Raw genomic sequence first — 262,199 nt, 5'->3', positions numbered from 1 at the left:
CAATCAGTGTTATTCCTTACAGAAACAGCGCCAGGAAGCAGTTTTTCTTGTTTCTTGTGTCATTAGAGGACGACATTGCCCGCGGCCGTAATTACCTACGTAGAACTTCTGAATCAAGCACAACACACATCTACGCAAAACATAAATAGGTTATAAATAATAATTTCTGATGTCTTCGACTTTGAAGGTCTATAGCACAAAGAGACTCGCCAAGCAGAGGCGTCTCGCCAAACGGCAGGGCATTATGCAGAAGCGTGAGGCAGTGCTGTGAGTTGTTGGCGAACCCCTGAGCCGAACGCGCGTAGTCTGGGTGTGAGGGAGGGGCCCAGTCAGAGAGCTACACGGCAACCGCTGGGCAAGACTTGACGAACCGAGGGGAGACACGGCCATGCACGTCACTCGAAGTGAGAGTGGCAAGACCATTGCGAAACCCAGGGGGAGCCGTTGTGCAGTTCAACTATCTCCTTCGGCATCAATGCGGAACTCACTCGCATAGACGGGGCACCGGACAAAGCTGCTCCGGCGATCAATGCGCACTTCGAGGTTTTGGAAATCGGGGCTGTTTTGGACGTCGCTGACTCGGGAGTCGATGCGCTAAACCTGGAGCATTTCCGCCAAGTCGAAGTCAGGGCCAAAGTGGAAAGTTCTTGTTAGCTATACGACGCGCTTGACCACGGTGGAGAGAAATCGCGATGACCGTTCCTGTATGCGGCGCCTGCCGTCGGGTAAACGAGGCTAGCTAGACGGCTCTGCAAGTAATAGTAGAAGACAGAGTTGGCGCACATGCGTCGAGATGTATTCAAGGTTTACCACATGAGTCTACTCCGCCGCGAAGTCTTCAGTGGCATGAACCTCAACCACGACCAGATGTGATGGCAGAATAAGGCAGTCAATGCAGCTGACTGGGAGATCATGGAATCGAGCACAGGCGCACTAGTCACTCGACCTCTTTTGGCTGACATTGGGGGCCGGGGAGAGGGAGCGGGGGAGAAGATGGCCGCACAGCTCGTGAACTTCATTGGCGCATACTCAGTGGTACGTACGCAATGGTACATACCCAAGCTAGCATCAAAAAAGTTCACTGAAGAGCGTCACAAGCCAAGTAACCCCAGTCGCACCATACACAGTGGCTCCATGAAAAAAACGAGAGGCTCCAGCACACATCGACCCACATTTGTAGACTGCGCCATCTTCGGAAGCGGCTCCCGAAAACGAGCGCATACCGGCGTGATACCGGTTAAAGGAAACTTGGTTGCACTCGACAAGAAAGCGCGCATTAAAGCTGCTGTTCCTGTGAAACACATGAATTGGTCACGTCACATTCATTTGCCGAAGCTGGACTTTTGGGCGGAAATAATTTCCTCCAAACAAATCGCAGACATGCCATAGATAAACATTATATATATATATATATATATATATATATTCTTCTGCATGGACAAGCTGTCTAACACTGTGGTAGACAATGAATTCCGATGGCCGAACTCGCCTGCACTGCTGCTTGGAGCCAAATTGAATGCTCCACTGCTTTATGAATGCTATAATAAACAACCGTCAAAGTAACTCTGGACATTTCTGCTGGCGATGATAACACATTTAAAGAACAGTTGTCCTCCTGGGAAAGCAGAAGAATAGGTTATGAAATATTTGGTTTGCTGCACATGCACTTTAAGCTACCATGCATAGTTTTAAACACAAAAATTAGGCAGAACACATCCATGAGATCTGTCCATGTAAGCGAGGCTTGCTTAGTTATGGAGAACGGGAATCGATACACAAAACGCCGTATATGTATCACGTATTATTAACGCGAAAACATTATGTGTCCCATGAGGCAGAAAAGCCGACGTTGTAGGAAACGAGTGGTAAGAACAATCATCCTCAGTGACGTCATCAGCGTCTTGTATGACGTCGTTTGTAATGCAGAATTAAAGACAGAACAAGTTAGAGTAAGATGGCTTAAGGTGGAGTAAAGTGATTACGGTGAAGTAAAGTGATGAGAGGTGAGTCAAAGTGGATTAAGGTGGGTTATAGTGCAATAAGGTGGATAAAGATTGGTACAAATTAAAGTAAGGTGGATTAAGGTGGACTAGGCTGGTCTCGTCTGGGCTGCATTGTGTGGGCATAAGAAAAAATTTGAATTATACCAGAAGGAGAGGATCTCCCGTATCGATCGCTTTAGTTATTTCCTCTCGTATTTTTGACGTTCTAGTCTAAGCGCAGACTTTAAAATTTACTACACAAGAGTAATAGGTTAAACTGTACGATTAAATTACGCATCTGTAATAGCAGTAATCACACGTGCCGATTCTCCCGAATTGTGTGTAAAGTTTGAATTTGAGTATGTTTTACAACTTTACGGATGTTCCATCAAGTTTTACGAAAAATAGCTTCAGTTCGCGAAAACATTTTAAAGGTGTCGAAGGATGAGGCGGCGCCAGATGACAAAAAATGCATACCAGGAAATTTTTAAAAAACGTGTCTGCGTCGCCCTTTCGTGTCAGCCCTCGTCGTCATATACTAGAGCGATATTTTTTTCGAACACGTTCATTCAAAGAAGTTCCTGAAGCAGATGAAATCGGCCACAAAAAAAAAAACTCACTTAAAAAGTAAATGTGGTCTAAAAATTATGAGTTGCTTGTCAGTCCAAAGGTAATTGGTCGTTAATAAAGTGCGTATATGTATCCCAAAAAAGGAGTGCTCATGGACAAACTTTATTCAAACTATTCTGCATTTACCTCTACCCCCCTCTCTCCCCCCGTCTTGACATATCCGTCCGCGGAATTTTTGCAAATTTCATAGTCACTCGATAGAAGGTATGGCCAAAACCCTTAGCGGGAGCTGCTTCAGCCACAAAAGATGCAGACGCGATAGGCGAGTGGTGACGTCAACGTGATCTTGCACCACCACGCCGTGACGTCACAGATTTTGACAGCGTCAACTCGGGCATATTTAATTGTTCATCGGTGAAGGAAGGAGGACTACTCTGGTTATACTAAAGGAGATGAAGACTCGGCCTATCAAATTTCGACACGTTTTCCTGTGCTAAAATCATCCAAATGTGAAAAAGTACTCTCACACCTGTGGCTTCACCGGGACATACTATAGCTCTCGGCCGGTGAATTCAGTATGGGCGAGTTATACCATTCTGTTCAACTTGTTGATTTGGTCATTCGTTGAATGAAATTAATATTTATTTTTATTTTATGTATACATACTGTCAATCCCAATAGGGTTTATAACAGGAGAGCAAAAGGAGACAGGGATTTAGTACAAGGCAAAAACAACAACAACAACAACAACAACAACAACAACAACAACAACAACAACAACAACAACAAACAAGCATGGTACAACTAGACGTCGTCCAATCTACAGAAGCAAGTTATACCGCAAATTCTACAAAGGTATATTGTACAGACAAAATGACATTGGTACTTGAGTTAAATGAGAACAAAGGCAACAATATGAAACTGTTCTAAAATTGTGAGGCTAGCAAATCGCTTTCGATTAGTTCAGAGAAATGGGCTAAGGATGTGCTACTGGTAATGGAGGGCGTCAGGTTATTCAATTCTCTGATCGCCAGGGGAAAAAAACGAGAATTTGAGGGCATCTGTGTGGAATCTGTAAGAAGCAAGTGTGTGAAAGTGTTTCTGGCGGGTAGTTCTTGCTTCGGATTGCTTAATATAACGGGACTTGTCTATATTTAGGTGGTTGTGTAACAGTTGGTACATTACCTTTAAGCGTGCCAATTTCGCCCGGTTTTTTATGGTTAGTAATCCGGCCGTCTTAAGTAGTTCTGTAGTAAAGGAATATAGTTGTAAAATAATAACTTTATAGCTGCCTTAACTGATTTAGTGTTGCTGCGTATAGTGTCTCTTTAAAGTTACACGTCCACTAAATCCCCAGGACGAAGCGGTACTCGGATGAATTCAGCTTAGCTTCAGAAACCAAGTTGATGTCACTTCTGTCCAGATGACTTTGGAAGCATCGTCTGGACAGACGACATGAGAAGCAGAGTCAAGTGAAACGGCCTCGAGCGGGCGTCAGTGTGTTTTATTTCTTCATTCTTGAGCCAGCCAGGGCTTATGAGCAGAGGTGCCTGGGAACGCAGCGCCTTGCGCTGTCCCTGAAGAAACCGTTGGCGCAGAAGCATCCCGTGCGACAGTCGTAGCTGCACTTGTTCGACGGCCTCGGGTTGGCGCAGCTCAACTCGGCACAAGTGCTGCTCTGGCACTGTTTCAGCACCTCGCCCGGGCCGCATTGGATCGGACGAGGAAAGCCGGGAAGTGGCACTGCAGAATGGTAGTAAACAGTGTGGTGTTATTTTTCTCCTTTTAAAAAAAAACTTTGACGTAAGATTTTCTAATTGTTAATAGTTTTCACCGAATCGGTTAGCCTCTATAGTTCGTCGGGATTTTTTTGTGGGCTCGTTCTGTCCTCACCCCAAAAAACATTGCCGGCACCTAGCGGCCACAGCCACTAACGGCAGCTGGAAAAAGGCTTTGTCTTTGAGTTTCCGCGTAACCGAATTATGTTTTATCGTATATTAGAATTGCAATCATAAGCTATCATGTCTGCCGCTTGCGTGTAATTCGTACTTAACGAATCGTCTGACGCAATTTACCTTGAAATTTTGAATTAGTTCAACAAATCACTAGTGCTTGCCGGAGGGCCTAGAGGAATCGCGATGTATTAAACAAACTGAAAAGCCTCAGCGCCCTAAATAATTTATCATGAAATGTTTTCTACGAACAGTTTTGGTTTCGTTTCTGTGGAGCCGTATGTGTAGTGACGTCATGAGGTGGTCACGTGAGAGCAGAGCGTCGGGATGTCTTTGGCATTCGCTCCAGTTCGCTCGGTTGTGTCGAATATGCTGCTACATCGGGCCCCGCATGTAGCAGCGTGTAGCCGCAATACCCTGCCGGAACCGTGATCTTACTACGAGACAGGCCGTATTATAGGGAACCCCGTATTAATTTTGACCACCCGGGATTTTTGAATGTGAAATTTAACATAAGTGCAGGAGCGTTTTTTACATTTAGGTCCCATCGAAATGCGGCCGCCGCGGCCGTGACCGAACCTTCGACTTTAGCAGCGCATGCGCGCCATAGCAATTGGACTACCGCGGCAGATGATGCATATGGAAATAAATGACAATTAGAAGAAAACATGCAAAGTCATTCAGTGTGTAACTTGGTGCCAAAGTTGTTCGTAACACATTACATATAATTAATTACTCCTTTTAGTAACCAATTACATGTAACCAAATAAAAGAAATAAATTTTGAGTTTGACGTTCCAAAACCGCAATTCGATTATGGTTCCACGTCGTGGCGGGAGACTGCGGATTATTTTGACCACCTAGAGTTCTTTACCGTGCAGCCAATGTCCGTTACACGGGCGTTGGTGCGCTTCTCCCCCCCCCCCCCCCCCCCCCAGAAATGCGGCCGCCGCGGCCGGGATTTGATCACGTGACCTCGTGCTTAGCAGCGCCACGCCCACTAAGCGGTCACGACGGGTAATTACGTGTAACCAGTTACTTTATTGACCGGACAGGCTGTGTCGAGCGACGCTGCTTTGAGCATTTAAATTTGGCGGCAATTCTGTACTCTATGTTGAACTGGAGTGCGGGTAATCGGGCTTTCATACATTGGAACAAAAAGCTACGAGTTTTAGGAATACCAGTAAAAGCCCTTCTGCAGTCCTATTATTCAATTTCAGGTGAAAACGCGATCGCCATAATCGTGTGAAAATGCATTGCTCCTGCAGCATGTTGGCCGGGAAAAGCAAAAGAAACGTATTATCCCGTAAATACCACCTTTCTCTCCAGCATGTACACCCGGCGACAAAATAAGCCGGGGCATGAAATCTGAGCAAACGCTGAATATCTCCGCAGTCTCAAAACGCAGCCTGGTATTTGGATTTCGGGCTTCGACTAGAATACGCTAACAACGTTGTCGTATAGAGCTTTACTGGCTACTGCTGCAGGCTGCGGAGAATTTTTCTCAGATTTTCTTGTGCTGCCTTATTTTGTCGCCAGGTGTACATTGTGGGTTTCCATGCCTCGCTGCTGACGTCACGAGAAATCGAGGGAAGAGAACCGACAAGTTGTCGGAAAGCAATTGTTCAATTTACAGCGTGTGAAGGGATTCATAGAAAGCAGCAAAAGGACAGGCCGCCTCGTTCTATTTATTGTATACTCGTATGTGCAACGTTAGATGTTGTGTGGAAAGTAGCCTAAAGTTATCAACTATTTTTAAATCGAATAGTTTTCTGTGGCTCTTTCGACAGTTTTCGTTGTTGGTCGGTCGGTGGCCGTACTTGGCAGGAAAAACGTTCGATCGCACTCTTTCTCTCTCTTCTCTCTCTCTCTCTCTCTCTCTCTCGTTCGTTCCTTCGGACTATATATTCGCTTATATTGCCAATCATCGCCGATGGTTTCTCCACAATTGTTTATTAATTGTTCATTCTACTTTCTTGGGCGATGCATGTCGCTGTAATCAATAAAAGCCTCGAATGAAGTAATCGGTTACTTTATTTGGTAACGTGTTCAAGTCATCTTGGCGCGCAGTCAGACAAACATAACCCTGTGGGCGCTAGCACGATGTGTTTCTGCTACGCCACGGAAAGTAACACACGAGCGTTGTTTAATTATGCTGAAGTGCCTGGGTGCACAGGTGGACATAGTCACGTGGCACTCGATTCACGTGGCCAAATTGGTTACATGTGCAAAAATGCGGCCTTTTCAGGCGCGCAGGGCAAGGCAATGCCTGGCTACCAGTGGAACCACTGTTGCAGGAGTACTTGAAACCGCCGTTGCAGGAGTGCTACTCAAGGAGTACTTGTACGGAATAAACATGGCCTCCGAAATCGGACGCGGAAGGCGGACTCGATCGCGGAGGCCGCGGATATGATTTGTAAACGCGTCGCCAGCCCGCAAGGGGCTCCGTGATCCGCATGTGCCGAACACCAGCTACATGGAGCGTATATTGACCCTTTTCGCGGAGCAGTTTGTTTTAGAGAAACGAGATGGCGCTCACGGCGGCGCGCCATACCTCTCCTCAGCGACCGCGCACGAATACGAAACCATTACCGCTTCTGCCTTGCTTCTGTGAGATCAGCTGTCGGAAATGAAACTGAGTTTTCGCTAACACGCTGTGCTCCAATCATGTTAGATTGAACCATGTGGATTGAAGACGTGTGCAGTAGTTGGCTGCAAAAATAGCGACTGGCATGTTAAGGAATAGAATGAATCTGTGTGGCCAAGTTCGCGGACCGCTGCTGCAACTGTTCGAAACGTGTTACCGGCACTTCGTGATGTACGGCTTTCCTCGAGGACACAGAAATTTGCTCATCCGCCAGCCTTGTATCGCTAACCTTCAAAGAAAGGACTTCATCCCCAGAACGTCGGCAAGAGTGAGTACCACTCGTTAAACAATGACAAAGGGAGTAGCGCCGCTTCCTGTCATAGTAAGTTTCGCGCACGTACATCTGTCCCAAATGGCAGGAAAACTTACGCCGACGTATCAAGAATAAGTGAATGGGCGCACACTTCAATATATGCGCACTGTATACGCACAATAAATGACGGACTACACCTATGGCGCGCGAATGGTCGAAGCTGAATGTTTCGTGACGGTCCACAAGAGTAAGCAAGTTACTAGCTGTAATATATATTTGCTACAATTAAGGTATTACAATGTACAAAACAGCTACGTTTCAAGCCTTGTGCGCAGCAAGAACAAATCTATTGGAACTGAGCACACGCGCGAGTGATTAGGCAGAAAATAATGAGATAGTGGCCGCACCGAGTAACTTCACTGAGTCAGAAACTGAGAAGTCACTGCTTCAAAATATTTGCCGAATAAAGAACATAGAGCAAAACACACTAATCCTGACTCAATTCATAATCGGAAAGCTCGGAATACATAGTTAGTCCCGCTTTTAGAAGAAGCACTGCTTGCGCCGCTTGGACATAGCTTAATCAGCTCCGAAAGCGCTTTTGCAGCTTCGTGTTGTCCACCTAGTCACCGTCTACGATATCTCAGAAAACCTGTTTTCTAAGCTTAGCCGGCATCATACACTTCCATTGTAAACGAGGAGGCAAGCGGAGGCAGTTGAGGCAAGCAATGGACGCGTCACCACGTGATCAAATATGGCAGCGCCCACGGGATCGCCGCGAAAAGGGTCAATAGTATATAGCGCGTGTGGGCATCCGCGGGTCTACTTCGAGTCGCACTGCACACATATGTACACCATTCACGGGCGAAAAGCAACCTTTTCTCGTGCAAACGACAGTTGTCTAGCACGAGTCCCGTTAGTCCCGTCAACTTCAACGTCCCGCTTTAATTATGTATCTGGCAAATATGCCTCGTAGAATCCGTTCATCCAACTAGCCCGATTGTCAACCCGGTTATAGAGATCGTGACGAGGACACTGCTGTAAACTTAGGCCGTGCTTACCTTGAGCATGACACAGCACAGCTCCAGCGAGTAATACGGCTACGACTACGGTCAACGCTTGCGGCTTCATGACGAAGGGCAGTCGTATGAAGGTTGACAAAAAACGTGTCGATGCTCAGCTATTGATTTCGCTTTTATAGGCCGGCCCTTGTCCGGTCTCCTTGTGGAAAGGGTTTAGCGCATACCAATGGCGACAGATTCCGGTTGTCTGCCCACCTGGTTATCACTCCGTCAAGCCACTGACCGTGTAATGGCAGGACCGGTCGCAACGGCTGAGGTAAAAACAAGACACTTTTTTATGCAGTAAAAACAGGAAACTAAGGCTGATTTTCGACGTCTTCTCGCCGGCGACTATTTCCAGTATCCCGTAAGTGCATGCAAGAAGGTTTATGGTTTGCCTTTTTTTTTTTCTTGGTGCGTCTCATTGCATGCGCCATGTTATGCGCATTGCATACCTCGATCCTCCAGTATCACACACCCCGGTGGTCATCTCTTTTCATTTATATATATAGTTCCTCCTTTAAAAGGCCTTCACAAAATCGCATCTCCGAAGAGTTTATTCGAAAAATGCTTGCACCCTTGAGAGTGTTTGCTTGTCCTATGCGTAACACCCATACTCTTAGGGCTTTAAAATTTTATAGAGCACGACGAGCGCTATAACTAGACGTGCCATGAGAAAAGACGTAGTTGAAAACTGTGTAATTGTTCTGACAGCCTTGGGCGCAGGGAAATATTCGTCAGAAAAATTTTACAGCGATAGATTTGAAACTTTAATAATGTACTTGTTCGATCGCCTGTCACAGCTGCCATCATTTGCACTGGCAAGAAATTTTGCTTTACTGAGGCTGCACACCCCAGCGGTGAAGAAAATGCTCGCCGTGTGGCCAAGCCGTCCCTAGTATTATTTTAGGACAAGCTTGATGATGTCTTTTACCATGAAGTATTAGCGAAACCATCACTGTTTTCTTTAACTCCCTCAGCAATTTGGCCATTATGAACGCCTTCCTTGCCATTTTAGTTTTTATTAGTTATTACAGTTAGCACGATTAAGTCATGGGCTCGGTTTGAGCGGTGAATTAAATTGTATGCGCAAGTGTCAGATAACCCATTGAGCGAAATGCAGCTCCACTAACGTGAAACATGTGGAGGTGCGAAGCATGCAGTGATGCACCGCTAATGGTCCATACTTCCTTAAGCAATGGCTCATAACCCCGTAAACGCGGTCTCCCCATTACGACAGCACAAGAGAAGTGAAATTCAACGCTGGAATGATGAGCGGCAACACAGCCAGCTGTGGAAGACGATGACGACGACGAACGCGGGAACAGTGGCGCCGAGCACGAGCACGAACCGCTTGCTTTGGAAGACGACGACGAACGCGGGAGCAGTGGCACGAGCGCGGGCCGAGCGCGAGCACGAGCCGCTTGCTTTACCGTGACGACGACGACAGGAGACGCCGACATAGTTTTGCGACATGTGCCTTTTTTTGTCTTTTACTTGGCGTTTCTTATTTTCTTGTTTTCAAATATGAATTTTCTTTAGCATTCCTACTGCCGCCCGATTCTTGGCCTATCCCCCTTAGTGGGTGCGAGCCATGACAGAGGTACATCATCGTCATCATCATCATCAGCCGCTCCATGCGCTCCATGCATGTCGATGTGTCTTATGGATTTGTACAGTGTGCGATCCATGCACTACTAAAGGAATCACTCCAAAGTGCAGCTTCAGCTATCCCTCTAAGCTGCAACTGCCGGCTGAAGCTGTGTTCATTTACGGGCGTGTATTTAAATACAGCAACTGTAGGTGCACAAAGGTGCCAGTGCCACTAACCACATCTGCTGCAAAGCTGGGCTGCTACAAACTTGCCAGCGGTTAAAATTCCCGCGTGATCTACACGCATGTGTTCTGATAAACAGTTGACCGCAATGTACATACATGCGCATCTAAATCGATAATCTGGGATTGGTGGTTGAAGATTCCCGAAACTTACCTTGCAAATTGCTAATTATCATTGCGGTCTGGGAAACTTTGCTTGGAGAGCTAGCTTGTTGACAGATCTTTAAAACTTCTTTTAATACAGAGCTAATAAATGGCACTGCTAATTACCGATGTCATTGCAGGCTATCACGAAGCAAGCATTCACTCTAAGAAAACATTGCACCTTGTGTGGCTTATCTTGTCCCCAAACAATAATTCTCCTTTTGCGTACCTTGCCTTTCTTATCCTTTAAAGTTGTTTAAAACTCAGGGGGGCCCGGCCCCCTTTTCATTTCTTAATGAAGGGCTCGGCCTCCCCTTGGCAGCTCATCTGTAGCCCTATGGCATCCATTCGGCAAGCGCTGGAGGTGATTTTGTTACCAGTAGTACTTTCCAATTCTAACCCTCCAATGGGGCGATTAATGATTTAATCGCGATTAATCTGTTGATGTGGCATGATCAAAAAAAGGAAAACAGGTATTGTTGTACTGCTACATGCATTACCTCAAGGCACTGCACACGACGGTCACCACCCTTGTTCGACTTAGATTCTTGGCACAGCATACGGTTTTATGAGCCACTTGCTCGTGAATTACTGAAGGTTCACCTTGGTTTCTTTAGATTACCAGTTAATTTTCATTTGCTTAGTTGTGTATTAAGAGCGCTGTGTTGTACCAAAGGTGCATGAATTTTGTTCACTTTTGTAGGTAAGTCTGTGTGGAACCATAAAATATATTGTTGTAGTGCCTGAGGTTGTCAATGAAGCAAGGCAACTAATATTGTGTTGCAGCCAGACTTATTTGCTCTGAGCTCACATATCTTTAATCATTAACTTCCTAGTTATTTTTGAAAACGAACATTTCCAAAATGCCCATCTTTTTACGTGCTTGATTGAATCGGCACATTAAATAGATGCCTGAAGTACAATCACAATAATATATTTATAATTTTAGACAAAGTTGGCTTCACTACAACTGCTTGAAGTTGGCTTTGACAGCGCCAACAAAGTAAAGAAAATGTGAACGTCCCAAACACAACTTCTGTGGCCTTTGAGAGTTGTGACGAAACCGACTTCCACGTAGAACCACATTTCGTCATGTAGGAAGGCCCTAGTGCGGCACACACGAAATAAAACATTAAGAGTAATCACCCTGAAGAAGCTTGGCAGGACCACTATGTGCGTGCGTGCGTGCGTGCGTGCGTGCGTGTGTGTGTGTGTGTGTGTGTGTGTGTGTGTGTGTGTGTGTGTGTGTGTGTGTGTGTGTGTGTGTGTGTGTGTGTGTGTGTGTGTGTGTGTGTGTGTGTGTGTGTGTGTGTGTGTGTGTGTGTGTGTGTGTGTGTGTGTGTGTGTGGTGTGTGTGTGTGTGTGTGTGTGTGTGTGTGTGTGTGTGTGTGTGTGTGCGTGCGTGTGTCTGTGTGTGTGCGTGCGTGCGTGCGTGCGTGCGTGCGTGTGTGCGTGCGTGCGTGCGTGCGTGCGTGCGTGCGTGCGTGCGCATCGCTACCAAAATATACCAAGATGTTACTGACGCTCCGGCGGGTGATTCAACCCCTGGGTGTACAATTTATTCCAGAGTGTACGCCTAGCTTCTTTTGTTGCTTCCCGAATGTTAGAACTGATTCTTCTGGTAAAAGGGATACTGACATTATATTTTTGACTATTCATTATTTGTTTGCGTTAAATGAACGTTCTAGAGCTCTAAACCCTAGAAAAAGTAGTCACAAGCCCAAGAGAGCAGTGAATAATTCAATACCTTTTCTTCAGCCAATTTCGGTTTCGTTTTCCATGCGGATAGTGTGTAGTTACGTTATGACACGTACAGTATGTGGTCACATGGGAGCGGGACATTGCGACGTTTCGACACACTCTCCGGCTCGCTCGGCCGTTCGCTATGCTGCTATACATCGGCCCTCACAATTAAGTAGCAGCATACGAGGCGACCGGGCGAGCCGGAGGGAGAGTCAAAACATCGCCAATGTCCTGCTCCTACATACTGTGCCTTGACCCGTGGTCTTGACGTCACGACGCAATATCCTCCTGGAAACGAAACCGAACCTGTAGATAAGCTGTTATATGAAATTATTGACAGCACTCTGAGGCACGTCACTATTTTTTCAATGATCTAGAGGTCTAGCACTTTCATTTAGCGCAAGAAAGGAATAGCCGAAAAATCATGTCAGTACCTATTAAACTCGGTCGTTCGTGCGCTAACGTAACTAAGAGTTAGCATTTCACTGCGCACTTTGTTCAATGCTATGTTTGAGAGCTGTAGTTGCACTTTTCGTGCAGATTAAATCGTAAGTACGAATCGTCTATATATCGATATGCCACCTAAAAAAAATGTTGATCTCTAATCAACGCAACAGTCATCGCTCCGGTGAGACAATGCGTGCGTCCTGTTTCGCTTATCAGTGACAGATATGGCGCTATGCATTCCTTTCCCTATAGGAAGAGTATACACGACGCGCGAGCACGTTCATTGCGAAAATTTCCTCCACGATTGAGCGACATTTCCAGTTATGTTCACCTGTCTCCGCGTCGTTATTAACTGCGCGTAATGTTAATAATACATTTAGATTCAACGGCTTGGTTAATTAAACGCGCTTCAAAATTAAACGAGCCTGGGGACGTATTTTCAGACGATGACATGCATATCAATTCGGTGATACTATCGCTCACTTTCGCGTGACGTAGTTAGTACACGGCGTGTTGTATGATTCGAGCGATGTTGCTCAACCAGCCAACAGTTCATCAAATTTAGCACAACCAGCCAATCAGCATGCACTGAAAGTGAAATATCCGTAAGTGCTCGATGGAGGGCCGAGCACCGAAAGCATCGTCGCGCACTTTCGGATATATACGTTTCAGTGCGCGCTGATTGGCTGGTTGAGCAAAACTTGATGAGCTGATTGGCTGCATTGTTGATCAAAACCGCTCGAATTACACAACGTACCGTGCACTACGTCACGCAAAAGCGATAGTACCGCCGAAAGTCGTCGTCCGAGAATACGCCCTCGGGCTGCATATGACGCTCTCTGAAGCAATCAAGCCGTTGAATCTAAATGGATAATAAACATTACGCGCTTACGACGCAAAGCCATGCAGGTGATTGGAACTGCAAATGTCGGTAACATCACAACGTAAACTAAAGCACGTTGAAATGCAACACGCAACATGCAGCAATCGGCTAAAACTCGTAAAACAAAAACACCGGCTAGAATGCTGTCTAAAACACGTTGAAATGCAATGCAACACGCAACATGCAGCGATCTGCTAAAACTCGCAAAACAAAAACGCCAGCTAGAATGCTGTCGCCCTCTTTTGGGATATACCCCAACAATCGGCATTGCTTATGTCCTCCGAGACTTAAATGTTCGTATGTGCGGTACGAATCTCGGAGCCAATGGCAAACTTCTCTTCTCCTCGGTAGATGGGGGACCTTGTCCAAAGTCGGCAAGTTAAAGCGATGATGAAAACATGAAAGCGCCATGCCATCATCCTCACAACCGCTTTGCCTTGGCAGCTTGGGCCCTTCGGCTGCTGCTCACGCGATGCTTAGCGCCTAAAATTAACAATTAAGGACTGGCGACTATAATTAGTCCTACCAAAACGAGATATACTAAACAGCAAGACGCAGCGTACGCGGTCGTCTTCTCGTGGCGTAGTGGATAGCATCACGGCCTCGTGATGTCGGGGATGCGAGTTCGAATCCCGCATTCACAAATAGCTGCTTTGAGATCTCCCATCGCGAGCTCAAAGCCGTTTCCCTTGTGATAAATTATGCAGTTGTCGCATGTGATAGTGTGAGCAGCCCCCTTGGCTGCTTTCAAGAGTGCGACATAACATTACTTTTTTGCGACTGGCTCGTATACAGCCTGCTTGAAACCTTCGCAAGAAACAGCTGAAATTATTCTTACGTTCTGCGGCCGTTTCGTGGCGCAGTTGTTCGAGTCTCAATCTTCGGGACTGCAAGGTCGTACGTTCGAATCCCATTCACGTCAACCATGTCCTAGTGTTCTCGATACGCTGGGATTTTATGATGTGATAAACTATTATCTGTCGGAAGTAGTGGGGGCCAATCGTGACTGATTTCTCCCAAGAAAAACGGCTGAACATTTTGCTTCCCTTTGCACAACACAGGCTGCGGTGGCTTCCGTTCTATCGCATGATGAAGTAAGATCAAAGTATAATCAAAAGGGGGAAATGATCACGGCCAATGACGAGCGCATGCTTCAAGCAGACTTGGCAGAGTTGGGGCGCTTTATGCCTGGTGAGTACTGCCAAAGGTTGTGTTAGATTAGATGCTTCAAATCAAATCAAATGGGAGTTTGATGCACAATCATGATACACCAACTCGCCCAGCAAACCGCACTACTAAATTGGAGTTGGATGCACGTTTACAGCAATATTTGGACTGTTATATCCTATATGGTAAGTTATCCATCCACTAATACACAAGTTTATGTAATTTGGTTTAAATGCAAAGGTGCAGTGATTAGCTATAGGTTACATATAGCATAACATTAGCTGAAAAACACCACGCAAATCCGAACTGTACAGTCAGTTTGCTGCAGTATTTCAACAAAGCTGCAGTAGAAATTTTAGTTTCCATATAAGCTTGTTCTGCGGTAGACCAATTGCGAAACACCATTTCATTGAATGCGGTCAGACTCAGCAGATGTACAAAAATTGCAGTATATACTTATACAAAAATTGCAGTATATACTTATACTATTCTCAAGTCTACAGAGCGATTGCTATACCTATGAAGACCGCTGTTTGTTTCCTCCACAAGAGGAATGCATGAAGTGGAAATTGTTTGTAATTCTATATTCACATTAGCTTTAGCGCGGGGATACCAGCCACCATAGGGGGGAGCTGGTTTATAAATACTGTGGAACAGAGAAATCATTTTGCTCGGCATCCGTGCATTGGTATTTAATTTCATTTTATTACCTTAAAGACCCCTTGGGGGTTATAACATAAGGGGTGGATGTACAAAAATATTACAGAAGGTTGTCCACGACGTTATTTTGCAAAACACTTGTTACTTCTTCCATGAAGGCAGATGAGGTGGTGATGGTATGTTGCATTTAAAAGAAAATGTTAACATCTAGAGATTGTAGCAAGCACATTTTTTTTTATTATTTAGGCGGTAACATTTGCAAAAAGACTGTTAAAACTTGCGAAATCAAGAAAGAAATGCAAGCAATTAGTTTTCAACTCTTAGAACATCATCACAATTCTGTAAATTGAACCTTTTAAAAGATATAAAACAGACAAAACTGATCTATTTATGCACCACTCTCAAATATACCGCTAATTTTTTACTAAGACTCCTGCAAAACACTGTTAAACACTAACAATTTTACATTTACAATTTTGCCACGACCAGTCGTTCTACCAGCAGCCGGCAAAAAGCACCCCCATAGTCTTAAATCAATGTTCCACTTCCTACCTGACGCGGAAACGATTCGTCATGTTCTTTGTGAGTGCCCACAATACAGTGTGCAGAGACAATCGCTCTCCGTCGTGCTGAACCAGTTGGATGACCAGCCGTTTTCGGAAGAAACAATTCTGCAACATCGACGCGACTCAACATCGCGTCAGAAGGCCGTGCAAGCGCTCCTGCGGTTCCTGAAGTCCACTGGCCTGTGTGAACGTCTGTGACTGGAACGCCTCCTTTGTTACCAATGCCTGTGTTTTTTTTTCTGTTTTTTTTTTCGCTCTCTCTCTCTCTCTCTCTCTTTGCACTCTCTCCAACCCCTTTATCCCCCACCCCAGTGTAGGGTAGCAAACCGGAAACTGACTTCTGGTTAACCTCCCTGCCTTTCCTCTCTCGCTTGCTCTCTCTCTCTCTCCACTTCCTACAGTAACTAGAATATAGCTTTCCTTCTCAAATGCAACAAATTTCATTAAAATTTGTCCAGCAGTTGTCGCGTGAGAGAATTTCTGCATTTTACATGTATCTGAATAGGCAAATTGGAGTTTGCCCCAAGCTAAAGTTTTCTGTTTAGGGTACTACACATAGTGCTATTGCTAGTTGACAAGTTTCGTTAAGGCTTTAATGAAGGTCTGAATATTTGAAAAAGGAGCAAGCTGCCCAAGTGTATCATGAACATGAAGGAAGTTTGTCAAGACCAATAATTCAAAATTTTAAGTTACGACGCCCTGTGCCAGTTCACATAAACATAATTCCGTGATGTGAAACTCTTCTCTGACATTGAGTGCTTTACCAAAAATAACTATATCTGTGGCATTCATAGCACCATTATGATGACACCAATTAACTCTGCGACATAAACATGACAAAATCACACCAATTTTTCCATAAACATACACACGTGGGTTTTCTTTTTCTTTTTTCCTCGGCACCCCAACATAGCATGGGAAGATGAAATAAGAGACATAGCAGCATTCACCATTATAGTTTAAGCTTTAATTGTCGCTTCACATTTAATTAAGCTGGCCTTCCTACGTGAACCTAAACAAGTAAATGGCCTTGTCTAGGTGCTCCACCCATTGAGCATTTTATTCATCAATAATGTTTCTGTTCTTCTTCTTCTATGCCATGAAACATACAAGTATAAATCTTCATGTAGTATCATGCATGCCTTGTATGGCATTCATGGTAGGAGCTTTCAAACAAGCATACATCAAATGACAAAAGCTTTCATGTGTAGTACCTTGGCTTTGACATGGGACTTGTTGTGAACAAAGTATAGTGCGACACGTTAAACATGCACAACACTATTATCATGGTTGCCCCTCCGCAATACAGCATCTCACAGACACAAGAGCCGATAGCAGACTTTGAACTTGCGGCTGACTTTGACTTGGAACATTAAAATGCATGAGGTATGGCCAACACAGCCTTAGGAGGCAAACGGCCAAATTTCTTGTCCTTCCATATTTTCTTAACCATCTGCCATACTGCTTAAACATAGCATACTAGCACTTTGTATCATAAAGTTGTTTTACGATTCAAGTTTTTCAGCAGCCTTGAGATAGGAGGCAGAAAAAAATTGAGAGAAAGAAGATAGAGAAAAGAAAAAGGTAAACGCGAGTGAAAGTGGAGGAAATCTTGTAGCCTGTCACTCAATCCCCACAAAGCACAACAACCTGTTGGCAGCAATCTGTGCATGTCGAGCTGGAGTGCTGCCGAAGTTTTTTTCTCCAACAAAGGGCATTGTTTGGTCTGCCTATAGTAAACTGTTCCAAGAGCATTTTGCGTAGCATAGCAAGGGCAGACACAAAACGAGACACCTGTCTACTTGGGGCCACGTATGTCACAAAGCTGGCTGTCGGAAATTCCGGATTTGTAATGAATAAGCATTCGTGAATGCTACGCCAACCCCACAGGCAGCACATAAAGTGTCGATTCAGCTCCTGGTAGGCCAGGTGGTAGAGAGAGAGAGAAGCAACTTTTATTCAATTATAAAAATAGATTATTCTCATGGGGAAGCCCTAGTCGAGAGCCCCACTGGCCTTAGCCGCCCTTCCAACCTGGTCGGCCAGGTCAGAGCTGGACAGCCGTGCCTCCCACTGCTCCAACATGTGTTGCAAGGTGTGTGAGCTGTTTTGAGCAGCCCCAGGTAGTGTGAAAAAGTCTAGGGCTTCCTCTGCACCAGGGGCAGGAACCTCGATAGCACGTCGGGAACATCGCATACCAGTAGCGCACCCAGGATGTCTGCCAGGGGGGGGTTGACAGTTTGCCAATACCATCTAAACAGCACTAATTTCGATTTCTTCACGGGAAATTGTAAAAAAATGCGTTTTTTGCGAGTGTGCAGACGATTGCGCGTCTTACATCTTAGTTGCAGTACTCAAATGCGTAAGGAAAGAAAAGGGGTTAAACAAAAGGTGGGGTTAAGTCGGCCTCAGGGGGGGGTTACAACCCCCGAATCCCCCCCCGTCGGTGCGCCACTGTCGCATACATAGTCGTAGACGCAGATCCGAGCTATGCATTTAGGTCGAGTTCCAATATGTCAGCACAGGCTTGTGCGCCAGCCAGTGAAGCCTAATTAACTGTATCCATTCTCTCGACAACGAGATTACTATACAGTCAGTAACATAGGGGGCTGAACTCATCAAGTTGTTCTACATTCTGCCTTACTATTACTAGTACAACAAAAATTTGGGTTGGAGAATCATTCATAATTATCTAATAACAGTGTGTAAAATGAGGAATGTAAAAGAAAAGGAGACAAACATATGCAGCTACACAGTAAACACATTGAGCACACAGAAAACAAAACTTTGCAATTTTTTTTTATTCTTAAATATGTAAAATACAATTATATCTGGTGCTAGCTGGCCACATTCTCCGATGGCCTGAAATGGTGGTAGTACGCCTTGGTGAAGTCCGTCATCAGGTCTTGTGTGCACTCGGGCAGTTCACCAGTGAACAGACCTACAAGGAAAAAGCACAAAGGTCACAGGGTTAGTGGGGAAACAACTAACACCCCACGGCAGCCTACTTTACATTTCATACATAGCAGGCAGCACTACAACCCCTCTCTCGCTGCTCGCACTTGCGACCAAAATATAGTGCAACGTGTATGAAAGAAAGACACTGTAAGAATGCATCATGCAATTCAATATAACATTTAAGGGGGGACGCGGCTTTCGCATCGCGAAAAATGGCTAAAAAATCGATTTTTTGAAAATCACATTTTCAGTTTCTGTAACTCTTATTCTATCTGATTCCGAAATATCATCACTGAAAACCAAGTAGAAGTGCTCTAAAAAAATTGTTGTATCAGCCAAGGTGCCGAAAAATTGCACGGAAATCGCGAAAAAACGGCGTTTTTCAAGCCACGATATCTCCGGAACGGCGCAGCCGAGCGCCGCCATCTTGGTCTCGTTGGAAAGCGCATTTCTCCGTCTTCAAATCTGCCGCTTCAGCTATCTCCTCCATACAGAAACAAGCACGCAAAAAGCAAATGATTGAAGGTCGTGCCGGAGCCACCGATTGGCTGCGCCCGCCACGTGACTCCAGCGCGGTTCGCCATTGGTCCGGTGCTCGCTCCGTGATGGCGTCGTCTGCTCCGCTTGTTGCGGTCTCCTCGCGAGCTCCGGACAGTTTCCGTAATCTCGACGAGTGTTAAAGCGGGCGCTACGCGGACATCGCAGTAGCGTGGGCGATTCCGCTTTTTGTGGACGTCTCAGACCCGCGGCTAAGCATTCCGAGCATCGGTGACGCGGACTTCGCGACCGAGCTTCGGGCACGGAATGCTCGGACACGCGGCTAAGCCTTTCGCGCGTAGGCGTCTCCGACTCGGCGATGAAGCACATCGCGCGCGGACTTCTCGGATCCTTGCCTAAGCATTTCGTGCGTTGGCGCCTCCGACTGCGCGACTAAGCAAATCGAGCGTCGACTCCTCGAGCCCGCGGCTACGCATTTCGCGCGTCGGCACATCGCTCAACAAGTGTCGACTTCTCGGACCCGCGGCTAGGCACTTCGCGCGTCGGCACCTCGAGCGTCGACTCCTCGAGCCCGTGGCTAGGCATTTCGCGTGTCGGCACATCGCTCATGGAATGTCGACACCTTGGGCGTCTATTCCTCGGACCCGCGGCTAGGCATTTCGCGCGTCGGCACCTCGGACTGCGCGATTGAGCTTACCGAGCGTTTGGACCCGCGACCAGGCATTTCGCGCATCGGCACCTCGGACTGCGCGACTGAGCTCGTCGAGCGTCTTTTCCGCGGACCCGCGACGAGGCATTTCGCACATCGGCACCTCGGACCGGCGACTTGGTACATCGCGCGCCGACTCTATTATCGTAATGCCACGATATCTCGTAACAATACCTATCATACCACCCCTTTAATTCGTAAAGAGAACCTCATCATGAGCTCTGTTCACTAGGCCACTTGGGCTGGCACAGATACTTGGCTGCAGAAGTGAGGCATGATACAAAAGTACAGGCTGGAAAGCACCTAGCAGCTGCATTGCTGCCTATCTATCAGTGGCTCTCCTAACCTCCATAGCCATTGTCAATGGAAGATGATTCAGAAGGCTGCTAAGAGCCTTCATTCAGTAACATGGTCGATTCTACCAAAAGAAAACAATGCCTCACTGACTGCACTAGAGGCTGCTATCGATGAGGCAGTCTGCAGATACAACGCTAGAACAACTGTATATTTATGCCCACATAGTTATGCACCTCACTTGGTTTGAAACCCAGGCACCATGCTCTTTGTAGAGCAGCAGTAAAGAATGCCATACAAACATGAAAAAGGCAGAACGAAGGCTCAGCAGACCAGAGGCCACATGTCCAAGAAGCCCCACGTCACAAAACACATCAAAGATTACAACTTTGGTGCGTTTTAGAGAACTGAAGAGAAGGTGAAACTTTGAGAGCCGTTTTCTCAAAACTGTTTTTTCGCCTTTCTGCTCAGTTTCTGGAGCTGATTTCTTCGTTGCCGTTTAGCCTACTTTGATTCTGTTTTTTTTGTCACGTTCCTTGGACTACAGTGCAGGTCGAGACAGTCTCACATTTTTATCTTGACTTTTTATAAATTTATGGCATGGCTATTCGTTCACCCCGAAAGTGTGCTTGGTGCGAAGGTAACTTGAAAAATGACTATCTAAAAAATTTGTGTAGCGAAAAAAAAAAAAGTAAGACTGTCACGACCTTCAGCACACATTTAACCATGCAGTCAATACTCAACGAGCCTTCCATCATGTTTCTTAAGCTCCCCAGGCCCTCCAGAAAGTTCAAGAGAGAAAAATTCAGCTCAATAAAATGTTCTCAAGGTATCACTCTGAAACTTTTATGGAAGTATCAGGGAGACATTCTAAACATTTGTGCCAATTTTCATCAAAATCCATGGAGAATTCAGGAAGTTGATTTTCAAAGCCACGTCCCCCCTTAAGAGCGAGCCTTAGCTCGGGGGCTCCTGTCTAAATGCATGGGAACAGAGATATTGTCACGTATACCCTGTCGTAGTACACGCTGAGTGAGTCTCCAGACGTTAGCACTTCACGAAGCGTAAGCGTCGACATGCGATGCCAACACAAACCTCGTTCACCTCTTCTTCAGTCCCTTGCTCTGCCACACCATGTGGCATTTATTTATTTATTTATTTATTAGTATACCCTCAAGACCCAGAGGTCCCTCCCTCCTCCAAAAAAAATAAAGATATTAAAAAAAAAACAGGAAAACATATAGGCTTGACGTGAGAAGGCCAAGGTGGCCTAGGATGAACACAAAGGATATAGTCACAATCACTGTGATGTGTGATACAGTCACAAGTCACTGAGCTATGAGAAACAACAAAAACTGGCATAAGCTGCTGAAAACGTTGCCTGTTAGGGGCTATAGCACGGTTTCAACTGCACAACGTGCATGATCTCAGATTGCGGTTGTCGATGTCGGGGAGGCTGGCTTCCATCAGGAAGGACTTCATAATTGATGTCACTATTTCACTGCAACACTCTGTATGGTCCGAAGTAGGGACTCAAAAGCTTCTCCGATAGGCGTTTTCAGCGGACGGGAGTCTAGACCGAAACTTGATCACCAGGTTGGAACGCGACTTGCTGATGGCGGAGATTGTAACGGAGCACATCGATGTTCTGTTGTTTACTCTGTTGTTACTTTATGTTCACTCCGGCAAGCTGACAGGCTTCCTCCACGCGTTGCACGAAAAGTTCGGAATCTTGGGGAAGATCAAGATGATCGATGTTGTCGCACGGCAGCATTGCCACTAGCATAGTCTGCACTTCACGGCCGTAAACGAGGTAAAATGGCATGAAGCATTTTGTTTCTTGCGTAGCAGTGTTATAGGCAAACGTTATGTAAGGGAGTATCTCGCCCGACGTCTTGTGCTACGTACAAAGACAGCATGTCAGTCATCGTTTTGTTCAGTCGTTCGGTCAGGCCATTTGTCTGCGTATGATAGGCAGTTGTACTTCGATGGGTCGTGTAGCTGAGTTTAAAAGCGTCTTCAATGAGCTGTGCTGTAAAGGCTTTGCCTCGGTCTGTGATGATGTGCGATGGGGTGCCATGCTGTAGTACGATGCTCTGTATGAAAAACTGGGTAGACTATAGAAGAGTGGGTCAAGCAGTGGCACGGCGCCTGCTTTCCTGTAAAGCCGGGAACATCGGTTGCACTACGGTTGAACTACACACTGACGCACGGACGCTCATGATGATAGTGGAAAATGCCTTCAAATTATGCGGCACAATCGACCCAGTAACATAATTTCTGGGTCACCATATGTCACCGCAGACTCAGAGAGTCGAAATAAGCTCCACGCTGGTATAAAGTAAAACCATTCCAATCTGTCTTTATTGCGATAGCAATTATATAGACACTCCAGGCGCACTTCTGCCGTCGCCGTGATGTTCCGCACAAAGTCCAGGGGCAATAACATCGTCGCCACGAGTCATATGCTGTATGTGCGAGTGAAAGCTTGCAAGGGTGAGCCGACGATGGCGACTCAATCTTGCGCGCGCAAGGAAGGGAAGCAGGGAGGAAGCGCGCCACGCCGTCTTCCATCGCGTGTAAGGCACAAGGTGTTAGCCCTTCGTGATACATCAAAATGGCTCAGGCCTCGCCCATATGGGGAAAAAAACAGATTGGAATAGTTTTACTTTATACAAACCTTGAGGGCAGAGAGGCCCGCTCGCTGAACCCGCTGCAGCGCGCACCTGCCTAATTTCAAGTTCGCTCGAAGCGCCCTAAGCTTACTTTTCGTTTTTCACCTCAGCTAGGGAGCGCCGCGTCGCTCGGCCCACTTGGCCCACTGCTTTAAAGTGCAACTTTAACTTTGTAGTACTACTTTGTGTAGTACTTGTGTAGTGTAGCCCCGTTGCTTTTAACTGTAGGGCTTCGCCGTACAGTTAAAAGCAACGGGGCTGATTTTTACAGCGAGAGCTGTATATGGCTAGGCAAAACGAACAGCTGTTCGTTCCATGTTTTGATAAACGTTTCCATTGGCTGCGCCGTCAGTTACAACGTTCTCTACGTTGCACCCAAGCGCGCGTGCCATTGGCAGCGCAGTTAGTGACGTCGTTCTCTGCGTCGTACCTGCTCTGCCCGCAACGCCGGCTCCTCGTCTCGCCATTGTCGCATGCATTCAATATCTCGAGTGAGCTCGGCGTCGTGGTTAGCAGCATCCACCCGCCATTGGCACATGCGTTCTACTTCGCGATTTTAACGTGGACGTTTCATCGCAGCCGAAGCCAAAGTGCCACTCGCGTAACTCCCGCCGAAAGCGGGCTAAGACCCCGGCGAATGCGCTTCCGCCACTGGCGCTTGCGTTCCACTAGAAAGACAAACATGTAACCAATAATTGAGAAAGACTTCAATACAGCGTCGGGATTAACCCACTGCTAAACAACGGGGCCACACGTTTCAGCTTCGCTGGTTAACCATCTGTATGGAGTGCTTGCGCGGAGTTTTTTCAAAGCATTGGGGTTTAGGGACAGTCTAGATAAAATAGACTTTAAGCGGATAGAAATAACCAAACGAAGGTTATCTGATTGGGGTTTAAACCAAGGCAAGAGTGAAATTTCACCCTCCACTAAGTGCAAAATATATTACTAGCCATGGCTAGGTGGCGTGAGCTGCCGCCCTATATAAAGGGTTCAGTTTTATCCGTCCATCTACTTTACCGTATTCCGTATTCTAGTACACTCTAAATATAGCCGCCCTGGCCGTTCCGACAGCAGCAACAACAGCCGAGAGTGGCCGTGCACGTGCGCCGGCCGCTTTCCAGAAGCGCCGAAATATCCAGTGTTATAAACGCGAAAATCACGAGAAACTGCGCAAGAGTTGCCGCCCGCTCGGTGTGCGGAATGTGAACGGCTTTCGCTGTTTTTGTGAACGAATCCACTCGATGTTGACGGCCACTGCCGGAGCACTCATGCCGAAGCTGTTCTGGCGCAGCGTGGCGCAATTTCGGTAAATTTTCTGTGCTTGGCGCAGGAATTTGCATTTGTATCAAAATGGCGCAATTGGCGTAGGAGTCCCACCCCTGCTATCGCTACATCGCAACGAAATCATGTAACTATGCAGCATGTGACATCGCACTGTGAGCAATGACGTAGTTGTGATGTCGTATGTCCGTGTTGGTTTGTTTTCCTTATACTGATTATAGTACCAATGTACATTGACGTCGATACACAATAAAAATTGGTTTTTGGTCAGTGCCGTGTTTGTCTCCTCTCGCATTCGTCCTGTTTCAAGCACTGTCACCTTCGAATTCCGAAATGTACCAACCAGCCCCAATTCAACTGTGCTACCTAAATCTAAGTGCACGAGCATTTTTGCATTTCACGTCCTTTCAAAATGCAGCCACAGTTGCCAGAAATCAAACCCATGGCCTCATACTTAGCATAATAGAATGCCGCAGTCGCTGCGCCACTGTGGGGAGTTAGAATGATATCACACGGGTCATGACATCGTCAACCAACATGGGAACAGAAGCACCAGATAGAAAACACAGGCGCTAAAGCAAACATTTGCCAGAGGTCTGCCTGGCTGGAACACCTGACGAATCACGAACCAACTAAAACCTAATTCAGCGAATTCAGCAGGAACACCAACCGCTCTTCGGGAACTCTCTCCAGCCTCTATGTTCATGGTCTGCACAAGATCACTGCACACCTCATAAGCTGCCACGAGAAACTATGAATGAACAATTCAATTACGGCATTTGATGTCCCAAGGCATAACTTGAGTTATGACAGACGTAACAGTGGGGAACTCTGGATAAATTTTGACCACATGGGGTTCTTTAACGTGCACCTAAGCCTAAGAGGGTGAGTGAAATGCAGCCACCACAACCGGGAACCAAACCCGAGACCTCCTGCTCCAACAGCAGACCGCCGTAGCCCCTAAGCCACCACGACGTATTACGAGCAACTAATAAACAACTTGTAAGCCCAGCTGCGTCCCTTGCGACCTCGCAGCAAGCCGGACAGTCACTAAAAAACACGGTTCCTATTTTTTACAGTTCTCGTGAAAGTCGGGACAGGAGCTAGGTTGTCCTTCACTGTCCACCTCGACATCTGAAACTGAGCACTTTCGAACCAACCAGCACGACAGCGCAGCAGAAGCACAAGACACAACTTGCCCGGAGAGCCAGAGAACACGGCAAATGCCGGCACGACGGTCTCGGGCGCCAGCACGGTGTTGTCCTCGATCATGCAGCAGTCCTTGAGCACGCTCCGCCGTCCCTGGACAAAGACGCCCGCTCATATTAAACTCGCTACCTCTTCACTCAGCTTGCCAGCATTCCCGAGTGCGAGGCAACAAAAGGCCACGCAAGCAAGCAAACAGTACCCACAGTTGGTGACAACTTGAAAACGCAGTAGCAAACACACTGCTGTCCATAGACTTTCGAACTATATATAGTCAATAGACTCACGCTGTGATTATTCAGCTACCATGAAAATGATGATTAGTACATGAATTTGTCTAATTTTCATGCTTGTGACTTGAGACGTTCTTGTCGCTATATTTGTTACTGTAGCGAAAAAGACTATACACAGCTTGCATCATTAATGCCTCGCTCGAGGGCAGTGCTTCATTTTCCTTTACTTGCCTAAATTTCGAAGCAATCATATCTTCATGGATATATTGAAGCAATAAGACTCTGTGCACATGCATAACCATTGCAAATTGTCACTTTTAGAGGGCACTGTTTTGTTGGTTATGATCAATTTTCAAAGTCACAAAGCCATCTGAAGCCAGAAGAACAAATTTAATGCAAATCCATGTACTATGCGAATAACTTCACTGCTGGCTTAACCATCATTATCACAGCTCTCATAGACACTAACAGCAAATGTCACTCTAGTAGTTTCCGCAGGAAACATTATGCCACTGTGCACCTCAAAGAGTCCTCGCATAAATGCAGAAAATTATGTTACGTGATTTCCCTGATGTCACAGCAGAGGTGAACTTCTTTTAATATTGGTGGCTCTCTACAGCTATGTGCAGTCCACATTTGTGGCCAGAGCTTGTACTGAACTCGTAAGGTTGTCCGCGAGTACAGGCACAAAGGTGCAAGTCGGCTTGCTGCTTATGTGATGGAAACAAATTTGTTCTAGCTTTAATTGTGGCTCGCCACAGTTGCTCGTTAATAAATGACCCTGTTAATCACTGACCAGTCCAACTGTTAATTTCACTAGCCTGCACAATCCAGATCATTTTTCCACCGTTCAAGTTATTCGTGAACTCAACGTCCCGGCTAGCCCCTTGTGACAGGCACCCAGATCCCCGAGCCTCTAGATCCGCCAGCATGACTGAGTTATATTTTAAGCGAAAGAAATAAGTGGATCAGAGCGCCTTGATTTGTTTTGTTAGTCGCAACCATAAAATTTTACAGACACTGAATCCAAAGAAAGCGTAGGGGAAAGTAATTGTTATGTTTAACTGAAATGGAGAAATAAAAAGGAACAGGGAAGTGAAAGCAGACGAAACGCAGTCATGGGAATGGCCAAGAGCAGTTTTTGTAGCAGATTTTGTAGCAGAAAAAATGACGATTCGTAGCATATTTTTGTAGCAGCCAACAGTGATGATTCTGAATTGGTTGTCGGCTGCACACTATTCACGCGGAACAAAAATAATTCCAGAGTACCGGCGCACATGATTGCGGATATTCTCAAGGAAGATAATCCCCCATATGCGACCACTCACAAACAAATTAAACCATCATGCGGCCACACTGAGTGAACCTGCATGCTTGAAGCGGTGAACACCGTGCATCCACAGCGGTTAAGCAAGCCACCAAAGGCACAAAGAACTCGCGGCAATACAGTCATGTAGTACGCAGGACGACCGTTCGAGCAATTTCATTTTAGGCCTAAAGACGTCTAGCTAGTAAAATGGCCTAGCTAGAACTCCACTGCGTTACGTGCACACACAGATAAACGCAACACAGCTAAGTAGCTAATAACAAGCCAGGAGGTAATTTTCAGTTTGCCGAGTGTCGCGACACAGCCGCCAATCCTGAACGCGTGAAATGCGCGTTTGTCGATTGAGGAACACCTCTCCCACTAAGGCCACGCCGCCGGGACAAATTGTATGTGGGACACGCCAGCAACGGAATGGGCTGTATGCGCGGAACTAGGCCGGCATAACTACTTCACGTACAACCTGCGAATATGGCGTAAACAGTTTTCTAATGGCTGAACACGGGCATGCATGAGCGAGCACTGGATTGGATTAGCCCAGTAACCCTTCCTCCAAGTTAGCTTTATGAATGGCAGAAGATGCAATGGCACTCTTTGCAAAGGGACACGACGACCGCCACCTGGCTTCGACCCCAACTCTCTTTCACCGTAGCCTCTGAGATTGTGTGGCGCGGCTTGTCCTGGAGCAGTTTCTCTCATTTGTGGCATGAACGTAGCAGGTTTTAACGGCATGTAGCCGATTGGAGTGAATTGGAGCAGCATTCCCACCACTGGAAACGACAGCATGCCGCAGATGGTGGGACCGTCGCACGCGTAATGCCGGGCTCGCATCCTCGGCATTACGTGTGTGATGGTTTGCTGACTGAACCCGTTCTGTACTGCTGAAGAGTATATAGTCGTCACACACGGCAAGAATACTACCCTGCAGTGTAAAGCACCAAGTCTGCACTGCAACTTGTTTCTGGTTGCAGGTTTTGAGACTAGATGGCCTGAATGTAGCCTTTCTCGTCATTATCACCTGCTTGAATGCTTGCACTAAAAAAATTTGGAAGACGCTTAAGCTTCGCCTTTAAGAGTGGAATGGAATAGCATTCAAAGATCCGTGGCTGCTTATCAGGCTTCCCGGCAATTGCAGCTGTTTTGTCCAACTTTGCCTCCGCGCACGGCTGCCGAGGAGGCAAGCGCCATCTGGATGGTGTTTATGCAAGGAAGAAACTGCGGTGCACCGCTGTGTGAATGGTAGAAATGCTGAAAAAGGCGTTTGTGTTTAAGTTTCGGCGTATGAAAATTATGTTTTCTCGTATATTCAAATTACAATCCCATGTTATCACGTCTGTAGGTTGCGGTTAGGTCGTACTTTACGATTTTTCTGACGGACTTTACTTTGAGAAATTCACTTTTGTTCACTAACGCCTTGCACCACCCGTCGAGGGTCTGCGCGGGATGATTATTTCCACCAACAACGCCGGTGCGCCCTCACCCACGCCGACACCAACGCCAGATTTTCTGCGACACAGGGCCCTTAACGCTATTGCGTTAAATGTGGCTTTCCTGCATGCTGCATTTCTGGGAAACTTGGTACAATTTTTTGTATTTTCCTGCAGTAAGGAAACGGGTGAGCTACCACAGCACCATCCCTCTGTCCACCTTCTTGGGTATTTGCGCGTGTGAACAAGATTTAATGTACACTACCAAGGCTAATCTTGTGCACATAAACATATATACTCAAGAATGTGAATGGAAGGATTGTGGCTGTGATAGCTTGATTGCTAAAGCACGGCGCGTGCAGTGCCAAAGATGTGGGTTGAATTCGTACATTTTTACCACTGTTTTACGTTTCCTTGCCTGTCCATGAATCGAATTTAGTTCCATGCAATTTCATCTGTCATATACCCCCCTATAATTGTGCACTATGGCCAACTGCAGCACAATAAATAAAGAATACAAAAGCAAGAAAATGATGTTTCTGTTTAAGCTGATGACTCTGTACTTTGCATGATGCTCTGCTCTGATTCAATGTCAGAACTTGATAAAAACAAAAAAAGTTACGTCGTATGCCTGACAGCCTGGCCAGACCAGTACTCACAATGACGCAGTTCTTGCCAATGTAGACAAAAGAACCGACGTGGCCAGCATTGACGACAGTGCCTTCTCCGATGAAGACGTGGTCGCCAATGTGAAGTGGGAAGAAGGCGACACTGTAAGAAAAGTAGGGAGAAACCATAAATGTTACAGTCGTAAAGGTGAAGTGTGAACTTAAGTAAAGTTTCGGTGTAGAAATACACGAAACTATGTGAAGAAGCGACAGGTCAAGACACATGCCCCTGTCGTTTCTTCAAATCGTTTCACATCTTTCATGTCGTAACCAAGCACAAACCACCTAGCCAAGCAACAATTAGTGATATGTAAATCTAAGCTCTTGCTCCAACCAGCATGTTCGATGACTTCTACATAGAAGCCAACCGCACCACAAGAAAGAATGACGTGCAACCTACTGTTGGAACACAGCTATTGGATTTCGAATAGGCCCAACATATAAATACACAGAAAAATACTGCTAGAGCCGTAGTTTTTATTGTATAATTTACCCTTGACATTTTTGTACATTCCCCTTCTACACAGTGCCTCTAGGCACCTGTAACATATATTTATTAGTAAATAAATAATGTGCAAAACCTTGTTCATTGATCTGTAAGGTAAAAAATGTCACGTCACTAAGTAACATTGAGGCCATGCCACAGCAGAAGGCTACAGAAAAACACGTTGACTGCACGTTCTTTGTTTCGTGTACTGGTACAGTGGACTGATTCAGTGGACTTTCATGCTACATGAAAGCTGGTTCTTTGTAGTAGCTTTCTCCCAATTCAGACTTCAAAACACTGTTCATAAATTCTTTTCCGTCTGTCAAGGTGCAGCTGGACCGGCCACACTGGCTCATCATGGCTAACCTGCCATAATGGAGCGACAGAGCACGGAGACATTTGCTCTCCACCTGCTGTCAGAAATTTAACTTACAAGTTTTCGTCTGCTTAGGTGGCCTCTCCATAGAGAGCACACAACAACTAAGCAGTGTTCTTTTTTGAGCGAGTTTCTTCAAGAGAGGCAGGGAGTGCGTCGAATACACAAAACAAGTATATTTGGGAATGGCAGGGGTTGTGCAAGGTTGGGTGCCTGAGTTACCTAGGGAGCAACACTACAAGGGTTAATTTCGACAATGTGGGGTTGTTCCACATACACCTAAAGTGCAGTACATGAGTGTTTTTGACATTTGTGTGCGTCTACACTATTTTTCTCTTTGTTCTATTACAGTTATTATTTACATGAGTTCTTTCGAAAGAAGTGTCCTATATGTACCAGCTGCTTCTGATGCTGAAAGAAAAAAAAAGGGGGCTGTGGCTTCGTCAAGCTGTCCGCGACAGCTTTTTTTTGTGCCACTCCTCTATCTGTTCCTATACGGATCAAAAATAAACGACTTGATAGATTGATTGCTTGAGTGACCTCGTGCTCGGAAGGAGAATGCCATGTCTGCTGAGCCACCACAATGGGTAATGTACAAAAAAAAATGACATTCCTTGAGGACCATTATGCAGATAAACTGATGCCGACAGCCACACGAGTGTTGCACAACTCCAAACTGACATGATCGACAGTGAGAAAAGCACATTGGTACAGAATTCAGCACAGTAACCAGCAGACAAGGTGCGCTTCCTCACAAAGTTGTCTCTCTCTCACACACCTTCCGTGTTTTCTTTTTATTTTCTTCTTTTTTTCATGTACGTTAGAAGTTCAGTAATGGTTCAGTACTGGAATATACCAGCTAGCCAGATCTTACACACAGTAGATGTGTAATCATGGCGGGGATGAGGAACACGATGTAAGAAAAGCTCTAAGATGGTGATCGATGTGACAATTAGACAAGAGTTAAAAGGCAGTGTGACATCCCCATAACACACACGGGCAGTTTTCAAATTCATGCATTCATCAAATTAGGTTGTGCTCAATTTCTGTATGGAAGCTGTCCAATAAAGATGGGAAACTTTGGCAAATAATTATGTGACAATGCAAAGAACATAAGCTCATGAAAAAGTGAGGTCGGTCATACAGCAATTAAACTTGTACTTGATATCTGTCTATAATATCAAACCATGGGTGTCCTTTTTTTTTCTGCTGTTTATTAATAACAATCTAAGGTCAAACTAGGAAAGCCCGAGTCATTGCAGATGCACAACACTTTCATTTACAACTAAAGTACGAAAATACATAAGTATACAGAAAGCTCCAAGGCTTTTTGCAACATAATGTAGCATTGGTCATGATCCCATGATTATTGAGCTGCAATTTCCTAGATCTAAGATATCCTAATTCTTTTCCTTTTACTACCAACGTACAATAATTACTCTGTCTCGTTCACCTCTACTCTAAGTCTCTGATCACTCAAAAAGTCACATAATCGACCTACAGTGATCGCACATATTGAAATGTCAATCTGCACGACATTTTCTACTGACAGTAACACAGCAACAGGTAGGGTGCGGTCCACTGTTAAAAGGATACACCTGTTAAAGGGTACACTTTATTCTAAAGAGCCGGTGGTCCAACGGAAAGAGCTGGCTGAAGCTACGTGTCAATGCACTAGCTAAGTACGCAGGAAGGTGCCAACGCCAACAGCCCAAAGTCGTCGGCTGGGATCGTAGACACTTCCCAGAATGAAAGAATTAGCACGTGCTGTACGCTCACGTGTTCCTTTTTAAAAAGTGAATCGCACAGCACACTAGGTCAAATCGAAACTGCCAGAAACCTACCCTTTGCTGAACTTCTTGAAAGGGCGGCCTGATCACTGACCGGCTGCTGATGACGCAGTGCCGGCCGATCCTGACGTTTGCCAGGTCCCCGCGTATGATGGATTCGGACTGAATGATTGTCTGCAAGCGGACGGCAAAGTGAGTGAACTGCTCCGGTTAACCAACGATCACGAAAGTCGAAGCATCAATAAATGCAAGCGCAAAGAGCAGCACCTTTCCGTTGAGGACTATGTTGTGGCTGCCGCAAAGAACGGAGTTCCTGCTCACTTTGTTTCCGGAAGCCTGGAACACGCACGGAACGAGGCAATGATTTATTACAGAGAAAGAACAAACGAATACATGTAGCGAAGTCTACATCGTACGAAAGCATTGTGTGCTCACGGTTTCTATGTAGTCTTGCTTGTTGTACCAAACGTCAACGACATCCATTTCAAGCTTGCGTCTTTGATGCTCGTATTTAGAGAGAAACTAGTAACGAAAGTGAGTTAGGAATCGGCGTGAATTAACCCTTGAAAGGTGGAACAAACCGCCGCCCAACTGCTTGGGAAGCGAAAACAAATCTAGGCGGCCATGTTGTGATTCATTGATGGCCGTCCGAGTCTGAGCCAAAGCCGAAACTGGTCAAAACTAAAAAAAAAAAAAAATTACTGCAGGTGGCGCTGTTCGTTGTACTGATTCAGGGGGCGAAGTATTGTCATTTCTCTATAGCTGCATTATAACACGCTACTGCATAAGCTAAAAGAAGACACAAGACAATGAACATAAGCTTTCTTGAACGTTGCTGAATGTTTACTACGCCGTAAAAAGTAGAAACCATATCGGAGCACGTACCTTCTCAATAAACGTATCCTTTCACCTATTAACAGTCGCACGTGACCCATTTTTTCTGCGGTGTTTAGCATGGTGATTATGCGTCAGCAACTGCTGGAAAATCTAAGCGGGTCAAAATGAGCGTCACTGAACGAATAAGATAGGTCTGTTACCAGCTAGTCGAACAGTAGTGTCGGCGCGCGTTTTCGTGGTCAGCGCGTATTTTAGGCTTAATAAAGAGCGCATCACGCGAGTAGTTCGTTCCGGTGCGTTAACCTCGCGAGCGTCTTCAGGAAAAACGCCGCCGCTCGGGCATAACAAATAAGAGCACCGCGATCGAGCATAAAATACATTGAATGCCGCGTGCGGTTTCAACCCGTTTCACTGGGGTGAAATCGTAAAACCCAGAGGAGCAGTTGTGCGTTTCAATGGACGCGGGTACAAAACTTCCGAAGCACCTGCTTCGGGTTTGTTTACAAACAGAGCACACTTCCCAGCCGTGTTTTGAGCCCGAAGACGGAAGCGGAAATGGTCCCACCGAGGCGCACCCAATAGCGACGCAACCAGTGATCGCACGCCACCAATGGGAGCCCGCGTAGCTGCCTGACGTCACGTCGAAGGCCCTAGAGCGAGGCGAAAAACGGCGCAGGAGGCGGCGGTGGGGGTCGTCTCGTTCGGGGATCCCGCAGTTATGGATTCCCTTCGGGAGCAGGTGATGATCAATCAGTTTGCGCAGGCAGCTGGATGCGCGAGGGACCAGGCCAAACAGCTACTTCAAGCTGCCCACTGGCAGTTCGAGGTAAGTCGAAGAAGTTGTCTGAAAGAATCAATCGTTGCTTCCCCCCCCCCCCCCCCCTTCCATATCAACATGGCCACGGGAACGCTTCCTTCATAACTCGCCACCGACCCCTTTCATTTCGCAGACGGCGCTCAGCATTTTCTTCCAAGACGCGGCTGTTCCTGGCTGTCACCCGGCGGGCCACTTTAGCTCGGTAAGCGTCGCGGAAACTCTGTCTTTTCGAACTTTTCGATGACGCAACTCTCTTGTGCTCTCATCGCAACCACGAGTTCCCCCCGTGGACCGTCGACGACGGTAGACTACCCACCTCCTCTTGACTTGCCCTCGCCTGCTACTATCGACGTACAAGCAAGCCGCAGCTTCGCGTCGTCTCCCGAATGTATGGTTCGCCGTTCTTTTTTTTTCTTTTTTTCGAAGCGGCCAGTCACCATAGAACCTTCGTGCGGTCGCCAGCTGCCGTTATGAGCTAGCTAGACTACAGAAGCATGCCTGGCATTTCGGCGGCTTTTTTTCTAGCGCTCCGGTTTTATTATCAGTGTACGCTGCTGCGAAAGACAAAGTAAAAAAAAATGCGACTGTTTGCGACGGCCACCGTCGAGGGCTGTCATTCGCCAGCTCGCTGATAATCAACGGTGCTACGCCGGCGTTTCTTGTTTTCTACTGTTATTAGTGTGTGTCAGCGTTTACTATAGGGCGCCCCCCTCCTTTCTCGTGGGATAGCTGGCAAAGTTCTAACTGCCGGCGGTGGTCGTCGCGAAGCGCGCAGCAAAACGGACCGAATGTAAGGAGCGCAGCGTTAAAAAAAGAAAAAAAAAAAAAAATCTAGGAACACACGGCAAGCAACACTCCGGCGCGCGCATGCGTCTCATGTCGCCGTGCCGCCGGTTTCCTGCTGCTGCTGGCGTTTTCGGTTTTGCAATGATAGTTAGCCAACAACGGCTCGTCTGCGTGAGTCTTTGACTCGTGTGTATAGTAAACAGACGGTGGACGTCTAGGTGCGTGTGTGCGGAGGCATTCGAAGGTGCCAACGGTACTCGAGTCGTCGAAACCGTTCCTCCTTGCTGTTCGCTTAGGCACTGTTACCATAGTGTTCTTTTTTGTGTTTGCTTTCATTGACGAGGCGGCTTTCACGCCTAGACGGCGTGCTTTCATGACCTTGCTAAGCTCTCCCGCCGGGAGTGAGAGGGGGGGGGGGGGGGGAGGACCGTATGTTACGCAACCTTTACCAGACGGTTTCGATGCTATCTACCTCGCTGGGGCTGCTGCTTCTGTGAGCTAAGCGGCGCCTCCGTCGTGGTTTTCGCAACGAATACACAAACAGGAAACGAGTGTGTTGCGAACTGCGGTGTCAAGATTGCTCGGCCGAGTCGGCTATCTAGCTGCCTAGAGTTGTGGATGTGTTGTTGCCCGGCAGCTGGAAATTGAACTGAAACCCGGCCGCTATGCAGCTGTGCGTTGCTGCTGTGTAGTGTTTGGCCCCGCAGGGCGGCAGATAGGTGACTCACGACAAGGTTGTTCTCTGCTTGCCCTGACAGGAAAAGCATGTTTGCTGTTTGGTCGTCAGTCTGTCAGTTTGAAAGACGTCCGTGTGTGTTATCAGTGTAGACCTGTTATGCGTTTAGTTTGTCCGTATGTCAGCGTTTACGCAGCATTTCCCTTTAGCAGCTATGCTAGTAGTGCCTAATGCAAAAAAAAAAAAAAAGCACCTTGCTGTCGTACGCCACTTGACCGGCTGTGAAGGCCTCGTCGGGCTCCATTCTCATATTTCAATTCCATTCTCTCATATTTACGAAAGTTGCACCAGGACTAATAGAGAATTCCGTAATGAGCCAGTAAAGGCTTTGGATTGTCTGGCGGTGTCCTCGTACGTTTGACAGAAGGTGCAGTCCTCTTTGGCCGTCAGCTCACTGTTCGACTCGTGCACAATGCCGAGCAGTGTGGACATTTATTAAACTGAAAAGATGTTTAGGATGATTTCACTTTAGATGTTCACTAGATAAAAGCAACATTTAGGTTCCTCGTAAGCATCTCCAGTGTGCCTGAAGATAATTTCAGCATGAAACACTCATAGTACGAAATATGTCAGGGGTGACAAGCATTACTATTAAGTGGACCGATTTTTGATGATAAGTTAAGAGACATGGCTGTTTATTGCTCTTCCTTTAATAAAACAGTATTGATTCACATCGTAAAGGTTTTTGGCACTCTACCACGCGCAAGGTTCTACAATACAGTTTTAGAATAGGGGCCCCAAAGAAATAGCATCGAAGCCACTGCGCATGCCATGTGCGTCTCGTAAACTGCATTTGGGTATTGCGTCAGGCACGTTATTTCACTAATTTAGTGGGAGCCCCAAAAGCTTTGCGTCAACAAACATGGCGGCACCCATTGAAGCGACGACCCATTGAATCGAGCACTAAACTGGGCTCGATTCGTGGTAACGCGTGAAGTTAGTAAGCTAGAAGCGACTGCGGCTATCGCTTTCTCTCGACTAACGTGTGTAATGAATATTGATTCATTAGATGCCACTGATTCCAAATTCGATTGTCGATTTCATGGCTCATAGACCTAACGCTGATTAGCTTGGCTGGTGAAGGCACGCAAAGTTTGTTACTCAAAATTAAGCACAACAAATCGCTTGTTGCTAATAGAAAACCTCTGGATTGTAATTAAATGCAAAACACGAAAGTCAAAATTACTCTTTTATCATAAAATGGTATAGTTTATTTTAATATTTATAATAATTTTTCTTTGACACCGTATCGTGACGCTGCAGGCACAAAACGCTATTCGCAAATGTAAAGCCCTATTCTAAAACTCTTCACTCGTGCATGCCCAACGCTAACACCCGCAAAGCTTTTTTGGGGCCCCCATTCTAAAACTCGCTAATATAAAAAAAAAAAGACGCTCTTGGCTCTAAAGAAGGCTTTATAATAAAAGCCAGAAAAGATGCCACAACAAAAGACAAATCGCACCGCTGCCTTAAAGTTACTGCACTAGCTTGCTACCTCATGGATTTTGGTAGCATCTGCCAGGGCCTAGTTAATTTTTTGACAATAAAGGTGAACTACATTGTATTGTAAAAGAGCCAGAAACTGAACTTGGCGAGTTTCGAAAACTCGCACTGAGCCACCACGACTGAAGTATGCAAAAAATACTTTGGAATCCACTGACTTAAAGGCACTGTGGTTCTGTTGCAAAACTTTTTTTAAAATAGTCCTTCGAACTCGTTTTCCTCTTCTAGAACTCCTGGTGCCACGAAATTAACGTATATAGGGCTTTGAAAGAATGCCTTATCTGTCTCAGCTGATTTAGTGACCTAAAGAAATGAAGTTGTGCAAGGTTGATGACAACTGTTGTCTCCTGATATAATTGTGTTCTAAAGGGAGCGCAAATTATGAGGTCCGTGTGTTTTGGCACAAGGCCGGAGAAGCTTTACGGAGGCGTCCTCACACTGATACGTTTAGTACTCTGTACTCGTGACAGTGTTTGGTACAGTGTTAAGACGTGAACGTCGGTATCTGGTATATGCTGTCACATAGGCTGCACTTTTACAGTGTGATCTGGTTGAACATTGCACACAGTGCCAAAAGTTCACATGGTGCTACAGTCTGTGCCAGTAAGCAGGACATTAATAAATTCAACTTTTGGTGAAGTAATATATTACAAGCTCTTATGGTCGTGGCAGTACCAGATGTATCTCAAGAGGTGCCATGGAAGGGATGCTATGAACCGCAGTTGTTAAAAAAAAAAAAAAAAGGCTGTGTTGCCTTCACATGAATGTGGCACCATCACAAGCACTACAGCAGAATTTAATATCTTTTGCGTAATGTTAGTGTTGTTCGTCGCACAACACGAAAGAATGTCCGTGTCAGGCAAGATGCGTGTGACATATATTGGTTCTGACATAATTAGCAGGGGCAGGGCTGTCTTTGGCCATTGGTGTACAAGTTGCGACAGAGCACTTCATCCAGTTATGTAGGCTGAAAACAATTCTTTTTTTTTTTTTTTGCATTTCATGCATAGAGATGCCACATACAACAGTGGCACTGCACGAGCTTGTGAATGTTTTCAATAAAAAAGTGGTGTAGGAAGCTTGTGGTGATCGTCTTTGCTAAACATTGTGGCCCTAAGCAGTAGGGGAAGTCCGTGAAACTGATTGAGAATCTCCTTCATATACTGCAGCGGCCTTCTTGGTTACAGCCTCGGATGTCGGAGCTGTTCACTTTACGTGATTTCACATTTGTGGTGTACTTGCAATAGTCAAAAGAAATCCTGCATGACTTTTGGGGGGATTTCTGGGGCCTGGCCATGTTGGCAAGCTGAGCTTACACTAGTCAATATTTCATGTGCTGTGACGTTGCCCTGCTGTCACAGCCTGTGGCGCAGTCGTTAACGGTCTAACATGGGTGCAGCTAAAGTGAAGCTAACTTCAGCAGTCACGAGCAGGCAGCTGCAGGCTACCATTGGGTTCACCATGATGTCAGAAATAGTCAAGTGTGGCGTAATGCTAAATTGAACAAAACCTGCGTAAACCCGGCGAATCGTAATTTCAATCATGAATGCATCAATCATTATAAGCCATATTTTTGTATTGTGGTTTTGAAACAGCCTAGAGAGTTTGCAGTTTCTTGTGCGATAAATTTCTACGTAACATTGTTTGTGACATTCTTAAGAATTCAAAAATATGTTTTGGTAGTAAAGACGGACAAGCACAAGTAGTCTGCAATTATAGCGAAATCATTCGTTTACTAGAACTGGAGGAATGGAATGGATCAGCTTTGCCAGTCCAGGAGTGGGAATGGTCTAACTCTCACCATTCCGAGGAGTTAGAAAGGAGTGGAATTACAGAATGGAATGCAAGGGGGCCCGCCACTCCGCAATTCTGGTGCACACCATTCCAGCTTTTATTCCACTTACACACCACTTATGCTTTCCAAGGCAACTTTAAACTGGTGTGTTGGGCTGCTAAGCACAACGTCACGGAATCAAATCCCGGCCACAATGGCCGCATTTCGATGGGGGCGAAATGCGAAAACACCCGTATACTTAGATTTAGGTGCACATTAAAGAACGCCAGGTGGTCCAAATTATTCCGGAGTCCCCCACTAAGGCGTGCCTCATAATCGCTTCGTGGTTTTGGGACGTAAAACCCCATAATTAAAGAATTAAAAGAACTATCGAATGCCACATTTTCCTTGCAGATGTGCACGCCTGCCAACACGCCGGCAACGCCGCCCAACTTTCCCGAGACCCTGCTGTCCCTGTCCAAGCTCTCGGCCGCCACCCCTCCAACGGTGCCCAGCCCCATGCAGGGCTCGGCACTGCAGGGCGGCTACCAGGGCTGCATGGGTGCGCCGAGCCAGTACGCTCCGCAGCGGAGCGGCGGCATGCCTCCCCATTCTTCCCAGGGCCGCTGCTATCCAGCGAGCACCTCGCCTTCCTCGTCCTCCATGGAAGCTCAACGGTAGAGGCCATCCCATCCTTCAACGCGGAGGAAGTGGCCTGTCCCCTCGACAACACACAAGCGGGAAGAGAAACGGGCCTGTGCGCCGACGGGACCGCGCTCTGCGCAGCGTTGCTTCGTCGTGGGTGCATAAGCAGCAGAGCACGTGTCCGGACATTCGATCGGCGATTCCGCAGGCTGGAGGAAGGGTGGGGTTGTGAACGCAGGGGTTGGCGCTCACCGAGGTACGGACGTTCGAATGGTAATTGCTCGTTCAGTTTGGAGGAGGTGTGTGTGCGTGTCTGCAAAGCATGTCGATTGGCAGCTGTGCCCCCTGGGCACGTTGTGCTGGCTTTTGTTACATTACCATCCAGGTCTTCGATGGGCTCAATTAGCAGGGGAGTACCGTTTAGTCTGCCAACACCGGAGACTTGCGTATTAGATGGAACACCTGAATCGTACCTTTCATCGTTGCCATTTTTGCAACTGAGTGAAATTGGAGCCCTCAATGCATGCAGTCCTTTTGGCAGCATGTAGAGATTGTACATCATTTTGGTGATTCAAAGCTGTTGGTTTGTAATAGTGGATTTGGTACTTGTAATGTATTATGATAGGGGCTGCAGCAAACCATTTCGACTGTTGTAATGTTCTAAACGCCTTTTTACCAAACTTAGCTGCCAAATTGGACTGGTCTGAAAAATCTGTACTTTCAAGGGACTTGTAAAAGCACCGTGATGCACTAACTGCCTGGTACCTTGGGCAGTTTCTCTGAAACTTCAGAAAATGTCATAAGCCGAGGCGCTTTCTACTTACGTTATTTTCACAGCCTGGCACGTAGTCTTCGGCAAATGTGCACCCGGTGCATTGAAGTGCTGAAGTCAGCGTGTCCCTTGAAAGCGCGCTTGTTTCTGGACTGGACGGGATACTCCAGTGGGGTCAGATGCCAAGGAAGAAGTTTGGTTCTTTCATGCAGCTGCTCTCAGCGGAGTTTGTAAGGGTATTGCAGCCACCTATGGTGTTTAAACTAGCACAGTCAAAATGTGTAGGGATTGGCATCGCAGAATCGGTGACACAGGGCAACATTTGCTTCCGCCCTAAGTCTCTTTAAATTTTTTGTCCCGGACTGCCCAAAGCACTGCTTTCAGACAGTGAGCATTGACATGATCCGCATCCTTTCGGAGAGTCCTGGGCAGTTCGGGATGACAAATCGAAGAGATCCGCTGTCGCACGGGCTGCGCATAGCACTCGCAGCCCCCGGACGTCGCTTGACTGCAGAATTAAGGACTGTGGCATGCTGCAGCTGTAGAACCAAATCTTCTATCACTCAATGCCCTATTACCCCTGCTCATTACCCGGAGACTTAAAAGGCCAGATGTGGAAGCTAGAGCAGTTGACAGCACTTGTAAGAGAGTTTTCGGAGGAAATGGCATGTACCCAAAACGCACGTGCTTGTTTGAAGGTTCTGCAGAAAGCAAACTCCCCCCCCCCCCCCCTTTCTCACCACCTTTTTAAAAAAAATCTTTTGTTCATCACTCGAAGGATCTTGTGGATGTGGTGGTGTCGTAGAGGGCTCGAAAAAAACCGTGGTTGCACAGTGCCCGATGTCGTTTTTTTTTTCCCCTCCGTTCATCGCTGCCCGCATGATTGGTTGGGATGAGTCTAGTTTGGAAACCTGAAACGGGGGATGACAATGCACTTTTTTTTTTCCCCCCATCTGCTAGTGTGTTAAGTTTCTCAAGTGACGAGACAACTGTCGCTATATTCTCGATCGTTCACTTAGGGGAGACAATCACTTTGGGCAACCAGCCCTGGACGTGTAGGCTTCTGTAGGTGACGGCATTCCCAATGCTGTGTTAAGACAGTGTGCTCTGCAGTGTGCCAGGTATAATGTCCCCCCATAGGTGCCGATGCATTTGGCGCTAATCAAGTAAAATCTTGCGAAAGTGATTGCTTCACCAAAAGTAAACGTGTTTTCACCTTTTGTTTTGTCATACACTGAAGGAGCGATTCGAGCTCACATCCATGTGCTACGAAAGCGGGCATGTAAAAGTGTTGTCTGTAGGCTTCCTTTTTTTAACTCCTTTTCACTGAGATGCGAGTGCACTGTTTTGATTAGGCAGTCCTGTTTGTTGAGGAATTGTGGAGTGATTAGTGGGTGGCATGCTTTCCTTATTAGCACGTCGATCTTTGAACACTCTTCTCGTAGTGCATGGCTGTCGGGGAAACTTGCCTTTCATAGCTTATTTGCCAAAGCATGACTGGAATTGTGATAAAAGGTTGGCTCGTAATTTAATGCTACCTGTTGCTGAGCTGATGAGTGCAGCCTCTAAAGTGTGCTACCTTGCAGAAAGATGCCCAGAACTCTGTTTGCCTCTAACTTTGGACAAGCCAACGAGGATGTATTGAGCAGAGGGGTAAATTATTGCTCAGCAATGTCGGTTGTTTGTCGCCACACTGAGACCAATTTCTTTCTTGACTTGAGACACTAAAGGAAAATATTGGGTCGAGGTTGATTGAAAGATTAGGCATTTGTCATAGCAAATTCGTCGTTCATAATGAAAACAGAGCTTGCGTTGTGGAGAAAATGACTCGCTTAACCGTATCTGGTAACTTGAACCCAAGCAGAGCTGCAGAGTGCGGATAGCTTCAGTGACTCGCGCAAGCAAAACGCCAAAGAGTTTCTAAAAGACATAACAGTAGCACAGAGGGAGGCCTTGAAGGGATTAAGTCAACTCGTTCGTTCTGGCTCGGGCAGTTTAAATTGAGCAGCAGTGGGACCTTCGGCGGCAATTTTTGACGCAACAAAATGATTGGCAATCGCAAAATGATGATAGACATCTACACGGATACTCTATCAATCTAGCTCGGCCTAATATTTTCTTTTAGTGTCCCTTTAAAGTTTCGTATTGCCGGCCCCTCTGCCTGCTTTAAACTTGTTCAGTGAGAATAACTTCGGACGATGGCAAATGTCTGCATCATCCTGGCCATTTAGCCCCTTGCTCTGTTCCACCAGACTTAACGGGCCAGAATTACTTGGAATGGTATTTGGATAGCGCAGTAAAACTAGGACACGAGAAGAAACGAAGATGAAGACAATCGAGTCTTCGTCTGCAATTAAGTCTGCAGAATTACTTGATTGGCTTCAACTCGCTTGGCCCCGAAACATATTTGGCTCTGGCTCAATGTGGCGTCAACGCGGCTTTGTGGATTGCTAGGTCGACGGTGGTATCGGCAGGGTTGTGAACGCAACGAGAGGTGAATCCAGCTCTTTTCAACTGGAAAGCATGACACGAGGCAGCAAGTGTTCTTCCGCAAGTTTTTTTTTCCTCTCTATTCCATAGCATGCGAAGAGTGGCAAACGACCGGCCTTAGGGGTCGTTTGCCGTTCGTCCAGAGTTGCTCACTAGTTTTTCTATTTTAGTTTTTTTTTTCTCTACGGATTGTTCTCGTCAATTTTTGCCGACTGCTGCATATGCGTGCCGCTCCCGAACCCACTGGTGTTGTTTCTTCTACTATATGCTAGTGGGAGCTTGTCGTCTTGTGCTAGAAGAGGGTCTAAGAGAATCCCGATGACTAGTTGCATGCTGATGTTTGTGCAGTGCCCCAATGTTGGCGATTTTGCTGGTGCTCGTGCCCCATGGGTGCATATGGCTGCTCGCTGCCTCTAGTTTTATGCCATTTGCAAGTTTCCTGCAATTCGGTCATCCACCCACATTCCTCATATCGGCAGCAAACCTGGAAACAGCACGTTGACGTTGCTCAGAACAACGCCCTATTGAGTAACAATATGCGATTGTAACGCCGAGGCGCCATTTTCAGACATGTCTGATATGAGAGGTGCCACTTTACTGACGTATCAGATTGGCTCCATACTTGGCTAGCCTCTACACTTCCCAGGAGTGGAGGAGCATTCTTTGCACACAGATAATACAATCGCATCTTAACCAAAGTTAGCATGCCCAGTGTTTTGAGTCTGTGCTTCAGCTGAAAATTTTTCGAAGAGAGTTCCCTCAACCTTGTCATTATGGCATAAACAGTGACATTGAAGTCTGTACATCAAGCTACCGGTCTCAAAGACGATGGCATTGAGCAACTTGAAAAGCCTCGAAGTTTTTGATACTCCTGGCGATACCCATGTGGCACGAGCTATGGCCTGGAAAAAAAAAGAAGGGTGGTATCAGTGTGGTTTACGTGTTGTCGAAGTGACGTTGCAACCACGTTGGCTGGCTTGTAGATAGACCGACCGGCTCCCCTCGCAAATGTGCAATTGTCGTCACACTGTCGCTTCTTTTCTCTCTCAGTATTTCAGTGTGCTTATGTGCCTTGGAGCAATTGACAACCATGTCTCGCACAGCTTTTTGCAGGAACTGTCGTTGTGTTGCCAACAAATCTTCTCTCAACTGGGTTTGTCGCAACGTCGTAACCTTTTCCGGGGCAATTCTGGGGGAAATTGTGCATACGCTGACGTCTGCAGTAACAATGGATTACTTGCATGAGTGGATGTTACAACCATGGGTGTATATGTGAGAAGCAATATTGTGTGTCTCGATATTGATATTATACATATTATATATACGCATAGCGTAACATGGCGCAATTCAGTTATAAAAGAGTGACTAAGTGACCACCACCTCAATGACGCAGATATTTTATTGAGCTGAACTCTCTATTTTGTGTCCAGTGAAACATAGTCATACCCTAAAAAAAAAAAGACTGCTGTTTGGCAGTTTGTTTTAACCTTTTTTGTTTCTAGTTTTTGTTATTGACTCTCATGAGTCCATCGTAGGACAAGGGTGTGTTGTGCTGGGAATGACGTATGCACGAGTGTTCATTGACTGAATAAAGACAGTGTCTTGTCGCCATCCAGTTGAAGACCACGAGTTTTTCTTTTGACGATACTTCCAGTGCAGCCTTTTACATGAAGCGACTCATCTTCGAAAGATTTCATTGGCCTTGAAATGATGGGTCGCTCAGTATACTGTAGAATGTTCTCAATGACGGCAACAGTAAGTGCCTAGCTTAAGGTACAATCGACCTTACCCATATTCTGAACTCTGCTGCCAGGAAATATACCGCCTTGGAAGCAGGTAAATTGTGGCTGAATTGGCAAGTTGTCCGAGACAGCACATGCAGTCCACACAGAAAAGTTCATTCCATAGTGCGTGCCATCAGACATTTTAACAGGTGCCTGCATTTTGTGCAAACTTGGCGGCACAAAACTGTAAGATGCTTAAATTGGGATGCGACTCGAGCACACTCGTTTCGAAGCTTAGTAGAAATGCAAGAACAATGCAAATGCATGCCATGAACGGCTAATCCGTCAAACCAGCTATCCGGTTTTACCGGATTTACGTGAATCCGGTCTTGAAAAGAAAATTGTTCCAATTTCAAGAAACGGACATTCAGGATATCTGGTTTAAATAACCGGTTAGCTGGATATTCAGACACGAACATTTTGTTTGAAAAAAGGAATGGTAAGGTGGTTAACCAGATGAAATATCTGGTTTTCACGAGCGGTTGCAACAATAACTACAAATACAAGGGAGAAAAAGATGTAATTTCGGCACTAGTACAGAACAAATATCCGGATACTATTAACTGAATAACCGATCGCTCCGGTTATCCGGTTTTCAAATTCGAATAACCGATAACCGGGTTTTCCGCAAAACCAGTTTGATGTTGCTGCACCACTCTATACTATTAAAATTAACGGAAGGGGTGGCTGCTGCTTGCCTTACGTTTCTTTTCCCTTTTTTTTCCCCTCCTTGCCACGCGTTATGCAACTTATCCAGCCAGGTAAACAATGTGCGCAACGTGGAGCATCAGACACAAAGCGTTGTAACGAAATTTTATTGACTTCTTTTTCGTAAGGTTACTACGCCAAAAAATGCCGAGAATCATTTTCTCCGCGGAAGAAGCGGCTGAGAAGCCGCTGAAAACGCTTAGTGACACCATGCGCAAATCACTCCCATAAAAGTATAAAAATAAACAGTCTTAATTTTATGTGTTTTGGTTAATCAAAAAATTAATAGATAATAGTACTTCTGAAGAAGTGTTTCTAATAAAAACGCCGCGTAATGTTATGCGTAAACTAGCGTCACCTACGTTGGGCGTGAGGTACGCGGAAACGTGCTTTTGGTCGATGCTTGTTGCAATTAGGACTATTTGAAAGCAACATGGCGGCCCGCATGCGGACGTAAGCAGGCAGCTGTCGTAGACAACGTGCGTGCGTGCGTCGTAGTGTGCATCACACATTGTGTAGGGCAGTGTGTGCCTGACATATATTTTGTCGGCGCAAGCCTACCCAGCAACTGTGATCATGTCGGACAAAGAGCTCGAATTCCACGAGATGGGTCTCGACGATCGCCTGCTCAAGGCCATCGCCAAGCTCGGCTGGGGCAAACCGACCCCCATCCAGGAGAAAGCCGTGCCTCTCATCCTCGAAGGCAAGGACGTGTTGGCTCGAGCCCGCACTGGCAGCGGTAAGACGGGCGGCTTCTGCCTCCCGATGATCCATCGCTTGATGCAGTACCGCGTCGACCAGGAGGCCGCAACTCGAGGCATCATCCTCGCGCCCACGAAAGAGCTGTGCAGTCAGATAGCGCGCTGCGTTTCCCAGTTGTCAGGTACGTGGTTGCGTTGCGTTGACGTATCTGGCACCGCCGACCTGGCCATCCAACGGCCGCTGCTCGCCGAGCGGCCGGCCATAGTCGTTGGCACGCCGTCGCGGCTGCTGGCTCACTTGAAGGCGGGTCACCTGACGCTCAAGCTCGAAATGCTCGTCATCGACGAGGCAGACCTCGTGCTTTCCTTCGGACACGAGCAGGACCTGAACGAGCTGCCTGACGCGACTGCCCAACCGGTGCCAGACGGTGCTCACCTCGGCGACGCTCAGCCCCGAGGTGCTGAACCTCAAGCGGCTGGCGCTCCGCAACGCGGTGACGCTGAAACTACAAGAAGGCGAGCAAGACCAGCAGCGGCTCGCCCAGTACGTCATCCGCTGCGAGGAGGACGACAAGTTCGCCCTCCTGTGCGCGCTGTTCAAGCTTCGGCTCGTGGTGGGCAAGACCCTGATCTTCGTCACCACCGTGGACCGCTGTTTCGTCGTCAAACTCTTCCTCGAGCAGTTCGGCGTGCGCTGCTGCGTGCTCAACTCCGAGCTCCCTCTGGCGTCGCGCGCCCTCATCCTGAACCAGTTCAACGAGGGCCGCTACGAGATCATGGTCGCGTCGGACGAGAAGGGCATCGAAGCCCCAGACAAGGCGCCCAAGAAGAGCAAGAAGCGCAACCAGGACCCAGAGTACGGCGTGTGCCGGGGCCTGGACTTCCAGAACGTCGCGAACGTCATCAACCTCGACTTCCCGACGACCGTGCAGGCCTACCAGCACCGAGTGGGTACGGACGGCGCGTGGGGACCGCAAGGGGACGGCCCTGTCACTGGTCAAGGACCGGGAGGCCCACCTGCTGGAAGCCGTCCAGAAGGCACTCCCTGAGGGCACGCTCAAGCCCTACCTGTTTCGCATGGAAGAGATCGAACCGTTCCGGTACAGGAGCAAGGACGCCTTCCGCGCCGTGACACGAATCGCGGTGCGAGAGGCACGCCTGAAAGAGATCAAGACGGAGATGCTCTCGTCACAGAAGCTGCAGTCCTTCTTCGAGGAGAACCCGAGGGAAAAGCAGCTCTTGCGCCATGACAAGGCGCTGCACATCATCAAGCACCAGCCACACCTCAAGCACTGCCCGGATTACATCATCCCTCCGACGCTGCAGCGCAGTCTCCAGAAGGAAAGTGCCAAGGCTCCGCAGCCCGTCAAACGCCCCAGGACACGCGAGGAACGCAACCGGAAGTACGGCAAGAAGCCGCGCAGAAATGACCCGCTTCAGAGTTTCAGTTGTGACTGAGGTGCGTTAAGGATTTGGCATGAAACTGACTGTGTTGTGACATTGTTTTTCCACCGAGCCCAGCTGGAAGAGTGGCAGATGATGTGACATTTGACTGAAGGGGGTCAGTTGCCACTTGTGGTGAATGCGCGCAGCCAGTGTTGGTAAGATCACAAGAACGCCTTTTTTCATTGGCATTCACTTCCCAACTGCTGCGCACCACTTTTGTCAGGCTGCATTTTCTAACTGTTTTTGAGGAATGCAGTTTGACTGTCAAAGCAGGTAATAAAGAATGATTGCCTGTGTACTTTAATATTGTGTGACATTGTTGTGTTTAGCTATTACATTCTTCCCCTTGCTTCCATTTGCACAATCAGGTGATCAGATTAAAGGCAGGCTATCTGAGGTCACTTGTGTGAAACTTGTCGCTGTTGCTGTAAGGCATTTATAGGTAGAAACACTAATACCTAAACCTGTAGGACAAACACTGATGTTAATTTCATCGTGTCAACTTCCTTCCTTCCTGCAATAATTGCCTGTCATATGACCAATTGCAGCATTTGCACTGATGCTGAAAAACACAGAAACAACAAAAATACGACTAGTTTCAGCATGTTTATATTTAAACGTGTGTTGATGGGTGTGCCGGGATTCAGCTGATGCCCTGCCAGGGTGGCGCACCCAGGTCTGGGCAAGAATGACTGCCCTCCGATGGCTGGGAGTCGTATGTGCCTGACCAGCTTTGAATGTTCTGGAAGCCAGTGCTCGAACGGCACCGGACACCCGATGCTCGACCCTCGAGCCAGAATGTCCGCATGTCTCCTTTTCCCTGCAGTAAGCACAGAGCAATGTGAACAGAAAAATTCAAGAATGCATGCAAAATTCAATGGCGATTTAGCAGTAAATGCAAGAGAAATGCCTTGGCATCAGGTCACACCTCTTTGATGTTCCAGATGCATGATTTTAACCACATTCACCACATGGCCGAGTTGTTCAGGAGCTCACTCGACACACTTCCTGCCTCTTCAAGGAGCAAAGTGCAACTGACGGTGGTCTGGAGCAGACCACCATGCGTGGCACTCTCTCTCTCTCTATATGTACATATATATATATATATATATATATATATATATAGAGCAACGCACGGAAGAGCTTAGATGAGCGTGTATGTGTACGTATGTATAATGTATATATATACGTACGTATACATACACACTCATCTAAGCTCTCCCATCCCCTCTCCACCTCTACCACGTGACCAGCTTCCCGCACTTCACACACATACACTTTTTCACACTCCTAATGCTAATGCCTCAAGAACAATCGGCAAACGTCAGCCATTCGTTCGCGATTGCTGAACTGATTTTCTACAACAGCAGCTGGTTCCCACAGCGGGTGAGCGCCATCTTCTCAAGAACTACTACATTGCAATGCAGCACAATGTCGTCTCTGTCTGGTACTGTAATGCCTCCTGGGGCACCTGAAATACACTCACTGAGACTCGGCGTGGCACACAGAACCGTGCACGAAAGTTTAAGTGCTTGTGTTGTACAGTGGCTCAGTATTTAGTGCACGTGGCTTGCAGCTGTACATTGCAGCAGCAGCATCAGTTCAATTCCCAGTGGTAGCACAATAGACAGTATCTTTTTTACCGTGTTATGAGGGAAATGGCAGCTGAAGATGAGAAGGTGGCTGGACAACTACGGCGTAATAAAAAGGATGGACAAGAAAAACCCATTCATCATCATCATCAGCCTACATTTATGTCCACTGCAGGACAAAGGCCTCTCCCTGCGATCTCCAATTACCCCTGTCTTGCGCTAGCTGAATCCAACTTGTGCCTGCGAATTTCCTAACTTCATCACCCCACCTAGTTTTCTGCCATCCTCGACTGTGCTTCCCTCCTCTTGGTATCCATTCTGTAACCCTAATGGTCCACCGGTTATCCATCCTACGCATTACATGGCCTGCCCAGCTCCACTTTTTCTGCTTAATGTCAACTAGAATATCGGCTATCTCAGTTTGCTCTCTGATCCACACCGTTCTCTTCCTGTCTTTTAACATTAGGCCTAACATTTTTCGTTCCATCGCTCTTTGTACAGTCCTTAACTTGTTCTCGAGCTTCTTTGTTAACCTCCAAGTTTCTGCCCCATATGTTAGCACTGGTAGAATGCAATGATTGTACTCTTTTCAATGACAGTAATAAACTCCCAGTCAGGATTTGGCAATGCCTCCCGTACGCACTCCAACCCAATTTTATTGTTCTGTAAATTTCTTTCTCATGATCAGGGTCACCAACAGAGGAGATGTCAATGTGCCACGAGCTGAGCTCGCATTTCTGTCACCGGTGAACCTTCTCTTGCAGATATGTGCAAACAGCTCTCTTGTCTCTGCCACTTTACATGTGACATAATTGTATGAAGAGCTGGGTATTGACCCTCGTATACTTATACCAGCAGCTAGCATTGACATGAGGAAGAAATTGCTGGAATGTAGACAAGAACGGAGACAACGGTATGCAAAACACAAAATAAGAACATTTAAAGGGAACTTTGATTTGCAGATACAGCACACCAGTAAGTGTGGTGTTAATCATCCACATAGGGTGACCCGGCTAACGTTACCCAAGCTGTTCAACAAAATAAAAGATATTAGAAACACGATCCAAGATATAATTTTAAGATCTATGACTTTCCGTCATCAGGCCTCTGATGAATGAGCACCGTATATCTTATAGTTGTAACTTTCACCATGTTTTTTAAATCTTTTCTTTTGTTGAACAGTATGGCTAATGTTAGCTGATACACATGGTAGATGGGCTCTCTCTTCATGCAGGGTAGTATGAATTAATAGACACAACCTGCCGCAGTGGCAAATCCTGGCTGCGGCGGCCGCATTTCGATGGGGGTGAAATGCAAGAACGCCCGTTTCCCGTGCATTTGGGTCACATTAAAGATCCCCTGGCGGTCAAAATTAATCTGGAGTCTCCCACTACAGCGTGCCTCATAATCGAATCATGGTTTTGGCACGTAAAGCCCCATAATTCAATTCAATTAATAGACTGAAGCGCTGAGACACGGGACTGTGTTTGTGTAAGGCATGGAGAAGAATTTTATTCAGTCGGGAGTTAGCATAGCGACCACCTGGGTCCTTGCCAATAGAGCATAAAATGGGCCCGATGTAAAAATACCAGAATGTTATATGATACAGGCACGTGTTAGCTTTATTATGTTTGTAGAGGAACAAAAGTTAATACGCTGTAATACAATTCGATACAAATGCCTTATAGATAACATCACCAACACAAATACAAAGAATAGTAATAGGAAAGCATATGATACAGAAACACCTTTGTTTTAGAAGGGTGAAATAGATGTGGCACACTTAATCTATTGTTTAGCATAGCTTACAAAGTACATATTATTTTTAATGCTGCAGTGATAAAGAATTCCATATCGTGGCTCCTGCATAATCGGAAAAGTCTACGCTCTCCAAAAATGTTATTAATCAGTGGAAGTTTGAAACAAAACTGAAGATATCTTGAACATAACGAAAAACCTTGCCTTAACATAGACTAGTCCTCGTTCCTCCAGGATGTACCCTCCTGCTTTGTCCAGGAGCTGTTTGCAGCTCTCGCTGCAGTGGATCTTGAGCGCTGCAATGAACAACGTGCCCTCCAGACGAACTACCAATTTGCCACTATGCTGACAAATGACTGGCTATAGGTACTTTGAAATGTATGAAAAGCGATGGTTACGATTAGTAGTTCTGCTATTGCGAAAGTTCTGGTGCTCAGACGCAAGTTTTTTACTTGTAGACAGGGCCCCTTCCTAGCAATGTTGAAGTGCCCTTATGCTACGTGAATATTGAACACTACGTTGGTGTGTCTTACCCAACCACGGTCTGTATAATACACAGATTCCTATCGCTCGATTCTATTCCGTTCAGTTATCATCCACCGTTCACAACTGGTCGGGGCATGTGAACGGGGCGCCGCTTGGACCAGTGACAGAGCGCAATAAGGAATAGCATGGAGATATAATCGCTGCATTGCCTGCTATCCTGGCCCTGATATCTACATCGCGACAGTATATCAGTTTTAAACGCGCAAATAATTCTTTCACTGCTCTTGTATTCATTAATTTGGCGGGAAAAGTTTCATATCAGGAAAAAAATTCAACCTTACCTTCTATAAGCTTCCCGCCGCAACACCAGGGCCGTTACATAACTGTGACGTAGCGGTTTTATACAGTGCCGCGTGATCGACTGGACGCTCGTGATGCAGCGACATTAGCGTCTTCAAACATTCTACCAACGAATGATCAAGGCATAAACAGGCCTTGAGCGACGGATATGGATTGAATACAATGGCCTTAATTGGCTCGCACTTTTGCCGACATACCTTGTCTGTTAAAGCTATAAAGCAAACGGAGATATGTGATGGGATAACGCATGGGATATGTGATGAATAACGCATGGTAATTCGTTAAGCTCTGTCAACATTTTTGCTCTTGAATGACATCGTAAAGGCCGAGATGGATTTGGCGGTGGATGGCAATTTATCGGAGGCAACGGGTGTGGCCATCGTCTATCAGTTTTGGCTTGCAGTTTATTGATACATTTGGTCTGCGCGCAGAGTCTACAATATGTTTGTAGCATATTTAAGGACACTTGTGCTGCTGCGTGCAAGCGCCTATAGTTACGTGGTGCTATTTTTTTAAACCCCGTGTGCTTGCTTTGCAGCCTGGAAAAATTAAGCACACAGCAACTATCACCACGGAAAGAAATTGTTTTGGTATTTCTCCCAACTTCTAGCTGCGTTCAATATTTTGCGTGTAAAGCAATGCTTTACGAGTTAGTTCAAAAAAATAAAATAGTTAAAAAGTACCTTGAGTTACTCAAGAGGCCAGTGAACAATACTAAGTAGGTTGCATCCTTGTAACACACGTGTGGATTTTCAAGGTTTGGCACGAGTTGGCTGAAACACACTACAGTGTTTGCTCCTACTTGAGCGCACGTTTTCTTTAGCAGGAAAACGCGTTGAAAATTGCTAGGTTGAGTTTCTTAGTTAAATTAGAATGCACTGTTGTCCGTTCTTTAACGATAAAAACTTTCACTGGACTCATCTACAGTTGAACCCGGATATAAAGAATTATTGTGTATAACAAACAGCAGTAAAATCCCCTTGACATCTCTTGAATAAAAATTTGTTTTATATATCGAATTACCTGTAGCCGAAACCGGATATACCGAATCTGAAGGGCATCACAAACAGTTCGATATAAAGGTAATTCGATATATAAGATAAACCTTTTATACAAAAATTTTCAAGGGGATTTTAGTGCTGTTCGTTATACGGAATATTTTGTTATATGTAGGTTCGATATATCCGGGTTCGATTGTATACGTTGTCAAAAATTCATCACGTCACGGCGAGCTAAAGCGAGCACTTAATTCAGAAGAGTGTCGCCATCCACTTTCGTTCTAGAGTCTTTTATAGATTACTGAGTCTCCTCTCACTAAAAAAAATGGTCGTTTTGCCGTTGTAGAAGCGTCAATTTACTTATACAGATTAACTTCATATATGTAGCCTCTCTTTCGTAAGAACGTCGTTGCGGCTGGTTATGTTCTCAAGTACTACGCTTAACTGTCACGACTGCAGGGTTCCTGACCTTCCGAACTGCTGGATCGTAAGAACTGCTCTGTGAATACAGGACCCTCATTCGCTGCCCCATGAAGGCAGAACACGAAAGTCGCTCAGCAAATTTGGGAGCCTCTGCAATTCTGTTCAAAGCCATGACACGTTGGATTTCGCTGGGATCACCACTGCAGGCTATGGCTCATCATACGTCCTTCGTACTATTAACATTTCATTCGAATAGATGGAGTAGCTGGACGTTTTCCTAAATTGCGCTAAGGGAAACCAGAAAACTTATAAAACCAGCCGCGGCTACAAGTAACTATATAATTACGTACGACGTTGCTGTGGAAGAGCTATACTTAGGAAACCCGTAATATTCTTCAAAGATCGCTCAGACAGGCGAGAAAAATTTATTCCCGAACTTACGGGCAGCTCTTGCGCCTCGCGAAAGACTCACGTGTTCCCGTGGACTCCATTCGGGAAGCGGTGTTGACCGTGTCGCCGAAGAGACAGTAGCGAGGCATCTTTCTGCCTACAACTCCGGCGCAAACAGGACCTGCAGTACGCATGAGATTTGTTGGGTCTAGTTTCAAAGGTCGAAGGCCACATGGTATGCCATGAGTCACTTTGGCAAAAGGAAGACATTGTTCGACTTGATGCTGTTACACGAGTTTAAGTTCGTAAGTTATGATGCGTAGGTTCTGGGTGTTTTGGGCAGCCTGCTCGGGATGCTACTCAATGTCGCAATAATTTAGAGCGGAGAGGTCACGCGCTATTGCTAGCTATGGTGTCGGCGAAACTTTCAAGGAAAAAAAAATATAATAAAACGAGAAAAGCAGGTAGTTGTGAAGCAGCGCACGATCGCTCCTGTTCACCGGGCTAAATAGGTTTCCCTGCTCACGTTATATACGTAGTATAATTATTGAACACATAAGGTACGATATTCTGTTGTTTCAAATATATGCTTTTATGCATTTATTCTTTTATTTGATTTTTGACGACACACTCACTATTACCGTATACCCTCGAGACAGACATTACCAATGCCTGTGTAGGCTGTCACAGTGGCCGCGATTGTGACAGCCGATTGTGTAACCATGCCTTTCGCCCGTTTCTATGCCACTCTTATCATCCACCGTTCAAGGCCGGCTGATCCCATTGATAGCGCGTGAGGAGAGTCACTCTGACCACTGGCATAGCGCGAAAAGGAAAGCATAGGAAAAGGCATCGCTACAACATATCGGCCCAAGCAATAAGATAAAGGCAACTGCTAAAGCGGGCTTTCCTGCACACAGTTTATTGGTACGGGGAAACCAGCTTTCAAGGCAGGTGTTCTCTCTATGAATTCATTTTTAAGGACATTCAGAACACACGCATTATACTGTAAGAATCGCTGCCTCTTCTAAATCTCCTTAATGCTACGCCTCCGACTAACAGCGCTGTCCGCTTTCCAAACGTCATTTTGTGGCTCCTGTATTGAATGCACTGCAAGAATCTGTACCCACCGTGACAAAAAGATTAATAAAAAAAAGGTGTCACGATTTTATATCGCGAGTAACATGTAAGTTAACATGGCCGCCATGACATGGTTACGTTATCTTCATTATCAAAACGTCAACACACATCTCATCTGAGAAGTCTGCAGAAATCCAAATGGGATTTCCTTTCGTATGTAGCTTCGTGATACTCTCAGACGACAATATCTTTCACATCTTATTTTGTTGGATGTCGTTTCCGTTCACGTAGGGTTTTTTTCTGTCTTGTGAATATGCGTGAAACTTGATCGTGTCGCGCGCTCACCCGAATGTAATCCCGCGCGAAGCATGAGCGTCTCGTCCGGCCTGTGCCGGATGCGGAAGTGACGCACAATCCTGAGCAGATGCAGTGCCATGGACGCCACCTGGGAGGCGTGCGCGACGCCCGGGTGGCGCGCCAGCCCGCCGACCACCATGTAGGCGTCCCCGATGGTTTCCACCTTGTACACCGCGTAGTTCTCGATCACCGCGTCGAAACACGTGTACAGGTCGTTCAGAAGCTCCACCACCTGCGTCGCGCACGGCGGCATGCGGCGAAGAACTGTGGCATCGTCATCGACAACAGCCCGCTTTATGTCCCCTGCAGGGCGAAGACCTCTCCCAGCAATCTCCAATTACATATGGATTGCGTAATCGACTGAACTGCGTTGTCAATCCCTTGTCACCAAATCTGTTACTCTAAAGATACCATCCGTCACCTGCTGTACGGATTACATCGCTTGCTCAACTACATTTGTTCCTTTTAACGTCAACTAGAAAATCGGCTACCCCCGTTAGCTCCTAACCCGTAGTGTCCACGTCCTGTCTCTCAGTGTTACGCTTATCAACTTTCGTTCCATTGGTCATTGTGCTGTCCTTATATAGCTTCTCATGCTATTTTGCTATGAGATATATAGATTATCATTTTAAAAAATCGCGGATCGCACGCGCTGGGTGAGCGGTTTGAGAGGAACTCCTTTCGTGTTCGCGAGGAACGCTGTTCTTGTTCAACTTTCACTTGCCGTCATATACGAGACAGGACGACGTTGGACACGTTTACATCGGGAAATTTAACGCAAGTTTGCTCACCGCAAACTTGTGGCGCGCTCCCAACACCGCAGACACGTCGGAGAGAAGCTATAGTGTCCGTTGCGCATACACCGAACAGAACTCGACCTGCAATGTGTGTTTGTCACAGCACTTGACTGCACTATAGTCAACGACACGAGAGCCGTTCGCATGCTGTTTTTTGATCGCTGCGTAGCTACGCCTCATGCGTTCGGGAGCAGGCGTGCACTCGCGTTTCGAGGCATTATTCGATGCCTATTGACCCTGCTCCACGTCGTGCTTACGAACCAGATTGAACTCACGTCCGAAGGCGCACGTTCTAAATCACCCTGTTGAACTGAGCCCACCAGTCAACCACCCCGTATCACATGGTCAAAAAGGATAGTTCGAGCCCTGACCCTTCGTGACCCACATCGTGCAAGGCCAGCACCGTCGAAGTTGGTGGAAGAGGCGAATAAAGCTTCATTTAAAAAAAATGAAAAGAAAAGGTTAGGAAGCGTTTAGATAGTGGTTGATACACCGACCTCCATGGGTGTGCTCAGCGCCGACAGTCTTGTGAAGCCCACGATGTCGCTGAAATAGATGGTGACCGAGTCGAAGCTCTCCGCCTCGACCTTCTTTCCACGCTTCAGCTGGTCGGCCACCGTCCTGCAACTCAGAACAAGTTGCTTACATTAGTATGCATTCTAGTTACCATGCCCGTTTGTCTCCAAGTGTACAGCTTGTTCTGGTAAACACATATGTGTGCTTAGGTGATGCAAACGCTTCAGGGCCGTGTTGATTAAAGATTACAAGATGAGACCCGTAAGAGTCGTGGACACATTACTTGCCTAGGGCAGCATCTCATACAGCAGTGCATCGGCGCGTCGCTTCTCCTGTGCCAGTTGGTCGGTGCGCTGGTCCACCAGAGCCTCCAGGTTGGTCGCGTACGTCTCCATCATGGACAGCATGTTGTCCACGATGCTCGGCTTGCTGGTACGACCGAAGCGAAGAGGGAAAAAAATTCTCACAGAAATGATCACAAAATTATCATCGCCACAGCATCATCGTAATCATTTTATTCATCATGATCATCACCATGACAAATAACTTTAATCTACAGCGCACAGGGTCTATTGCATTCCCGACACGCGTGTGGTGCATGTTCATGTAGTGTGCATAACACGCAAAGTATATATATAGGTTATTTTAGCTGCACGAAGTTTTTTTTTTTAATTTCCTGCTGGTATATAGCACAATTCTAACCCTTGATCTAAATTACTCGATGAGGCGGCCATTAGTTCTACAAGAAATCAGAAGGCTTAGTTGAATAATTAACATAATTGCACTAATCAACTTTTTCATTAATTCGTTTACGGCACAAACTTCAATCTACGAATTACAGCCGGTGAGTTCGCAAGGCGTATCCACTTGGAACGAATTCTCAGGTCTGCACCAGTTTCGAGATATTAATTTTCAAACGGTCCGACGAAATGCATTGGCATTTATATAGTTACTTTTTCAGCGAAGCTGTCAATGGCTAGGGTTCTATGCATTTTTCGTGTCCGTCAACAGATCTGCGTGTGCAAGAACTTCGGACACTTTGAAAATTAATAACTGAAAACGCGTGCAGTCCAGAGAATTCCTTCCAAGTGGGTACGCCTTGCAATCTCTCTAGCTACAATTTGTAGATTAATATATGTGCCCTATAATTATTAATTAAGAAGTTAATTAGCGTAATTAAGTTAACGATTCAATTAAGCATTTTGATTTCTCGGTGAAGTAATGGCCGCTTCACCGAGTACCGTATAGACTCGTGTAAGGGCCGCACCCCAAACATGGCAGCCCGAAATTTTGAGAAAAAGATTTCCAACGTAGAAGCAATCGTGTTCGGTACCCCGACGCCGCGCGCGAGCATCGGCGAATTTTCGCGCGCTGCGTACTTCCGCATACCGCTACTAGATGGTCAGAGCCGGTGCCTACACAAGATCCGGGGTGTGCGTGTCACCGGCTGGGCCGGCACCATTTTGCCCAAAAGGTTCGGTCCCATGTAAGGGCCGCACCTTGTCGAGATTGTGAAAAAAAATGCGGCCCTTACGCGAGTCTATACGGCAATTTAGATCATGGGCTAGAATTGTTCTATCAGCCAGAGACAGTTCTAAATATTTGGTGCAGCTAAAAAAGCACTATATGAACGTACAGTCCCCGACGCATGTGCCTTAGCCTGGCGCGCACCGCCTTGAAGTCCGGTCGCTGGTCGGGCGCCTCAGCCCAGCATTCGGTCAGCAGGGCGCGCACGTACTCCACGTCCCACGGCCCGGCCAATTGAGACAGCGGGGGCCTGAAGGGAGACTCCTCTTGCTCCTTCTCGCCGTCCGTCACTGATTGGCGGAGAGGAGGGCGCCGGACGCGCTCCAAGATCTCTGCGCGAAAGTGGCGCAGGTGACAGGACTCGCCGGGCCCAATCAGCTTAGCAAGGCAGCCAGCTTACAGATATGTGAAAAAAGGTCCCTTTCGGGCACACGAAACTTCGACAACACTGTCTTTCAAAAAAAAATTCTGTGGTTCTGCAAAAAATTCTACACAGCGTGGTAAAGCTTCTAAGGGGGCCAGAAATTTTGGGGCATCCGCGTATATCGCGTCCCCGTCAGTCGGACCCGCGTATAGCTAGAACAACGCCCGAGAAGTCCAATCTCAACGCCGAACCTTGCTATTGCAGTCAATGCTTCGCCCTTCGGGCGAAACTGCCATATTTTTTTACATTTCCACGCAGTCATAATTTTCTCAATACATCAAGGCAATATATAAGTCTCCGCGCTCGCGCCTAATCACTCCGAATCGTTGCATTTATAAAGCAATATTTGTTGAAAAGGATTAATTTGCAATATCATAAAGCCGTCTGAAGCCACACTGACAAAATTTAGGCAACCCTATGCACTACCCATCATTAATTGTCATGCCAGCTGAGCAGCCATACTGGCAACTCGTAGACACTAGCGCCACATTTCTCTCTAGTGATTTTTGCAGGAAGCTCTATGGTGATAACGCGGCACCACGTGCTCAAGCTGACAAAGCTGACACCACGTGGCAGCTTTGTGAACTAGATGCGCTTGCTCATGAGTCATGACCTCCGAGAGTTGCGCGCGCCGGATAGTTTTGCAAGCTGGCGCGCGTAAATCTCGGAGGCCATTGCTTGCTCAAGGACTTCGAGATAGGGCATCGCGCGTCCATGTCATGGAAGTGATGGTAAGCATGATCGGCAATCCTGGCCTCGCGTGACAATTAATATTGTGACCTATATATAGCCTTGGTGAAAATGGTGCCGGATGAGGACGAGGAATACGAGAGCGGCTGTTGAAGAATACTTAGGCTTACCGCTGTCTGTGAGCGTGGTCTTGCCGAAAGGTCCCGACCTGGCGAGCATCTCGAAGAGCACTACGCCAAACGAGTAGACGTCACCGCGTGGCGTCCCTTCCGGTGGTGCTTCCGGGTCACGCAGCAATTCAGGAGCGCGCCACAGAAGTCCTGCATTGGTTAGATCTATCTATCTATCTATCTATCTATCTATCTATCTATATATCTATCTATCTATCTATCTATCTATCTATCTATCTATCTATCTATCTATTGTCTGCCTGTCTATCTATTCTTAATTCCTTATTTAACTCTTCCATTTCTTTTTCTCTTTTAATACACGCGAAAAGAAGTGCGAATTCAACACAAATAGAATTTAAATAATAATGCACATACGAAGCACGACGAACCAACCCAAGATACCGCTAAATGGTGTCTAAATATCGAAACGGTGTCTAAACACTTGAAGAAAACGTGGACCTTGCTGTCCGTTCAAACCAGAAGACGAAACCGCAGTTTTACTAGGAAATGACTTGGCTACTTCGTCAAAAGCGAAGTGGTTGCAACCGTGACAGCCCTTTAGCTTTACACCGCGTGAGGAAATACATGTGAGAATAATCAGCGTTATGTGGACGGATACTTGTACAAGAGCAAAGACTAGATGATGCCTTGGTTCAGTGCCACCTCTCCGACAAAAGAGTTTACCTTTGTTATAGGCTACACCGATTATTCTTGGCCAGGTTTAAATTAAGAATCCTCTGTAAAATGAACCTTTTTTGCAGGCCATGTTGACCAAGATGGATTTAAATGAGGTCAGAGCCCGCTGTAGTGATATCGCGGTACACACACCGCTAAGGAAGATCTTCTCCTCAGTGAGGCCATATATTGCGAAGGTAATAGGTATGGTGCAGGTTCAGAGCTCTGGTAAAGTGCGGGCGGCCGCCGTATGCAGTGAACGGTAAAGAAGGAGAATGCGCTTCTTCCTGCGCTAAACGTGCAGGTCTCGTTCCCTCGTAATTCTCCCCACATTTCCCCGTATGAACAAGTGACACTCAGCTGTGTTCCTTGGACTGTCTTTGGCCGCTGCCATGGTGACCGTCGTCACCTGCGCTGTGCTTGATCTGGGCCAGTCCAAAGTCGGCCACCTTGAGGACCCAGCGGCTGTCGACGAGGCAGTTGGCAGAGCGCAGGTCGCCGTGGCTGCGCACCGGACTCTCGTGCAAGAACAGCATACCCTGAACCACCAAGAGGATGTACGAGTGATGATGAATCTTCTCACAGACGATCTGCGGGTCAAAGCGGTTCTAAATGAGGCCAGATCCCCGATGTAACCATGCACACAGCTCCAGGCAGAATCTCATCCACAGTCAGGCCCAGGGGCGTAGCCAGAAATTTTTTTCGGGGGGGGGGGGGTTCATCGGCCCGACCGGAGGGGGGGGGGGGGGCAAGCGTCTGCTTTCCACTACGTGACGTGATCGATAATAAGTATCGGTAGTTTAAGCACACTCTATGCATGTATATCAAAGACATGGGACCCCCCCCCCCCCCCCCCCTCGCGTGTGTGTGTGGCACTGTGTGCTTGTGAAGAAATTAAGTAAAAAGTAATGTAAGCTCAGTAAAATACAGTAAGTACGACAGGTACAGTGGGAGTTTGGAGCAACCGTCTCTCATCGCGCCACTGAGTGGACCAGTCTTCGAAAACGCATCATTGAGACGACCCGCCCGACCGGAGAAGACATCATTAATTGTTAATCTCCGTTAAGCGTAGATGGCGTCGTCCTCGTCGGGGCGAAGTGCGTTTCACAGGTCAAGGACGGCTATACATGTGAAAATGCACGTGTTACCAGGCTATACCTACTCCCATAGCAATAGCTTGTTCGCTGCGTCTTTGCGCTAGAAAACTTAAATACGCGCATAAACGAGTAATGCTTTTTTTTACGAAGCTTTCGTCGCCTTGCATTTCTTGCGGCAAGTGCATGGGCCGCTGTGTCTTCCGCTGTGTGCGAGCGTGCAGCCGTCATTTGCCTTTACGTCAACAGATTCAGAATTGTACAGAATATTTCACCGCACTGCATAGTTATGGCATGTGTACGCATTTTAAGTAGTGCGTGCGAGCCATTTCTGCTTCACTTAGGCCGGTGCAAACAGGAAGTGGCCTTGTACCTCACAGAATCTCGACTGATTGGTGTACTAGTGATGCAGGAATGAACTCCGGTCTTGTTCAGTGCATAGTGCACATAATCAATTTCTCAGGACGCGTGAACTCCGACGAGAACTGTGAGCGCCTGCAACAAGACTTTACTTACGCTGTACTGCGCACAGCAGTAATCCATGCTTGTCGGCTGTCTGTTTCGTGCATTCTGTTGCGAGTCGGTGGAATTTCACTGCTGGCATCAACCCTTTCGTGTGTACATTGCTGGTTTGGGATTCCACAACACAACAGCAACTACCAGCCTTTCGTAATTGCTGGTTTGGGATTCAGCAACACAACAGTAACTACCAGCCTGCCGTAGGGGCGCAATCGCAAACGAGAGACGTTTTGCGCTGCAGACTATGGCTACGTTCGCATTTGGGAAGCGGCAAGCGGGTGGAGAGGCCAAAGCGGCCGGAAAATCTTTTCCGCGCATGTCCAAGTTCACATTTGTTTTGCTACCACCGCGGCCGCGCTGCCGTTTTCGTCCACATCCATCTAGTCTGCGTACGCTTGTCGGCGTGGTGGCGCTCAATATCGCATTATTTCGAGCGGTATGTTCACTCACTGACCCAACCGTCATCAAAAGTGATAATCTTGCGCAATTTCGCGTGTCATCTTCGACCTTCGGTAAGTTCCTCGTTGGTGTTCTGTAATTCTCCTCACACGGGCGCGGTAGCGCTGTGTCACAGGTTGGCGCCTAGGCGTGATTATATTTCTTTAATAGCTTTTATTTACAAGTTGTAATAACATTTCATCATTTCGTATTATGTTCGGCGCCTCTAGGTCACGAAAGCGGCAACGGGAACACCAAAGCTAAAACCCCGGCTGGCCCATGTGTTGAGGCTCGCCGAAGCCTGCGCGTCCTACGTGAGACCTACGCTCCCAATCTATCGTCGCGACGAGAAAAGCGCCCCGCGACTTCTGCAACATACCGTGCACGTGCGAGGAGAATTATGGAGCGCCAACGAGGAATCTGCCTAAATATTGTCTTCCATGGAAGTGGAAGAAGAAATGGCTTTTATACTTCTACCTACTTGTTTTCTAGAAATGGACAATGAATAAACGGAAGACAAGAAAACCTCGGAAACGGCAGTGGTGGGTTTGCCTGGCTTTGCAAAAGTGTAAGAAGTTGGGTCACGCCAAGGCTTCGTTGCCGCACCTCCTGTCGCGCGACGTTGAATACTATCGCGAGTATTGCTGACAGTACGTTTGAGTGCCACTCTTGTCGTAGAGAAAGGGGTGGTTCTTGATCGCGTCGATCAGCATTACAGCCTACACTTTTGGTGCCATGTTCAATGTTACGACCGGAAGTTTACATGCTAGTGTAGCTTCCGGTCGAGCAGAACGACTTTCCGCCGCGTTTCCGCTTCTCCATGGCGAAAAAATCGGTCCGAGACCAATTTGGCTCGCTGCCTGTTTTTCTGCCTGTTTTGCCGCCTAGTCGGGCGGATTTTTGCAAGATTTTGCCGCTTCCGACAGCTTCGAGACCAAGTTCCTACGCGAACGTGGCCTAACCGGCACCTGAATGGAAGCGGCGGAAATGTATACCGGAAATTTCGACCACCTGGGGACTTTAACGTGCACCTAAATCTAAGTAAACGGGCCTCGAGCATTTTCGCCTTCATCTAAAATGCGGCTGCCGCATTTCTTGCTTCATTTGCTGCGCATTTGTTGTTTCAGAATGCGGCCGCCACATTCGCGCCCAAAACCTCACAGAGTGTCAAGGCCTTGACAAACACCGTGACAGTTTTTTTCCATATGCAGACATGATTCGCCGTAAATTCCCAACCCAAACAGAAGCGCCCAGGAATGAAAGTGTGAAAGTAGCACCGGTTTCTTGAAATATGTCAGCGCGAAGCGGCGAGAGAAAAGGGTGGGTTAGTGGGGGGGGGGGGGGGGGGGCAAAAAATTTCGGGGGGGGTTTGAACCCCCCCCCCCCCCCTTGGCTACGCCACTGGTCAGGCCGTATGGTGGTCACATATGTTTGTAACACCCTGAAGAAGAAACTGCTAAGCGGGCATCGCGAAGTTGTTATTGAACTCAAGTTAGTGAAGTTGTACGTTGGTTGCATCCAAATAAGAAAAAAAAAAAAACAGTGCGTTATCTAATCGCCGGCCTTAACGTTTTAGAAGGTGCACACGTCTTAGTGAGATCTAGCAGCAATCACGGCCGGGTGGAGTGTCTGTGCCAACGCATGAACGATTGGAGACGTTCTTTGCCCACTGTCTTTGTCAGAAGCTATAGACGCAGACAAGCGTGCTTGTCGAAGTAGGTCCACTTGATTAAAGATGCCACAGCAATTCACCAATTCCCCTCATGGTCCACACATTTTCTAGCTTCCCTGAGAAATATGTGCATATATGTTCACAATCGTCGCCTTTTCTGGCGTAAGGTAGTAAATTCCGATACCTCCGACGGTAAAGGCAATTGAGCGGGTAGAGACAAAGGAAAACTCCGTGATGCCCATTTCGCAGTTTTTCTATAGCGTCTTACAGACATAAGACCGCTACATGGCCCTACTGTGGAGCAAATCCATCCTGGTGGTATATGAGCTAGATGATGTGCTGATTTGCTATAAGTCATACAAGATAGTATACCTGACGTATAGACACGGGCTAATTTTGAGCTCTTACTTAGGTCCATATATATAAATTATATAAAGCTTAGTGAAAGGCCAGGCAACGTTTTCCGTTTATCTGCTCTGGTGGTCGAGCTTTGTTTTTGTTTTTTGTTTTTCCTGCATCGTCATTTGCTGAGGGCGTTCAGCGAGCTCGAAGGCTGTTACATCGATAGTTATAGTCCTCGCGGCTCACCCGCACGAGGTCGTCGACGAGCGAGGCGACAAACATGTTGTCCAGGCGGATGTCCTCGTTGTCCAGGAGGTCGCGCAGGCTTCCCCGGCTGCAGTAGTCGGTGACGACGCACACGTTGGGAGGCTCAACGCACACGCCCACCAGAGAGCAGAGGTTATCGTGCCGAAGGTCGCGGAGCTGTTTGGAACAAGGGCACAGCAAGAGAAATATTGAAAGGGGATGAAAAGACGTGAATGAACTTGCGTGAGAGAGAGAGAGAGAGAATACGCTTTCTTGAAAAATCAGAGTGTTTAGACAGCGTATTTACGCCTACAAGCTACTTTGTAGGGAATTGGACGAATGAGAAGAAATGCCCTAGAAGAATGTGGGCAGAAGAAAAAGAAGAAAAAAAAATCCATGTCTTGTGATGTTATCAGCAGTAGAGTAAGTGTCAGATGCGATTAAGGTAGACGGTAAATGCAAAAGAAAAGAAAATCATAGTCTTGATGAGACAACGTCCGTGAGTCATAGTTTAGACGACAACCCAATTGACTCAATATATACACTTGCGTGGCACTTTTTGAGCACCCTTGCGTACAGGCCCGGAGAGAGTCGCACATGCACCTCCACTGCAGTATAGCCTTTATTAGGCGCCAGATATTCGCAGTTTTGTTCATTTTTGAACTTATTGCAACGTTACCTCGTTAAACGTGAGCGACAGAATCGACGAAGGCTAATTAAAACCCCAAGGTCGTTGTTTTCTAAGTTATATTTTGAAGTTACCGTGCATAATAATGTACATTAGGTGTGCATGTTGATTAAGTTACAGCGATTGGGGTGTACGGTGCTCGTAAAAATAATGCTACTGCGCATAGCTTACTTGAGAAACTCCGGCATCCTACAGTGAGGGTTTGATTTCAAATGCTGATGCAGCTAGGTTTGGCTTCCCATAACGATACTTCCAATGGAGGGAACATTGCGAAATTCCCCAAGATGCGACAGAATTTTTACAGTGAAGCTAACCCTATAGTTGGTCGGGATTTTTCGTCGACTCATCGAAAAACAGTACCGCCACCTGGAGGCCGCGGTCACCCAGACAGACCTGTAACGGCATCTGAAAAAAAGGGCTTTGTCTTTGAGTTTCCGCGTAACAGAATTATGTTTTCTCGTATATTCATAATACAATCATGTCTGCAGCTTGTGTGCAAGTAGTTCTTTACGCATTTTCTGACGCAATTTACTTATAAACATTAATTTCGTTCAGTAAGGCACTTGCGCTTGGCGGAGGGCCTAGAAGAATGAGGGTGCCGGCTGCACTTCCGCGCACGTGCGCGTGACGTACGTCGCATGTGGTGGCGGGGCTTCTGTAACGCCGCCTAACGTCGCTTGTGCTTGCCTAACGTCGGCAACAGCTTCGCTGAACATTTATTTTCATAGAGTGGAATGGAAGCGGATTTTTAAAAATTATTATTATTAACGACCAGCGCTTGCGGTGCAAGTGTTTTACTTTTGTGCTCCCTTTTATTTTGCGCTGGCAACCTCACAAGCACCTCACCATGTTGAGCTGCTTCTTGAGCGTGCGCGTGAGTAGCAGCGACCTCGTTCGGATCCTCTTGACGGCGCACAGGCGGCCCCGGTAGACGCCCACCGGAGCGTAGAGCTGCGAGTAGCGGAACTCGGGCTGTGACGACAGCGAAAGCTGCGATGACGTCGGCGCCGGCGCGAGGCCGTCGCAGCCGCTGTTGTTGTCGGAGAGACCGCTGGCGCCGTGGCTCTGCGAGTGACGCGCCAGACACGTGGGAATTAACACGGGCTTTGGTGCGAGCAGCATTCATCCCTCGAAGTTTGAGAGAGGCAGATATGTTATAGCTTGAGAGGTTAGAAGCCTGCCCTGGTAACTATAAAAAATTTGAAACACCGCGACACTATAGCGTTCAGCGCCAGAAGTCCTGTGCGGAAGGAAAGTATGGGATTTTAACGAATGAGGAGGGGGATCGGAAAGTTAAGAGAGAGAGGGCATGGGTTCAGATTAGTAGGATAGTAGTATTTATTTTGACAGAACAAGTTATGCACAAATCGAAATACATGAACACATGCACATATACAGACATACGTATATTATACATGTATATAAGTCATACTTACATGTCTATACCTCACATAGCCTCGGATCCTATCCCATTCCAATATTAATTAGTACAAAAGCGATGAAAGCATCATGTTTTCTGCATAGATTTAGTTTCGCAAAAATAGTGTACAACACTATCTGACGTGCACGCGCACGTTCATAATCACGTGCACTTCCTTACAGAAATGTAAAAATTCCACTTGTAGAGTGGACGGTTCGCCGACACTCACGACTCGGTCTTTTCGTGTGGTTCAGTCTTCTAGACGCGCAGCTTCAGTGGCCCTCAGTTAGTGTATCCCATCGTTCACCACACCAGACGTGGCTTATCGTCTGGTGTGGTGAACCGCGCACGCTCTTTTCAGCGTTCCGTATACGCACGGCTCCATACTTTCGGAACGTACCGCGCACGATACCGTCTTGGTGGCCTGCTGATGCACCGTGGGACCTCCTCGCATTTGTATCTCGTGGAAGTCCAACTTCCAAAGCAGCCTGTCCAGTGCCTGCTCGTATGCCCAGTACCTGAAGACAGACGAAAGAAATCAAGAAGAAAAAGTGAAATAAAAAGAAAAGATAGAAGGAAGGAAGGAAGACAGGAAGGTTGGCAGGAAAGTAAGAAAAAATGTGGTTGATCCCTCTTATATAGGAATCGGTATAGAACACGAAAGTGAAACGTGTCTTCACAGAAGTAGTGTAATGTTTATTGCACATTGATATATAATGTCTATTGGTGTTTTGTGGCTAAAGCGCCCTTAGGCGTTGATGCACCCACGCTGACGCCTGGTGGCACGTCTCCTCCATCACGACTACCAACGTCGATGACCATGAGCAACCGTCGTGCATATGGAAGCTGCACTACGCTGCACACGCTAGCACAACGCGAAAGACGAAGCACGTAACTGACACACTAATACAACGCGCAAGACAAAGCACGTAACTGAATCGTCACCGAGTCAAATCAGCGCGTACAGCGCGTCGTAATTGCAGCCTCCGCGATCAACTTCAGAAACATTTTCAGAGCTAATTGCGGAGGCCACGCTCCGCTGTGCTGAGTACGGTGAACGCCACCTAGGTGGCGTTGGTAGTGCTTCTTGATGCCAGCGTCCCTTCGAATGCTGGCATCGAGGCGTCGTAGTACTGAGACCACCGAAGCGTTCACTGTCGGTGCGCGTTAAGGCCGGAATACATGGAGCGAATAACCGGCGTCCGAGCGAAGAACTTCGTCGGGCGGCGAACGTCCGACGGCCGGCGTCAAGAAATTTGCCGTCCGCAGCCGATCTGCCTGTCCAAACATTTTCGTCGGGCGAACGCCGCCGCCGGAAGCGTCTAGCGCGCAGCGGTGGACGACAGCCAATCAGGAGGCACTAGTTCCGGTCGCAATGCATGCTGGTGTTTCGCGCGCGCGCGCCTTTTCGCGTCGTCTGCAATCGCGTTGGTGTTGCCGTGTCTGCATGTCTCTGCACCGATTGAGTAGTTCCTAGTATGATCTCTCAGGAATCGCGTTGTATTTGTACATCCCATATCCGCTGATCTGCGAGGAAACAGACAAGCAGTGCAAGCTCTCTACAACAACCTTCAACAGAAATCTTCTGATCTCAGAGGCCACATGCTGTCGTCATGTCTATCTCCCGACTTCCCCGATAGATGGCGTTGGCATCGGATATTTCTTTCGCTAGGCTAGAGTGTACTAGAATATGGTCGAGTGGGACGAGCGGCTGGGGCGGCGCATGCTTTGCAGTGAGGCGCCCGACGTGGAAAAATACTGGGGCGGCGCTGCGGTCGAACTGGATTGGGCTGCATCAAGGTCGCGCCGTTGGAAACTGCTGGCGATACAGCTCGGCAGGGTCATTCGTAGTACTTCGCGCGCTGGTATTTGCGTTCAGACCGATAAAATGGGGTTCATAATTGCATATGGCATGTATTTATGCCTTAAGAATAAATTCCTTTCCTTTCTCTTCTTTATTTATTTTTTATTATTTTTTAATGCCGCTTGGTGATTGCGCGTGCATTGCAGCCGCAGTGTCGGCTTTCATTTTACTATGTTATTGTACGGTTCCCTTTGGAGACAAAATGTTTTTGTCGTTCTTCAAGCAACATGTATGTCTCGTGTGTATTGTTGCGCATATAGTTTTCCATCAGTAGGTCTTGCGAAACGCACACGAAGCAACATATGTAACGTTCCTGCTTGCCGCTTCAAACAAGTAAAGCATATCTGCCCCATCCGGCGCCTTGAACTCAGATTTACTGGAAGCATTGGTATAGATAAAAAAAAAATAGGAGTAAACTGCAGTGCAACATTCCATTCAAGTGTCCGCATTTCTCGCGTAACAGAATGTGGAGTAATTGGTACGGGGTCATTTACTGCAGTCGGACCTTGAGCGCCGAAAACGGTTTTAGTTAGCCATTCTATATGCTAATCTTTGGCCGTAAGCCGTACGTGGATTTTTTTTTCAGTCGATTCTTCAAAAAATAAAATAAAGCCTGCGCGGTAGCCTAATTAGTGTCTATATCGTGGATACGGCGTTGCGCTGCTAATTCTGGAGCTCGCGGGTTCAATCCAGGTCGCGGAATTCCATGGGAACGAATTGGAATAGACTCGTGGTACTTCTATTTAGGTGCGCGTTAAAGAACCCCAGGTGGCAAAAACTATAGCGGTTGCCTCATAATCATATCGTGGTTTTGCCACGTAAAACCCAAGAATTTGCTTATATTAAAAAAAAAAAGAAAAAAGCAGGTGGCTGCGTTCTTCGGCCTATTTCTGGGGGTGTAAACAACATAAATTATTCTAGAGTCTGATTTCCGAGAAAAACATGTTACGCTTATCCTATATTTCATGCGTAATTGTAATGCCGTTCCCAAATGTATGACCGCTCAACTCTGTAGCGTTCAGTTATCTGATGCACTATCATAACGACTATAATAAACAATTAAAGGAACGGCATACCTCACACAGAGGTAGAGATATGTGCAGATCTGTTGCGTTCGTTGAAGAAGATAAGTGTGGTACCACATGGGGCACTCAGTTTTAATGGGTTGCAAACATGATGAGACTGTCAGCAATTCTTGTCTGACTCAAGTTAGCAGATTTACAGGCTGCCCCAAAACGGGGCGTTTATATAGAGCTAGGAACTTGTTAAGCAGGACTTATTAACACCCGTCCGTTAATTCTCTCAGGAACTGCGCCTCTGCGCAACAGCCACGACTATCCGACAGCAAAATTATTCGGAATAACAGTCCTCACTTGCATGCAGTCACTCACCTTTGAGACTTCAATAGTGCTGTTATGCATTATATTAGAACGGAAATGACTATTCCGCGTCGTACATCATAATAATAACACTTGCACACACACAAACACACACACACACACACACACACGCACGCACGCACGCACGCACGCACGCACGCACGCACGCACGCACGCACGCACGCACGCACGCACGCACGCACGCACGCACGCATATATATACAGGGTGTTTCAGCGAACACTTTCAAAATTTATTTAAGGTTACCTGTGGCAGATAGCCCGATTCTAGTTAAAGAGCTGGTCTACTGGAAGAGGCGGGCATTACTTGCAAAAGACATTGAAATGCATAATCGACTAATTACCAAAAATTGACTAGTTTTTAACTAATTACCTGATGGCCCATATTGCAATTTACAAATTGTAGTCGTGGAGTTCGCAAAGCGGATCCATTTGGAATTAATTATCAGGATAACACCAGTTTCGAGATATTAATTCCCAAACTTTGCGCAGAAATGCATTGGCGTTCCAGCTAGTTTTGTGCATCAATGCGTAAATCGACGTTTTGTTAAAAACTTAACTGGAACACCAATGCATTTCTCCGCAAAGTTCGGGAATGAATATCTCGAAACTGGTGTCATTCTGAGAATTCGTTCTAAGTGGATCCTCCTTGCGAACTCCACGGCTACAATTTGTAAATTGCAATGTGGGCCATCAGGTAATTAGTCGATGATGCATTGCAATTTTTTGTGCAAGTAATGTCCGCCTCTTCAAGTAGACCAGCTCATGAACTAGAATTGTGCTCTCTGCCACAGGCAACCTTTCAGAATTTTCGAAAGTGTTCGCTGAAACACCCTGTATATATATATATATATATATATATATATATATATATATATATATATATATATATATATATTTACATATATATATATATATATATATATATATGGTTTTGCCTGCCATGAATATTATTTCTGCGAATGAGTTTTATTTCCAGTATTTACTAATAAGTGTGTTTGTTTCTGCAAACACGTGCGCTTATTCCGGTCGGGAGTTCTCACTTTCTCAATTACTGCATTTAGAATGTTTGTTATTTTCCCCTTATATATATATATATATATATACCCTTTGAGTTCATTACCTAGAAATACATTGGTCATTCTTCGCGCCACGCAGTAATAAACCTGGTTTATTTCACTGTAATATTGTTTTCTTCTATCCTTGTCCCTGATCAATATCCACCAACAAGAAGCGCGTGTAAAATGACACGATATCAATAATAAAAGTTTCTTACGTAGCCTTCATGGTGCGGAGATACCAGTTACTTTTAGAGGACAGTGGTAAAAACAGCAGTTCACCTGGCTAAAACTACATTCGGCACCGGCCGTCAAGAGTCATGGGCGCACCGAAGCAACTAAACATTAAAAAAATGTACTGTACAGAGGTTCTGCGAGAAAAACTGGGCGTCCGTCAGCGTCCGCGTAGCGAACGCGCGCTCGCTAGCAGACGACGCGCTTGACAACGACAGCAAAATTGAAGACGTCGCGTTGTATAATCCCTGCCTCAAATATATATGTTTGACAAAATGGTGTAAAAATAAAGTTGCAGTTGAAATAAAGCACTATTTTAAGAGCGTACTATGCGCGAACGGCCTCGGCGCCCGCAGCGAAATTACGTTGAATATGCCGCGGAGCGCGTCTCCGCCCCAATCCAGTTCGCTCGCAGCGCCCTCGCACTATTTTTCCACACGCGGCGCCTCAGCGGCAGAGCGCCGTTCGGCCCACTCGACCATTGTCTAGTACACTCTACGCTAGGCTTAGACGCGTTCGAAACGAGAAGCGATCTCGAAAACTACTCAAGGTTATCCATAATACTCTGTCGTCGAAGCGGCCTGAGACTAAGCGAAAGCCGTTTACGCAGTCATTTGCTTCCAACTAAGTGAATTCTACAAGGACAACGCCAAATTCAGTTCGAAGCGGGCGGCCGGGACCGCCGCCAACACGGCGGCCAACGCGCGGCGGCGTTCGCCGCATGTATTGCAACACAGCAAACATCCTGCGTCGTGTCGCCGCGTCGTTACTTGACGCGTGAAGTTCGTCGAGAAAGTTCGCTCCATGTATCCCGGGCTTTAGTGTCATAATGCAGTACTTCTCTTTTCTGCTCATAGGCGGCGGCACCGCCCCGAGCAAGAGCGCGGGTACACGGAGGAGTGTTAGATATATAAGGCGCGTCTGTGTAGCTCTCTGCGAATGCGTTTGTGGCGCAATGGGTTAAACGCTCGGCGATCTATCGTCGCGGACGGAGAGGTCGTGGGTTCGATTCCCAAATTTTGCATGTTTGTGGAACTTCTGGTTTCTTTCTTTGTATTATGTTCTATGACGTATTTCCGTGACGGAAATCCGTGACGGAAATACGTCAGTGAAGTCTTGGTGGACCCCGGAATAAAACACTTTCGTGTTAAAATAGGAACCAGAAAGCTCGGCTTCGTTCATAGCGTTCGCCGCAAGCATTTCCCGGTAAAGACTGCGGTTGCATAAGCTGCAGTTGCTGGAAGCGTTGTACTCTTAAAGGCGAAGCTTAAAAATCTCCCAAGTTTTTTTCCCTTCCTTTCTTCCTTCTGTCATTATTTTAACACGAAAGTGTTTTATTCCGGGGTCCACCAAGACTTCACTGACGTATTTCCGTCACGGATTTCCGTCACGGAAATACGTCATAGAACATAATACAAAGAAAGAAACCAGAAGTTCCACAAACATGCAAAATTTGGGAATCGAACCCACGACCTCTCCGTCCGCGACGATAGATCGCCGAGCGTTTAACCCATTGCGCCACAAACGCATTCGCAGAGAGCTACACAGACGCGCCTTATATATCTAACACTCCTCCGTGTACCCGCGCTCTTGCTCGGGGCGGTGCCGCCGCCTATGAGCAGAAAAGAGAAGTACTGCATTATGACACTAAAGCCCGGGATACATGGAGCGAACTTTCTCGACGAACTTCACGCGTCAAGTAACGACGCGGCGACACGACGCAGGATGTTTGCTGTGTTGCAATACATGCGGCGAACGCCGCCGCGCGTTGGCCGCCGTGTTGGCGGCGGTCCCGGCCGCCCGCTTCGAACTGAATTTGGCGTTGTCCTTGTAGAATTCACTTAGTTGGAAGCAAATGACTGCGTAAACGGCTTTCGCTTAGTCTCAGGCCGCTTCGACGACAGAGTATTATGGATAACCTTGAGTAGTTTTCGAGATCGCTTCTCGTTTCGAACGCGTCTAAGCCTAGCGAAAGAAATATCCGATGCCAACGCCATCTATCGGGGAAGTCGGGAGATAGGCATGACGACAGCATGTGGCCTCTGAGATCAGAAGATTTCTGTTGAAGGTTGTTGTAGAGAGCTTGCACTGCTTGTCTGTTTCCTCGCAGATCAGCGGATATGGGATGTACAAATACAACGCGATTCCTGAGAGATCATACTAGGAACTACTCAATCGGTGCAGAGACATGCAGACACGGCAACACCAACGCGATTGCAGACGACGCGAAAAGGCGCGCGCGCGCGAAACACCAGCATGCATTGCGACCGGAACTAGTGCCTCCTGATTGGCTGTCGTCCACCGCTGCGCGCTAGACGCTTCCGGCGGCGGCGTTCGCCCGACGAAAATGTTTGGACAGGCAGATCGGCTGCGGACGGCAAATTTCTTGACGCCGGCCGTCGGACGTTCGCCGCCCGACGAAGTTCTTCGCTCGGACGCCGGTTATTCGCTCCATGTATTCCGGCCTTAACGCGCACCGACAGTGAACGCTTCGGTGGTCTCAGTACTACGACGCCTCGATGCCAGCATTCGAAGGGACGCTGGCATCAAGAAGCACTACCAACGCCACCTAGGTGGCGTTCACCGTACTCAGCACAGCGGAGCGTGGCCTCCGCAATTAGCTCTGAAAATGTTTCTGAAGTTGATCGCGGAGGCTGCAATTACGACGCGCTGTACGCGCTGATTTGACTCGGTGACGATTCAGTTACGTGCTTTGTCTTGCGCGTTGTATTAGTGTGTCAGTTACGTGCTTCGTCTTTCGCGTTGTGCTAGCGTGTGCAGCGTAGTGCAGCTTCCATATGCACGACGGTTGCTCATGGTCATCGACGTTGGTAGTCGTGATGGAGGAGACGTGCCACCAGGCGTCAGCGTGGGTGCATCAACGCCTAAGGGCGCTTTAGCCACAAAACACCAATAGACATTATATATCAATGTGCAATAAACATTACACTACTTCTGTGAAGACACGTTTCACTTTCGTGTTCTATACCGATTCCTATATAAGAGGGATCAACCACATTTTTTTTCTTTCTGCCGCACGGCCGGTTCCGCCGCTGCTGCGGATGCGTGGAGGCGAGTGCCATCCGGTGGTGCTGCAAAGAGCCGAGCGCAGCTGTGTGATTGGTAGAAACGCGGCGCGCCGCGGTATGATTGGTAGAAAACTTTCGGTCACGGTCAACTCGCGAACTACGCCGACGAAACCGGATTTTCTGCGCCACGGGGCCCTTTAACCTATCGCTTTATTAAAATGGCCGACGTGTTCTTTCTTTTGCATGTGGACGCATGTCGTTCTTGCCAATGAGTGCCCGAGAGGACTCGTATAAACATTGATAGCCGAATAAAAAAAAAGCTATGACGGCTTATCTTGCTGCATTATAATACGTGTGTGAATACTTTCGGGGTCCCCGAACAGCCTAAGAGCTCCCAAGACTTTTTTTTTTTTCGTCTGGTGGATCCCCGACCGAGAGAGGGTTGGTCTGTAAGACAGGTCCACCGCCATGGCCATGAATGGCGCTGGCTAACACAGCCAGGGCTAGTTTATAAATGCGAGCACACAAATACAAAAAATTCACCAACGGTTACGATATTCCCTAATGCGAAATTGGAGCGCAGCTCTATACGTGTTTTTCTTCTCAAGCTTTAGTCATACCCTCCTCCTCCGCTTTCCTCGTCGCGCTCTCTTCGCTGTCACCGTCTTTCATCCCCCGCTGCGCTCCGCGTTCGCTTTTCATCTTTCGCTGTGCTCGTTCGCTTGGTTATGTCGAGGCACGCCGACGCTCAACGCAGGAACGGGTGGCTATATAAGAGCTGCGCTGTAAAAGCGTGGACGAAGAGGCAGCCACCGCCGCAGCTCGTGTGGCAAGGCACAACACGCCTCACGCGGAGCTCGTGGGTTCGAATCCCGCTAGTGGCAAATCGTCTTTCCTTCTCCTTACATATTTCTTTAACTAATAATAGGATATCTGTATCGTAAATTTAACCCTCAGACACACAAAAACAAAAATTGCAGTTAAGTATTGTTAAAATAGCTTATTCTCTTCGTGGCTTCATTGTCATCATCATTATCAGCCTATGTTTATGCCCACTGGTTATCTAACCTACGCATTACATGGCCCGCCCAGCTCTATTTCTTTCTCTTAATGTCAACTGCAATATCGGCTACTGCTGTTTCCTCTCTGATCCACACCGCTCTCTCCCCGTCTTTTAACGTTATGCGTCCGACTTCATTGTATGTGGTTTCAAATGCTTGCTGCTGAAAATCGAGCCTCTGGGCTCCTCTAATTCTTCTAAATCATTCCCATCGTGCTGTAAGATATAAAATTGGCATCTCATTGGTAGTTGCAGCGACTTCGAAGGTTGTCGCATTTTGATTGGTCGTACAAGGGCATGACTATAGTTAGGTATTTGCACAAAGTTGTGATTGCGGGACCAAAATGAGGAACACTCACCTGTAGGCTGCGAAGGCAACTATCGTTAGTAGGACAAGCACGCCGCAGGAGACGCTGCCCAGAATCTTCCATACTTTCGTGTCCATGTATAAAAAGAGACAAAGAAGAACAGATAAAACTGACTTAGGATGCCAACGATGGCACACCAAACGAAACCACTGGATCTTATTTGCGGCATAGTATTACATTGAACACCCTTAAATTCAGCCTCGGGTAATTCGAATGTTTCGCTTAATTCGAACGCGAAACCATGTAATTTCTGTTAATTCGACCCCTACCGCAGCGCCCCCTCATGCGCGCAGCAGTTACTGAATGCTTGAAAACACAAGAAATTCAGCATAATTCGCTACTGCTTCCCTAGGTGACTACAGTGACGGCTGCAACCTTTCCTGCAGTGATGATGATTTGTGCTGTGCCCTGGGCGATGTCTGTTTTCAAGATTTTGTCAGCACCGGCGACACTTTTGAGGTCTAATAACCACTGACCGATACCGACGTGTGTATAGCTACTGTAATACTGTACTGAAGTAGCCTGACGAAAGAATACTTAAAGCAATGAGGAAGATTTGAATATGCTCATTAATTTTGCCGCCGTTTTTTAATCTGACCTCTATACCGACCAAAACTTGCGGTCTGAAATAACGGAAGTCGACTGTATATGATATACTATGCTACGCCGGCTATTATAATAATGCGATTGATACAAATGCTCTGCTATGCGATGCCGTTGAGCCAAAATTGCAAGTTGGGCAAATTAGCTCCAAGCGTGTATCATCTCGGGTGGAAATGCCCAGGACTATAGGCACGTTCTGGAACATATGTAACCGGTCGGCGGTGATGCCTTCCATGAGTGGTCGCAAATAAATAGCGGCAAGGAAATAGCGCGCTTCGAATAAAACCAATGTTTAAAAATCGGTGCATGTGCTGCATATACCTAATTCCCTGAGTCTGTGTGTAATTTGCGCTATTTCCTCTGCACTATGTCGAACCAATAAGGATGAACCTCCTCTCTAACCTCCCCCCCCCCTCCCCCCGTTATCGAAAACTGGGTCCAGCCACGAGCGAACGTTAAAGAGTCGACACTTAACTCGTTCTGACCATAAGATGCTCCTGTAGTGAGACATGCATAATATCCCTCATCCACTGCCAGAAATTACCTTGAACCATCATTTAAAGGTACGCCAAAGAGAAAAAACTATTATTTCAGCCGTATGTACAAACTTCCCCTCTGCAATACCGAGAACGCTACTCCTACAAAACAGAGGCTCGGTGAGCCAGAAAAGACATAATACGAGGGGCTACGCTGCCTTGAAGTTCCCGCACCGCATCGCCATGACGTCACGAAGTTTTTAGGCGTCTCCGCGTTTCCTCGGGCTTATACTACATCTCGCAAGTTTTTTGCAGCACTGCATGTGGAAGCTGCAGAACTCCTTAGCCAATAGGAAGGCCGAATGCTATCTCGAGATGTGTTCATCCGCGCCGCGTCGTCTGCTCAGTGGCTGCTAAATTCGTGGTATACGACGTACGTAACGCAAAGGTCCTAACATGTCACGTGTATACCACTGCAACGTATCTTGTACTGAGCAAGAACGAAATACTTATAATCCTGCCATTATAATCAGACAGTTACGCCCGGCACTATACTCCGCTTGCCCAAGGATAATGCATGTGTATGCATCGTACCTTGGGCAGCGCTGCAAATGACTTGTGAGATGGAGCGTAGTTCTATCGGTGAAGATGGACGACATTGTATTATAAAAGAGCCAGTGACTGAACTTAGCCAATTTCAAGAACCTTTACTGAGCCACTGTGACCCACACACGAAGTACACTTTGAAATCTGTGACGTACGTCACACTAACGTATACCAGCGCTGGGGTCACGGCGCGAAATGAGAAAACATTGAACTTTTATCTTAATCTTCTCTGCTAATATTCAAATTATTATAGTAAAATTAACGAGAACGGTGTTGTGAAAGAATACGTTGTCGATATAAAATCGATCTAGCGTTTCTCTTTAGTGTGCCTTTAGTTTAAATGTATTATCCTGACAAGTACGGTGAAACGAAATACTTATAAACGCGCAGACAAGCAATTTCAAACAGACACGTTACAGACTACGCATTACACCGCACACATTTGCCTGCCGCGCTGACTTGCGCATACTTACAGTGATACGCTGTGCATTCTTCACTGTTACCTAGAGCTTCGCTGCGACTAAATATAAGTAACGGAAATTCCAACAGAACTCGAAAAAAGCGTGTGTGTATTTGAATTCTGCAGTACTACTAAATGCCACGGAAACGCCCGCTTACGTCGAAGTTTTTTGTTGTTTACATTCTCATGGAGATCGTCTGTTGGCAGAGGTATACGATCACATCCCTCCCTCCCGCCTTCCAAAAAAAGAAAAAAAGAGAAAAACACCTTTGTTGCAGAACAAAGATTACCGACAACGGCACCATGAGTTACAGCGAACGAAAATCCCCTTAATAAACATAATGACATGAAAGTTATCGAAAATTGTTACATTTCTGCCTTTCTCAACTTACAGATACACTTCTCTCCGTTGAATCCACATGGAGGTTCGTCCCTTGGAGGCTCTCCCTTGATCCATTCAATTGTGTCGAAGAGCTTCAAGACCTTCGACGAAGAAGAAAGTGGGAAATAAAATGAAATACGATTTAGGACAACATTTAAGTGCGAACACACATCGGGTAATAGAAGTGCCTGGTCCATTATTTCGGCGCAGTGAGTCTGTGGGTTGGAATAAGTGCACATGTTGAACGAAGATGAAACGACAGAAGCAAGAAAGGTGTTGTTCTAATTTAGTTTCCCTCTACTGACGGCGGATACGATTTATGGCAGGTTGTGCAATTTAGTCGGATGGAATTGGAACAATAGAAACCTAGTTATGACTAGGTTTCTTACGCATTGTACTAAGAGGTTAGCAAGAAAATCACATTGAAAAACAAATTACAGTAAACCCATCGTAAACTCGAACTCTGACATCTATGAATATCAATTAATTAAGTCGAAATATGTTTCTACTTAACCACTTCTTAACTTAACGACCACAGCGTTTGAGCGAGATCGCGGCTTGATAAGGACGCTCGCTTCATGCTCGCGCGACGGTGATGTAAATGCCGCGTCACTCGAGGGGCTTCTGCTAAAGGCGTGAGAATTGCACCCTTCCCTATATATAGTTTCGGTTTTCGAAGTGAAATTGTCCGGAATGTAGAAAGTAGCAGCATCAGCTTTTTTTTTTTTTTTTGTGGAGACATCCAAAAACCTGACGCTCCTATTTTCTGCATTAGATTATACTCGGGCGACTCTTCAAATATTGCATTAGGATCAGTCGTCTTGTCTCTTAGCCAAACATGCTCTCTTGGCACTGTGCCAGTAACACATTTGTCCGTAGACGCCGACGTTTGCGTTGCCGATGCACGCAAAAGTGACCGAAAATATAACTTGTGGTATTTTGGAAAGATACCGTGTGGTCTACGCGCTGCCAGAGGACTTCTATTCTCGTGATTTCGCTTATCTCGAATTTTCTTCCGGTTTTTACAGCTTCGAGTTAAGCGGGGTTTACTGTATTACACAACTACACGAAGGCCCATAGTTTTACCGGCCGTATAGGTTGCAGTAAACATTCGCTTACTATAATTAAAGTGAGAAGCATAGTGTCACCCACACTAAGGCACATATGAACAGATATTGCTCGCTGACCGTGAACATACGTTGTCACAGCTCGGGTGTGATGAAGAGCTGCAGACAGAGGGTAGCGAGCGTGTCGTGCTGTCTCTCGCTACAACGCGTCTCCGAAACTGGAGATTACGTGACCTCCAGCAGTATAGGCGCGCATGAAGCCACCAGCAATCTTGACTCGACCTTAGCCTTTGCACTCGCCGCAGGTTAGCTCCAAGATACGGCAGATGGGCCGCGCATGCGCTCAGCCGTGAGGACAGCCATGCGCAGCCACTGCTGGGCTAGAGGAGAGTACGCACGCCCTCCTCCCCTAGCGCGCGCTTGGTCACGTGGTCTCCAACATTTGGTGCGCGGGAAGCCTGCGCGCATCAAGCCACTATCCTTCTCGGCTCACTCTCGCAACCACATCATACGACATGCGGGGCGCGATAGCATGTTATCGCACTTGGACTTTATGTAGAACATCACGGCTGCAAGGACGCCGAAAATTTGCCTGAAGTGTGAAATGATGATGATTATCCTTAAACATGGCATGTACCCACAGTGGGGCATATGCCAAGGATCGGGTAGTTTTATCAAACGCACAGGTAATAATAAATACAGGAATGAAATGAGGTAGACGGAAAAATGTAGAACTGGAGAACATACGAATATAGCTGTAATCCATTAGTCAGACCAGGTGAGTGAACGATTTAATTTAAAATGAAACAGAAGATTAATATAAGGATTCAGGCCGAACAGAATTCAGAAGAAGTATAATAAAGCATTCCTATGACATCGGTGTATTCTGTTCCTTTGATTTCGTGTTCTTCGCTTCACATTCTTTCCTTTAGTCTTCGTTCAAAATGGGCGCTTATTTTAACACGCAAACAGGAACCAATCAACCCGGAAACTCTTAGAGCTCAGTGAGTTTCCTTACCGGCAGGGCCGATTCATTGCCGGAGAGTTCGAAGACCCCCACGGGAAAGAGGCCGAACATGCTTCCCCTCTGACCGCCGGATTTCTTGCGCGCAATCAGGGTGTAGTTGCCCTCGGCATCCCCGTTGTCGTCCATGCGCACCATGTATCCCATGGCGCCTGCAAAATATTACAGTCTGAATCCGGATAGATCGAACCCACATATAACGAATTATTCGTGTATAACAAACAGCAGTGAAATACCCTTTAATTTTTTATAAAATTTTTATTTATATATCCAATTACCTATACATCGAACTTTTTCGTGATCCCCTTCAGATTCGATATATCCGGGTTCGACTGTTTAGGCAGCCCACAGAGACCAATGATGGATTCTATTGTACAGTTCGTTAAGCAAAAAAATCGGGGTAGCTTGCACTAGTGGCGCAAGGCTAAAGACACAGCGGAGCTGATCGGTTCCTAGCTGGTCCTGGCTATACGGAGTGATGCTAAGTTATACGAACTAATGCCAAGTGATGCAAAGTTAGACGAAGTGTATAAGCATTTCCTCGTGGTCCATGGCATCGGGGAACGCCTCGCGAAGCACTTGCTGTCCGAGCACGCGCACACGTAGGGGAAGTGGGGCGAAAACTATGCACAGTGTACGGGCGGCGCGCAGCAGACGACACGCCGGGATGACGTCACGGCGCATGCGCAGTAGCGCGCAGCTGGTGGGAGCTCGGCCGAGCTGCCGCCAGAGGCGCCTGCTGCAGTCACGGACACAGCGAGCGTCCGGCGCTAACGCGGGGAAACGGAGAAGCGCGGATGGCGTAGGCAGCACCTCTGCGCGTTGCCTCGTTGGTGATGCTACAATTTGTTTCTCTCTCTCTCGCTCTCATTTTCTCTTTCTCTCTCCCGAGAATAGCGCGCGACGCTCCGCGAGGTGGTTGCTAGGCATCGCAGTGGCAGGCGGCACACATTACGGCCGGCTTAAACAGCTCCGCCGTTAAAACAAAACCTGGGAAACCATATAGATTTCATTTTATTTCTTTGCGCTATCGAGCGAAGTATAGGTTTCTTGGCGATGGCCTACGGTGTGTTTCTGAGACCGGCGCTGAGGATATTCTCTGCAGCGCCTGTTTCTAACACCCCCCCACATCACTCTGTCGTTATGACTCACAGACACTGTCACCTATAGAAGGGCTGCAAATTGATTCCGCGAAACAGTCCCGCACTCACTGTGGTATGATCGTCCCCGCATGTGCTCGAACAGATGCTTGCCGTTCCGGAAGTCGCCTCCGTGCTCGACGCACGCATTGACGGCCCTCGCGTACACCATGACGGCGTCGTACAGGTAGGCGCCCTCCGACGGAATCTGCGTCGACACCCAGTCTCGTACGATGGCCTCCGAGGTTTGCGCACGCCGGCTCGTCTTGCTTGCCGGCGCGCGCAAATCTCAGAGGCCATGCTTGTACTTCCGAAGCACAGAGTGCGGTACTCTGCTTCCAAGGCTTCTACGGAACAACACAAAATTCCTGGAGAGAAATCGTCACTGCGCAGTGGTTGCGACGGCCGCGGTTATCTCGCGTTGTAGGAGGTCGTCGTAAAACTACATGGAATGAAGAATCCTAATTCTAATACTCCTGGAAGAGCTGAACTGCCCCTCCTCAACAACTTCATGTGGCACTTTCATATATCTTACCACAGCTAGAGGCCTAGGCTACATTCGATAGTGACGACTCGAGCTGAGAGGGATTAGCAAAGGTGTTTATGTCTCAATGAAAAGGGAGGGGAGCTTGACATGCCAGGAGCGTGATAAATTAAAGGGAAACTGAGACATCCACCCAAATGTAGCAATTTGCTACAATGGAAACCCAACCGGTTTCCTCGAAAGAAAGCCTCGCAGTTGAAGAAAAATTCGTCCTGGTCCCGGACTCGAACCCGGGACCACCGGTAACCAGGCGGCTAGCAGATGGCAGGGCGAAGTCCAATTTGTCGACAACTCGAAGCAAAGGCAAGTGTATGACGTAATAGTTCAGTGGAAATCCGCTAGGTGGAGATAAGTAATTAAAGGGAAACTGAGACATCCACCAAAATGTAGCAATTTGAGTGGTTGTCTCACGGTGGTCCCGGGTTCGAGTCCCGGACCAGGACGAATTTTTCTTCAACTGCGAGGCTTTCTTTCGAGGAACCCGGTTGGGTTTCCATTGTAGCAAATTGCTACATTTGGGTGGATGTCTCAGTTTCCCTTTAATTACTTATCTCCACCTAGCGGATTTCCGCTGAACTATTACGTCATACAGGAGCGTGATATTTTTTTTTATTAGAGAGATTTGCCACAAGGGATGTGTAGTAAATAAATGAACAAGGCGATGATCGTAATCTGTCGATCTATAGCTGAATCCAATTTTTCTTTAAGTTACGCGAAAACCGTATTGGAGACTTGGAAGAACTCTCTGTGGGCCTAGTAGGTGCATACTAGACAAATTTTTAAGGCGCAAGCAAGAGACACGGCGCCTTAAAGGCACCATGTTTGTGTCCTAAAAAATTGTCGACTGTTGGAGACGTTCAGGGTGGGGAAACACGACAATAATTAATAGACTGGCACAAAAGGGAACTGAACGACAGAATCGTTCTTCTGAATATCTAAATTTTTGCGCCGTTTTTCCACCAATAATATACGTATCACCTCGATCAGCTTTTAGTATTATTAGAGACAAATGATGAGTGCAGCCCTTGGTCAAGCCGTGTTCCCGTCATAAAGGCATACATGGCTGAAATGAAAAAAAAAAAAAAAAAAAATCGGCGTGAGAAAGAACGTGGAAAAGAGAGATTAGTAAAGGACAAGACAAGCGCTGCGTGGTCGTTTTTCTCGTCCCCATTGTCCACGTTCTTTTTCCGCACCGAGTTTTCTCAATTCCAGTATAATGCGTAGAAACTCGACCAACTTTCTGAGCTTTTTGAAAAGTATAACGTAATACATCGATCGCAATAACCTATTGGAAGTTGCGAATTGGAGGAACGGACCTTCTTCCTGCCTCCAATGGTGTTGGCGGCATTGACGATGTTGAAGGGAGGCCTCTGCATGTACTCGTTGACGGCCACCGAAAACTCCTCGAATCCCGAGGCCGGGGAGCCTACGATGCCGATGTAGGAGCGGAAGGCGCGCACCACGGAAAGGTCCGGTTCCTCACGGAACAGACCTACCGTGGAGAGGAAGACCATTGTCACAGTTAATTACTGTGCCTCTGAGTACCGGGGCCACTTGCACACGGGAATGCACATACTTGAGATATTAAATACCCATCATCATCATCATCATCATCATCATCATCATCATCATCATCATCATCATCATCATGTCATCACCGCCGTTACCGTCTTCAGCCTATATATTGTGTCTATTGCAAGCCGAAGCCCTCTGCCAGCGATCTCCCATGACCCCTGCTTTGCGTCAACTAACTCCATGCCATGCCTTCAGACTTCGTATATCTCACCAGACCACTTAATTTCCCTGCCGTCCTCGACTGCGCTTCCCTTCGCTTGGCGCCCGTTCGGTTGCTTTTATAGACCACCGGTTACCTGTTCTGAGCATCACATGAGACGTTAGGCATTTAAACACAACTAATTGTGTAAGAGGAAATTGTGTAAGTTGGGAAATTTGCAGGCACGAGTTGGAATCAGCTAGCGCAAGACAGGGGTAATTGGAGATCGCAGGGGGAGGCCTTCCGTCCTGCAGTGGACATACAATGACATATCGTAAATATAGGCTGATGATGATGATGATGAATTGTGTAAGAGGTAAGGAGATTTCTTAGGCTAGAAAAACGCTAGAGAAACCCGATAGTTTATCCTACACTAAATACAGTCGAACTCGGATATGTCGAATTCCCACATATAACTAAATATTGTGCATAACGAACAGCTGTAAAATCCTCTTAAACATTTTTGCATAAAAGTTTTATTTTATGTATCGAATTACCTATATATCGAACTTTCTCGTGATCCCCTTCAGATTCGACATATCCGGGATCGACTGTAATTCGCTTCGTCATGCTATACATCCCGAGTGTTCGTTTTATCTCCCGCGCATTTCTTGCTATTTCTGATCACTCGTACGTCCCACCAGTTATACCTAGCCTATCTTCTCCCACGCTTCCCCCGCCACTTCGCTTTGCAACAGCAATAATGAGCTTACGTGCATCCATCACAGTCACCAGTATCGCATTTAGTGCAGGTAAGCTTATACTACGGGGCAACGACCGCTCCCGATGCATGCTCACTTAGTCCCGCTCTACACTGCCGCATTGCCCTAGACTGTATCCTGTAGACTTTCTAACCTCACCACCCAATCCGGCTTTCTGCTCGCACCCGAATACCTTTCCCCGTCCACATGTGTGCACTCCTTGACTAGTGCATACAACCACTTGTACTCACCCGAATCCGTTTCTTTCCTTTTGTCATGTCTGCTGCGGATGACAGTGATGGAGTCGCGTTTACTGTCTACACATCGCGTATTCTCGCACGTTATTGGTCGCGGCAACGTAAAGAGAGCGAGTGAACTTGTTCAGATGACGTTTGTTAGACAGGACACCGACGAACTTTCATCTGTTTTCCTTTGTCTAAATAAGTAACCATATTAATGGCTCGCAAGATAGACACGTGTCTATTATGTTCATTTTATTCTTTTAATCAATTTATGCTTTGCAACGCCCCTCAAGCAGTGCCTTTATAGATATTGATAAAACCATAAGCCACACTATTGTAAATATTCTTTTCAGTTTAGGTTCTTTTTTGCCCTTCGTCATTGACTCGATCCAAGCGTTCATTATCGCCGATATCGGTCATTCGCTGGAGCGGGTAATAAAAAATAAATAAAACAAAATTAAAGACTAGGTCATTAGTGAGAAAAAAGATGCTGCGCAGTCCTCCTACGCGCGAACGAACTGACCAGTGAGATAACGCGTGGGTCCTTCGGCGTCGTACTGCTGGACGTCGACGCCAACGACGAAGTACTCTCCGCCCTGTAGCAGTCCGCGGGCTTCCAGGCTCGCCATGAGGCCGATGTGCTCGAAGTACTGGCCCAGCACGATGAACACTGCGCATACCGGCCATGTATACACGCTGCAGCACAACTAAAAAGCTTTTTGATGCGAAAGCATCAAATGACCCATTGAGCGAAAAAGCCGACGTCTGTAGCAGCAAAACAGCACCTAAATTCCCATTGGCTGCGACGCCGCGTCACGTGCGCGCCTCGAAGGAGCAGAGCGGGCGAAGGGACCGCGGCTTATATCATATCGCAGGTGTTCCCGAACTTTCTGGCCTTGTGGAACCCCACCTGCCTTCCCAAAGTGCCGCAAAACCCCCTCACTAGGTTTTTTCCGACCGACGTGTTTGTACGGTCTCGCGGTGATTGCTGCGATAAATCAATTCAACGGCTTTAAAAAATGATAACAAAAGAAGTGCACAAATCATAAAATCATTCAAACAGGGTAAGAAGTGTGTAATCCGTCTTGAACGCCGCGGCCGCGATGGCCTTTCTTGCGAAGACAATCGCAGTGCGGATGTGGTGGTTTTAATTGCTAAATTCGAACTCTAATGTAGAAATTCACCGAATTGGGGGATGGGGTCGGGTTCGATCGTTTTGGCCGCTCGCGGTAACCTTAAAATGTCGTTCGCGGAACCCAGTTTGGAACCCCTGCCATATAGGAAACGCCGCGCTAGAGCAGACAGAAACCGTGAACCGTATCCTAACAATGGAGTGCTACACTCTAAAAAAAAAAAAAAGCTTACACCATTTAGGATTTATGTTGTCTTCGAGCAATAATCGTCATCTATTTTGCGTGCCTTTCCTTTCGTTAGCGCTGCGCGCTCGGTACTTTCAGGTCCCGAATGGCATGCGCGTTATTAGCATGACATAGCATTCTTGAGAGGAAAAGTAGCGAGCGTAGAGTTAAAAAAAACGCAAGCAAGACAGATAGTGGCTATTGTTTAGGGAAAATAAGATATGCACCAAGGATATAAACTATTTTTAGAGCGGTACGGTATACTAAAACGTCCTAATATTTAATAGAATAGCGCTGTAAAGCACATGGGCAAGACCTATTCGCAAGAGTAGGTCTTGTGACTAAGTCTTGCGACTAGGACTTGCGACTGTCTCGCGAAACATTGGCGCAGGACCTCTGCGACTATACTAGACAGAGTGGGCGTTCTACGGCATCCGCACCCGTCATACATGCCAAGGGAGTATTCACATGACGTCACGTACACCGTATTGTAGTTATATTCACTGTTCGAGATAAGCGGATCGGATAACGCGAAACTTTTCACCGCGCTGGCTGTACAACAACACAGCGACCTCGATGACGTCATGCGTGTAACGCCCACCTATATTTTCACCGCCAGCTCGCTCCCGCCCCTCACCACGCGATAAGCTAAATAATGTGCCACAGTTCGGACGTGCCGATCTTCGACACGTACCTCTCTGTGTATACGTCGTCCAATGCATTCAGTGCCTGAGTCAACATTTTACGCACTAGGGAATGCTCATCTATCGCATTGCACGTTTTGGGGACGGGTGTATTGAAACCGTTGTTATGGTCTAAATTGTCCGCGGTTATTGCTTCCGCACACATTAGCTTTATTAGTGTAATTAAAATATGTGTTCTAACGTAAATAATTTTGAAGTCCTTTGGTAATCCTTGTTAATTAACGAAGTGAACGTTCTTATTTCTAAATAATTAATACAAGCTTATTCAAACAACTGAACTGCATGCAGGGGCGAAATTGCGTTATATATTACAAAGTTAAAAAAAAGACTTGGTGCCACTAAAAAGCGATAAACACCATGTACACGATACAGCACAGTTCAAGACATGTCAGCCGTGCGTTCAATGACTGCCAATGGCCCACCTCTCGCCTTTGGCGCGGCATCCTTGAGCATCGTCTCGAACGGACTCGGGCCGTAGCCGTAGTGGTAGGTCTCGTTCCACGAGCTCACGTGACGCAGCCGGACGCCGTGCGACGTGAGCGTCGACATGACGCCGTCGGCCACGTGACCCAGCCGCGAGGCGTAGAACAGCGCCACCTGTCGCCACCCGAAGTGGGCAAGCAGCGCGGCCACCGACTTGGAGATGTGCGTCTCGGGCGGACGGGTGCGGGCGAAAGTCGGGAAGCGCTGCTTGTCCGAGGTCTCACGGCCCAAGCAAAACTGCGATGTACGGTCTTTGTCAAAAGAAACTAAGCCAACTAAAGCACGAGTACTCTGCGAGCTCTGGGGCCCTATATTCTAACGACCCATTTAATTTTCCATTCTTTCCACCCTTCGTCAAGGGCTTGGATCTAGCTAAGCACGCCACCGCGCTGCAGTTATCGATGGGATAGGCCACTCGCACCACCGCATAATCACAAAACAAGAATGGAAAATAAGATGGAACGTTACAAAGTACCAGTCCTGGCTGATTTGTGTCACGTGTCCGTGGAACTCCATGGTGCTTTGAGAACGAGCAGTTCGCATCCCTGTCCACACCTTTCGGCCATAGCACGGATGCAACAGGAGGCAGGATCGACGTTCCGTATTGTCAAACTGCGATCATGCGCGCAGCGGCCTTGTCTAGTTTGACAACGGTTGTACATACCTACAGCCACTGTAGTAGGTACACAAGAGAACCAGGTCAACAGGCCCTTTTGAAAGTTGAGGAAAAATCCCTACACTATATAAGAACAGAAGGGACTTGTTGGCAATACCTTTCGAAGGTGTTATGTTTCCCGTGTTCAACTGCTATTTCGAGAGCTCTCGCAACCTACAAAAGTGGAATATACGTTCATTTTGACTTGGCAAAAGTGAAAGTACTACAGTTCACGGAATGCCAGCAACACCAGAGACAACAACAGCAACGCTGATGTCTGCGCGTCTTGTGACGCTTTCTTCAGCCTCAACACGTTAGGAAAACCAGTCATTGTGCTTCGTCCTTATTGTTCGCAGAGAGAAGAAAAATGTGACAGTGTCACGTGAAAGGCGAAGCATCGATTGCGATAGGAAATTATTAGACAGCTACACGAAGTAAAGATAGTAGTTTTATTGGCCGCACAAACTTGTAAACATTCGCTTACTAACTAAATTAAGAAGCATATTGTGTCACACGCCCACAGACAAACATGAACACATCTAACTCGATGACCGCGGACACTCGTTTTCAAAACGCTGGCATGAGGAAGAGCGGTAGCAGCAGAGAGCGAATTGCCCTTCTTCCTGCCTCCCCCTTAAACGCGAACAAGGCGGCGAGAACACAGCGCACACGAAGCCCTGAGCCATCGCGCGCCTAGACTCCTTAACCACCGCAAATCGTTTTCAAGATAGCGCCCGCACGACCGCCGCCAGAATAGAGCTCCCCCCCCCCCTGCCCCCCCCCCCCCCTCCCTGCTTCTCTCCTGCTGCCTTACGCGCGATGCACGACGGCGCGCTTCCTCTTCGCCTTCCTCCCTTGCATGCGCGAGATCGAACCGCCATACTTCTCGGCTCACCCTTGCACGCTTTCACTCTCACCCACAGCGTACGGCGCACGGCCGCGATGTCATCGCACTTGAACTTTATACGGAACATCACGGCGACGGCGACGGCGAAAATGCGCCTGGAGAGCCCATATAATTGGTATCGCAATGAAACAAATCCAATAAACGCTAGTTATTGTTGCAGCCTACGCCTTGGCAGCAGCAAATAAACAGAACGCGGTATTTACAACTATACTACTAAACATATAGCCTGTGATATCGAGCTTAGAGGCTATGTTTTGTGTGCTTTAGTTCACGCCAGCGCCAAAAGATGGCGTCGCCAGCACTGCTGCTCTCGTATGCGTCCCCGATATGCTCCGGTATTCCGTAAACAGTAGTACCGTTTCCGAACAGTAAAAAAAAAAAAAAGCACTCGATTAATGAAGGAATGAGGGATCTGCGGAGAGCACGCACGTAGGACACCATGGGCAAGTTGAGGGCAGCGGCCAGGTAGGCCTCGTGGACGCAGGTCTCCTGGGGCCCGATGAAAGCCGACACGTTCTGGCGCCACAGGCGCGCCGTCTGAAGCACGCTGTGCCGCTCTCGGCCAAAGGTCTCGGCGACGAGCACGTCCAGGCGGAGGCCACCCATCAACGGAGCACGCAGGTTCACCTGCATTCACACCACGAGATGGTGCTAGGTGATAGATCATTCACAGAGCTTTTAGCATTGCCAGTATACAGGGTGTCCCAACTATCATGCACCAAGATTTAAAAATATGCAAATGCCACGTTTACCTGGACGTTTACCTGAGTATCGCTTGGAGATACTCAGATTATTTTTACAGTCCGCCTAATTACATAGTCCTAACTAATTAACCAACTTTTCGTAATATAATTAGATGAAAAGTGTCAGTGAGGAAATTGTAGAGCAACATGAAAAACTCCCGATAGAGCTTTCTGTTGCTCAATACGTGCTACATAAAAGTGTTTTTCCGAGCGTGAAAGAAGCCCGCGAATACACGCAAAATTGCCGCGCGACTGGCCGCTCGAGGCACTTAGCTTAAGAACTTTTTCTTAGAGCGCAGAACGTAATGGCCCGTTCCTGCGGCCAACGTCGTCGGCGACGTAACCGAGCGAACGAGCACAACAGCGAAAGATGAGACGCGAGCCCCGAACGGTGGAGACCAATGAGAGCGGCCCCTTCAGTGACGTGCGCGCGGGAAACTGGTTTCATGCGGACACGCCCGACCGCTCGATGCGTTCTCGTATCTGGTTTCAGCCGGACCGCTAGTTTCGTACTATCGTCTGCTCGCGTAAGCTCTCGCTCGCGCTTGTTTGGTTTGCTTGGTTTGGTCTCGTTCGCGCTTCTTTCGATTGTCATGGTTTGCGATTGTTTTGTAATTTGATTGTATGCGCGACGCGAATTCTGTAGTACTTTCTGGAAGCCAAGCGGCACCAGCAATTACACTGGAACCTTCAACCAGTCACTGCTTAAAAGCCGACGCGTTTGACCCGCAGATTAGATATACGACGATTGCCGACTCTGCAACATGTCTCTCAAATTCTTTGCCTCAGTATATCGCGAAATAAAACACGTACAGAGCTGCGCTCAAATTTCACATTAGGGAGTATCACAATCGTCGGGGACATTTTTTTATAGTGTCTGTGTTTGTGTCTGTGTGAACTGGTCCGGAACATCCACGTAGCCTTGCCACACTGTCTATAATAGGAGGAGGCGTGGCACAGTTCATACACACACAAATACGTTGTGCGACAGAGCCAAAACATTACATACTCGTAAAAGCAAGCAAGGTTGTATATATACGAGCGTACTTACAAGTCAGGCGCATGAACTCAACATGGGGGACGACGAGTTGTTCAATGTCACGTTACCTTATCGACTGCCAGTGTGAGCGCACCAGATATTGCCAGTCCTGGACGTCGGTAGCTCCTGTCACCGGGAAGTCGCTGTGATCCCGTCAGGTAGCCGAGGATGAGAGTTTCGTTTGTTCTCGTATACGCCGATCGCCGAGATAGGAGGACCAGAAGAACAGCGATAGCTCTCTCGAACATCTTTGGCCGACCGCTTATTTCTGCTCAGACTTGGCAGGACATGACCGACGCTACAATTTCTCTTTACGTTGCTTCGTCGATGTATCTTTACTGAAGTCTACGAGCTTCACACTGAAAAAGAAGCAGTGCTGCTCGCCGGATACTTGTATAAGAGCTTACGAATAAATGCAGCTTGAAGGTTTTTCAAGGGGCCGACCGTCAAGCCATATTGTACGAAGCCACTTCGGTGCTCTTCAACGTTGACGTTCCTGCGTTGGAAGCCTGAGTAAAGAAAAAAAGAAGGCTACACACATTACTCCCAGTCAGTGTGAATTAGTGGTCACTCCGATGAATCACGTCACGCGCACTCCCTCGAAGTCGGCGAAGTCAGCACAATGCGATCCAGAAGCTGTTTCGTCTCAGCGCAATGAAAATCAGAAGGTTTCATGCACTATCTCGGTAATTGTCGTGAAAAGATAAGTTAAGCTTCGAGGTTTCTCAAAAGCGAGAGCACCTCACCAACGCACCGACATTTAAAGAACTCCGCTTGATCTGCAAGAGGTTGAACCTCAGTGCTACATTTAACTGGCACATCGCACTCGTACGCCGGAACCACTCTGCTGCACATGTAGAACTGATGAGAACCGTTAAGCCACTTAGGCAGCGCTCTCCGAACGTGCGAAAACTGTATGTGTGTCGCCGCCCACATAAATACTCGCTTCCGCAGCATCGTGTATGCGGGTGAAGTATCACCGTTAGACACACGCGGGTGCAGCACATTCGGTGTCCCACAGAGGCGTAGGTCATTGACTGCTGGGGCTCTGACAATGAGAAAAGTATGCTGCAAGTGTTCAAAGTGGGTACGAAACAACAATGTTAACTTAGGCTGTGGTAGTAAACTACGTTTCTGCAAAAGCGGAACGATCGACAAGTGTGATAAATCGGAAGAGAAGAGAGAGAGAGAAACGAAGAGGGAAAGGTAGGGAGGTTAACCAAGGACGTGCCCGGTTGGCTACCCTACACTTGGGGAGGGGGAAAGGGGAAGAATAGATAAGGAGAGATAAGGAAAAATTGGAATCAGTCAGTCATTCGCAGAGACAGTCAAAGAACAATCTCCGCTGTCACAAGCGTTCGTACAATCCAGTACTCTTCACGAACTGCAGAAGGGCTTTTGTGGCCTTTTGCATGCAAGAATGCATAGGCCATGGCCCAAGAATCTTTTCTTCCGAGAGCGTTCTGTCATCTAACAGGTTGAGTTTAGCTTGGAGAATACGTCGTTGAGTGTCAAAAGATGGACAGTGACACAGAAGGTGCTCGAGAGTCTCGTCGCACCCGCACAAATTGCACGCCGCACTGTTGGCCATCCCTATTAGGAACGAACAGGCGTCGGTAAATGCTACACCCAACCACATGCGACACAGTAAAGTTGTTTCACGACGGGAGAGTCCAGGTGGTAGGCGAAGTCGCAAGTTAAGGTCAAGAGAATCGGAACAGACCCAAGAAACCTTGCACCCTTCTTTCAGACCGGTGAGGCACCTGCTCCTTATGACGTCATGCATATTAAGGGGCGTTTTCTCGACTCTGGGGAGTTGTTTATCTGTGAATAATGACTAAAGGCAATACTCGATATTTTGAGAATGTCTCCAGCGTTGAATTGGCCCATATGCGAGAAGATATTCAAGCGTATTTAGCTTTCTTTCCTACTTCCACCTGTTCTCCCTGTCGGATTCCTTCGCTTTTATGGTTGGATTGTACTAAAGTACGAGGTAGCTGCCTTTGTTGAAGTTTATTGGAACTTTGACCTCTATTTTGTATTACCGCGAAACCTTTTCAATTTTAAAAGAAATAGATTTTATTCGTCAGCTTGCCATATATATATATATATATATTCCCCCGATTGATCTTTGTTTTTTTATTTGTTGGTTTGTTTTAGTAAGGGACATTCTATGTATGCCAACATCGAGGTGTCTTCGTACATGCCTGCGCGCAGCCTGTAAATCTTGCTTCTCCACAATAAGAGCCATAATGTGGAGAAGCGCGCTTTTGTAAGCGGAAATAAAGGAGGGAGATGGTGCAAACTACACGCGGATGTAGCCTTGCAGATGTATGCCGACAATTTGCTCCGCCCGAGCGTCTCTTTTTTTAGTGTGCGGGGATAAACGTGCACATGAACACGCAGTTCATCACAACATACAGTTCCCTCCGTATCCAATGTTCGCAATGTTCGCATTACGGGATTGGTAAAGATTAATTCATGTCTTGCTAAACTTTCCCACTCGTTGATTGGGGTAGTATCTTGACGAAAAAAAATTCGCCGACGATTACGATACTCGCTAATGCGAATTCTCAGCACAGCCGTTTAGGGGTTTTGAATAGGCAATATAGTGTGGCACAGATTTGAAATTGAACAAGTTACTAGCCCAACAAGGCGGCCATCACTTTTTTCTTTCTGTTCTTTCCGCCAACTCGGGTCATCTGAGTAGGCCACGGTCTAATGGGCGAAGAAACCGGGCTTTAAACTAACAGTCGGACGCACTTGGGTCGCCGGGTATGGGCACATACTGGGTGGTGATGATGATGATCGGTGAGGCACATACTGGGTAACTATTGCCAATTACACTTCCTTGAACATCTCTTGTTGTTGAATGAAAGTGCAAACGAAGCTAAATTTTCATGAGCATGGGGCTAGCGTAAATTGGCTTGCGAAGTCAAGATTTATTCATTGTATTTTAATGCCTTAGCATTCTTAGAGTACTTCACGCACTTTTCGGGGGCTATCTATCTATCTATCTATCTATCTATCTATCTATCTATCTATCTATCTATCTATCTATCTATCTATCTATCTATCTATCTATCTATCTATCTATCTATCTATCTATCTATCTATCTATCTATCTATCTATCTATCTATCTATCTATCTATCTATCTATCTTTGTACGTAACCGTTTCCCCGCCTACCTGGGTCATTAGGTAGTCCGTAGTCGAATGCATGGGTAGCGCATCGAGCTGCTGTGCTGAGGACAGGGTTCGAAGCCAAACGTTCAGACCAACTTGGGTCATTGAGTATGTGACTCTCAAGACTGCCTGTTTATCGGCCAGCAATACCCGTAGTGGGTAAGCGCCATCGCGCGTGAACAAGAACAAGGTCACGCGACGTGCTTGCTCGCCCGCCGCCGCAGCGCGATTCCACCGAGGACGCGGAATCGAATCGACTCCTCTTCGGCAAAGCAGCAGTGATCGAGCACCGAGAGAGAAGATGCGCCCGCAGGTTCCAGCCCCGGCTGCCGTCCCGAGGAATTACCCTGCGCCCGTAGCCCTGCGGCCGCTGGAAGCCGAACCAATGCCGCCGCTGGTCCCTAGAGGTGAGTGTTGCCTGCGGTGTGTACTTTATAATGTTACATGCTCTCTGACCTGTCTTGACCCCAAACAGTCGTTCACCTTGCGGGCGTTTCCTTTCTTGTAGACAGAATCATTTCGAATGAATCGATCGCGCTTGAAATCTGGAACATCTTCTCTGGAACATGTACTTCATATGGAACGTTTTCTGCAGTTAAAAAATAATCTTGAGTTTTACGTTCCGAAAACACAATCTGGTTATGAGGTACGCCGTAGTGGTGGAGTCCGGCTTAATTTTGACTGCTTGACAGTTATCCTAGAATGTATAGTCATATTTTAGTTATTATTATTTATATTTCTTTTATTTCCGTTATGTTACTCTTAACTGTAACGATAATAGTTCACTGGAAATTATTACATTGTACTTGCTAAACTGAAATGCTTAATCGTGATTGTCCACTGTATGGGCTGTGTAACCTGCTCTCAATCTTTTGGAATTGGCAGTGTTTTGAGGTGAAATATATACCCACAACGACCGGGGTATTATATAAATGGGTGGAAGAACAACATATCAGCATATCTTATTAAAACCCGCCGAGGGGGCGCAGTGGATTTGGCGTTTGGCTGCTAAGCTCGAGGGCGCGGGATCAAATCCCGGCCGTGGCGGATGTATTTAGGTGGGGCCGAAATGCAAAAACGTGCGCTTGTCTACCGTAGAACTGGGTGCACGTTAAAGAATCCCAGGCGATAAAATTTAATCAGGAGTACCCCACAATGCCGTGTCTAATAATCAGATCGTGGTTCTGGCACATAAAACCCCAGAAAAAAAAAGTTACCAACCTGTCACTGAGGAATTGACGAAGGTACACTTTTGAAAGAATACGCTATTCGGCTACACTGAGTCAGTGTTTCTTGGTGTTCCTTCAGATATCCGCCCATGGGTTCATGTGCTAAAAGCTTAAACGCAAGGGTGGACAATTCCGAAACTATAGCAGTGCTTTGTTTTGTTTTAGTGTTCGCCCGTATTTGTAACAGGGGCTTCACTGAAACCCCAAAATGTACACTTGGAATTACTCCTGGCTTAGGAAGAAGCAATTGAGCGGGTACATGCCGCACTCGTGTGTAATTAAACGTAACAAGCGCTCTGATCAGTTATTTCCTGTTCGCGTTCTAATTCATGCTGATGCTACATGTGCAGCTTGTTGTACCACAAACTGCCTTCTGTATATAGTGCTTCGAAAGGTACGGAATGACTGGATTGGATCGAGATTAGGACAGACAGCTGGTACTTTACTACGGAATTGTTCCCCTTACATGGTTTCCAACTGCATGTAAGCGACTATGGAACTATATTCACCCTAAATAGTTGCCAACTGGTTGTAGAGACATGACTACATATTTGCCGAAAATGGTGCCGTGTTTCAGCCTACTGAGTTGATGTTAACTTGTGGGTCACCGCGGCGGGCACCTGTCTTGATAGGTACGGATTTACTGGAATATATCGACAAGATCTGGAATGCCTATTCTGGACATTGACGAATTCCGCCATATTGTCAAATTTGCCATCTTGTCAGCTTTGATTTTCTCAGAGTGCCTTCTACGGCCTCTGCGATTGTCTAATATTGTCAATTCTTACACAATTTGACAATATGGCGGAATTTGGCAATGTCCCGAAAAGCATCCCAGAACAGACCCTGGTGCTTTATATTCCACCATTGTTCCCCATAGAGTTAGTTGGTTATACTAACTGTATGTTGTTCCCCTTACATGGTTGCCAGTTGCATATGCAGACTCTGTTAGATATACCCAACATAGGACAACATACATCTTTGACAACCGTGGCCTCGCTGTGCTAATTGTAGCAGCACTCCCGGTGCCTCCTCGGCCACCGACTGCTCGGCGCGAATCCACCGGGGGCGAGCAAGGGGGCGGGGGCATGATGGGCGGCGCCTGGGGAGGCGGCATCAGCCCCGGTTCCCTGGAGGGCATCTCCAGAATCCGCCTGTGCTTGTACGCGCTCGGTGGAATGGTGGTGCTATTCCTGCTGTTCGCCGTCTACACGTACGCCATGTTCGACGGTGAGCCGCATCAATCGCTGCGCTACCTAAGAATTATTATTGCGATAGCAACTATATATGGACGCTCCAAGCACATTTCCTCCGTCGTCGGCGTCGCCGTGATGTTCCGTATAAAGTCCAAGTGCGATAACATCGTCGCCGCGCACCGTATGTGCCAGTGAAAGCTTGCGAGGGTGAGCCGACGATGGCGCCTCAATCTCGCGCTTGCAAGGGAGGAAAGCGGGGAGGAAGCGCACCGTCTCCAGTCGTACGCAAGGCACCGAGGGGGGATAGGGGGGGGGGGGGGGGAAGGGGCATTCTACTGCTGCGTATGGCATGGCCTCGCGGGCTCTATCTTGAAAGCGATCTGCGATGGGGACAGAGTGCGCCGAGTGCTCATAGCTTCGTGTGCGCTGTGTTTTCGCCGCTAAGTTCGCGTTCCACAGAGAGGCAAAACGAAGGTCAATTCGCTCGCTGCTACCGCAGCGCTTCCTCACTCCAGCGTTTTGACAGCGAGTTTCCGCGGTCATCGGGTGAGATGAGTTCACGTTTGCGTGCGCGCGTGACACCATGCTTGTTAACTTAATAAGCGAATGTTTACAAGTTCATGCGGCCGATAAAACTACTATCCTTACTTCGTATACCTGTCTACTAAATTGCTATCGCAATCAATGCTTCTCTTTTCGGGCAAAACTGCAACTGTTTTTGAGGATCGTAGAAATGGCTCTTGTCATTAATTCTGATAGAAATTATTTGCGGTTATTGGTGTCGAGGTAAATTGCAAATAAACAAATTTCTATAATAAAGTTCTTAATAACTTATTTCAAGAGCATTCCTAGATATCTACTAACGTGAGGTCAGCAAAGCTACAGCAGGGCCGGTATTTTGTAGCGATGCCTTATGACTTATTCTATACTAGTCTTATCATCCACCGCTCACAGCCGGCTGATCCCGTTGATAACGCGAGCGGACCATCGCTCTGACCACTGACAAAGCGCGATAAGCGCGAAAAGGCATTAGCACTGGAAAGGCATCGCTACAAAATACCGGCCCAAGCTTTCAACAAATGTACGTACATCCAAATAATGTTTAAACTGAGACTATCTTTAGCAGTTTCGCTTGTCCTTTAATAACATACTTTAGACATTACCGAGCTCTTTTTGTGTTTCATAGGTCAGAGCGTGTTGCAATCTGTGCACACATTTTATATCCGCTGAACACTCCGCACCTGGCACACTTGAAATGTAGCAAAATGAGTACCGCTAGTGCGGAAAAAGGAGACGCAGCAGAAAGATACACACACAACGCAGATTTCTGACAATGTTTATTGGTGATGCAAAGACGCTATGCATTCCGAGACCCCGGCAAGGTTCTGAGACCATGGCAACGCACACCCTGCAGCTGACGTGTTAAATTATAGAAGCAGATTATATTAGGAAGCTTCATAGTCTGTGCATTAGTTCACCATCCACCACTGCAGTGACAGCAAGTGAGAATACAAACCTAAATCATGTTTTTGAAGCTTTTACATGCGTTGTTAACTCATTGCCTTTAAAGTGATATTTCCACCATCTTGTTCAATATGACACATTCACTTGTTTATTTTCTATGCACACTTCTCTCTCTCTCTCCTTATATACATACATAAACACACACACACACACAGTCATTGCATTACCCATAAACATTGTTGAAAGTCAGTGCCGTGTGTGTCTGTGTCTCCATCTTGCACACTGGGCTCGTTTTGCCATGAATTACCAACTCGCCCAATTCCTTGTTGAAGTGTAGTGCTCTGGCTGATCTGTTGCTTGCAAGGCTAGGCCCACTCTTCTTGCATCCAGCAACACTCTGCCTCTTTTGCAATTTGTGCAGAAGACGACGAGCCCAGAGCAGTGCCAGGAAGCAACGGGAAGTCAGGTATCGGAGGCAACGGCGATCGACACTTCCCATGTCCGCCAATCGTGCCGTGTCAAGGCTGCTGGCGCCAGGCAACTTACTAGTGACATCGCAATGCTCTAAAAGTTACTTGCTTGACTGACCTGCCATTTCTCTACATGACTGCACGATTTAATCCAATTTCGGTGCAACGTATTTAAGATGCCATGCTTTTGTTACTTCTGTGGTATTCCAATCCGTCAGACAAAAGAAAGAAAGGCCTGTTGGCTTTTAGCTCGGAGGAATGTAGATCTTCAGAGCTACATTTTGGTTAAGCCACAAATAAGTTATATGCAAGCGACACACATGTCAACTGTTGAGCATGATAAAAAAAAAATGCCGTCCCCAGCAGCCTTTTACACAGCTGGTGTGCGATACAGCAGCAAACGAGCTTCCTGCAACTTCGTTCTGTTGATGAAATGCTGTTATGGGCATTCGACAGAACATGCACACTGCACCATCTCCAGTGATGCGTGTCCTATGTGAAAACATAATGCAGTACAATATCTCTCGCGTGTGTGCCTCTATAGCTTGTGTAAAACACTTTGTGTAACACGAGGGCAGCAGCAGCAATGGTTACCAAAATTAATCTCCTATTGAAACGGTGCAATTAAAAGTACTAAAACAGCATGAAGGCCATTAATTAAAAAATAACAGCAATCACTGAAGGTTGTGAAGTGTGCAGCCCCAAATGCCATCTCTCGCTGCAAGACCAAAACAATGCTGCTGCAAGCTTTGCGCGCGACTGCATGCGCGATGCAAGCTAGGTGCTAGGGCAATGGACCATGGAGCAACACAACCACCGTGGAGCTGGAGGGACAACTTGACATCCTTCTTCCGAGGGCCAGCTGCCTTGGCCATCACGGTCGCAAGACGGGATAAAGTACGAGGTAAGCAAAACGAAGAATCCATGTAGGCTCCAGATGCATCACTGGAGATCATTTACAGCTTGCGATAAGCATTATTTAGCTTGGTGTGGAACTGATATAAAGTGGTTTCAGTTTCTCGATTCTCCGGCAAAGTTTGAGCTGTAGGACACTTGGCAAATAGCCTCATACCGTACTGCATGCTTAAGACGTAGTCAAAGACATATACATACCACTTTTCCTTGGCAAAGTCGAGTATGGGGATACCAATTGCCAGAAAGCTAGTGGCTAGAAGGGGCTGTGCACGAGTTTCATGTGCATTTTGCTGCTTGTAGATTTACAGGACATAGACAGTGTGCAAAGGCAGAATGAATGTTTTCCGAATCGGGGCACTTGACACATTTTTTTTTTTTTCGAACCTCTGGTTTTTCATTTAAGTACAGATCAGACCATTACTAGCATCAGTTTTTCCCACAATGAGCAAAGCCCTGCCTAGCTAAATCTCGAATGACATTGTGCGGCAAGCAAAGGATTATGGGAGACTTCAAAGTTCAGATGCACGACTACTTTTAATGCCCGACACTTTCAAAAGTTAGCACTACCGAATTTTCAAACTAAGCACAGTGACTGGGTATGAGAGCTTCTCAACATCTGCATGAAAGTTGCCACTTTTCAAAATTCTTAAAATTTCTTACATCCAGTACAACCATTTTATCGGCAATTTGCACTTCTCGTAGGTGCAAGAACCACAAATACTTAAAATTATACACACAAGTGCTAAGCCTTGAAGTGTGAAGTGTAGCTGAAATAAGACCATCAGAATCTTGTTTTAACCTCTGACCACACACTTGGCGAAAAATTGTAGTCGGCATCAAAAGTTTACAGACTACGTGATCTGAAAAATAGCTCAATATATTTTCACCACCCAAGCATGAGGCAGTGGATTAGAATTTCTGGTATGCCTAAGTATATGCGAACAACAGTGTTGTACAGTTTCATTGGCTATGGTTGCAAACTGCTTGGAAATTCATTTCAGCAGAACTCGTGGTCTTTAATTTTTTTGACACCGACTGTACTAACTAGCCATTCATGCTTAAAATGCAGTAACCCTCTCAGCACCAAGCTATGCTGCAGGGAAAGCTATGATTTCACACAAGAATCTTACCAGGTAAAATGCGTGCTATAAAAAAGAAAATAAAGTGGCACAGGAGTCGAAGTCTGAAGAATGTAGAAAACAGACTGTGTATAATTTATTTCAACAACAAATATTCACCAAAACAAATGCCAGCAACAATGTGGGCAAAAACTGCCCACACAAATGCTTAATTCGATGACACATAGAAGACTTGCACAAAGTTTTCTCATGTAAAAAAAAAAAAATGCATGACAAGACGCAAGCTTTAAACACCGAGCTACGCACCAGACAAACTTGACTAAGTATATGTGTCCTTGCAGTTGTTGACCTGCACAGCTTTGGACCTACAATGTAGAAGACAAGCTTTGCAAGAGTCCATGCATTGATAGGTACCAGCTCCTTTCGTATCTCCCACCAATTCACAAACAGTGCATGATTGAAACACATTTTATCACCTGTATCTTCAAACTTCCTATACTCGACACTATGCTTTGAAAGTGGCAGGTAGTACTGTACCCTGACTAAATCATTTAGTGTACTTAAGCATTTTTCGAACTCATTCTGATGAACTAGAACGCGTTCAAAATTAAAGCAGTGACTGTATCAGTTACTCCAGTTAGCACATTAACAGAAACTAAGGACTAGTAATTACAACTAGAGTGAAGTTGTAGTTCTACAGACTCTTGCATAAATAAGAGCGCCAGGTGTACATGGCTGTTCCTCCTAACCCGCTGGCTGGCCTCCGCTCGAATTTCGCAGATGAAGTTTAGTTAAATACCATAGCCATTGCCATGTTTGTCGTCTTGCTTTCTTCATCTTAGTCTCTTGTGCTGCCCACAACCATGAATCATAAGCAACTGGCCCAATTCTCTGCTCTTCTAAATTTAATGCCACCACTTTTGGGCATTACCCCCAGTTTTGTCCATAATAAATCTATAGTGGATGTCTACGGTGATGCCACACAAAACATGATGATTCCAGTGCAATGGAATGGTGGCGCCATCTGTCATGGCTACAGTTAGCAGTTTTTTCCCATAGCCGTAACAGATGCCTCCACCATTCCGTTGCAGTGGAATAGAAAATATTTTAGTGGCATCGCCCATTTATTGTGTATGAAACTGGTAATTGATGCTCGAAAGAGTAGTATTAAACTAAACTTTGCGCAAAAAGCTACTTCTGCTCAAAATTTGAGCAGATATTGGTTTAGCAGGAAGGGTCATAGACCTGGCACTCATATTTATGACACATAGTAGTTCACTTGAACAAGAAGAAACGAAAACTTCATTCTAGTTCTGATTATTTAGTTCTTAGTAACCAAGCTCTCCCAGTACCTACTCAAAGGCACTCAATACATTTTTCAAGAAACTCCTCAATATAAGAATTGTCTGTGAGCATTCATCTAGAGCAGCATTCATCCCAGCCAAAAGGTGGCGCTGCTCTACCCCTACTGAAGTTGAGGGAACACTTCGAGCTGAGTAGCATTCGCGAATACTGGGATATGTGGACAAGTGTGCGCAAGCAGCTTGTCTCGAAGGCACCGGGTTTGGCTTTTTGGAAGTCACATTGACGAAACGCCTCCTCTGAATGAATCCATTTGGTCCAGGCATAGCCTTAGAGAGATCTGAAACAGACAACAAAGGAAATGCTTGGTCACGAATCTTCGCAGCAGAAGTTTAAATACGTTAAGCAGGATAGCTCAACTAACGGTAGCAATAGTTTTGACCCCTGCTTCCACAGTTCAAACAGTTGATAGGACAACCATGCAAATTGGTCTGTGCATGATGACTGGGCTAAAAACGAGCAGAATAATGCACCTCTGCAACCATGATTGCATATTTTGTACTAAGAAAGTACAGCAGTGTTTACTCTTTTAGGAAACATCAGATTCATTTTAAAACGAAAATAACTTATCCGCACAATCAACTTAATGGGGAAAACATGCTTGATGTCAGGTGTAAGGTAGACCTATAGAGTTGAACCTTGTTATAACGAAGTCGCACCCAACACGACAACATGTTTATGTCCGGCGTTAAAAAGTAAATTAAAATATTAAGGTCTTAATCAAGTGCCATAACCTCAATCTGATTATCAGGCACGTCATAGTTTGGCACTCAATTATAATTACGGCCGCCTAGGGTTTTTTAACATGCACCTAAACCTAAGTACACGTCTTCTTGCATTTTGCCCCCATCAAAATGGGGCTGCCACGGCCAGGTTCTATCGCGTGACTTCAAGCTCAGGAGCTCAGCATATACATATTCATTACATGCCGATATTGCCGATCAACATTTCAGCTTTACTTCATTATATCTGACAATTGCTTATAGCAGTGTTTGTTACGTCAAGGTTTGACTGTAATGGTAAAAAATCATTGCCAAGGCCTTTCTGTCAAAATTGAGTTTTAATCAGTCTGGCAATACATTCGAACCCACTTATAAAAAATATTCAAGTGACAAGAAAATCCCAACGTTATAATTGAGTCGCACGAAAAAAAGCAGAGGGGACAAACATTCAAACATTTCATTTAGACAGAAAGAAAGACAGTCGGAACCACTTGTTTTAACAACACTCGAATGTAACAATGAGCAGCTGCCACATCCTGAACTTTGTGTTTTATGGTAAAATAAACCGTTTACTACAATGTTCCCGTGTCGCATTATTGGCTATAACAATTAAATCTAGATACTGGGTGTCTTCGCTAAAAAGAAGGAACTCAAAATCCAGGTAAAAGAGGGTACTCAGTTTTTTTTTAATGATTTTGCTTTCTTTTTCTTTTTCGAGCACACACCCCGAAGACGGGTTTAATTGTTAACTTACAAGCGATAACACGGCAAAGGAGCAATGTAGTAAGCGGTTTATTTTGCCACAGAACACAAACAGAAGTTGACAGCGTATCGGCTGATCATTGTTATATCCAATATATTGTTTAAAACCAGTATCGTTATAAGTGGGTTTGGCAGCACTAATCTTGCGTTCCCCTTAACAGTGGAACTAACTGTACATCAGTCAGAAACACCGCTGTCATTTCGACTACTGTAACGTTACTGAACCTTTAAAAACCCTCTCAACCCTGGAGAATTGTGCTGAAAAATCCAGCATTAACCCAAACGATGACCAGCTAGATTAATTGCATGCTTACATGACCATGGAAGAACATGCTTCTAAGCTGTTTTTGAATCCCATCCCTCATCAAAACTGAGTACAGTGTGGACAAAGATATAAAGGGAACACCTTATCTGTATACAATGCTGTCAGCTGTTATTGTTGTTACACTAAAATCAAGCACAAAAGGACAGATTTTTTGGCAGAGGACTACATAGCAAGCACGACACTAGTGAAGATTTAGATCAGACTTCTGCAGTTAGTGTTCCCATTGCCACGCATACACTCGTAAGAATGAGGGTCTGGGCCTGTTGGTCTTCCATGAAGCAAGGTGTTGTAGCATTGGATATAAGAGGGAGGAAGCACTCGTTTTTCTTCCTCCCTATTTCCGTGCTTTGCATCATGCACACATTACTTTAGTTTCTTCTGCGAGCGTTCTTGCCGTATATAATAACTGTTATTAATGTTATCTTTCAGTGCAAGGCATCTGTTTTATCTACCTACCTGAAATTCCTTGAGCATTGTCGCCATTTAAAAAGCGAGCGAGAGGCATGTCTAATCATATTGCAGGCATAAAGCAAATAGTGTTCTACAATCTTCAGTGTATGCAAAGCACCAGCGAGTACACTGGAATGTACAATGGCATGCGTATTAATTGCGGACTCGACTTCACCTGTGAGGTCAGATTCTGGTTGTGCTCGCTGCTACTTTAGTCGTTTGAATGCTGCTTTTCGTTCTGGGCACAAGTTCACCCGATAAAGAGCTTGATTATTGCCTCTCCTTGGTAGCTTTTCCAACTTTACCGTGAATACATCGCCACAGTATAGAGATTAGGTGTTCCCTTTTGTATGGGGATGTCCTGTACAGCTTCAACGGAAGAAGATTAGCACAAGTGGCCGATCACCTGAGCAGGGAAATTGCGGTACACGGCACTATTGTTCCCGTCCACACTGGTATTTATAGTGCCACATGATTCATGTTTCAAAGAAGGGTTGCCTGGCACTCTTGTTTTCGGCATGCCAGGAACAGCGTTGTGTGCTCCAATTTATCTGATCGGGTGATCGGCCACTTGTGCTAATCTTTTTCCACTGCATCTGTACATGGGGTAATGCTCTGAAAAGCACAATTTTGTACAAATATGCTAACTTTTTTTTTGAAGACTTAAAAGCAGGAGCTCTTACTTCAAAGTTCCAGGTGTCGCTGAAGGATGCGTCCTTCCAGGTCCTGGTGCACCTTATTGACCTAGGAGACAAAGCCAGCAGCAGCACATCAATTCTGTGCAGCAGGTACGAATCATTATGTGCACAAATCTCTTTCCGGAAAGATTTGAGCAGAGAGACAACAATTTGTAGATACACTGCAGAAAAAGCTCTACAGAAATCATGTCTGATTTCAGACAATGCCAGCAGTGAAGAGAATCATACAGTTACATCCCAGAATGAAGTGCACTCCCAAGATGACGTGAATCACCTGTGTACAGTAAAGCCTTGTTCATATGTTTGGGCAAAAAATGCATGACAACAATGTACTAATTACACAATGTACAATGTAATTAAACAATGTACAATGTAAAGGGCAAGCACAACCAGAATCCTTGCTCGTCATTACGAAAATAAAAATAGAAGTATACTTTTTGCTAAAATGCTCCTCCCAAAGAAGCTGCTGACCAGGCCAAATTTGAGAAGCCCGAGTGTAAGCTTGCCGAAGCTGCAAAAACGATAATGCGCGTCTCGGGGGCCCCTAAGCTCTAAGACACGGGGGCCCCTAAGACATCTTCGTAACGCTTTGCATTACGAAGATGTCAACAGCAGCTGAGTCTGCCTAATCTTTAGTGACTTCGGATCGTACGCTTTCCCAGTAAGCACATTTTTCCAAAACGTATAAACGAGGCTCTACTGCACATAGGCGATTCACATCGATAGTCACTTCATTCTGAGATGTAACTATACGATTCTCTTCAATGCTGGCATTGTAGGAGAAGGTTCCACAGAAAAAAAGAAAAGGTACCTTGTGACTGTACTGCTTGATGCGCTGCTTGAGCGTCTTGACATGGTCCTCGTCCGGAGCTGCCTTGGGGTCGGCACCGTGCTGTTCCAGTTCAGTCTGGAAATGGCCCAGCTTTCGTATTCTGTGCTCGTAGTGTTGGAGCTCCTCCTGCAACATGCAGTGGGGCAACATGAGTAAGAGAGGGGGGGGGGGGGGGCTGCAATATCCTTTAACAAAGGTGCAAGAAAGTTAACGGTGTCAATAAAGCTGATGGATACAATAAGCACTACACAGTCAAACTTCGCTATAACAAAATGAGTTGGAAAGAGTTACGCGCATGGTTGCGTAATAGTAATGGCAGTGCTTCCTACAAGAATCACTAAAGGCAAATACAGGGCTAGTGTCTACGGGAGGCTGCAAACATGGCGCGGTATATGGCATAATGGTGGGTCGCATGTGAATTTACCTAAGCTTCGTTCTTTTGGCACCAAATGGCCTTTTTACTCTGTAAAATTCATCATATTAAATAAAATATACCACTATAAATACAACAATTTGCAATGATTATGCAAGTGCGCAGCGTCTTATTACCTTCCACGTTTCGAAAAATATTTCTTAGAAATTTAGGGTGATAAAGTGTAATAAGAATAACTTTCCAAGAACTTCTGAAGCTACGAAGCACGAAGCTTGCATAAGTCCATGTAGAGTTTATCATTGCCGTGGTAGTTTAACTATTGTAATGCCCAAGTTCCATCGAGTAATTTCATTACAAAACTATAGTACTAATAACCCTTGAAATTCCTGTTGAAGTCTACACATTAAAACAGGATTTTCAGCCTCTTTAGGAGGTGCGAGCGTAAGCAATCTTTTTTTCACTGTTGTTTAGAAGCATCTGCTCATCATGAATTCAATTGGGAGGTTTGTAGCACTCCATTAGTTCGCTCTCGAACACTGATTACCCGAGCAACTGCTGAGAACATGAGAGCTACAATGGCCTCGACGCAAAGCAGCTGACTTGTTGACTATGCTTTTGCAGCAGTTTACTATGGCTGCAGTGATACAGTGGAGCATGCACCGCATATTAGAAGAATAAACAGACGCATGCTCGCTCTTTTTTGCCTTTGCATTAACGCCTACCTTGAGGGATTCCAGTTCTGAGGGCGAGAAGTCTCCCTGCTGCGCGAGCTTCCACAGTCGCTGGACTTTGTCCTCAGCGAAGCCACCCTTGCGCTTCCAGGCATCCTCGGCGCGGCTGCTGAGCTTGCGGTACGACTCAAGCAGGGCTTCGTGGCTCTGCTTCTCCAAATCTCCCGAGAGAAGACCATTCTGCCGCTCCTCCTCGCCCAGCATGTTCAGCTCCACGTCGTCTGGTGCAGGCAGAAAGGCAAGTTAGGGTTAACTGTTACCCCCGATGTTTTTGTAAATAGATAGATTTCACGACAAGTTTCACTATGTCGCCGTTGCTGTAAGGCATGCCATGGTAGTACTAGCATTCCTTGGCCTGCCGAAGGACAACTGTGGTAAGATGCCCATTTTCAGCATTTGAACCAGGACAAATACACTTGCCCCTTGAGATCGAAAGGCAGGGAAGTGGGAAATGGAGAGATTCTACAATAGGAAAGGGGCTGAGTAGAATAACCACTCCATATGTTACTACTGTAACACAGCGCAAATGCTACATCAAAATCAAGCAACAATTCATGCATTTCCTCACTTTCAATATGGAATGCATAATGACCAGTCCTTTATTTCCTGACTGCAAAGCAAGATGCATGTAAATATTCATCACATGCAGTGGGACTGCCACAAAATAAAGCACATTTTAGTACTCACTGCCCAAATCCTTTCCATCCTTGTCCTGTGTGGCATAGAACTCGTCGATCTTGTCCTGATGGTGTTGGAATTCTTCTTTGAGTGTACGCAACTCCTGATCTGCGTAAGATTTAACATGCAGTACACTTTGACACGATACTTCAGTGGCATATGTTATATGGACTATCACGTTAGATGCGTTAGAAGAGCTATAACTACAATTCAGCCATCGGTGAACCATGCTGGTGTACAGAGACGGCATTGTTCAAGAGATGAAACAGAAAAGGTGATAATATGGAACTCGAATTGAAAAGCAACAAGGCAATGCAATAAATACAGGTAAATGGCAGTATTTCTTTCGTTAGTGATGAACCTAACTGACCTATAAGTATCTATCATTCTATGTCAGATGTTGAGGCTCTGATGCTGCAGAAAAACCTCATTTACTTTTCCCAAACTTACATGATCAAGTTGTTAACAGAAATCCACCTAGTGAATGCTCATTTAATTTGACATGCCATTTCAGGGCCTCAATTCCACGCATGCATCAAGTTTCTATGACTGCAACACAGTGCCCGAATGCCTACCTTAGAAAGGCTTGTCTTCACTAAGTAAATTGCAACTTTCAAGTTTAGTTGGCATGAGCACTGCTACACTGTTCAATCACTCTAAATAGAGTTGCTTCAGAGTCAACATAATACTATAGTGAGGTGCTTTGAATTGTTTGAATAACAAAAAAAAAAAAAAGAAATGTAGGACTATTTGATTTCTGAACCAAACTAGGTTAACGCAAAAGCTGCTGCCGCCGATTGTCATAGGAACAGTGAAAGTCATCACAAATATATTTCCAAGTACTGTGGCACTGAAATGTGTATTAATTATTACCCATTGAAGTACAGTACATTTCGAGAGCAACAACAAGAAGCGTAGAAACACAACACAGCGCATCCACCCAATCACAGCATCTAAACCTTCAGACACCACAAAGCTCTTACTCGGCAGGATATGCGTCGAGAGAAGAGAGTTGGTGTTTGGTCACAAACCCGCCCATTCGAATACGAAAGCAGGCAAAAGGACCAAAGAAAGCTATTTGCTTTAGAACTGGAGAAAGAGCCAAAGAAATTAATTCAGTTTATTAAAAGAATGGGGATTTTCACATTAATTCTCATTCACAGAGGGCCGACAGGGCCAGAAGCCTTACATTAATGACGAGTAAAGGCCAGCTGCAAAAGTTTGAAATTCGCAAAAAAGCCAATTATCATTGCAGGTTTGCCATTCTGCCTGAACTTAAAGTGAGGAGCAATGTCGTGGCCGTACAAGGAGGTACCTACAGCAACTGATTTGAGAGCATATGCTTGGCTGCGATGTCATTCCGTTTTTCTTTAGGGCTCAGGGCTCCTAAAGCTCTTGCCTGTGGGAGCACACTGCAGCATTTAGATATGACATAGCTAACTCACCACTGAGGCCTGCCTTCTGAACTTTCATCCAGAGCTTGTTGAGCTTCTTGTCTCTGAACATGTAGCCTTCCTTACGAGCTACATTCGGGTGCTCCGGCGGTTCGTCTTGGTGGTGCTTGAACTGGTCAGACAGGTCGAACTTGTCCACGATCGCTGCATGAAGGAAACGACACGATTGAAATCATAACTGAAAGTTTTACTGGCAGTGCCAAGCTGTACGCACCCACACAAATTCACAGAGTTATTATGATAGGAAAGAGAAGAGGCACTGATGAAAGTGCAGCAAGCTCTCAAAGGTGGACTGTCGAACCAGCAAAAACTGCCGCAAGAAGGGTTTTAGGACTCTAGCGGATGCTAAATGCTCTTGCAATTAATATAGGAAGGAGCACATGAATTCTTTAGGAGCTAAGAATGTGCATAGATGTAAGGCAGCGCGAGGGAACTTTGCGTTGTCTGTGTACCAGTATATATAAAGAAAAGGCTATTAAGGAATGCAGCCATCTATGCTGAAATGATTAAACAAGTGACAATTTATGGCAATTACACGCTATGCTGCAAAGTGGAGTAGGACGTAGTGAGTTATTGGCCTAATGCTTTTCCGTGCACGTCTTCCTGTCTGTTGCTTGCACACATCCATAAGTCATGCTGTGTAACTGAAGGTGTAGCACCTTTGAGCTTGCTTCGAAGTTCAGCTTCCTTGAGACCATCTTTGTCCTGGCCCATCATTTTCTTCCAAGCCAGCTCTTCTTTGTCTTGAACTTTGAGGTCGGCAAAGAGCCCCTTCAGTTTGGCATCGCTTAGCCTCTGTTCAGGAGTGGTTGAAAAGATGTGTTCACGCATAGCCACATTCAATGTCTTCCGTTTAAGAGTAACAATCAGATGAAAAAAAAAAAAACTTAAAGTCATAGTACATGCATTAAGCGGCATTCCCCAGGCTTTTTCGCACAAATCAAAACGTAATGAGGTTTAAGACGTGGCACCAGATATGATATCCCCGCCTCGCGGGTTACTGAACCGAATTTCCTTCCGTAACGTCGCCGTCTTATCTAAATCGACGACGTGCACATTTTAATGACAGCAGAGTCGCTGAAACTGTTCAACATAAACGAGACCTGAGCGCGCGAAGGCATCGAACAACGCTTTTAACAAGCCTTACAAGACGCTTCGCTTCAAACCCGACAGATACTACAGAGGAAGAACGGCGAACTACTAGAACGCACGACTTAACTAAAAACTCGAGATGTTAAAAAAGTTGAAAAATCCTCGTTTCTGGTTAAGTGCCCCAGAATTTTCGGGTGAATCGGCAGGGTACTCGGCTGAATTAAAAAACGCATGATCGGAGAGAAGTTGAGGATACAAAAATATGCAAACTTTTGTGCGTTGCACCCACTCAGATAAATTTCGTTTCAACGGAGAACTGCTGCTTACCTTCTGCGCCTTCTCCCAAATTAGGTTGAGTTTGTGCATGCGAAACGGCTTTTTCTCGGCGTCCGCGGTGGGTGGCGGCCCAACTTTGTTCAGGGCTTCGCTGTACTTGCTGTGGGCCCCGACGAGGCAGCTCACAGAGGCCAAGAACAGCGCCAGGAAAACGACGTTACGAGACATTGCAGCCACGCAGTGTTTCGTCGCAACGATGCTTGAGGGTGTTGACTAGATAGGAATCTTCGGTTGAAACGTCGTTCCGGTCTCAAACTTCGGGAGCCACGCCGACCACGCAGCAAACAAGAAGCGAGACTTGAGAATCGTGCGTCGGCTTCGCCTCACGACTATTGCACGCTTGCGGGAAAAGCCACCTACGAGCCACGTTACGTCACGCCACGCCCACCGGGGGGGCTTTTGTGAGTAGGTATGGTAGGCGACGCCCTCTACAATAACTGAAACGTTTTAAACGAGCGCACGCTGGGAATTTTAGTTGAGCAAATTTACCGAACGGTACTGTCTTTTAAACTACTTAAAGGGGAGAACGGTTGAACAACGCAGGTTAGCTGAAATAAGCACATTTCCTTAGAGTAGGGGAGTGGACTAATCTATCGTAGATGTTGATGCGCGCTGTTGAACTAGCCAACCAGCCCAACGGAGCGACGGGCGCGAATTTTGGACCGTACGTTTAATACCACAGTATGAAATGAGTTTCACCTTTTAAATTATGGGCTTTCAGCAACGCTGGCTCTATAAAGTGCCTTTGTGGTTGTTTATTGATGGTGGTGTTGATTGCAGGCCCGACCAACAGCCCGACGTTCAAGCTACGACTCTCTTTTTTGCTACTCTGCTCTGAAATATGGCTGAATATGTCACGACTGTGCACACACGAAGAAAGTGCCTTGAAAAGTGTCTGTGCAGAGGAGTAGGGGGGGGGGGGGGTGCAATTTGGTGCATTCTCCAAGGCATTCTCTGCTGAACGTTTGTAGTCAATGTTTATGGAAACCAGCACGCAGCAACCATGCTACAGTCGGCCAACAGTAAATTAGCATAAAAAGTCGCACTTTCGCCCGAAAGGTGAAGCATCGATTGCAATAGCAAATTAATTATAGTGGGACAGCTATACGAAGTAAGGATTGTAGTTTTATCGGCCATACAAACTTGTAAACAGAGACATACTAACTCAATGAACAAGCATGGTGTCAGGTGCGCACAAGCAAACATGAACACATCTCACTCGATGACCGCGGAAACTCGATGTCCGCTGGCGTGAGGAAGCGCGGTAGCGAGCGAATTGACCTTCGTGCTGCGCCTCACATGAACGTGAACTAAAAACACAGCGCACGGCGGACTGTGTCCCCGACGCAGATGGCTTTCAAGATACAGCCAATTGCGGCACGCGTGTGCCACTGTATCATGAAAGGCATCTGCAGTTTGGAGGGTTAGGACGAAGGAAACAACTTCTATAGTTAAGTTCTGGCCTTAATGATTTTAAATCAACTACTCTTCACTTGGCATGGCACACACAATAAGCGGCAAACAGCGACACAGCGCTGTGCCAACATCCGTAGTACTTCACCATTCCTGTAGGCTGCTGGTAACATTCGCTACGTAGGTGGGTGGGTACGTGTGGTTATGCGGACATATTTCTTAATTCCAGAGATGCACTGTTTACCTCTGCATCAAACGGGCAACAAGAGACGGTGCATTCGGTAAAGCAGCATAAACAACTGCCTCGCTCAGTTATACCAATGGTGCCAGTGATTGCATCCGCGTCTTCACGAGAGGACAACACAACCTATTAATGAGTGCTTATGCGAGCACAGTTTTCTCTAATAAAGTTTTATGACACGTGCAAACTGTAAGTATGATGAAGTTAAAGTAAAGCAAGAATCAGTAACATATTAACTGCCCGTAATATATGCATCTGGATCACAGTTGCCGTTTCTTTAAGTCGATTGACCGCCCATATTGACTCGTCTCAGGGTGGAACAACGCGGCTCGTATGCGTAGATATGTATGTTTTGACATTATTTCATATCAGCTATGCATCTTTTCCCCAATATTTAACACTAACAACGATTTGTGGCTGTAGATGTCGATGTAAAGTGCACGGCCACTTTGGTAAATCCGACGCGGAAGGCTGCGCTCGAAGACATCTTGAATATGCGAAATATCTAAGAAACACATAAAAAAAATACAAAAATAGAGGTGCAGGTGCAGAAATCAGCAACAGCAAACCCCAAGGCAGCCGTGTCGGCAGACGGAACTCGGCGTGCCTTCATTGGCTGCACTGTTAACATAAAACAGCACACTCAGGCCTGCTCACCCAGAAGTCAGTGAGTGCTACATGGCTTCCAGGAACGATACACAGCCCCGGAGAAGCCATTAATTATTCGCAATACACGAAACGCACAACCTATGCGCACTCAACATGGGTGCGGATACACAAATTAGCTGACGAAAGCTCCGGCACCCTTCCAAAACGTTTCCAGTGGCGCGTGGCAGAGGGCAGCACAGGAAAATGAAAAAGGCGGATTCTCCAGAGCCATGCACACCCTGTTGTAAATAAGTCCAGCCAACTGTAGTTGGCACTAGCTGGCTGGCTTTTAATTTTTGTGATAGGCTGATATCAACATTGCGTTGAGCATCATACAAGTAGCGTGCTGCGATCTCAGCATAGGTGCAACTTTTTAGCATTTCTACCCAAACCTTGGCAACTTCCGTTGACAGGGATTCAAACCTGCAAGCTACTTCTGGGTAGCAGGAATACGACACCCGCTGCAAAATTGCTGTAGGTGCAGCTACAAGCAGATGCAAACACGACAAGTGGAAGTTCTCAGAAGCACCTTTATTCCACAGCAGTCTTTTGAGAGCGACGAAAGGCACTTGTAAAATCCTGAGCGGCGACCGTCACCAAAACGCGGCGTCAGTGTCCCGACCGCCAGCTCCGAAACAGGCCACGTTTTTGTGTTACTACACGTCCAGTGTCTGGGTCATCCACCACTGGACTAGGCCGAGTTTGTTGGCACAGCGACTGGCTCTCCCCCACTGTGAGGAAGCCACACTCCCGAGGCTCATATTTCCAAGATTTCTATTGTGTATAGGCTCGGGTCCTCGAATTTGAGTGTGTCCATTCTGCCAAGGATGAGCATCAACCATTGCTCTAACTCACAGAGGTCGCCGAACAGCTCCTGAACGTGCGACACCGCCACCGACAGTCTCCTTAGCAGATCGCCGATGGCGAGAGGCCCGGTGTCCAGGGCCCAGTGGTTGAAGTGAGCGTCCAACAGGCACGACAACCAGTCAATCACTTTTTCTAGCGGCATTTCCTCTCGGTCAGCTAAAGAGTAACTTTCAAGGACACTGATTAGATAAACGAACAGTGCTGTGGCCTGTTCAGAGTGCAAGTATTCACGAAGGCACTGCACAAGTATCTCGCACGTATGCGGACAACGCAGAAGGCTGTGCAGGACGGCGACTTCTGGGGATCCGGCCGAGGGTGGGGCACCCGTATGGAACAGGCGTTTCACTAGCATTACGAGGTCCCGCTCCGGCAGTGTGTCAGCAAGCTGAAAAAAAAAAAAAAAAGAAACATAAGCAGAAAAGGATTCATGAGTGACATGATCAACGATTGACTGGCTTTAACATCTTAAATGAATGTGTGGACTACGCAGAATGCTGCCGTTAAATTTTAACAGGGGGCAGTGCAATCAAGTTGCAAGTGTATGTCTAGAAGTAAATAAACATGCGGTCAGCCTCCACGAAGCGCTGGGGTTTAAAAACGGTAATGAGAGGGTAAACATTGGTGGGATGAAAATAGGTAATAAATAAGTTATGTACACGGCTGCAGGATAATGTAACCACGCACTTATTGTGGACAATAAGCAACAAAAAACAGAAGGTAGAGTTACATAATAAAGTTGCATAATCACTTGAATACTGTTGGAGTATGGTGACACAGGTTACCGTACCATTTCAACGGGGAATGCACTCATAATCAGCATCACCACCATGGGTGCTTTTCTATTTACACCTGGTAGAATGCAGCTGATAGATAAGTAACACTGTAAGCACTTATAACATGACAATCCCTGTCCTGCAGTGATAAGAGGACTTTATCTTGAAGACTGCACCTTGATAGTGAATGATGCACTAGCATTAGCTTTTTGCTGCTGCTTTGTATAAAGTACAAGAGATACTTTGATACTTGCACTATTAAAGACGCTCCTCAACCTTACTCATAATGACAATGCAGTCATGGTGAAGACACCATACAATATCATAGCCACACAGCATGTTGCAACTTGCTGCATTAAGCAACTCGTTTCGTGCTGGAACAAAGTTTATTTTAGTTTCATGTTGCTTTCAACTATCTTCACAAGCAGATGCCATGTCTCGGGCCTGGTGATACTTTACTCGAGACGGCCTCTGCAACACAGGCTGTTATGACCGTGGTTCCACTTGGTTAATGTGGCACTCCTACAGCAGCTGCACGCTTAGTTATGGAAGTTTCATCGGCGAGGCTGTCATAATCTTTCTATAGATCTCAAGCCATAGATGACAAATGGCTTCCAACTTAAAAACGAAACGCACACATGTCAGTTATTAAGTGACCCTCTAAGCTGCATTACATTGTTTTACCACGGAAGCTGATTTCCACTGCTCTCCAGAGGTTGTGAATAACAAAGATTTGATAAGATCAGCTCTCACGTTTTAAGCTAGGATGGCTCAATGAGACATTCATAAGATACCGAGGCATGGCATGCTTCAAAAGCCTAGATATGATTAATCCGAGCGACAGATTTAAGCAACATGTTCACCATGTGGATGCAAAAGGAGAGAGAGACATTAAGAAACATATCGGGGAAACCATAAGGTCATGCATCTAAGCAACCAAAGGTAACACGCTCCCTCATCAGCAAACAAAATGACGGTCTGGACCCCTTCCAAGCGGCAGAATCACCGTTACTCTCGGCTATAACACGCAGCAACGCTTAAACCGAAAGCACTTCCAACCCGTTGTCCCAAACTCACCGGTGCCAACTGCTCCACCACGCTACCGGCGTCGCCGGCGCAGATTTTCGCGGCGACCGCCGATGCTGTCGGTACACTGCCTTCGGCTCGGGCTCCGAGCCCGACGACCTGACAGAGGGTGGACCGTCCCAGCTTCACAGACACGCACATAACGTTGTTGTTGTTGCCGGCGACGGCACCGCCGGCTACGACGAAGCACGCCACGTCGTTTCCGACCAGCGCCCATCGCTTCGCCGCCGTCTGCGGCTCCAGAGTCCTCGACACCTCCAGCGTGCCAAACCTTACGTTCCACACCAGACCCCTGTCTCGCAGGCCGACGAGCACGCGGCTGTCGTCTAGGGCCGCCAGAAACGCGCCCGCCGCTTCGTCGACGCTCGACAACGGCAGCTTGCGGCCGGACAGCGATCCGTCTTCGCCCAAACTCAGCAGATCGCCGCCGAATAGGCAGACAGAGGGCCTGTCGCTTTTAGAGACCGAAGTCTCGGAGATCTGTTCGATTGCCGCGTCTCCTACGCGGAACAAACGGCACCGGTACGACCCAGCCGCTTTAGCGGCGATCGAGACGGACAGCAGCGACGTCGCCAAGCCATTGCGGCCGGTTTCCATGGCCGCCTCTGCTTGGACGAGTTCCTCGTCCTCGCCGCATACTCGCAGCTTCGTCGAGCGAAAACGTTTGCCCGACGCTTGCAGTTCCGTTAGCGTCACGCAGACACCGCTGTCCAACACGATCAGGGGCTCGCCGCCGGTTCTGTGAAGAACCGAGAAAACGCGGTCCGGTACGGCGATGCGCTCACGTGTCTCCGTATCGCCGGAGGGGGCATCTTGAGGCGGCAGGATCAGCAAGCTCTTGCGGCTCGCGGCCACGTACTTGGACCGGAGCGCGTCGTACACGACGGGGCACGTGAAAGGTTCGGCGTGCGACGTGTGCCATGTCCTGATCTTGAACGGGCGCCCTTCGAGTTCCACGAGGGAAGCCGACAGCTGCCCGTGCGTCACGATCACCGACGAGTCCGACGGTCCCGGTTGCACGCAAAAGCCGCGAAACGCGTCCGCTTCGTTCGTGACTGTGGCGAGCACGAAAGGCTCGCCGATCGAAGTCATTTCGTTTTTGCTCAGCGGCGCGCACGCCGGCGCGCCAGCAAGGACACCAAAACAGGCGATTCTCAAGGTCTTGAAACACGCACCACCAGCAAAACGTGACAAAAGGACTTGAACATGTGCGCCGCCATGTTGGAAAGGAACTTTTGTTGCCAACTTGCATGCGACATACTGGCGATTGACCCCTAATGATTGATAACGGCGGTCTCGGCGGTCTTTTGAAGTAAAACTTACCTAAGGTGGCCGTGACGGCGCTTGCTAATAAACTACAGACATACCTCGATGATCTGAATCAACTATTGTTTTTTGTAACCAAGCAAATGATGTTTAAACCCAGTTCTAAAATGTTGCTATCTATCGCTTCGCGAGAAATGCCACAAACAGTTCCTTGTAATTTTGTATGCTGTATTTATGTATCTAAGTGAATATATCAGCAATTATAAATTTTATAACTGCGAGTTTCAATCGGCATTTGTTTCATACGGCAATGAGCCTGTGACAATTCAGTATGAGCCATCGGCACCACGTGACATTTTTGGCGCGATCTCGGCTGTTGCTTTGCGTAGTCCGCTGCGCTTAATGGTGTATCCGTGTTTGAATTTGGAGAACCTCTGCTCTGTTTACATCTTGTCGCGGTCCCAAGCTTGTACTGCCGTTGAGGATAGGGGGCGAAGACACTTATTATAAAGACATGTCGCAGAAGAAGATATCGTAAGTAGCACCGTCCGTCGAGCGGGCCGAGGCTAGTCGCCTCGGGTCGCTCGATTTTCGGGCGACAAAAAAATATGGGCGCGACCATCATCCGAGCTCTTTGGATGTGCTCTTCGCGAGCTGGCTTGTGGCGTTGCGTCGTCGCCGTCTCCACTTGCAACAAGCCGAGAATTAACCGCTGCGATCGGCACCGGTTGGCCGTTTATTCCCGCAGATCGTTCTTCAAGACCTCGGCGCCCGCTTCATCAAACTCGAAGACCGAGAAAGAGCCACCCGCGGCTGAGAAAGAGCCACCCGCGGCTGCCTCGCCGTCGCCTGAGAAAGATGTCAACGGGTGAGAGATGGCTGTTTGATGTTGACACAGTGACTGCCAAAGTTAGAAAACCGCGAAGCCCTGAGTTGTGTAGTTTTAAGCCGCTACAGGCGACATATGTCTTGTTTACAATTATCGCAATGATCCTCGCATTGCGACATACTGCTTTGCGAGTACAGTGGTTGCTCTTAGTGTGTTCATGTTAAAACATTAGTAAACAAGATCAAAATCAGTACAGTCAAATAAAGACTGTACTGATTGTTGCAGCAAACATAGGCACAATACAATGTGGGATATTGGGGGCGCATAAGGAGAGAACCAGAGTGATGAATAAAAATCGGTGCATGGCGGCAGGATAGTGTAATGCACTGCACGGAGTGGATAGTGCTACGTAAAATGACATTAAAGTTGCACTTGTAAATGACATTAAAGTTGAGTCTTGTGCCATATGCCATCACCCTGCTACAAAGAATTCACGCATAATAATGATTATCAGTACTCACATATGTGTTGATGTCGAGGAATGGGCATCACTTCTCATTAAAAATCGTGATGTCCATCCCTGTCGCAGACCTGAGACATGCGAACAACTTAGGAACACTGACACAGGCGGAGTGTCGCTTGCAACTGTGCCTTATTTCTAGCAATAACCGAGAGTTAGCAGTGTTCTCTGTGCGAGTTCCATGTTTTCAATGGGATGCTCGCTTTCGCACCTAAACGTCAGAGATGACATCGATTAATCTGGAACGAACATCACAAAAGACAGGAGGATAAAAATTAAATGCATGTATGCCTCTTTTGCTAATGCTTACATGATCCCATTACGAAAGGGCAAAAATTGTCATCCACTCGACTATAGCACAAAGCTACAGAGGAAACCCATATGGGCTTCCTTTGTAGCTTCCTGCTGCATTCGGGTGGACGACAATCCTTCCTTTTCATGAGCTTTACTCCACCTTGTGCGCTTCGGCACAACTGATTGGTGATAATCCCGTTGGGGGGCATTACTTACGAGCAGACATAAAAAAAAAGCAATTGAGGTATTGGTTTTAAGCTGAATATAGAACCCCAGTCCCACAGGACACTTTTCAAGTTGCTGTCGTATTTGTCGATTGCTATTGACTCCTTTGTTACAAGCTGGGAAAGGGAACCAATTCCGATCGAGAAATTCAGTCCCACTCGGGCTCGATGGGGATCGAAAGTGCTCTGTGTGACTGGGGTACAGCAGCCCGGAAAGGTGTTTGCCAAAGAAAGGGTGTTTCAAGATTTTACCGAAGCAATCGAAAAACAGAGAAGACAATAATAAGCAGAAGAAACAGCAGTTGCGAAAGCGATAAGACGCACATGTCGACTGTACGCAGTGATGGACCAACCAGATCGGCGGGGTTATTCTGTAAGTGTCCACCTAGTGGACGTGTCCATTTCGTCTGCTGCTGAAGTGCTGATTGGCTGGGGTGCGGACACCTGTCTCCTTCTGATGCGTACCTCAGCCCAGCCAATCAGAACTTCAGCAGCAGACGAAATACCACCCCCTGTATTCTTATGCAGCCACATCAATCCAACTGGCTCACATTTTATCACTTCTGTACGAGTATTGCGTTCTGCGTGCAGGCACACCTCCCCTGTGAAGGCACCCGCGAGGCGGCGCATTCGCATGATCAGCGACAGCGACGAAGAGATCGACCAGAAGAAAGCGGCGCCAGACAAGGATGAGGAGCCAGCCACTCCATCTAGCAGCAACAACCAGAAGAAAGCGGCGCCAGACAAGGTTGAGGAGCTAGCCGTTCCGTCTACGAGCAAGACCCCGTCCCCGCCGCCTGCCGTCGAGGAGCCGACTCTCGCCAAACGGAGAACAGGTATGGTGAACTCCCGTTACAACGAAGCCGTATGGAAAGGAAATTGACTTCGTTATGAGTGGTATTTTGTTCAAAGCAGAGGAGCTCTAAGAGAGTCGTAGTAAAGCGTCCCGGCACACTCCCAACACCACGAGAGTTCATTAAACATATGTTAAAACTAGGCTGCTCACAGTAGTGGAGACAGTGACAGCGACACATAATTCTGCTAACGCCCATTAACGGTTGCCTCATCTTTCGTTTATTATTAGATGACACAGTTAGTCCGAAGGAGTTGCTGTCACGAGGGCAGGGTTGACCTCCATCACACTCTTTGACTTGGCAGGTTGGCACAAGAAAGGGTCATGCTTTACGCTGCACCAAGTGGTCCCGTGTGGGGTTTCCGCTTTGTACTAAGCCGAGTGGGGTGCTGCTGCTTTTCAAATAATCCACTCAGAAGTGCGTGCACTGCAGTTGGGAGTGTGAAAAACTTAGAATGGAAGTAGAATCTGCTGTAAATACAAACTGTTTTGCGAAAAGTGCAGAATAGGTCTAAGGCATGGAAACATTTTCACCGACGCGTTGTTGGCTTTTCGCCTGTGTAGCTGTACTTGCGGACAACATTTTGTGGCAATGGAGGGAAGGCTAGAGGGGGGGAGCTTTCGCACGTTTGTTACTGCGCCAAGTAGTTCGGCAGCGTTTCACAGCACTTTTGGTTTCTTGAAACCAGGTACTGGGAATCGGTGTATCTTCAACACAAGGTGGTTTCGCATTTGCTTAGATGGGCAAGAGTAAAGCAGAAAAATAAGTTAAATTTAAGCATTCAATTAAATTTACTCATACTTTGCTGTTGTAAACAAGACATTTACTTCTTTTCCTCCCCAGCTTAAGCTAACACGGATGAGAATTTGGGACTTCTTTCAAGAGAGATCTTACTTGCGTGCCCTTTGCCTCCTCCATAGCTTTCCCTCCATTGCGACAGAGTTGTGTGCGAGTATAGAAGACTGCAAGAGAAACTGGCTTCTTTTTGCAAAACCAGTTCTCGCAGTTTGAGAAAATGCCAAATGTGGGAAGAACGATAAGGGGAACCAAGGGCCTTGATTTTTTTTTGTTAGCCACAGCCAAGCCAACAGACAGTGAAGCCAAGGAAAGCAAAGGGGAAATCAGTTGCTGTTTTTATTGAAATGTAGAAAGGGTAAGGAAGACGGGACATGAAAGTTGACGAAAAAAATGGCTGCACATAGGAACCAAACCTGCATCTTCCACATCATGCATGCAATGCTCCAACATTAGACAGTTTTAATCTATTGTGTTTAGCGGAATAGCGGGCTCGAAACGCGCATGCGTAGAATGCTTAACGACCCATAACGATATTCATATGCACATTATTTTTTCGATTTAACGTTACCGACTTTGCGTGGTTTACTAATAGTGTGGCAACGTGGTGGTGATCCTGGCCGCCCGCTTCAAACTGAATTTGGCGGTGCTGTTGTAGAATTCACTTCATTTGTACCAAATGAGTCTGCAAAAAACGGCTTTTGCTTATCTCGGCTGCTTCGACAACAGGGTATCATGGATAACTTTGTGGAGTTTTCGAGATCACTTCTTATTTTGAATGCTTCGAGACTTATGAGAAATTTTTGTGATGGTAGCGCCATCTATCAACGAGGTCAAGAGCTGTGCGAGATGGCTTGCTTGTACCTTGTACTGATTTCGTCGCCAATCGGAAGGCATGGAAAGTGCAAATACGACATGCTCCCTGCTGTCATTGAGCTGCTTCTCGAACTTTTCGCGTGCACACAGAAAGCTTGTCGAATAAGTAAAATCGCTTTAATATGCACTATGTATGTGGAATTAAAACATACATAATTGAATAGCGCTTCAGGGATGCAAACAAAGCTATCAGGCTATACTAAAACTTTCTTTTCACAAAGTTTGTATGCTGAAAAGGAGTGCATTTATTATGCTAATGTTTAACTAAAGCTGTCCATTAGAGCTACAATGGTGGCTGTCCTCTTGTTTGCATTTTTGTGTATGTGTGTACACATGCTAGATCTAGCCCTGGGAGCATCAGCCAGCACCACTCAAGGCCATGGTGGTGGATGCCATCTGTCACCATGGACGTGGGCCACTAGTATCACAGCCGGTGTGCTTCCCGTTTTGGTTTGCAGTCTGACGTCTTTGTGAATGTCGTTACTTTCTGCGTAGAGGGGGGACGAGGATATTGAGACTAACTTCATTATTGTTTTGGTGCAGAATGCTGAAATTTGGTACATATACATTGAAAATAATTTTAGAAACCTAAAGGTACATTTTCAATGTCTATAAATGTCTAAAAAGCTTAATATAACTGCACCTCTATATCTAAAGTCCATCAGCAGACTCACAAACACTCCCTACCAGTTTTCACGATGAACAGAAGCATACAAACAGTTTCTTCCATGCACAGTTTCAAACTGGAACTGTCTTCCCAAATTTGTGTGCAAGGCTGCTTGCTAACTGCACGCATCTTGCTTGAGTTGCAAAAATTGATGATCCATTTGCCAAACGAGTTACTGTTGCTGATTATTTCTGTGCTCTTGTTGCATTTTGCCTGTTGTGTGCATGTCGATATTTCTGTTTTTTTTTTTCTCCTCTCATTGCATTCTAATCCTACTCTTACTTGGGCCATGAGCGCCTGCAGTATTGTGAAATAAATAAGTAAGTAAATTATCACTCATGCTTATAAGTCTTTTGTTCGCAGCTCGCAAGACCGCCAAGCGCAGTCCCGACACCAACCTGCAGGTCGGCAGAGTCGGGCGCCAAGCGACTGAAGACCGAGGCACCTTCGGAGGAAGAGTCATCACCTGCAAAGGCTTCTTCTCCACAGGGTGAGCAAGGAGGAAAAATTCATAGTTAGTTTTCTGTCTTCTTCTTTTTCCTTTTTTTAAAGTAATTATTCTTTTGAATGGTCATAGTTGTTTTGGATTGTTTAATTTCATGAGGCGCCCTGAAATGAACCATAGAAACAAGTGTACCCCGGAGAACCACTGTAGTTGTCTCAGTTGCTCGCATGAAGGTTGTCTAAATGTTCCTTCTGCCCTCGTAACAGTTGTAGAACAGTAGTGGTAGTGTTAAAGATTTCGGGGCAAGCATATTTCTTTTAACCTAATGTCGCTTTTGCCGCAAGGCTGGGTTCTATGTTCGATATTATAACAGCATGTCATCGAAAAAAAGAAATGCACAGCTCGCCGCTTTCAAAATGTGCGCGAAACGTGTGCCAGCTGATTCAAATCTGCATCAGCCAATAGGAACGCATGTGGCAGCATTAACTAATTGTGACGCTGGGTGTTTCCATTTTCCGTCGCTTTTGTTGCTTTTATTCTTGCATGGCAAAATACTGACTATATGGCGCTGTGGCTATCTTAAGCTCCCATCTCTTCTATTTACGATGGTATTAAGAATGGTGGCGTTGTGTCAACAAAAAAAAAGCATTCTGATCCGCAGTGTGCTGGCACCTCCTGAAGCTTGATTTTCTACCCAATTTTTGTCGGCAGCGCACTAGACAAGTGTGATTTTATCAATTTCTTCGCATTTCTTACTAATGCTATTTCCCCGCATGATATACAGACACCTGAGGATTGTGGAAAATGAAGGAATAGAAAATTTTCCTCTAATCGACCATTCTTAATGCCAAGTACCCCCACAAATGGTTGGGTGGCCAACCAGAGCAGTGGGGGGCATTTGCCCCGCCGCCTGCCATGGGCAGAACGCTGTAGGCAGATAAATAAGTCATCTAATGCATGATTTATTTTGGCCGCAGACAACAAGAAAGTCAAGACCAAGCCAGCTGCGTCGCCTGAACACGAGGAGATGGAGACAGAGTCTACACCTGAAGCAGGCAAGCACTGAATTTGTCTTAAGTCTACCTTCTTACATTCAAACCTTGATATAATGAATTATCTAGTAATAACTGTTCTGTAATCTAAATATAACTGTAATGCAATGTAAATAAGTACAGTAGAACCTTGATTATACATCCCCCGGTCATTCAACGACTCTCTTTTCATGAGGAATTGGCTTCGTCCTGGCAAAACCCCCATAGAAGTAATATATTCAAGACCTTGACTGTACGACACAATTTTACGGCGACCCTGCCTTGTACGCCGCCTCTCTTGTACCGTTCGAGCAAAAAAAAAAAAAAGAAAAAAGCCCTATGCAGGCACAGGCTGGCACGTGAAAACACTGCAGCTGGCTCATAACAGGCGTGCAGTGCCGTATTTACCCGAATGTAACGCGACCTCGATTGTAACGGAAGGGCCGACTTTCCAGTGACACGAAATTTAAAAAACTTAACCGCGAATGTAACGCGAGATGAATGGAAAAAGAAATGGTCCCTTTATTCAAGGAATCGCAATTCGGAAACTAGTACTAGTTCTCCTCACTCATCGTCACCTTTCTGTGGGCTGCTATATTCTCGGGCGATAACTTTTGTGGATAGTTTCACTTTCGCGAAATTTCGCATGACTCGGCACTGAAAGCGTCCCTCTGGTGCTGTCCTAAGCTCGCTATCAGTGCCAAGAGAGCTGTCGGCCGTATACTTCGAGGGGTTCGGTGCCGGGACGAGCGAAAGCAAAACTATCTGCAAAAGTGATAGCCCGAGAATCAAGTCATCTTCCGTGCCGTCGAGCATGTTTCAGATTTAAGTGCTTGTTAAAGGCCCGCACAACCATTTCATTCGGGGACAGTAGCAGGCCACTTCGAATTCCACAGAACCCTTCCGATTGGCCTCGCATTTAAAGAGGGCCTGCCGCTGGTCCTGCCATCTGCAAATCATCGACTAGTTGACATCGAGACACTGACCTCGATGTTCAGCCAAAGTGCACTGTCGTCGATCGAGTCGCTCGTCGATTTTATGCGCACCAAATTATAGCCGCTAGTGTTTGCGCAGCAGCTGGACGCAATGCACACCGCAGTTGTGAACCTGAAACTTTCGCGAAAGCAAGTGAAAATTTCTGACTATTTCGGCACGCCTAACCCTGGGCATGTTGTTTAGAGGTATAAATAAACGTTTTATTTTTCACTCTACTTTCTACAACGTCTGTTTCTTTATCGCAAATGGCAAATTTAGTTTCGGAGATACGAAGGTATATAGGTATCTACATAGCATATACATATACATATATGTAGGTATCTGAAGCTCCTATCTCTTCTATTTACGATGGTACTAAGAATGGTGACGTTGCATCAGTGGAAGAGCATTGCTATCTGCGGTGTGATGGCAGCTCTTCAAGCCTGATTTTCTACCCGATTTTTCTTGTCAGTGCAATAGAAAAGTATGATTTTCTCAGCTTCTACTTTGCATTTTATTGCGATAGCAATTATATGGACACTCAAAAGCAGATTTCTGCCGTCGGCGTCGCCGTCGCCGTGAGGTTCCGTATGACGTCAATGGAGATGAAATCGTGGCCGCGCGCCGCCGAACGCTGTATGTGCGAGTGAAAGGGCGCGAGGGACGCGCTCTTTCACGGGGAGTGAACGCACGGCGGAGAACAAACGCGCGTTCTGCGCCGTGCTTCCTTAAGGGCTGCAGAAGTAGGCGTCTCTTTCCTCCTTTACAATCACCATATATGTAGAGCAAACGCGCCTTCTTCCGATGCGCGAGAGGCCGTGGGGGAGGGGGGGAAGGGGGAGGGAAGGGAGGCGACGTTTAGCTGCGGCACCAAGTGCCTATTTATATCAGAGGCTCCGGCAACAGTCACCAACGCCGCACGCATTTTGAGCGAACGCGGGCAAAATGCCGACGGCGTCGACAACAGTTCGTCGCGTTGCCGGTGCTGCTGCATGTCCAAGTTTATACAGCTGATAAAGCTAATATCATTACTCCGTATATCTCTCTACAAATTTGCTATCGCAATTGATGCTTCACCTTTCAGGTGAAACTGCGACAACTTTTATTACTAATATTTCCCAGCGTGATATAAAGACACCTGAGGACTGTGTAAAAAGAAGGAATAGGAAATTTTTGCTCAATAGACCATTCTTATTGCAGCGTGCTCCCACGAAAGGTTAGGTGGCCAACCAGAGCAGTGGGGGGCATTTTACCTGCCGCCCACCATAGGCAGAACACTGTAGGCAGATAAAATAAGTCATCTAATGCATGATTTATTTTGGTTGCAGACAACAAGAAAGTCAAGACCGACCCAGCTGCGTCGCCTAAACACAAGGAGATGGAGACCAAGTCTACACCTGAAGCAGGCAAGTGCTGCCGTCTTACAGTCAAAGCTTGATATAATGAATTATCTAGTACAGTCAACGTCCGATTTTTGGACTCCCTAGATTCTCTAGGTGCCACGAAAACGTCCGAAAAATTTGGCAGTCCGAAAAAAGAAATGCATGTCTTTTCCTGCTCCCAAGGGCATCATATCGCCCCAGGCACATCCGAAATAGCTCTTAAGACCTGCCAGTACACTTATTAAGCGTATTGGTGCTCGTACTGTGATAGGAGACGGTGGGTGCACGCGTGTATAATTATGAAAAAATGCCGTGTCCTGTGACAATGGCCCCTTCCCACTCTTGGTATGCTTCAGCGCAATACTTCGCGTATGCTTCACCACATAACGCTGCTTTATGAGGCAAAGCTGACTTTCGGGAACCGCGCGCCGTGCTTTTCGAGCTTCGAAGCCATTGGCGAGGATTACGAAGGTGGAGTCGGCGCTTCTGCCAACAGTGGTGAATTGTTTCTATGAAAAACACGGCACCAAACAACGAGAAGCGTGGTAGCGAACGTCGAAGTAGCTAGGCCTAGTGTTGCCGCCGTGGTGGCTACGGCTGCCAGCGGATCTGCGTGCGAGAGTGCCGGTTTGTGGCAAAATGACGGCGGTGGTGGCTTCGATTAATGCCGTTTCGAACCTGCGGTCATGGCAAGAAGTCCGGAAAATTGGACGGCGAAGGCTTTTTGCGTCCGAAATTTCAGACATTCTTATGCACTCAGTCTCTGGGTGGTGCTGCGAAGGCGTCCGAATTATCGGGCATGTCCAAAAAATCGGGCGTCCAGAGAATCGGTCGTTGACTGTATAACGAAGTAAATATAAACTTTGGTTGGTCATGCTTTATTTCAATGGAGTATTCTCCTGTCACAGCCGATCCCAGATGTGTCAAACTCGGATATAGAGCATTATTGCCTACATTGAACTGTTGTAACATCCCCTTGGAAATTGCATGCAACAGTCTAGCACTGTACGACGCGTTTATCGAAATCCCTTTCACCACCCCATTCGATATATGGAACGCTGTGCCACGTCACACCCCTGCTAGTACGCTTCTCCTAAGGGCACGTGGTCACTTTTTGAGAAGTTTGGAAATATGTAATGCAGGACGAATTCGAAGTGCCACTGTTTTGGCAGATGCTGTCGAACAAGACATTGAATCTGAAGGGCAGTATATTCCATGGAGGAAGGATGAGCAGGGTGCATGTCTCAAGTTTTGCTCACCGTACAAATGAATGGCTCATGCAAACTGCAGCCGCTCAGTATCGGCAAGAGCAGATCACCGCTACTCTTCAAGAATGCGAAAGGCCTCCTGACCCCATGCGCATTCCACAATGAACATGGATGACGCTCTATGTTTTCACCGAGTGGCTCCGGGCATGGAATGCCGAACTGGAGATGTCTGCGCCGCCGGGTTTGTCTTCTCATAGACCAGGGCTTCCAGCCAACAGCATTTCAGTTCCCCGAGCTACCAAAACGAATCCGGCCCCAACACCTACTTGGATGGGTTTTTACATTAGCGCAGTTTGGATTTGACAAGACCACTGCATAGACTGGATGGTCTTTTTTTTTTTCTGTCAGTGTCAGCGGGCATGGTTATAATGATGGCAATTTCTGCGAGTTGGTCTAAGTTCGGTGCTTGTGTTTGTACCTTTTTCCGCTAATCACTCGCCTATCTTCCCACACTTCGTGCTTTGTGCTGCATTCATGCCATAGTTGTGACGAATATTGGATATAATGAATGTATTTTCATGTCTTATGCAACTTCATTATAACGAAGTTCGACTTAATGTATGATAGACTTAGTTATGCCATTTTTATTGCAGACAAAAAAGTGGAACCAAAAAAAGAAAAAGACGAAAACAAACAAATGGATGAAAAAAAACTAACAAAAGTCTCCCCACCAACGAAGAAAGAACCCAAGGACGAGAAGCCATCTAAGAAGTCCAGGTCCTCGTCTCCGAAAGACGAGAAGCCATCTAAGAAGTCCAAGTCGCCATCTCCGAAGGATGAGAAAGCCAAAGAAAAACCGCAGGCCGTAGCCGGAAAGAAGCTCCAAAACTTGTGAGTGGGGTTCGGTGTCGCCACTGTTTATAGAATGCTTCTGTTATGGCAGTGATATGGCAAAGAAATTCATGCTTTCTTTTTTTCTCTTGTAATTACCAGCGTAAGCTGTGGCTTGGTTCGTAGTAGGTTTTTTTTTTTATTGACTGAAATTTACTAACTGTAAATGGAACATTTTTGTTGACCTTACCATAATGCAGTCGACTTCTGTTAATTCGGCCCTGACGGAAACAACGTAATTGATGGAATTATCCGACAGGTCGAATTAAACAAGGTGCAGAAAGAAATTCAGAGCCCTTCCCCTGTTGGGGAAAATGCGGGTAAGCGAAGCTTGTGGCAAGACGACACTGTTGCAGGCGTTCCGCTTCGTTTGCCCTAAACTCGGGGTCGGCGGCTCTTTACCGACGTTTCGCCTGGGCTTCGGAAGCCCTCACGCTAGAATCGGACGAGAAGCTTCGCTTACCCCCATTTTCTCGACAGGGGAAGGGCTGGTGATTTTGTCTCTGGGTCCCACGTGTGAGAAGGGTAGTTCAAGGGTGCGTTAAAGGTACCCGAGCCCACACGGGTATGTGCCATTGAGCTTGGACCCTTTCTGCACTATTGCCAGGATCAGCCCACCTTTCAGCGTGACACCACAACCACCACCACTGCCGAAACTTGTGATCCTATAAAGCCTCGCTTAAAAATGCCAACACACCACTGCTTCATGTGGTAGTAGTTGCCCGATTCTAACACGCCCCCGAATCAATGCGCGCCCGCTTTCTGTGTGGTCAAAGTAGAACACCATAGTGTAATGACACCAAAGTTCCCGAACAAAGTATCAATGTAACGCGCCGCCATTTTTTTGCAAAAAATGTAGTTGCACAATGGTGGCCGGTTACCTAAAGTCAGCTTCGCCACAGGGTTCTTTAAAGTTAGCTTCGCCGCAGTACGGCCGTGTTATGCGGCAAAGCATACAAACGTTGCAAAGGCGGTTTTGGTTTCGTTTCCGATTGCACTGCGCAGGCGATTTTCGGCCCAATTTTCTTTATAAATAAAAAGAAAGGTGCACGTTAAAATCAGGCAGATATTGTAATCAGACATTGTGAGCTACAATTATTGCTTGAAAATCTTCCTAGGGTGGGCCGAAAATGGGCGTTTTAGACGAGTGATGACATTTGTTCAATGCATTCACTGCCCCTTAAGCTCTGCTGAGACAGATGCTGCCACTGAAGGGGTCGCTATTGTGGTCGCCGTAAGGGTCGGGCACGTATGCGCTGACTGTTCAAGTTCCAAAACTTGTGCTCCAAACTTGTTCATCCAGCGAAGGTTAATCTTAGAATTGAAATAACGAAACTTTGGGCTCGTTGAAAAGCATGGGCACCAGCCGGTCAACTGGGACCTTTGGCCGGGAACGAATTAACCAAAAAATTTAATGAACCACAATTGAATTAACGGAAATCTACTGTGTCATATTTCACACTTGCAACCCCAATGCCTAGCTGGCGCTTGTATACACCATTCTATTGCTCTCCAAAGTTCTCGGTTAAAAAAGATGCTTAGAGTGTGCAAATCAAAGTTGGGCTACTTCATAAAGGTTCATGAGTATGACCAATGCTCCTAGAGACAGACGAAAAAACTGAAAAAAGTCGTCATTCTTCTTTTTTATTTTTTTGTTGCTGTTTCTGTCTTCTGGCACATGCGCCCAAATTATGAGCATCGGATACAGTTTGGAACACTAACTTACTGTTTTAGATAGACCTAGCATTTGCCTCGAGTGTTCCTTTGAAATTCATTTGCTTCATGACTTGCCGCGGTGGCTCAATGGCTGCTCAGCGTAAGGTTGCAAGTTCGATTCCCAGTGGCCACGGCTGCATTTTTATGCAGCATTATGTAAAAATGCGCATGTACTGTACTTTATCTGCATGCAAGAAACTTGGTTGATCAAAATCTATCCAGAGCTTCCCACTATGGTGTCCTTCATACCACATGTGTTGCTTTGGGACGTTAACCTCGGCCAATTAATTGATTGATTGTCAATAAATCAATCAATCACTGCAAGATCGGCTGACTCCTCCTCTCAAACAGTGCCTTCACGTCTGGAAAGTCGGACCAGAATTCGTCTGCTGCGAGCCAGGTATGCAATTACGACCCTACCAAGGCCAACTACGACCCCGTGGAAGACGCCTGCTGGAAGAAGGGCGCCAAGGTGCCGTACCTTGCCCTTGCCATCACCTTGGACAAGATCGACGGCATCTCGGGCAGGTAGGTTTGCGGGTTGCCGTACTTGACGACGGTAGTGCGAGTGCAAGATCAGCTAGAACAGAATCCTAGTTCGAGCTAATTGGTTGGGCTGCAGGTTGTTGTCAGTGCTTAAAAAAAAGCAAGTGTTTCTTTTCTTCGAACGAACCTCATTTGTCAACGTAGCTGGTTATTGCGCAATGTACATGCAACACGCACGCTCACTAAGCTCACCAAACCAGACGATTTAAAGTTACTGTATATTTCCACGTATGTACAGAGCTTCCTGCAAAAATTACTGGGGAAGAAATGTAGTATTGCAATCGTTCAGCAAACATGAGAATGATTGCTGGAGCATGAACTTGCCTAATCTTCCATTCTTGTAGTTTCATACGTTCTTGTGGCTTAGTATTTATTACAGTTCATCTTTCTAAATTTCCAAGAGGTCATATTTTTTCTAAAGGCATGAAGAAAAAAGGTGTCTGTGCACGTGCATAATCATTGCACGTTGTTGCATTTATAGAGCAATATTTTGTAGGAAATGATGAATTTGCAAAGTCTCAAAGCGGCTTGAAGCCAGAAGGACTATGTTTAGGCGAAATCATGTACAACCCATGCTTCTGATGATGACTGAACCACCATGCTTGCTGTGCCGATAGACACCATAGAGTGAGAGCTCCCTCTAGTAATTTTTTTGCTGGAAGCTCTGACTTTGTCTTGACAGCACAAGCGTGAGTGCGAGAATTACTCTTGCTTTCAAGTAGTTGGTCGTTCGTGTTGCAGAACATTAAGTGGCGCAGGTTGGGTATGCACAAAGACATTTACGATAAATAGAGGTGGTTGTTTAAACTGCTCAAACGCAAAGGCTTGTTTGAACAAATGTTGGTCAATAGTTAGCTCTTGCTTTGTTGTGTTTGTTATTATTTCCGTCTATTATGTGCCACAGATTAGTCTGCAGTACGAATGCAACATACATACTCACTGCGAGTTAACAACATGGCCGATAGAAATTACTGTATTCTTGCATGTATTGTGTGCTTTTGTGTGTAGCCTGGATGCTTAGTTACAGCCTTACATAGAGGAAAAAAAAAAGATAGAAGTATTTTAATGCTAATAACTACATACAGTAGCACCTGGTTCATACATTCTGGAAAAAAATGTGTGGAAAGACGTACTACTAACTGGCCAAACGTACAACTCGAAGTCACAAAAATATTTTTCACACTCAACTGTAGTTGACATTTATGTAATGCGAAGCTTTGCGTGAATCATTGCATTGTGAGACGTCGAGATGGTAGAGCGGGCACAGATGCACTTTGTCGTTCTAAGACGCCAAAACGAAATCGAGCTGGTGGCCGATGCGGGAATACGACACAGCCAGACTGATACATAATGTCACTTTGCGCTGCCTGCCAGCAGGGAACGGTGGCGCGCTTGGTTTATCGCCTATTAAAAGCGTGCAGCATGCTTCCAACGGCACTAAGGAAACTAAGTGCATGCCGGCTTTTTCGTAGGACGCGGAAGGATGGGCGAGTACTGTGTTGAAACTGCCGTAGCGGGCGCCTACTGCTCTCGATCACGCATGCCTTGCGCCTTTTCTTGTTCACATGGGATCTAGTGGCCGGAAAACGTATCATACAATCGCAATTTGTAGATGTACTGGATGTTAGTGCCGAAAACGTATTAACCTGTAAAAAAGAAGCGCAACTGTATCTGGTCATTTATTGTGTTCTTGATTGCGAACGTTGGTGCCGGGAAATCGTACTAAACGGTATCATATCGAGGTTCTACTGTACTACTAACAGATCTCTTGTGAAAACAGCTCTGTAGTGTTATCAGCATAAAATGAAGTTCTGCAAACATCATTATAGTTTTTATTCAGCTTACATGTTAATGTGTGAGGTGCAGAATCGTGAAGCATTTGGTCAAGTTCTCCTGATTTCGCTGTGGTTGTTGGTTGGACGATGGTGTTCCCATCTAAGTTCCTGCTTCACCCTATAGTACCGTGTTTTCTTTCTTATTTGAATTTTTCTTCTCCCAGGCTTCGCATTATGGAAGTTTTGAGCAACTTCCTGCGCTCGGTGTTGATCCTGTCGCCCGACGACTTGCTGAGTGCTGTCTACCTCTGCCTCAACAAGATCGCACCCGACTACCAAGGTCTTGAGTTGGGCATTGGCGAGTCACTGCTGGTCAAGGCACTTGCCGAGGCAACGGGGCGTACTCCGGACAAAGTGCGGGCAGAAGCCTCAGCCAAAGGCGACCTAGGCCTTGTTGCAGAGGTAAGGACAATGCTTGATATAGTTTCGATGTTGCAGTAAAATTTCCACACATATTGCAGTAGACTTACATTAATTTGACTCCGGTTAATTCAATCTTTCGGTTAGTTCGATCCCCGCTGAAGGTCCCGGCTGGCGCCCATGCATTTCTGTGGGCTCATACTTTCGTTATTTCGATCCTAAAAGTGACCTGCACTGGATAATTTGAACTTAGCTTGCACGTGCCTGACCTCTATGGTGATCCCAATAGTGACCTCTTTAGTGACAGCGTCTGTCTCGACGGAGCCTATGAGACAGTAAATGCGTTTAACGCACGTCATCTCCTGCTGAAAACGCCTGTTTTCGGCCTGCCCTAGAACCCGCCGTGGTTGCTTAGTGGCTGTGGTGTTGGGCTGTGAAGCACGAGGTCGCGGGATCAAATCCCGGCCACGGCAACCGCATTTCAATGGGGGCGAAATGCAGAAAACACCCGTGTACTTAGATTTATGTGCATGTTAAAGAACTCCAGGTGGTCCAAATTATTCTGAAGTCCCCCAGTTCGGCATGCCTCGTAATCAGATCGTGGTTTTGGCATGTAAAACCCCATAATCTTTTTTTTTTTTGCCTGCCCTAGGTAGGTTTTCAAGCAATAACCGTAGCTCACGACATGATCTGATATTACGGTATTTGCCCAATTCTACACGCGCTTTTATTTTTCAGAACAGTTGAGCCGAAAATTGCCTGCGCCGTGCAATCGAATGCAATACGAAAACCGCCTTTTTCGATGTTTGTATGCTTTACCAAATAACACGGATGTACTGAGGCGAAGCTTACTTTAGGAAACTGGTCGCAGTTTTGCCATATTAGAAGACCCTTGCCCATTTTTCTTGCTAAACAATCGGGTGTCCATTAGATTTCTTTAAGAGTTTTGATGTCATTTCTTCGTTATTCTACTTTGGACACATAGAAAGCGGGTGCACGTTTGATTCGGCGGCGCGTTATAATCTGGCAAATACCACCAAATGAAGCAGTGATGTGCATTCTTTCTGCATCTTGTTTAATTAAGCCCACCAAATTATTTTATCAGTTTCCTCGATCCCGTCAGGGTCGAATTAACGTAACTCTAACTACTTCTTTGACTGGACTGCTTTGACTGGTAGCTGGTTGGGCTCGTGTGTCCTGAGACATACATTGTCGTTCTTCTATAGCGTAGTGTAGTACAAACGGAATCGAGCAGGTAGGTGTGACGCCGGAATACAATGCCTACGATGGCACCAGAGTGAAACATGACATTCACTTCGTGCCGCCTGCAGCAGGGAATGGCGGCGCGTTTGTGTTATCGCCTACTAAAAGCGTGCAGTACACTTCCAATGGCACTATGCCTCATGCGCTGTGGAACAGATAGGCAAAGATGCTTATCGCAATAGGGTTGGCGGCTATAGCTGTGAATGCGGTGCGAGACGACCCAGGAGGTGATTTTCTGCTACCTGAATAGGAAACTGAGTGCCCGCTGGTATTCTCATGCGAGATAGGTAGGCGAGTATTGCGGGAAAGCCGCCGTGGCGGGCGGCTGCTGTTCTCGATCGCGCATGCCTTACGCCTTTTCTCTTGTTTACGTGGGAAGTAGCGGCCGGAAAACGTATTGTACAGTCGCAGTTTGGCGATGTACTGAATGGCAGTGCCGAAACATCGTGTGTTCCGGGAACGTATGAACCGGCGAAAAAGAAGCATAACTGCATTGGGTCACTTTTTGTGTTCTCGATCGCGAACGCTGGCGCCGGAATTCTTGCGTAATGGGATCGTATCAACGAGGTTATACTGTATACGGCTGGTCACATCAATATACGATTTTCAACACTTGCAGAGCAGCCGCAGCCAACAACGGGTGCTGTTCGCACCGCCGCCGCTGATGCTGTCGCACGTCTTTACCAAGTTGCGGGCAATTGCGGAGATGACTGGAAACTCGGTACGTAACATTTGCCTCCAATATTCTGCAGCACTCACTGCAACGTCGTACTGATGTTTTGCAGTGCAACATTGCGCACAAAGAGCGTAGTCATGCCTGCAGAATGCAGGTTCTGATTCACCCGATGAAGTACCTCTGTCGTGAGCCAGATGGCTTTGAGAAAAATGGAATTGGGCGGCTTAACTTTGGCCAAGATTGGAATAGAGGACATGGCAGTGTGTTAAAGGGACAATAAATTAGAAAAGTTATTTGGGCTGTATTAGTAAATTACCCTTCTACAATGCCAGAAAAAAAGAAAAGAAAGAGCACTCTTTACTGTAGGAGTAGGGCTTGCTGAGCCAGGAAAAAAAAAAGGAAAAAAAAAAGCTTGTCATGACGTCGCCTTGAAGTTTCAGCAGCAGCTCGATGCAACGTCGTGGATTTTGATAAGGTGGGCTCAGGCCTAGTAATCTGTTCATCGGTAAAAATAACTGATCTACAGTGTGTTCTAAAAAAGCCACAAACTGAATTTTGGCTGAACCACAAGGGGGCTCAAATACTACGGAGAAATATACTTCGAAATCCACGTCGTCACACTGACACACACACTTCTAAAAGAGCAATTTTTAACTTCATTTTATCTTCTAAATATCAGCCTATTAACGAGAATAGTTTCGAAAGAATACTTTATCTATCTAAACTAATTATTTCTTTTTATATTGTACTTTTTATACATGCGGTATATTAATTGCAGCCATGTTGTATTAACTGTAACTGTATCAATGATAAAGAAAAAAATGGGTGCTTGCATTTAACTAATCCAAGTGGCGTCTAAAAAGGGGGAAAGAAAATGTGCAGCAGAAATGCCATTCATTTTTGTTTTTCTTGCGCACCTAAATTGGAAACGAAAATTTATTGGAGATTGCAAATACCATACTGTACTTACGCAACTTTAATGTTCCCGTAAATCTAATGCACAATCAATTTTATAAGAAGGAGGAAAATCAAGACGGCTTCAATTCTTGCAGTAAAAACAAGGTGGAGCCTGCAAAATTTGCCTTCTTAGGATGAAAATTAATTCGCACCTAATGTCCGTCATCGTCACTGTCAAACTGCTCTTTATAGTGGTCTGTTGACCATGTCTCCTTTGTCTGGCGCACCGCGTTAGATATTCAGCATTTCTTTAACAACGCCACTACAACCATGAATGGGATAGTGGCCCTTGTCCCGACTAACCGGTCTGTCAGCAACACATGCAAGTCCTTGGAAAGCCGCAAACGCGTGGTTCGGCTCTGTTACTGCGAGCCTAACACAACATGTAAAGTGCCTCTTAAAAATAAGCTTACATAGTAAAAGCAGGATGCCATTGTTTCGAACCTGCACGGCTGTGCATTTTCTAAAAAGGCAGAAGAGCTTTTGATGCACAATGTGGCATTAGCTACACCGCAGGTCGAGGCAGCACAGTTGATGTGCACTAAGCAGTAGGCATACCACAAGCAGCTACAGTAATCACTTGTTAACTTGAGGTCTGATATCTCCTTGTCTCGATAAGTTGAAATTTTTTCCTGGCTCGGTGTGAACTTCACGTACATTTCACCTCTTATCTCGAAATGCTTTTGCACAGTACTCCAAATATCTCAAGATCTCGACTGCGAGAATGTCGGGAGAAAGTTGCTGCGCAAAGGTCTCCATGCTTTGTGCGTAGCTGCGATATCGGCAAAAAGTGACAGGACCGCGAGTTTGTAGCAAATTTTGCTTCATTTTATGCCACTCTTATCATCCACCGTTAACAGCCGGCTGCAATCTGATTGATAATGCAGACGGACTGTCGCTCTGGCTCCTGACAAAGCGCGATAAGCGCGAGAAGGTATGCGTGACCTCCGCAACGTGCATTCTCACGTGTGCGTGGAGCGTCATCAAGTGGCCTATTCACCGTGCTCCGTGTTTCAGTTTTTGTGGATACATGCGCTATGCCATGTAAGTTGTGACGCTTGACTGCGGAGTGTCAAAATTTAGCACAACATCTCACAAAAGGGATCTACCGAAGATAACCTCTGCTGGTACATTGAGCTCGTGCGAAAAAATTTAGCAGCTACTGGTGGCCTATTCCGAAAGTGTTTGTGCGGCCAGAGGCCTTATATTTTCGTAAAATCGTTTATCTCGAAACTCCGCTTATCTCAAATGCTTTCGCCGGTTTTTACAGCTTAGCGTTAACAGGGCTTTACGGTATGGCGCAAGGGAACAGCCAGTACATTAGTCTCTATGGAGACTGGACCGAGGGTTTGTCACAATTGTGTTTAATCACTGTACATTTTTAAGGGGGTACATCAGCATCTTGGTCCAGTCAGCTTCTTGCGATGCCAGCGGCGGTGACGCTAGCTCTAATGGTAGGGTGCCGACAGCACGAGGTTTCGGTTTCACGTCCTATTGTAACGTACGGGGGCCCGTTTTGTTGGGTCGTGCTATTTACATGCCGATTCACTACTTGCTTTCCAACTGTTGTGATCTCGGAAAGCAGTGCTTCTTGCATTCTTTTCTTCTTTCGGTTCTTCAACAACAACAGGTGCAGCAGAAGAAAGTCGACATAATCAAGGTCCTGCTCGTCGCCTGCCGTCAGTGCGAAGCTCGGTTTCTCGTGCGCTCGCTCGGGGGCAAACTGCGCATTGGCCTGGCCGAGGCATCGCTGCTGACCGCCCTGGCTCACGCGGCTGCACTCTCGCCACCTCACGGGGACCCCAAGGCATCCAAGAAGCGGCTTGAGGAAGCGGCCTTGCTTGTCAAGACAGCTTACTGGTGAGCCAAGCTGACTTGAGTTCCTTTTTCTTTATCAAATTTTTATACAAGGTGGAATTAGCGGCACAGTCGAACTTTCTTATAACGAGGTCACAAAAACACTTCTTTACGTCCAGTTTTATTTGTATGGATGTATTCCGCACATGCTGATATTGATCAGAATTTTTTGAACATTTACTATGTCTTATTCAATAATTTGTTTATCCATGTTGTAATTGAGGTTCGACATTATAACAAAATCTGTGTTCCTAACCGTTGTTGGTTAGCTGGGATCAATTTTAGACGGGCTTTACTCTGAGCCTATGCACACCGCTGCAATGTGCCTCGTTTGTGTTATAATCATAGCGCCGTATTATTTTCGAAACTTTAATTTTTTTTCGAAGATGTCTCCTCGCTGATCATGGTTGCATCACAGTTTAATTTAATTTAATTATGGGGTTTTACGTGCCAAAACCACGATCTGATTATGAGGCACGCCGTAGTGGGGGACTCCGGAAATTTGGACCACCTGGGTTTCTTTAACGTGCACCTAAATCTGTTGCATCACAGTTAAACTGTCTTAGTTGCTCTGTGGATAGGGCATTTTGTCACCGAGTACAAGGCCACAAATTCAATTTTTGGCCATGGCAGCTGCGTTCTGATGGGGAAAACATGCAAGTATACTGTGCTTTTGGTACACATTTGAAAAACCCAGTTAGTAGTTTAAATTATTCAGGGATCCTCAAGTATAGTGCTTCATCATCACTCCTATGGCAGCTTTGGGAAGCCCTCACAATTCCCCGAATTTTTCTTTATGACTGATTCATTGTGAACAGCTTCTCTTATTGCAATATGCATCAGCAGTTCGTCACATTATTTTCTGTTGTCTGTCACCGTCAGTTTTATTGTTTTTTTTTTTTCGTGTGTTGAGTTGCAGATGGGCATGGGCATAGAAAAAGTCTATTAGGATGGACATTTCTTAGAACAGAAGTAAAAAAAATCAAGTGTGATTTTGTCGTCCTCCACGCGGCATGTCGTTGATGGCGCTGCGAGGAAAGAAAATCGCAGAGGAGCAGGCAGCAAAGCTGCAGGTGCACATGATAAATGCCACCAAAGGTTTGAACTCGTCCTTGCAATCATCTGAACCAAGTTGAAGCTCAGAACACAACTCACTAGAGCTTTTAAAGCGTACTCCTTTTCTAGAGGTGAAGAAGCATCCAAAACACCATGTTTCGAGCGTTGAAAAGGGGCGCTGTCGTTGCCTCAGCCGCTTAACTCTGGGGGCGCCATGGTGAAAGCCCCGGGCTGGAGCAAGACTTTTGCTTGCATATTCATTAACTGCACCCACAAAAAAACAAATCCTCCTTTTCAGGGAAGCTTGTGTAATCTGGTAGTGCAGCATTTCACTTCATAACGATAAAACAACTGCCACTCATTTGTGGCATTCGTGGACAAAAGCAAATCCGTGGACGAGTCAAGACTCTTTTTTTTTTAGCGTGGAAAGGGTTGAAACCAAGTGACTGATCTATCAAACAGACCAGTCCTGCTGATTACACCCGGCAACAACTTTCTGTGGCAGCGCAGCGGAAGTTACAGAGCCGAAGCACACATTGTTTCACTGCGCTTCTGCATGTAGTCCATGAATGTAAGCAACTCAAAGGCACGTAGTGTAAAAGAAGTTGTACCAATTATTATTTTAATTTATTTGCTCAGGATTTATTCCATAACAAATAAGAACCTTGCGGAGGGAAAGGATTTCCGTTACTTGATGTTCTTAGTTTTGGCTTTCTGGTGTGTCCACGTTGGGTTTTCCTGGTCCAGTGAACCGCCAGCAAAACGTCGGCACTACTTTGGCGTAGTAACACAAGAGCAGGAGCTCCGCACATGCGTGTAGCTTTGGCTGTGCTGCGACAGAAAGTTGTCGTCGGGTGTATAGATGGACAGTACAGAAGAATCATTGCTGCCTTGCGATTGTGCAGCGAGTGTCCGGACTATGAGCGACTGATCAACGCCCTGCTGGAAGAGGGCGTCGACTCGCTGCCCAAGCGCTGCCGGCTGAGTCCCGGCATCCCTCTGAAGCCCATGCTCGCCCATCCGACCAAGGCCATCTCGGAGGTGCTCAACCGCTTCGAGGGGTCGGCCTTCACGTGCGAGTTCAAGTACGACGGCGAGCGAGCTCAGGTGAGGTGGTTGCAGGTGTGCGTTTACTCCGCTTTCACTGCATCCGTGCTGTGTTCCAGTGTAAAAATAACATCTGGCTTGTCACTGTTTAGGGGCCAGACTGCAATGAAGTATCACTCTGGCTGAATTGGTTATAAAATGAGTGAGCGTATACTGTCGAAGCAATCTTGGCAATTTGCATGGCTGGTAATTGTCTTAAGTTTCTTAACAGCGTTTAAGTAGCACTTAAGCAGACCAGGTTAGTGGATACTGCAGAACGCATGGCCTTTGAGATCTTCGGTGTACTGTGAACACTGACAAAGCTTTAAGGTTGTGCCCCGGAACCTTGCGTGTGCTAATCTCACATTGCACCCGAGTTGTCAGGCGGGCACTGGTTCTCAGTGTTCTGGGTTCTGCGTAATTTTTGGCCGGGCGAGTTCTAATGGCAGCGTTGCATGTTTTTTTTTTGCTCTTTTTTTTTTCATTTCATTTCATTTTTATTTCCTTAAAGATCCCCGAGGGGGTATTACATAAGGGGTGGGGTTTATTATTTTTTTTTACACCGATCAGTGCGATGATACATCTGTTATGCTATGCATGAAGCTTGATCAAAGCTTCATGCTTTCGTATCAGAGACGTCTGTTTTTGCAAGCTTTTCATGGCACATTCACACGTTTGAAACATAGAATTTTGCGCAGAGCCTGCTGCACGTGAAGCTAGGCATTTTGCACAGTCCAATATTCTGTTGCAGTTGGCCTTTAGTGTATGGCAAGTTTAGTACACTAAAGTATCATTAAATTTATTGCCTCATTAGATCCACCTCTTGGAAGATGGGAGCGTGCGTATCTACAGCCGCAACCAGGAGGACAACACGGGCAAGTACCCAGAGGTCGTGTCGCGCATCCGAGCGGCAATCACGCCCGACACAAAGACCTGCATCTTGGACAGCGAGGCAGTTGCCTGGGACCGTCCCAGTCAGACCATCCTGCCGTTCCAGACGTTGAGCACTCGAAAACGGAAGGTACGAGTGGGAAAGTGATTCATACTGCAAAAATTATAGCGCAGCGATACCATCAACCACAAGTATCCATCGCTGTGTCTTTTATATTTGTGCCTGTAGCATTTATACACTTCTGCTTTTGCATGATGTTTGACCACATCGATGCAAACTAACCAGGGCATAGCTCGTCACTTATGACCCATTATAAAATGGGCAATAAAGGGATGTTTTTTTGCCGGGAGAGCAGTTTTAAGATTTTTGTGCATGTATTTGAGGCATGGGAGATAGTGAGGTATGCTAATCTTAAGACTTATACCTTCTGTTCACTGCTTTCTTTTGAAATTTCGGGTTTCATGACCTTGACGGCGATGAATAGTCTTTGATTTGGGACACGAATGGCTTGCATTCCTTAATCTAAAGCACTTAATCTAAAGTAAAGAGTGAAGAAAAACTCTTGTGCTGTTGAATTTGCGTTGAATGTAGGTATCAGGGTGCCTGTACATGCAAAACCAGAAAATAAAGGTTATCTGATCAATAAGCAAATGGGCGCGAAGTAAGATAAGGAATCGAACAAAAGGAACAAAATAAAAACGCACAAGTGCCGACTGGATAACCATAAATTCGTAGCATCAAGATGGTAAATGCATACCTTGCTGCCATTGCAAACATGCTAGGGGTAGATTTTACAGACAAGGTGTTGTTCGTGGCGGAAGCATAACTTTATCTTATCTGCGAGCTGCGTGGCCAACCAGTTGATTTGTGCAAATCGCAAGGAAATCAACCATCTGACACGATCTTGTGCTGAGGTCTTGTGTAGTTCCTTGTGTAGCTGCTACACCTGTGAGATTAGGTTGACTCAAGATGGTATATAAACGAATGCAGGACACAACAGAAGAAGAGGTCAAGGTCCAAGTCTGTGTCTTTGCTTTCGACCTTCTGTATCTCAACGGTGAATCCCTGGTCAAGGAGACCCTGCGGAAGCGCAGGGAGCTTCTCCGCAAGATCCTCGTTGAGGTACCCGGCGAGACCCAGCTGGCGCGCTCGGCCGACCTGTCGACGGTCGAGGACATTCAGGAGTTCCTGCAAGAGTCCATCAAAGGTCAGTGACCCTTCTTTCGCCTGCTGACTTGCTTGGTGGCTAAGAAGTTAGCACCGAGCAATTGCGGTGTTATAGTGTTGCCACGCAGACACATTCAATTGCGATCGAGCTTGATCGGGATCGAATTTCTCGATCGCGTTTGACTCCTTTGTGAAAGCTGCGGAAAGGACCCAATCGTGATCGAGAAATTTGATCCTGATCGGGCTCGATCGCGATAAAAAGTGCTAGGTGTGAAACTGGGATTAGTTTGATTCTGTAAGTTTGCAGCTGTTTCACTTGCATGCCTTTCCAGTGTATTATTGTTCTTGTTGAACATGCACCTACTAAGCATGGTCAACTAATGTCTTGATTTACTTAGTTATATGCGATAATTAGCTATAATTTGTGTTTGTTTATCACGGTTCAATTGTACTTTGTGCTCTGTGTATAGTGACAGCTGTGCGTGCTTGCAATCTTTCAGGCAGCTGCGAAGGTCTCATGGTCAAGTCCTTGGACACTGTGGCTACGTATGAAATTGCAAAGCGCTCCCACAACTGGCTCAAGGTGTGTGGCTCGTGGTATATTGTGAAGACACTTGCACAGCATTTTCTTACGAGCACTTGTTTTGCATGCTTAATTAAAGGGGCACTAACTAGAGAATAGATAATTTGAGCAGTATAAGTAAGTTGCTCTACTGCAATACCAAAAAACCCACTCTGACCGCTAATGGAAGGCGTGATAAGCCAAAAAGAATGCAAAACTGAAAATTGTGCGGCGCTGTTGCCTTGAAGTTCCCGTGCCAGCTCGCCGTGGTGTTATGAGTTTTGATGGCGTCTGTTCAGAACTAGTTAGTATTCTTTATCGATAAATATGGACTACATTGTATTCTAAAGGAGCCACAGACTAAACTTGGCAAGTTTCAAGACCCTCTATGCTAAGCCACAATGGCCAAAATACGAAAAAATACAGTAAGCCCTCGTTTTAACGAAATCGTTTTATTTGAAATATCGCATTATTGAAAGTTTTTTGTGTTCCCACGTTAATGTGACTCTCTTATAGCTTCTTCGGTCTTAACGAAATGCGCTTATGACGAAGTCAATTTCCTGCCCCCGATGACTTCGTTACGGCGAGGGTTTACTGTAGTTTGAAATCTTGAAATCTCCGACGTCACAATGACATATCGCTGGGCTTTCAGTGCAAATATTAAATATTGCAACATTGATGATTACTTTCTGTTCTAATAATTGAGCTATTACCACAGAAATAGTAAAATAGTACCACAGAAATTGTTGAAAGAATCTAAACAGATTTAGTGTTTCCTTTTAGTGTATTTTTAACATGTGGGTATGTCCAGTATTGCATGAGCATGCAGCTAGATGCCTTATTGTTAGATTTCTGTGTATATGGGGATACCTTGATAGAAGCATAAAACCCTAGTAGCCAACCTTATCACTTCTTGCACTGTGTGTGCACAAACCTAGAAATCTCCTTTGAGTTAGAACTAATGTTTCTAAAATTTTTTGTTAAATGCGTGAGGTACTTCCTAAAATATTTCTGATTTTACCTGCTCTCGAAAATGTAATAACTGTATTTTTGTGCGTATAACCGGCACCAAAAATTTTCGTTATTTAACAGTGAAGTCGGAGTGCGGGTTATAGTATGCGAATTTCGCCTTGAGACACTTCACGGCAACGCGCACCGCAATGCCGTGAAGCCCCACCTCAAGGCAAGGTTCTCTGCCATTCAGTTTCATCATCTCCTAGGGAACTCCACTGTCTCCCCAACTCTGCGTGTTCAAGTTTCCTTCTCCCCTCTTTCGTGGTCGCCCATTCTTCTCCTCCTCACGGGTTGCCGTTTTGCATTTAGTAGTTGGCGATTAGTGCACGCGGTGCTGGCAGACTGGAATTCAGATCAAGATGAGCTGTGCTCAGCGCAGCAGGAGCTGGAGATGTCAGCATCACCGAAGACAGAGAGAGAGGGGGGGGGGGGGACAGAGCTCCTGGCTGAATCGTGCATCTGCGAATGGAATATGTTTTTTGCATAGGTTTGAGCATTGTTGTGTGCAGTATCACCCGTGGGGGGGTTTCTTTCTCTTTCTCTTTGTGGGCTGTTGTAATTGGGATGCGGATATATGGTGGAGGGTTAGTTGCGGAATAATACGGAATATGCTCCAAGTGTATATTGAAAGACATTGAAAGACAGACAGATGTTTACTGCTGCACTAGTGTGCTTGTTTTCCTATGCAAATGTCTTGTTCTTTTGTTGTTTTTAACACTAATGGTGTTCGCTAGGCAAATTGCTCGCAGTAAAATTTTAGGGTTGCAAATTTGTTCGGCATCTGCTTCGTCCTAGTCATATTTAAGATGAAAGAAATGTCTTCAACCTGAACATTAATCAGAGAGAATTACACTCGAACCTCGCTATAACGAAACGGAATATAATGAAATAATAGATATAACTACGTAAATAAAATTACCCTTTAAATCCCCATAGAGATCCATGTATATAAAACCTCGTTTAAACAAAGTGAAATTGTCCTGCCAATGGATGTAACGAACTAGATTCGTCTCCAAAACCGAAAAATACCCAATCATTGTGCCCTGAGTACATCACTTTTCGCGGGGTTTGGTACTCATTCGCCACAGCAATTTGACACTCCCGTGACCCGTGTTGTATACACCGTTGAGCAACAATGGTCTTTCTTCCCGCTGCGCGTAGCTGCACACCTGTGCTCTAGCTGCGGCTCACTGTCGCACGTCTCCATTGACCTATCTCTGTTGTGCGTGCCTGGCTGTGCGAGCTGCTCCCCTGCCACGCTGCGTGGCTACGCGCGGCAGTGCGAAAAATTAGTGCGTTCACTGCTGCGCGGCACGCGGCGAAGGCAGGCACAGCTGGGCGTGGCCGAGATTTCCTAGGCGCAATTTCGGAGGTCACGCGCAATCCTGCAGAAGTCGCGTATTGCTGCACGGCTACGTGCGGGGTTGCGAAAAATTAGTGTGTTCTGTTCACTTCTCTCTACTTACGGCGTGCCGCGCAGGCAGCCGCAGCTGGGCCTGACCTCCGAGATCTCCCCAGCGCAATCTCGGGGGTCGCACCCAGGCTGTGCATTCACTTCTCCCCCTCCCTGTGGTGCGTCGCGCTGGCTGGCAGCTGGACGTGGCATACGAGATCGCATTGGCGCTGGCGCGGTGAAGTTAGCTTGTCTCCTCGATCACGCAGCGGAGTGCCGTGTTGTGCGTGTGCCACGTGCTGCTTGACGGCGACAAGACAAGTGGAAAGCGGACGCAAATGACCATCCCAATAGAACAGAAGACAGCTATCTACGGCTGTCGTGTCAGGTGCTAAGAAATTGCCTGTTGCACACGCCGAAGATTCTTTTGTTGTTTTATTCAAATTTCATCGGATGCGTGGCCGGTTCCATGGACCGCAAAGCTGTTTTCTTATTTCCATGTTTACAATTGTGAACCCAATTTTGAGTATATTGCAGTAAATGCCAATAATGGATATAACGAAGTAACGGTTATAACGAAGTAATTTTGGCTCCCCTTCAACTTCGTTATAACAAGGTTCGAGTGTAAGTGAAACCTCGATATAACAAACTTCGATTCAAGGAAATTCGTGATGTAACGAACTGTTTTTATTTCCCAATCTTAGTTCCGCTGAATTAGTGAAATTCGCGATAGAGCGAAGTTTTTCGCTGCAACTACAACTTTGTTATATCGAGGTTCGATTGTAATTGGTGCCGGAATGGGATACTATATCCTCCTCTGCTTTTTCTGTGTGCACAGTTGAAGAAGGACTACCTCGATGGCGTTGGTGACAGCGTGGATGCCGTGGTTCTTGGTGGCTACCATGGCAAGGGAAAGCGTACGGGCACGTATGGTTGCTTCCTGCTTGGCTGCTACGACCCTGATAATGAGGAGTTCCAGACGCTCTGCAAGGTATGCACTGTCACCGTTACGAGCTTTCTTGCTTTTAAATCTTTTGAAGTTATAGTAAATGACACTGATAAATGAAAGGGCTGTGTGTACACCAGTAGACATTGGGTAGTAAGCAAGGGTCAAGAAGCGAGCAGTAATGACTGGGATAGCTTGCAGTGAAATGCGTAATAATTACGCTGGGAAAAAAAGATAATGTTTCAGAAATTTCACATAGCATCCACAAAACACCTTGAACCATTCAGTTCTCGTGGTTTCTGCCTTTTCTTCAACAGTTGCTATTGTGTACAAAAGGACAAATTCAATGCATGCATGAAAATACTGTATAGTGGAATCTCGTTGATATGATCTTCATGGGATCCGGAAAATAAAGTGCATCATCCCGAAAAACTTATTCAGAAACGTATGCAGAATCGTATCACCTAGGTTACACTGTATTTACAGGTTTATAGTGTAGTATGTTCTTACTCTGTTTTCAGGCTATAGTTGGTCTGAAACAAAATGTACCTTAAGTGTATTATGTCGGATTCTCATATTTCTTGCAGACATGTTCTGTTTTTACGAAAATAATATTCTGTCTCGTGACACTCCAGTTGATTTCGGCATGTCTGGATGATTCATGTTGCTGCGTAAGGCCTGCGCGCTGTATTGTTGTAGGAGCAGACGCCTCTGTCAGGCCACACAGCCTTTAGCTTCTGCTTCCTTTCTGTTGTAAACAGGAGAAATAAGCTCATTCATTCATACTACACATCATGCTCTGTGAGCTTAACGAGGGTCATCGCATTGTTTCATTGGAAGGAGTATCTTAAATGACGTCTGTTGCAAAAGAGTCTAAGAATGCTCAGTTCTCCTCTATTTTTTTGTGAGCATGGTAGATGACGGGTAGAATAATTTGCTCATGACAGAGAGCTGTAATGAAACTGTAGCAAGTGTCACATGACCGGATTATCTGCGTCCGTCCAGATCGGCACCGGTTTCAGTGAAGAGCAGCTGGACCAGCACTCGGCCTTCTTCAAGGAGCACGTCATCCCGGCGCCCAAGTCGTACTACCGGTTTGACAGTAGCCTCGCACCTGATGCCTGGTTCGAGCCCTGTCAGGTGTGGGAGATCAAGAGCGCCGACCTCTCAGTCTCACCCGTTCACAAGGCAGCCCTTGGACTGGTGAGTATATTTGTCCTGCAAAGTAGCATTCCTAAATGGGCAACCCACCACCTGCACGTGACTCACAAGTGATGCAACGGGCAGACCCTATCACTTCGTGGTGCGAGACAACCGCATGGACGTGACATCGCGAAAAGTATTAGGCAACTAATTTTAAATGCTATCTGATTAACAACAATCCGACTACGGCCATCAAATATTGCAAACGTGCCTCGAGGGCAGCATTTCAATCCCCGAGTGTACTATATCTAGGGTTAATCTTAATAGGCTATCATCGTCAGCGAAAAATTGCCTTCCTCATTGGCAGCAATAAATGCTGTAGCACCATCTCGTAAGTAGAAATCAAAACACTTTCTGTGGCTTACGGGGGTGTCTTATGCCTAACGGCATCAAAACAAACAACTGACCTCGAACAACTGACCACATTTTCTTTATGCACATGTAATAAAATTCATGCCTGGTATCGCCCATACTGTCTGACAAAAGACATTACCTTGATATGTTCTTTTCTTGCATAGGTTGATCCTGAGAAGGGCATTTCCCTGCGGTTTCCTCGGTTTATCAGGATACGAGATGACAAGAGCCCAGAAGATGCCACTTCTGCCCAACAGGTCCGTGAAACTAGCGAACATTTTTGTGGAGACTGTGGAAATACCGTAATTCTGAATGTATTGTTCTTACAATATTTAAAGAGTACATTCCGCACCTGTTTGTGTGAGTGTGTGTGTTGCAGGCATCATTGTTACATTTAAGCTGCCGTATTCGATTCCCTCTGTGGCATTTCGTTTTTGAGCACAAGTCCACAAGTTCAATTTCTAGCCGTTTTGGCCAGAATCTGAGCTGGCAAATTGGTTCTGTGGAAGTCCACAAGTTCATGAAAGGGACAGTTGCCATTCATCTAGCTGTAGCACAACGTTTTCCTATAAAGGTTTCATTTGTAGCTTCGGGCTACAGTTGGGTGGATGACTATATCTTCCCTTTCACGACATCTTCCTCCACCTTGTGAGATTCTGCAAAACTGCTTTGCCATTTTCAATGTCCTTGCGCTTTGAGGGGTCGATTTGTTTGCCCTCGCGCTGCAATCTGCTAGCCTTCTAGTTAGGTCAGAAAGCAGAGTGACCACCCCAGAAAGGCGTTGGTCGTGAGTTGAGTCTTTGGACCAGGACGAATTTTTCTCAAGCTGCCATGGTTTCTTTCTGAGAAACGCATATAGGTTTCTTTTGTAGTTTCATTCTACACTCGGGTGGTTGACTATTTTTCCCTGTCATTTTGATGGGGCGCAGAACACAGATGCTTGTGGACAGCAGTTAGCAAATTTTTAATACAGTTACTGACGAATAATTTAAGCATCGATAATTCGGACATGCTTGATAATTTGGACAGCTTCCCGACACCATCACTCGCCCTTTAGACGTAATGTTTAAGGATGACTGACATTTCAGATGCCATGCAGCACATCATTGAATAATTCGAACTGCTGCAGCACAGCCTCATGCTAATTTGGGCTTGTCAAGCGGAAAAGGTTGTGTGTTTTTATGTTTTGCCGGTACCTCAAAAGCAAAAGTAGCAAAGGGTTGTTGAGTGAGCAGTTTTTGACTGTGTCCAAACGGTGAAATAAGGTAAGCTAAGCCAAGTCAAGCGGCTATGTTGTAATGGCTGAATGCGATTTGTCGATTGTGTTTGGTGCATCTAGCATTTGTTCCTTTATGTGTTAAATGGTGACATGTCACCATTTAACACATAAATGGTGACAACCACCAAGGGGGTGGTGAAGCAGTTGAAGTGCCGGACAGTGACTGTTGCGAAGAAACCTGCAGTTATTCAGCTATGAAAGTGCAGTCAACCTCAAGTTGATGGAGATTTGGAGATTTGGGGCATGCATTGTTCATACTTTCGTTGTTTGTATTGACAGCCTGACCATGGTCGAAACACAGACTGATCGTCACATGCAAGCACATGTGTGTAGCAGCGTGTTGGCAAGCTTATTTGGCCACTTGTGTAATAAGTTCACTTTAAGCATGTTCACTGCGGCTGCATATTTTGAATTACCGATTCCTGTGCGTGATTACCCACCGGTGGGTCACTTGTCATATTCTTATGGTGCGTCGTGACCCACCGGTCGGTCACCAAAGAGTTGTGCTCCTTAGAAACTTACTCAGGATGCAGAGAGATGGTGCCACCATGCGTAATAAGAATGCTTCCTCTCCATTGATTTCTTGTAAAGACATAGCTTATACACTGCCATGACCAATGTCACAGTGAAGGGATCAATAATCGTGAAATAATTTTCTGGCAAATTCGTTATTTCAGGCTCCCAATTATGTGGACTTGCGGGCAGTTCTTGCCACGTTGAGAATGTTGTCCATTGGCTAAGTCTCATGAATATTAGGATTATTAGAGGAAGTAGTTGCCTTCATCTGTTTCAAGTACCCTGCAACTCAGCCATAAATGTTTGGCTATTTCTGAATTATCTCTTTGTTGTAGGAGGGCCTGGCTGCTACTCAAGCAGTATATAGTTAGTGAGCCAACATGAGATGCACTTGTTACATTACTGGCAGGGACACAGAAATACTTGTTCTTGTTTTGATGCAGTAATTTGCAAACATCATCATCCTAATACTTAGTGGGCTCTTTCTACTCTGGAGCATTAACATGGCTATTCTTATCGTCACAGGTTGCAGACTTGTACAACAAGCAAGACCACATCAAGAACAAAAAGGCAGTCATCCAAGAAACTGCAGCCGAAGAAGATTTTTATTAAGTATTTTATCTGCGCATGCCATGTAAATAAAATGTTGCTTTCCCTTGTCATTCATTGTGATGAGGCCATGGTTAAATATAGTACCTGGAAAAATCTGAAATTTGAATTGTGTTCAATGTCTATGCGTACACGCAGCAGGCACTGCATACATCTGCAGTGCAGTGCCGATAACGCAATGTCTGCAAGGGAGGAGGCATTGCGTAATGCCAGTGCTTCCCGGAATGCATACATGCTGCAACCCTGCTGTCGTCCTTTTTTATCCCTTGCAGACTCTTGGTAGTCTAGAGTATTACTAACATGATTTTCTTAACCCCGCAAAGACCGAATACCATTTCACACCAAAGAAAATTAAAACAACTTGTTCACATTTATTTTTGGCCACACGGAATGTATTGGTACACAGGAAACAGTGAAATAAAAATTTAATAAACTGTTAGTATGGTATATACTTAGTAATTAATTTGCTCAACTATCCACAACTGACAGTTCACTCCAGCATATGAAAAAGGCTAGTATGGGCTCCACATTGAGTTTCCAGTGCCTAAATGAGTTTTTAGACATCAAATTCAGTGTATCAAAAATGATATGTTGGGCTTTGTGAGCTTAAGTATTTTAGCTCCGTGTGCCATGCAAATAAAATGTTTTCTCTTTTCATTCTTACTTGATGTGGCTGCAACAGTTGTCTTGATTTATATGTATGTGAAATGTTTTGCAGTGAGGGCGTGTGTGTTACCACGTATTACATAGTGCTTGCTTTTTCTGGCCTGATCAGTTGTGCCATCTTTGTACATACCCAGCCGAAGCCCGGCTTTTAAAGAACCTTGCTAAAAGCTTCTTCATTTGCATCAAGTCAAGTGGCATTTACCCTCAATGTTGTTGGTTTGCTGCAGCAATGAAATAGAATATTTAACTCCACTATTATGGTATGAGTCGGAGCAGCCCGTTTGAATGTGAATCAAAACTTATAATACATTTCACACCCATTGGCAATTATTGTCCATATGGCCTTATTGTGGGAAACTTTTATCTTGCTGGAGCTTCGTCCCAGCTTTGTGTAGATAAGTATATCATTTGTTGTATTTAGTCTGATTCCCTCTGACATTAAATTTTCCCACATGACAGGGTATCTGAATCTCGCTTTTTCTATAGCACTAAAAAAAGCTTGTTACCAGGCTATCAAAAGCTAGAGATTCCTCTGAGGGTGTAGGGCAGCCTTGAACAATTGATAGCCTTAATGGCTGCATGCTGTCCAAAGGTACATGTTGCATTTTCACGTCATTAGAGCATGTTTTGTTTCTTGACTATTTGCACCACAAGACTGCGGACACACAACAGGCATTGCATGTAATATGTGCACTGTAGTGTCGATATACAGCTTTTGCAAGGAAAGCGGCATTACGCATTACCAGAACTTCCCAGGATGCATGTGTGCTGCAACCTAGCTTTTGGTCGCTGTCCTAGGGCGAAGTTTTGGAGTGCATGATGTACGAGTAGCTATCTGGGTCAGTTGGTACATATTGAATAGTAAAAACCAGTCAAAAGACGAAGTGCCACGTCTCTTCTCTGTACATAGTCTTTTGACTGGTTTTTACTATACAATGATGTACGAGTTAGGTTCGCGGCCCTGTGCGAGTTCAGGGACCACAGTGGCACTGTAGTGGGGGTAAATGAGCCTGTTACCATCTTCGGTGCACACGGCAGGCATTGAACATTCATGCGTTTTCATCCAGGAGCCAAGTGCTCACCTTTGGGGTGTCGTTTGGTGTACAAGAGCATATCAACACTCCAAGAACAAAGGGATGGATGGCGGCATTTTTTGCTGGAGTTTGTCTGCTCTCTGACAGAGGAGCATGTTTGCTGTGTTTTGCCAGAGCAAAGGGGATCACAAGGTTGAATGCACTCATTTGGGAAACGCGAGAACTTTAAAGAAAGGGAGTTAACTTGTAAAAGGAGTAACCAATACTCCATTTGTTCTTTAAGTGTGAGTGACATGTGAAAGCGCTTGGCTTGGCTTTGGGGAAAAGCTTGGGGCTAGAGTACGCATTCATGGAATGGTAAAGGTATTTTAAACTGATGGCAAGTAGAGTCGAAAAAGTCACGGTAACGTGCAGTGAAAACAACCACCAAACATAGATACCTGTACTGCGTGTAGATGTCGAAACTGCACTGCAATACATCACATTAAGACTTACAAGGATGTAACATTTGAAGTAAAATGGAACTGCCGCATAATAGCCCCTTTCAAAGGTTTGGAGAAGCCCTGGTTATTAATCACACAGGTGCCAAACAATTCCTTTATTTCTCAATGCGTTAGATGGCCATGTGCACTTTAAATGCTCAAGTGACATGTTAGTGCCGAGATGAAGGAACAGTATAAACAACAATGTAGCACACATTGTGTAGTTGATGAAAAGTGCATATACAATCAAAGTAGCCAAGAAGAATAAATAGTACAATAAACAAAAGCTGTTGTATGCGACACATTGGCACAACTGTTTCCCAGTGGTTACCCCACCATGTGTGGAAATAATTACATTTAGTAAGCCTGAATAAGCCTGGACTTGCAAGATGTCGCGTGGATGATGGATTATAATGGTGCATGTCAGTAGCGCACCCAGGATCTCTGCCAGGGGGGGGGGGGGGGGGGTTGACAGTTTGCCAATAACATCTAAACAGCACTAATTTCAATTTCTTCACAGGAAATTGTCAAAAATGCGCTTTTTGCGACTGTGCAGATGATTGCGCGTCTTACATCTTAGTTGCAGTAGGCAAATGCGCAAGGAAAGAAACGGGGTTAAACGGGGTCAGGTCGGCCTCAGAAGAAGGGGGGGGGGGGGGGTTACACACCCCCCCCCCCCCCCCCCGCGTCGGTGCGCCACTGGTGCATGTTGCAGTAAGTGACGCTAGTGCAGCCTGACCTTTATTTTCCTGCCATAGATTATAGTGAATCTAGTAAGTCCATCTTATATTATTATTTTTTATTTATTTAAACAAAATTTTTGTATCGTGCTGCAAACATCGGTGGCCGCCTGTATAGTAGCTCACAGTAAGACAGCAGCAATACACCACATAGATAACAAAGATTATATAGAAGGCAAGCACATGACAATTGCATTTACCATATAAACTAATTCATAGCGTAAGATCGAATAGCACACTCGATGGCACGAAAACTAACAATACATAACTACCGCTAACGATTCAAACCGTAGCAGACGCGCTTTGGTCCGCATCGTGTCTGGTGGGCGGCGCGGTCCCTGCTAGTGGCGGCGCTTCTTAACGGCCACCAAGACTCGTCTGCGCACTTTGTGGCGGTGCCTCCCCACAGTCGTCTCCGATGGCTCGGTACCGTTGACTGCCTCGATGGCCTTGCGCAGCGTGGATTTCGGCTTCGCGGTGGTGCGCTTCGTGAGTGTCGTGCCGCGCAACGCGGTGGCCACCGCGGTAAGCCTCGAGTACGGCGTCACGGACTCGCAGATGCCGGTGGCATCGTCCAGCTCGACGTTGTAGACGGCCACGCAAGGGATGCCGGAATTCCGGACGAGCGCTGCAACCTGCGACGACGGCATTTCAGCAAGTACCACGTGAGCACAAACGCGAACAGGAAATCAAGCACGACAGTGCGCGTAATGACATGAAAGTGTGGCGTGCAGTCTCTCTAACTGCTTTCCAAGTATAGAGTAGCCAGAAGTGTATATTTCGGATTCTGAATCAAGCCACTGTTAGAATATTACAAACGCAGTTGAAGCTGAAAACAACACATTGGAGTAATTTTGGAATTGCTCGCGTTAGCTTACTGATACTACAAGCTTGAGGTAATAATACTTAAAGGGACGTACACGTACTACAGAGAAAATTATATTGAGCTGTATTAGCAAACTACGACGACCAAAAAACAGCGGCGACTCATGCCAAAAGAGGAGGTTTGATGAGCCAAAAAGATGTGAAAACGAGAGACGGGTGGTGAAATTCCCGCACCAATTAACTCGCTTGAGTTGGGAAGTGAATGAAGGAATAGCTTTAACTAAAGCAGCGACACTCTCCTCCTCCGCCTTCCCTCCTCTGTTTCGCGCTCCTTTCTCGACCGTGGCGCCACCTACACCGCTTGAGACATGTGCATTTGTTTATCTTTCACCGTTGACCGCTTTTCACCGGCTAACAAATGTTAAACGTAGTCGCTCGGCGCAGGACGCGTCTGCATGTATCGGAAAATTTTCGAACGTTATCGATGCGTCTATCCGTTGTCTGTTGTCACCGCCGCTTATCTAATCTGATTGTTTGAGTGTCGCGAATTGTGTAGTACTTTCTGGAAGACACGCGGACACCAGGGATTACTGTCGAACCTTCGATGACTCATACATAAAAGCCGACGCGTTTCGCCGCTGATCAGATTTCGACGATCGCCGACTGTGTTCGCCGCTATCGTTGTGCTCCTCGCCAGTCGGTAGACGCTTCTCGGGCGAAAATAGCGATGGAGCGCGATCATAAACGCAGCCAGCGCGCGGCGACGCGACGGCCCACGTGATGCCATTAGGCCAATACCGACGCGGCGTCCGCCTCGGACAGGGCGTGCGAGGAGGAGGCGGCATTCTTCAAAGCGTGTCGCTACTTTATATATATAGGGGATTTAGCTTTAACATGTGGGAACGGCTTAATCCGTCTGCGTCAAACCGTTTGCATTTTGGCGCAGCCGACAGGATCTATCGATCTTTGTATGATTAGAGGGAATAATGACAACTTAATTCCACGTACATTTTTTTGTGCTAGAGAAAGGCGTGCGTTCGTAACTTTGTGTGCTGCAGCTCAGTACTATTATACTCATACACGGTGTATGTCCGGTGAGTTCAGGGGCCGTATACTCGGTATTTCAGGAATACTTTTGCGTGACACACGTACGTGTAGCCTCTGGTGCGGCGGCTCACTGGAGTGGCGGGCGTAACTCTGCCCGTGCAGACATTTGCCAATCGGCGTCTATACTGGAATGGCGACATGCCTAGAAAAAGCTCAACCGAGAGCACATACAGCTCCAGTTCAGGTGTTATCGCATATAACAATTTCACGACTAGTTTCAATACGTCACCGCGCTGCTGCAAAGCATGCTGGTAGTAGTTAGCTCTCTGCGGGCTGAAGCTTGTGCTTTGTACCACGACAAACCCACTTAGCCCTGGAGGTGAAATGGCTGGAGGTGAGAGAGAAAATATTCTGCAACAGGAGTGATATGTTTAGGATACGCACGCCATAACTTCCTCCTAAATTCACTACGCGGGAAAAATCTACAATGGCGTTGTCCTCGGCACTTTCGTCAGTATTATCTTGAACCCAGTATAGCGGGAAAGCGACTAGGGCCTGTGTTGCTGAATATGCTCCAGCGAGGACTCCACCACGGCAGTGACTCCACGGCAGAGTCACTGCGCATCATGGAGGATGCTGCGCATACGCTCTGAGCATGATAAGATCGGTGCATTGCGAGTTTGCTTGATTCTTTGCTAATCAAATAAAAGAGCGATGTACACGTACCCGTGAGCAAAAGTACACGGAACAGGGATTGCGCGATAAAGGCGATTTTTTCAACTGCCCGCGAATACAATAAGTTGCATTCGCGGGCAGTTGAAATAATTGAGGACTGCAGTCCAAACTTGGGATTGCGAACTTTCCAGTGTACTCATCAATTTCAGTTTATGTATCTTAATTACGAAGAAATTCAGTTTTTTCGGCGACCCTATGGTCCGTATACTTTTGCTCACGGGTGTACACCTACACATATGGCTCTGCGCGTTATGCGAGTACGAGCACCCACGAACGGCGCACATATATTGCACAATATATGGCACATATATTGCGTACCTTGTGGGCAAGCGTGGTTTCGTTGTCGAAGCTGTCCATGATCTCGGCGACGGCCATGGCTCGCCGGTGCGCGAGCGCCGTGTTGGCCACGGCGCCGCGCTCGTACCGTATTTCAGTCCACTCGCGACAGTGCTGCGATGTACAGTGACCCATGTATACAGCACCATATTGTACGATCGCAGCGTCATCTTTGCTCAATTCGAGAAGGTTTTTCTTGGGCTTCTATGGCGCTGAAGACTGGTCCCGTGTCAAGATCACTATGTGCTAACAGGATTACCATATATCAACAAAGTAAATTGTTGAACAGTGTAAGCGAATAACGGAACTTGCAGACGGCCAACATTTCGACAAGGGGACATGTCTTCATCAGAGGAGACATGTTCCTATGTCATTTTGTTCGAATAACACCGATTGGTCATTGAGGCAGGATCCCTTGTAACGTTGGCTGCAGGCTGATGTTTTCTTTGCTGGCCCACCATACATAAATGGTTCAAGTCTACACCTTCCTGTGACCCATTGCTTTTATTAGATAGTGAATGTAAATTGGGGGGCCTGCATGTCGATTGATCTCACGTCCTGGCAACGTTGTTTTGTAAGGACGTGGTTTCGGTTTCTAAATGGCGTCTGTCTTTTGCAAGAATGTGCAGCTATCGTCACCACCATATGCCACGATGTCGCCAGTGCCCATTTGTACGAGCAATAAAGCGCCACTCATTCGTTCACGCCGAAAACTCCTGCTCATATTGTTCGCTTCCTAATTGCGCGCTCGGCACTCTGGTGCCGCGCTGTCCGTGCGTTGTCACGCCCTCTCGTTCTCGGGAAACGACATGAATGGCGACGAGGATGGGATTCGAACCCACGATCGAGAGCCTCTGACAGGCGTTATGCATTGCGTGCGCTACACAATCATCTCCGCTTCCGCATACACTGCAGGACAGTACACGCATGAAGCTCCCGGATGCGCATATTGACAATCTAGACGCCCCAGCGCCTAGAAACGCGATTGGCTGAAACGCCGTCGACGACGCTCGACGACCTTAGCAAATGCTGTAAGAGTACGCCGCGCCGCCTAACGCATAACCTAGCCTAACCTAACCAAACGCCTGGGAACGTAATCCGCCTCGGGGCGTGCATCGTAGGCACCAAGCACAAAATGGCGCGCGTTGCTACCGTGTAACATCAGAGCGTCACCGGCGGCGTTTCAGCCAATGGCGTTCAACCGCGGTTGCTAGGCGTTGTGGCTTCTAGATTTCCACTATACGCCGCCCGGATACCTCCAGTCTAGTAGTATGTTCTTGCTGCGCTGAAGCGGTCTTTTAATTGACTACATCTTCGAGACAAAATGGTCAGCGTGTTCTCACCATGGAGTATGCCTCGGGGAAGTAGTTGTGGCAGACCTGTCCCAAGCGCCTCGGCCGGTCGTACAGCAGGAAGCGCATCACAGCCAGGCTCATGGACACGCACGTCTGATCACGTGGCACGCCCAGGCGTCGAATCACGGCCAGGGACGACACCTGCGAACGCAGTTGTGACCGCGCAACCACGGGATTTATCGCGATGTTCACGGCAGCTTGTTCATACCAACGTATACTCGCGGATTCATTATACAAGAGGGCAGTTTTGACGTCAATAAAGGACATGTGCGAAATACTGAAAGTAGGCATGTCCGCATTATTAGGTTGTCCTACACAAGATGGCCGACCTCCTGCTCACCGCACCATTGAGTCGAGGGTATAGACTTGCCAACAGCGAGTATCTATAGTAAGGAAGAAGTGGTGGCCAGGATAGCGGCACCTGCTCTTGCGCTTTTTCTTTATTTACACTTCTTGGCAGACGTCCGCCATCTTATGTGGGTCAAATGAGATGTCCAGGGCAGCGCATTTTCACAATTTCCCATATCCTCCATTGTGCGTAAATTTATCGTGCGAGAGAAAAACGGAAAATAATTCTCTACTGTGTATTGCATATACGGGGTGATCATTTTTAAGTCTTATGGAATTAAAAAAAATAATATCACCTGTTCCAGGTAACATAATTCTAGTCCTTGAGCTGGATTTATTCAGAGAGGCGGACATCACTTGCACGAGAAACCGGAACACATATTCAACTATTCAACAGAAATTCATAGATTTACTTCTTAATTACTTTGCGGCACAAATTGTAATTTACGAATTGTAACCGATGAGTCTGCAATACGTATCAACTTGGAAGGAATTTCCAGAATTACACCAGTTTAGAAGTATGCACCAGCAAACTTGCCGTAAAAATGCACTGTTTTCCCGCTTTTTTAACAGAACGCTCTTTTATGCATTTAAGCACAAAAGTAACGGGAACGTCCGTGTGGAAGTAATATCTCGGAACTGGTGTCATCCTTGTGTTTCATTTCAAGTGGATACGTATTGCAACTCACCGACTACAATTCGTAAATTGCAATACGTGCCGTAAAGTAATTAAGAAGTTAATATGTGAACTTAGTTAATTAGTTGAATATGCGTTTCAATTTCTTGTGATAGTAATGTCCGCCTCTTCGAATAATCTAGCTCAAGGACAGAATTATGCTATATGCCACAGGGGATTTAAAAAAAATTGGCATACCTAACAGTTTTCACTCCGTAATTGTATGTTTTGCATTTGCATTAGGGGCGGATCCAGGGCAATCTCAGTTGGGGGGGGGGGGGGGGTTAGAGGGTTACTGCACCCTCATTTCTGTCCGAGCAGAAGTGCCGGCGGAAATAGTGTGGGAGGATTGTCTTTGCATATGTAATTAACGAAGGGAGTTGGGATAGTTAGTGTTGATGCAATAGGTGTGATATAGTTAAGAAAAAGGCTAACGGAAAGAATGTGGGACAGGACTAGCGCGCTGTCCTGTCCCACCTTCTTTCCGTTAACCTTGTTCGCGCTAGTAACTATGTAACAGCTATTGCTTTGCATATGCATTAGTTCGTTGCTTTATCACTGCTGATTTTATTGATGCCCATTACTTTGCTTCTACTAGGTACAACATATCCCAGTGCAGTCTATGACTCTGCAGCTGGGACATCCTCCTACACCTGACTATGTGTAATTACAGCATATGGAGAATACTAAATTTGTTTGTGATCCTGAAAGAAGAGACAGAAGGAAATATGCTGCTAGGGTATCCTAACTGTCTCACCGCTCGATCGTTGGACACCTGTCCCGTTGCCAAGGAGAGGAGAGGGAGTGAAAGAAGACTGTAGTAATGTGCATAGTAATGGGGGTACGAAGTAATTTGTCTTTTGCAAACCGCTTCTTGGTAGGTTCGATGGATGCTCTTCTTGTGAAGTGACACCTAGTTGCATGGCATATGTAATCATCGCCGGACTGTGCAGTCCAGCTTCAAGTCCTTACACGTGCCATGTACCGTCGCAGATTTTATCATGCATTCACGATTGTTATCGTCGGAGTAACGTTTCCAAGTCATTATGCTCTGAATGCTGTGACCGTTTTCCTCAAACTTCTGAAATATATCATTATAACGCCACCTGGATGCTTTAGATGTCCCGTGTGGTTGGTTTCCTCCCTGAAAAATTTCTGTATGCACATGCCACTTTTAAACAGTTTTTTTTTCTGTGTAGTTTTTTTCTGTGTACTGTTCTTAAAAGCGAAATACTGTCTGGTCACGAATCCATCAAACCTTCAACGTGCGGCGAGTACAGCAAAGTGGTCGTTTATATCTGCACCGACCTCATGGTGTACGTGCTTCCCTCGTGCGGTGTAGCCCCATGACGAGAACCAGTATGTCCGCAGTTGCTGAAGTACACAGACAACAATGGCCAATGGTCCCTCAATGGTCCCTCAACAATGGTCCCTCAATCGCCATCTGTACAGTCTAAATGTGCCATCCCGATAAAGCGGCACCATCATTCTCCTTACTCTCATTCTTTCTTTCTTTCTTTTCATTCCTTAACCCCCTTCCCCTGTGTGGGGTAACAAACCGGGCACATCTGGTCGACCTCCTTGCCTTTCCCTTTTCTCCCTTCTTTCTATCCCTTAGTTTTCCCCCATGATTTACAGATGTGCAGTCTTAGTTAAACGCACACGGGATGCGTTGTCTTTGACCTCCAGGCCTGCTACTGGCTGTTTAAGGGAGTTCCTGTTGTATACCATAAGGGCCGACACCATGGGGAAAGAAAATAACTCTCGTACTCGGCATTCAGAGGTCAGGAGTGTCAGCAAGCACCACGGGAACCGCACCACGAATCAGAACGACATATATGGCGAAGGCGAAGTAGTAGCCCGTATACTTTTGACCAAGGCTGTACCTCTTATTTGTAATGTTAAACATTACTCCATACTTTTGCGTATGTTTGCATTGCCACTCGACCAAATTTTATCGTCGTCTTTTTTCTTTTGAATGACATTTGCAAGTATATACTACTGATAAACTACCTCCTTATGCAATCCCGTCATGGACAAGCAAGAAATATGGCAAAAATAGGGAAGACTGCACTCTTACGATGGTTGCGTTGGAGATGGCGTTCCGGTACCCGTCCAGGGCGTTCATCACGAAGGATCGGCACGGCCGCGGCCTCGCGTCATGAGCCTCGAACACGGTGAAACTGCACAGCCTTCGTTTTGAAGTGGAAAGGACAGAAAAGTGGGAGTAAAAAGATTACCACGATTGTTTTACTTCGGAGTCAGCGCAAATGACGATTGGACGATGAACAAGACACTTGTATAGATAGACGCTACTGCTTGGTCGGACTGCTAAAAGAAAGAAAAAAAAAGGAAGGAAGAAAGGATGACATTGGGAGAAAGGGGGAGTCATCCTGTAAGGCGCACATTATAAGACACGATCTACCTTCTGCCCAACTCACTCACACGCTCAGGCAAGGTGATTTTAATAATCACAACGCGCTAGATGCCGTATACCGCCATGTACACAACACAGTAAACCATTAAATGTGCGCATGCGCAACTCTCCCCCATTCTCCTCTCCTACGCAGGTGTGCGCTCTCCTCCTCCCCTCTCCCAACAGGTGCGGCGCAGCAAATCATTGCATATAACTTTCTCTCACTCTCTCTCTAAGGGTACGTCGGTAGGCGGTGCAAGTGTCGCGGCGAAGAATAAAGCGCGCGTTCGCTGTGCTTCCGTCATTCTCTCTCTGTGCAAACATATACGTCATCGACGGTCTCGTAAACAGCGCAGTGGGAACGCTCAAACTCTGTGAACGAAGCGTCGATGGTGCGGGAGGAGAAGACTTCCCCAGGCGACTGTGGCTGCACTTCGACGGTCCCGCAACAGGGAAGCTCTCTCGCCTTCGATCGACCCACGCAGTGAGCGAGGCCAGCCGTCTGGGTTACGAAGTTGACGCGGCGTGGATGCTCGGGGCAGTGTCCGTTCTGCGGCGTCCGCACCCATACTGCGCATGCGCAACTCTCCCTCATTCTCTTCTCCTACGCAGGTGTGCGCTCTCCTCCCCTCTCCCCCACAGGTGCGGCGCAGCAAATCATTGCATATATCTCACTCTTTCCCTCTCTCTCTAAGGGTACGCCAGTAGGCGGCGCAAGTGTCGCGGCGCAGTAAAAAGGGTTGCAAGTGAGCTCGTGCAAGAGAAAATTAAATGCGCAAGTGAACGTTGGGTGCATAACATTCACAAAAGAGACAAAGGCGCCCCAAAAAGATTCTGGAACCATATAAAAGCACTCGGAGCTCCAACTAGAAACTCGCAAACGGCTATAAGGGATGAAGACGGTAACATCTATGAAGGCGATGATGCGCTGCGGTACATCACAGACGTTATCAGGCATAACTTCGGTACGAGAAAAAGTGTAGTTCAGACAACAGATCCAGCAACAACAGAGAGGCTTGAGAGATCAAAATTCAGCATAGAAAGCTTCTATTGGAAAAAGGCAGCAGAAAATGTCCCTAACAACACGGCAGCAGGACCCGATGAAATCCCAATACAGCTAATCAAAAACCTCGGTCCAAAAAGCAAGGCACTGCTGACTAATGCCATAGAGCAAGTGATTAGAACAAAGAATATTCCCGTTGGATGGCGTGAAAGCAAGATGAATCTCATCTACAAAGGCAAAGGAGATAAGGATAAGACGAGCTCGTACAGGCCAGTTACAGTAACGTCGGTGATATATAGAATGGCAATGCAAGCCATAAAATTAGAACTGTCGAAGTGGGTGGAGGAAAACGGTGTATTGGGGGAACTACAGAATGGGTTCAGGCCAGGCAGACGCTTAGAAGACAATATGTTTGTACTAACTCAGTGCATAGAGATTTCAGTAGCTCAGAAAAGACCTTTATGGGTAGCATTTCTAGATATTAAAGGAGCTTATGACAACGTAGACAGGGAATTGTTGTGGGATATTCTTCAATACGAAGGCATAGATGACGATTTCGTGGAGCTGCTGAGGGAGATATATCGAGACAACCAAGTACAAGTGGCATGGGAAGGCCGAAAAGGAAATCAAATGGTGGGAATTCACCAAGGATTGAAGCAAGGATGCCCTCTGTCACCATTGTTGTTCACGCTTTACGTCAAGGGCATAGAAAGACGACTGGAAAACAGCGAACTAGGTTTTGATTTATCCTACATGCGTAATGGACAAATGGTGCAACAGAAGGTCCCTGGATTGATGTACGCAGACGACATTGTGCTACTAGCGGACAATAAAAAAGATTTACAGATACTTGCGAATATCTGTGGGAACGCAGCGACAAATCTAGGCCTTAAGTTTAGCACAGAGAAATCAGGGATTATGATCTTTAATGAACACACGAGTAACTTCGTGGTGTCAATTCAACAGCAAGTAATACCCATAGTGAAGCAATATAAGTACCTCGGCGTACACATAAACGAAGGAAAGAATTACTCAAGCAACCACCAAGATAATCTGAAAATAAAGGGGAAGCGGAATGCAGCATTAATGAAACACAGAGCACTGTGGGGCCACAATAAGTATGAGGTGGTGCGTGGAATCTGGAAAGGAGTAATGGTGCCAGCGCTAACATTCGTAAATACCATTATATGCTTAAAATCGGATATATTGGCGGGTTTGGAAGTTAACCAAAGATCAGTAGGCCGGTTGGCTTTGGGAGCACACGGTAATACGACAAGTGAGGCAGTGCATGGAGACATGGGTTGGGCCTCTTTTGAAGTCAGAGAAGCACAAAGCAAAATTAGTTTTGAAGAAAGGCTCAGGAACATGGATGAAAATAAATGGGTGGCTAAAGTGCACAAGTATCTCTACATGAAAAGCGTGGACACAGAATGGAGGAAGAGGTCAAGGAAGTTGGCAACCAAGTACAGGATAATCGAAACTGTAAATAGACAACCAGGGGTCATCAGAAAGAAAGTGAGAGAAATAGAGACCGTAAATTGGATGCAAAGAATGGAAACGAAAAGGACAATGGAGATTTACAAGAATGAGAAGAAAGAAATTAGAAGGGAAAATCTGTACGATAACACAAAGGGCAGTGCCTTGCTATTTGAGGCTCGAGCCGGTTGCCTAAGGACGAAAACATATCGGAACAAATATTCGGAACTAGATGAGATATGTGTATGCTGCAGTAAAGATCCAGAGACCACTCAGCACATCCTAATGGAATGCGACGGGATCCACCCAGCGAGAACCGTAGGTAACGTGCAACTCCCAGAAGCGCTTGGGTTTAAAGTGGAAGGAAACATAAACAGATCAGCCGTAGAGATCAGCAAGAGACGATTAGAGTACTGGTGGAAAAAAAGCAGGGAAAAGATGGATACGACCTGATCTCTTAAAATCATAGGCAGCGGTACAAGCTAAATTTTTGAAAAAGGTATACAAAAATGCTAGATAAAGAACATGTGTAGTATACCTGATTAAATCAAGCAGGCTAGGTGACTATTTGTCGCCACCCCGTTTCAAAGGGGATGCCAATAAATCATCATCATCATCATCAAGTATAAAGTCCGCGTTCGCTGTGCTTCCGTCATTCTCTGTGCAAACATAGACGTCATCGACGGTCTTGTAAACGGCGCAGTGGGAACGCTCAAACTCTGCGAACGAAGCGTCGATGGTGCGGGAGGAGAAGACTTCCCCAGGCGACTGTGGCTGCACTTCGACGGTCCCGCGACAGGGAAGCTCTCTCGCCTTCGATCGACCCACGCAGTGAGCGAGGCCAGCCGTCTGGGTTACAAGGTTGACGCGGCGTGGGTGCCCATAGAACCACGTAATGTCACGTTGACGATCGACCGTAAAACCGGTGTGGCGTGAAAACGGACGCAGTCCCCCTTGGTTCAAGCGAGTGCCATAACCGTGCACAAGTCCCAGGGTGGAACCTACGCGTCGATCGTTTACGACTACGCCAAAACCCACCCGCAGAAACTCGGACACTAGGAATCACGTACGATCTCTAAATAAAGACGCAACAACCCCGTACAAACGTCTCCTCTCTTCTCAATACATTCTCTCACTCTAACATTCATTGGGTTGTGTTGCCAAGTGAAACGAAACGGAAACTCGATGCGCACCCCCCGCGATACTTTCGCATCCCACCATGGTTGCCCGTAGGGTGAGATGATGTGATTTTTTTTGCCACGGTATTTCTTTAAGGGTTTATTTTATGGATTACTTTTCGCTTTAGTTTTATCAAAAGTTTGTGTGTGTTCTCCAACAAACGACTTTGTCCTCAATTGGGTTCTCGGAGGCTCCGCATCAGAGAATGGTCTGAATCATTAAAGAAGAACCTGTCATCACACCATAGCAGCGTATAGACATTGCCCACATTTAAATAAATGCGATATTTTACTCTCAGAGATAATTAGCAATGATCGCGCACTGGACCAGCTAGTTCTCGTTGTTTTATTGCGATAGCAATTATATGGACACCTCAACCGGATTTCTGTCGTCGGCGTCGCCGTGAGGTTCCGTATAAAGTCCAAGGGCGATAAAATCGTCATCGCGCGCCGTATGCGCGAGTGAAAGCGCGCCCCCCCCCCGCGCGCTATCACGGAGAGCGAACGCACGGCGGAAAGCAAACGCGACCGTCGCACGAAAGGCCGTGGGGGTATGGGAGGGAAGGAGGCGGGGCGACGCTGTGCTGCGGCACGAAATGCGTATCTTCAACCGGGCGCAAGGGGATCTGGCCACTCACTCTCCCACGCGAAAGCAAGAAAGCGGGAAGGCAGCGCGGGAGGGAGGGGGGCAGCTTCTACTCTGCCAACAAGTGCGCTTGTACTTTGCCCAGCTGTGGCGGTCGCCCGCACCGTCTCTTATCTCCACACGGCTCTGACCTTTGTATGCGCTGTGCATGCACCGCTCAGTTTCCGTTGAAGCGATAGACCGCACGAACCTTCGCCCGCTGCGGCGGCTGCGCTTGCAGCCAGCGTTTTGACAGTCGTTGTCTGCGGTCATTCGGTGTGATCTATTCATGTTTGCTTGTGCGTGGTGACACCACAGCTTCTTTATTTAGTTAGTAAGCGAATGTGTCCAAGTTTATGCAGCCGATAAAACTACTATCCCTACTCCGAGTAGCTATCGACTAATTTGCTATCGCAATGGATGCTTCGCCTTTCGGGCGAAACTGCGACATTTTTTTACATTGTCCAATGCACTGTTTTCTCTTATTCTTCTTGAACGTTTGATAAAAAGAGACGTGAAGGGCAATCGTAATCTAGTCTCGCGAATTTTCAAGCGCATATATACGCTGCTTACCTCACGATGGTGCGGATGGCGTCCTCGGTGTAGGTGTGGTCGTGCTCGTGGCTCTCCCGGTGGAAGAAACCGAACACGATGAGGTAGTCCTCGCGAAACAGCGCGCGCAGCCGCTAATGCATTGAGAGAAAAGAGAGAAAACGCAGTCGGGACCACGGTCGTTGCCACCCATGCCGCTTGACAGATGCATTTGTAAATTGCAAACGTTTTACGAGAGTTCGTACGTTAGGCCTAAATATGTCCCCTGATATTCCTGTATATGTCTCGCAGACGTCGTAAAATAGTCTCATAGATGTCTTGCAGACATCTTAAAAACTAAGACGTATATATATAGACATATTGCAATTTAAAAAACTTCGAGTACGCTTAAGCTTCTCCTTTAAGAGTGGAACGCGATAGCGTTATTGGACGACGTTGACGCCGACACCGACACCGTATGCGACATGGGGCTCGATAAAAACTTGAAAAGGCTCGGTTTTCAACATTCCCCTTAATGTTGCCTAGAACCAAAGTACAGCGAAACACAATCAGAATTGCATGAGGACGCTTAAGCTTCGCCTTTAAGAGTGGAACGCGATAGCATTCAAAGATCTCTGGCTGCTTATCGGGCTTTTTTCTCGTATATTCAAATTACAATCCGACGCTATCACGTCTATCACGATTTTTCTGACGGATTTTACTTTGAGAAATTCAAATTTTCTTCACTAACGCTTTTGCGCCACGCGGAGGGCCTGTGTGGTCGGGGTGGTTCAGAATGCTGTGGTTCGGCATGATTATTTCCGCCAGACGCCAATGCTTAACGCCGAAGCCGACACCGACGCGGACAACGGATTTTCTGCGACACGGTGCCCTTAATGCTATCTCGTTAAAAAGACTTTGCGACCTTACTCTAAAGACCTTATAGAAGAGTAATATACGTCTTATTGACATACTTGAAAGCACTGTGAACGTCCTATATAGATGTATAGACGTCCAACTTTCCTCAAAGGGCGCACGTGAACAGACGGGCGTCATCTCACGTAGGTATTATTAGTACAGGCATACTACACCCTGCCTGTGTCTGAATATTACACTGTAGGGGGCCAGTGGCTGCGGGCCGGCTCCCGATTGTTAGTCACGTGGAAGGACCATGGTGGCTGGCCGATGGAGCGACTTGCCGCTGTCCAGGTCGATGGCTAGCTCGGTCCCTTCGCTCGCGTTACCAGAACCTCATCCTTATCTTTGTCGGTGGCGGGGCAATACAGAGATGCAGATGTAATGACCACTCGGAAGCAAGTCACGACGCACGTAGTAATCAGTTTTATAAGGCCAGTTTATATAGCACATACGACGTACCTTGAGGAAGTTCACGTACACGTCGACGGTGTGGCGTCCCACAACCAGGTTGGTGAGGGCGATGCCATCCAGGCCCGCGCGGCGGACCCACTCGTAGGCCAGGTTGGCCGACGCCGCCAGGCCCGACCGGTTGGACCAGAGGCGGACGTACGCGTTCTCCACTTCCAGCGAGCGAAGGCCGGCGAGAAGCCGGATTCCGGGCGCAGACTCGGAGCGCAGTGCCCGCACCTGCTCGGCCATCGCTGCCGTGGTCATGGGCAGGGGTTCGCGGTCGCCGGAACCTGACGATGGTTCGGGGACGTGGCGGAAGAGAAACCAATTGCAGTGTGCGAAGAGGAAGCGACGGACTTTAGCAGTTTAGCGAAATTGACAGTTGGGCGAGTTGGTGGTTAACGTTGATATTTTGAAACGTCGAAAACGCGAGGCGAAAGACTCGGGCACAAGTATACAGGACAACGGCTGAAGCGTTCAAGTTTAATGAGGGTCTATCAACAACTGAAGACAAAGAAGCGAGCAAACGAAAACACACAAGTAGGCATACAAACGAAAGAACAAATAAACGCAATTAAACAATCAAGCAAACGGGAAAACAAGTTGTTAGTCCGGTCGTTGTGGTGTGAATTCCCTTTTCTTGTCCTTCGTGTTTTTGACTGGTTTTTCGTGTAGATGACATACGAAGTGGCCCGGATTTCGACCCTTCAGGAAAACAAGGTGGACTCAATTTATCAATCAATCAACACACGCACGCACGCACGCATACACAAACACAAACGCAAACGCGCGAGGACGCCATGCATTTGCACGTACATGTGTTCTTATGGACCATACAAGCAATTGTTTGTGCAGGTTTGCCATGTGTTTGAGATATGATGTACGAGAGAGGGACAAGGATAGGTTGCGATTATATACCACCTATTTCTGGGCGAGTACGTTAAGGAGAACCGAAACATGTCCGATTTGAAGCACAACGTCGTGTGACCTTTGACGGAAGCGGCTCCCTGTATACGAAAAAGTTAGTTTGGCATTAGACGTGAGCGCCCGTTTGCTTTGAATCCTGTTACAACTGGCCAAATACTTTTAAACCAACACGGCGCCGTGCTCCATGTGCGGCGTACAAAGACATACAGCATAAGGCGCGCGACGACGATGTTATCGCCCTCAGACTATATATACGAGACATCACGCCGACGACGACGGCAGAAATGCGCCTGGAGTGTCCATATAATTGCTATCGCAATAAAACAGGACTGCGAATATTCTGTTTTATGCAGCAAACGTGGCAGCGGCGAACATGTATACCTCTCCTGGCCGGCCTGATGACCTTTTGCAGGAAGTCGAAAACCTGGTCGCCCAGTATCAGGTGCGAGCATTCGTGAAGCGGGGGGCCCTGACGCACGCCGCTGCCTTCCACCAGGCAGAGCAGAGAGCGAGGTCCTGGGTGTAAAAAAAACGGTACATGCGTTGAAAAGGATAGAAAACCGGGTGAGTCGGTATTGGTTAAATAGCTAATAACTGTCTTTTGCAACCATTGCATTGTAGCTGTTAGGTAACTTTCTTTCTATTCGAGCGCAGCTCTTAGGCGCCCGTTCGTGCGGCGAGCGTCGGCGTAACCGAGCGGACGAGCATAGCGGAGGATGTAAGAGAACGCGGATGAAAGACGGCGATAGAGAATAGAGCGCGAGGAGGAAGGAGGAGGAGGATGTGGCGAAAGCGTGAGAAGAAAAACGTAGTGTCGCGCAAGACGGGCTCTGCGGTGACGGTGGCTACGAGATGGCGCCAGAGTAGCGCGCGTCGTCTGTATGAAAACAAAGCGCTGCATGAGTGGAAGTGTGTCTGCGGCGGCTGCTGTGAATCTAGTCGTGCGTCACCCACGCGCTGCCTCTCTCGATATCCCGATTAGCGACGTGCCTCACGAGACAGGTTGTCCGCGCGAGCCCCCCAACATATCCCGAAATAAAAACACGCATAGGACTGCGCTCAAATTTCGCATGAGGTCAGTGAATTTTTTCTTGTATCTTTATTTAGTTTTAATTGACCTAACCACGATGCCTCGTCATGTATTTCTTTGCCTTGCTGGCGCATGTGCAGTTGAAGTGTATATTGACTCATTCCGTAAATAAATTTTCCAATTGATAGTCGGCGCTTGTGCACCTTTCTTGGTCTTCAGTGCGCGGTTGTCATTACTCGTGAGCGGTACATGCGTGTAGTCACACATGGGAAAAAGGAATCATGGAAAACCAGGGTACCATCGAGTGGTCTACGTCATCAGGACCCAACCAACACATTGGTACACACGCGGGAAAACACGGGTAATGAAAATATTTTGGTGCTTGATCACATGGGAGTCGACAATCTACTTACCTAATAGTCACGCTACTCTTTGTTAAAACTGTTAAGTTGTCAAAAATATCCAAGAATAATTGAAGCCAAGGAAAACGTAGTCTGGAAGCACAATATGAGTGGGTCATGGGAGATGCAGGAATAAAAGGATCAACAATAACTGAACGGCATCCGGATTAAGTCAACGTTTCGGCAAGGTAACTTGTCTTCGCCAGGAAACAATGACGAATTATACTAAGTTTAAATTATTCTAATTATTTTGCTTTTATTTTACACTGTGTGCACCATGTCCGCTGTTGCTGATCTATTTATCCACCTAAGACCCCTTGTACATTATATTGCACATTGCCTTCAATACCCATCGAAATGAATTGGCAAGCGACTACGAAATATATTTACCCCATATATGAAGTCAGATGTATGGAAGATATATGATACTGTACGGAACTGAGGTTTAATGTTTTCCTAAATTTATCTCGTCCGTTGTGTCGTCACAGCCGACGGAAAACAACTACGAAGTGGCGTTTCAAATATCGCGAGTTGACATGAATATCCAGTGCTAAGTCGGTGGTAAATCTCGTTACACGATGTTATCACCTGTGTGTTTAGGCAAATAAAAGCCGTTTTTACGGCAGCAATCGTAAGGGAACAGTTACTGCACGTACATGGCAATGCTTCCTCCAGCAATAAAATTGTGATATCTAAAAAAAAAAAAAAAAAAAAAAAACGTTTTCTTTCACATTTCTAATGTACTAGTCGGTGTTGGATTGCCAAGTGGTGTGTTGCGAACCGGCGACTGGTATGTTCTGTGCGAACCGACATGAGCAACGACTATGTCCCTGAACTGTCTTCTCATAGCACCGCGCTGCCTTTAGAAAAAAATCCGCGCTGCCTTTAGAAAAAAAATGCAAGTTTCGCCCAAAAGGCGAAGCATCGATTGCGATAGCAATTTATTAGACAGCTATACGAAGGAAGGACAGTAGTTTTATCGGAAGTATAAACTTGTAAACATTACCTAACTAAATTAACAATTAAGCATGGTGTAACTTCACGCGCGCACAGGCAAACGTGAACACATCGCACTCGATCACCGCGGACACTCGCTGTCAAAACGCTGGCGTGAGGAAGAGCGGCAGCAGCAGAGAGCGAATTGACCTCCGTGGTGCCTCTCGGCGCGAACTAAGTGCCCTTCAACGCGAACTAAGTGGCGAGAACACAATGCACGCGAAGCTATCGGCCCTCGGTGCACCTATATTCTGCAGATGGCTTTCAAGATATATGGCCCGCGCGGCCGCCACCACCGGAGTAGGAGGTTTTACACGCAATACGCCTTCGGCTAGTGCTCGCACTGCAACAGCAGTAAATTCTTCACTCGGCATTGCGATAATAAGTAATGGGGCGCCAACCATTAATCTGTTCTTCCACGCAAGCTTTGTTAATCACAGGGAAACAGGGACGCAGTCATGGGCATGTGTACATCCCGAAAGCCTTCGGAAAGTATTTCCTCGACTTTACCACTGACTCGGGATAGCGCTCAAATTCTCGCAGAGATCGCACCTCATGATGTATAGTTTGCACAAAAATGGCGGATTGTCGAGCAGGACTGTCCAGATGAGGGCTGAAACCACAAGAGACGGCTCAGGGACACAAAACTTCATCATTATCCAATTTAAGTCTAGCGCAGGACCAATGCCTGTCCCAAACAACTGCAAATACACGCGTCTCGCATCATCTGGACCCTACCTACGCCTTCATATTTCATAATCTCATCACTACATCCAATCTTCTATGGCTTTGGACTTCATTCCACTGGTTCTATCCCTACATCCAGTCTTCTATATGGCTTTGGACTTCATTCCACTGGTCCTATCCTCTCGTGCCTGAACAACAGTAGAGGAGTATATAGTCGTAATGAGGGACCCTACTTCGACACGTCACCAGGATGGATCCTTCTGAGCATGTACAGTCGCTTAGTTGTTGCCCGGTCGGCCCGTGTTCATAAATGTGATTTTCCTCGAAATAAAGTTCACTTGTCAGTCAGCGCCAGTGTCGTGTACTTCTTTGCCTAGGTCCTTGTCCGTTTAGCGCTGTTGTTTTCCTAAACGTGAATTAGCACCAATTCGCGCAAGTCTCCCTTCTAGGAGAGATCCCACGCAACGTAAGTCCTGGCCCGTGCACCGTGGTTGGTAGGGGCAGGGCTGCTACCTGGCCCGTGCACCTACCTGGACCTGCACTACTGTGCACTACCTACCGTGCACTAGCTACCGTGCATCGTGTACCGTACACTATCGTGCACTACCTATGGTGCACTACCTGGCCCGTGCGCCTTACCTGGCCCGTACACCTTGGTTGGTAGGGGCAGGGCTGCTAAGAGACCTCGGGGGCGGTTGCTGGTGGTGACGTCAGGGTTGACGTCAGTGCTGACTCCTCCTGACTCTATGCTCTTCACTTTGCCGCCGCTTTGTGTCTCTGCCGTCGCAGCCGACGCTTTCGTGTCGCTTCCGGTAGTGAGAGGGCGCTCGCTGCCTACGGCTTTGGTGTTTGAGCCGGACGCTTCAGCCCCTGAGAGAAGGCGGAGAGAGAGAAACTTGTAGTGAAATTTGGTCGCTGAGTCGTCTGGTCTTAGCGGATATACGTCATGGGTAACAATGCCAGTGTAACTTCCAAGGTTTATTTTTCTTCATTCACAAACCAACGGCTCTGTGCGGATACCTATTATAGTAAGACTGAGCTGCTAAATCCCACGCGAAGTCTAGGTTGCTATGAGTGCGTCATTTGTACGAGTCAAAGTGGTGATTTGGTCGAGTTGGTTATGCACTGCGAAAAACACTTTTTGAACTAGAAGACGCGGACAAAGAAAGGGGGTTTCAGGACACACAGGTTGTGTCCTTTATCACCCTTTCTTGGTCCGTGTCTTCTATCGCAAAAACAATTTTTGTTTGTACGAGGTTAGATAAAGAATTACAGGCGGAGAACTCTTCAGCTGATGTACATGTGACTCGTGCGTTACACTGCTTTTGTTATTGTGTCACTGATGTGTCACCAGGTGTGACTCATCTCCTTTATTAGAGGGTACTTGCGTGTGCGATTTAAGTACTTGCCCTGTGCGAATTTACGCTATTCACGCATTCTCATAAGTGAATCTGCTCACGCGTATTGTATATGTGTATTTAGTTTATGTAAAATGAGAAGGTGGCGCCACCTACAGGCCTGTCCTAACAATTACGTATTGAAATTTGAAGTGCTGCTCCTCAGTATCGCATATATATATATATATATATATATATATATATATATATATATATATATATATATATTGTAACTAGATTTTTCAATGGGCCAAGCGCATTTAGGAAAATGAGAAGCGCAACTTCGCGGTTATCTCGGCTTATTTACCCGACAGTTTCGGTGGGTGGACCTTTTTCAAGGGATGAAGGAAGGTCGGTACCTTGAAGGAGGTCGGTTCACCGACCGAAACTGTTGGGTAAATAAACCTAAGATAACCGCGAAGTTGTGCTTATCATTTCTCTCTCTCTCTCTCTCTCTCTCTATATATATATATATATATATATATATATATATATATTATAACACATATTTTGTGTCTACGTTTGTTGGTTCTTGTGCTTTACTGGCTGCGGTTATGTTATGGTTATGTTATTTGCCAAACAAGTTCTAAGCTATATATAGCGCCTTTCGTAGACCTAGTTCACAAACCTAACCTCGACTGGTTGAAAATGGCGTCCGTGGTAGCGGCGTCGTCCTGTGACCGGTTGTGTCCGATGTCAGGACGGTCGTTACCGGCCGGTCTCGCCAGATGGGCGGAAAGCGACCTCTCGTGGCGGCCTGCTTTCTCGCTGGTCTGGCCTCTGACGCTGGCTGCGGCGGTGTCGGCGTCGGGGTGGTCCGGAACTTGGCGAATTCTGAAGATTGAAGGAACGAAATAAAGAAAAGAAAACGGAGAAGGTGTACGTTAAATATGGTCGCTCGCTCCTTTTCGAGGCTTGTCGGAGGGTGCACGCGATGCACTCACCGTTAGAATGCCGCATCAGTTCGTCCGCTGCGAAAGGTAACGGGAAAATAAAGAATGCGTGACTGTCAGTAAATGCGTACTTTTGCAGAACCTAGGCTTGTCCCTGGAAACCATCAAGATTAGGGACGATTGTATAGGTGGTAGCTTATCGACCGTTTCTTCGACATGGGCACCGAGGATTAGTCAGAGTTGAGACATTGGAACCTACTGAAACACTCTGTTATCTAACTTCACTGTGGGCATCTGAAAGCGTATGGAGAAACTCCTGAACCCTATTGCGAAATATAGGCGAAATATAGCAAATTGTTGCGCTTGTGCGTGCATTTCATAAGAAAGTACTGATAAGAAAAAAAGAAAGAGGGAAATACACATGAGATAAGTAAACGGTACGGCAGTGACTTCAGATATCTATAACGACCTCCTTGCCGACGAAACAGAGTTGTATTGAGTTACGCGCCATTAACTGTTTCTGCAAACGGAGTGGAGCACAACGAACATTTCGATAGTTAACTTAGAATTAAAAACGCAACAAAAGTAAAAAAAAAATGGTCGGTGATTGGGGCTTCACGTACCGTATCTTCGCATCTCGTAAGCGCTGGGCAAGTCCTCTTCGTCGTCTGCGAAAGACATGAAGCTGTCGGTTTATGTACTCGGCACATTATAGCGGATTTCGAGATGTTGGCACGCGTAACGGCCGAGCCGTAGTGGCGCGCCTGTGGCTACTTGAGGAATATTTATCACGTGGCCAACGTTATGCCTAATCTGTACCTTTGAATCTACGGGTGTATATACGCGTATGCAAAAATTATTGTACAATTTTTTATTTTTTCATTTGTTTTTTTCACATATAGGTTTTTAATACAAATAGTACAGTTGAGTTAGTACTTGTGTACCGACTGCATGAGCCCATGACTAATAGCAATGATTAGGGCTAAGATAAACCGTCCAATAAAATATTGAACTCCAATTTCACAAATTAAAAATAAGTGAAACGCAGAAATGCTCCCATTAAGCCAACCGCTAAACCGATTTGATTAAAATTTGTTGCAGCTGAGAGAAATGAATCAAAGCGGAATTTAGGTTTAGGTATCCACAACCTTTACAAAAATTGCTAAATATCCGTAGAGTCTAAAAACAATTAAAGCACGACGTTTACAGGCCCATAACTATGCACCAGAAACATATATCGCAGTTCTACAAACTGCGCCTGTTTGTAAATATGGAGCAGACAAATGGGATTTATGAAATTGGAGGTTATGATAAACTTGTTACAATATTTAAGACTGTTTTGCAAAAGTCCCACTGAAATCATTAACACATTTCAGAGCGCGATCTATAACACATCAATTTTGTCCGATTTGCGTGTCTCACCAAATGCACTTTGTAAAATTATGTCATTTTGTTTATTGCTCAGGTACAAAACTGTAAGCTTGATGCCTCACAAAAAAGGAAGAAATTGCGCCAATCAACTGTTTTTGTATCAAATTTGATGACTGCGATACAAAAAAAAAATCTGTTTCTTACAGTCAGCAGATTTTTCGCTTCTTTTAGGTTCAACGAGCCTCATCAAATTTGATGCAGCAAGTGGCGAGCGAAACGATTTCTCTGTTACCATGCATTTAGACAGGAGCTCTTCTGGTTAAGGTATCCTTTTAAACCGTGCAAGCACTCTGACCTCACGTCAGTCAAAACGAAGTGGTCTATAATTAACTACTCGTATACTCTGTAGACCAGTCTGTCCGCCTCCCGCGGTGCTTTTAAGCGCTTTCTCTCGTGCGGTCTTTGCACCTGGACACAGCCACAGCAAGTATAGCGAGCGTCCACTGGAGGCGTGGGGCAGTTCGATTTATTATTTTGCGCATTGACCAGAATCACGAATCGCTTCTAAGGAGCGGGTTTATCTGCGCTCAGTCGGGGAGTGTCTCGTGACCTCGAATAGAACTGCGACGTTGAAAAAGCGCCACATTGAGACTGCAAAACAGCAAGTTGAGAGTGTCTTTTAAACAACGGTTTTTCACAAGCATTCCCACTGTTGCGTTGTGAGAGGCAGGCATGAAAACAAGGATACAAGCTGGAACGAACAGCACGACACAAACGCCGACTATTACGCATACCTAGCCTAACTTATCCTAACCTAATCTAACCTAACGTAATCGTAACCTAGCTTAAACCTAACCTAACCTAGCATAAACCTAACGTGACCGTGGCAAACGGTAGCAAGAGCAGCATGGCCTGCACTAAGAAGCACAAAACGCTCTTCGTCGCATGCAGGACAGGCATCGTGTACAGGATAACGCTGTGTGTTGCCCTGTTAGTTCTTCTTGGGTCCGTGTTCAGGAACGTGAAGGTCTACGAACTTTCTCTACTTTGATTTCTTTCTTGAGCCCACTGTCGTAATGCGTAAACAATGTTTGGAACCGTCGCCACTTGTTATATCAGTCATAGTCATCGCGTTATCAGCAGCAAAAAAATACTTCGTGCTCAGAAAGAGAGGACTCACTGTAAGCCGAATTCATGCCGTCTTCATCGTAATCGTCCAGCGACGCTGTCATTAAAAAAAGAAATATAATTTGGCATTTTCTTTTCCCTTTCAAATCGCGCATTCATGGTTAGTCATGAATATTAAGGCATGATTTCAAACACAAAGATATGCGCTGCCAATAAATGATGCCAAGGAAATGTTCTCAGTAGACACGAAGTGGTATTCATGCACTATTCTTGAATCATACCAAGAAAAATTTCTCAGTAGACTCGTCTTGGTGTTCATGCGCTGTGCTTGAATCATACCAACAAAATGATCTTGACGTACACATCGTGAAATTTGTGCACAGTCCTTGAATCACATCAAGAAAGCAGTTTCAGTAGACGCGTCGTGAAATTCATGCACTGTGGGTTGGAATGGTACCACGAACATGCTTTCAGCAGACGTGGGAGGAATTCATGCGATTTTTTGTTATTCACGTCTCGCATAGAACGCTAACAAGTGCCGTGAACAAGTTAACCGAACATTTCAGACAGACCGACGAGTGATCCAGCTCGGATCAACGCGTATTACTGTGGATTATCTTATCGGGGCATGGATTATCTTATCGGGTGATCGTGGTCACTATGGGCTCACCTCTGGTTGAGACACTGCTCCGGCGACGCGATGGCCATTGCTCTTTAATCTTATGAGCCGCGTGACCTGCGTTTGTTTCGAGATAATTAGCATGCGTGAATGTTTCTAAAGCCAATTAACAAACCTGCATGACGTTCTGCTAAAAATCACTCTGGCATCAAGAACAGATCACACGTGTATGCAAGTGGATGAGGTGTTGCTTTGTATTTATCCTATGACTTGGCGTTCTCAGCTTGCTACTTTTCGTTTTGACGACGTTTCTTAACGCTAAAGATACCGGAAACTACAGCTCACTCTAGTGGAGGAATAAGTTTTAAATATTCCGTGAAGCGAAGACAGTTTGAAGCTTAAAGGAACAAAGAAACTGCAGAGAGAAACGCTAAATCAGTTGAGGCTTATAAAGCATTCTTTGAAAACACTGCTTGTTTGTTAATTTTGCGGTAATAAATTGATTAATAAAAGAGAAACTGGAGGTCAAAGTTCTATTTTTTGAATTTCGCCCTGAAACTCAAGCGCCGGTGGGTCCAATGCGACGTCGTGGAGTTGCAAGATATTTTATTGTATTTTGGCAGTTGTGGCTCCGTCAAAGTCCTTCAAGCTATCTCAGTTCAGTGTTTTGACTGTTTAGTAGACAACGCAGTCGAGCTTTAGCGTACTAACTAGACCTCAAAATATGACGTCAAGATATATGACGTCATGACAAGCTGGTGAGGGAACTTCATGGAGGGCATCGACGCCCGCTTTTTTGCGTATTTTATATAGTTCGTCAATCCTTCCCTAATGGTAACTGCGTTTCTTTTTGCGTGGGTTTGTGTTGAAGAAGGGTAATCTACTCATGCAGCTCAAATTATTTTGCTCTTTAAAGAGGGCGCGAATGATTGACAGTAACTGCTTACTGTTGGGAGATACCTTTTGTTAAAAACCTAAATTTGTTGTTTTATTTGGAGGAAAAAAAAGGTTGCTTGTAAGCGGGGAAAATGAACGGCAACGTTTCCGATTTCGAATTTCGTGACCGAATGTATGACGTCACGGATTTAAAAGTGTTTTCGGGCGTTCGGGCAGTTTTTTTTTGGAATAAGTTCTCAAAAACTCGATAAGTGGAGCCTTTGGTTCCTTAAAATGCCACATGCCCGTTTGTCGTCAAAATTCGTAGCTGGACCTGTGCAGACGTGGTCCAATTCTCATGACGCCACTAGTAATCAGCGCGTGAATTTCAAACTCGTATTTAGTTCTTTGTTTTGTACCTTATTTTCTGGCTTAGCAGTACTGCGCTCGCGATACGACTGAAGCTTCTGTTATTCTAGAGGTGTTACCGATCCAGCTGAACTTAGCTTCCTTAGTGCATTCTTATTGAGCTCCAACCACTGCAGTACTACTTCTATGACGTGGACAGAACAGTGCATTTTTAGCATATGCGGTGCGGGCATAGCACTATTACGGCGTTGATACGAGCCGCATGACGTTGCTATTGCATTCTGAGCAGGCGCGGACCTGAGACTGCTGAACAATTTCAAGCGTTACGACTGACTTGCCTGTAAAGCGTGCTCTGTTGCACTAGCAATCTTTAGGTGGCGAAGACGTCTTTACAGGTGATCGCTTTTGGTCATTTAGAGGGTGGCGCTTTTTAATATAGGACAGCGCTAAAAAAAATCCTCCAAAATCTCACAATCTAGCGCACACGCGTGAACTATTTGTGACTAGCCAGCAGCCTGAGTGCTGTCCCTACGACGATTGAACATTATGGCTATCGCGGTTGATAATAATCGCTACTGAATACATCATCGCATCTATACATTGCCATGAAGATTGATAATCGTGGTAATTGAACGAGTCACAGCTTGTTGTTAAATTCGATGGGCTGTTTTCATTTGTTGAATGCGGAGAAGACTCGCGGTGGCGTAATTCCGTTGAAGTGACACAACGCGGCGATGTTGAAGGCGCGCATCCCGTATAACCCATAAACCATATCCCGTACAAGCAGTGTGTTCATATATAAACGACAAGAACAGCGACCTGTCAACCCATATCATGGTAGGAACTTACATAAAAGGCAACATACAAATTGTGGCACTAAGTACAAATAGATAAAGTAGTTATAAATATCAAAGCACGGCGTGGTGACGTGAGACAATCTGTAAAAACAAACCTAACTAAACTATACGTGCCATCTTAAGCCATTTTTATAGTTGTTTAAAGCAGAATACATACCCAATGTACAACGCAGGCAAACAGCGAGCTGGTATTCAGAACCGCTGATGTGTACGGGCGTTCAGCTTTCTTTGTCAAAGTATAGGGTTCTTACGTGCCAAAACCACGATTTCATTACGAGGCACTTTGTCAGATTTCTTTGTCATACGGTAACGCATCACGGGGTCGAATCGATTCTTCTATCACACTTTGCCAATACGCGGCGAGGTGGCTTGCGAGTTTTCTAGCTGGCGTTGTTTTAAGCGTCTTGGTTGTATTTTTGTGGCGGAGCTAGTACTTACGGTTGTGATGATGCCGCTACAGTGACTGCGTCTGGACAGAGCCGAGGCAACCAAAAATTAAGGTAGCCGACGAAACGTTAGAACAACAGGCTGATCATTAACGGATATTTGCTAACACGGTCATCAGTATCTGTACGGATAGGGAAATGTCGCGCTGATAGTACAGTAGGTGTCAAAAGTTTACGAACGGTTGCATGTGAGAAGACGTTGAATGTCCGAGCAGTTTGATACAGTAGCGAGTAAAAGTGTAGAACGCTGTATGTTGTTAGCATGCACCAGTGCAGGCTAGAAAACGCAATGCTAGGCTACAAATATCACAGCCCGTAAACTTTTGAAGTCAACTGTACACGATGCAAGCAAACCTGGCTTTGGCGATGGCATCCGGGCTGGCTCAGCCGTGATTCGAGCTGCGGCGCCGGGCTCGATATTCATGTCAGAATCTGCGGATAAGAATATGACTTGTAAACCGCCAAAAAAAAAGCAAGATTTCTTTTAGTTTACGAGTGAAAAATAAGCATAAGCAAGCGAAAAAAAGGCATACTGGTGGGTTGACTTGGACTTTCAGTTGTAGCAGACATTTTTGTTTGAACGAACGAGAAATAACTTCAAATTCACTTCGATTTAATGCAGTTACATAAGGGTCGAAATGCCGAGTGACCACTTGTTTGTGTTTTGCGAACGTCTTTTGTTGGAAATGATCGTGCTGGTTATTTGCGCTGTTATCAGGCAGTGCGCGGGATCGGGAGCCGGGTGAGCGCTATGGATGTTGTTGAACAGAGAATCAGTTGATTGGCAGTATTCGCAGCCTGAGAAAGGTTACCTGCTCTGTCAAGGCCTGCCACCTCGTCGATTGCCGCGCTCACTTGGTGCATGCGCAGTTGGAAAGAGAGAAAAAAGAAGAAAGGAAAATGAGCATCAAGAAATAAGATCATATCATTTGAGCAAAACTTTTCGCTGAGGCGCTAGTGCCTTGTATACAAAAGTATTGTACCGAAGAGGTAAATCGTCCTAGGAACTCCGCGGAACACTGCAGTCAAATTCAAAGGGCCGTAATTTTTGCATCTTTGTTTATTGAAGGTCAAGAATCGCGGAGGTATTACCTCCGAAAAACTTGCGCAGCTGGCTGTGAAGGACGTCCTTTTGGAGAACCTTGAGTTAATTGTTATCACTCTTCTTTTTCGTTTTTTTAAAACCCGCTGGTATGTCTTAGTAGCCATGACGTTGTGCTGATGAACTTGACGTCGAGGGCTCAATTACCCACCACGGTGGCCGCATTGAAATGGAAGCGGAGTGCAAACATGATTTTACTGAAACGTCGGTGCGAGTTGAAGAGCTGCAGCCGTCGGGATCAATTCGAAGCCGTTCGTTAAGTCGTTTGTCATAGCCAACGTACTGGTTCGAGACGTAAACACCAATCAATCAATCAATCAATCAATAAATAAATAAATAAATAAATCAATCAATCAATCAATCAATCAATCAAGTACCAATTAAACATTTTCAGGCTATTTCATTGTTACCGTTATTGCTTTCATCTGTAGTATATGCTCATTTATCATTACGAGTATAGTGATCGTCAACTAGCATGCAAGTTCATAGGGATCCTTATACGACTCAATATCATTCCGATGTAACTGTTCTTAAAGAGTGCTTCATTATCGTGGACCAGTGCGTAACGCAAGGGCTACGAAAGGTTAGGCGTCTAATGTCAGAAAGTATAGATAGAAGGTCCAGATAGAAATTAAGCGAGCGTTTCGGTGGCGCTTATCCTTTCGCTGTTCCTGTGTTTCTTGTGCGTTCGTCTGCAAGAATGTTATTCCGAATAATTACGCAAGCTCAAGACTTGCACCAGCGGCCCTCTCACCGTGCGGCCCGCCAGCGAGTACGAAGGTTGCCGTGGCAACGCCTCCGACGGCGCACAACAGGCCCAGGAAGCTGCCCAGGTAGACCAGGGGACGGCCCATGTTGCAGTCCGGCGAAGGTAGCTGGCTGAACACCGAGATACGACACCACTGTACACAACTTAGCTTAGCCTATAGCCTCAACTAGCATAACCTAACCTAACCTTAACCTACCTCCACCTTACTTTACCTCAGCAACGTACCCTAATCCTTATACCACAACGCACCCTAACGTTAAATCCTCTAACCTGACAACCTCTCGAAACATAACCCTATATAATGTGCGCGTAACGTATCCTTACTTTTAGCTAACCTTACTTACTACGTAATTTACCGGAACTTAACCTTGCAAACATTGAATAACTCAATCTAACGTTACTTACGTAACCGTACCCAATCTTACATAACATCACCTCACCTAGCCTTTATAAATTAGCCTAAAATCAGATAACCTTGTGTAAAGGTAACTTAAATTAACCTAAATAAAAAAGGGGTCTGGCAGATTTAGTAGCACACGTGATATAAAGGTTATAAAAAGGCATAAGGTGGCTTTCTGAGGCACCTTATGCCCTGTTTATAACCTTTATATCACGTCAACTTAACCTAACCATTCAATGTGCTCAAACGAATGACGACGAAGAACGTTCTAGACGCAAAATATGGCAAGACGAGCCAGCGACAGTGTTTCGTCACTTAATGCGGCCAGATACGGATATTGGAAAAAAGATCTCGAGGGTCATCGAACATGAGTGTGATAATAGATAACGTCGAGCTCGTATTCGATAATTCGAATATTCGCCACGCTCTCGTAATGCACTCACACGTATCCGGCGTCGTTGCCGTGGGAGAAGTCGGACAAGGGTGGCGAGTGCGACATCCTGCACGTGTCCGGTTCCGGTTCGGAGCAGGACATGCTGGACCAGTGTATGCCATCGAGCGACACCGGGCTCGGCGGCGCCGGGATCAACTTGCGCGCTGCAGATGCACGCGTATAGAACTTGCTCAGTGTGGCGTATACCGTGTGAAAGACACGGACGCACGTCTTTATTACGCTCGATAAATAAGCTAGGAACAGCACAACGAGAGATGGAACGAACAATTTGGAGGACGCTTAAGCTTTAAGTGTGGAATGCGATAGCATTCAAAGATCCCTGAATGCTTGTCAGGCTTCCCGGCAACTGCAGCTTTCTTTTTTCTCCATATTCGCCTCTGACGTTTCACGCTGCCGAGGAGGCGAGCGCCATCTTGATGGTGTTTTTTTAAGTAACCTACCCGGGCTCGCTGCTGTTGGTATGCTAGAAATCTGGAAAAGGGGGTTTGTGTTTGAGTTTCCTCGTAACCGAATTATGTTTTCTCGTACATTCAAATTACAGCCCGACGCCGTCATGTCTGTAGGTTGTAGTTCAGTCGTACTTTACGATTTTCCTTACGGATTTTACTTTGAGAATTTCAATTAGTTCACCGCGCCTCTGCGCCACGCGGATGGCGTGCGTGGTCGGGGTGGCTCGGGATTATTTTCTCAGCCGCAGGCGCCGACACCGACGCCGGATTTTCTGCTACACGGGGCCTTTAACGCAATCGCGTTAAGAAATGAAAGGCGTTGCGATAGGACACAGGATGACGGCGGCGTGGATTCGTCGAGAATAAACGGGGCACACCTGTTTGCGCCAGAACATTCGTGTACGTGCCGACGTCTCAGCCACGCTACTGTAGCCACGCGTAGAAAATGGCAGTGAACCCTTCTTTCTCCTTTATGCTTCCTCTACTTTCTAGTCGCGTGCTGACCTTGCACGCTGCGGCTACGGCGCAGAGGGAAGCAGCGGCGCTGTCCCAGGCCGGCCAACGAAACTGCCCACGCCGGCAAACGCCCGCTTCCCGATAACGGCAGAAAACGAAACTTCGGGGAGCTGGCGCCGGGCCGGCATGGAGCGGCGGCGCCTGCACGGCGGCGAGCGCGCACGGTGACAGTCGAAAGTGAGGGAGCTACGAGGGAGGCCGAGGGGAGCCACCGAAGCGGCGGAGTCGCCGAGGCGAAATCAGCTTCCCTGCCGCCCTCCTCCCTCACATTCCGCGGTCTCCGCGTGCGCCCTTCGCCGTGCCGTGCCGGTGCCGCCCGCTCCCCGAAGTTTCGCTTATACTGCCGTTATCGTGAAGCGAGCTTTGGCCGGCAGGCACTGGTATTGTAGTTCAGATTAACAGAAGGAAATGTAGTTTATAAAAAATCCTGGGATCTAGCGAGATAGTTCAGGGCCTAAGGCAGAGAGGATCGCCTTCGCGTAGGTGGCATTTGCTCGTTGCAGCCGCGAGAGAATAACGAAATGTCAGTGTAGAATTGTTGACCAATAAGGCCTTTAGCTCAAAAAATCGAAGCTTGCACGTTGGGCCTCACCGGCGGGTTGAGGACCTGGCGTGTGCGTCTCCATCGGTTTGCTGGATGCTTTCAATCTGGACGTCCTAGTGGTCTTCATTCGTGCAGGCATGTATAAAAAGTGGTAGAAAAAGAAAAGGGAAAGCAGGATGAGTTCACCTGATACGGTAACAACGTGTTTCTTAAGCGACAGCCAGTTAGTGGACTCTGAGTATGAAGTAAAAGAAAGGCTAAAGCTGGCTGCACTGACGCCGTAGTTACGTAGTCGTCATGGAATAATCATTGTTGGGGCGTCTCTGGCAATCTATAGAAACACCACTCGATTACAGTGCCGCAGCTTGGCAGCTATTTCTCCAGCTTTGGGGCATGCATTCTCGAACGGTCACTTTCGGAGATATCAATTACAGTGCGGCCGGTTGAGCGAAACCGCTCGATTAATACAACGCGCCGCGTACTACGTCACGCGAAAGTGATGGTACCGCAGAAAGTGAGCATCCGAGACTACGTACCTTAATTATGGGGTTTTACGTGCCAAAACCACGATCGGATTATGAAGCACGCCGTAGTGGGGGACTCTGGAAATTTGGACCACCTGGGGTTCTTTAACCTGCACCTAAATCTAATTACACGGGTGTTTTCGCATTTCGCCCCCATCGACTACATCCCTTGAGCTAAGACGGAAGTACTTAGGCATAATTTTGACTAAATAGAAGGAATACTCGAAAAAGAAAAACTATTACTAGATGGTCGAATCTGTGAAAACAGCTCCAGGAGCGGCCTCTTTGAATAAAAATTCGGTTGCAGCGGAGCGAGAAAGTATTAAGTAAGAATGGGGAGGGGGGAGGGTAATGAAATGCATAGAGGATTGATTGACTGATTGAAGCATTGAACGTTTACACTTTCGCAGGTATAGCATGCATCCAGGCTAATAAATGCCTCGTAGTAAAAGCCGTAGCACTAAGCTTGACTGCCCCAGCAGCAGTTGGCTGCCGAGCACAAGGTCGAGGGTTCAACTCTAGGCCGCAAGGCAAAAAAAAAAAAAAAAAAAAAAAAAAAATAATCTCGTGCACCGTGATTTGGGTGCGCGTTGAAGAATCTCAGGTAATCGAGATTGATTCCCCCATCCACCCTGCCTTCCTCTGTACAGCGTTTCTCATAAGCCGTTGCTATTGGGACGAAACACCTCACCAATCAATTAACGTGCACCAAAATATCACAAACTTCTCCACCACCGTCGGAATGCTGCTTCCTACGGCTGTGAATCGAACTCCCGAACTTGGACTAGGATGTAGACCGCTGGGCGACCGGGAAGGGTCGACAGTGTACTAAAGAACTACGTGGTATAGGTCTCCCAAGATAAGGAAGTACGCAGCTTGCTCGGCTATTCGAAACAACGGCCTATCCATTCTCTCTAGAATAAAAACATTCCGCCGCACAGCGCTTGTCAGCTGAGCTCGTGTGACCTTAACCAGAGGAGAATTCGCGAAGCCGAGACTTAGTTTAGTTCCTGTGCCGTTAAGCCGCGTTGATCGGATGACTCTACGTTCTTAACGTTTCCACCGACAGGACAGTTTTCGCCGGGTTTATGAATTTCTGCATTGAAATATCGTGCGAACGGTTTTACGGCTTACCTCACGGGGTCCCGAACGCTCGCGGTCTTTTCTTCTTCTTCTTCCTTTTCTTCGCGTGAAACGAAGCTACGCTGACGCACCCGATGAGTCTTCGTTGCTTTTGTTTCACGTGACGTTTGAAACTGTCGGCGCGATAATCAGCTACGCCTGCGAAACTTGGTACATACGATGGCGGTTTTCTCGCCCACAGTGTAAGCTATGCGTAACTGAAAGACTAAGGTTACGGTGGCAAGTCTATTTAGAAAGAAAAAAAAGTGTATACCGTGAACTTGAGCGTTCGTTTGCGGTTACTTACAAACTTGAGGAATTGATAAAAACGTTTATTCCTTGTCATTTTTGTTGTTTTCGTTGGCTTGAAGCACCCTGGTGCATAACCTTACAAGGAATTAGCTAAAGAGCTGATGGTTGCCACAAATCGGAAAGCGACGTGGTTAATTATTAATTGGAACACACTGAGATAGCTGTAAAAACTCAAGCGTAGGAGAGAATTCATGAATTAAAAAAAAAGGAACACGAAAAAGCAAGCGAAATTAGGGTATATTCATTTGCTTCCATTTAGGTCTAGGTTGTTGACGTTTCTTTTTTCATCTAGGGCATCCTTCGACTTTTTTTTTATCAATCTAGTCTTGCAGAAAACAGCTGCACAGCTTTCCCAAACATTTGCATATTTTTGAGCGCCCGTGCTTCATTGCTAGATTTGATCAATGTGTATCTTGCCAAACTTTTCATTTGAACCGAGCTCCATGCCGAAGACGTAGCTGTGCCTGAAACTTTAACTACGCCTGTGTGCACTCAATAGAATAGCATAATCAGAGAGAGGGAAAGAGAAAGAGTGAGACAATAATAAATGAAAAGCAGGGAGATCAACCAGGACTGATCCCGGTTGACTGATCTGCGCTGGAGGAAGATGATGGAAAGATTAAGAGAAGGAGAGAAAGTCCAGTGTTGATGTCGCCAACGAAGTGAAAGTAGCTACCCACTGCCGCCCGATTCCTGGTGGGTACAAGCCATGATAGAGGTTCATCATCATCATCATCATCATCATCATCATCATCATCATCATCATCATCATCATCATTTACTGTTCTGTATCACTGATGATCGCTCCATCCGGTATCCGTCAGAAATCGCATTTTGCGGTCTTCTGCAGCTGTGATATGCGAGACCATTGTCCCAAGGTCTAACCCGACGAGAAAGCACTGCTATTAAAAACGCTTACGGCCTGTCGCATTAACCGCCACGTATCGGCTGAATAATGAAACCATAAACGAGTGTGGCCAAAGTTTGGTAGAAACCACTTTCACATGGTCTGTCTTTATTTCAACATCCATATTTTGTCGCTGCTTTTGGAGTTTTCCCGCAAGGCGTTCACGGCAGGAGTGGTCCTACGCGGGCGTCCAGGTTGAGGTCGTGCTGAATGAACGGTAGCGCCGGTTCTGCGTAGGGACTGACGTAGAGATGGTCTCGCATCAGGCAGCATATATTGTAGCGGTAGCAACACTGCCTGCGTGCGGAAAAAAAGTAAAGAGAAAATAAACAGACCAATCACGCACAGTCGAACACTGTAGGCGTTTCGTAGCTGCGTTCTTCGTTCACGCCAAACATAGCTGTGAATCGCGAACACGATCATTCAAGGTCTTAGATGGCGGCCTGACAGATGGAAACACACTGTGGGATAAGAGTTGGATGAACAGAGGGAAAGTGGCCGACACTTCGATAGGTGGACCTATCTTTGTCAAAGGCGACCCATCGAAACGTCGATCTGCCTGTTTGAGGCACTTTCCCTTTAACTTATATCTAATGACTTTAGGCGGTATGTCGATTGTAACTGTACATTCGGGGCATAAGCATTTGCTAGAAACTCTGTGCCTTCCACCAACTATACTACGTTTCATACATAGCAGGCAACGCAGCCTAAGCTTCGCAAGTGGTCCGGTTTCATAGAAGTATCACTCCGCGAGTGTGTAGTTTTTTTTTTTATCTGCGACGCTCTCATTCCAAGGAATAATTGCTTCGCATTTTACAACTACAACTTGTGGAAGTAAGGTTACGCCACATCTCGTATTAATTGCACACCTTCGTTCTTGCAATAGCATCATCATCAGCCTATATTTATGTCCACTGCAGGACGAAAGGCCTCTCCCTGCGATCTCCAATTACCCCGATCTTGCGCTAGCTGATTCCAACTTGGGCCTGCAAATTTCCCAACTTCATCACCCCACCTAGTTTTCTGCCGTCCTCGACTGCGCTTCCCTTCTCTTGGCACCCATTCTGTGACTCTAATGGTCCACCGGTTATGTACCCTACGCATTACATGGCCTGCCCAGCTCCATTTCCTTTAATGTCAGCTAGAATATCGACTATCCCTGTTTGCTCTCTGATCCACACCGCTATCTTCCTGTCTATTAACGTTAGGGCTAACATTTTTCGTTCCATCGCTCTTTGTGCAGTCCTTAACTTGTTCTCGAGCTTCTTTGTTAACGTCCAAGTTTCTGCCCTATATCTTGGCACTGGAAGAATGCAATGATTGTACACTTTTCTGTTCAACGACAGCGGAAAGCTCTCAGTCAGGATGTGGCAATGCCTGCCGTATGCACTCTAACCCAATTTACAATATACGACGCACTATAGTTTGATCGCGAGGGCAAGCGGTGCGCCTTGACCGTTGTTCGCAGAAATGACCCACTCTGCTCGTCGAGTGGTAAACGGGTTCAGATTTGTGATGGCTCCCATGTAATTATTGCGTCACATTTTGCGACGTAAAAGTATAAGGCCTCATTTAACTTCTATTTACATGACGACTACCTATATCTTTCTTTCATATGCGACGCACTATTTTTTGTCGCAAATTTGAGCAGTGAGAGCAGTCGCTCTAGTCTTCCTTCCTACGCTGAGCATTCACAATGCAAGCACTCGATCATTACGATGTGCCTCAAACGACCATTGCAGTTAGTCAGGATGTAGGGAACGGAAATGCTTAGGAATTAATGCGGCGGAGAAATCTGCACCTACAGTAATTTACTTTCTTCGTTGATATTGATACTTGACCTGGGGGCACTATTATTTACACCAAGGCCGACACCTTACTTGCCCAATGAAAACATTCTTGTAAACATTTCCCTTGTTTCTCAGTACTTGTCCAGTGCTGCGCCTGCTTGCGTCTGCGTCTTCTGCACTCTCCCTAACAGGAATACTGCTCAAGGTACTGTAACATGCGATTCTTAGAACCTAAATTATTAGACATTAGGGGTGCTCGATTAGTGGAGACCTTGGACTGACATCGAATATCAACATTAAATTTGCTTTGACATTGAATCGAATATCAGATATTTGTTTTGCTGCTAAAAGTACGTAGAAGGCAGATGTACGACTCACGTGCGCACGGTTTCCGCGATGCCGCAGAACATCCTGCAACGCTGATAGCCCGGCGTAGGCAGCTGCGCCCGAGTCACATCCGAAGCGAGAAGAATTGCGATTAAAGCCACTATGGCTACCGTCCTTGGAGACATGGTTCTTCTGGTACCTTATGCAAAAACGTCTATGGCTTTCTGAAAGGCTTGCAGTTTTTTCTCGAGGTGACAAAGTGCTAACGAGTCATGAACAGCTGACTAATGTTCTCGAGCAGACTGTAAACGACTGTTCTGCTCTAGCAGGTTTGACTTGTCGTCTGCTTCTGTACCGACGTAGTAGTCTGGTCAGCCCACGAATGGCGTCTGGTGAGCAGAATCACGTGGTACGTGATTTCTGCTTCTTGTTAAAGAGTTTGCAATCAACAGAGTGTGTCATGCTAACAACCCCTTTCAGATTAGCCCCAGGGTCCGCAAACCGACCTTTGTAAAACCGTCGACTGAGCAAACTGCAGCTGGCGACGCTTGTTGCAGAAGCGCAGTTCAAGGATCTGCGACACCGAAGGGTAGCGGAGATTCTTGGAAAGTGGATAAGTCCTGGTCCCCTATTTCTTCGTTTTGCTCCCCTTGACTTGAAAACGCGCAGATAAGATTAGGCGTTTTGGGTCCATCGAACCTATGGTTTCTGCAGTGCCGGTTTAGAGATGGTTTTGGTTTCTCCGCCCTAAACGACGCCGTGTTTGCTTCTCGTGTCTGTATCTAGTGAAGGGTTTTCTAGCGCAGGCTGGGGTGGAAGTCACAAACATTTCAACTTGACCGTTGTCCTGGATTACATGAAAGTGCAGGACGGTCTGGTCTCACTACGTATGTGTTTGTCCTACAGAGGAGGTTTAATGGCCTGCAAGAAATTCCCTGCAAGGTAGCCTAAAAGAATTCACTATAGTTTTCGGAAAGCCAATCTTGCGGGGAGTAACCGCGTTTTTTCTTTTTCATATTTAGCTCAATTTTAAGGTTTTAGTGATCCCCAATGAAGTGCGTACGTTTTGTATCTAATCTTCATGAACGTAGTGAGTGAGAAAAGTAAGGGGAACAGAGGGGGCTCGAAGAAACGCTGTTGCATTTAATATCTCATTACGGGAGGTGAATTATCTTGAGTAATGGTCTAGCGCGTTGGTTTCGTTGGTGTGGCTTCGATGCCAGATAACCAGATTTAAGTGAGAGGGGGTTGGGTGGTACGAAAAGATAAGCTATCACGCTTAAAAAAGGAAAAAGAAAATCTGTGGCGTTGTAGGGGTTAATGCCTGGGAAATGCGTTAGCATGACGTCGCACCTTTTTGAGGTCCCGGATCCAGAATTTGAACGGCGTTCATCACATTTCAAAGTGTTGTTCGGGAACTCACTCAACTCACGTCCTACCTTTTCGAGGAGCGAAGTGCAACTCACGGTGGTCTGGAGCAGACCACCGTCAATTGCGCTATATGTGTTGGTGTTCCAGTTGCTTTCTTAACAAAACGTCGTTGCATGCATTAAAGCACAAAAGTAACTGGAACGCCCAATGCATTTCTCAGCGAAGTTCGGGAATTAATATACCGAAGCTGGTGTCATCCTGAGAATCCGCCTTGCGGATTCGAACGGATCGCAAGGATCCGCCTTGCGAACTCCACGGCTAGAATTTGTAAATTACAATATGGGCCATAGGGTAATTTGATAAAAACTTCATTTGTGAATTTTTATGAATTAGTCGATTATGCATTTCAATTTTTTTTGTGCAAGTGATGTCCGCCTTTTCGAGTAGACCAGCTCATTAGCTAGAATTGTGCTATGTGCCACAAGCGACCTTTAATAAAATTTTTTGAAAGTGTTCGCTGAAACACCCGGTACATATGTTAGCCCTTAACAAGAGGTCTATCGACCGACCGAAACTGTTGGCAAAAAAAAAAAAAAAAAAAACGAAGATAACTGTGTAGTTGTGATTCTCGTCTTTCTCTCTCTCTCTCTCTCTCTCTCTCTATATATATATATATATATATATATATATACATATAGAGGGAATGGGAAATCGTGTTATATATATATATATATATATATATATATAACGCGCGCGCGCACACACACACACACACACACACACACACACGCACACACACACACACACACACACACACGCACACGCACACGCACACGCACACGCACACGCACACGCACACGCACACACACACACACACACACACACACACACACACACACACACACACACACACACACACACACACACACACACACACACACACACACACACACACACACAGTTTCCAAATTGACACTCCTAATGTTTTTCTGGGGTTTCACGTGCCAAAGCCAGTTCCGATTATGAGGCACGCCGAAGTGGAGGGCTCCGGATTAATTCTGACCACCTGGGGTTCCTTAACGTGGACTACAACGCAAGCACACGGCGTTTTTGCATTTCGCCTCCATCGAAATGCGGCCGCCGCGGCCGGGATTCGATCCCGCGACCTCGTGCTCGGCAGCGCAGCGCCTTATAGCTAACTGAGCCACAGCAGCGGGTGACGCTGCTCATGATAACTCATTAAAATGTAAATCCCTGAAAAGTAAGCACTGTAATCGTCCACACAATACGCCCTGCGCTTGTCGTAGTGTTCCTTAAAATTTATTCTTCGGGTACAGGAACGGGTATAGTCGGTTGATGGCGTAGGAGCGCGGTTCGTGGGTGTCCTGGGCTTACACCCTTCCGGCCCTGTTCCCGACGGAGGAAGGGTCACGCGGCTCGATTCGTACACTCCGTCATGTTCGCCGGGTCCGTGTAGCCCGTCTTGAAGAAGTCGAGCACGCGACGAAGCGCGTGCAGTGTCGGGAACGGGCCGCGCATCGTGGAACAGGCGCCCGAGAAATCCGCGTAGTCGACGTCGAAAACAGCGATGCCGAATTTTAGGGACGTGTGCTGCGCCTTGACCGTGCACACCTATCGAGGAGGAACGCGCGCAGGAGGGAGAGAAAAGAGATGACGACTTAGAACGACTATACAAACAATGCCAAGGGATATAGCGAAACCCGGTTATAACGAAGCGGTTCGTGTGCTAGAGATAGCGTTGTGCCTGTCCTCTCTGTCATCCTTGCCAAAAGCGCCGGGAAGAAAAAAAAAAAAGGTAAATTATGTAGCACTAACTAGAATAATATGCAGAAGATAAAGAAAATGTTGAATAGCCTGACAAGGGAACAAGAATTCAGGATCGTCAGTCAGCCTCTAGGGTCTGTAAAGAAGTACGTTTATATAGGTCAGATACAGGGGACGCTGATCATGACAAGGAAATTTAGAGAAGAATAAAATTGGGTTGGCGTGCATACGGCAGGCATCGCCAAATCCTGACTGGGAGATTACCACTGTTGTTGAAAAGAAAAGTGCACAATCATTGCATTCTACCGGTGCTTACATCGGAGATTACAAACGTAGGCCGGTCGCGATTGGTCGAGAGCGATTTATCGCTGTCAGTACACCTTAAACGTACATAAACAGCATTTGCCTCTACAAGTTTAGCACAAAATTAAATAAATAAGAAAAAATGGCATGGTCTCGTAAATGCAGTACGAAAAACGTTGACTTCGCGGGAAACAGCCAGAAAATGCCTCGTGTGTGTAGTTTCAGGGCTGCATAAATGGCCCAAGGTCAGAGTGTTGACTACAGGGGACGCTCGCAATGGATCATGACAGAGGAAATGTATAAGAAAGATCTTGGCGTGAGAGGCCAGTCCTTTCTCGAGCAGCTGAATAAAATTGGGTTGGTGAGTGCGTGCATACGGCAGGCATCGCCACGTCGACGAAAACGAAGCTCTGCATCCTGACCGCTGGGAGACTCCGTTTCACTGAATCTCGCTTACCACTGTTGCAAGGTTCAGCGGCAGCAACGGTTGAAATGCAGAAAAGTGCACAATCATTGCATTCTACCGGTGCTTACATATGGGGCAGAAACTTGGAGGTTAACGAAGAAGCTTGAGAGAAAGTTAAGGACCGCTCAAAGAGTGATGGAATGAAAAATGTTAGGCCTAGCGTTAAGAGACGGGAAGAGAGCGGTGTGGATCAGAGAGCAAACGGGATAGCCGATATTTTAGTTGACATTAAGAGATAGAAATGGAGCTGGGCAGGCCATGTAATGCGTTACAGAGTTACAGAATGGATACCAAGACAAGGGAAGCGCAGTCGAGGACGGCAGAAAACTAGGTGGGGTGAAGGAAATTTGCAGGTACAAGTTGGAATCAGCTTGCACAGGACAGGGGAAGATCGCAGGGAGAGGCCTTCGTCCTGCAGTGGACATAAATATAGGCTAATGATGATGATGACATACTGTACGCTCTGCTCACGCAGGTGTATCCTAACAATTTGCACACAGCTGTCCGGCAGAAACCCCACTGCGCGTGCGCACAATGTTCATGTAGGTAGCGGAACGTAGATCGCTGCCCTCGATCATGGGAAGAGTGAATTGAGCGAAGCGTGACGGTGCGTGTCCATAGAGTTCCCTATAAAAACAAAGGGTTAGAAGAAAATCTAGTGGTATAGTTTGTATGGTGCAAGTATGGTGCTTCCAGGCCAGCATGGGAATGCTGGATTTGCCTAAACGTCGTCCTGGTTTCAAACGGCTTCGCGATTGTGCGAAATTGATCGCCTTCCACGAAAATACTGCGCTACATTAAATGGGACAATTCGCGATGATTACGTGTGTATGCCGCGACTAATTGCCTTGCTTCGTTTATGAAGCGATGGGCGGTTTTAAATTGACTAGATAGAGGCGTAATAAATGACGTCACGAGGACTTCTGAAACCACAAATCTTTGTGGCGCAGAGTATGACGTGGTACTGGCCGTATGAAACGCCAGCTTTAATTGCAGTGACCAACCACATTATACGTAACTGCTGGTGTAAAGCGTCGGCAGCGTAATGTTCCTCAACGTGCAATCCTTTATTTTGATCATTCTTCGACGAGAACACTCATGGGACAGGAAAACACTTCCAAACGCGTTGTAGTTGGACACAGCGAAGCAAGATGGCGCTAATATCGTTGCCGCTCAAATACCGGTAGCCACCTGGTGTTCCGTGAACCGTGATATTATTACCAATACATCATCATCGTCATCGTCACCATCATCATCAGCCTATATATAAGTCCACTGCAGGACGAATGCCTCTCCCTGCGATCTCCAATTACCCTCGTCTTGCACTAGCCGATTCCAACCTGCGCCTGCAAATTTCCTAATTTCATCACTCCACGTAGTTTTGTGCCGTCCTCGTCTGCGCTTCTCTTCTCTCGATACCCAATCTGCAGCCCTAATGGTCCACCGGTTATCCATCCTACGCATTACATGGCCTGCCCAGCTCTATTTTTCCCTCTTAATGTCAACTAGAATATCGGCTACCCCCGTTTGCTGTCGATCTGCACCACTCTCTTCCTGTCTCCTCTTAACGTTAGGCCTGACGTTAGGCCTAACCGTAATATATGGACAGGCTAAAACTATCTAATCACAGCGCCAGCAGAAAGAGTCGTCACGTGGTCGACCGCACCTTCTTGCACAGTTCCGCTCGGCCGTCGTAAGAGAACACCAGCGACCCGTTGTGGTGGCGAACTTGCGTCGCGTCCAGAAGAGAGCTGCGGTACAACCTTGTTGAATAGTCTGGCGACTTGCACACCTGTCACGTGGTGCGCAGCGAAAGAACATCGGTGAAACGGGCTGCGCTGATATCAACCGCGCATGCGCGTATTTGTGAAGCCACTTAGTGGAGACCAATCAAATTGTTTAACAAGCTATTTTCTGAAATTTTGATACTTCTCGTTCTATATTCCGGCAGGCTTTTTTGTAGATAATTTACCTGCCTATTCCCATCCAGATTGAAAAGGGCTACAGGGAACGTCGCGAAATAAGACACCAATTTCTGTCGTAAGGCAATCGTTTTGTCGTACGAAAGTTTTTGTGGTTGTGACCGAGAATTTTCTTTTTCTTTTTGAAAGTGCTACACTTTGCTGGGTTCATTTCCGATTATTAAAAAAGAATAACGCAGAAACAATCGTACACATTAGCTCTACTATATAAAAAATATTTTAACTGGTTAAGTGTGTAAATTACATGGTGCACCCACTTTCTCCGAGATCTCCACTCGAAACCAGCACGCACGAACACAGCCCACGCAGAACATCTCAGAGGTCACGATTAGACGCCGTATAGAGTTAATAAGATTAGCCAACAATAAGTCTGGCGTCTGTAGATGTCTGTGTGATGTCTCTATGAAGATGACTGTATGAAGATGTCTGTATGAGTATCTTAGTGGTGCGAACACAACCAGCGCGGAAAATCTTGCAGGCTGCGGTGCAATGCAGTATTGAAGATTGTTTTCTGAGACGTCAACTTTATTACCTTAGCTGCCTTGGCCTTCGGCAAGGGAACGAGCATTAACGTTGGCGTCAAGGAAACGGAGCGGGGCCAACAATGTGTCAGCGAGAGCACTAAGCTTAGGAGCCGTAATAAAAAAAAAAAGAACACTTAACCTTGCACTCGGCCGCGCAACGCTTGAAACAGCGAAGCTGGGCGTTCGTAGCCCAGCATTTTCCGGAAGTGCGAGCGAACTTTTCATCTTAATACTCATGATGATGATGATTTCTTTTCGCTAATTGTCTCGGACTTACGGCCGTCACTGCGCGTTGCACAGCGCAGCTTGCAACACCGACACCGCGTTCCAATGCCGACACCGCGTTCCAATGCCGACACCGCGTTCCAATGCCGACACCGCGTTCCAATGCCCACACCGCGTTTCAGGAGACCCGCTCCGTGAATGCGTCTCTGTCTCTTTCTCTCATAGCGCGCAAAACCTCTTCACCTCGCAGAGCACGAGCGTACGAACGCGCCAGCTGTGGACGGAGACGACAACGCTCTAACGAAATCATATGGTTCGCATAAATGCATGTCCTGGAAGCGTGGCTGTATAACCTAATGGTTAGGACGTTCGCTTTAGGACCGGGGGTACGCGGGCTCGAATCCCGCCTCGGCAAGAAAGTTTATTTTCTTTTCTTGGCAGTTTCCTGATACGCACCACAAATTACGGCTGGCTTAAACAGCTTCACTGTAAAAAAATTTTCACAATTTCGCCCTAAGGGCGAAGCAATGAATGCGAGAGCATTACATAGCAATGTCATATGAAGAAAGGTTGAGCGGCTTTGGTAGCAATTGTAGTAAACATGAGCTTGGTAAGTAAGCAGGTGTGCTGCGGCGTAGGCAGACCGGCATGAAGAGAGGCCCGATGATCACAGCAAGGCGCGTGTGAAATGCCTGCGCACAACGCTCACATGTTTTCTATCTTATCTGTTATTTAATCGTGTATCTTACAACCTACATATAGCTAGCTGTCCTCCTTTTTACGTTCGAGACGCTCGTTGCATGCCTACAACTTTGAAAATATGTATCAGTATGTACTATAATTAGCGAGAATAGGATGAACCAAATGACTTAAGTTTTTGCTAGTTACAACCGTACGAAACGAGCAGACAATGAAGCTGAGAAAATCCTACGGGAAGTTAGCCGTGGCCTTATTTGAGATTTAGAGATAATAAGTAAATACGAAATGAAAGCGCACGGAAAGGCAACTTGCCGCCGATGGGAGCAGAACCCACACCTTCCGAATTACTCGTGCGATGCTATATAGCAACAGGTGGTTTCCAAATCCACGCCCCAGCGACAGCTCTCTATGGGTAACGGAAGCAAATCTCGAAGGCCATGCTTTTGCTGAGTGCACGCGCCGGAAGAGGCTGCCGAGCCAGAAACACGTTACAAACCTCACGTATAGGACACTACCCATTTAGTTACGCGTCTAAGCTACGGAGGCGGCTCTTCCCCCATCTACTTTCTACGGCATCTACGATGCGTTAGATCTGGCCCACAGGAGTGTTAGCCAGCGCCACCCGTGGCCATGGCGGCGGATGTAGCACATCCTCTCGACCGCGGGCGTCACATGGTACGTGAACTTTGGAGTGTGGGAAACTTTCAAGTAGAGCATTTGCCCCTGGACAAATGTAGCCGGTGAGCGTTGGTATATACTGCAGTTTTGATAACGGCGCTCGATTAGGCTTACCTCGGCGTAGCTAGCGAATGATTCCAAGCTGGTGTTGGACACACACGAATCGAGGAAGCTCAGCAGGTTTGATTGTGTGGGCACCGCGAAGCGACCCTTCAAGGTCACAGAGAGGGCAAGCTTGGTCGCCGTACCGGCCGTCGACAGCGTGGCGAAACTCTTGGCCGCCGAAGTCTGCGCGAACCGTTGAGAAAGGAGGAGGAACGGACAATACTTGTGAATCTTTCAGGGTATGAATTACGCTTCTATCAAATTTGAGAACTCAATTTAGGCAATCCCTCCCAGTAACGCCCCCCAAAAACACCCTGCTTTTGTGATTACACATAACTTGTGATTGTAAGTATCGCCATCATGATCAGCCTAACTTTATGTCTACTGCAGGACGAAGGCCTCTCCCTGTGATCTCCAATTACCCCTGTCTTGCGTTAGCTGATTCCAACTTGTGCCTGCAAATTTCCTAACTTCATCGCCCCACCTTGTTTTCTGCAGTCCTCGACTGCGCTTCCCTTCTCTTGGTATCCATTCTGTAACTCTAATGGTCCACCGGTTATGCACCCTATGCATTACATGTCTTGCCCAGCTCAATTTCTTTCTCTTAATGTCAACTAGAATATCGCCTATCCCCGTTTGCGCTCTGATCCACACCGCTGTCTTCCTGCCTCTTAACGTTAAGCCTAACGTTTTTTGTTCCATCGCTCTTTGTGCGGTCCTTAACTTGTTCTCGAGCTTCTGTGTTAACCTCCAAGTTTCTGCCCCAAATTTTAGCACCGGTAGAATGCAATGATTCTACACTTTTCTTTTCAACGACAGTGGTAAGCTCCCAGTCAGGATTTGGCAATGCCTGCTGTATGTACTCCAACCTATTTTTATTCTTCTGTAAGTTTCCTTCTCATGATCAGGGTCCCCTTTCCCCTGTGATCAGAAACCCTGTGTCCCCTGTCCCTTGTGACCATTGACCTAAACATAATCCTTTACACACTTTAGAGGGTGACTGGCGATCCTGAATTTTTGCTCTCTTGCCAGGATATTGAACATTAACTTTGTCTTCTGCATATAATCTTCAATCCCTCTATTACATTTCCTCGGTTAAGGTCCTCAATCGTTTGCTGTAATTCGTCCCAGTATTGCTGAACAGGAAAACCTCATCTGCAAACCGCAGCGTGCTGATATATTCGCCGTTGATCCTCACTCCTAAGCCTTCCCAGTCTAAGAATTTGAATACTTCTAAGCATGCAGTAAATAGCATTGGAGAGATTGTGTCTCCTTGCCTGACTCTTTTCTTGACAGCTAACTTTCTAGTTTTCTTGTGGAAAACCAACGTAGCTGTCGAATCTTTGTAGATATTTGCCAAGATATTCACGTATGCCTCCTGTATTCCTTGATTACGCAAGGCCTCTATGACTGCTGGTATCTCTACTGAATCAATTGGTTTCTCTCTCTCTCTCTCTCTCTCACACGCACACGCACACGCACACGCACACACACACACACACACACACACACACACACACACACACACACACACACACACACACACACACACACACACACACACACACACACACACGCACGCACGCACGCACGCACGCACGCACGCGCAGACCCATATACACACGGAGATACACGCACACACAAACACATGCGCGGACACACACACGCCGTCTCCTGCCACCGTCCAGTGTCACGAAGGCAACCGCCTGGCCACGTCAGCGACCCGGCGCACTACCTACTACGAGCACTTCATGTGCCGCGTGAGTCGCTGGTGAACCACCGCCACTGCGGGAAACAAGCGACAGCGACGGAGGACAACATCTGCGTCACGTCGGAGCTACAGCGGCCACGTCTTGTGCCACGTCAGAGCGGTTCCCGCCACGTCTTGACTCACTGTGTCGCTTCTTTATCCTTTTATGAACTGGGAGACGGTAGTTCAAGTGTTTGTTGTGCATGTGTAGCGAGGAAACGCATTTAGCATGTATTTAGAGGGTTATTAATTGTAGTATTGTAGTCGTTTAACAAAACACGTTGCGGGACTAGTTGGTGATGCATTTCCTTTCTTACGAAAGTAATACAGCGCTAGTTCTTCAAGACGAGGACACGTCCTGTCATGTCTTTCTGTGTCGTCGTTCTAAAAAGCGTTGGATTACGTTGGTAAGAATGAAAAAAAAATACATTTGTCGTTTACAGGTATTCTGGCTCGTTCTTGCGTTAGAAATGTTCTATCATGTCCACGTTGTCTTCTAGTCTCTAGAACACTGAAATTCGTGACAGCTACCTGAAAAAAAAAAAGAACTTGGGAGACGCTTAAGCTTCGTCTTTAAGTGTAGAACGCGACAGCATTAAAGGGTCCCTGACTGTTTCTCACGCTTATCGGCAACTGCAGCTTTTGGAACCGTAATCTTTACCGGGAAACGCTTGCGGCAAACGCTATGAACGAATGCGAGCTTACTGCTTGTTTTTTTTTTAAATTTCCCTCGCATGGCCGGCGCCGCCGCGGACGCGCGGAGGCGAGTGCCATCTGGTGGTGCTGCGTAGAGACGCGCGCGGAGATTTGTGATTGGCGGAGAATTTTTCGCTGACGGCCAACGCACGGTCAACGCACGAACAACTCCGACGACGCCTTTGAATCCTTTCGCGAAACACCGATTCCCACAGTCCATTGGATCTGTGTAACTTTTTTTTTCTTCAGCAGTGAAGCTTTCTTTCGGAGAAATCCGCATGGCTTTCTTTCGTATGGCTGAACAGGCGCTGGAAGCTCACCAGATCGTGCTGGTAACTGTTATTGGCGTTCGAAGGTCTGTGCAGCACAGTAGGGGGCATGATGACGCAGTCGGGCAGAGTGTTGTCCCCACGCGCGTAGTGGCCAATGGCGACGAAGAGTTCCGGTTCAAAGGTGTTCCTGTGCACAGGTACAGAAAATAACTTGAACGACGCTTAAACTTCGCATATAAAAGTGGAACGCGACAGCATTCAAAGATTCCCGACTGCTTTTGACGAAGAGTTCCGGTTCAAATGTGTTCCTGCGCACAGGTACAGAAAATAACTTGAAGGACGCTTAAACTTCGCCTATAAGAGTGGAACGTGACAGCATTCAAAGATTCCCTACTGATTTTGACGCTTTCCGGCAAGTGCAGCTTATGTAACCCTAACATTTACCGGAAAACGCTGGCGGCGAGCGCTTTGCACGAGGGCGAGCGTTCCGGTAGAAACGCGGCCTCTTGCTTGGGCCGACTCCGGAGGTAGTGCAGGGCGTGCAAACTAACCACCACGAACGCCAAAGCATTTCTCCGCAAAGTTCGGCAAATAATATCTCGAAACTGGTGTCATCCTGAGAATTCGTTCCAAGTGGATCCGCCTTGCGAGCTCCAAGGCTAGCATTTGTGAATTGCAATATGGGCCATAAGCGAATAGTTGAAAACCTAATGAGTGAATTTTTGTTAATAAGTCGATTATGCATTTCAATTTTTTGTGCAAATGATGTCCGCCTCTTCGAGTAGACCAGCTCATCAACTTAATGCTGCACTTCATTGTGCTATCTGCCGCAGGCAACCTTTAAACATTTTTGAAAACGTTGACTGATACACCCGGTATATTACATGCGCGCTTTATCTGTAATATACTTTGTGACTTTGTGAGTCCAAATTATATCGAACATTGCCTTCTGTACTTGAGCAAGTTAACTGGGAAGCGATTACGTAGAGAATTATTTCCGAATGCCTGGGGAACTGTGTGGTGTTGGGTTGTTCCTGTTCCTCCCATCGAATTTCGGGAATATTGAGGCTTCCCTTATATACCCTTTGCGTTTGCTATATCGCTATAAAGAAGACAGCAGCAAAATCTGCGTCACCTTGTAACTGCACTATGAAATCACTGCTAACAGAAATAAAGAAGATCCTAGTCATCTTGGGTCGCTGCGTGCACCGTTGTTAAAACGCTGCTCTCCGAAACGGCGAGTCCGAGATTTATACTGTATTATATAGAAGCGTGGACAAGCATTAAATGCCTACTTTAACAAGCCTTTGTTATCAGGTCACCTGCTCGTCCTCACTTTCGCCCTTCGTACATGGCAAAAAAAAAAGAAAAAAAAAAAAACGAAACTATAGCTCGTCCACCACCGCTACTGGGGAGTCGAACTCTCGCCTCTCCAGATAGGTACCGTACATCTGCAACTTGCCGCACTTCTGCAACTCGTCTAACTATAGTTACCGTACTTATGCAGATAGAAGCGGAAGGTAATCGGTGTGGTTGTGAGCAGCCTGATTCAGGAATTCCAAAATTCTTAGCAGCTAGCTAAGACGCTTCGGTGAGAGACACAGGTGCCATACAGGGCGTTTGACTTAACTTGGGCCAAACTTTAAAAAAATATATTCAAATGCTACGTAGCTGCACAGAACCAAGGTAATGTTGTTTGCCATCGCTTGGAGATACTTAGATTATTCCTTGCATTCCACCTAATTAGACAATTAGCCCTAAATAACTAATCTACTTCTCAATTATTATACTTAGATGAAAAGTGTCAACGGGGAAATTATAAAGCAACATGAGAAACTTTCGATACATAAAAGTGTTTTTTTTCCGAGCGTAAAAGATGCCCGCGAATACAGGCAAAGTGCCTCGAGCGGCCAGTCGCGCTGCAATTTTGTCTGTATCATTGAGGGGGCTTTCACCGAGTCACTCAATGTGAACTCCAGATGTCGAGGTGGTTCCAGTGAGTGGCAAAGCGAAGTCATTCACGTGCGGAGTCTTGGCTTGAGCTAGACGGCATTGTCACATTAGCTAGAAATGTCTTTGAATGAACGGCTGTGGTGTTCAATAATTCCAGCTTCCTTTATAGGTTCCGTTAGAAAACATCTGCAGTCACTTCACCAGCACTTGACAGGAAAATAGCACGAAAAAAGCCTTTAGGCTGCTCTTCAACACTTCTTTAATGCTGCAGAAGGCAAACATTTGTGACGGCTACCCCGCTTAAATATAATAATGCTCTTGAGAAGAGGTTTATTGGCGGTGTGCTTCAAGGACACTACGAGTTCAAGGAATGGCGTGGCAGTGTGGGCCACCGTCTCCAAAGACACCAGCGATCAGCAGCGCGAGCCGAGCGCGCCGAGCGTTGGCGATGCCGCTGGACGGAGGCACGTCTTCTTCTTCACACTCTCAATATAAATTTTCATCCTCTAGACTGCTCCAAAAGCAAGATATATATATGCTACAGACTGCTTCAAAATCAGAATTTGCCTGCTCCAATCTGCTCTAGATTGAAATTTTATTTGCTCCGAAAATAGCTACAAAATGACTTTCAGCATTGCCACTCCTGAATGCTGATTATTAGTTTTTTTTCTCGTTCTGTGGCCAATCGGTGCTCGCGCTGCACTCTTTGTGTGCAGGTGCCGAAGACACACTTATTAGAAAACTTACTTGAAACTGTCAACGAGGAAGGCAGCCCAGGCGTCGTTCGGAACGGCTGCCGCAAAAAATGTGAACGCCTTGGTACCCGTAACCCTGATTTCGCGTGATTTGAGGTGAAGGGCCTGCAAGGAGACCGAATATGTCAGTTATGCGTATGTAATTTGTCAATTGTGCAGCTGGCTGGTGTTGTTTTTGCGACCTTGATATTATCGCGAGTTTGCCACTTTTTACGTATGTGTGTACTTGGTTCTATGCCCCCCCCCCCCCCCCCTTACTCAATGTCCCATAGGGGCCCTGTAAGGTATCTTACAAATAAATAAATATTGGTGACCTCAATATTAGTAGCTACATTACATACAGTGCATGTCAAAATTTTACGGACCACGCGAAATGTGAGGAAAATGTTGAATTTCCGAGTTGTTTGTGACCATATATAGTTCAGCGGTATAGTTGTTCGTATGCGGGCTGGTAATCGGAATTCTCGCCTACGGAGGTACCGCTAATATTCACGGTTTCCTCAGATCTGCAAACTTTTGACGCCCACTGCAATACGTAGACCTTCTCCAAGTCCTCCAAATTTTCACGACGGCCCAATGGTATACGCAGATTCGAGCATCGATAGGTGGATTTCTACCGGTGCTGTCTCTTCCTATTCCATGTAAAAAAGAAACAAATGAAATCACGTGCCATTCCACTACTGTGAAGGTTGTGTACCAGCGAAGCAGTTTAACACAGGACATAGAGGTGACACAGAATTTATGTCACAGCTATGAGCAAATTTTATTTCTCTTGAGCGGCGACGGTGGTCATCCCGAAGAAAGACACTCGCACACACACTTTTATTTTGATCGGTGGTCTTGATCGGCGGCATATATTCGCATGGAAGACTACTGCCACCTCGAGGAGCCGAATGACACTACGACACGCGCGACGGGACCGCCACGCCGGGAGAGTAGAAGGAAATTAGGCACGCAAGCGCTTGGAACGACGACAAAGAGAGGACGGTGTGAGCGTACACACGGCCGACGCGTGTCGCAGAACAGCAAATCTTTGGGAAACCCTTATTATCTACTTGAGGTCTACCGATGTTAAAAATGGCGCCTATTGATAACTAATCTACTGAAAAAGCATGTCTAAGTGATGAGACATATAAGCTTTCGCATAGAATGAAGCGATTTTGCATCAAATTCGGGAGCTGAGTTTTTGCACACGCAGATCTGTTGACGGTCATGAAAAATGCATAGAACCCTAGCCATAGACAGCTTCGTTGTAAAAAGTTACGGCAGAGATTTTAAACTTTTATCTTGAACTTACTATTTTATAAATATCGTTCCGAACTGATTGTAGGAGCATTTCGGGAAACTGTTCACGAATGCCAATGTGTTGCGCAGCACATCTTAATGACGGGTATTTCGAAAGCGCTACCCGTGTCCTGTATGCCTAAACAAGAGTCCACACACATGTACGAAAGCTATTTTTTCTTTTTGTTTTGCACTTTCCATACCAAGTTTGCTTTGGTGTTTGCATTGTTTCTCGAAGCCTTTCGCCTGAGGTCGCTCGCACGTGCGAGTTTAGAGATGGCGTTTTCCTAGCAATCCCTGACACCGTATAATTACCGGTTGCGTTATCGGGGGCTCCACGGACACGAGGAGCTCGATCGCAACTTCAAACTACGATATCGATGTCAACGCTTCTCCTTTTGGGCGAAAGAGCCAACCGTTTTTTTTTATTTTACAGCGTAAGCTGTTATGGGCTCATCCCAATAGCCGTTTCGGGTCGCGATGATGCCGCCGCCGCCACCGCCGCGTAACCGCTATCGCTGGAAATGAGCCGCCGGAATCGAACCCAGGACCGCTGCGCGCGAGTCGGATACTTTACCACTGAGACACGCAAGCGCTTGTGATAGCGAAAAAAAGACCCTATAGGCGGTTTCATCCACCGCCACCGCGCTCTGGCAACGCTGTGCGCCGGCATCCGGCGCCCCTAGGAAACTTCCGGTAGCCGTTCCTTTTGCTCGTTTTTGCTGTATTTGTTCGCTCGCGCGCTCGTCCCGCGCATATTCTGTGCTATTTTTCGGGTATATCAATATAAGTGCGACTTGTGGCATTCAGTGTGTTGCGTGACGGCGAGTAGCTCTTGGAGCATCGACTGTTTTCATTGCGTTTACTCGTCAACGGTGCTTTTCAAATCTGGGAGCCTATCAAGAGCTCCCAGATTTGCTCTGCTCGCTTCATCCAAGGTACGTTACTACGTGGAGTAGCCGGACTGCTATAATGCTGAATAATAAAAGTGCTACTGCACGATTGTTCTGGCCATATGTCGTGTAACTCATGCGAGAGCAGCTCGACTCTCACCCCGAGTTTGCCCGCTCGTCCAGTTTCTTGCCTCGGCGTGGATCGCCATGCTACGAACATGAGTTAAAATTATTGTTTAGCGGGTGCCATGCTGCCGCCGTTTTATTTTAATGTTTTTCGTATCTGGGGCACAAGTGCACTTCTGCAGCTTTACTACCTAGGTACATGTGCGCATTGGTTTATCATTGGTCCCAAAGCGACTCGGGCTATGACGGACGCCGCAGTAGAGGGCTCCGGATAATTTAGACCACCTGTGGTTCTTTAACGTGCACTGACATCGCATAGTACGCGGACCTCTAGCATTTCGCCTCGATCGAAATGCGACAGCCGGGGCCCAAACGGCGTCTTTCGGGTCAGCAACCGGGCACCGTAGCCGCTGAGCCACCACGGCGGCATGTGAGCATTCGCAGAATCGCAGAAAAGTTAGCGATTTCCGTGCATGCATGTAGGAAGTTTCGGCAACATTCTAAAAGCATTTACGAATTAATGGAGGCCAATTATGAATTGCAATCTCGTGCCCAATACTACAGGTTTCATTTTGTTAGAAGTGTGGTAAATTCGTGAGCATTTAAGTTAGTCCCATTTCAGTCGACCTAGGCTTCTTGCACTAAATGACTTTTGAGAATGTACAGTTATTTGTGAATGCATATTGAAAAGCAGAAACAAGGCATATGACGCAGAAAACATGAGCATGTACACATGCATAGCTTACCACTTCATCTTCCATCATGCAGCAATAAAAGTGCCATTGCGAAATGCAAAAGCGCCCGTGTGCTTGTGTTGTAGGTGCCGGCACGTTAAAGAACCCCAGGTGGCCAAAATTAATCCGGAACCCTCCACTACGGAGAGCCTCATAATCAGAACTGGTTTTGGCACGTAAAACCCCAGAAAGAAGAAAAAGTGCCCATTAAAGTTTTTCTAGTTTTCGGCAGTCCCATTATCTGCCTTGAAGACAACAGTCTGCGTTCATTGCATGTCCTCACTAAGATGCTCCGCTTGTTGCTTCGGGGTTGTAGCTGAGGAAAGGTGTTTGGAGCCCGGCGAAAACGAAAATCGCACGACATCATCGTCCAGCGGATCGGGCAACTGTCTGCCTCTAAACATCAGCTTTTGGCGATACCGATCTTTTGCTTCGGTGCTAACCACCTTAAAGTAGTCGCTCGTCATCTCGACAATATTCACGATGTAGAATCAGCTCATCACAGATTCCACCAAGCAGTGCAAACATCGACACGTCAGCCTCACGTCGCGCATGCCTTCAAACAGCATAGCCGGAAGTGCTTCTAGCTCTCCTGCCGGAAGTTCCGATGGGGCAACCAATCAGCGGCAAGCGAGGTTTGTTTGTAAACACTGAAACCGTCTATAAACGCAGACACTGACGATCCGAGCCTCCGCAAGTATGGTGGCGCCATCTAGTTAAGGCCCAGACGACGAGATGCCACTCAAACGTGGCGCGCGCAAAAAAAAAAAAAAAAACAAAAAAACACGCGATCCCCAGTTTGCGCAAGTGTGCACGTGGTGGCGCCATCTAGTTAACGTGCCTACAAACGCATCGTGCGCAGCTCGCCATCGACGCCCGGCGGACAGTTCAGATCGTTCTCGTCAAAACAAGGCGAGGAGACTTTCTCGCGAAGACCCTGGTGTGCGTGGTGCCGAAATTGGAGCTACTCTTGAGCCGCTCCACTAGCTTACGCTGTGACTGTGCTGCGTGTGCCGCGCAGGCCTGTTACCTTTTTTATTTGGGAGAGCTGGGGCGACACTACATTCCATAGATTGGTTAACTGCGACGAGCTAACACGTACAACGGCCTGCTCATTCCAACGTGAACGTTGGATACGTACCTTGAGACATTTTAGGGCCTCTATTACGTTAGCTGCACTCGTGTCGACGGTTTGGGTGTCCAGGACGCCGAAGTGGTAGATTGACCGATCCCAGAAGGGCTTCAGCGGCTCGAAAGATGTCCTGTTCTGGTTCAGGTGCGTCGCGAAGAGAGCCGCGGAACTACGTTATGCAAGAAAAAACGACAGAAAACGAAAAATTTTGGTTGCGCCTTGGTGGTTTCGTTTGCAAGCTACAGACTGTGGATGAAAGAATATGTTTAGTGGGAAAAGCATTATTTTATTGATTCGTACCTTTTCACACTAACTTCACTAATTAGCTTTTTAAATATTGCAGGTTATGCCACATATTGCAATTTACTAATTATAGCTGATTTCTCGTGGCATGGACCCTTTCTAATGGATTTGAAAACTATAGCACCTGTATTCAGATCATCCTCATCTTCAGCCTATATTTATGTCCACTGCAGGATGAAGGCCTGTCCCTGCGATATTCAATTACCCCTGTCTTGCGCTAGCTGATTACAATTGGCTCCTGCAAATTTCCCAACTTCATCACCCCACCTAATTTTCTGCGTCCTCGACCGTGCTTCCCGTATTCAGATAAGCATCGTCAAACTTCCGCCGTAGACACACTGTTGTACCACTTACATTTTATTGCGACAAAAATGACATGCGCACTCCAGGCAAATTCTCGTCGTCGCCGTCGGCGTTGCCGTGACGTTCCGCATAAAGTCTAAGTGCGATAAGATCGTTGCCGCGTCGTGCCGTATGCTGTGGGTGAGAGGAAACCATGCGAGGGTGAGCCAAGAAGGATGACTTGATGTCGTGTGAGCAAAGAAGTAGGCTGGGGAGGATCTGCCCTATCTTCACGCGCGCGCAAGGAGTGGAGCGGGGAGATGTGCGCGCGCTAAAGAAAGGGGGGGGGGGGGAGGCAGGGTAGCGTGCGTCTCCGCTTCTACTCCGGCCGCAGCTGCGCATGGCACAGCTAAGCGCTGGCAACTCGAGGTGGTTAGTAGCTACGTGCTCGCTGTGTTATCGCGGGCCTAGTTCGCGTTGAAGCGAGAAGCAGCACGAAGGGCAATTCGCTTACCTGTGCTGCCGCTCTTCATCACGACAGCGTTCTGACAGCGAGTGTCCGCGGTCATCGAGTGAGATGTGTTCATGTATGCCTGTGCGCGTGTCACACTATGCTTGCTTATTTAGTTAGTATGCGAATGTTAACAGCAATTTATACGGCCGACGAAACTAATATCCTTAATAATTCGTAGAATTGTCCAATAATTTGCTTTCGCAATCACTGTTTCGCCCGAACGGCGAAGCAGTGACTCCTTTTTTTTTAACACGAAGGCATTTCGCAGCCATTATTCCAAACTGGTTTTAACGTCAGAATTTTCGTTCTGCGGATACACCTTGCGAACTCATCAGTTCCATTTCGTAATGTCCACTGCAGGAGGAAGGCCACTCCCTGCAATCTCCAATTACCCCTGTCTTGCGCTAGCTGATTCCAACCTGCGCCTGCAAATTTCCTAACCTCATCACCCCACCTAGTTTTCTGCCGTCTTCGACTGCGCTTCCCTTCTCTTGGTATCAATTCTGTAACTCTAATGGTCCACCGGTTACCAATCATACGCATTACATGACTTGCCGAGCTCCATTTCTTCCTCTTAATGTCAACCGGAATATCGGCTATCCCCGTATGCTCTCTGATCCGCACCACTCTCTTCCTGTCTCTTAACGTTAGGCCTAACCATAATATATATGGACAGGCTAAAACTCTTTAATGACTGCGCCAGCAGAAAGAGCCGTCACGTGGTCGACCACACCTTCTTGCACAGTCCCACTTGGTCCATTCCATTGTTGCTACTTTGTGTTTTATTATCTATGTTATTCTTCAAACTAATCTTCAAACAGTTTGTATTGTCTCTTTTTGTATTATGACTGTTGTTTGAAACTATCCACCTGCTTGGACCCAAGGGTCTGCAGTATGTAATAAATAAAAAATAAAAAATAAAACTAGAATATCGGTTATCGTTTGCTCTGATCCACACCGCTCTCTTCCTGTCTCTTAACGTTAAGCCTAACATTTTTCGTTCTGTCGCTCTTTGTGCGGTCCTTAGCTTGTTCTCGAGATTCTTTGTTAACCTCCAAGTTTGTGCCCCATATGTTAGCACCGGTAGAATGCAATGATTGTACCCCGTTTCTTTTCAACGACAGTGGTAAGCTCCCAGTCAGGATTTCGTAATGCCTGCCGTATGCACTTCAACCATATTTTATTCTTCTGTAAATTTCCTTCTCATGATCAGGGTCCCCTGTGAGTAATTGACCTAGATAAACGTACTCCTTTACATACTCTAGAGACTGAATGGCGATCCTTATATAAGTCAGGCTGGTATAAGTTATGTTAAATGGTAAATTTGTTAATTGTGTATTTACATTGCCCATGGCGGTAATGCCCGCCTCCTCCTGTATTTCAGGTGAATGAGTACAATTGTGCTATCAGCCACAAGCGAGTTTCTGAAATTCTGGAATAAAGTGGAAGGTCCAGTACAATCTCATTATCTTTCCACAAAAGTTTCAGGAAGTTTAGTGGGTCAGTTTTTCAGATATATGGTTCTCTTAGTTGGCGTAACTTATGTGGAACAAGATTAAGATGTTACACCTAATGAAATTTATGTAGAGCGGTATTAAGGCTAATAAACAGCAACAGTGAGGAGATGCTCAGCCGAAAAAAGAGTCGATGCTGAAGGACATTCACTCCACATCATCATCATTATCACCTCCACCACGATGATAATTATCATCGTCGTCTCACTTAGCATCATCATCTTCAACTAACTTACTCCTGTCTTGAGCAAGCTGATTCCAACTTTTGCCCGCAGACTTTCTCTTTTCATCACACAACCTCATTATCAAAAATCCACATTGCTTGCTTAAGTAATGGCACCTTTTTGTAAATATAGCGTATAGACTCGTGTAAGGGCCGCACCCCCAATTTGAGTGCCTATAATTCGGAAAAAAAAAGAATTTCTAACGGAGAAGCGATCGTGTTCGATACCCCAATCGAACACGTTCGCGCGTGCATCGGCGAATTTTCGCACGCTGCGTACTTTCGCGTGCCGCTACTAAATGGCGAGAGCTATCTTGTAGCGTCCTTTACACGGGACCGAACCCAAAGTTTCGGTCCCATGTAAGGGCCGCTCCTTGTCAAAACTGCGAAAAAGAAAAGTGCGGCCCTTACACGAGTCTTTGCGGTACCTAGAGTCTTTGTTCAACTTAGCGTAACATACGTGGGTTGAGATTAACTGGCTTTCTATATATGGGAGGGAGCCGGACTGACTTTAATTGTGAGCACTACCGGTCCACCCTTGAAAAACGAACTGCGGCTCGCTCACGTGTACGCGATGCCTACGCCGAATGCAGTGGCCTGGTAGGTCGGGTAGGCGTCCACGAAGGTGCGCAGCTCGGTACTGAGATCGGTGGGAGCATTGGCCGGGTCCGTGTAACTCTTGTAGAGCGAGTCGAAGAAGATGTAGTCGCACACGCCGTCAGGTGGCAGCATCTGCGTCGAGTTGATCTTGTTGCCCACGGTGCACACCAGCGGCTCGTCGATGATCACTACTCGCGGGGTGCAGAGAGAGAGCGACAGACCCGCGATATAGTTAGACAGTTTGTAGTTCAGCATACGGCTACGGCCTTGCGTAAGCACGCCAATCGGCATATCGATGGTGCGCACGCGTGCAACGTATGGCGCAACGTTAGGTGCTTCGTGCGTATACGCATACAACTTTTGCTTGCGTCACGGCTTTGTCGGCTTTTGGGAAACACTCTCGCGAGATCCCGCTGCCGATAAGAGGGTCATTGCGTCGCGTTAGGGTTGGCAGTGCGACTGATGGAAGTGACTTTGTAACTTTGTTGATTCTACGACGCTGAAAAAGGTGGCCGCCGAGTTAAACAATAAATAAAAAAAAGAAAAAATTGTCAGAGTTGACCTCATAGCGACGTATATGAAAGAACTAGGCCTCGCTATTTCGAAGGCTATTGAAAGGCGCGTGCCTCACTGGTTCTTCCGCGCAAGCTCGTGGTACGGAACCAATGGTTCTTGCGGATTTCATTGATTCATTTCCATAGTAATTGAAAGCGAGCGCGTGGCTGTTGTATTAGAGTCGTCTGACGGCAGACTTCCTTGCGTACGTAGCGCCCTTAGCGCTTTGCGGACGCAAAAGCTGCGCACGCTATACTACAGCTATCCAGCTTTAAAATAGCGTAAGGGGCCTTACATGTACGTTAAGTGCAACCACTTCGCATAACGTTGCGGTGATCCTGACTTTTTAGTCTAAGAAGGACGCCAACGCAAAGTTAGGAACACGTGAGCGCTGGAACGCGCCATCACGTGCCTGCTGCAAAACCTATCCAAGACGAGACGACCCGTTAGCACCAGTGTGTCGTTTCTATAGTTTCTATGTCGACAGCTTTCGCTAGGCCTACGGACGCCAGATCCGCCGAACGACCTCAGAATTCAGGCATGGCAGCTGCTCGTAAGATGGGATTCAGGGCCCGAATTCACAAAAAACTTCTTAAGCTGGAATTTTTCGTAAGAAAGAATTTTATCCAATCCAGATGCCAGGCATATCATTAGCGAAGGCGGTCAGGCCAATAGCAAAGCGAACTTACGAAAGAAAAGCTTTGTGAATCTGGCCCCAGGTGACCTGAGAGGAAGTGGCAGCTTAAATTCGCAATTTCGTGGCGATCAACTATTGCGAGAGCTACTGGAAGATGGGCGCAAATTAGAAACACAAACACAGATGAAGTATACACGCCGATACTTCACACCTTCTTGTCCATGCTTCATGCACATTTTCTATTAGTTACGTTTAAACATGCAAACCAGTCCAAGAAGTATACTCCTGCGATATCGATAGCACAGCCGTCGAGATGATTCGCAAATAAGCAGGATCCACTGGTGCCTCCAGGTTTGAAAACGCTGTTTCTTGGCGCACAGGAACAATTCGTGCTTTGAATTCGCCAAATAGCCCACGTTAACATGTTGTACGTAAGTGACACAGATGCCGAATAACGCACTGAGCATGGGCAGTAATGAACTGGCTTTCTCTTGACGTATACGTAAAGACTTTACGTTTACTTAAACGTACTTTACTTAAACGGACGGATGGATGTACGGACGGACACACAGATACAGATTATTTGCCAGGGAATGACGTACTTGCCAGATGTGGGTATTTCAATGTGGTAGACACAGTAGGCGCGGCTGTCCTGAGCTCCACCTTCATGTTGCTTTTGTAGATCGCGTAGCCGCTTGTGGATTCTGTCTCGGTTGTCTCTGTCGAAGACTGCGAACCTGCAAGAGGTGCATTAACTTTCGTGCTACTTTTTTTCGTGCACTGAACAACTTTCCGGTTCCTTGCTTCTCGGTACCACCTTGCGCGTCTAAGCAATATATAGACAATGCCTGGTACACCAGTTACGGGTCAGGAATTAGTCATTCCGAGAAGGATTATCATTCACGCCGTGCCGGCCATAAGCGGAGTTCTCATTCACGTCAAGTATGAACGGCACTTGTTGCTCCTCGGCGCGCAAGGCGTAAAAGGTGTTAAATCGGCGTTAAAAGTTTACGGACCTAGGGATCGGAGGAAATTGGCAATTTTAGAGTAGTTTTTATGACTTTAACCAGTAAGATTGCCCAACACTGCTATTCGCATTAACCGGGTGTTTCAGCGAACACTTTCAAAAGATTTTAAAGGTTGCCTGCGGCAGATAGCACAATTCTAGTTCATGAGCTGGTCTACTCGAAGAGGCGGACATTACTTGCACAATAAGTTAAACTGCATAATCCACGTATTAACGAAAATTCATTAATTCAGTTTTTACCCAACTACCTCATGGCCGATACTGCAATTACAAATTTTAGCCGTGGAGTTCGCAAGGCGGATCCGCTTGGAACGAATGCTCATGAAAACACCAGTTTCGAGATATCATTTGCCGAACTTTGCGGAGAAATGCATTGGCGTTCCAGTTACTTTTGTGCTTGAATGCACAAAACGACGTTTTGTTAAGAAAGTAACAGGAACGCCAATGCATTTCTCTGCAAAGTTCGGGAATTATTATCTCGAAACTGGTGTCATCCTTACAATTCGTTCCAAGTGGATCCGCCTTGCGAAATCCAAGGCTAGAATGCTTAATTGCAATATGCGCCATAACGCAATGAGGTAAAAACTTCACTAGCTTAAGTTTGTTAATGAGTAGATTGTGCATTTCAATTTTTTGTGCAAGTAATGTCCCCCTCTTCTAGTAAACCAGCTCATGAATTAAAATTGTGCTATCTGCCATAGGCAACCTTTAAAAATTTTACAAAGTGTTCGCTGAAACACCCTGTATACTAGCGCAGGCTGAAAATTCGGGCCTGCATTCGCACAAGCCTCTTACGCTAGAATTATTCGTAACAGAAAATTAGAGCCAATCCTGATGGTGGACACATCGCTAACAAAGAGCACATAAAGGGACACTAAAGGGAAAAATGATTTCTTCTGCATCAGTAGATTACCCTTCCACGATACCGAAAACACCACTCTTACCTCGAGAAGTCGCTTGGTTAGCCAGAAAGAAAGGAAAAACACAGAAGCGAGTGGCGACGCCACCTTGAAGTTTCCGCACCAGCTCACCGTGACGTCATGGATTTTGACAGCGTCTTTTACGTCTCAGTTACTCCTTTAGCGGTAAGAATTGACTACATTGCGTTCTAAAGGAGCCCAAGACTGAATGCGGCAAGTTTCGCGAACTTTTACTGAGCCAACGTGACCCAAATACGAAAAATTACTTTAGAGGTCGTGACGTCACGCTGAAGTGCTGACATTGGGGTTTCCGCGCGAAATTCAGAAATTTTAACTTTGAGCTTAATTTTCTCTACTAATAATTGACCTATTGCAGTGTAATTAGCGGCAGCAAAGTTTTAGAAGAATACTTTATCAGTCTAAGTTAATTTATTGTGTTGCTTTAGTGTCTCTTTAACGAACGAAAAAAAATTTGTTATATGGGCCCCGAATAGCAGGCTGCGTTCCGATAGGGTGCAGAAATATACAGCGTCTTTTTTCTTCTTTTTTTGTCAGATTTAGCACTCGGAAAACTAGTGACGTCGATTGTACACTTGAGCTTGGTACTCTGGCATTTCCTTCCCACGTACTATCCCCTCTCCCCCCTTCTAGGAACTCAGTGGCATTGAACATAGCCAGGATAACGAATTCAGTTTCTTTTCGATTGGCGCTACTAAGCTTTTGTTTTCGTTAGCATTCTTAGGGTACTTCACGTAATTTTCGGGGGGTTATCTATGTTTATCTTTACCTAACCGTTATTCGAGCCACCTGGGTCACGTGGTAGCGCATCGGGCTGCTGTATGAGAGAACAGGTTGCGGAACCAACCATTGAACGAACTTGGGTCACTGAGTATGTAGCAATGTGTACATATTGCCACTTGCAGTAGTGGGCACAGTGCGATTGCCAATCGATACTCCCGTCCATCGGGCCAGCCGCAGGATCCGGGAACTGCCTCCGGAAGACGACGCAGCGATTCAGGCCACCTCGACCGGTACGGAAGGCATAATGACGACCCCGGTGTCCGACTTCAGAGTCCACGGCTTCCAAAGTCGTTCCGTGGGGACGTGTTCGAAGATGTCGAAGACCGCATGGCCGACTTCGAGCGCACAGCCGAATACAATGAATGGGACGACGCGACTAAATTACAAAATGCCTACTTTTGCCGAAACGCGGTAGGGCTGCTGGCGTATCGGGCGTGCGTCAGTCGCATGTGATGATCCTGTACCTCGTAACTGAAGTCTGGCGTACCTTCGACGAACTTGCGAAACGTACGCTGAATTCAATCAAGATCTCGTGCAGTGCTGCCTGTTTGGTCTTTCGATAACTCTGAATTTATGTCGACGTTGCCCAGTGACTTGTCAGTATGCATCGCTCTTCAACGAACCTATTTCACGCCGACATGGGTCGCTTAGATGCGGGACTAGGTACAGGTATACCGCTGTTCAATAAAGCTCTTTGACGCCGACTTGGAGTACTGGGTGTGTGCCATTAGGTCTGTGCTGGTCTCCAATGAATCTCTTTGATGCGTGCCAGTAAGTGTGTTCCGCTCTTCAACGACGAAAAAAAGATCGTTTAGGTTTATCCGATGCTGGCTGGAATCGAACCCACGTCACAAGGGTTCCTCAAGGACAGCAGCCCAATGTTTTATCAAGATGCACTACAAATGCCATGTGAGTACGTGCCGCTTTCAGTGAACGTCTTTCACGCCAACGATTTAGCGAGCCGAATCATAAATGCACTGCGTATGTCCCGCTGTTCAATGAACATCTCTCCAACTCGCGTCACTCAGTATGTGCCACTGAGTATGCGGTCAAGTGAGGAAGCTACGCAGCTGCGGCGTGGTACAATGAACTCTCAATGATGAGGCAGATGTAAGTCCTGCGAGAAAGTGCCTATTCTCGCCTCTTTTTTTTGCGATGATTTGATAACTCTAAAATAAGAACAATGGCGTTTATAAACGTTTAAGCATTTTGAAGCACTCTCAGTAACACAGTATACGAAACGACGTCTGCCGAAACATCCATGTATGAGCGCGCGCTGGCAGGCGTCTCTTGTGGGTGCAAACCGCAGTTCTTTGCGAGGCGAAGCCGGCACAAGTCGCGTAGACGCGAGCTTGCGCGCGTTCGCAAGCGTACGTGTGATCTGGGGCGTTCCTCAGCGTACGCGCGCTCTGGCGCGCCGTACATTTCGGAGGCGTAGCGCAGGCTTCGCGCCGCCTCGGCCAGATGGCGCTGAGTGCGCTTAGCGAAGCGCGAAAGAAGAGTCCCGATGCAGTGCGCGCGTCATACGTCACTCGTTTAGACGGTGGCAGTACGTTGCGTCGCTATACAGGGTGTCTCACCTAACGGTAGCCTAACTGTTAAAAAGAAACCAGCGATTTAATAAAGACGGTGAAAGATACTGTTTTAAGACTTACGCTATTCGGTTGCCGCACTTTTGACGACCGAACACTGTGAGCTTTATAATTGTCTTTTGCACCGTCTTGACTAAGTGTTTCGTTTTTTCATTCAACAAATTAGTTAACGTTAGCACGGACAGACAGTATTGATTATATGCTAAACGCATTAACGGTGGCTGTCATCTTGAGATGGTTCCTGCCGATTTTTTTTTCGAATACGAATTAGTAGAATCGAATATCTGATCGAATATCGAATAGACGAACGCAGGCGCATATGCTTACATTCCCAGTCACCTGTCACATACCTGGTTAACCAAGTTGCCGTCAAGCACGTTCATTGCATTGAAGAGCGGAATGCACCTACTGGTACCTACAAGTAGCCATAAAAAGAGGTTCATTGAAGACCAGCACTAAAGGAGTGGCACATACCAGGTGCTCCAAGTCGGTGTCAAGGAGTCTTAGTGAACAACGATACCTACACAGTCCTACAGCATCTACAGCTACCCATGTCGGCGGAAAGAGGTTCGTTGGAGAGGGCACGCATGTACACGTTGCCGCATATTCAGTGACCCAAGTTGGTACAACGGCTGGTTTTGAACCCTGTTCGCTAAGCAGAGCAGCCCCAGCTCTACCCAGTCGGTCATGCACTACCAGTGACCCAGGTAGCCGCGAATACGGTTAGATACAAGTAAAAAAAATAGATAGAGAACCCCCGAAAGGTGCGTTAAGTGCCCCTAGAATGCTAACGCATTAAATGTTGACATTCGCCCAGTTCGACTGCGAACTGTTACTCGAATCCGTGCGAGTATGTGAAGTTAGCCACCGAAACAAGTGCTTACCAAAACCCAGCGCCAACAGCGTGATTGCTGCGCTGGCAAATATGAAGACGACGATGGCCGACAGCAGCATCACTGTTGTCGGCGCCATGCTGCCTCGTCTGCGTGAGAAAACGCAGTATAGCGATTTAGCTGTAAATGCGAGAGAAATGCCCTAGCATCACGTCACACCTCGTTGAGGTCCACGACTTAAACGGCGTTCACCGCATTGCACAGCGTTGTTCAGGAGTTCACTCCACGCATGTCCTGCCTCTTCGTGGAGCGAGGTGCAACTCACGGTAGTCCGGAGTATAGACCACCCTCGGCTGCACTATACAGGGTATACCCCAACTATCATCCACCAAGATTTAAAGCTATGCAATATGCCACGTAACTGGACAAAACCAAGGTATTGTCGTTTGCAGTCGCTTGGAGAGACTAAGATTATTAAAGCGAAAGCTTTAGGCGGCTCATGGGACGGAAAATTCGACCTTCCGCCGTTATGGCACCCAAATTCAATGGCACCAAAATTGATGGTACCACCAGCGGCCGTTGGTGGGACTCGAACCAACGAGTTTTGGTGGGAGTCGAACCGAGGACCATTGGTGGGAGTAGAACCCACGACCTTTGGTGTTAATTAAGGCGAAGTTGATTAAGGCACTCGTGCCCACGACCCAACATGGAGATATGAACGAATCGGCCATATCTCCGAGTTGGATTCCAAGTGACGTCGTGAAGGTCAAGAGTCGAAACCGCTACCTTTGGTGTTAATTAAGGCGAATGTAATTAAGGCACAGTTCATTAAGGTAGAGTTAATTAGGGCACTCAAACCCACAACTTCTGGTGAGAGACACTCTACCTTTGGTGGGACCCACTTGCAGATATGGGCGAACCGGCCATATCTCCAAGTTGGATTCCAATTGACATCGCGAAGGCCGAGAGTCGAAACCACTATCCTTGGTGTTAATTAGGTCGCGGGCGATTACGGCACAGGTAATTAAGGTAGAGCTAATTAAGGCATTTGAACCCATGACCGTTGGTGGGAGAAAACAAGTAATAGAAAGTAACAATTTACACATTATAAGGAAAATGTCATGTGATGTAATGAATGTCTCGTGAGCACGATGCTTTCGTCTTCATCCTTTTTAGCGCATGCTAAAGTGACTGTGACTTTTGCACTCCGCCTATTTACATAATCAGTCTTAATTAATTATTCAACTTCTCAAATAATATGATTAGATGAAAAGTGTCAATGAGAAAATTGTAGAGCAACAAGAAAAACTCCCGATACAGCTTTCTGTTGCTCAATACGTGCTACATAAAAGTGTTTTTTCGAGCGTGAAAGAAGCCCGCGAATACACGCCAAGTGCCTCGAGCGGCCAGTCGCGCGGCAATTTTGCGTGTGTTTGCGGGGTTTCACGGTCAGAAAAACAATTTCGGTTACCGAGAAAAACAATTTCTCCGTTTCTATGTATTTAGGAAGGAACCTCGTGAGCTAACGCTTCTTTTTAAAGGAGGAATGACATTTGCGATGTGACAATATTTTTCTTTTTTTTTCTTTTTTTTTGCAGCGACGCTGTTAGCCTCTAGTTCGTCAGAATTTTTCGTGGCCGCGTGCTCACGCAAAAATGTGGGCTGATCCCCGCGACAGTGAAAAGAAGAGGTAAGCGCACAGTGTGCTGCCTCTCCAAGATGCATCACATGACATTATCAGGCGACATCTTCACCTTACGATGACGTCACGTTTGACATGATGCGTCATCGCACGACGTAAGCAGGTGATATCGTCACGCGACGGTGCCGTTTCACGCAACGTAACGTTTGACGCGATGTCATCACCCCCACTTTTAGTGTGATGACTTCGTCAAGCGACGTTTGACGTGATGGCGTAATCACGTTTTGTCGTCATGTCAAACGTGACGTCACCACTTGGTCACATGGCTTTTGGTACCATCTGATGGTAAGGCCAGATTTTGCGCCTTCATGGGCCATATAAAGATTTCGCATTTATACAGAATATCCCCCTCAGCAGTTATAGTGGCGGTTTTCCACTGCTTCGCTGGACATACGCTTTCGTAGGGCCGGGATGGCGACTGAAATTAAAAAAAAAACATTTTACCTAAGATGAAACTGCAAAGCCTCCTAAAGCCTAAGATACATACTAGCAAGGGTTAAAGTGCCTTCAATAGTTCACTGTAATGTTCCTACGAAGCAGTTTCGGTTTCGAATCCAGGGGGGGGGGGGGGGAGGTTGCGTAATGACGTCATGATACACTAACGTGATCTTTTCCTGCAGGATGGGATCAAGTCAGGATAGGATTATAATAGGCATGTGGCTGACCTAGGCCGGCATTTTGTAGCGATGCCTTTCCGGTGCTAATGCCTTTTCGCGCTTATCGCACTTTGTCAGTGGTCAGAGCGATGGTCCGCTCGCGTTATCAACGGGATCAGCCGGCCGTTAGCGGTGGACGATAAGACTAGTATAGAATAAGTCATAAGGCATCGCTACAAAACACTGGCCCTATACTGACCTTCTTGTATTCGACTAGATACTTTTCGGAACGGCTATTGGTCTAAATAATTTCGTGTGCATATTCTTTTTTTGTGCAATAGAGTATTGATTGGTTGATTGGTGGGTTGAATTATTGATTGACTGATGGATTAATTGTCTTATTTATGTATTTATCGCTGCGAGTGGCACATGCGATCGCACCGAGAAAAAAAAAAGCGCATTTTTGTTTGATGGCAAACGTCACCATATATCAGCCTTATCGCTACAAGGCGCCAGCAAATTTGGCTCTGTCACGACGTCTCGATAATTTTGTCGGGGCCAGATCCAGCATTTCGAGGCCGACTGTAGATTCAGATTGCGACGCCTTTATACGTGTTTCCCGGCGTCGTAGGTTCCAAGTGTACGGCTCTTCTACTAGCGGCGAGCACGTGGTAGACTGTCTACAGCTTCAAAAATATGTGCGAACATTTTTATATCACACGACGGGACAATATCGCTGATTCAGTATGCAGACCAGCGTGACGGGGCTTGGCTGCAACGAGTCGCGTCGCTAGCACCTCGTCTGCGGCGTTTCTTGTGTGTGGCTTGATTCGGGGGAACTGAGGTACGTCATGTTCATCCGCTGAATGAGTCGGCAATCCGTCCCTCTGTAGGAATCCCGCTTGTAAGGGCGACCCTTACAAAGTACCATATTGCTACCGCGGAGTCGGTCAAGACTTGCTCGTTCGAATACGCGCGTAGCCTTGGAACGTTTCGATCAAGGTAAAAACCAAGCCGACAGGCTATACACTTACCCGACATCCTTGTCATCTGAAAACAAGAGAAATTAAATAAATAGAAAACCTTCCCTACGTTGGTTGTTTTTTTTTTAGGAAACATTGTTTAAGACCTTAGTGCTTAGAGCTAAAAAAAAAGAAGAAAAACAAGGTGCTTCTTGGTTATTGTTGGTCCTTGCGCCAGAAAAGCCCATGTATCATCATCGTAGCTAAAAACAATTCTGTGGTTTGACGTGGCAAAGCGGCAATGTGATTATGAGGCACGCCGCGTAGTCGGGGGCTCATCAAACTTGACCATACGGGGTACTCTAACGTGCACCAAATGCACGGTCTCCGTCGCCGAGACCGGGATCAAACTGTCAATCTCTCATGATTTGTAACTGAAGTGGCTGCTGCCAATTTTTTTTAAATGTTGCCGCCAGTTCTACAGTGAAACAGTCTTTTCGAGTCAAATGGCGTGCACGACGTAGTAGTGCACAATCTCGAATGCACGCGAGCACCAACGATTAACGTGAAATATACGATGATGTAATGTATACATTCAGACATACTGGATGGCTCGACCCGTGAGGGCTGATAACGACGACCGGTGACTTTGCCCGCCACTGTCGTTGTGTTTCGAGTGTTGCTTGCCCTTCTGGACACACGTTCGCCTAATTAGGTGTTAGGTTAGCTGATATTTCGAGATGTTTCCGGTTCTTAACCGTCACTACAACGTAACAATACACCAGCAAGAAATATCGACCATCACGGCAAGTTAGACGCTTGGGCAAGCCTGATTACGCAATTAGCATATCGTCTATTAAAATTTCAGAAGTTACGTGGTAAATTTTAATGTTCAATGTGGTAAACAGCGAAGTGGTCGCGCATTGCCAATGTGTTCGTTTGCCCATTCTACCTGGATGAAAAGAGCGACCGCGAAGCACCGGCGGGGGATGAAAAAAGCGGCGAGAGCGAAGAGAGCGTGAGGACGAAAGCGGAGGAGGAGGGTATGGAGAAAGCGTGAGAAGCGTGAGTGCCGCCCAAGACGGGCTTTGCAATGACGATGGCTACGAGATGGCGCCAAAGTCGCGCGCGTCGTCTGTATGGAAACAAAGAGCTGCGTGAGTGGAGGTCTGTCTGCGGCTGCTGCTGTGAATCGAGCCCACGCGTCACCCACGCGCTGCCTCTTGAGATGTCCGGATTAGCGAGTCAGTCACGCCACACTTCGATAGTGCTGCGCTCAAATTACGCTTTAGGGAGTATCGGAATCGTCGGTGAATTTTTTGTACGAATATGCTCTTCTTTAATGTACGACGGCGATTGCCATTTCGCATACCTCTGATGGTGCTCGATGTTGTCAGACCGTACGTCGTCTGGCGGGAAGGCGAGTTGAAAGCCGTCTGGGCGTATTGGCTGTACGCCTGGGTGTAAGCCGGTGTGTCGTAGTACATGCTTGCAAGGCGATGAACCTGAAAGTGGAAGCACCTATTCTGCAACCTCGCAGTGTTATAAAGCGACGCGACTCTGTCTGACTTGCTAGTGATAAGGGCACAGTAAGCTGTCACTCGCTGGTAGAACGGCAAGTTTAATGAAGAACAAAGGCAATGGCAGACGTTGAAGAGCAATTACAATAAATTTCACTGTGGCTAAATTGCTTATGAATGAATAGCTAGTGTATACTATTGAAACAATCGTTGCAAAGCTCCAGAGATGCTAGTTGTTTAATCTGTTTATTTACAAGCCTTTAGAGACTCTGAACCGATTTTGACGATCTTGCACAAACGTACTGAGTCGCAAGGGTAGGTCATTTTGATAATTAAGGGACACGTTCAAGCGCTCCGCGTAAAGCGTGTAATTTATAATAAAGTTCTAAAAAAGTCCCAGTTCCGTCCGAAAGGCGAAGCGTCGATTGTGATAGCAAATTAGTAGAGAGCTATACGAAGCAAGGATAGCATTTTAATGGGCGGTATAAAGTTGTAAACATTCGCTTACTAACTAAAAGACAAGCATGGTGTCACGCGAGCACAGGTAAACATGAACACATCTCACTCGATCACCGCGGAAACTGGCTGTGAAAACGCCCGAGAAACCGCGCCAGCAGCAGCAGGAAAATTCATCTCCGCGCTGTCTCTCGTCTAGCTTCAGCGCGAGCTGAACGTGGAAAGCACAGCGCATACGAAGCTACCGGAACTCGGCGCATGCACTTTGGCCCCATCGCAGATCGCTTTGAAGATGAGGACCGTGCGGGCGCGCACTTCACTTACATCGCAGATCGCTTTCAAGATACGACGGCCGCGCGGCCGCGCTGTGAGCAGCAGCTGACGGAGCAGAACGCACCCCCCGCCCCCCCCCCCCTTTCCGTCCCTCTCCGTTGCCTCGCCCCCGTGCCTCGCGCGCGAAAGAAGACCGCACGCTTCCTGCATTCCTCCCTCGTGTGCGCTACATTGAGCCACGATTGCCGGCGTCCCTAGTAACCTCTCCCTCGTACACAAGCGTACGGAGGCGCGCGGTGACGATCTTATCGCCGTTCAACTTTACACGGAACCTCACGGCGACGGCGACGCCGATGGCAGAAATGCGCTTGGAGTGTGCATATTGCTACGCGCAAGACATTCATCCTGGGGCAGACGACGAAGAAGACGGCTCTCTCTGGTGCTGGTGGCTGTCCACCATCTTGGCTACTGTGTCTCTCTGTACTGTAAATACTGTAAATACAGTGTAAATAGTCCCGCCTTGTGCCGTTTTACGTAACATCTTTTTGGTGGAGGTGCGGGGTAGTTCCCTGTTTCGATCACGGAGCTTCGCAACGGCCGCCTCATCACGCTTGCGACCATGTCAGTCGGTGCAGGCACATCGTCTTCACCTCCTGCCCCTCCCGTCGCGCCGACCTACATCGTTCTGCCTCCTGCTCGTGATCCTGGCGTATTTTCCGGCCAGGATGGGGTTGACGTCGACAAATGGCTCAACCTTTACGAACGGATCAGCGCCGGCTACAGGTGGGACCCGACCCTTATGCTCGCCAACGTGCTTTTTTACCTCGATGGCCCACCGCGGGTGTGGTTCGAGACGCACGAGGCGGAAATTACCAGCTGGGACTCTTTCAAAGAGAAGATCCGTGACCTTTTCGGTGACAGCACTGGTCGGCAGCTTGCTGCGCGGAATGAACTTGCAACTCGTGCACAAACATCCTCCGAGTCATACGTCTCGTACATTCAGGACGTTATTGCTCTTTGCCGCCAGGTTGACGAGCACATGTCTGAGTCCGAGAGGGTTTCTCATGTGCTCAAAGGTATCGCCGACGATGCTTTTAACCTGCTCGTCTATACCAACGTTGATACCGTCGACACAATCATCAAAGAGTGCCGCCGGTTTGAACACGCGAAGAGCCGCCGTATTACCCAGAAATTCACCCGGCTGCCCAATACGGCTGCAACTTCATCGTGTGATGCCGTTCGCCAGCCGCCCACCTGTGACCACGTTACTCGCATTGCGCGTCGCGAGATTGAAGCCGCCTGTCCTGCACCTATTCAACCCCCCGTGTTTACAACCCACGCCAGTGACCCATCGCAGCCATCGGTGTCCCTCATCCAAGCTGTCGTCAGGCAGGAGTTTGCTAATCTTGGCCTTCCATCAGCGTGCCCACTGACTCGTCCTGACGCTCGGCCTTATTCCTCTGGACCCACTCGACGCTCCTACACCTCTCCCGGCTCCTTCCGCAATCCTGCGGAATGGAGAACGCCCGACGATCAGCCCATCTGCTTCTCCTGCCATCAGGCCGGGCACATTGCTCGTTATTGCCGTCACCGTTGGACCTACGTATCTCGCCAGACCTCCATGTACCCTACTCCTTTCAGACGTCCAGCCGCTGGTTCCCCTACTTATTACTCGTCGTCCTCCCACGAGCCTCTTCCATCTGACGCCACTGCTCCTGTTTGCCGCTTCTCCCGCTCCCCGTCGCCGCAACGCCGCCAATCCCGCTCGCCGCAGCCTCGCCGCTTTTCCTCGCCGTCCTTCTCTGGACGATCGCCGCAGGAAAACTAAATAGTGCAGCTTATGGAGGTGAAGCTGCAATGCCATCGTCCCCTGCAAATCCTCTACTGACGCTCCCCACTCACCATAGCCTTCTTGAAGTCAAAGTCGACAATGTTCCTGTGACCGCCCTCATCGACACTGGCGCACACTTGTCTATTATGAGCGCCTCTTTACGCCGCCGCCTGCAGAAGATTATGACGCCGTCTACGACACAGACAATACGTGTTGCCGATGGTGGTGCTGTTCAAGTGATCGGAATGTGCACCGCCCGTGTCAGCATTGCCGGTCGTCACACTGTTGTCCTTTTTGCCGTCCTTGCTCACTGCCCCCATGACCTTATCCTTGGCCTTGACTTCCTTTCGGCACACTCGGCCTTAATTGATTGTTCTTCTGAAACGCTCTGCCTCGATCTTCCTCTTGTATCAGATGCCTGCGATACGCCCGTTAGCCGCTTAAGCCCCACCGATTTTGTTCGCCTACCACCGCGAGCCGTCACGTACGTGTGTTTGTCATCGACCCCTCCCGTTCCTGACGGCGACTATATCGTCTCTCCGATTACAGACGTCTGCCTGACGCGCAATGTTACTGTGCCACATACCATCGCCACATTAGTTGATAACTGTGTGTTTCTCCCGCTACTAAACTTTGGTCTGACCCCCCAAGTGTTGCCCCACAAGATGTCGCTTGCCCACCTCACTGCGATAACAGACTATGACGTCGAGGTTGTCGCCATAACTGCACCTGCGGAAGCTGCAGTTTCCCCGTCACCAAGTTCCGACGACAGCATTTTTCGCAACATGATTGGATCAGACCTTTCGCCTGACCAGGCCGACGCTCTTTGCCGGGTTTTGGCCTCATACAGCGACATTTTCGACATTCGTGATCGACCCCTGAGCCAGACTAAGATTGTCGCCCACCGTATCAACACTGGCGACTCTTTGCCCATTCGCCGTCGACCTTACCGTGTGTCCGCATCAGAGCGCGAAGTGATTCAAAAAGAAGTGGCTAAAATGCTTGCGAAGGACATCATCGAACCATCTTCTAGTCCTTGGGCCTCTCCCGTCGTATTAGTAAAGAAGAAAGACGGTTCCTGGCGTTTCTGCATTGATTATCGGCACCTCAACAAAATCACCAAGAAGGACGTGTACCCTCTTCCACGTATTGACGACGCCCTCGACTGCCTCCATGGTGCCACCTTCTTTTCATCCCTGGACCTTCGATCTGGCTACTGGCAAATCGCTGTAGACGACCTGGATCGCGAGAAGACCGCCTTCGTGACCCCTGACGGCCTTTACCAATTCAAGGTCATGCCTTTCGGTCTCTGCAACGCACCAGCCACGTTTGAGAGAATGATGGACACACTGCTTCAAGGATTTAAATGGTCGACGTGTTTATGTTACCTGGACGACGTGATAATTTTCTCCCCCACTTTCGCAACACACCTTGAGCGGCTTTCGACCATTCTAGCAATCTTCCGACGAGCTGGCCTCCAGCTAAATTCCTCGAAGTGCCACTTCGCCCTTCGTCAAATTACTGTCCTCGGCCACCTCGTTGACGCTTCCGGTGTCCGACCAGACCCAGCAAAGATAAGCGCTGTCACGAACTTCCCCGTTCCACGGTCTGTCCATGACGTTCGTAGCTTCGTGGGGCTTTGTTCCTACTTTCGCCGTTTTGTGAAAAACTTTGCGGCGCTCGCACGTCCACTCACTGATCTTCTCAAGCAAGACGTCCCGTTTTGTTGGGGTCCTCTACAAGCTGACGCCTTCTCTGAGCTCATCGCCGCCCTAACGACACCACCTATTCTTGCCCATTTTGACCCAGCTGCTCCCACGGAAGTGCGCACAGATGCTAGTGGTCACGGCATCGGTGCAGTTTTAGTCCAAAACCAACAAGGCGTTGACCGTGTTATTGCGTACGCAAGTCGTCTCCTATCGAAATCTGAACGCAATTACTCTATTACGGAACGCGAATGTCTTGCCCTTGTCTGGGCGGTTTCGAAATTCCGTCCTTACTTGTATGGCCGCCCTTTCCGTGTTGTCACCGATCATCACGCTCTCTGTTGGCTTTCTTCACTGAAGGACCCTACTGGACGACTTGGTCGTTGGGCGCTGCGCCTTCAGGAGTACTCTTACTCAGTTACCTACAAGTCTGGCCGCCTCCATTTGGACGCGGACTGCTTGTCCCGCTACCCTGTTGACCAACCAGAGGGACCGGACATCGAACCTAACCCCTGCGTTATGTCTATGTCTCAGTTTCTCCAGATTGGTGACGAACAACGCCGTGATGATGCTTTGCGATCGCTCATTGATCGGCTGGAATCCGCACCTAACGACGCCTCACTGCGCATGTTCGCCCTCGTCAATGGCACACTTTACCGTCGTAACGTCCAATCAGATGGCCCTGAGCTGCTTCTCGTTGTGCCTAAACAGCTGCGTTCAACGGTACTGCGTGAGCTTCACGACGAACCAACTGCTGGTCACCTTGGTGTGTCCCGCACGTACGACCGTGTCCGGCGCCGCTTCTTTTGGCGCGGTCTCGCCCGGTCTGTTCGACGTTACGTGACCTCCTGCGACAAATGCCAACGTCGGAAACGTCCTGCCGCACCCTCGGCTGGACTGCTTCAGCCGCTCTCCATCCCGACCGAACCATTCTTCCGGGTTGGTTTGGACCTTCTCGGTCCTTTTCCTGAGTCACGATCCGGCAACAAGTGGGTCGCCGTTGCTATCGATCATGCGACCAGGTATGCAATCACTCGAGCGCTCCCCACCAGCACTGCTACTGACGTTGCCGATTTCTTGCTCCACGATGTTATTCTGCACCATGGCGCCCCTAGCCAATTGCTCACAGATCGAGGCCGCGCATTTTTATCACGAGTAATCGACGATCTCTTGCGCTCCTCCTCAACGCAGCACAAGTTGACCACTGCCTACCATCCCCAAACAAATGGCCTCACCGAGAGACTAAATCGCACCCTCACGGACATGCTCTCAATGTATGTTTCATCTGACCACCGTGACTGGGACCTGGCGTTACCTTACGTGACTTTCGCGTACAATTCCTCGCGTCACGATACCGCCGGTTATTCACCCTTTTATATGCTCTTTGGCCGTGAACCAACGTTACCGATGGACACCCTACTACCGGCTGCTGCCGCGCCGCCTAGCGAATATGCACGTGATGCCATCGCTCGTGCCGATCACGCTCGTCAGATCGCCCGCTCTAGGCTGTTGGCCTCGCAAGCGACCCAGAAGCGCTTCTATGACAGCCGGCATCGCGACGTTCGCTTCTCACCCGGTGCCTTAGTTCTCCTGTGGTGTCCATTCCGCCGTGTTGGCTTATCCGAAAAGTTGCTATCTCGATACACGGGTCCTTACCGAATCGTCCGCCAGGTCACGGACGTCACCTACGAGATTGTTCCCGTCTCTCCGACTTTACCGCCGGCGATCGCTCCCAGTGACATAGTTCACGTTAGCAGACTGAAAGCCTACCGCCTTCCTCCTAACGACAATGTGTGAAGTGCGCCGGGACGGCGCTTGCACCGCCGGGGGTAATGCTACGCGCAAGACATTCATCCTGGGGCAGACGACGAAGAAGACGGCTCTCTCTGGTGCTGGTGGCTGTCCACCATCTTGGCTACTGTGTCTCTCTGTACTGTAAATACTGTAAATACAGTGTAAATAGTCCCGCCTTGTGCCGTTTTACGTAACAATATTATTGCTATCACAATAAAATATGCATTGCTAATGATCGCAGTGGCGCCGTTACCCTGAGTTTTCAGCCGACCCGTTACAATCTACGTATATTCTGTTTCAGTACTTCCGTGCAGGACTGTGGAAGGTACAGACCTCTTCGACCAATCTGGACCGCGAACACGTCTTAAATGTGTCCTTCCGCGCCTTGTCGTCTGCTAGCGGCGAGTGCTGCAGCGCGGATGCGGCGGGAGCATCTCCGAAGACTGTTCCCCTTACCAGTCTCTCTCGACGTGGTGCAACGCTACATTAGTCGTATTTGGCGACTCATAGCGTCCAAGTGAAATTAATAGCCTTTAATAATATTTTTAAAGTTACGGACGCAGTGTTTTTGCTGGGTGTACAGAATCGCAGTGCGCATACTTGCCGCACTTGCGCTCCGGTGGCTCGCGCTTCGGTGGCTCAAGCTTATTGCGACGCGATGAATGACCTTGCGAGACATGGCGTAGTAGAGCTTTCGCTCTAAAACGAAGCAAATTCACCTAAAAAAATCGCTGCTCTAACATGCAGAGAAGCCCTTCAAGTAAATGTGTTCCGACTAGACCACCTGTTAAGGCCATTAAAACAAGCAACGGGTTCCGAACACTGGCACTACATCTCGCTTCGCAGGAATCTGCGCTCGATGGTCACGTAGCCTTGGCTCTGTTGCACAGAACTACTGAAACAGAGTATAGCTGGCGCACGTGACGTCAGTTGGGCGAGCTATCCAATTGAATATTGAGGTTGCGTCATCGATAATTTTTCCAACTCTATGGTGAACAAATGTTGTTCGTAATAGTTGGAACGCTGGTTAATTTGTTTCTATAAACAAAAAGTAACAAAAAGAGAATACACATCGACAATTTATCACTACACACAAGCACTTCCGGCACACAGCAAGTGTCGTCTGCTTGTGTTACGACGTGCTCCGTGTTGACGCGAGCTGCGCGGCTACAGCGCATCGGACTGTCGGTATCCGATTGGCGCCAGGATCTACGCGTTTGCGACCGTCACTTCACGCAAGAGGATTACTACCGCAATATAAAGCTTTAAGTGTCCGGTATTCCGGCAAATGCCGGCGGACTGGGCGTTTTGTCAGACGGGCGGAGGCGCAAACGTGAGCGGTCTGCAGGATGCCCAGCCACCTGGTGGTGCAGAGCTCCACCAGACAAAACAGAGGTAATATAGCAGTAACCAAGTGTATTTTACTTTGCTGCTGGTGTAAATTTTCGGTAGAAGAGTAATCGTGAACACGTTGCTCTTTTAAACGTTTAAAACGTATTCCACTTGGTTACAGCGATATTAGCTCGGTGTTTGGCTATAGATAATCTCTGCGCTACCGAGTGGCTGCACCATTCAGGTCGCTTTAAGATTAAGGACCGCTCAGATTTACAACTCCGCCCATCCGTCAAAACGCCCAGCTCGCCTGCGGTTACCGGATACAGGACACGCTCAGCGCTGCGAAAGAACGCTCGCAATGACCGCTGCTTGGTTAGCTCTCGCTATGGATCGACGGCCAAGCGGTTAGCGGGGAGGTTGGAGAGGCTTCGCCCGCTGGCTCCAAGACACCGAAAGTAGACGACACGACGTCACGTCATGACGCTGAGTCAGTGAAGGCATAGCTTATAGGCCCGATCGCTCGCCGTACGAGTTGAGGAGAAAAAAAGCATGGCTAGAGAGGAGGGTAACTTGCAATCGTCCGTAGCTCTCTTAATATTAGACGCTTCACTTAAATAGTGGCGTGAATGTTTTACTGTACCTGTACTCAACGCGTCTGCAAAATTTGTCCTAACCGTTTAGGGGACCCTTTAGAACAGCAGCTTCACATACGACGCCTGCAACCAGCCCATGGCCCCGGGGACTTGGAGCTCGCCGCCTCATCTCTGCAACAACCCACCTCCAGAGCCCTTAAGCTACCGCCGCGGAACTCAGACAATCGTCTGTCAGCCTGTCAGCGTTCGGGAAGTCGTTTCGTTTTCTTCGCAGCCCTGCAGCCGCGGCCGTCGACGAAGCTAAGAAATAAGAGTCCCAGCGTCTTCGGGCTTATGTAGGGTTCCTATACTGTGGCATACGCGCAGCGAAATCCGTGCTGGGTGACGCAGGCAGCGTGACGTCGACGCTTACCGGGACAAACTAGAAGAACTGGTCACGCAACCGGGAAAGCTGGCTAGAACGCGCCGCTGGGGCTTTTCACGATGATGCTGGTGATTTCTTCAGCAATGACACCACTAATATCTCCCGCGCTCGCGCGAGAGAACGTTGTTGTTATTACCCCATGCCTTATGTCCACTATGGAGGACTGACCCGGCATCGGGTAGGCATAAAACAAACTTAATAGTAATTAAAGTTTCGGTCTAAACTTTTTACAGGGTTGGGAATGCCCAAAGTAAATTTGTAATGATTTTTGGAGCACGTAAAGCTTCATCTTGTAGCAGGTTGTAGCAGACAAATTCCAATTTTCAAGCAGTCCGTAGCACATATATCTTACTAGTTGAGTGGTTCGGAGCAAGAAAATTTTAATTTACAGCATTAATATGATTAAGCAGAATAACAGTCACAAAACCTTGCATTCTGCAGCATTAAAAGCGATAAAGAGCATCTTAACAACATTTTCATACTATTTTTCTATTAAGTTCTGGTGAAATGACCGAAGGTGTATCCAAATAGATGTGAAGAAGCGAGGAATATTAAACACCACAGAGTAAGCGCTTATTCAAATACATTTTAGGCAATCTCACATGCAACAACTGGTTGAAACAGATGCTTTGCACGTGACCGAATTCGCTTTGCCGCTCACTAGACTCACTAGCACCACCGCGGTGGCATGTGGAATTCGCATTGAGTGGTTGGGTGCAAGGCCTTAATCACCCTGAATATGGCAAAGGTAGTGACATTAGTCCTCTCTCCGGCCTCTTCCTTCCGAGTCCCCTTGCCACTCGCCCTCTCAGTTTGACCTCTTTGACGGCGGTGATATCAGGATTCGCGATCATCGCGATCGGGGCGCTGCGAGCCGCGACCACCAGCAACTGTCATTACGCCGGCGCGATTAAAAAAAAAAGGAAAGAAAAAAGAAAGCAAGAAAAGGCCTGGTCGGCAGAGCGTGCACGCTAGCGCGCTTGTTTCCCCGGGAACGAGACCAGCACGACCACGTGACGCGGATAAGCCCCGAACCTCCTCTCCCGGCCCGGGCTCGGTCGGCAAGTTAAAACTGATACAACAATGTTGCTGGCTTTAGTGTTATTTAGGGGGCCTGTGTGCACTTGTGTGCGTGTACCACTGGCGGGGGGCTCGAATGCGAAAATTATTTTAACATGACCTCGGAGAAAAGTCGCAGTACTGCCCGAAAGGCGAAGCATGGATTGCGATAGCAAATTAGTAAGGATAGTATAAGGATAGTAGATTTGTCGGCCATATGAACTTGTAAACATTCGCTTACTAACTAAATTGACAAGCATGGTGTGACGCACGCACAAGCAGACATAAACACATCTCACCCGATGACCGTGGAAACTCGCTGTCAGAACACTGGAGTAAGGAAGCGTGGCAGCAGCAGCGAGCGAATTGACCTTCGTGCTGCCTCTCGCTTCAACGCGAACTAAGCGGCGAAAACACAGCGCACATCGCAGATCGCTTTCAAGATAGGACCCGTGCGGCCGTGCCATACGCAGCAGCCGCCGGCGTAAAACGCGCCCCCCCCCCCTCCCACCACCCGGTGCCTATGCGCGCGATGGAAGACGGCGCGCTTCCTCCCCGCTTTCCTTGCGAGATTGAGCTGCCATCGTCGGCTCACCCTCGTACGCTGTCACTCTCGCGTACAGCATACGGCGTGCGGTGACGATACGAACTTTATACGGAACGTCACAGCGACGCCGACGGCAGAAATGCACCTGGAGTGTCCATATAATTGTTATCGCAATAATAACTACACAACGCCCGGCACCGCGCCGGCGTTCATTCGCTGGCGCCTGCCAGAGCCGAAGCTGTTCTGGCGCAGCGTGGTGCAGTTTCACTAATTTTTACGCTTTCGACGCAATTTGGCGCAGCAATTTGCGTATCAAAATGGCGGAATTGACGCAGAACTTTCACCCCTTACTTTAGCAATGATAATAAGCTCCGTCAGAATAGCAAAATTGCGTGTTATAAAGCATCTATATGCAGAAACCAATGAACGTAATTGTCAAATTACGGGCAGCTTGTACACCCTATCGTGTAATCCTGGGATTGTCTCTGTGTTTTTCACTTGCCTATAGTATAAGCGCGCTCGCATTGTGCGGCTGCTACTCGGCTGCACCTCACAGACAAGCGCAAGCAATGACAGCGACACCGTGCGGCTGTGCGCGCACATCGTCTCAAACGTGTGCCTCGCCTTTGCTGTAGCCAGGCTGGAGTCCTTCTTTCTCGCATTTGTCCGGGCGTCGTGCGCATGCGTGATTTGCTAGGGAGTCATCTGGGTACTTTGACTTCTCGGAATCTGCATTTCCCTAAGTGCTGCTGTACCACGAAGGAGGACGCGCTTTGCTTCGTTTTGTCCATAACCGAGCTCCACTACGCGACAGCAGTTAAAGACTGTCCTTTCGGGATTTGCCACGCCGCGTGAAAGCGTCTAGCTCATGAATAGGAGGTTCTCAGTTCCAGTCGCGAGTTAGAGAACAATTTTCTCTCTCTCTCTCTCTCTCTCTCTCTCAAAAAATATTTCTGCATTATTATATAGTTCCTCCCTTTGACATTTGCAGTAGTTGCTTTTTTTTTCCCTATGCTTCACCACCTGGCCTGACACGACGGCTTCCTGCCAAGGGGAGTGAAGCGCGGGGAGTGTAGGGCCTGAGGTAGATGCCACTTCAGAGGCCGCAGACCAAAGGATAATGACACTTTGTTAGTTCGAAATCGTTTTGTTGTCAAATATTCATTTTCAGGTTGTACTTCAGTTCTTGTTCAGCGCCAGTCCTGCGTACTCGTCTCGTCCTTGTCTCTTTTGGGGCTAATGTCTTTCCTTCTTAGTTACAAACCAGCTCGCCCAAGAAAAAAAAGTTTTTCTAAGCACATGCACGCTCCCGCAGCGCAGCAGAGCGCCGGGAGATGCACCGCAGCCGGCGAGCCCAACGCCGTGATGTTAAACACGATCTGGTCAACGCGACGCGGCAAAGCTTCCATGATATGTAATAATCTCTTTCCTGCTTTTTTTTACCACCAATACTCTAAACGTCTCTTTCTTATCTCGACTGCTAACCGGTTGATGCTTCCGTCCACTTAAAACCCAAGCGCTTTTGGAAGGTGTGCGTTACCTACGGTTCTCACTGGGTGAATCCCACGTATCGGATTCCATTAGGATGTGCTGAGCGGTCTCCGGATCTGTCCTGCAGCATGCACATGCCTCATCTAGTTCCGGTATGATTTGGTTCTTAGGCAACCAGGTCGAGCTTCAAATAGCAAGGCACTGCCCTCTGTGTTATTGTACAGATTTTGTATTCTAATTTCTTTCTTCCCATTCTTGTAAATCTCCATGGTACTTTTTAATTATGCGTGGAGGACGATGATGATGATGATGATGATGATGATTTATTGGCATCCCCTTTGAAACGGGGCGGCGACAAATAGTCACCTAGCCTGCTTGATTTAATCAGGTATACTACACATGTTCTTTATCTAGCATTTTTGTATACCTTTTTCAAAAATTTAGCTTGTACCGCTGCCTATGATTTTAAGAGATCAGGTCGTATCGATCTTTTCCCTACTTTTTTTCCACCAGTACTCTAATCGTCTCTTGCTGATCTCTACGGCTGATCTGTTTATGTTTCCTTCCACTTTAAACCCAAGCGCTTCTGGGAGTTGCATGTTACCTACGGTTCTCGCTGGGTGGATCCCGTCGCATTCCATTAGGATGTGCTGAGTGGTCTCTGGATCTTTACTGCAGCATACACATGTCTCATCTAGCACAACACCATCTGGCGGTGTTATAGAGAACCAAACTTTCCGTCGCGCCACGGAGCACTCCTCTTTCATTTGTGGAAGTGCACGCGGCGTTGCGCGCGTTTCCACCAATGGGAGCACCTTGTGGGGCGTCTCTCGATGCGGACGGTGCCAGCGGACGACGCCAGCTGAGCAACCAGCTGCGTAAAGCTAACGGTTTAAAAACGCGTGTCACGGCTTCCATGCGTTGCATTTGGTCATGTAATGTAAGAATGAAAAGGCGACAGTTTCTGACAGCATAGTGAGTTCGTGATAGCTTTTGAGGGAAAGTTAATAGACGCCGAAATGAAGTCGCGTACAGGTGTTTTGACATAGATTCCGCGTTGTCCTATTTATCGCATGTACCACCGGTTTGAATGCGCAGAGATTGCAATACTAAACTCACCAACGTGGAATTGTTGCCCTTCGTATTTCTTTTTCTTTTCTTTTTTTTACTTGTTTGCCCATGAACAATGTAGAATTCACGCTCAGTGAACTGCCACCCTCCCTGTTAAACTTAGGAACACTATCCTCGATAGGCAGGTGCGCACGCTCTATGTAGGCAACGTGCACTTGTTGAAATTAAGGAACTCGTGATGCTCGCTAGCACGCAGGCGCATCAGGCAGAAAAAAGAATATTGTTTCTAGGTCGAGCCACTTCAGTTTGTGGCGTCAACAATGTGCGGCTTGGACAGTTTTAGTATCTGATGATAAAAGGCTCAAAACCAATCCCGCGCGCAGCGCCATAACTTCAGCGATCGCGTGGTAGTCAACGGTTGGCACCTATCTGTGCGCCGTCACGACCTGGAAGAGGTATATCTGTCTGTGCTAAGCACAAGTAAAAAGTGCAGGGCCGGTATTTTGTAGCGATGCCTTTAAAGTAATAATGCCTTTTCGCGCTTATCGCGCTTTGTCAGTGGTCAGAGCGACGGCCCGCTCGCGTTATCAACGTTGATATCGTGAGCGGACCGTCGCTCTGACCACTGACAAAGCGCGATAAGCGCGAAAAGGCATTATTACTTTAAACGCATCGCTACAAAATAGCGGCCCAGAGCGGCTCATTTCTCGAGCATCGCGTAGCGGTGCAAACACCTTCGACGGCCGCCGCCCCCGCCACGCCATGGCCCACAGGATACCCGCCGGCCTGGAAGAACTGGATGCTGACGAAATTGACGTTCGTTTCCCGGGATTAGACCTAACCGCTCCTTGCACGGCTGGTGAAGACGACGATGGCCGCATTCGAGTGTCCTGTTGTCATGTTCTCGAACAGCTGTCCGCCTGGAATCGCTTCCTCTGGCACGTCGGCTTGCAGCTGCGAGAACTCCGGGCACCCGGAGAACTGTCCCTGGTGCGGGTGGTCCACATGGGCAGCAGTGGCCTCCAGCAAGAAGTACGCAGTCGCGACGCGCGGCTTCTCTTCCACGTCCTCTTGGTTCGGCACCGTTGTGTCGTGAGCGTTGAGCTCGACGAACTCATTTGCGAGGGCAGCGGGCTCGGCGAGTACCGAGGAGCGCGTCGTCTCGGCGCTTCAGCAAAGCACGAGCCTGAAGGCGTTGACCTTCAACAGCCTATTTTGCGGCTACAGGTACGCGTGCTTCTTCACTGGCTCTTGGGCGTATAGTTGGGATTTCACTAGCGTTCTAGCTTTGCGCGGTACGTTAGCTAACCTAGCAAGACAGATGCGTAAATGGCTCCGGGTGACGGCTCTTGTTTGACCGCTGGTCACACGTTAGCGCGATAAGTTAGGTCCACTGATCACTGTGCCACCTCTTCTCGGCACCGCGGTAGGCATGTCCATAGATCTGCGCATAGAAGTCAACCACCGCGTACCGAGCTTGTCAGCCGAGGTAAATTAATCGAGTCACGAATTGGGATATTAAGGGGTTCAGTACCCGGCCCTAACGCTGCGTCCCGCTCTGGTCAGTCGAACAGCTGACCTCGGGAAATACCGACGTTTTGTCCTCTTCGAGAGATGACGCAAATCAATGACTGATTTTTCCCGTTGCTTGCTTGCTGTGTGCGATGCCAGAGAGCAAGTAGATAGCACAAATTGGACCGAAGCGGGCGGTGTGGGCGTTACGTTATTGCGCAATCGCGACAACGAGTCGCAGCCTGCGGTACGTTACGCACTGGGCGTTCTTGTTCGTCTATTTTAAGTATCTTGACTGATGACATGCACGTTCTTTTCGCGATCCGTTGCGTTCAATGCATTGCTTACGAGAAGACTTTTTAACCAAGTTGCCGCCTTTCTGCACAGATGGATCCAAGATGACATGTTCCGTGCAATCGCCACGATGACCAACCTGCATGAACTGGTTATCACGGGCACCGGCGCAGCACCCTTGGTCCTGCTGGAAGCGCTTTGTACGCTCCTGCTGGACACGACGAGTCTCACCACTCTCTCCATGTCGGGACTCGTCATCGACGCGGCACACAGGATGCGCGTCGTCGCCTCCCTCCGGCACAACGTCACTATCGAGAACCTGTCCTTGCACGGCAGCATTGTGCACTCGTATCTCTCGAACGGAGTCTCTGGGTTCACCGTTTTTCTGTCCAACAGCACGCGGCTGGGCTCTCTGAGCATGGAAGTCGTAGAATCGGACGCTGCCAAAACGCACATGGACCTAATGTGCGTGATCCCGCCGCTCGTCGATCGCGGCACTCTCTGGAAGCTCAAGCTTGCCGGCTTCCTCCTAAACGCCGACTGCGCGTGCCTGCTCGCTCAACTCGTGTCTCGGAAGGACGGGCTCCTCGAACACCTCGACATCGGCGGCTGCTACTGGAGCGCGGAGGAGTCGCCGCCTGGGTCGTCTCGGGTCGAAGCTAGAACGACAGACTGGGAAGAACCGGATCCCGCCATCTCGAAACTCATCTGTCCCTGGCTTCAGGCGTTCGACGACACCGCGCGTATCGAACTCTCCTTCCTCGCCCTCAGTTTCGTGGGACTCCAGCCGGAGCACCTCGCAGCTCTCTTCAACACCGCCACCACCTTCCAATACCTTGCGACCATCTCGCTCAGAGACGTGGCGCTGCACGAATTGAACGAGGTATGCCGAATCATCCGGGAAACCGACATGAGCGGCCGAGTTCGTATAGAAGGCGAGTACCTTGTCGACTCGGCGGCGCTAAGCATGCTCCACGAGTTTCCGGAAGGGTTGCGTCACGTGGCCGTCAGTTCGATCTGCGAGCCGAGACCGGAGGTGTTTCAGAACACGGTCCGCCTGGCGTGCAGCTGGTACCAGGTGACTACGCTTCATCTCTTCCTGACGCAGAATGTCGTGGGTGACGTCGTCACGATTCGCTCGTTGAGCAAGTACTTGGGCGTTGCTATCCCACTGAGAGAGCTCGCACTGACGGGTTGTTACCAGCCAGACCTGAGTCTTTGTCTTCGAGGAGCTGGGACCTCTCGCACCGTTCTTCTCGAGGCCATCTTCGAAAACCCGGGCATCCAAGTGCTGCGAATTGACGGGTTTCGTCTAGGCAGGGCCAACTTGTGCTTCTTAGCTTACGAGCTGGTCGCCAGCGAGACGCTGTGCGAAGTCTCTTTCGAATCCCCGGACAGACTTGAGAACGAAGCGTTTGTCCAGCTCCTCGCTGCAGACGTCCGCGAGAACACGACCATCTTGCGTTTGCAAGTCCTGGAATCTGTGGACGGAGAAACGCAAGGCGAAAGGTTCGTCGTCGAAGATGTTCTCGGTCGCAACCTCGGCTACCTAACCTGCGCGGCGCATTTTGTAGTCGAGGAGGCCCGCTTGACGCGCTGCGCGGTAGCCTTCGCGACCGTCTCCTGCAGTCCAGCGCTGGTCGAGAAAGTCCAGAAACTCGCGTACGTGGACGGTGCTGAGGCGACAAACATGATTCGAAGAATTCTGGAATAGTCGCGCGAACCGGGCAAAGAAACTTTAGGGGTGTTTTGTTTTTAGCAAGAGCCGCGAGTATTAAGACAAAGAGGATATCGATGTTCTCTGCTGCTATACGTATAAACATCATTTAATCACTTACCATTTGATTGTCTTTAGCGCTTACCTGTCTGCGTCCTCATTTGTATATTGGCGCTATCCTCGAGCGGTCTGTTTGTGTGCTGCCCTCTGTGGTCTGAGATACTTAAAACCTCGGTACTCTTCGATTCCACGAACCTGCGTTACTAGGAAGACAAGCGCCATGAGTATTTCATCAGTATTGTGTTTTAGTCTCATACGTGTCTGTGTTTTTATCAGTGTTGCGCGTGTTTATCGATATTACCGGTTCGCCTGTTGTACCCCACACAGCTCATTTTAGCTTTGACAGTGTCTCGGAGTAAAAAAAAAAATCCTTGAAATAAATGCACTGAGTGCTCTTAAGAACGTGTCTCTGGTAGTTTATTTTCAACGCAAGGTAGACAGCATGTAGCTTTTCATGCGGAACATGAAGCACCTGGAAGCCACGTGCTACGTCCGTGAAATGTGCAGTGCTCGGCGATTCCAACGCGGTGATCAGCCACCGGTGATAGCTGCGCGGCAGATTGCATTGACGGTGCGTCACAAAGGCCCTCGCCTTCATCGTATACCATAATGCATGATGATTTATTGGCATACCCTTTGAAAAGGGGCGGTGACAAATGTCACCTAGCCTGCTTCATATATTCGGGTGTACTGTATTAGGTAGGTATCAACTGTGTTCCCACCGTCCTTCGGTCGCCCAAAAAAACGCGGCAGCCTTGCGCTCCGAGCATCGAGTTTGGATCGCAAATCCGGAACGGAAATTCACCACATAAAAGCGCTTAATCCGACATAATGTTCAACGGGAAAATAATTGTTGCGTATTACCACTGCCAGATTCAATTCGATAGACCACGAACAATAGTTGCTCGAAAACGAATTCAGTGTACCCTGCCGGTGTAGCTCGTGGCTGTACTTTTCGTCATTCCTATGAGCGTTAAAGAACCACTGAAAGGAATCCTGCGTCGACATGTATTTGCCCCGTTTTCATCTACGGGGTGTATCAGTTCCATTCATATAGGGCATGAACCTGGCACGAGCTACACAACCAATTATCAGCGACATCAGCATGAAAGTTGCGATAGAAAAATAAATGTCGCAGTTTCGCCCGAAAGGCGAAGCACCGATTGCGATAGCAAATAAGTAGACAGCTATAGTAGTTTTAGTAATTTAGAGATAGTAGTTTTATCGGACGTGTAATTTGTAAACATTCGCTTATTAACTCAATTAACAAGCATGGTGTCATGCGCGCACAGGAAAACATGAGCACGTCTCACTCGATGACCGCGGTAACTCGCTGTCAAAACGCTGGAGTGATGAAGCGCGGCGGCAGCAGCGGCGAGCGAATTGACCTTCGCGCTACCTCTCGTATCAACGCGAACTAAACGGCGAGAACACAGCACTCGGCGTACTCTGTCCCCGCCGCAGATCGCTTTCTAGGGAGTTCCCGCGGCCGCGCCATACGCAGGAGCCGCCAGAGTAGAACGCCCCGCCCCCTTCTTCCCCTCCCGCCAGTGCCTTGCACGCGACCACGGTGTCAGAAACACGCGACGGAAGACGGCACGCTTCCTCCTCACTTTCCTCCCTTGCGCGCGCGATACTTGGCCACTATCGTCGGCTTACGCTCGTACGCTTTGACTCGGACATACAGCATACTGCGCGCGGCGACAAAGACGTTATCGCCCTTCGACTTTATACGGAACATCGCGGCGACGGCAGAAATACGCCTGGAGTGACCATTTAATTGCTGTCGCAGTAGAAGAAGACAAGGTACTTTTTAGGTTTCTAAATTTTGTTGCAGCGAAGCTCTATATGGCTAGTTTCCAGCGGATCGATGTCCGTAGACCAAAAAATACCGAAGATCGTGCAATGCCGGGCCTACCCGCGGCGGAGGAGAAGCAGGCTTCAAGCACTCCGCCAGCTTGCCGAAATAAGTTTAGTATCTTGGGTCCAAATACAACCCGTCTCGGGCATTAAGCTCATAAGAACAGATACTACACCTTGACCCGCGTCGGCCTTGTTTATGTTCGCACCCTACAGGTGTACGATATCCCGCGTATTCAAACTAGTGACTACCAATCTGAGTGTCTTCTGTCTCCTGACGTCACACTCTACGTAGGCTCCTTTCCTCAGTTTTGCTCAGACTGTGAAATGGGTAGGCCGCGCGTTGCGTACGGTCCGAAGAAGAACAGCGTGCCTACTAAGAACGACGGCGTGAACAGAAAAGGGATTGGGCGTGGCGGCGGCGGCGGCGGAGGGAGACCACCGACGATGAGCGGGCCGCGGACGCCAAGCGTAAGCGTGCTGCCCGCCAGGACCGCGAACCGGAAAGGCATGCTAACCGTCCATGTGGCGCCGATGCCGCAAACTTGGAACGTTTCACAGGAGCAATGGTCAATCACCACATACACAGCTTCGCTGGTCATCCACCTTCACAGAGTGGAATGGGATTAAATTAGAATTTCCTAAAACAATGAAAATACAAACTGTTTGACATATGGTGACAAAACAAGAAGCAAACTGTTTTCAAGTAGCGGAATTTTTACAGAAACGGCATAAAATAGAAGTGTCTGTCTCACCTTGCATTATAGGCCACCTATATGGTGTCTTTTCAAAAATGGTCACTACATCTTTATTATTTCTGAAATGATAGCTTTCCTACGCTGACACACTTAACTGATCAGTATGATGACCATAACATTTTTTTTTCATTTGTGGCAGGTCGATCAAATTTAAAATATATCACAACGACCGGAAGTTTAAGCATGTTACGAAATTTTATTGAAGTTGATTTAATGATTGAAAAGTTGACCCTTCAGTGCTGCCATCGAGGTTTCCGTGATAACATTTAACATTCCCGCATTTCCTTCTCCCCCCCCCTCTCTCTCTCTCTCTCAGATTGAACTTTATTAAATGCAAATATCATTTTCCCTCTTCCCAAGGCTTTGGTGCTTGTGGTCGTTTCCTCGCCAGATATGTTTATGGATATGTATAAACAACTTGGGTCGCTAGGGAAGCTCCAGGTGCAGTCTTTCCTAGTGCACAACGCGGGCCACTGGGTCATGTGCCGGAAATGAGAACACGCTGCTGGCTGTTTGTATTACCAAGTAGACAGCGCGGGTCACTGCGTACGTGCCCGAACAGAATACTTCGGCACTGGGTGCGCGCGAGTGTGTGTGTGTGCCATTGAGGCTGTGTGCAAATTTTATTTCGACAGCAATTATATGGACGCTGCAAGTGCATTTCTGCTGTCGTCGTCGCCGTGAGGTTCCGCATAAAGTTCAACGGCGATAAAATCGTTGCCGCGCGCCGTACGCTGTGTTAGCGAGTGAAAGCGTACGAGGGTGAGCCGGCAATCGCGGCTCAGTTTAGCGCACGCGACGGAGGAAGGCAGGTCGGAAGCGCGCGGTCCTTCGCGCGCGAGAAACGGGGGCGAGACGACATAGAGGGAGGGAGAGGGAGGGGGGTGCATTCCGCTCCGTCGGCTGCTGCTGCTCACAGCACGACCGCGCGGGCGCCGTATCTTGAAAGCGATCTGAGATAGCGAAGTGCGCGCCCGCGCGAGCCTCATCTTCAAATCGATCTGCGATTGGGACAAAGCGCATACGCCTAGTGCCGGTAGCTTCGTATGCGCTGTGCTTTCGACATTTAGTTCGCGTTGAAGTGAGACGACAGACAGCAATTTGTCCGCTGCTGCTGGCGTGCTTTCTCACTCCGTCGTTTTCACAGCGAGTTTCCGCGGTCATCGAGCGAGATGTGTTCATGTTTACCTGTGCGCGCGTGATACCGTGCTTGTCTATTTAGTTAGTAAGCGAATGTTTATAACTTCATGCGGCCCATTAAATTACTATCCTTGCTTCGTATAGCTCTCTACTAATTTGCTTTCGCAATGATTTGCCTTTCGGGCGAAACTGCGACTTTTTTGACCAATCCCCCAGAATGGATGTGACCCTGGGACACCAGGCGTGTATGGAGCCTCAAATGTATTTGGATATATTTCGTACGGCCATACTTATCTGGGCGTACACTCCTTGTCAGCATTATTTCCATAATAAGAGTTATAGGCGCCGTACAGTCGCACTTCTCTGGGCGTACACTCCTTATCAGCATTATTTCCTTGATAAGAGTCCTAGATTGCCTTTGTGTTCGTGGCGCAGGTGGTAAACAGCTGCACGCGGTGAGGCTGTGCTCGTGTCATTCGAAACGGTTGCTCAAACGAGGTTCGCGTTATCTGGATTCCAACATAGCGTTGGATCTGCGTGTTTCTATCTTTTTAATTTTGAAGTGACATAAAGACGTGCTATGATCGTTTTTCTTTTATTTCCTATATTTTTTCTTCTCTATTTTTGGTTCATTTCACTTCTATTTTATTAAATTATGATTTGCTTAATGCATCGACCTTTTATCGACTGTTATTCATTATCTCCATGAGAGACAAGGTTATTATTTGCCTGTCGATTACTATGCGGTATCCTTGCTTTTTCGTGATTATCTTTAGGTTTTGCTTTTTTTCTCCTCATAGTTCCTGTGGTCATTATGTTTCCTTGTGGAGCCAGAGTCTCAACATCTAGCTCGTAGTGGGAACATGCCATTGTTGAACACCATCATCACCATCGTCATTTCCTCGAGACGCGCCGGACTGTCTCGAGCCAGGTCCTGCTAGTCCTCGAACGGTGCCTCGATTTGAAAAGGTGAGCGGTTCTTCTGTGTCGCATGCCTCGACAAAGCTGTTATTATTGTTGAGCGCATGAAAAATAGAAGCGCCGAGCTTATAACTCTGTACCTGCCCAACAAAGACTGATATTGCAATTGTGAAAACTGCTTGTATGTGTAAAAGGGACAACTAGGGCAGTGTGTGTGAGAATGTGAGTGTATTACGCAGGTTCTCTAAAGAGCTCTGTTCACTAATTCATTGTGCATTTTGCACACGGCAATATGTGATGCGGTTGATCGCAGTACAATGCAAAAGTTCTTGTATACCGAACTGACTAACATCTACGGCGTCCTCCACATTTCCTGCTTCGCTTTGAGGCGTCAACCCAATCAATCAATCAATCAATCAATCAATCAATCAATCAATCAATCAATCAATCAATCAATCAAGCAATCATGCAATCAATCAAGCAAGCAATCAAGCAATCAATCAAGCAATCCATCAATCAATGATAACTGCGCTTATCATCGTCATCAGAAAGCTTTACCAATTAAGGATTGCTCGGACCTGTACTTCTCGAATTGCCTGTTTGTGAAGCATAGTGCTTATAGGGCATGTGAAGAATTGATTACCTTTGGAACTAGAATATACTACAGCCCTCAAGTGGCATGTATGCGTCACAGCGTGCTTTCAGCAACAGTAAAGGAAAGTGATACGAGTCGCCGTAGGATGCGACTCGAGGGACAGACGCACTTGCATGCCCCAACGGGAAAGTCGAGCGGAGGCTCGGAATGAATAGACTGGAATATTTGCTTTTGCGCGTTTGACTTAAGCAGAGAGCCTTTATTGCTTCATTTTCCATCTCCTCCACGGCGTGGTCCGCGGAAAACAGCGGGAGATGGCTCCGCTTCTGTTATCCTTCCTTCCTTCCTCGCGTTACCGGAGTCAGCCAGCGACGTCTAACGGTAGTTGCTGGGCCCAAACGTGCCCAGCACCTACCGTTGACGTCGCTGGCTGCCTCCGGAGCGCCCCGGCTGAAACCGTTCCCGCGCCTTACACCAGGGTGACGCCGAGCGTACTTCTAAAGCTTAGGGCAAGCTCTCTGAAAGTATCTCGGTAAGAACTTTGTTATTCCACTATGGAAGGTGAATTTGCTAAATCCGCTCAGCGCAACTCATTTTCAATTTTAGTGTCCCTTTGAACGCCGTGAGCGCAACGTTAATTTCCACTTGCAGTTTCCCAGCTTTATCGCTGCCATGCAGTACGAACCTGGCTTTTACAACGATCCAGCTGCGTACGGCCAGGCGTTCGACCCGGCAGATCAGGCGCAGACGCCGTACGCACAGACGCCGTACGGACAGACGCAGTACGGACAGACGCCGTACGGGCAGACACCGTACGGACAGACACCGTACGCGCAGTCACCGTACGGCCAGGGCTGATTTGAGACAGGCGGGGCCCGCTGAGAATGTGCCAGTCTCCGTCGGTATGTAACGTGATACGTTATATCACTATGGTTGCTGGGATAGTTTACTCCTAATTATCACTGTCATAGTTTGCTCATAATTATCACGCAGAACAATGTGGAGTAGGAAGTTCTTTCCTGTCCTGGTCTTTTTTTCACATTGGTTCGCGTCCTACCACGGCGTGACATGCCAAACGCTGCGGCGCATTGTAATGTCTCGTTGCTTATTGTTGCGCGAAATCTTTGATTTTGAGAGTGATTTCGATCGTCGTTGCGCCGTAGAAAGGCGACCTCGCGGAGGGCTCTAACCGCGCAGGTCTCGAATGACAGTGCAAAATTACTAGATAAAACAAGCGTGTCGCAGTGTACGTAGAGAGGTCAATTAGGATGTATTTGATGAGGCCTTGAGCTTTAAGTGCAATAGCGCAAATATTAATGAATCTACGCCGCAGAAGGATGTAATATGGCTACTGGAATATTGGTGGCGCAAAGTGAGTGAGCATAGACAAGATTTAGTGTGTGCACTGAATAAATGTGTCATCTTTCATAGGTTGTTAACGCGAAACTCAATAAGCGCAGAAAGGTAAACAAAACCAGCTTAATGGCATCTACCATAACCTCGTTTCGAAGGGAAATTTCATATTATCAAGCCATAAGTTAGGATATGATCTTTCGTGCAAATGAAGTGGGCGTGGACGTGGAGCAGCGTCTCCTTAATTTATTGTGCGTGGATGATATTGTTTTTCTTAGCGAAGAATCAGAGAGATATTGAGTTTCCAGCATCTATATGTGGAGAGCGCAATGGATGCTCACGTCGTCATGATCATGATGGTCATTATCAACTCGTAATGATAATGATGATGATGATAGCAGACGGTGAAACAGCAGCAGCTGATTATCACAAGAATGATAATTTTCTTGATCACGATCATCGTCTGCAGCTTTGTCGCCTTCTGTACTGTGGTGATGATCTTTATGATGATCATTATCATCACCATATCCTGCTGCTCCTTCATGCAAGCTACTTAGACATTATAATGCGGGGGAGCATCTTAGCCTTGTCCAGCAGTTTAAGAGGTTTCTTAAAGTGCCATGGAAGTTCGCTCAATGCTTTTTTTTTTTTACTCAGGATCGCGTGGAATTCTACAATACATATCGAGTAGTCGTGAGGCATGAATGTTTCTAGTATACCTAAATGAAAGGTATCAAAGAAGTCACTTCAGTCCGACGTCTATGCGTTTCCCATGTAGGTGCGATAGAGCTGTAACAATATGCGTTTGAACTTGTGCAAATGAGCACCAACACAAAAAGGGAATGCTTTTTTTTTTTTAATTGAGTGCCTTCAGTCGATGTCGTCTTTACTCCAGAATCATAAAATTACCATGGGCGAATTCTTGAACGAGGTGGGAGTTGCATACAAGGATCGCTTGTCCTTGTCGGTCCATTTGTGCCTGTTTTTTTTTTTTTTGCCTTCGCGCTACAAGTCTGGTAGTAATGGAATACTAATTAACCCGTTATCCTGCCTTGCTTATCCACAAAGGGATATTTCGCCGAGCTCTTCTTCCGTAAACGGCTACTTATATTTCAATTAGATGTTTCCTTCTTGAATCTGCCGCACTGTCCTCGATCAGTTACGACGTGCTTCTATTCAGATTAACACGTGCACGCCGGTAGCGCTACTGAATGCGCTGTTCTAAATCAATGCAAAGTTTTTGAAGACAATGTCTTCCTGGGCGATTTGCCTACATATTTTCGTATCGGGTATGTCAGTGTATAACCTATTTCTAACCACTTTATAATCTGTTTCTAGCCTCTTTAAGGGGCCGATCCTGAAGCTAGGGCTGGCCGAATATAAGTGCCACTGGGGCCGGGTACTGTGATGGCATGCTTATGGCAATAGTATGATGATGGGGTTGATGATCGTAACAATTGCAATAACGATTATCATGGGGATGATGATGGTGATTGTGATGGGGATTATGAGAATGATGATAACTGACGACAAAAATTTGGAAGGCGATTCAACCTCTACTTGACGTCGATCGAAGTTTGTCCCTCTAGCGTGGATGCCACAATAAATCACACGGTTCATACACACCATTCTCACCTCCAACTCGCCCAAGAAGACATTGGAGTTCATCGGATTCACCAAGACGTTGAATCGCCTATCCAATGTTTTTAACAATGACACTCATAAGCTACTCAACCTTGCTGTTTTTTTTTTCTGACCATTTTTCTTGCAGAATCTAAGGAGACCCAGCCGTTGTAAGTAGACCAATTTATCGTATACTGGTTAACACACATGGGCCGAAACCGTCCGATCCGCCTTGGCAACTCACCAGCAACCAGATTGTCGCTGCAGTGTAACGCTGATGCAAATACCGTTTATTTATGCGTGACAACGCATTCAGTGGCTATTATTTTTTATTTATATGCCTCATAGGCTCCAGAAGGAGTATTGAGTGAGGGGGAGTTCAGATATAAAACAAAAACGTATTAGACAATGCTATAAATATAAATAAAAATGTGGAATTGGTAAATTTTCCTGTTAAGATAATTCTGGTTAAGGTAAATATAGTTCCCACCGACGAACGGAAACTATACAGTACTAGTAATGTAAAATGCTTCTAGCAGCAGGAAAGGTTAAGCATCTACGACCATAGTTACATATTTGCATAAAATGAGTTATGCACACCAGTAAAAAAACCAATCGAACACTAGCCCTTAGTCAAGGAAAGCACTATAGGCAAATGTTGCACTGATTTTTTGACGGAAAGTTACAAGATCATTATTAAAGCGAAAGCTCTACTATGCCTTGTCTCGCAAGGTCACCCATCGCGTCGTAATGACCTTGAACCGCCGGAGCACAAGTGGGGCAGGTGTGACGTCACGCCACGTGATCTGCTGCGGAGAGGCGTTGCAGCTGTGCTTGCTCGCATTCTTGCCAGTGCGATACCACGTGACTAGGCGAGGGTTTAATGGCTGCTTCGCCGGCGCTTGGTCGCTCAGTCCCGCAATGAATGGCGCGCCGGCTGGGCCGTCTGTGCGTGCGCTTGAGCGCAAGCGACAGGCTGAATCCAATCATCCAGTAGATATAGCTAGACGACCACCTTAGACTCCATCGTCCAGCAAGCACCACTTGATTCCTGAATGTATGTAGCCAAAGTTGCCACCATTGCTAACTACTTCATGGACCATAAAACCGTCTTCGTCACCATTCAAGAAACACGGAGACACACCATCAGATTTGCAATAAAGCATAACTTTAATGAAACACTCTGTCCATAGTCTTTGCAAAACCAACCCAAACATACCTACTGAATTATTTAAAGCGCCAAACAGACGACCCAAGAAGAGACACGAACGAGCGCTTTCGCTCGTCCGTGTCTCTTCTTGTGTCGTCGGTTTGGCGCTTTAAATAATTCAGTAACATGCACCAACTAGCCCAACAAAAAGTTCTGCCCAAACATACCTTTCGCTCGTGATAACTAGGTTTACAAAAGTTAAACCTCAGGCAATTTTTGTGGGTGATTTTATCGGGAAAACCATACAAATGCATAATGGCACGTAGTAGAGGAGACCAGTTAAAGGCACGGTACGACTGAAAACAGACTGAAAACTGAGGTGCTTGAGCAGGTACCTAGATGGTACCTGTACAAAAATGGTACCTAGAGGGCATACCTGCGCAAAGATGATACCTAGACGGTACCCATTTGGGGTATGGACGAACGAATGGCTTTGATGGGAGGTACTCACTATAAATGATTTATGTAGCCTACAAAGGAACGCTGCATTCTGGTACGTTTCCAAGGATGGTAGGGACAGGGACAACTTAACATTAGTTACACTCGAATATAAACTGTAATCTGCGGAAACGAAACGAACAGCCCGACTTTGGATCGGGTCGAGAATGTGGATTAGGTATGCCTGGTGAGATGATCAAATAGGGACCTCAAATTCTAGATGAGGTTGGACTAGTGTCTGTTACGCAAGACTTCTGGTGAAGGGATTCGAGCACCATGAAGATTGCATTCTGGATAACAGAGTATGCCCGAGGCGCTTGCTGCAATGTTCTTTCGACGTGGGTAGAATATTTAGGCTTGATGTTAGAAGAATGTGAGTGACGACGAGAAGGTTAAAAGACGTGTGAGCGACGACGCGGTTGTCAGGTTTTTGTGTAAAGGCACCGTAACGCTGTAATGCAAAAACGAAATGCAAAAACGTCCGTGTACTTAGATTTAGGTGCACGTTAAAGAACCCCAGGTGGTCCAAATTTCAGGAGTCCCCCACTACAACGTGCCTCATAATCAGATCGTGGTTTTGGCTCGTAAAACCCCATAATGTTTTTAAAAATTGCAGCAGGTAGTCGCTGGAAGATTTACGGTGTTACAGAAATCAATGCGTTGCTCATCATTCTCGGCTTTTCTAACTTTGCGGCTACTTGTGTGATGTGTCTAATGCTAAACCACCATCAATAGAGTGCTTACGTATCCCACAAATGGCATTTTCTCCAAGTAAGCATTAAATGAACACGTGCTACACCCCCCCCCCCCCCTTCCCTTTCGAGGTGTCGTTCCCGAAGAACTTATATGAATTTTAATGTCCGTAGGTTGGCAGGCACGCTTTGAGGGCTGGCCCCAGCCAACATGCCGACTGCCTATAGATGGCGCCACTGCCTACGGAATATGGTGGTGCGCATGAAACAGAAAAAGGTCTTTAGAGCTCCGGGTGCTCAAAATTCATCTGAAGCCCTCTGCTACGGCCTCCCTCCGAACCTACGGCCATTTCTCTGGACGATAAACTCAATAAGTAACGTCTCGGCCTGCCTGCCACCGGGGCAGCCACGTGACCATCTTATTGTGGCAGAATTCGCCACATGTTCCGCAACGTCCCGTTGTGTAGGACCAGGGCCGGTATTTTGTAGCGATGACTTTAAAGTAATAATGCCTTTTCGCGCATTATCGCGCTTTGTCAGTGGTCAGAGCGACGGTCCGCTCGCGTTATCAACGGGATCAGCCGGCCGTGAGCGGTGGATGATAAGACTATTCTAAAATAAGTCATAAGGCATCGCTACAAAATCGCGGCCCAGGTCGACCGCATACTTCCTTCGCAGACGTCACTCTCCTGTGCCGTACCGGTGCGATCACGTGACCCGATTTGCTTTTGTTTTTTTGGTGCAGAGGGGCCGGCGAGTGGCTGACCACAGCGGTGATCTGCGCGACCATCTTGCTCCTGATCGGCATTGCACTCAGCGTAATGATATTCACGGCGGCCTTCGGTCAGTACCATTTCCCTCGTCGGCGAGTTTCTTGCGGCGTTTCTACGTGCTTTGACGCGGAATAGCCGGATATACTAACGCTCGGAATTTTTACTTTGTCATCCTCTGTGCCGCTCAGTCTCACAGCGGTGGCTACTTGAGAGGAAGCTTTGGCTCGGTGCCAACTCTGATTTCTGTATTCAAACACACGTGACACGCAGAAATACTCTGCACGGACGCAAAATTGCCGCGCGACTGGCAGCTCCAGGCACTTTGCATGTATTCGCGGGCTTTTTTCATGCTCGGAAAAGCACTTTTATGCATCACGTAATGAGCAACAGATAACTGTATCGGGCGTTTTTCAATGTGCTCTACAATTTTCTCATTGACACTTTTCATATAATTATAATATTTGAGAAGTTGATTGTTTAAATAAGACTAAATGCAAAATGCAAAAGAAATTATCTGAGTTACCCCAAGTGACGGCAAACAACATTATATTGGTTCTGTCCAGCTACGTAGTATTCGCACATTTTTAAATATTGGTGTATGATAATTGGGACACCCTGTATCACGTCACCAGGTCACGTTACCAGGAGAGGATAATAGCCGCGCCGAGGGAGCGCAGATCACCTGATCAGCAGAGGAGGAGAGGCGCGCTGGGGGAGAACGCGACCAATGAGAGGGCGCGCGCTGGGTTGAGGAGGCGACCACAGTGAAGCTGTGTATTCGCGGCCGCTTGGCTGGCCCGAACGGCGGTACTTGCGGGAGATGGGAGGCGTCGGCGTCCACAGGCGACGTCGTTCCTAGCGTGTTGCGGGGGATGGGGCGCGTCGGCTTCCACGTACTGGCGACTACGTTCCTAGCGCGTTGCAGGGGATGGGACGCGTTAGATCCCCACTGACCGTCTACCACAGCGATCAGAAGACCGTGCTTGCAAAGGGGAAAAAAAAAAAAAAAACACACCCGACGTGACACCTGCGAAAGCCCAAGCAACGAGAGGGATTAAACAGTGAATAAAAGCGTTTTCTACCGTACCTTGATGTTCATGTCTCACTAATAAAATGCAGCGAATTCCACGAAGTGAAATCTGTCGAAACATCGGAGATGTGGTCGTTGCTTAGGTCTAAAATTAAAACTATCACAGCGAAAATAAAAAAGAAACATACGCGACAATCACAGAAACAGAACCACCACAGCTTCACAGTTTAGACAGATTTCACTTCGTGGAACTTGCTGCATTTTTTGTACCATCTCCTGCCACGCCGAGGGAGCAGCCGGGTTGTAGCGTGACACCACCACCACCGACACTTGTGAGGCAATACAAGGCTCGTTTGAAAAAGAAAGCGTTGTCTATTTTAGGTACATGCCTGTCAGCCAAAAAACAACCACGCATCTCGCCCGCAGAACAAGCTCCTTCCACGACGGAGGCAGATTTCAAGCACGTCATCGATTCTCCGCCTGCCGGACAAGTGTTTGTTAATATTGCCGAGCCGCCAACAACGCCGACGTCTCCGGCGCCTACTGTCACTACGACGCCCCCTGCAACGCCTCCCGTTACAGTGGTCATACCAAAAGAAGGCAAGTCTATCGATTTGAATAGGAATGAAACCTCTTTCAAGTCGTATGAATTAAGATTTTTCGAAGTGGAAAAACGTGTGTGTGTATAAAGTGTGGGAAACCGGTCACGTGGTATATATATATATATATATATATATATATATATATATATACAGCTTCAGAGAACTTGCAAAAGCACTTTCGGAGCAGATTAAGCTATGTCCAAACGGCGCGAGCAGCGTATATGGCGCGTGTTCTAAAAGCTGGCCTAAATATGTATTCCAAGCTATCCAAACTTTCCGCTCATGAATTGAATCAGGATTAGCGTGTTTTGTTGTTCGTTCTTTATTTGGCAAATTATCTTGAAGCTGCGGCTTGTCGCGTTTCTGATTCAGTAACGTTTCTCGGTGCGGTCACTATCTCATTATTTTCTGCCTAATCGCTCGCGAGTGTGCTCACTCCCGCTAGATTTCCTATTGCTGCGCACAAAGCTTGAAACGTAGCTGTTTAATTTTTTTTGTACATGGTAATATCTTGTAGCAAAGATGCATTATCGCTAGTAACTCGCTTACTCTTGTGGACCGTCACGCAACATTCAGCTTCGGTCATCGGTGCGCTATCGGTGTAATTCGTCATTTATTGTGCATATATAGTGCGCATATATTCAAGTGTGCGTCCGTTCACTCCTTGGCGATAGAGTGGGCGTAAGTTTCCGCGCCAGTTGGGGTAGATGTGTGTATATATCGTGCGCGAAATTTACTATGACAGGAAGCGGTGCTACTCTCTTTGTCATTGTTTAATGAGCGAACCGAGGTGGTCCAAATTTCCGGAGTCCCCCACTACTGGCGTGCCTTATAATCAGATTGTGGTTTTGGCACGTAAAACCCCATAATTTTTCAATGAGCGGTACTCACTCTTGCCGACGTTCCGGGGCTTTCTTTGAAGGTTAGCGATACAAGGCTGGCGGATGAGCAAATTTTCTGTATCCTCGATGAAAGCCGTACATCTCGGAAGTGCCGGTAACACGTACGGGCACTTGCAGCAGCTGGTCCGCGAACTTGGCCACGCAGATTCATTCCATTCCTTAATACGCCAGTCACTACTTTTGCAGCCAACTACTGCACACGTCTTCAATCTACATGATTCAAGCCAGCATGATTGGAGCACAGTGCGTTAGCGAAAACTCAGTTGCATTTCCCACAGCTGATCGCACAGAAGCAAGGTAGAAGCGGTAATGGTTTCGTATCCGTGCGCGGTCGCTGAGGAGACGTATGGCGCGCCGCCGTGAGCGCCATCTCGTTTCTCTAGAACAGACTGCTCCGCGAAAAGGCTCAATAGAAGCGAAAGCCATAATCAACGCAGGGGCAAAATGTGTCAGCACAGCATCGATTGTCCTATCAGAAAAAGAAATTTTCTTGTTAATTTCTTCAGTGCCATAGAGGCGTCACGTGGATGTTAGTGATGTATATCTGAAGATACGGATCTTCAATAAAAAATCAGTTGCTAGAGCTCTCTCGTTTGTGTATCCGTGTGCCTTCCTGTTGTTCGTGTTTATAAAGCGCAACCCATTCCAGGCCAACAGTCATTGGCACTTCGAAGAGGCAAGACGTGTGTCTAGTTAGCTCCTAAACAACACTTTTCATTAAATCGTGGATCCGATACCTCAAAGAGATACTACCTAAAGCTAACGCATTTAGCTTGCATTTACCGCTAAACCTCCACTGATTTTTTCTGCTAGAAATAAAGGGAATTAAAAAAATTCGCTGACGATTACGATACTCCCTAATGCGCAGGCGCGTAGCCAGGAGGTTTTTTTTTTTGGAGAAAGGGGGGGGGGGGGGGGAGGCTAGGTTGCATAGGACCCCTAGGTGGTTTCCAAGAACCTTTGAGGTCTCTCTTATGATTTTGGCGTTGATTATTATGGTTATGTAATGCCATGTGCAGCTGTGAACTGGACAAAAATCACAGTTCCGTGTAGTGCAAATCCGTGCCCGTAATGCATGCACATGCACCTTGTGCAGTCGTTACATTACGCGGCTATAGTTACATGTGATTGCGTGCTTCATATCGACGTGTGCATTACGATGAGGGCAAATACGATATCCACAATAAAATGACGCAGACTGTGAGATTGAGATAATATTTGATTCGTTTTTTTTTCCAAAACGTAATAAATTAAATAACACATATTTTGTGCGTACAAGCATTCTAAGTCCGTACATCAGCATCGAATGTAAGGCCAATCGAGCTCATTCTGCACAGTCAGCATGAAAACTCTGCAGGTACGTGGGGTGTCGCACAGGTTTCTTCTTAAAAAATGCAGACGTAGAATGATGCACATAAGCAGCTCTATCACACAAAGCAATAATCTCGCGCAAATATCAATCCGAAACACGCACACAACACGAACAAAAACAACAGCACAGTTATGCAATACAGCTAGGGGATTTAGAGCTGTATAAGCATGGCTATTTGTGCATTTTTAAAGGGAAATAACTTAAACCTTGTCATTTCACTCACACATCAGGTGTCAATCAGTGCAATTAATGCTGAACAAATTATATAATGGGAAGATCACGTTTAAAAAAGGACTGGAATGTTACGATTGAAACATTCATAGCATCCTTAAGGGCCTAGAACCAAAGGGGGGGGGGGCAGTAATAAAAATAATCAATTACTTTCTAAAAAAAAACAAATACAAGCAGAAATACAATATTATCAGTTATGTGTCACGAAAAGATACGAAATGCGTGGACAAAAACTGGGTGCCACAAAAATTTGCGTAGCTTGCACTGGAGGCGCAATGCTAAACAGACAGCGGAGCTGATGGGCGCCTAGCTAGTCCTGGCTTTTGGGCTAGGCTAAGCACTACCAAATCATCGTCAGCGTTTCCCGGAATTTATTATTTGTCGATTATCGATTAGCTAATGATTGGCTATCCATTGAAAATCGCAAGGCATTGGCTACGTATTTGGGCTAGGCTAAGTACTACCAAGTCATCCCCATCATTTTCTGAATTTAATGTATATGAATTGATTATCGATTAGCTATTGATTGGCTGCCGATTGGCTATCGATGACTGACTAAGCTTAACGTAGTCCCAACCATGCTTAGCTAGACTTAGCCAGGCTCAGCTTCGCTAGTTCCAGGGGTATGTGCCATTGCGCTTGGACCCTTTCTGCACGACCGCCAGGATCGGCCCACATTTACTGTACACGACCCACGGGCTTACGGCCGGCTTAATTAAAAAGCTCCGCTCTTAAAATGTCCGTCAACACAAACAAATCGCAGGACACTCAATAAAGTTATTTCAATGAAACAAGTGAGGAAAAAAAACATTAAACGTCGAACAGCTGCAAAGCATAGATTGAAGCAGAATTTATACAGTGCAATACATGTCACGAAAAAATACGAAATTCGGGTAGAAGAAACTAAGTGCAAACAATGCCATTGCAATGTTTTGTGTTAGCAGAGATGATGGGCACCCTTAGAGGAAACGATAACAATTTTCATAAACAGGAACTTGGAAATGATGGAGGAGAAACGAGTAAAAAGAGGCACTTACATTAATAGCACAGTGTCTAAAACGCTCGATCTAAAATAAAGCTCACAGAACATAGTAGCACAAAGAAACGAGCTGAATGGTTTTTCAGTTTTGAGACATTAGACGAACTCTGACAGTTGGTTTTAAAGTACATACAGAGCCTGCGTTCATGGGCGACGTGCCAGGCATAAAAGGGAGCAGGGCGCCAGCCGGAAAATTTCGCGGAGGGGGGGGGGGGGGGGGCTCAAGCCCGGTTGCGCACGCCTTATCTTGAAAGCGATCTGCAGGTGACTCGTACCTTTGTGCGTGCGATGTTCTCGTCGCTTAGTTTGCGTAAAAGCGGTAGGCAGCACGAAGGTCACTACGCTCGCTCCTGCCGCTGCGCTTCCTCACGCCAGCGTTTTGACAGCGAATGTCCGCGGCAATCACGTGTGACGTGTTCATGTTTACTTGTTCGCGCTGACAAATGCTTGTTAATTTAGTTAGTAAGCGAATATTTCCAAGTTTATACGGCCTATAAAACTACTATCCTTACTTCGTGTAGCTGTCTACTAATTTTCTATAGCAATCGATGCTTCGCTTTTCGGGTGGAACTGCGGCTATTTTTCATCCACCGCTGCGCGCCGCGTTCGCTCTCATATATTCACTGTGCCCGTTCGCTCGGGTACGCTCGCCGCCGGAACGGGTGCCTAAGAACTGCGCTATATATATATATATATATATATATATATATATATATATATATATATAAAAGGCAACACACCTGGCGGTGGTAAGGCATACAAAAATACCCACGGGGGAACGGACGGATGGGTCATTTGGAAGCATGAGGGGTGAAAGATCCAGGGCAGCCCTCAAAATTCCAAAATTGTTCAAGGCACAGTTCTAAACAATTAGGTTGAGATGCCAAACTGCAAAATTGCGAAGATCTATATACAACGTGCGTACATGGTCGGTTCGTGGTTTTAGAAACAAACGCGCTTATTAACTTTGCGTTTTGCCTATGAGGATACCCGCGCATTTTAGCTGGCGAGAAAGAAAAATAAACACAGACCAGTTTAGTTTATAAATATGTCATCCTAGTCTGGTTACAGTTGAAGTGTGAATTTCATCTCTCTTGAGTGAGTTCGTTATCACTGAAGAAGTGGCACTTGTGCAGTGATTCATACAGAGGAAAATCAAGTCCATAACAGACAATGCAGCTAGCCAATGGGAAGTCTGAATTTATGTTTATAAGGTGTACGATGCGGTTGTCGTTCTGCATCCAGAACTTGCATAAACTTCATACAGACAAAATTGAAAATCTATAGGAAGGCAATACCATCCATATGAAGTTTGTAGATATACCCTATACACTTATGTATTTTTATGATACATACGTCGCGGTTGTCTCCCTCTCTCTCTCTCTCTCTCCAGGAGTAGTATTCTACGGTGATCACTTTCGGAGATTTCGCGAAATTTCGCGTGGCTAGCAATTCTGCAATGTCGAAGCTTCGGGCCGATCAGAGACGCTGTAGAAGCCCGCTGCACTAATCACAGCTGATAAAATGGCGAATTGGACAATATGGCGAAATTTGACAATGTCCTGAATGGCATCCCTGTGCTAGTCCGCGAAATCTTGCGAAAGAGATTGCCCGAGAATTCGATCACAGAACTTCTCTAAAGTCTAAACAGAGAAAATGAAAAGTGTATGGGAAGGTAACGAAGCCCATACTAAGCTTTTCAGAGATACTGTGGTGCGTTCCAGTTCTGGCCGGCATTGGAGACAGTCTACGTTGCAGCTGACAAGACAGCTTCGGGCGCAAATAATAGAACGCATCTGGAACTGTCAGGAAAATGTCGCTGAGAAGTGGTGTCGCCACATCGTTTCGACAAGATAAAGCTAAGAAATGCGCATATTATCGCTGTGTTTTACAATTTTAATGTGTGAACCTATGAAAAATTCAACGTTGCTTACATTAAGCCCATAGGAAAGCGTGACTACGTGGTCCTGTGTGCAGACGTCCGTCCCATCAAGTTTTCAAGCCTTCTGCTCGGCCGCCATCTTGTTTAGACAGCAAAGTAGCCTGCGTCGTTTTTGACTTCGATGCTGTATTCGCGAAGCTGTCTCTTCCGCCGGCTTCATCAGAACTAGAACGTCACTTAAGATGGCCACTGTCCACTTATAGCTGTCTATTTAGCCGTCCATGGCGTGCATTTGAACACAGCCTGCACATACTCTCTACATTTACGTAAAGGTTGAAGTCTGTCGTTGCAACACTTCTTCCGCAGCGCTCGACAAGCAGCCCCTGGTGTGTACCATGGGCGACAGGATTAACTCGACTCTGCAGTTCCCGCCGGACGGGCTGTGCGATTTCATCTTCTTCGACTCGCTGTACAAGGGAGGCCGCAACTTGCTGACTGATGCGAGGACCTACAGCAACAGCCTCAATACCTTCCTCAACGACCACCGCGAGTACCGACACACAACGCTTGGCGTCGGCTTCGCATTCAAGTGAGCAGACGGAGCCATTCTTTACTCATTCTTAAGTGGCACTAAATTAGAGAATAATTATTTGGAGGTGTATCAGTTAATTACTCTTCTACAATACAAATAACATGAAAGAAACGCCAGGAGGCTTGCTAAGCCACACAAGACCCAAGAATGAAAGACCGCTCGCAACGCCACCTTGCGATTTCCGCACAAGCTCGCCGTGACGTCATGGACTTTGATGGCGTAGGATCGAGCCTGAATATTTTCAATGAATGAATGAATGAATGAATGAATGAATGAATGAATGAATCAATCAATCAATCAATCAATCAATTTTTATTAGTGGTATAAGAGAATACAGTGCAGGTAAATATGCAGGAAGATGATGAGGAGGAGTAAAACCTACGCCAACGTAAAATGAATTGGAGACGGCGGAAAAGAAAGTACTCGTAATAGTTAGATCTAAATTGACGCATCGCATGCCATGTTAATATTACTTATCGTGAGGAGAATATAAATTACAGGCAAATAAATAAATAAATAAATAAATAAATAAATAAATAAATAAACAAATAAATAAATAAATAAATAAATAAATAAATAAATAAATAAATAAATAAATAAATAAATAAATAAATAAATAAATAAATAAATAAATAAATAAATAAATAAGACCTGTGCACCATGCAATGCCGCCTATTTGGCGAAAGCCTAGAGAAAGTCTTGGTTTCCATGGCGATGCTCTGTCAGCCGACCGCTCGAATCCGCTCTTCGTAGCCGACAATCTCTTCCTGCCGAAACAGTCTTCCAAGTCCTGCTTGCCACCTTAGTGGACGTCGTTGTTGCTGTAAACAGCTACTTTCAACAGTCAGTAGATTGATAAGGCCCCTCACATGGATTGGACATTGCAAACAGGTAATTACGGTGAGCCAGGCCATAGCCTCCAACATTTTTCACTGCCTGCCCAGTCGCTCTGCATTGGATGGAAGACATTGGTACATGTCAGTGGCACCACATTCCTAGTCATGTTATCTCTGTAGTTATAGACCATGGAAAACTTTAGCTGGGTGCTGCTGCCGCCCCGTGCCATCTACACGACGTGCGATCACGTGCGAGGACAGATAGTTGACGTGACCCTAACAGTGCTGTTATAAAAAAAATGGCAAAAACTTGTATTTGGCCGCGCAAAGCTCAAGACACAGTGAAGCTGGCCGAAATGACGACACCGCGTTGCAATGCCGACAACGCGTTCCAGCAGACCCGCTCCGTGAATGCGTCTCTCTCTCTCTCTCGGACTTACCGCCGTCACTGCGTGTTGCATAGCGCAGCTTGCAACACCGACACCACGTTCCACCGCGGTGCAATGCCGACAAGGCGTTCCAGCAGACCCGCTCCGTGAATGCGTCTCTCTCTCTCGCTCTCATTTTCTTTATCTCTCTCCCCAGCATAGCGCGCAAAACCTCTTCTTAACCTCGCAGAGCATTGGCACGAGCGCGTGCGAAAGCGCCAGCTGTGGACGAAGACGACGACGCTCGAACGCAATCATATAGTTCGCATAAATGCATGTTGTGCAAGCGTGGCTGTAAAGCCTATTGGTTACTACCCTCGCATTGGGACTGTGGGTACGCGGGTTCAAATCCGACCTTGGCAAGAAAGTAATATTATTTTGTTTCTTTCTTCACTGCTGACGATGATAGTTTGTTGATACGAACCACAAATTATGGCTGGCTTAAACAGCTTCGCTGTTAAAACTGACTAACTTCTGGGAAAGTGGCACCCGCTCAGTCACCGCTGGTTTTGGCGTCACTGGGCTGTCACTGAAAAAACACGAGGCCATGGCCAGGCGCCGGTGATCGCGTCTGCAATGAATCAAAGTGGTTCACGGCGCAAAATTTCGAAGGAAAGCCTCCCGCACCCTTCCTCTCGGGGGAGCCCTTCTACCTGCTGGACAACCCAGGTCACACACATAAACACCTCTAAGTCGGAGGCGCTGCCTACAACTTCAACGATTAGGGCAAATGACTTCTGTAAATCAGCCAATCCTGAACGCGCAAAACCGCCACAGTACTCTAGCCTCAGGACGTGCACCGCACAGACAGAGAGATAGAGAGAAATAATGTCGGCGGGTCTCGTCACGTAACCGTGACGTAGTTCACCGACTCCGGTGTGTAGAAGGCAGGGAAGGAACGCCGCTTGCGGAAGCTGTGGGAAACAGAGAGAGAGAGAGAGAGAGAGAGAGAGAGAGAGAGAGAGGAGCTTGTGTCTATGTTGGCAGTGAAGCTTGCCTCCTGGCAGCTCGACGACACGGTATTTAAAATTTTTCCGCTATCCTCCAATAATTAAACCTATCTGAAAAATTACTGCGGCAGAACACGCTCTCTAGACAGCGCTTGACAACTTGCGCTGCATAACCGCATTTCGCGATGGGTGAGGAGTCCATTACGAAAGTACGCAGCAAGCTCTTGTAACAACACTTTCGATGAAAGAGAATGCGCCCGGGAATACAAATACCGAGTTGTTATTTCACTACGCTCGCATTCCACTACGATGCGATCACACATAATCTTTCTGACGTGAAACGTCTGTCAGTTCCGTCAGCACAGGGGGGGGGGGGGGGGGGTTGCTTGTTAAAATCACGTGCCACAAAAACATGTCATGTTGTTACCGCTTATATATTTGCAACCGCGCCATCTGCTCGTTTTACTTTTGTACCATTGTGTAGAGGAAGAAAACACATTACGAGATAATGTATGGGTCGCATCCACAGCTGGCACCATCGTCGCGCCATGCATGATGAAATCGGTGATAACTTTATCCCCTCCCCTTTTTGGTGTTGCAGAAGCATAGCCCGGCAGTACGTTTGTCGATGCGAGCGGGAGTGTTCGCGTTCGAGATAGCTGCCTATGGGTAATATGGCAGCTGTAATTCATCGGACTCGATCACACGCGTGCTCATAAGGAGTTATAAGGCTTTCAAGTGTACAATCTGTTGCGGCAATTTTACGGTTGCTCGGCTGCGGTGCCCCCGCGTTCGAAACGCAGGGCCCAGAAATGGTGGGAAAGATATTCGGGCAGTGAGACAGAGGAATGACGACTGCGGGTCCACTACGAAAAGGCAGCGTCATTGATTCCAAAATTAGACCGTAGCATCTTCACTAGGTGTTCCATAAGTCAATCGTCTCAGCTTTGTAATGCGGGAATCAATGTCGCTCGTGTATTTGGCTACGTCCATTTGTTTACCCTAGTGCCCCTACACCCCCACAGCACGCACAAGACGTTTCACGTATACCCAATGCGGAAGCGTTCGGGATGCGGCCTACCCTATATATATTTTTTCCCCTTTGCAGCTACTTGCCTACAGTGGAGGATGATTTGAAAGTGAGGGATCCTAGCCCCCTCGCACCCTTCTGGAATCGGGCCATTTTACACGCCGGGGTCCTCGACACTCCCGCAATGACGGCTCGAAATCAGACGAGAGCAGCGATTGCCACACTGAAGGTACGGGTCTGTAGCTCGCGATTCCGCCTGATGGGAACGCGAGGAAAACGCGCATGATTACATGATACGATAAGGAACGAGGACGACCGTTATATCTACCGCAGGTACGTCACTATACGTAAACGTATACCCGGTTTCATACTTAGCAGGCAACACTGCGAAATCTACGCAAGTAGTCCGGCTCGTGAAAGTCTCACTACGCGCATTCGTATAGTGCAATCGTTTTGTTCTGCGATGCAGTATGCGGAATAACTACTTCATTTATTGCAACTACAACTTGTAGACTTAAGGCTACGCCAAATGTGTGCACCACCCGAGTTGCTAATGTAAATAAATTACGAAGGCCATGCTCTGTCTTACTGCAGACGCCGCAAGCTACCATAGGACGTCAAAGCCACCATTATTATTACCATGCAGTGACTTGCATTTTTTATTTGAAAAACGTAAAAAAAAACATCTTTTGCGTTGGCCGTTGAATCACTTTCACTCAAATTATGAACGATGACCGCATTTTAAGGTTTAAATCCTTAAAGGCTCTCGCCGTTACAGCAAGACTCTCGCTGTAGTGTGAAAATCATGCCGACTATGACGTCGCCTGGTCCCTTCCGTCATCTGCAGCACGGTAAAGCATGTCCTACGAGATATGTTTCCATTCCTCGCCGGGGTGCGCGATGCGGACATCATGAGGGGCGCAGAGGAAGGCAAACTCGCATTTTGATCTTGACAAACGAGGCAAGTAACAGTACTCAGTGTCACCTCGAACAATCTGTACTATAAAATGCGATCGTGGCGCGAAATTGTAATAAGACGAAAGCAGCGGTGAGCGCAAATTCTTTCTTAAAGACTTTTAAGGGAAGAACGCAGGCCACTACATGCCGAGGAACTCAAAGGAAACTTCGCACCTTTTTTATAGAACCAGACAAGTATAACAATGTGTAATGGTATATTGAACTGTCTGGCTCGCAATATGCGATCTTCGTGCGAAACGTCAGTAAAAGCAAAGCGGCGCTAAGTGCAAAAAGAAAGGAGTAGTTTTGATACAGGGCTTACGCATACACTTTCAATCGCCATCCAGCACAATCTCGATGGAACTTTTTGATCCCAATCGGGCTCGATGCGGTTGAAAACGTAATGTGTGGCTGGCTGTTACGACTGGCCTGTGTGATGGAAGAATTTCTGCCATGCCGCCAGTCATGGCTGAAGCCCGGACGTTACAATCACGCCGAGCCGCCCGCAAGCGCTGTATAGGCCGCAACGGCTAAAGTACGCTAGCCTTCGTGCGCGCATTCTTGCCTCCTTCCCGATAGGTTCGCGCGACGCCATGATGTCTGCGTGTGCGCGCCAGGGCCGTCTCCCTTCAGCGAGGTAGACTGCGCATGCGCACCTTCTGCTCGCCGCGGGAGACATCGGTGGTGTCTGCGTGCTCGGTACATGGAAGTAAACTCAACAGATTTTCCAACCGCCACTGACGGAGCAGAGGAAAAGGCACTGATGTGCACATCAGTGCCTTTCCCTCTGCTGCTTCAGTGGCGGTTGGAACATTTGTTGAGTTTACTTCCGTGTACCGAGCGGCGGTCGCAAGCGTGAAGAGCGTCCGCCTCCTCCTCATCCGGAGCGAGGGCCTTCCGAAGACGCTGTATAGGATGCGCCCGCCAACGGACTTCAGCTGCTTCAGCCTTCAGCGCTCAAGCTTAGAGCTTTTGTGTCGCTCTCCGTCACGAAGCTTGTAGACTTGACCGCTCCGTAGCGATGTAATTAAAGGTTTGTCGCTGCCGTGTCTCACTGCCTTGTCTCCTCAGGACTCGTGAGCCGCTGGAAATTGGAGTCAGCGGCATTGCGGTATCAACTGGGTGCCTGTTTTCACATGGGTTGAAAGCGCAGGGCACTGTAAAATCAAAGTTGTGCATTTTGCCCTTTTTATCATGAACCTGTGCTTCGTGATAAAAATCTGACTTTGCGCTTACCGCTGTTAATCTGTTCTAGCTAAAATTTCACAGCAAGATCTAATTTTATGGTCCACATTTTTCAATATAGCCCTAGGCTCTATTCCACGCCTGGTTTGTCCAGGAAAAAAAAGCCAATTTGCCTTTGTCTGCGCCCCACGTGATGTTCACTTCGCATCCACCCGGTAAGCATGTGGACGCCAGTCTCGAGCGCCATGCTCTGCCGTACAGCAAACGACGGAAACGACCTTGTGACGTAATAGTCCTCATAGGTTACTTAAGACGAGAGGCTTAGACGTAGGGAGCGTGGCATTTCTATCCTTTACAACATGGCAAGTAACAGTGTCCAGTGTTATACCGAGAGATCCAACCAATAACATTAGATCTTGCTGCGAAATTTGAACAATAACAAAGCAAAAGTCAGGGCAGAATTATAATTATTATTTTAATTATATGCAGGTATGAACGCAGTCAGTGCGCATATTCTGGATTGCATTGTATAGCATGTAGAAACAACTGCGGCCCTCTAAGCGGTTCGCTTTCCGCTGACTTTGTTAATGAGGTTTGGCTACGAAGTGTTGCATAGATCAATTTAGGTTTATTTTAGAGCGCAGCTTTTAGACGCCCGTTATTGCGCTGAGCATCGGCGTTGCAATACCTCGTAACCGAGCGAACGAGCACGGCGAAAGATTAAAACGAATGCGGAGCGCAGCGGAAGATGAAGGAAGTGCGTGCCAGGAGAAAAGCGGAGAGAGGGTACAGTGATAAATAGAGGCGGGAGCGGAGGAGGAGCGGAGAGGGATGGCCTGCGCATGCGCTGAGTTGCCCGGCGGCCATGACATCTTCAGCCGCGTGGGCGATCTCATCTGCGCTTCTGAGGAGGGTCAGGGTGGCGTGAAGTGGGGAGGGCTACGTTCGTCTGCTGCTGAGGTCAGTCCACGGCACCAGTGTGTGTGACGGGGATCACTGCTCCTGCAACGGGTGATGGCGAGCGACTACGAGTAAGGCTTGAAGTGACGCTCCCTTGGCTGTTGTCGCCGCTGGCGGTGATGGCACGATTTTCCCCCGACGAAGGGCCGCTCTTGTCGTTTGGGGAACGAAAGCTTGCGAAGAAAAAAGCGTATAGTGCCGCGCAAGACGGACTGTGCGGCGACCATGGCTACGAGATGGCGCCAGAGTAGCGCGCGTCGTCTGTATGGAAACAAAGCGCTGCATTAGCGGAGGTCTGTCTGCGGCGGCTGTTGTGAATCGCGCCCACGCGGCTCCTACGCGCTGCCTCTAGACAGATTGCGCCAGCTGCGCTACTCACAGCGTTCTCTTACTAATAAAAACCGTGTACCTATATAATCATAGTATAAAATATTGACACGCGAAATGAAAACACGCATAGAGCTGCGCTCAAATGTCGCATTAGGGAGTATTATAATCGTCGGTGAATTTTTTCCTTCGCAGATGATAAATCAGCTGCTTGACACCCAGAGACACAGGGGCAACTTTTCTATCACGGCGTTCGCTGTTCCCAATCCGGAGTTGGGCTGGAGCTTGGCCTTTGCCACGGATTTCAAGTCAGTGTCAAACCACACTGAACACCCTTATGGTTTTATAAAGGGTGCTTAGTTGTTCCCGCGACTAAAGGTACGTTCAGACTGTGTACGTAATGTGTAGATATTTCGCAACAAACGGAAGCGCAAACGCAAAAATCGCAACTACATTATTCAGAATACAATCGTATGAAGCGTTAAGAGCGCAACAGTCGTCACGCACGCGAGCGTAATTGTTGAAAGGCCCGCTACTTTTACGTTTCATGCAGATACGACAGTTATGGCGTGGCCAGTAAGCACCGCAGTTTCTGTTTTAAGTTTCCGGTGACGCGACTACCGGTATCTCCAGTTAGAGCAACGGCCCAACGGACATGGCTGCGTGTGTGCGTAGTAGCTTGTGTGCGTAGTTCGAGTAGTGTGCGTAGTTGTGTGCGTAGTCTGCTTGCAGGTGCCATGTTGAAATCCACTAAGACGCAACTGACCAGCTCACGTTTTGATTAGCCGGTCTTAAGATGCGTAACGTATGCAACTGACAATGTGAACGACCAGCATTGTTAACGATCTTAACGCTTGTAACGCGCGATACGGTCTTTATGACAGATGCGCGCTTTGCTAACGTTACGACCGCAGTCTGAACATACCTTAACACACTCGCTCTGAAAGGAACCGTGAAACGGTTAATAAGTAATAATACGAATGCCTTATTATTAACTCGTCCGTTCGAATCTCAGGCAGCCACAATTTTTCGAATTCTTCAAATATAAGTGGAGTTATCGCACCGATATGCCCCGCTTTCTCGTTTCGTCTCCGCTATCGCTTGGCTTCGCCGTTACACAGCGGAGAAGCCAAGAGGGCAAGTCCCCAGCAAAAAGTTGAGTGTCGCGGCGGCGAACTAAGGTCCCTAGATAAAACGAGTATCTAGGGACCATAGGGCGACAGGGCTCGTCGCAGCACCCTGTGACGGCCGCGGTAGACGACGCCGCGCAGCACTCGCTGTCTTCACGGAGGTCACGCCTAGCAGACGCAGCTACGTGCAGTGAAAAGATGAAATCATTTCTCCTTCTTTTAGAGAGCAGCTCTTAGGCACAGGGAAGGAGGAAAGAGCACAGGGAAGGAGGAAAGATAGAAATAGCACAGGGAAAGAGCTAACGCGGAGCGCAGATAAAAGACGGTGAGAGCGAGGAGAGCGCGAGGTGGGAAGCGGAGGAGGAGAGTATGGCGAAAGGGTGAGGAGGAGAGCGTAGTGCCGGCCAACGATTCTGGTAACGTTGGTGCCTGCGGCGAGCAGTCATGCGGCGAGCGCGGATACAAAAGCACTGGCGTAAGCTGCAGACCCCCTGCGCAGCTATAGAGACTGCGTTCCGCGCTAGCCACGCGTTCCCGTATTCACGCTTTCTTTCTGAACAACGAGTGACGCAACCGGTGGAAATGCTTCGTCTGCCGCTGCTGCTAAACGAGCTGCCCGAGCAGAGGCTCAGCACCGCCGCCGTGAGGAGCCTAGCTGCTGCAGGGAAGCCGGGGTTGCTGCGTAGAAGCGCCAGTTGTTGGGCATAGAGCAGCTAACTCCTCAATAATTTCGTGTCAATTATTCAGGACGTCTCGCCTTTAGTCAGCTTACAAATTTGGTTTCTCAATTTAGGCAATGCAGTTTAACGCGCGTGTAATCTCACTATGCTTGCATCTTTTTGAAACGACGTGCGGTGCCTCTAGTGGTACCCTTTGTTCTTTAAACAAACACACCACTGTACTACGTGCATCTGCTGGCGTGCTGTTCCTGTGTTTTATTGCAGTCACTGCGATAGTGCGCCAGATACGATCACTTGTCCATCTTGTAAAAAAATGTAGTTGATCCCTCTTATATAGGAATCGGTATAGAACACGAAAGTGAAACGTGTCTTCACAGAAGTAGTGTAATGTTTATTGCACATTGATATATAATGTCTATTGGTGTTTTGTGGCTAAAGCGCCCTTAGGCGTTGATGCACCCACGCTGACGCCTGGTGGCACGTCTCCTCCATCACGACTACCAACGTCGATGACCATGAGCAACCGTCGTGCATATGGAAGCTGCACTACGCTGCACACGCTAGCACAACGCGAAAGACGAAGCACGTAACTGACACACTAATACAACGCGCAAGACAAAGCACGTAACTGAATCGTCACCGAGTCAAATCAGCGCGTACAGCGCGTCGTAATTGCAGCCTCCGCGATCAACTTCAGAAACATTTTCAGAGCTAATTGCGGAGGCCACGCTCCGCTGTGCTGAGTACGGTGAACGCCACCTAGTAGTAGTTGGTAGTGCTTCTTGATGCCAGCGTCCCTTCGAATGCTGGCATCGAGGCGTCGTAGTGCTGA

At 47.0% G+C, this 262,199-nt stretch overlaps 10 protein-coding genes and 1 non-coding gene across 13 annotated transcripts; 5 read left to right on the top strand and 6 right to left on the bottom strand.

The window, feature by feature from the left end:
- Positions 1-18,678: 18,678 nt before the first annotated feature.
- Positions 18,679-32,509, bottom strand: LOC119452837 (dynactin subunit 5-like). The gene is given in 7 exon segments (XM_037714791.2): positions 18,679-18,851; positions 25,525-25,627; positions 29,175-29,286; positions 31,891-31,913; positions 31,915-32,010; positions 32,104-32,172; positions 32,272-32,509. Coding segments are annotated over 7 exon segments (555 nt in total). The 5' UTR covers positions 32,320-32,509; the 3' UTR covers positions 18,679-18,747.
- A 620-nt stretch (positions 32,510-33,129) lies between these two features.
- Positions 33,130-43,809, top strand: LOC119452838 (UBA-like domain-containing protein 2). Its single transcript, XM_037714792.2, has 3 exons — positions 33,130-33,499; positions 33,624-33,692; positions 38,704-43,809. Exons 1-3 carry the CDS (start codon positions 33,392-33,394, stop codon positions 38,968-38,970), a joined length of 444 nt encoding a protein of 147 aa, XP_037570720.1. The 5' UTR covers positions 33,130-33,391; the 3' UTR covers positions 38,971-43,809.
- A 1,052-nt stretch (positions 43,810-44,861) lies between these two features.
- On the top strand, positions 44,862-47,147 carry LOC119452836 (probable ATP-dependent RNA helicase DDX56). Its single transcript, XM_037714790.2, is given in 3 exon segments — positions 44,862-45,786; positions 45,788-46,342; positions 46,344-47,147. Coding segments are annotated over 3 exon segments (1,581 nt in total). The 5' UTR covers positions 44,862-45,264; the 3' UTR covers positions 46,848-47,147.
- Positions 47,148-50,062: 2,915 nt separating this feature from the next.
- Positions 50,063-88,332, bottom strand: LOC119452723 (guanylate cyclase 32E). The gene is made up of 20 exons (XM_049667151.1): positions 88,062-88,332; positions 86,010-86,361; positions 84,049-84,195; positions 82,125-82,300; positions 80,337-80,472; positions 79,120-79,277; positions 77,045-77,135; positions 74,499-74,571; positions 65,898-66,015; positions 64,924-65,142; positions 63,390-63,566; positions 59,440-59,617; positions 58,404-58,553; positions 57,229-57,451; positions 55,887-56,021; positions 55,749-55,776; positions 55,574-55,717; positions 54,268-54,511; positions 52,925-53,023; positions 50,063-50,481 (listed from the first exon to the last, which is right to left on the bottom strand). Exons 1-20 carry the CDS (start codon positions 88,263-88,265, stop codon positions 50,330-50,332), a joined length of 3,204 nt encoding a protein of 1,067 aa, XP_049523108.1. The 5' UTR covers positions 88,266-88,332; the 3' UTR covers positions 50,063-50,329.
- Positions 88,333-99,081: 10,749 nt separating this feature from the next.
- On the bottom strand, positions 99,082-109,123 carry LOC119452833 (alpha-2-macroglobulin receptor-associated protein). Its single transcript, XM_037714787.2, has 8 exons — positions 108,760-109,123; positions 108,000-108,135; positions 107,332-107,484; positions 105,896-105,994; positions 105,200-105,429; positions 104,084-104,230; positions 103,258-103,318; positions 99,082-100,595 (listed from the first exon to the last, which is right to left on the bottom strand). Exons 1-7 carry the CDS (start codon positions 108,934-108,936, stop codon positions 103,259-103,261), a joined length of 1,002 nt encoding a protein of 333 aa, XP_037570715.1. The 5' UTR covers positions 108,937-109,123; the 3' UTR covers positions 99,082-100,595; position 103,258.
- A 2,457-nt stretch (positions 109,124-111,580) lies between these two features.
- LOC119452832 (uncharacterized) lies at positions 111,581-115,035 on the bottom strand. The gene is made up of 2 exons (XM_037714786.2): positions 113,788-115,035; positions 111,581-112,322 (listed from the first exon to the last, which is right to left on the bottom strand). Exons 1-2 carry the CDS (start codon positions 114,886-114,888, stop codon positions 111,828-111,830), a joined length of 1,596 nt encoding a protein of 531 aa, XP_037570714.1. The 5' UTR covers positions 114,889-115,035; the 3' UTR covers positions 111,581-111,827.
- Positions 115,036-115,410: 375 nt separating this feature from the next.
- On the top strand, positions 115,411-120,615 carry LOC119452834 (DNA ligase 1-like). The gene is made up of 5 exons (XM_049667150.1): positions 115,411-115,596; positions 115,811-115,930; positions 117,521-117,618; positions 117,679-117,765; positions 120,485-120,615. Exons 1-5 carry the CDS (start codon positions 115,577-115,579, stop codon positions 120,613-120,615), a joined length of 456 nt encoding a protein of 151 aa, XP_049523107.1. The 5' UTR covers positions 115,411-115,576.
- On the top strand, positions 120,491-147,393 carry LOC119452831 (DNA ligase 1-like). Of its 3 annotated transcripts, XM_049667308.1 has the most exons (16): positions 120,491-120,611; positions 121,544-121,621; positions 123,901-123,978; positions 125,816-126,053; positions 128,121-128,297; positions 130,315-130,552; positions 132,393-132,494; positions 135,037-135,266; positions 137,225-137,426; positions 138,220-138,426; positions 139,288-139,504; positions 139,965-140,047; positions 143,272-143,424; positions 144,385-144,582; positions 145,101-145,193; positions 147,257-147,393. In XM_049667308.1, the coding sequence occupies exons 2-16, from the start codon at positions 121,594-121,596 to the stop codon at positions 147,341-147,343; spliced, it is 2,331 nt and encodes a 776-aa protein (XP_049523265.1). In that variant the 5' UTR covers positions 120,491-120,611; positions 121,544-121,593; the 3' UTR covers positions 147,344-147,393. The 3 variants fall into 3 exon arrangements, with proteins under 3 accessions (XP_049523265.1, XP_049523267.1, XP_049523268.1); XM_049667310.1 differs by lacking the exon at positions 123,901-123,978; XM_049667311.1 differs by lacking the exon at positions 121,544-121,621 and having other exon boundaries at positions 120,558-120,611.
- A 2,835-nt stretch (positions 147,394-150,228) lies between these two features.
- Positions 150,229-164,454, bottom strand: LOC119452720 (uncharacterized). Its single transcript, XM_049667075.1, has 4 exons — positions 164,191-164,454; positions 154,549-154,701; positions 153,188-153,319; positions 150,229-150,897 (listed from the first exon to the last, which is right to left on the bottom strand). Exons 1-4 carry the CDS (start codon positions 164,443-164,445, stop codon positions 150,604-150,606), a joined length of 834 nt encoding a protein of 277 aa, XP_049523032.1. The 5' UTR covers positions 164,446-164,454; the 3' UTR covers positions 150,229-150,603.
- A 66,941-nt stretch (positions 164,455-231,395) lies between these two features.
- Positions 231,396-234,275, top strand: LOC119452719 (uncharacterized). Its single transcript, XM_037714675.2, has 2 exons — positions 231,396-231,515; positions 232,188-234,275. Exon 2 carries the CDS (start codon positions 232,204-232,206, stop codon positions 233,806-233,808), a length of 1,605 nt encoding a protein of 534 aa, XP_037570603.1. The 5' UTR covers positions 231,396-231,515; positions 232,188-232,203; the 3' UTR covers positions 233,809-234,275.
- Positions 234,276-235,747: 1,472 nt separating this feature from the next.
- On the bottom strand, positions 235,748-235,932 carry LOC119454673 (U2 spliceosomal RNA). Its single transcript, XR_005192611.1, has one exon. It is a non-coding gene; the product is annotated as a U2 spliceosomal RNA (small nuclear RNA).
- Between the last annotated feature and the right edge of the window lie 26,267 nt (positions 235,933-262,199).

Source organism: Dermacentor silvarum, chromosome 5 (genome assembly GCF_013339745.2).
Source record: "Dermacentor silvarum isolate Dsil-2018 chromosome 5, BIME_Dsil_1.4, whole genome shotgun sequence".
NCBI lineage: Eukaryota > Metazoa > Arthropoda > Arachnida > Ixodida > Ixodidae > Dermacentor > Dermacentor silvarum.
Note: the sequence above shows the minus strand (reverse complement) of the source record. Positions and strands in the feature narration are given on the sequence as shown.

What these genes read in the sequence shown, in the direction of transcription:
- LOC119452831 (XM_049667308.1), top strand. Translation starts at nt 121,594, where the DNA reads ATGGAGACAGAGTCTACACCTGAAGCAG. An exon ending in CAAGTCTACACCTGAAGCAG is followed by an intron (nt 123,979 to 125,815) that starts GCAAGTGCTGCC and finishes TTTTTATTGCAG; the next exon opens with ACAAAAAAGTGGAACCAAAA. An exon ending in ACAAGGCAGCCCTTGGACTG is followed by an intron (nt 144,583 to 145,100) that starts GTGAGTATATTT and finishes TTTCTTGCATAG; the next exon opens with GTTGATCCTGAGAAGGGCAT.
- LOC119452723 (XM_049667151.1), bottom strand. Translation starts at nt 88,265, where the DNA reads ATGCAGGTGAACCTGCGTGCTCCGTTGATGGGTGGCCTCCGCCTGGAC. An exon ending in ACCCACGCGTTATCTCACTG is followed by an intron (nt 82,301 to 84,048) that starts GTCAGTTCGTTC and finishes TCTCCACGGTAG; the next exon opens with GTCTGTTCCGTGAGGAACCG. An exon ending in CAACGGAGAGAAGTGTATCT is followed by an intron (nt 74,572 to 77,044) that starts GTAAGTTGAGAA and finishes TGGACACGAAAG; the next exon opens with TATGGAAGATTCTGGGCAGC.
- LOC119452720 (XM_049667075.1), bottom strand. Translation starts at nt 164,445, where the DNA reads ATGACCACGGCAGCGATGGCCGAGCAGGTGCGGGCACTGCGCTCCGAG. An exon ending in TGTACGTGAACTTCCTCAAG is followed by an intron (nt 154,702 to 164,190) that starts GTACGTCGTATG and finishes CTGCGTTCGCAG; the next exon opens with GTGTCGTCCCTGGCCGTGAT. An exon ending in AAACCACGCTTGCCCACAAG is followed by an intron (nt 150,898 to 153,187) that starts GTACGCAATATA and finishes CCGTCGTCGCAG; the next exon opens with GTTGCAGCGCTCGTCCGGAA.
- LOC119452834 (XM_049667150.1), top strand. Translation starts at nt 115,577, where the DNA reads ATGTCGCAGAAGAAGATATC. An exon ending in ATGTCGCAGAAGAAGATATC is followed by an intron (nt 115,597 to 115,810) that starts GTAAGTAGCACC and finishes TTATTCCCGCAG; the next exon opens with ATCGTTCTTCAAGACCTCGG. An exon ending in CCTGAGAAAGATGTCAACGG is followed by an intron (nt 115,931 to 117,520) that starts GTGAGAGATGGC and finishes TTCTGCGTGCAG; the next exon opens with GCACACCTCCCCTGTGAAGG.
- LOC119452838 (XM_037714792.2), top strand. Translation starts at nt 33,392, where the DNA reads ATGGATTCCCTTCGGGAGCAGGTGATGATCAATCAGTTTGCGCAGGCA. An exon ending in CTGCCCACTGGCAGTTCGAG is followed by an intron (nt 33,500 to 33,623) that starts GTAAGTCGAAGA and finishes TTCATTTCGCAG; the next exon opens with ACGGCGCTCAGCATTTTCTT. An exon ending in CGGCGGGCCACTTTAGCTCG is followed by an intron (nt 33,693 to 38,703) that starts GTAAGCGTCGCG and finishes TTTTCCTTGCAG; the next exon opens with ATGTGCACGCCTGCCAACAC.
- LOC119452833 (XM_037714787.2), bottom strand. Translation starts at nt 108,936, where the DNA reads ATGTCTCGTAACGTCGTTTTCCTGGCGCTGTTCTTGGCCTCTGTGAGC. An exon ending in ACTTCGAAGCAAGCTCAAAG is followed by an intron (nt 107,485 to 107,999) that starts GTGCTACACCTT and finishes TCCTTCATGCAG; the next exon opens with CGATCGTGGACAAGTTCGAC. An exon ending in TCAGAAGGCAGGCCTCAGTG is followed by an intron (nt 105,995 to 107,331) that starts GTGAGTTAGCTA and finishes AATCTTACGCAG; the next exon opens with ATCAGGAGTTGCGTACACTC.
- LOC119452719 (XM_037714675.2), top strand. Translation starts at nt 232,204, where the DNA reads ATGTTCCGTGCAATCGCCACGATGACCAACCTGCATGAACTGGTTATC.
- LOC119452832 (XM_037714786.2), bottom strand. Translation starts at nt 114,888, where the DNA reads ATGACTTCGATCGGCGAGCCTTTCGTGCTCGCCACAGTCACGAACGAA. An exon ending in TGGTGGAGCAGTTGGCACCG is followed by an intron (nt 112,323 to 113,787) that starts GTGAGTTTGGGA and finishes TTTTTTTTTCAG; the next exon opens with CTTGCTGACACACTGCCGGA.